The sequence below is a fragment of the Theropithecus gelada genome, chromosome 17 (genome assembly GCF_003255815.1).
Source record: "Theropithecus gelada isolate Dixy chromosome 17, Tgel_1.0, whole genome shotgun sequence".
Taxonomy (NCBI): domain Eukaryota; kingdom Metazoa; phylum Chordata; class Mammalia; order Primates; family Cercopithecidae; genus Theropithecus; species Theropithecus gelada.
In genome coordinates, this window is record NC_037685.1 from 51174913 (window position 1) to 51422882 (window position 247970).

Consider the following 247970-nt stretch of genomic DNA (forward strand, 5'->3'; position numbering starts at 1 on the left):
CGCGCCTGGCGGGCTGTGACACATTCTAATGGTTTCTACTATTATTGTTCCTAAGATTCCTTTTCACTCTGGTTGGCACCTGGGGACTCGGCCGCTTTGAGCAGAATGCTGGGTTCGTCCTGCTGTGCACGCTTCTACCACCAGCCCCTGTTTTTCCTAAACCATAAACATTTGGGGTTTAGGAAATGGAATAAATTAAAATTCATGTAACATTCTGTTGTCTATATTTTTATGAGATACATTGTAAGGGACACATTTGCATTAATGACTCTGTATTCTTTATGGCTGAAAGGTAAAGAATAAAGGTTCTCTTCTATTTTAGAATGCACAGGTAGTCATAATAACTAGGCATGTCTTGTGTACCAAACGTAAGTATATTACATATGCCAACCTACTTGATTGCCGATCTCCTAACAATCCGGTGAGGTAGGGACTATTATTATCCCCACTTTAAAGAAGAGGAAAAGAGGCCCATGTGAGGCAGGAGAATAGGGAATGAGGGTAAGCAAGGGATAAGGCAGAAGTAAAAGAACAGCAGGTGCAGCCAGTTCTGGGCAGGATCAGGCAGCACTCAGGCCACAGCCTCCCTCCTGAAATAACAAGACTGTCTCCACTTCAGCCTCTGATTGGTCGTGGGCCAATAGGATGTAGCCATTGGAGGCCTCTGTAGGGCAGCTGGGGGTGTTACCAAATTCTTTTAGGTAGCGATTTAATAAAATCCCTAACGGGGGACACTGGAGCCGCTGGCGCAAGTTCCCTCCCACTCTGTGGATGTACTTTTGCTTCAGTAAATCTGAGCTTTTGTTGCTTCTTTCTTCTTTCATTGCTTCATTCTTTTGTTGCTTTGTTTCTGCGTTTTGTTCAATTCTTTGTTCACCGTGCCAAGAACCTGGACAGCTCGCTGTCGAGACCCTCCATCTGGTGACGAATGGACATTCAGTGAGTGCTCAAGCTCAGACAGATGCCTAACAAGGTTCTCGAAGTCCCCACCACCCCACCATTTTTTTTTTTTTTTTTTGCCTGTGTAGATAAATAAATGAGAGACAGATAAATAAATGTTCAACCAACTGCTCACAGAGATGTCCAGGCAGGGACCCCATGGGATGGCAGAACCATGGCTCTGTCAGAAGTGGGCCAGACCATTCTGAGGACAGTCTTGCCAGGAGTTCATGTGGGTACCAGGCACCCCCTGGAAGGATGTGACCGGAAGGGCACTTCTTTCGGGTGACTTGTGTAATGGTGAACATACAATCAATACACGTCTCTGGCTAGCTGGACTTGTAGTTCAAGGAATCGGGAAGACAGTCAACAAGTAAACAACATTGTAGCTACAAATTATGGGGAACAAAAACATGAGGGAAGTAATCCCAAGAAGAATAATGGGGCCTCCCTGCGGCACTGGGCCGTTGGCCGTCTGAGAGCTGAAGGGGGAACAGAAACCAGCCAAGTGGAGCTGGTAGAAGGTCACTGCAGGTGCGCTGGCCTCTTCTGTGGCCCTGCCCCAACCCCCAAGTCCCACCTTGTGTTCTCATCCTTGCCCTGGTGGCCAGTGTCACACAGCTGCTCTCTGCGGCCCTTGCTTTTCTCTGGGGCATTCCTGATGCAGGATCCCCGGGCTGGACGCATGAGGGCATCAACACTCCCTGTGGCAATGCTTGGACACCAGGGAATAGGGGCCCAGGAGTAACAGGACTCCTCCCACCCCACTGCAGAGTGGACAGGGCTCCCCTGAGGCCTGTCACCAACAGTGGTAGCCAGCCTGACAGCACACGCCTAATTTCTCCTTCCTCCGTGCCGGTTCCACGCTTCCCAGCCTCCCTCTCCTGCCCCAGGCCTCGCTTCCCAAATCAACCACCTTCACACAGGCCCTTGTCTCCAGCTCTGCTGTCTGGGGCAACCCAGGCAAAAGAGTCCATGGCAGCGGTGGTCTGAAAAGTGTGTCCTCAGGATGGGTTTGAGAGCTCACTGCTGATGGTACGGGAAGTGGCGTTTTAATCAGCCCAGGTTAGTATAACACAAACACGACCATAACAAAACAACAGCAATAACAAAAGGATATTTTGAACTGTTTTATGCAAGTATTTCGACATCTTAGATGAAATGGACAAATTCCTTGAAAAACACAATTTACCCCAACAGAGACAAGAAGATATAGAAAATCTGAATAGTCTTTTTTTATTAAGGAAATTGGCATCCATAACTTTAGAACTTTTCACAAAACAAAATCCAAACCTATATGCCTCTCCAGTGAATTCTTCCAAAACTTTAAGGAAACATAGCGGTCTCACATGTGCTGATGGAGACAGAAGAAAGACGAGAAGAGTGCACCAACTCGTTTTTGGAACCAGGATAGCCTTCATACCGAACTTCTAAAAACATTGCCAGAAGTAAAACTTACAGGCCAACATACCTTATAAACATAGATGCAAAAATCATATTAAGAATAGCAAACAGGCCAGGCGTGGTGGCTCACACCTGTAATCCCAGCACTTTGGGAGGCCAAGGTGAGTGGATCACAAGGTCAGGAGTTCGAGACCAGCCTGACCAATATGGTGAAACCCCATCTCTACTAAAAATGCAAAAAGGAGCTGGGCATGGTGGCGTACGCCTATAATCCCAGCTACTCAGGAGGCTGAGACAGGAGAATCACTTGAATCTGGGAGGCGGAAGTTGCAGTGAGCCGAGATCGTGCCACTGCATTCCAGCCTGAGTGACGGAGACTCTGTCTCAAAAAAAAAAAAAAAAAGCAAACTATGTGTAGTAATTCTAATTAAAATGCTGATACATTGTGACCAAATAGAATTAATCCCAGGAATGCAAAATTAGTCAACTTTAGAAAATCCATCAATATAACTCACGGCAGTAGTAGAACACAGGAGTGAAATGTGTGACAATCTCCAAAGATGCACAAAACATAAAATTCAATATTCATTCATGATCAAAGTTCCCAGCAATTAATATGGCAATACTTTAAATCTGAAAAATATAATTTACAGAGCAAGTATAACAAGCTTTCTACTTAATCACACAACAGTAAACAGTGTTACCCTGAGATCAGGAGCAGAAAGCAGGTTTACTGTTACCACTTACGCTCTCGCCTTTTAACTGGAGTTCTAGACAGAGAACAAAAGCAAATAATAATAATAATAATAATACATTAAGGATTGGAAATGAAGATATAAAACTGTGTTTACTCACGGAAAAAAATATTTTATATGTAAAAAAATTAAATACAGATGAAGGTGACTACAGGTCAATATTCAAAAATAAACTGTGGGCTGAGTGCAGTGGCTCATGCCTGTAATCCCAGCACCTTGGGAGGCCGACACAGGTGGACCACTTGAGGTCAGGAGTTCAAGACCAGCCTGGCCAATGTGGTAAAACCCTGTCTTTAATAAAAGTTCAACAATTAGCCAGGCGTGTTGGTGCATGCCTGTAATTCCAGCTACTCGGGAGGCTGAGGCATGAGAATTGCTTGAACCTGGGAGGCAGAGGTTGCAGTGAGCTGTTATCATCCCACTGCACTCCAGCCTGGGTGACAGAGTGAAAAAAATAATAACAATAAATAAATAAACAAACAAACAATGAAGATCTGTCTCAAGTGATGACCAAGTAAGCTCCTGTCAAACCAATCCTCTTACAGAAAGTACTATAAACTCAAGACGAAGTTTTTTTTCAAAAAGAAATAAACTAACTGGCCAGGCGCAGTGGCTCACACCTACAATCCCAGCACTTTGGGAGGTTGAGATTGGGGGATTGTTTGAGCTCAGGAGTTCAAGACCAGCCTGGGCAACATGACAAGACCCCTGTCTCCACCAAAAATTAAAAATTAGCCAGGCGTGGTGGCACGAGCCTGTGGTTCCAGCTACTTAGGAGGCTGAGGTGGGAGGATCGCTTGAGCCTGGGAAACGGAAGTTGCAGTGAGCCGAGACTATACCAGTACACTCCAACTTGGGTGGTCGAGCAAGACCCTGTCTCAAGAAAAAAGAAATAAAGATTCAACTACCTGAAGAATGACTCAAAAGAAGACAAATTCTAGAGGGAAATTGACACTTAGAAAAAGGAAACAGCTTCCCAGTATGTTAGTTTGCTAGGGCTTCCATAACAAAGCACCACGGGCTGTGTGGCTTAAACAATAGATATTTACTTTCTCACGGTTCTAGAGCCTGGAAGTCCAAGGTGCCAGCAGGACTGGTTCCTTCTGAGGCCTCTCCCCTTGGTTTGTAGACAGCTGTCTTCTCCCTGCGTCCTCACCCTGTCTTCCCTCTGTACATGATATAGTGAGGAACCATTACTCAAAGAACAGCTAACTGCTCATGAGAAACAAGGCCAGAGGAGAGTGGAATAATATCTTTTTTTTCTTTTTTTTTTTGAGACAGAATTTCGCTTTGTTGCCCAGGCTGGAGTGCATTGGCGCCATCTCAGGTCTCTGTCTCCCGGGTTCAAGTGATTCTCCTGCCTCAGCCTCCCGAGTAGCTGGGACTACAGGTGCCCACCACCACGTCTGGCTAATTTTTGTACTTTCAGTAGAGATGGAATTTGCACCATGTTGGCCAGGCTGGTCTTGAACTCCTAACCTCAGGTAATCTGCCGGCCTTGGCCTCCCAAAGTGCAGGGATTACAAGCGTGAGCCACCGTGCCCGGCCTTAAGTATTAATTAACAGTTTAATTAAAAGGCAAACATTATCAGTGTGGATTTCAGAACGCAAATCCCACTGTATGCTGTCCTCAGGAGTTCCCCTTCAGATGTAAAGACTTCAGCGGTGATGAAGGACACGAGTGGGCTAAGGACCAGTGATGAGGAAGGATACACCATACAAATAATTAGCTTGAGACCGCTGGACTATCAGCTGTCCTAATCTCAGTAGACTTCAAGGCAGAGAATTAAGAGAAACAAAGACACATTTCATAATGTCTGAGGAAAAAAAAGTCTGTTTTTCTCTACTCTTACAGAATGCTATGGAAACCAAAAGGGGAGATTTCCCCCCACACTAACCAACCTCCAATGCTCCAGGCACCAATGCAATGTCCTAAAACTCAGTCATGGCATTACTTGGAGCTAGTGGGACCCCATAGGTTGAGGGCTCAGTCCTGCACGACTGCCTCCACTTCAGACACCAGTTTCAAGCAGTGGGTCCCCAAAGGAATCCCACTTCTGTCCACTGTAGCTACATATCAGGGATTCCCACGGACTCCTCTCCAGGTTTCATAGTTGGCCGACAGCTCACAGCACTCAGGGAAACACTTATGTTCACTGATTGATTATAAAGACTATGGATGAACTCTCAGAAGAAGAAAGTCGCCAGTGCAGGAGCTGGGGTGCACCCCCACCAGCCCCACCCCCAGCATGTCAGGGTGCTCACCAGACCAGAAGCTCTCCAAACCTCTTAGTTGAGGATTTCATGGAGGTCTCGTCACGTGGGCGTCATCCGTGATGAGCTCCATCTCCAGCTCCCCCGGGGGGTTGAAGCTGAGGGTTCCAGACTTCTCATGGTGGCTCCGTCTTTCCGGTGACCAGCCCCCCTCCCAGGGGCCACCAAGAGTCACCTCATTAGAACAAAAGGTGCTCTTATCACCTCAGAAATTCCAAGGAATTAGGGGTTCTGTGCCAGGAACTGGGGACAAAGACCAAATATATATTTCTTGTTATTTCACAATATTACATCTCAAATTAACTTGGCAAATGAGGCAGCACCGTGAAAACCCATGCCTTGGTCACTAGAAATGGAACCTGAAGGAAACCATGAGAGAGAAAGTGCAACTGTGTGTCTCCTAGACAGAGGTTGCTCCTTGATACAGCACAATTCAGCCCAGAGCCTTGAAACTTCTTGCTGGGAAACTTGCAAACTTATAGAAGATTTGCAAGAAAAGTACTAAGAATATCCAATCCTTTCCCAGATTCATCTAGTGCTAACATTTTGCCCTATTTGCTTCAGCATTTATTTTGCTCTCCCATCTGATATATATGTGTATAAAATGTGTAAATATCACATACATACAAAAGAATAAAATATCTTATATAAATATATATTTTCCCCGAAATTATATGATATTTGAGCATAAATTGCATACATTGTGGACTCTAAATACTTTCTTTAGCCTCTAAACATTTATCTTCTAAATATTTCAGTGTCTTTCCTAAAACCAAAGATATTCTCTAACATAACCACAGCACAGCTATCAATTTCAGTAAATTTAACATTGATAAAATATTTGTATCTAATCTGCAGCCTGTGTTCCAGGTTCACCACAGACCTACAATGTCCTTCAGTGTCCTCTTTCCCCAGCACAGGATCTATTCTAGGATCATAGATGGCTTTTAATTTTCTTGTTTTTTAATCTTCAGCCTTTCCGCCTTTGATGGCATCAATGCGGTGTTTGCTTTAATGATAATACAGGATGCGTTTATGGCACTGGAGTTATTCCTCTGGTGAGAAGACAGCCAGAGTCAGGGGCTTCTAAAGGGTGCGGCGGGCACCCCTCCCACCAACTCTCTCCAACCCAGCAGAACACCAAGCATCAACAGCCCCCACCTGTTATCCCTCCCCTAACTCTTTCTTGAATCCATTACAGGACCCGCAGGGCATACGGCCTGCAGTCACAAGGCGTGTATCTCGTCTCATGTGGGGCAGCCTGTCCCTTGCTCCCACTTTCTGCCCACAGGTGTCAGAGGAAGGGAGAAAAAGAAAGAGGACTTTTGGGACCTCAAGACCTCCACCCCAGGCTTAGAGGAGGCAGGACTCAGCAATGCCATTCTCAATAGCCAAGGTATCCTGGATGTCAAAGCAAACAGAAAAACGAGCTCTGAGAACAGGAGACTCCTTCATGTTCTACCGTCCTACAGCCACGTGTGCTCCCACCCTGACAAAGATTCGAGGAGTTCAGACTCCAATCCTCGGCGTATCTGAAACAGGCAGAGAGAACTGTGGGCGATCTGCCCGAGGAAAACATTCAAAACCAGTTTTTAGGTGGTATTTAAGTTATTTCAGGCTATCTGAACTCTGGGCTAAACCCAGTTATTTCAGAATTTGAAAATCTTGAAAGGAACAATAGAAAGCCCTAGAGGCATTATAGATAATGATGATAAAACATGAGTGACATTTTTAATTGCAAAATTGCACAAGATATAGCATCTTCAAAATGGGAATTGATCTAGCTGATACTATTTGCTTATGGTTAGTTCCAAATTGTATTCTGCCCCTGACGTTTTTACATCTCTTTCAAAGATCGAATCTGTGTTTTCCTTAATTCAGCATCTAAATGATTTGCCCCTTCCAGTGGGTGCTCTTCCTGTCTTCGTTCTCCAGCAGGCTTCCCTTTCTCTTCTGCAGCGCTGCTCGCGAGCAGTTTCTGTCAAGCCAGTGTTCAACGTTTGTCAATTACTCATGCAAATGAGCTCGGTTGCCAATCCAGAATTAGAAGAACTGGGTTTCCCTTTTTATTTTAAGATTGTGCTAGAATGCAGGGAAAACCAGCCGTGTCCGTCAGAATGCTTTCAGCTGCAAGGGACAGAGAACCTCATGAGGGGAGCTGGGCCAGTCGGGAGAACAGGTCACCTCGAGTCACAAGTCTGGGGGGAGTGCAGGTGTGGGGACCCCGAGGAATTCAGGGGCCAGAGACACCACAATTCTTCCCTGTCTCTGCTGTAGAATCCAGGCTCCCCCTCCGAAGGGGTGCGGCTGAGGAACTCAGACAGCAGATCAGCCCCGCCACTCCCAGCTGCAGGACAAGCAAGGGCTTCATCTGCAGGTCCTGTCCCCTCCAGGGAGGATGGGGGATGACAGCCAGTGCCCTCAGGTGTGCACCATGGCCCAGACACTGTCCCAATGCAGGCCGTTCTTTTGACCACCCTGCGAGTGTGCCCGATGACTGACTCCCGAGTTACAGAGGAAGAGCCAGGAGCACGGAGACGTCAGGAGCCGCCCAAGACCACGCAGCCCAGCAGCCAGGATCTGCTCTCCCTGGGCTTTGCACTGACAGCGTTCACTGTGCCCCACCTGGGCTTTGCACCGACACCAACAGCCTTCACTGTGGGCCTCACGGGGTTGTCTGGGTCCCGGGGTTTGTATGAGTAACACGCAGGGCAGGCCCATGGCTATGCTATCCACTGCCAGCTACCAGTTTTCTGAGCACTATCCCACTTCTCTCCCGGTTCCCAGCTTGCCCCCATGTGGCACCTGGAGGCCAAAGGCAAATCTGGGGCTGTGCATGACAAGGGCTCGAGTGGGACCTCCGCCCGCAGACACCCCCACCCTCCTGAGGCCCACGTCTGCTCTAGGGCAAGGCCCTGGCTTCCATCGGGTCCACAACAGGCAGGGCTCGCTGGGTCATTATTTCACCCCACAGCCCAGCATGCTTCTGTCAGTGGACGGTATTTACTGCAGCGAGCAGCATCACCCTTACAAAGGTGGCAGAAACATGGGAGACGGGTGGGAGGAGGGCAACGGAGCCACCGTCTGCTGCCATCGCCCGTGCGCAGTGGCTCTGCCACCTGGCAGCCAAGGCCATGCAAGATTCTGCAGGAAGAGCCCCTGGCCACGGGGAGGAGTGGGCGCAGGAGCCCACAGAAGAGGCCGGGCAGGAGGGAAGGAGGAGGGCGAGGCCCGGGCCGTTCTCCTTCCCACTTTGGCGTTGGCAGACAGATCCGAGGAGCTGCCGCCGGAGCAGCCTCCAGACTCCCGAGAAGAATTCCTCGGAGATTTTGTAAAGCCAGAGTTTCCTTCATGCAGTGCCACTGTCAGAGGCGTTGGAACCAGGGCAACTCCATCTTGAGTGAGGGCTGGAAAATGAGGCTGGGCCTTGCTGGGCTGCATTCTTAGAAAGTCAGGCATTCTGAGCCTCTAGACGTTTACAGTTCAGGGAACAAATTAACAATGTTTACTAAACAGCCCCAGACGGGAGTGTCCAGATATCCCCAGATCTGGAGAACAAAGGTATAACTAATTTTGCTTTAAAGTGAATAATATCGGCCGAGCGCGGTGGCTCAAGCCTGTAATCCCAGCACTTTGGGAGGCCGAGACGGGCGGATCACGAGGTCAGGAGATAGAGACCATCCTGGCTAACACGGTGAAACCCCATCTCTACTAAAAAAATACAAAAAAACTAGCCGGATGAGGTGGCGGGCGCCTGTAGTCCCAGCTACTCGGGAGGCTGAGGCAGGAGAATGGCGTGAACCCGGGAGGCGGAGCTTGCAGTGAGCTGAGATTTGGCCACTGCACTCCAGCCTGGGTGACAGAGTGAGACTCCGTCTCAAAAAAAAAAAAAAAAAGTGAATAATATCTATTCTTGTAATTAAGAAAGTTAATCCTTTATCACAAACCCTTGTGGCACAGCACATCTCCCCATATACACAAGCATTTTCCCAGAGTAGACGCATTTCTCCTCTTACTTTCTGGAACATCCTTCTCTGTCTATGGAGCAGCTGCACTTTCACCACTTTACTTTCTTAATAAACTTACTTTTACTTTGCCCTGTGGACTCGCCCTGAATTCTTTCTCGTGCAAGGTCCGAGAACCCTCTCTTGGGGTCTGGATCAGGACCCCTGTCCTGTAACATATTTCTGGCAACCACAGAAGGAACGATAGTGCAGAATCGCTGACCTGACGGCCACCTTCGGGTAGGTGGTGGGTCCTGTAACCACCTGCCTGGCCCACTGGCCACCTGTACTGCAGGAGGCTTCAGCTGCCACCTCACAGCAGAAAACGTCTCGCTGTGAAATGAGGCGGGTTCTGCAGGAACCAGGAAGATTTAATTTGATTGCAGGGGTGAAGAGAGAAAAGGCCAAAGCTGACTCTCTGGCACAGGACAGGCTTGGAGGGTGCCGAGGATGAGGTCAAACAGACGATCGCGTGTGCGCCTTGACCTTCCCTGTGCCCTTGCCCCTGCCCTGCCCAGCATGATCTAGCTGACATTCTGCGCAGACAGCAAATGAGGGTCTGAGTCTTCATGTCTTTCCCCTGGAGCTATGCATCGCACCTGGGAAGCTTTCAAAGCAAACTGGCCGGGACCCCACCCCCAGGTTTCCGATTCCATCACCTGGGGTGTGGCCCTGCCATGGTGTTTCCAACAAGTTCCCAGGTGACGCCACGAAGCTGGCCGCAAAGCTCTGCTCTCGGCCTTTGTTTCACAGTTTGGAGTAGAAGCATCTCTGCGACTCAGTTAAGCACCGATTCAATGACCCCCTATTTAGTACCTGGCATATTTTGTACCAGGCACGGGACTTGGTTATGCGCCCCGGGTGATTACAGGGTACAGTCCGGGCTAAGAGCCACTGTCCCAGGGGATACACACATCCAGCCCCTGCCAAGCAGGTGTTCCTGGTCGATCTACCTCTTCCATTAAGTGTACTGTTAAGGGGAGGGATGATTTTTATAGAGAAAGGAGAATTTTGGAAATGCCAAGTCTCTTAGCTCAGTGTCCGTGCCAGACCCTGCCCTGCTCTGACAGCCCTAGAGGGCCCCTCTTTCCTGCTCCCTTCGGCCTCTGTCCTTGTTTTGTTGCTGATTCAGCACAGCATGAAAGTGCTGTCAGATCAACTAGCATCTCCTCAATGCCATGGCCGTGTAGGTAGGCAGTGCTTCTGTCCCTCCAGCCGCACGGCCACAGTAATCCAGTCGCCCAGGATGGGAAGGGTGAGCGTAGCGTTGCTGCTGCCACCCTCAGCGGCCTCTCACGCCACATCCTGTGACTCGGCCCCCATAGTCCTCCCCTCCCAGTGCCCCATCTCGAAACGTAACTCATCTGCCTCTCAAAGGGCTAAAAATCTGATAAATTAATTTCCTTTAAGACATAATTGGTTTGATAAAGCTCAATACAGTTACCATCTTAGAGATACCTCTATTCTGCTGGCCGTAGTACCTCCACGTTGAAAGCGTGAAGATTCTGTAGTGTACATTGGGAGAGAATTCCCCACTGGTCTCTCATGTCGCTGCGTGTCTGGCAGGCAAGGCACTAACTGCCTTTGTCCAAGGCTGTCTTTTCCAGAATGACTATATAGCAAACAACCTTGAAAGATACAGATAGTTTCTCTCTGGAGCAAAAGGGTGAGCATGTTTCCTGCCTATGATAAAAGATTTGTATCCTCTGAGCTCGCGGTTTCTCTCTGTAATGCACCTGCTCTATGTGGGGGCACCCACCTGTGCCCATCCACTCACCCCATGGCACTGGAAGACAAGAGGAACTGCCATAAAGATGCGGATGCCCATGCTGCCTGTGCCAGGAGTGACAGGCTTTTGTCTCTGACCTCGGAATCTCATGCCTCCTACAGCATCCGTGAAACTGGCAGGCTGATGTGTTAGCTCACAAGTGGTGAAATCTCAGTCTTTCACAGTTTCTGGCACTATGTTCATATGGTGGATGATTACACAGCTGTCAAAATGAATGCACTGCAGTGAGACACAACATGGTAAAACTTAGCAATGTAATAATAAGGCAAAAAGTAAGTCTAAAACCACTACAGAAAGCACAATACCACGTCGGTAAAGTTAAGCACGTCTATACTCACACACATTTTCTAGGAATACATACGAGTGCAGAACTATTTTTTAAAAAGTGAAAGCGGGGGAGCAGGGACATGGGATTTAGGATGATGGTCACCTGGGGGTGAAGAGCCAGGGGACGGTGCGGGAGCATGGGATGAGGTGGAGTCGTGCGGTTTGAGGTAGGTTACGGCCAAAATCCTGGCTTTTGTTTGGGGTGGTAGGTTATAGAGGCTCCGTCTACATTATCAAAATAAAACTAACAGCTCACTGTATTGACCAATGATGAAACTGTGCTATGTGAAGCAAGGATTATTATTAATTTAGTTTGTTTACCTGAAAATAGTTAGATAGGGATGGACAGATAAATAGATTAACTAAATAAATGCATGGATGAATAGACAGATGGATGGATACATAAACAACAGACAAAAAGCTTGGCCAAAAACCTCCTTCTTGAGGAGGTTTCTTACTCAGAAACTCTTATCCCTTCTTACCCTTCCTTAATCTAAAGATGAAATGAGACATCTTATCGGGAATATTGGTTTAGAGGACTGAGTACCAATGCCATGTGGCAGCACTTTTATTTTTTGCATAAACACCTGTGATAGCAATTTCTTACATTGCAGAGCCCAGAGACATCCTTCAAGTCACCAGTCCGGGCGTGGTGAACTTTGCTACATGTTCAGGGAGACCCAGCCCAGCATTGATGGAATTTCTAGAAAAACTCATCAGCTGACCTCTTTGCCTGGCTCCCTGAAGTCCCAAAGAGGCTGAGGGACCCTGGGAACAACCGGAATTGTAGGTTTCTCCCTTTGGGTTCTCATGGGCCTGGCACAGCACAATGGGGAATGCAGGTGCCCGCCCACCCAGGCAGCAGTTCCAGGCCTGCACAGCCATGCGCTCTGCACCAGGTGACGCTCTGGGGATCTGGCCCGCTTGGCAGGGTCCTCCAGTTCAGCTTGTTCCAGGGTCCTCTGGCTCAGCTTGTTCCATGCCCCCAGAGCATGCGCTGCCTGTGCCAATGTCCCCTTAAAAGGGGTGCCAGTTTATACTGCCTGTGCTATTGTCCCCCTAAAAGGGGTGCCAGTTTACAGACTTTTCTAGGCCTCTAGTCTTGAGGTAAATCTTACAAGTCGATTTCCTTGAAAGACAGAATTGCTGTGGGTGAAGAAAGGCTTGTATGGCCTGAGCAAGGAATGAGGTGTGTAATTTAAAATTACTTCATGGCTGGCCATGATGGCTCACGCCTGTAATCCCAACACTTTGGGAGCCTGAGGCAGGCTCCTGAGGTCAGGAATTCAAGACCAGCCTGGGCAACATGGTGAATGAAGCCCCATCTGTACTAAAAATACAAAAATTAGCCAGGCAGGGTGGCCCATGCCTGTAATCCCAGCTACTCAGGAGGCTGAGGCAGAAGAATTGCTTAAACCCGGAATATGGAGGTTGCAGTGAGCCAACATTGCACAACTGCACTCCAGCCTGGGCGACAGAGGAAGACTCTGTTAAAAAATAAAATAAAATAGAACAAAATAAAATCAGTTCCTAGAAAATGAAATATCAACCATTGAAATGTGGAGTCTGTGAGGCTACGCAGCCCAGTCCCTGGCTGGAGATTTGTGCTAATAAACCTTGTGACCCCGGGCACAGGCCAGCTTTATCCCCTTCCCTGTCAGCCAGATGCAGAGGCGGCAGCCAGTCTCCCAGGCTGCTTCCAGTGCTGAGATGTCGTCATTCCTGCTTCCACACCACACCCTGGTCCTCACTGCAGGTGTCCATTTCCCGGCCCCCTGAAAGAGGAATCGGAAGATAAAGATTCTATTTCAGGTGTGATGACTGCTCTCTGATCCCTTCTCCTACACAGCAATTGCACGCAGCTCCTTTGAGGTTGTCGTTTTTCATCCGTGGCCTTCGGTTCACGATGCCCATCACGCCCCCAGTCCAGGAGGATTCATTAGAGGCTGTCTGTGAAGGGCTGACCTCATCAAAGGAAAGTGCTATACGAACCCGAGGCATTAAAAATAGAAGTGGAGCCAGAAGATGTTTAATCTCAAGGGTAAACGTTTCCTGTGCTGCTCAATAAACCGCATGTGTTCCAAGAGAGGCAGGCAACATAATGCAAGGAGGAGGACGGCGTCTACACGGGAATGAAAGCAGGCCAGCCCACCGGGTACCAGAAGAAAAGGCATCCCTGTGCTTAGAGGCCCACTGTTGACGAGAGGGCCTGTCCCGGGGCCCACATATGCAGGAGGTCAGCAGCATCCCAGCACATTGCTCGGCGTTTCCACGAGGTGTCAAGGCAACCCTCAGCGGTGGGCGCGCCCCGCAATGGGAAGGCGGGGATGGGGCCCGAACCTTTCCCTGGACCTTGGGCCAGCACTTCCTGCCTCCGAGTCCTGTCCTGGAGAGGAGGGCTGGCCGTGCACCTTTCAGTTCGCACGAAGGCCTGTGATGCCTTTGCCGTGTGAATTCCATCGAACCCCTCCCTGCCTGAGAGGCGGCGGAGCACCGTGGCCGAGAACCCAGATCCTGGAGCCTTGGTTCAAATCTCAGTTCTGTCACTTAATATTTCCCCCAATAGTTTGTTACGAAAAAATTTAAACACAGAAAAGCTTCCAGAATGGCTCAGTGAGCACCTCCGTGCCCGCCGCCTGCCTACCACCCACTCCTACATGCTAGCAATGGACATTTTATCACATCTGCCCCATGTCCAAGGCTCTGTCCACCAATCCATCTTGCTTTCATGTATTTCAAATAAACTTTAGGCCAGGCAACCTTCCTATCAGGAAGGCCGAGGTGTCGGCCTCCTATGGCTCCTCCAGCAACGTCTCCAAACCAACTCTGCCCAAGAGCAACCAGAGTCGTGTGGATTCACTTTACAAGTAAGATGCCAGATTAAGGAGAAGGATTACAAATGGGGAGGAAAGTCAGGGATGGTCCCCGTGTGCCCGAGTGCTGTCACTGAACAGCAGCTGGCATCCGTCATTCCGACGGCCACATCAGGGCCCTTCTGAGCACCAGGCAGGCGGTGTGTCCAGCACTCCCACACCCACCAACAGACGACTTGGAAAGCCTGAGCTTTTACTGAAACATCTGTACCAAGAAGCCATCCGCTAATAGTTTTCTTTGTCAGACTCTGTTTTCAATGTTTCATCATGAGCAACCTCAGCTTTAGAGGAAGTGTGGAGAAAAATAACCCACTGCCCACACTTAACTATTTATTTATTTTTTATTTTATTTTACTTTTGCTGGGCCACTTCATGAGACCTCATGTGGTTCACCCTCAGCAACCTCAACATGTTTCTGAAAAACAAGGATGTTCTCCTGCACAAAGTACCATTCTCACACCTAAGAAATTAGTAACGATGCCTTAATACCATCTCCTACCGTGTCCAAATTCAGAATGTCCCCATTGTCCCCACATGCCTTGTATCATAGAACCAGTCAAAGTTCATGCATTATATTTTGTTTTTCTGTCTCTCTTGCCTCTTTTTATTTTATTTTTTGAGACGTAGTCACACTCTGTTGCCCAGGCTGGAGTGCAGTGGTGTGATCTCGGCTCACTGCAACCTCCGCCTCCTGGGTTCAAGCGATTCTCCTGCCTCAGCCTCCTGAGTAGCTGGGACTACAGGTGCCTGCCACCATGCTCAGCTAATTTTTTGTATTTTTAGTAGAGACGAAGTTTCACCATGTTGGCTGGGATGGTCTCGAACTCCTGACCTCAAGTGATCCGCCCACCTCAGCCTCCCAAAGTGCTGGGATTACAGGCATGAGCCACTGAGCCTGGCCTCTGTTGCCTCTTTTAGTCTAGAATATCCTCCCAAATCCTTCTCTGCCTTTCTTTTCACAGTGCTGGCTTTCTGCAGAGGCCAAGCCAGTTTTCTTGTAGAAGGTCCAGTGTTCCAGGTTTATCTGATTTCTTCCTTGTTAGCCTTCATCTCATACCCTGTATTTCCTAGATACTGAAAATCATCTGCTGGTTTTAATTCCTAGGGTTGGATACAAAAGCATGTTTTTCTTTTTATTTTTTAATATTTGAAGGTTTTTCTCTTTCCCGTTCAGGAGGAAATTCAGGTAAGGTTAGACAAGGAAAAAGAGCAGATAAATGGAAACATGGTTTATGAGGTAATTTGTCTGTTTTCAGAAGCTGAGACTTATCCCTCTAGTTTTCTTTAGGGTGTATTTTCCCCTTATTGAAACAAGTGTGATCTCAGTTATCCCACCAAACTGCGCGTTTCCCTCTGTGGCTGTACATCAGCTGCTGGTTCTGGAGGAACAACGAGAAGAGTGATAAGCTCAACGCTGATTCCTGTAACTTTTCTACCTCATACAGGAGAGATTCATTGTTGTTCTTTTTTTTGAGATGGAGTCTCACTCTATCACCCAGGCTGGAGTGCAGTGGCATGATCTCGGCTCACTGCGACCTCCGCCTCCCGGGTTCAAGCAATTCTTCTGCCTCAACCTCCGGAGTAGCTGGGATTATGGCACCCACCACCACACCTGGCTAATTTTTGTATTTTTAGTAGAGACAGGGTTTCACCATGTTGACCAGGCTGGTCTCGAACTCCCGACCTTGTGATCTGCCTGCCTCGGCCTTCAAAGTGCTGGGACTACAGGTGTGAGCCACCGCACCTGGCCTGTTGTTCTTCTAGAATGATTCTGGTTCCTCGCTATTTTTTGACTTCTGGACCCTTAACACAACTGGAAAAGAACACGATCGGTAGGAGCTGAACATCTCCAGGGCTGAGAGGGGAGAGTGCAGTCATTTCCCAGGACAGAGGTTTTCCCCCACTGGGTTCCCATCAATGAGAAAAATCGTTTTTTATTTTATTTTATTTTATTTTATTTTATTTTATTTTATTTTATTTTATTTATTTATTTGAGATGGAGTCTCGCTCTGTCGCCCAGGCTGGAGTGCAGTGGTGCGATCTTGGCTCACTTTGACCTCCACCTCCCGGGTTCAAGCGATTCTCCTGCCTCAGCCTCTGGAGTAGCTGGGATTACAGACGCCCGCCACCACACTCGGCTAATTTTTGTATTTTTAGTAGAGATAGGGTTTCACCATGTTGGCCAGGCTGGTCTCGAACTCCTGACCTCAGGTGATCCACCCACCTCAGGTGATCCTCCCAAACTGTTGGTGGCGTGAGCCACCATACCTGGCCTAGAAAAATAATTTACTCTTTAAATTTGATTGGATTTTAACAAAAGTATGTTCGTGCCTCCTGAATACATCTTCTATGAGAGCTGCATACAGACGTTTACCCGTTCACGAGAAACTTTAGTAAATTATTTAAATGTTGCTGTGCCCTCCCTGGATTGGACTCTGGAATTTGCCTTTCATTAACACACTACAGTCTGACATGGGGCTAAAATGTAAACACTGTCTCTGTTTTAAAATAAGTGATCCTGCTTAAAATTAGCAAAATGGAACCCTGTTAGGCTGTGAAATTGAAGTGCCCAGCTGGACGTCAGGCAAGTACGGTCTCCCCGTTGCCTGACCGTCCACCAGTCTTCCTGGAGTGGTGGCCACTGCGTCTGACCCTGACTCGGATGTTAGTTGACTCTGGAGCGTCCCGAGTTTGCCGGCTTCCTGTGCAGCGCTAGCGTGAGACGGGCAGGCAGCCAGGAACGCGCCGGCAACAGATGCCCATTGGATGGAGTTTGTCTCCCGGCTTCCCTGCCCTGCTCCCGGAGTCTCCCGGACCCTAGGCCCTCACTGCCTGTGGCCACAGCCCTGAGCATGCATCAGCTTTTCCTCCCTGAGCTGTGCCAGGGCCCTGAGCCCACCTCGTACCCCTAGGATCCCATCCCTGTCCTCTGCCTTCAGGCTGGACAGATGGCAGTGTCAGTGGCCCCCAAAAAGGCCATGTCCACTAGAAGCTGTGAATGTGACTTTATTTGGAAATAGGATCTTTGTGGGCTGGGCCCGGTGGCTCACGCCTGTAATCCCAGCACTTTGGGAGGCCAAGGCAGGTGGATCACAAGGTCAAGGGATCGAGACCATCCTGGCCAACATGGTGAAACCCCATCTCTACTAAAAATACAAAAATTAGCCAGGCGTGGTGGCAGGTGCCTGTAATCCCAGCTACTTGGGAGGCTGAGGCAGGAGAATCACTTAAACCCGGGAGGCAGAGGTTGCAGTGAGCCGAGATCGCGCCATTGCTCTCTAGCCTGGTGACAGAGCAAGATTCTGTCTCAAAAAAAAAAAAAAAAAGAAAGAAAAAAAAGGAAATAGAGTCTTTGTGGATGGAACCAAGCTAAGGCCACACTGTAGTACAGTGAACTCAGATACAACCACTAGGGTCCTTAAAAGAAGGAAACTGGGCCAGGTGCAGCGCCTGTCATCCCAGCACTTTGGGAGGCCGATGCAGGTGGATCACCTGAGGTCAGGAGTTCAAGACCAGCCTGGCCAACATGGTGAAACCCCGTCTCTACTAAAAATACAAAAATTAGCCTGGTGTGGTGGCAGGCACCTGTGATCCCAGCTACTGAGGAGGCTGAGGCACGAGAATGGCTCAAACCCAGGAAGCGGAGGTTGCAGTGAGCAGAGATGGAGCCACTGTACTCCAGCCTGGGCGACAGAGCAAGACTCCATATCAAAAAAGAAGAAGGAATTCTGAACACAGACACACACACACAGGGGAGACCAGCAAGTGATGATCAAGGCAGAGGCTGGAGCGATGTGTCCACCGGCCAGAGGACACCGAGGATGTCGAGGATGGCTGGCAGTCAGCAGGGGCTGGGAGGGGGGTGAAGGCTCTTCCCCAGAGCCTGCCAAGGGGGCATGGTTCTGCCTACACCTTGACCTTGGGCTTTCAGGACCCAGAACGGTGAGAGAACGCACTTCTGTTGTGTACACTATGCAGTGTGTGACACTTTGTTGCAGCAGTCCTAGGACACGAACACAGGAGGCGTCAGTGACTGGCCAGGGTGTCCTTTCGAAGAAGGTTTCAAAGCAGGACAGTGTCTCAGCTCAGGAGGACACATCTAAAATAGTGAAGGCGTCGGACCAGCTACTCAGCAGGAAGAAATCGTATCTCAGAATGGAAGAGGAGAATTTGAGAAAACTGCTTTGATCTGCAGGTTTTGAAGGAACCTTGGGCATTTTGATGTCACTTTTCTGGGCAAGTGTGCTCAAGGCGGCCATGTAGACATGGGAAAGCATAACTCTCTGTTTCTAAGCACTGCTCGTAACAGACACCCCTGATCAGACAACCTGATCGTTCCTCATCTCAGGCCTTGCCCTTTTCCCTGCTGAGGAGATGCTGGCCAGGGAAGAGGCGAATTCACTCAATAATTCAGCGAAATAACTCGATGACTTTTTTTCTTTTTCTTTTTTTTTTTTTTTTTTTGAGATGGAGTCTCACTCTGTCACCCAGGCTGGAGTGCAATGGTGCCATCTCCACTCAATGCAACCTCCGCCACCTCCCAGGTTCAAGCGATTCTCCTGCCTCAGCCTCCTGAGTAGCTGGGACTACAGGAGCCCATCACCACACCTGGCTAATTTTTGTATTTTTAGTAGACACAGGGTTTCACCATGTTGGTCGGGCTAGTCTCAAAGCCCTGACCTCAGGTGATCTGCCTACCTCGGCCTTCCAAAGTGCTTTAAAAAGGAAACATTCCCCTCTCCCCACTTTCATCTGGTTGTTCACATACTAATTCTGAGAAACACAGCCATTGCACTTTGATACTAGTTATTCCATTTCTTACAATCTTTAACCAATACTCTGACAAATTGTTAATTTAAGAAGAATTTGCAAAGGAAGTAACCCTACTATGGTTTTTAAAAGGCAAACAAGAAAAGAGTGTGTGAAAGTGCCTCTTACTGTAACCTTCCCTGTAAGGGTAAGCCTTTTAAAATCACAGCCTAACAAACCTGAATTCTGCATCTGGAACTTCAGCTTTCTGTGGTGTGTGACCGTATAATACAAGCTGCATATTGTGGCGACCTACCAGTTTGAGTTGAATTAAATATTGAAAGCAAACTCCAGAAATATCTAAAAGGAAACGCACCAGCAATATTGTATTGATTGTGCTAGGCTGCTTAATAATTAATTCCCTCACCTCGGTTTTTGAATGTCGTTCTGTTTATGCCTCAGTACCAAAAACAACTGAGAAAGGGGCCGCAGCTCTGGCCTTCATCGGCTACTGCAAAATCGGAGCAGGGTTCTGGTGGGTGATGGGGGAGTAAAGAGAACGGGCCCTTTTTCGTGTCTCCACTTCGTAGGGACCCAGGCAAGAGCACCCAAGCAGACCTCTGCTTAAAGCAAAAACGGACCGAAGTTGTTTTCCCTTCAATAAACCTGCTAAATGGTCTAAATGGGTTTGTAAAGCAAGGGTGATGGTGAGGCAAGGTGACCACCTGGAGCCTGGGGCCGGGCCAGGCAGGAGAAAGGGCCTCCTTCTGTTTTTCTAACCTTTGTTAGTTTCAGGTTTTAAGTACTGTAAGTATTCAAATTTGGGCTCCTGGCATGACCTGGTTTATGCAAGTAGAATGCAGACCATCCCCAGGTTTAGCAGAGAGAGAATCTAAACAATGACCCTTGCAAACACAGCAAGGATACCGACAAACGCCAGAAAGTTCAGCTGTGGAGTTTTAGTCGTGGCTGAGTTTCGGTGGCCTTGCTTCCACCCGATCAGGGTTTTGAATGCCGTTGAGGGGAAGACGCGAGTCTGCTCACGTGCTGCCCAAACCAGAAATGCCCGCGTCATGTCCATGTTTCCGCTTCCTTGACGAAGAGACCTGTCTCACACTCCAGCCAGAGCTTCGGAGCTGGAGGTGAAACTCTGCGAAGGAGAAGCCCTGGTTTGTAATCACACCGAGCTTGGGCAAGGAGGCCGGAGGAGGGGAGGAGGTAGGTTCTATGTCTTGGGTGGGACCTTGCTTAATTTTTTTTTTTTTTTTTTTTTTTGAGATGGCATCCTGGTCTTTGGCCCAGGCTGGAGTGCAATGGCGCGATCTCGGCTCCCGGCAACCTCCACCTCCCGAATTCCAGCGATTCTCCTGCCTCAGCCTCCCAAGTAGCTGGGATTACAGGCATGGGCCACCACGCCCGGCTAATTTTTGTATTTTTTAGTAGAGACGGGGTTTCACCATGTTGGCCAGGCTGGTCTCGAACTCATGACCTCATGATCCACTTGCCTCAGCCTCCCAAAGTGCTGGGATTACAGGCGTGAGCCACCGAGCCAGGCCTCCTTGCTTAATTCTTAAAAGGCCTGATCAGGTTATGAATTTAACAACTGGATCAGTGAAAATAATCTTTACTGGCAGGATTTTGCCAACAGGAAGCGTCTGGGATTGTTCATGGGCATTTTTGTGTTGTTTTGTTTTCCTTATCACGTACAAAACCTTCCTCGTTCCACCCACGGGTGGGAGAGGGATGGGTCTTTCCTGCCGGGTCGTCAGGGCTCACGGGGAGCACACAGACCCTTTGGTCAGCTCCTACCTGCAGCCAGGAGCGGTACTGAGCACCCAGCTTCAGGCTCCATGGATCTCGTGACGATCCTGACAGGTGCAGCATCAGGGGCCCAAGCCAGGTGGTGACTGCCCTGAGAGGCTTGGATAAAGCCAGCAGCACAGGAAAGCGTAGCAGAAGCGGGTTTGTAAAGCAAGGGTGATGGTGAGGAGAGGTGACCACGTGGAGCCTGGGGCCGGGCCAGGCAGGAGAAAGAGGGCCTTGTTCTGTTTTTCTAATCTTTGTTCGTTTCAGGTTTTAAGTACTGTGAGTATTCAAATTTCGGCTCCTTGCATTACCTGGTTTATGCAAGTAGAATGTAGAATACTATATATCAGGCCAAAAGACCAATGAAAGCAACATTTCCTACATTCATTCTTGTTTGTTTTTTTTTTTTTTTTTTTTTGAAACAGAATCTTGCTCTGTCTCTCAGGTTGGAGTGCAGTGGCATAATCTCAGCTCACTGCAACCTCTGTCTCCCGGGTTCAAGCAATTCTCCCCTCTCAGCCTCCTGAGTAGCTGGGATTACAGGCATGCGCCACCATGCCTGGCTAATTTTTGTATTTTTAGTAGAGATGGGGTTTCACCATGTTAGACAGGCTGGTCTTGAACTCCTGACCTCACGTGATCCACCCGCCTTGGCCTCACAAAGTGCTGGGATTACAGGCGTGAGCCACCACGCCTGGCCCCGTCCATTCATTCCTTCGTCCATTCAATCCGTATTTCTCCAGCACCATCTCAGAGCCGAGCCCTGCACTGGGCCCTGGTGTGTGGGAACTTCCCCCACAGGGTTGCGCTGAGTCCGGTCCCTCTGGGGCCGCCTCTGGGACTGGTCAGCGCGGCCACCCAGGCGATGCTGTCTCATCGGCGCACCTCGGAGGACACACTGGGTTCTCTTGGCTTCGTGCTGGGAGCCCCGTGATCTGATAACGGACATTGATAACCGGCGTAGGCACCCGAGACCCTACTTCACTGGCTGACATCGCTGGTCTAAAATTGGGCGCGCGCCCACTCACCCCGAGACCGCCCAGTTCCTGCATCTTGCTGCCGTTCCGCGAGAGGCCATTTGGCCTGGGGCAAGGCGGCCTCTGGGTAGCCGCCTCCCCTTCAGCACAGCGTCCGCGAGCTGCAGAGATGCTCACTTCTCTCCCAAGGCAGGGTGGGGTCCTTGCCACGGTGGGACCCCTCCCATCTGACACTAAGAACTGCAGCGCTGGCTTCTTTCTCCTCTTGGCCCTTACGTGCCGCGTCCCCAGGGGCCTTCGGTTTGCCACCCAGGCACTAGACAGAGCCTGCCTTCGTTCTCCTTCCTCCACACCTGGAGGCCACACCCAGCCCTGGCCCCGGCCCGGCCCCCAGAAGCAGATTCAGTATCACACTTAGGACTGAGAAATTTTTACGGAGGAGTTAAGGGGCGGGGAACTCACTCGCTCTTCACGCAGCAGAAGGTCACCTGATTTCTCCTGGGCAGTTGTGTTCTCTGCTTTTGCTCGTCCCCACAGTCTCTATGTAAAGCACTGACCTCTCTCTCCCCCTCCTTGTGAACCATTCACCTCTGAGCTCAGCTCCTGGGCTCCATTCAGCCAAACAAAAGTCACGCTGATACTCGGGCCATCTGTGGTACTTCAAGGGTGCCCCTCGGTGGTCTCAGCCTCCGCACGCCTTCCCAGCATAAGATGGTGGAAATATTTTTTCAACTAACAAAATATAAGCAAAAAGCCCAGGCGTGGTGGCTCTCGCCTGTAATCCCAGCACTTTGGGAGGCCAAGGCAGGCAGATCACATGAGGTGAGGAGTTCGAGACCAGCCTGGCCAACATGGTGAAACCTTGTCTCTATTAAAAATACAAAAATTAGCCAGGCATGGTGGCAGGCGCCTGTAATCCTAACTACCCTGGAGGCTGAGGCAGGAGAATTGCTTGAACCCGGGAGGTGGAGGTTGTAGTGAGCCAAGATTGGGCCATTCCACTCCAGCCTGGGCAACAGAGAGAGGCTCCATCTCACTAATAATAATAATAATAATAATAATAAACAAACAAAAATGTCCTGGCTGGAATGCTATTGCGAAGGAAACATGTTCTCCTTGACATGGCCAGGTGAGGCCTGTCCTGTGATCTAGCCTTATGACCTCGGGTCACTCAGTTTCCCCATCTATAAAAGGAAGGGGTTGGGCTCATAGTCTCGAGTTCTAACTGGATCTGGAGCAACCGGCGACCACCGTGGGGGAAGCGTCACTTACACAGAGAGATACAATGGTTACCTCTTCCCAAACAGAGTCATGGAACCATCTTCGGACCTGTTAGCCGAATAGTCCTCATTCTCTGCATCATCTGGTTGAAGATGTCTAGAAAGAGACTGAATTCCAGTTGTGTGCAGGTGCCATAAAGGGACTCCTGAGCAGGTGGCTGAGGGGTCGCCATTCAGTCTCCATGCAGAGCACTGACTTTCACACTAACGATGTCAACTCACCGACAACCCCAGGTGATTCTCCAGAAGTTCACAGCCAGCTCTCTGTTCTCACCTCATGGAACCAACGCCCGTTCCCTTTTCCCTAGCTCTGCCATTGTTCCTACCTAAGTGACCTGCTGGTCCATCGAGCTCCCTGCATTTTAATGGTTGTTTTTCTGTTTGCTTGAGAGTGGAGGTTGCAAGAGAAGGCTGGTGTGTAGCTTAGCGGGAGACAAGACCAAGCCCGAATGCCACTGCTGTGCTAAAGCTTCCACACAGATCTTCTCTGGGCAAAGCTAAAACCTCATGCCTATCAAATAAGTCAAAAGAGGGTTCTCTAAAAGCTTTGAAATGCAAGACTGATTCAAGGTAGAACTCAAAATTAACAATGACGACAGCTCCCCAAAGGACCCACAGTCTCTATCTAAAGCCCTGGCGAGCTTGTCCAGCGCTCCAGAGCGTGCAAGCATGCAAAACACTGCAGCGTGATCCCAGGCCCTATAAGCAAGAAAGGCGCTACCCTTGAGGGAGGAGCCATGTGTTAACGCCCATTTTAAAGCAAGTAGAAGCCCAGGAAGGTAGAGTGATGTGCAGAAGAGAATCCTGTAGGTCAGAGACTGGAGGTGCTGGGTCAAACGACAAACCCAGGCTTTACCCTGTGCTCTGCCCAGTCCAAGGCCCTGGGACTCAAACGTCGTAAAACACTCATGCACTTCCCGGGGACTCAGGGTAAACTGCGCACTCTTAGCAAACCTGATTTTAACACTTGTCAAGCAAATAAGGCCTTGAGAAAATTCAGAAGAGCAATGATTGGCATTTTGCCACTTAAAACCTTAAATGAACTCCCACTTTAAGATGTCAGCCTTTGGGGTTTATTATCATGCCGCCTCTTCCACGGGAAAGCTTCCCTGTTGCACTGAGGTCTCGGGCTTCACGTGCTGTACAAGAAAAGCACAGCTATCGTGCAAGGAGAATGAGAGGAGCAAAAACGAATATGAATCTGCTGCAAAATGCCCTCCTGATACTCATGTCTTATTCATGAATGTGCCTCATCAACATTGAGACCACAAGGAAATTTGTACTATAAGTAGAAATTCTAGAGAAAGTGGCTAACTTAAATTTCCTTACTTTAACCAGCTCTTGATGAATAATGCATAATATACTATACAAGATGCGTATCAAGTTTGACTTAGAAAATGAGAAAGTAAATTTACTGAAATAAAAAAGAGAGAAAAAAACTCCAAATTATTCAAGGACTTGAGATCTACAATAACAACAAAATATTACAAGTACAAAAAAAAAAAAAAAAACTGACCAAGAGAAATTCCTCTCCTTAGTCATTTAGTCAAAAATCATCGTCATTTATGGAGAACTTTATTTAATAAAATAGGCTTGCTGGGTGTAAAACACCCTCTTGTCCTTGGTTCCTGTCAACAAAACAAAAATCTAACTTCTGCCTGACACCAGATGCCTGGGTCGCCTGCAGTTTCCCTTCCAGCTGTCTGATAACATTGAACAGATAAAATCCTCCTTTAAGAAACAGAGAACTTTTAAGAGTCTGGCAGGCCAAAGAAGTTCTGGTTCAAAAATTAAAGATCTGCAATTCTATTAGGACAAAAGGGAGCTTGGGAGCTCCCATGGGAAAGATTCCATGTCTAGTCTGCAGAGTATCAGGCCTTTGATGGGAAACTGGAACACTCAGCTCCATCTCCCCCGCCAGGAGACAGCCACGGACGGAGGTCACCTGCTTCTGCCACTGTCATGGCCCCTCCATCCTGGGGTACCTGGGCATGAGAGGACAGGGACTCAGACTGGAAGAGAGAGATGCCAATAGAAAGGAGAGTGTCAGATCCGAGTGACAGAGAGACAGAGAGAAAAGAGCGTGACTCGCCAACACCAGCATACTGTGGGCCCTTTGTTGAACCCCAGATATCTGAGACAGACAGCTCTCAGTTAATTTAGAAAGTTTATTTTGCCAAAGTTAAGGATGAGTGCCCGTGACTCAGTCTCAGGAGGTCCTGACATGTTCCCAAGGTGGTTGGGGGCACAGCCTGGTTTTATACATTTTAGGGAGACATAAGACATGAATCAACATGTGTGAGATGTACGTTGGTTTTGTCCAGAAAGGCGATACAACTCGAAGCAGGCAGGGTCTTCCAGGTCATAGGCAGGTAAGAGACAAAAGGTTGCATTCTTTTGAGTCACTGATTAGCCTTTCCAAAGGAGGCGATCAGATATGCATCTATCTCAGTGAGCGGAGGGCGGCTTTGAGTTCTGTCTGTCCTTTGTCCACAGGGAAACTCCTTATGACGGAGGTATGTCACTTTTTTTTTTTTTTAATCTGAGTAGCTTCCTTTTTAAGGAATAGATTGGGATGCAGCTTTGCCCTAAGCAGTTCCCAGCTTGACTCTTCCCTTTGGCTTTTGGGATGCCAAGATTTATTTTCTTTTTACACCTTTCAAGGCAATCCTGCTCTGTCTGCAGAGATGATAGAAAACTGCACTCAAGCAGGACCCAGCCCCTTTCCATTACGGATGCAGAGAACTGAGGCCCAACACAGTCCCAGGACCCAGCCCCCTTACATTACAAATTCAGAGAACTGAGGCCCAAGACAGTCCGTTGGCTGCAGAAGAGAAAGAAAACAAGAAAACCAGGAAGAGCAAGAAAAGGAGGAACAGGAAAGGGAGTTTATCAGTTTCAAATAACACTGTTTAATAAGCAATTTTTAACTCATTTTTATTTTATTAAGTTGAACCTAATTCAATGTTTTATGTTGAACCATATGAAATAGCCATTTTTGCTGGTAAAACTGGAGAATTTCAGTAGTTCCACTTGATATATCGTTGGTGGAAGTCAGTTCTGACTTGATATATCGTTGGTGGGGGCAGTTCCGACTTGGACCCACATATTTAGACCTTCTGAGTCAGGAATTCACAGACTTTTTCAAATTACCAAATTCAGGAATGAAAGAGTGGATGGGCCGGGTGTGGTGGCTCACGCCTGTAATCCCAGCACTTTGGGAGGCTGAGGCGGGCGAATCATGAGGTTAGGAGATCAAGACCATCCTGAGGTCAGGAGATCGAGACCATCCTGGCTAACATGGTGAAACCCTGCCTCTACTAAACAAACACACACACACACACACACACACACACACACACACACACACACACAAATTAGCCATNACACACACACACACACACACACACACACACACACACACACACACACACACAAATTAGCCATGTGTGGTGGCGGGTGCCTGTAGTCCCAGCTACTAGAGAGGCTGAGGCAGGAGAATTACTTGAACCCGGGAGGCAGAGTTTCCCTCTGGGAACCGAGTGCAGGGAGCTGAGATTGTGCCACTGCACTCCAGCCAGGGCGACAGAGTGAGACTCCGTCTCAAAAAAGAAAAGAAAGAGTGGATGACACCATTGACCGACCAATAGAAACAGAAACAGAAAGGGATGATGGGGATTGTGAGGAGAACTGTGTGCCAGTAAAGTAGGTAACTAAGAGGAAATGGAAATTTTTATAATAATGAAAGCTACTGAAACTAAGTCAAGAGAAATAGAAAATCTGAATACACCTATAACAAGTAAAGAGACGTAATTAGTAATTTTAAATTTTCCTACAAAGAAAAGCCCAGGTCCAGATAGAAGTGATACCAAAACTTCACAAACTCTTCCAAAAAATAGAAGAACACTTCTAAGGAACACCTCCTAATTCATTGCATGAGGTCAGTATTACCCCGATACCAAAAGCAGGCTAAGACAGTGATCACAGGAAAACTACCTCAATGAATATAAATGCAGCTGGGCGTGGTGGCTCACGCCTGTAATCCCAGTACTTTGAGAGGCCGAGGTGAGTGGATTTTCTAAGGTCAGGAGTTCAAGACCAGCTTGGTCAACATGGTGAAACCCTGTCTCTACAAAAAATTGCACCACCTTATGAGATAAGGATCATACCACTCAAAAGGGAGGACATAAGTGCCACAATACAATTCTTTATCTTTGACTCTACGTTGCTTTAGTTCCCCTTCATTATAACTTAAAACATATGTTAAGGGTTGGAGTTGATGGTATCTTTTTAGTTGTGTGTACTATTTATTGACCAGAGGTCTTCAGACATGGCTGAATCAAGATGTCCCCCTTGGGCTCTCTACTTGGGGATACAGAGCAAGAATAATTTGGATTTTGGGAAAGGTAGGACTCAATCACAGACCCAGGATTCCTTTGTCCAAGATGTTTAGGTTATTAAAAAAGTGATTTGCAGGCCAAGTGTGGTGGCTAACACCTGTAATCCCAGCACTTTGGGAGGCCGAGGTGAGCAGATTGCCTCAGGTCAGGAGTTTGAGACCAGCCTGGCCAACATGACAAAACCCCATCTGTACTAAAAATACAAAAATTAGCCAGGCATTGTGGCAACACCTGTAATCCTAGCTACTGGGGAGGCTGAGGCAGAATAATCGCTTGAACCCAGGAGGCAGAAGTTGCAACGAGCCAAGATGGCACCATTGCACTCTAGCCTGGGCGACAGAGTGAGACTCCATCTCAAAATAATAATAATAATAATAGTAATAATGATAATGCGATTTGCTTTGCTTTTTCTTTTACACCGGCTAATTACAAGACACATTAAGAAGGCACTTGAGCACAATTTACTGGGGAATGAAGGAGAGGGAAGGCTGGAGGCAGACAGAGCTCTAGTGATGATCCTGTGGGTTGAGCCGTGCAGTCTAGAGTGGCACAAGGGCGTGCACACGGGTCTCCTCTCCTGGCTTGCAATCCCACCAGCCTCTCACCCCTGCAAGGTGCTGTCCTCAAGATTATTAAAAATAGCAGTGCTGGGGGGCTGCAGGACCAAGGACCTGGATGTACTAATCATTCTGAATGGATTCTATATCCACTCTCCTCTCTGATTCATCCCCTTAGGAATGCCCTCAGCAAGTCAGGTGACTGAACTAGCTACCAAAGCACCTGTTAGTATAATTCTGACAGGAAATCTCTACAAAGATACAAACCCCTTTATAGCAATACAGGAGTCAGTGACAGCTACCACCTAGTAGTCTGTTAAGAAGACAGGGCTCTGCAAACTCAAGTTATTAAAACATAGACTAAAATCACAGTAATCAAAACAGTCTGGTGTGGGTGTAGGACGAGGCAGACAGTCACTGGAATGGAATACAGTTTTAAAGTAAACCCAAAATACACATGTTCATTTAGTGTATGGCAGAAACATAATTTCAAATGAATGAAAATGATTTGGGTTGTTCAACAAATGACCTTGGGACAATCAGATCATCCCATATATCCAAATGAATACAAGGTGAAGCAGAATGTTGACATGAAACCATAAAAATGTTAGAAGAAAAGAGTACATCATTTTGAACTGGGGAAGACAAGGATGACTGAAAATCCGAAAATCAAAAAGAAAAAGATTGGTAAATGTGATTACAAAAACTTAATGTTTCAGCTGGGCGTGGTGGCTCACACCTGTAATCCCAGCACTTTGGGAGGCAAAGGCAGGTGAATCACCTGAGGTCAGGAGTTTGAGACCAGCCTGACCAACATGGTGAAACCCCATCTCTACTAATAATAAAAAATTAACCGGGCATGGGGGCACGTGCCTGTAATCCCAGCTACTTGGGAGGCTGAGGCAGGAGAATCACTGGAACCTGGGAGGCGGAGGTTGCAGTGAGTCAAGACTGTGCTACTGCATTCCAGCCTGGGCAACAGAGTGAGACTCTGTCTCAAAAAAAAAAAAAAAACTTCTCATCAATTTCCTTGAACATTTCTCACAGTAACCCTATGAATTATTTCCACATTTGCATATTGATATGGGAAAACTCAAGATTTTAAATGGTTTTACCGAGGTCTATTTATAATTGTAAGCTGGGAGAGGACAGGAAACACTGAGCTTCTGCCCTGGGCCTTAAGTGACTTCGGCCTCAGACCCGCCCATCGGAGACTGGAGCCACAACAGAGACCAAGGGGAAGGGAGAGAAAAACCGGACCCGGGACATCCACTGCTGGTTGTGCAGCTCTTGTCACATGAACTGCCTTCTCTGAGCCTCACTTCTATCAAATAAAAATGGGACAGACACTATCAGTCCTGTCTGGTAGGGCTCTTTTGAAATGATGTGGATGAGAGAACTTAATAATGAAAAAGTAAACATGAAGTACTTAAGCATTGTGCAAATATAAGTTGTGATTCTAACCTTCCAGGTTTGACCTTGAATGTATGTTGTGGTATTCAAGGTCACAATGATGTGGCTCCATCGTCTGGGGTCAATACCTGGGGCTTTTATTTAGGACGTGGGACACACGTGTGGAGTTTAGGAGTGGAGGTTTAATAGGCAAAAGAAAAAGAAAGGAAAACAGTTCTCTCTCTACAGAGAGAGGGGACCACCGAGAGGAAGAGACCTGCGGAGACCCCAGATTTTATAGTCAGGCTTGAGGAGGTGGTGTCTGATTTACATAGAGCTCACAGATTGGTGCAATCAGGTGTGACCTATACATAACCCTAACCCTAACCCGCCCCGATCTTATCATGCAAATGAACTTTCCCCTTGGCCGGGGCCATCTTGTCTGCTCCTGACTGTATGCGTGGCTGGCGGAGAAGGGAAGAGGGGGCCACCATCCTGAACATGATTGGCACAACTGCCCTCATCTATCTGCAGCTGGATATCACAGGCTGCTCTTTGTTAGAAAGGAAAATTATTTGGGGCTGATTTTCATTAAAAGGAAAACAGTACCGAGGACTTCCACACCCTCACTATCTGCCTAATTTCTTCTTAACTCCTGTGTCAACAGTAGACTGTGAAAAAATTAGTTTGTTTGAAACATTTTTCTAAAATCAAACAAAGGTTTTCTATACTAATTATAGTACATTATTCTCAAAAAGACCCGAAAGCATCAATGTCAGTGGAAATCACTTGCTTGTTTTCCTACGGCCTGCTGTCTTTGGGGCTGCAGTGTGGGCTGCTTGATCCATTCAGCCAACAGCGGTTCTCCTTTATCCATCGGCAGTGGAATTACGCAGTTGTACTTTCTGCTTCTACCCACCCTAGCTTTATCTCAGATCGTGAGGTCAGATCAGCCACTGGGCTGGGGGTGTTTAGCAGTGATAAATAAATGCTTAGTAAACAAGGCACCCACACCAGGCCCCCTGGCAGCAGGCATCTGTCTCCTAGGGTCTTTGCCTTATTCCACTGCTGTGGGATTCCCCCAAGGAGAAACATTCTCTCAGACGATTCTGACCTTTTCTTGTGGTGGTTCTTCTCCTCTCATCTCCTGTCCACCTAGAGCTAGGAGGGGTTTCAGCTGCAGGGATGTATCAGGTCCTCCTATGCTACTTAAAACAAAATAAAACAAAAAAAGCAGACTTTGGGAGGCCGAGGTGGGTGGATCACCTGAGGTCCGGAGTTTGAGACCAGCCAGGCCAACATGGTGAAACCCTGTCTGTACTAAAAGTACAAAGAATTAGATTAGTTGGGTGTGGTGGCGGGCACCTGTAATCCCAGCCACTCGGGAGGCTGAGGCAGGAAAATCACTTGAACCGGGAGGTGGAAGTTGCAGTGAGCCAAGATCGTGCCACCGCACTCCAGCCTGGGCAACAGAGCGAGACTCCGTCTCAAAAAAATAAGTAAATAAAGCAGGACTCAGTTACAAATCCGAAAAGTGCTGGTGCTCTCAGACAACAGGAGGGAATTATCTCTCAATTCTCCTTTAAGGCAAAACATGTCGTGTCAAGGTGAGGAAGAGCAAATGTGTCTCCACTCAAAGGTGAACTTCAGAGCTGTCGGTGGCTGGGGCCCGGGCTGCTGCCTTCTCTGGGCTCCCCTGTGAATGCTGTGAGGATTGTTCAGACAGAGATCACTGAACACCTACTAAGCGCCAGGCATCTTGAGGAGCACTTTCCACACCCGATTTCATCCCTGATGGCAGAGCCGCTGTGGGACTCAAGGTCATCGAATTCTCTTCATCACACAGACAAAGACATGGAGGGTGGAGATGGCCGAGGGTGGCTGTGGGCGTCTTATCAGGAAGGAGTCTGCCTGGGACCCCAAGCGGGGCTCACACCCACACACACTCTCCATGCCTGGGACCCACACAGGGCACACACACACACACGCGCGCGCACACACACACACACACACACCCTCCACCCCATTCTTCTGCCTCCAGGATTCTGTCTGGGGCTGAGACCCAGGTCGTGGCCAGCACCAGGCATCCTCCTGAAGCAGCCAGTACAGAGGCCCAAGACAAGGCCCTGGGGCCTCCTTCCCAGTGGGGCCTTCTTCCTGATGGAGCCCGTGGGGAGGAGGCCAGGATGGGACTCCCCCTCCTAAGGAGTCTGTCTGCCATGTGCATAGAGACACCTGACACCAGAGTCACAAAGGACCCATCTTCCCCTTAACCCCAAACTGAGGGGTTCCCAGAAGGATGGGGCTTGTGGTGTTAAAACCAGGAATGTCCCGGGGAGGTGGGAGTGAGCCCAGAGCTCAGGCTTTTGCCGGAGCCCCCGAGTCACAGGGCAGTGGCCTGGACTGTCTCACCAGCTGGAGGGACACTGCCACCTGCCAATGGCGGCACTGCCAATTTCCAGTCACCACAGTCAGCTAGGATTCATCCCACCCGCCTAGGGGCTAGGCCTCAAACCCACGTCATCTGGGGTGTCTGCAGCTGTCAGCGTCTTGGAATGTGCACCCGCAGGGCTCACATGCTGAGCAAACTTGGCTGTGTGATTACAGCCCCGGGCTTCTCTGTGAAGATTTAATTTCACTTGTTAAATAATTTACAGCTCTGGCAGGCAGAAGAAACTCTGAAGAAGTTTCGTTTGCAAATGCCAGTGTTTTCATTTCAGCTTTTTTCCTCAAAACTCTGAGTTTGAAAGAATAAACTTAAAAAGGATACGTTTCCAGGCTTTCTTCTCCCTTCATTGAATGGTGTTTCTTCAGGTAGCTTGAGGAAATGGCTTGGAGTCAGCTGCCATTCACAATAAAGTGAAAATTAGACACAGCCATATTGGCAAGAATGAGAGAGAGACAGACAGAGAGGAAGGTAGGAAGAAAGGAAGGCACATAGAGACCCAGGTTGATATTATATGTGTGCATACACATGTGTAACCCTCTATCTAGTACATAACAGGAATATGGAGGGGATATTGGGAACCCCTGTGAGACAGTGCACCAGTTCGAGACGATACACTGTGTACTTGGAAATAAGACAGAACATGCCATGAGTTGTATTTATGTGCCATTTTGTTTATTTGTTGTTGCTTTTCCCTGTCAGCAGCAGAATATGTGGTATCTTGTCTAAATGTGACTACGTCCACATGTGACAGGCCTGGGGGGAAACATGGTGTTTCTAACCTGTCTCTCCCTCTTCGCTCCCCGCCCCACCTCCTGCTCCTCCCTGTCTCCCAGACCCTTCCCAGGCCTCTTAGGCAGAACGTGGTGGCCAGCAGAGGAAAATGGGAAAACAGGATTCCAGAACAGTCACTGCCAACTCTTTCAGACAAACGCATGTTTTCAATACCAGCTTCCCTATCTTGAAATAAATTCATACATATTATTTACTCTCACAGACAGTTTTTGAAAATCTCTGTAGTGCCCAGACTGAAAGAGAAAAGAGAAATCAAGATAAACCAAAGAAGATCAGAGGAATCCCCGAAGCTCTCTGGGGGCAGGGATGATCCTCCCTGGGGTTGGAAATTCCCAGGTAACTTTTGACTCTCCAAAAACTTAACTACTGGTAGCCTCCTGCTGACGGAAAGTCAATTAACACGTACTTTATATGTTAGATGTGCTATATACTGTATCGTTATGATAAAGTAAGCTAGAGAAAAGAAAATGTTATTAAGAAACTCAGAAGAAACAGAAAATACACTTACAGGACTGTGCTGCACTTATGGATGCCGTAAGTTTACTTTCTTTATAAGATGAATCATTCATCTAAAATAGCGGCAACCACCACTGCAGACCTCAATCTATGGTACATACCAAGCATTTCCACTTTTTCCTGTTATGTCGTGACCTTTTTCTGCTTCTTGGGGGCACTTCCAGCATCACTAGTGGCACTTCGTGTGCGTCCTCCTCTCCCATGACTGCTGGCTGTAGGGACCACTGAGACGCTGATGGTTTTATAAAGACCACTGAATGAGATGAAGGACCGGGCAGGGCTTTGGGCACCGGATCCACCTCCACACATCCTCACCGTTATTTAGAGGCCTCATGGAAGTATATTTCCCCAAGTAGCCTTGATTGCCATCTGCATTCAACTGTAAAATCAAGAATATCAAGGGAGGAAGGAGCCATAAACATCCTGTTACCTGACTCTCCTAGGTTAAGACGCCTTCTGAGACATTCCCGCACAGCCGTCTGCCTGATACTGAATGTCTCTGCGGAAAAGAACCCAAGACCTGCCAGGCAGCCCATTCCATTTAAGCTGCTTTGCCTAGTAGAAAGTCCCTCCCTCCCTCCCTCCCTCCCTGTCTTTCTTTCTTTCTTTGTAGTGAGAATGGGAAAGAGTAGAACAAGGAGCTGGATCTGTACCTGACTGTGAACAATCGAGATAACTCACCACCTTCAGACCAGCCTGAAAGTTCTTCCTACAATGAGTCAAAACGTGCTCCAGAGTTCTGCCAATGACCCTCAAGCAAAACTTTCTTTCTTTTTTTTTTTTTTGGACCAGTGGGATGGCAACAGTGAGTTGAACTAATATTAACATGTCAGTTGGTTTCCTTAAAATTGGTTCAGTGTGTTCTCAACTTGGACGTGACAAAATTCCAGCGATGAGGCTCATCAGTGTCTCCAAGCCCTGGCGACGCTACCTAGGACACCCCGAGCCTGATTCTGATTGAGGCTGTGATTTGGCCTCTGCAGTGGGTGCGCCATGGGAGAGGAAACCATCCCAACATCTGACTCAGGTCCACGAGCCCATTCATACCTAGGAGATCACTGAAAGACAAAGTTTCCCAACCTCAACACTACCCACATTCCAGACCAGATGGTCTCTGTTGCGGGGAACAGTCCGGTGTGTCACGAGACATTCGGCAGCATCCCTGGCCCCTGCCCGCTGGCTTCCAGAGCACACACTCTCTCCTCCCAGGTCACAAAGATCAAAAGTGTCCCAGATATTGCCAACGTCCCCTGGGGGATGAAGTCAGCCCCAGGTGAGAGCCACTGGTGTGGGCTGTGTACACGACCTCCTTTGGTCTCCGTTTAGTGCCTTTAGTGATCCTTCTTAAAGAGAATATGCTACCTAGGATCTTAGCTGAACTTCTTAGGGGAGAGCCAGATACTGTTACACGGAGACCATGACATTTTTTTCATTACATAAACAAAACTGACCAAGAAAAGATGCGTATTCTTCTTCCTCTATTTCAATTAAGATTGCCCGTTGTGTTGTACATGGGCTTAGCTCCTATTTGTTTGGCTATCAGTATAGTAGTTCTACTATTTTTTTATGATTTTTCTCAACCAACACAAGGACACCTTTGAAGCAGTAATAACGTCACAGTTTCCATTTGAAGCTTGAGGTTAGAGGACACTCAAAATCAGGTTTGATCAATAGCATAATAATGAAGATTAAAAAGTGATTTTTGGTTTCTTAGGAAGCTATTGGAACAATTTATCATAGCCAGTCAGGTAGTCAATACAAACAAGACTTACTGGAGAAAAATAATCACTAGCGTAGGTAATAAAAATTTAATTGATTTACATTTATTATTAAAAAATGAATGTATAATTTGTCAGAGTTAAATATTTATAGCTTCAGTTTTAAAAAATTGATCTCTATGCTGTGTACTTGTAAGCTAAACAGACAGGTATACTCAATGTTGTTTCAAATGATGCCAGAAAAACAGCTGCATGTGAGCTACTCTAATAGGTGATGGTGAAAGTTTTCTATTTTCCTAATTTTATTGTTGTTTTTAAATTTTAAACTTAAGTTGTACCTATATATATTTTCTTTTCATTTTATTTAAAAATAGCTTACTGTAAATTTAATGTCTGAGTGTTAAGTAGAGAGTTTAATTGTGTAGCCTTGGAATTGTGGCATTTCCACATGGAGGGAGAAGTTGGAGAATAACATTCGTAATTAAAGTGTATTCTGGCCGGGCGCGGTGGCTCAAGCCTGTAATCCCAGCACTTTGGGAGGCCGAGACGGGCGGATCACGAGGTCAGGAGATCGAGACCATCCTGGCTAACACGGTGAAACCCCGTCTCTACTAAAAAAAAATACAAAAAACTAGCTGGGCGAGGTGGTGGGCGCCTGTAGTCCCAGCTACTCGGGAGGCTGAGGCAGGAGAATGGCGTAAACCCGGGAGGCGGAGCTTGCAGTGAGCTGAGATCTGGCCACTATGCTCCAGCCTGGGGGACAGAGCGAGACTCCGTCTCAAAAAAAAAAAAAAAAAAAGTGTATTCCACATGCCAGGGAATTTCCTACAGTCACCTCACTTTCTGTACTATCCCATTTTACCAGAAGGAAGCAAATATTCAAAAAAGTTAAGTAATTTGCCTTCAAAACCCATAGAGAACATCTACAACAAAACCAAGTGACAAACTATTTCCACAGGCCCCAAAATGGGAGCAGGTGGGGACAGTCACCAACTAAAAAGTCCTCCTAGTATCAGCATCTGTGTCCAAAACCAGGGGGCACCTTGCAGCCTCGAGAGTGGAAGAGGCCTCAGCAGCCAGCGTACGGCCTGAAAGGCAGCGCAGCACATGGAACAAAAGCACAAACCATCATGGGGGCTGCAGATTCTGATTTTACTAAGAGACTGCAGTTGGCCCTCGGTAAACTCTGGAGGGGCAAGGTGCCTGGACCCCATAAACAGTTGAAAGGTTCCTTCCCGAGAGGAGCTCTATTCTGGGGAAAAGTGCTGAGATTGGAAGCAAATCAAGCAGGATAGAGACACCAAGAGCAAAGGAAAAGAAAGCCCAGACCACAGTGATGGAAACAGAGGAGGCTCATCTCAGAAAGTACAAGGTCGTCTTTTCACTCACTTTGTGGACAACAGAAGTAACAGAAGATGGACCTCTCTGACAGCAAGTTAGATTACTTAGGTAAAATGAGCCAGTTCCTAGAAAAACAGAAACTGCTAAAAGAGACTCAAAAATAAATGGAAAATCAAGTAGACTTACAACAAATAGAGGTTTAATTGGTAATTAAAACTTTTCGGCAAAGAAAAGCCCAGGCCCACATGGCTTAACTTGTAAATTCTACCAAACATTTGAAGAAGAATACCAAACCTTCACAAATTCTTTCAGAAAGAAAGAGAGAGAGAGAGAGAGAAGGAAAGAAAGAAAGAAAGAAAGAAAGAAAGAAAGAAAGAAAGAAAGAAAGAAAGAAAGAAAGAAAGAGGAAGGAAGGAAGGAAAAAAAAAAAAAGAAGAGGAAGAAACACAATCTAACTCATCCCATGAGGTCAGTATCATCCTGACACCAAAACCAGACTGACTTGTAATCAAGGGAAGAGAAAACTACAGGCCAATATCCTCAATGAATATCAATGCAAAATCATCAAAAAAAATACTAGCAAACCAAATCCAGCAACATCGAAAAAAGATTATACGACACAGCCGACTGGGATTTATCTCAAGAATGCAAGGGCGGTTCAATACACAAAAATCAATGTAACACAACACTTCCAAAGAGTGCAGGACAAAAACCACGTGGTCATCTCAACAGGCACAGAAAAAGCATTTGAGAAAATCCAACACCTTCAGAATAAAGCACCTAAAAAGCTGGGAATAGAAGAGAACTTCCTCAGCCTGGCAAGGGGCATCTACAGAAAAGTCACAGTTACAGAGAAGATTCTGAGTGCTTTCCCTGTAGCTCAGGAGCAGAAGGAGGAGGTCTGCTCTCCTGTTTCTATTTAATGTTGTAATGGAGGCTCTAGATAAAAGTTAGTACAGAATAAGAAGAGAATGAAAGACAGAGAGAAAGAAAGGCAAGGTCTCCATGCTGGAAATAAAGAAGTGAAATTATTTCTGTCTGAAATTTCATAAGAACAGTGCAGACCGAGGCAGGGTGGGCACAGTGCAAGTGGAGCAGGGTTGGCCAGGAGCTGGTAATGATGGATGCACTTTTCCTCTGATTTTTTATATGCTTAAAATTTTGTGCAACCTTTGGCCAGGTTCAGTGGCTCAGACCTGTAATCCCAGCACTTTGGAAGGCCAAGGCAGATCACCTGAGGTCAGGAGTTCAGGATCAGCCTGGTCAACATGGCAAAACCCTGTCTCTACTAAAAACACAAAAATTAGCCCAGCATGGTGGTGCATAACACCTGTAATCCCTGCTACTTGGGAGACTGAGGCAGGAGAATCACTTGAACCTGGGAGGCAGATATTGCAGTGAGCTGAGATCACGCCATTGCACTCCAGTCTGGGTGACAGAGACTCTGTCTCAAAAAACAAAAACAAAATTTTATGTAACTTTTAAATAAGAGTTAATATTGGAAGATGTTTTTAAAGGAATAATACACATTCTCAGAAAACTCAGAGATTTCTAAATCAAAAGAGAAACCATGCCACCTTTTCCTTGTTTTTTTTTTTTTTTTTTTGAGGCAGGTTAGCCCCAGTTCATGACTGCGGTCTAAAACTATTGGTTAATTTTACACAAATCAGAACCCATTAACTTTTCGTTTAATCCAAGTCTATCACAGAATATCTAGTCAAATATTTACTGGTTTTATTTTATTAATAGGGAAAAACCCAACAGTCCGTGCTCATAACCAACAGGTACGTAGAGATGTTTCAACTGTTTTCCCCGTCATTCTTCCTTACGGAACATAAATAATTCACAAATCCCGTCCCTCTCCTCTTCCCCTAATTAACCTGTAATTAACCCAATGAATTCTTTAAGAACTCGGTTTGATGTCACTCTCCTGGGGGTTGGCTTCCCAGCGCTTCCTGGCTGGGTCTCAAGCCTCTGCCACACGGAGGAGGTATAGGAAGTTCCGTCACTTTTCCCCAGTGTCTAACTCAGGGGGTTGCCGCATGCTCCTTTGTAAGATCAGGTGGCCACGGTGGGGCTCCCTCACTGGCCTGTGTCTGTCCTTATTCAGCCAAGGGCTGTTCCTGGCACACACAGGACAGGGGATGAGCCTGACAGGGCTGAGTGAGAAGATGTGAGAAGGGACAGATAAAGAGACAAACCAATTCACATTGTTACTCGCCAATGCCTTGCCTGTCGTTATTGTACACCACACATATACAAAAAGGAAGTTTCCATGTTTTTCAGTATCTTCTTTTTTTTTTTTTTGAGACGGAGTCTTGCTCTGTCACCCAAGCTGGAGTGCAGTGGCCAGATCTCGGCTCACTGCAAGCTCCTCCCGGGTTCAGGCCATTCTCCTGCCTCAGCCTCCCGAGTAGCTGGGACTACAGGCACCCTCCACCTCGCCCAGCTAGTTTTTTGTATTTTTTAGTAGAGACGGGGTTTCACTGTGTTAGCCAGGATGGTCTCGATCCCCTGACCTCGTGATCCACCCGTCTCGGCCTCCCAAAGTGCTGGGATTACAGGCTTGAGCCACCGCGCCCGGCCCAGTATCTTCTTAATACTTTTATAAAGTGCATCAAACTTAGCCATTTAAACTTATTTATTTGGTTTATGATCCCTGTGTTTTTAATCTTTTAATATTTCTGTATACTCGATAGGATACTTCCCTTCGATCATTTTATACTTTTATCAAAGTAAAATTCTAGGCCAGGCACGATGACTCACACTTGTAATCCCAGCACTTTGGAAGGCTGACACAGGCAGATCACCTGAGGTCAGGAGTTTGAGACCAGCCTGACCAACATGGTGAAACCCCGTCTCTATTAAAAAATACAAAAATTAGCCCGGCATGGTGGTGGGCACCTGTAATCCCAGCTCCTCAGGAGGCTGAGGCAGAAGAATCTCTTGAACCCAGGAGGCAGAGGTTGAGGTGAGCCGAGATCGTGCCGTTGCACGGCAGCCTGGGTGACAGAGTGAGACTCTGTGTCAAAAAAAAGAAAAAAAAAAAAAAAGTAAAATTCTACTTGGCCAGAACCATTATTAGGTTGTTTTTCTTTTTTTAATGTCATGGTTTAATTAATTAATTTAATTGGCCCCTTCCAAAAGGAAGCTTATTAAAACATTTAATAGAACCTTAAAGAAAATCCTCACTTGTATTTATTTTGATAAATTGGTTCGAATTTAAGAAAGCCTCACTGAAGGTTGACTTTACTTACAGAATGTCAGTAGATTTACCAGGAAAACACTTGTACTGTCATGATGTGAGTGAACCCCAGAAGATAAGGATGCTTCATAATTAATGCCTCCAGCTCTTAACATATGCAGCCATCTGCGCTCTCCCCTGCGCAGTCTGCCGGTTTGTTAATAATGCATTCACGTTTGTCTGTAGCCCATACGAGTTGTATGACAGGAGGGATCAGAAAACACAATCCATTTCACCCAGTCTAAGTTGCCAGTCGGGTGTGGATAACAGGTCAGTTTATTATTAGCTGTAGTTTCAAGGGAGAGTGACATGACTCAAAATAATGTGACCAAACTAAGAGAAGAACATGTAATCATGTTGGCCGTCATACCGACAGTGCAGAGGCCAGCAGCCCAGTCCTGAGGATCCCAGCCTCCATCCAGCCCACCTTGCTTTGAAGACAATGCCACCACTTCCCGGCCCCCAGTGACCGGAGAGTGGATGGGGTCACCCTGGCTCCTGCCTGGGCACCCTCGTTCTACCCCAGCCTCTGCTGCAATTCCTGGGTAATTCACTCTCCATCCAGGCTGCTGTCAGAGAAGGCCCTGGTGCTGTCATTGCCAAGTTTTTTCTTCTTTTCTTTCTTTCTTTTTTTTGAGGCGGAGTCTCGCTCTGTCACCCAGGCTGGAGTATAGCGGCACGATCTCGGCTCACTGCAACCTCCGCCTCATGGGTTCAAGCGATTCTCCTGCTTCAGCCTCCCAAGTAGCTGAGATTACAGGCATGCACCACCATGCTCAGCTAATTTTGTATTTTCAGTAGAGACGTGGTTCACCATGTTGGCCAGGCTGGTCTCGAACTCCTGACCTTAGGTGATCTGCCTGTCTTGGCCTCCCAAAGTGCTGGGATTACAGGTGTGAGCCACCGCGCCCAGCCCCCTCAATGTAGTCTTAGTAGATGAGCAGTCCTAGTTCCCAGATCAGATGGGAGAGCCGTAAGACCAGGTCCAAGTTGCCCTGTGCTGTGAGGAAGAGCCGTGATTGTTCCACTGAGGCTTGAGAGACGACCTTGGAGGGGAGAGGGTTAGAGGGCAGGCCAAGGGTTGTCGGATCACAGTAGAAAGTGAAGTTGGCACGATTCCAGTTGCCATCAACTCCCTGCTGGCATGTAATCTGCATGCAGGTTGGAGTCATCAGAAACCAGAACCTTCTCTGATAGAAAATAGGGAAAGCACCGAGCACCTGTCTTGTTGACAGTGCTGTCCGGGGCTCGCTCCTGAAGAGGCTGTGAGATCCAGGGGTACGTGTGATCTTCTGGCTGGGGAGGTACCAAGGCCACAGACCCCGACCCCTGTGCAGAACCATGTACTCCCCGCCCAGGCTTGGTGCGCTGGAGGGAATGAAAATAAAGAACCTCTTAAAATTTAGTTGGAGAAATAATAAAATATCATTTTCCATAGTCAAACAGAATAGGATGAAATAACAGCAAACACTTCTCTGACACAGTTCCGAGAGCCTTGTGTATATGAATTCGTGCAATCCCATAGTCATCCAATGAGGCGAGGACTGTCATTGTCCCTGTTTCACAGACAACGGGCCGAGGGCTCCTCTAGCTTTCCCACGCCTCACAGCTGGTACGTGCAAACCCAGGGCTTGAGCCCCAGCAGTGTGGCTCGGGTCTGCTGCACTGACCCATGTCCAAGTTGTTACGTGCACAAGGGATGCTACAGACGTTTATGAGACACACACGGCGGTGGCTGTTATACATTATCACCGGGGAGCTAAATCCATCGGGGTCCCAGTTACAAGCAACTGAAACGAATCATGCTATTGCTTTTTTTTTTTTTTTTTTTTTTTTTTTGGAGACAAGTCTCACTCTGTCTGTCGCACAGGCTGGAGTACAATGGTGCAATCTCGGCTCACTGCAACCTCCACCTCCTGGGTTAAAGCGATTCTCCTGCCTCAGCCTCCCGAGTAGCTGGGATTACAGGCACCTGCCACCATGCCAGTCGATTTTTGTATTTTTAGTAGAGATGGGGTTTCATCATGCTGGCCAGGCTGGTCTCAAACTTCTGACCTCAGGTGATCTGCCCATCTTGGCCTCCCAAAGTGCTGGGATTACAGGTGTGAGCTACTGCACCTGGCTGAATCATGCTATCTTAGGAGTCAGAGGTAATTAACTGAAAGGATACAGGGGCTCACAGAATTGAAGGAGACCAGAAAGCCAGGATTAGAAACGGCTCAGAAAATTACCAAGAGAGGTTGCGGGGCGGGAGCTGCAGCCAAGTCTGGCTGGGTCTGAGCTGCAAACGTTCCTTTGGGTCCCTGGTCCAAGAATAACTAATATCCGTGTGCTTTGGTCCAACACCACACACTGGCTGTCCCAGGGAACAGAAAGAGGAGCCTCTCTCCTCACATTCCTTGTAGTTAAAGACCATACCTTGCCCGTTCTGCACCAAATGGTCCCCTCCCATATCAGGTGCCAAAGAGGGGGTGCATAAGGAATAGCTGCTCACCTGAAGCAGTAAGGAGCGAGTGGCTGTTGGAACGATCCTCTGTCCGAGGCCATGCACAGTAGCACCTCCAGGAGGGAGAGCAAGGCTGTAGAGGCAGGCATGGGTGCCTGCTGAGAAAGCTAGGAAAGCTGGAGGCCCAGAAACCATCCCGACATCCTCCAGCAGGCCCCACCAAGAGGAGGAACCTGAGGCCAGCCTCCACAGGTGGAGGGAACGTGATACACAGTTGATGTGTTGGGGAAGCAGCTGGGGTGAACAGGGAGGGCATGGAAGACACCAAGAGATGTGTCCCAATGCCCCACAGCCTGGAGGCTCACATCTGCAACAGGGATGACTGTCAGGGTCTGTAATCCCAGCACTTTGAGAGGCCAAGTGCTCACGGAACAGAAGTACAAACCAGCATAGGGGCTGCAAAAAATGGTGCTTTGCAAACAACGGTGGCGACGTGAACGTCCCTCCACTGAAGGAATTCACAAAAGCAGTGCAAGAGGCCATCATAGCATCAAAAAATTACAGTTCTAGCACTCTCTGTAGCAGAGAAAGTGCTGGAACACCACACCATGTGCCACAGGATACCTGTCTTTGTTTCTCTCTCTCTTTTTTTTTTAGATGGAGTCTTTCTTTCTCTTTTTTTTTTTTTGAGATGGAGTCTTTTTTCTTTCTCTTTCTCTTTCTTTCTTTCTTTCCTTTCTCTCTTTTTTTTTGAGATGGAGTCTTTCTTCTTTCTTTCTTTTTCTCTATTTCCTTTCTCTCTTTCTCTGTCTCCTTTTTGAAATGAAGTTTCTTTCCCTTCTTTCCTTCCTGCCTTCCTTTCTTTCTTTTTTGAGACAGAGTCTTGCTCTGTTGCTCAGGCTGGAGTTCAGTGGCGCGATCTTGGCTCACTGCAACCTCTGCCTCCCAGGTTCAAGAGATTGTCCTGTCTCAGCCTCAGTAGCTGGGATTACAGGCACCCACCACCACACCCAGCTAATTTTTGTATTTTTAGTAGAGATGAGGTTTCCCCACGTTGCCCAGGCTAGTCTCAAACTCCAGAGCTCCGGTGATCTGCCCACCTTAGCCTCCCAAAGTGCTGGAATTACAGGCATGAGCCACCACGCCCAGCCCCTGTATTAGTTTCTTTTTGCTGTACAGCAAATGATCCCAGGCTTAGGTGCTTAAAACCATACACATTTCTCACTCTTTGTTTCCATGGGTCAAAAGTCTGCATGTGACCAGCTAGGTCCTCTGACTGGGGCCTCACGAGGCTGAAGTCAAGGTGCTGCTGGGCCAGGTGCTCATCTGAAGGTCAAGGTCACCTTCCAAGCTTACTGGCTGTTGGCAGCATTCAGTTCCTCGTGCTTGTGGGACTGAGGCCCCCGTTTCCTGCTGCTGCCCGCTGGGACCTGCTCTCAGTTACTGGAGGCCCCTCTGCTCCCTCTCATGTGGCTCCCTACAAAGCACGGCGGTTTGCTCCCTCAAGGCCAACAGGAGCACATCTCTGCAGCCTCGACTCTCTCTGACTTTCCCTATCTTGTATCCAGTTTCACCCAAGATAACCTTCCCTTTGACTAGCTCAAAGTTGACTGATTAGGGATCTTAATTCCACTGAAGAATTCCTTCATCTTTACAAGAGAATGTAACCTGATCAAGGGAGGGACATCAGGTTCTGTTCCCATCGAGGACAGGGGATTGCAAAGGAGCCCCCCAGTATGGGGTAGGAATGTTGTGAGCCCTATCAGAACTGTGTCTCCTGAAGTCCTGGAGACAGAAGCGGCTCAGGAACGAGCGGAGCACCATAGCGCTCAGTCTGGTGGATGAGGTGGAAGATGTTCCAGGGGGATGAGACAGCAATGCTGAGAAAGGAAGGAAATCTGGATGAACACGTAGAGGTCGGCCAGATTATGAGAGACTGTGAAGACCAGTTGGAGAAGTTTGTATTTCATGCTATAAAAAGCAACCAAATCTAGTTAATATACCCTAAGTTGGGTAATAGGATCAGATTCTTTACAGTAAAGCTTACAAAAGTAAAATTATTTTATAATTGTATTATAGCAAACAACAGGGTTTAAAAATGGTCCCTTAAAAATGAGCCTTAAAAATAAGCAGCCACTTAATACTCATTTGGGTCCAAAAGCCACAAAGCTATTGACATTTTCTTTATGCTGAGGAAGTCTGGTGGTATCGATTCTCATACAGCAGAGATCAAGACGAACATCTTGTACCTCCTCTTCCCCACCTGCCTCTGAAGCAAACCCTGATCTGATGACATTGTCATGAGGCCTGCTCGCCCTCAGCAGCTTCCTAGTGTGCCCTGGGTGTGGGCATCCAGTGCCAATAAATGGAGGAAAACGGGCAGACTGGGAGGGGTGGGAGCAGGCGGGAGGAAAGGAAGTGGGGAGGGAGGGAGGGAGGCGGAGAAAGTCAGCTTAAGGGAAAAGTGGGACATCCGGTCACACCAGGGTTCAGGGAGTGGCAAGAGGTTCCGAGCCCTGCCCGCTACTGACCCGAGGCTCACACGGCCTCACCAGCCTCACATCAGTCACGGTTCCGAGTCCTCAGGAATAACAACAACTAAAAGAGTTAATTTTTTAAATTTTTTCCATTGTAATATATATGGAATTCTGAACAATGGAAAATCAGAGCCCAAACAGGTGATAAAGAGGTTCATTAAGAGCCTTGCGAACCTGAGAGCACATTCAGAATCACCCTCGCACTTACATCTGTGAAAGACACAAGCTCCGGCCAGTGTCCTGCAGACACTCCCACATCCCCCATCACACAATGAGCAGGCCTGCTCCTCTGCTTCCCATCACTTCACCCATCCCGTTCAGCAGATGCTCCCCTTGAAGAGCTGGAAAATATGGGTGTTCAGGAAAGGCCTTGAAGATAGAAATGAATGCAAATGCTGTTGTTATTAATAATATTTCAAAGTGGGCACAGGGAACTTGATGACATTTTAATTTAATTTGATTTGATTAGTCGGGGGCAAAAGACTTTTTATTTTTATCTTCAAAGGCTGGAGGCACGTCAGGTACACAGACTGCAGCACGGTTTGCTCAGCGTGTTGGGTTCTGGCTGACAACGTGTGCCCAAAACCTTTCTCACGGCTTCTGAAAGTAGATTGAAGGGAGTGGAGCACCGTAGCCTCTCTGTTTGCAGAGACTCTCCAGGCATTTTCTTTTCATGTGAGATGTCACACTAACCCAAGCACGATAATTTTACTACTTCCTGCTAAGCTAGTCCAGAGACTGATCGTTTCTATCCAAAATTGGCAAGCCTCCCTTCCTTTATATTTCAGATTGAAGAACAGGAGAAAATTTTCAGAAAATGGTTTATAGTGGAAAGGTACTGGTTTAAACTTAACCTACTTGCTATTTGAAACAAGTTATTTTAGTTAAAGTGAAATTCTCTATGTAAAATATCATTTTAAGAAATCTTCATAATGCATTTTGCTGTTTTAAAGTTTTGTATTTAGTAAAATGCAGAAAGTCTAATCCTTCTGAAGACTCCCTTATGACATCTCCTCACACACCCACTTGTACTCACACCCCCAATCCAAAGGTTCGTGGGGATACTTTGTTATGTAATTTTGTTGTCAATGTGATTCATAGGTTTTTGGTTTTGCTGTCTAGTTGCTCTGTTTTAATTTTGGGATTTAGAAAGATTAAACGCTATGCCGCCACCACCTTTCACTTTGAACATTTTGAAGACAAATATTTCCTACTTGTGACTAACATACCCAGCCAAATTATCCATCACTATAAGATCAGAAAAATATTTTAACTGTTGATGTTTCATGCACCCTTTCCCAGGAAGCTACTACAGAATACATTCCTCTAAATTAAACAGATAAATCAAGGAGGAAGGCATCATGGAATGCAGAAAATAAGGGCTTATGAGAGAGGTAGAGGGAATTCCTGGCACCTGTGAAGTGCAGCCTGAGTATAGAAGTATGCAGCAAGTTTAGAAAGTCACCATCAGATTGGGGCAGGATGCCAAAGGGTGACAGGCGGGATGTCTCCAGAAAAAAAAAATATATATAGAATGGCGCTGACAAATATGAGTGTATGGCTGTGAACTAGTAGAAAGTATACAGAAAGCTAAGGAAATGAGGCTGGGCACAGTGGCTCATGCCTGTAATCCCAGCACTTTGGGAGGCTGAGGCAGGAGGATCACTTGAGGTCAGGAGTTCGAGACCAACCTGGCCAACATGGTGAAACCCCATCTCTACAAAAAATACAAAAATTAGCTGGGCATGGTGGTGGGCCCCTGTAATCCCAGCTACTCAGGAGGCTGAGGCAGGAGAATCACTTGAACCAGGGAGGCAGAGGTTGCAGTGAGCTGAGATGGCGCCACTGCACTCCAGTCTGGGCAACAAAGCGAGACTCTGCCTCAAAAAAGAAAGCTAAGAAAATGAAAGAGGGAGGCGATGATTATCTTCAAGGAAAAAAGGTCGTACAAGAAAGAAGATGCAGTGAAAATGCATGAACACAGGGGCGGCATGTAGCATGTAGCACATGCACTGACATGCAGTCATGTAATCTTGTTACCATCACAGGCAGGGATTGAATGGAGACCCGTGTAGCCTCTGCGGGGACACACGCAGTAGAGAGAGTTAGAGGTAGGAGCACGAATGAGCTAAATATTTATCTTCCCATGTAACTGGTGCTGTTGACATTTTCGAAATTATGCTATAAGCATATGATTTGGAAATATGGACACAATAAAGGTAGAGGAACAAAGAGCTATGAGTGATTCTCTGCAGGGGATTCCGGAGTGGGCGATGGCAAGGACATCAGGTTATTCTTATGGCTGGGTAGCGCTATTTTCTTTTAAAACTATGCAAATGTGGCCGGCCACGTGGCTCATGCCTGTAATCCCAGCACTTTGAGAGGCCAAGGCGTGTGGATCACCTGAGGTCAGGAGTTCGAGACCAGCCTGACAACATGGTGAAGCCCTGTCTCTACTGAAAACACATTACCGGGTATGGTGGTGCATGCCTGTAATCCCAGCTATTCGGGAGGCTGAAGCAGGAGAATCACTTAAACCCAGGAAGTGGAGATTGCAGTGAGCTGAGATCATGCCACTGCATTCTAGCCTGAGTGACACAGTGAGACTCCAATTAAAAAAAAAAAAAAAAAAAGGCAAATGCATTTCTTTGGCTAACATTAAAGTTTTTACAAAGTTTCATTGTAATACAGAAAATAAACTCTTGGTGTACCCCTGTAGGATCACACAGAAGAAAACCAACCATTCGATGCCTTTCTTCTTCCATTCCCAATCAGAAGGTTATTTCTGACCCATTGAAATATTATCTACAAAGAAGATGAGAGCCTCCTGCAGTAGTCTCGAGTGGTCTGAGAGCTGAACCCAGGTTTGAGGCCTATCTCCAGGTGGTCCTGAATACCCGTGCATCCCGGGACCTTGTTAGGATGAACTCACCAGAGGCGTCCTGGGTTGCTCAACGCAGAGACTCTTACCCAGGGTGTCAGCCTCTGAAAGATACACGTGCCTGGGCCTCTTTCCTGAAGATGGACCCAGCAGGTCTGGAGGGAGGGCCCTGTGATGCACCCTGTGATGAGCTGCTGATCCGAGCTGCGTGGAACCTCAGCGGGGGTGTGAGCTATCAGGAACCTGCCACTGGACTGCAGCGACCAGGAGAATACGGGTTCTGTGCGTCCGACGGCGGGGACCAAGCAGAAAGGAAAAACCCTTGCTGAGCAGACTGTGCACTGGGCAGCCTGCCGGCCACTTTATACAGATTCTGTCATTCAGCTGGGGTCTCTCTGCTCCCTGATACTAACCACGCCCACCAGACCATCTTCTCTCCAGCTGGAGGAAGAGGTGGACCTGGACCCTGGACGAGGCGGGGAAAGTCAGGGAGACCCAGCAGGATGGGTGAGAGGAGTGTGCTTGGGGAAGGTGGCCCCTAGTGCCTGGCCTCAGGCAAAGTCGTTTTCTGTGGATCCAAAAAGGAGGTGGCGTGATTGTGCCCAGTTGACAGACAGGCAAGGAGGGGCCTCGGCAGGCTAAGGCATCGCTGCAGGATGCACCGTGCCCGCCCCTGCCTGCAGAGCCGGTGTTTTCAATTCCTTCGTTCCACCTTAGCAAGATGGGCCTTGGGGGGGAAGTGGGGGAGTGAGGGAGAAGCAGGTGTGTGCCAGAGACCAACGACACCCACTGTGGGTTCCAGCTGTCCTGCGGTGGGTCAGGCCAGCAGACTGCAGGGACGGGGCTGGGAATGGCCGTGATTAGGAGACAGGTGATCCAGCCACAAGCCTGTGGTGGCCTTGGGATCTAGCTGGCCTGGGGATGATTCCTGCCTTCACTGTCTTCAAGTAGTGGGATTTTGGACTTAGGTTTCCTCATCAGAAAAACCGGAGCAGTGGAGCCCCGCACTTGTGCTGCCATCTGTTTACAGAAGTACACAGGGGTGGGTGTGAGATTCCTGCACATGGCCAGGTCTCCAGCCTCAGCTTCCATCTCCTCCTTAAAGTGATCCAAGCTGAAGCATGCACTGGTGCAGCCTGTATGACGACATTCAACGTGGTGAGGTTGTGAGCTGCCAACACAACCACGGCGGCATCAGAGTTTTTCTTCACGTGTGTCACTAAGGCAGAAACTGGTCTCATCGATGTTGTTTTGTTTTTGTTGTTGAGACAGGGTCTTGCTCTGTAGCCCAGGCTGGAGTGCAGTGGCACGATCACAACTCACTGCAGCCTCAACCTTCTGGGCTCAGGTGATCCTCCCACCTCAGCCTGCTGCGTAGCAGGCACCACAGGTGTGAGCCAACATGTCCAGCTAATTTTTTATTTTTTGTAGAGACCAGGGTCTTCCTATGCTGCCGAGGCTGGTTTCAAATTCCTGGGCTCAAGTGATCTGCCTGCCTCGGCCTTGCAAAGCGCTGGGATTTCAGATGTGAGCTACCACGCCTGGCTGTGTTTTTTTTTTTTTTTTTTTGAGACAGAGTCTCGCTCTGTCACCCAGGCCGGAGTGCAGTGGGGTGATCTTGGCTCACTGAAACCTCTGCCTCTCAGGTTCAAGACATTCTCATGCCTCAGCCTCCTGAGTAACTGGGATTACAGGTACACGCTACCACACCCGGCTAAAAAAAAAAATATATATATATATATATATATATATATATGTACTTTTAGTAGAGACATGGTTTCACTATGTTGATCAGGCTGGTCTTGAACTCCTGACTGGTTTTCTTTTTTAAGCGCTTTCTTCTTCATGAGCTCTGTCTTCTGAAATGGAACTCAGAATAATTGAATATTAACATAAAAAGTTATCTCTGGTTCTGGAAACACTATTTTTTTCTTTTTTCTTTTTTAAATTTTTAACCATTTTAAGTGCACGGTTCAGTGGCATGAAGTATCAGACATTCACACTGTGGTACAAGCACTGCCATCCATTCCAGGACTTTATATCATTCCAAACTGAAACTCTGTCCCCATTAAATACTTACTGTCCAATCCTCCCTTACCCCAGCCCCTGTCAAGGGGCTTCTAGCCCCATTCTATCATACTTTCTGTCTCTATGAATTTTACCTTTCTGGGGACCTCATATCAGTGGAATCTTACAGTATTTGCCCCTTTAGGCTGGCTTCACTTAGTAGCATACAAAACCATTACATTTTTTACACACTTTTTTGGCTTTTTGAGCAGACTGAGCTAATTTCCAGTTGTCTAAGAATATTTAAGTATTCTTATAAGTTACAATAGCTGAAAAATATTTTAAGAGAAACCATTTTATCTTTCTGTTTGAAAAAGTGAAGGGGTGGCCGGGTGCGGTGTCTCACGCCTGTAATCCCAGCACTTTGGGAGGCTGAGGTGGGCGGATCATGAGGTCAGGAATTCGAGATCAGCCTGGCCAACATGGTGAAACCCTGTCTCTACTAAAAATACAAAAATTAGCCAGGCGTGGAGGCGGGCGCCTATAATCCCAGCTACTCAGGAGGCTGAGGCAGGAGAACTGCTTGAACCTGGGAGGCAGAGGTTGCAATGAGCCGAGACCGCATCATTGCCCTCCAGCCTGGGGACACAGCAAGACTAAAGGGGTGAGTTTTCAGTTTTCTAGAAAGCAAACAGTTTAGTTTTACCTTTAAAAGTAAAAAGTTTGGTTTTCATAAGTTGAACATTCATTAAAGTGATGTTATGTAATATTCAAGCAACTTGCTTGAGCAAAGGTGCAAATTACTTTGATTAATGCTAAATTTCTAATTATCATCCACCTCTTATTTCAGATACCCTATCATCTTTACTTTGTTGGAGAGGAGTTGTAATAGTCTATGTTAAAGTTACTGTTCAGACAAAGGATTCCAACAAATTGCTTTCACTACTTTATTGGTAATTTTAAGAACTACAAGGAACTTAGTTGTTTTTTTCTGGAAGAAAACAGGAATTAAAATCATTGATCCTTTAGAGAAATAGAACAAAGGAGAAGGGAGTGTACAAAATAAATAAGAAAAGAATTCTTAGCATACTTTCCTTTCCTGTATTCTCACTGAGAAATAAAAAGTAAATGGGATATTGAGAAGCAAAATTAATCCTGATTAGGCTCGCTTTGGGACAAGCAACCACTTTGCACGATTACCCATTGTTAAGCGTGAAACTGAGCCGATGATCGCTCATTGTTGAGGAGAAAAGACCTGGAGACCACGCTCATCCAGTCTCGCTCCTGACCTGCATCTGAACACCTGAAGGAAGAAACTTTAAGAAGAAAAAGACTTCAAGTGACAGAGGAGACAAAAGTCTCAAAGGTGCAGAATTCAAGAAGCATAGCGTCTCAGGATGGGTGTGAAAGTGACAAATAGGAGATCCCCTGACAGCTAAACCCAGGCACGTCCTGGAATCTCGGGATGCGGTGCAAGTTTTCATGGCAGAGCTCACACCAGCATTGTGTGGAAGATTAAATGTTGTTATGCTTTGAGATTGGCACTCATGCTATTCATTTTTTATTAAGAAGTACAATGAAATTTAATGTACTCCATTTTTGACACCAATGTAATGACCAAATTAAACTAGATTTTCAAAAATAATCAGAGGCCCTGCCCCACAAACTCCTCCTGGGCCCGGGGAGATGTGGGTCCAGTCAGTGGCAACTCCATCTTGGGTGCTGATCCACCATGCTGACTTCAGACCAGCGCCAGTCTCCTGAGCGCCTCCCAATTCCTATGTGATTTCCTGTCCCTAGTGTGTGAACATGTCAGCCTTGATGTGATTACACCGATTATGGGCCATGACACACCTACCACTCTGCCTGTTCTGAAGGGCTGCCTTTAATTGTCTTGCAAAGAGCACCTACACCTCTTCCCTAGGGCACAGAAGCCCTGGGTCTGGGGTGACAGGTACAGAGACCTACCTATCCTCCAGCCACCCAAGACCATGCTTCTGTCTATAAATTCCCCCAATAAAACACCCTTTACTAACAAATGTGATTGATCTGGCTTATTCCTTGGTTTCTCGGCTCCTTTGGCATTTGGGGGCCGTGTTGCATACGTGGCCCTTTCCTGGAACAGGAGACAATGTTCTACGTCACGTTCCAGGACAAATGACCTGGCAGAGCACAGCAGATGATATCAGGGGGCTTCTGAGCAGGACCTCATTCTCCACAGCTCTCCTTCACAGTGACAGGAGTCATGCGGGATGGATGGCCTTGCCCGGGGCACTTTTCACTCTGCGAGTGCTCACGCCTTCCGCTCTCCTTTATTCCGTTAACGCTCATCGGCTAAAATAGCAGTTTATGTATAACTAATTCTTTTAGCATCTGTTGAGCACCACGCTATGCCTAAGGAGAGAAAGACCGATAACTGATGGTAACTGATCATCCAACCGGTTCACATTCAGGTGGGAGACAGACATTTAGATGAATGAGTCTGAAACCTGCTACGCTGGGAGCTTTTTACAAAAGCTTGGATCCCACTCCAAACCAACTGAGTCAAAGTGTCTGGGAGAAACACTGCCTGGGGAAGTACTATTTTATTAGTAGTATTATTTGAGACAGTCTCACTCTGTCACCCAGGCTGCAGTGCAGTGGCATGATCAGAACTCATTGCAGCCTCAGCCTCTTGGGCTCAAGCAATCCTCCTACCTCAGCTTCCTGAGTAGCTGGGACTACAGGTGTGGGCCACCATACCCAGCTAATTTTATTTTTTGTGTTTTTTTGTAGAGATGGGGTCTTGCTAGGTTGCCTAATCGTCTCACCTTGGCCTCTCAAAGTGCTGGAAGTACAGTTGTGAGCCACCATGCCCAGCCTGGGGAAGTGCTATTGGTTAAAAAAAATTCCCTAAGTGAGTTTAATCTATAACCAGGGTTTAGAAATACTGCTGTGGAAAAATAACTAAGCTGTACTAAGTGGTGCCATTAGGAATGCTAAGGGGGGAGTGATTAATGATAACCAAGCCGGAACCCAGGCAGGTGTAGGGAGAGATGGCATCTGAGAGTGACTAAGAGGGGGCCAAACACTCTTAGTGGGGCAGAAGATTCCAGAACAAGGGACCAGGGAGGTTAGAGAACAGCCTGTGGAGGGGCAGAAAGTGAAGTTTCTGCCATTGAAGAACTCTAGGGGCTGGGCGTGGTGGCTCACGCCTGTAATCCCAGCACTTTGGGAGGCCGAGGCAGGTGGATCACCTGAGGTCAGAAGTTCAAGATCAGCCTGGGCAACATGGCAAAACCCCATCTCTATCAAAAATACAAAAATTAGCCAGGTGTGGTGGCGGGTGCCTGTAATCCCAGCTACTGGGGAGGCTGAGGCAGTAGAATCGCCTGAACCTGGGGAGCGGAGGTTGCATTGAGCTGAGATTGCTCCATTGCTCTCCAGCCTGGGAGACAGAGCGAGACTCTGTCTCAAAAAAAAAAAAGAACTTTAGGACCAATCCCTGCGGAGATGGTCACCTACGTAATTCTGGACCTGTGGGGATAGCAACTCAAGAGACGCGTGGACAGCATGGGCCAATAACTTGGAGGAGCAAGGCTGTTTGCCCTCGGAGGCCCAGCTTGAGTCACTACCTTCAGGTAACAGCTCTTTCTAGCACCAAAATGACACCCATTAAAAATTCACACTTCCTGGTTCTGTGTCTACAGCAATCAGCTCTGGCTTTAGGTTTGTCGTTTCGGGTCTCCGTGCAATAATTCTTTTGAACTGTCTTTACAGGAAGACCTCATTTTTTTGCCCCCATGCCCTTATTTCCCTCCAGTTTTTTTCACTTAAGGGCCAATGAATCCAAGATTTCTTTGGAAAGAAAGGCGGAGGGAGGGACGGAGGATGGGTGTTTATGAGTCTGTGTGTAGGTGAGGGTGTGGCCAGGGTGTCGCCTGAAGCACCCATTTGCAAACCCACAATTTCAAGTCTTGGGGTTGGCCTCCTAACTGTTACCTCCTCCTCATTCATTCCATCCCTCCAGCACTGTGAAGCAGCTGTGCTGGTAGTGGGGTCAGAGGTAGGTCCTGGTTACCTGAGGCTAAGATAATTTCATTCACCTTGGACGCTTACTAGTTTGGTGATGTGCACTGACCTCGGGCCTAAGCCGATCATCTCAGGGACTCTGCTACCCACACGATGGACTGGCCAGGAGTGGGCACATGACTTAACTGGTCCATCACTGTGAAGTCTCTCTTGCTTGGATGTGAAGGAAGAAACTTGGAGGCCGTGGAGTTTTTGGCAGTCATTTCACTTTCGAAGTCACTGTGATGGGCACCAACACATTACATTATCGTTTAGTCAGTCTATGGTAGATTATTTCCAAAGACAATCCCCCATAAATTCCCTGTATGATAATCCCTCATAAGGATTAGGAGGAGTTCTCATAATCCCTCATAAGGATCCCTGTTGTACATGGGATCCTCCCATTAAGAAGTGAAATCTATGTCCTTATCTCTTGAATCTAGCGGACTTGGAATTTATATTCACCAACAGAACAAGGTAGAAGTCATATTCTCGAACTTCCAAAGCCAGGCCTTACAGGCTGTATAGTGTCCACACTGACCCTCCTGGGCTGCCATGTAAACACTCAGGCTAGACCACTGAATGATGAGAAGCCAGAGAGACAGACAGCAAGGCCGGCCTGTCCCCAGTGTTTTATCACCCCAGCTAAGATCCCAGCTATGTGATTAGAGCCACAGGAACCTTCCAGCCCCAGCTGAGCCCCCAGAAGAATGCAGCTGCAGGAGAATCCCAGCCAACACCAGGTGGAGCAGAAGCACCATCTCGCCAATTCCACAGGGTCCCGAGAGATGGTAACACACTCACTGTTGTTTCAGCTCCTGCACTCGCGGTCACTCGTGACACAGCCAAAAATAACTGACTCACAGGGTGTCTTAGTCTGCTCAGGCTGCTGTAACAAAATCCTTTAGATGGCTATTCATACACACAGAAGTTTGCCTCCCACAGTTCTGAAGGCTGAGAAATCCAAGATCAAGGTCCCAGCAGATCTGGCATCTGAGAAAAGTTCTCTCCCTCAAAGAAGGCCTCTTCTAAGCGTCTTCATATGGCAGAAAGGGCAAGCAGGCTCCCAAAAACCTGTTTTAAAGGGCACTAATCCCATTCCTAATCACCTCCCAAGGCCCCCACCTCTTAATATTTGGGATTAGTGATTAGGTATTTGGGATTAGATTTCCACATGTGAATTTGGGAGGACACTTTCAAACCATAGCACGGGGTGAGTTGGACTTTGTTTTTTAATAGTTCTGATTTTTTTTTTCCTTAGATTTACCACGAAGATGCTGACATGTGTTAGAAAATCCAGCTCATGTGGTTTAAATGAAGACATCTCTCATAGCAGGAAATTCCAGGTGAGGGCAGCAGGATTTTGGTGAATTGTCTGATTGTGCTGAGGACTCCTGCTCTTCTCATCTTCCCAGGCGGCCAGAGTGAAGATGCTCTTCCGGCCACCTTCTCTCGTGGGTGCAAAGGGCTGTGGCGCACCAGGCATTGCATCCAGACAGGGAACGCAACATCCGCCAGGGAAAAAGGAGCATTTCCTGTTTATGTTCCTGCAGGAGTGAGAAAACTTTGGCCAGACAACCCCCAGCAGGCTTCCCGTTGGGACTCATTGACTTGAGCTTGTTTGAAGCCAATCGTTGGAAAGAGAAATGGAGCTACCAAGATTTTCTCAAAAGAGACAGAGTTTACCCTTAGCCACACAGAGGGTGGATACCTGAGCCAGCAAGGATAGAGAGGGCATGGCTGCTGCCCTGTAGTATTCGCTACAGAATGAAAAATAATTCGCATTTACCACTGAATAAAGCAGACACTCCTGACAGGCAGGCAGCCTTGATACAGTGCCTTATACAACCTCTGTTTGCGCCTCCACCCCAATCCCACAGTCACAGTTTACAAGGTAGAAGCTTAGTCAAAATCCGGCTCCAGCAGTCAGAGTTCTTGCAGGAAAATGAAGGTGTTCTTGGGAGGGGATTTGGAAGGGAGTTTGATGAAGGGACTGTTTGTTGCGGTGAGGTCATGGTTCAAGGATCCTTCAAAAGGGTGCTGCTATTTAGGGACCAGAAACAATGGCAGACCGACAACATGTTTCACCCTAAGAGGCTCGGGGGAGGCGACAAGTTCTGTTCGTAGAGCCTGGAGGAGTTATGCAATGGAACGGGCACCCGGGAAGAATCTTGGCCGCAGAGGTAAACCAACACTGGCGGATATAGGGGCAGGGGGGAAGGGGAGGGGAGGAGGCCCCTGCCTCTCTCCTACCTGGTCTGCAGCAGGTGCTCCTGTGGATGAAGATCCACTGAGGGGGACCACCAGCTTCCGGAGCTCAGGGCAGGCTGCAGCAGGACAGGCTGGGATGGAAAATGGAGAATCGGTGATTTGGACAAGAAATGGGAGCCGTTTACTGTTCAGTCACTACGATTACTGTTCACTAGTACTCATTTCTATTCGTCTAAAAGGTGGCTAACACCATTTCTTTTCCGCAAGCACTCGGGAGAACATTCATATTCAATTGCGTTCCTAAGACCCAGACGGGGCAGCGTTCTCCACAGGCCACCAAAAGGTGGTGTCTGTTTGGTTTCATCAGTGATTATCTATGGCAGTAAGACAGGAAGTTGGAAACCAAGTGTCTCAATTAAGTCAAGGCTGGGTGGATTTAGAGAACAAAGTGCTCGTTACCCGGGCCAGGTCACCCTAGGGAAAACAGAGGCATTCTCTGGGATGGAAATGGTAGTGTTTGCGTGGTAAATACTCCTCAGCCCAGTTCAAAGCCAGCAGCATGAAGGACACGCCACGGGGGCTGGAGACCAGGCGAAGCTGAACTCCTCTGTGGTTCACCAACCCCTCAGGCCACCTAAGTGTCTTCCGCTGTCGCAGCTTTGGGGCCAGAGGCCAGGCCCTGGGAGCCACCGGGTTTCGGAACCGGGGCAGCCACCTGCAGAGCAGGAAAAGCCGGCGGGTCGGCGGCGCCACGTTCCGGGGCGAAACCCAGCCTCGGCTCAGATCTCCCACCCGGCCGGACTCCCGCTCTCTCCCCGCGGCCCCCTCCCACACTTCCACCTCGCCCCGCGATCTCACTGCCCCATCGAGGCTTCCGGGAGGAGGAGAAAAGTTTTCCGGCAGGAACCCGGGAAGGAAGCCCTGGGACCCTGACCGAGACTCCGGGTTCCCCCAGTGTCGAGCCCCTTTGCCGCCGCGCCCCGCGCCTGCGCCCCGGGAGGCGGAAGCAACAGGGGTTCCTCCCCGCGGCCTCTGACCTCTGCCCTCTGCCCCCAGGGTCTGAGGGGCCCGGGCCGAGGCGTGAGGGGGCAGGGCTGGCGCGCGGGTGCGAGCGCGGGTGTGGGCGCGGGGCGGGCGGGGGCTGCGGCCGCGGGGCGCATGCTCACTCGCGCCGGTGACGTGCGCGCCGGGAGCAGGGGTAGGAGCCAGCGGGGCCCGGAGGCTCCAGAGGGCGGCGGGCCGGGGAGGAGGAGACTCGGGAGGAGGAGAGCGCAGGCTCCGCCGCGGCCGGAGTGCCTCAGTCGAGCCCAACCCAGCGGGCGGACCGACGGGGAGAGAGAAGGCGCCAGAGCTCGCGCGCGGCCCCGAGCAGCAGCCTCGCCGCCCGCGGAGCAGCCGCCGACGCGCGGGGCCGCGGACCCAGCATTCGCCGGCCGGGCCGGGCATGAGCGCGGAGGGGCCGCGGCCGCCCCCTGCACCGCCCGGCGCGCCCAGGCCGTGACCGGAGCAGGGGGCGCGGCCGCACTCGGACCCCGGAGCCCATGGGCGCGCCGAGCCGGGCGCGGGGGCGCTGAGCGGCGGAGCGGGAGCGGCCGGAGGAGCCATGGACTGCAGCCTCGTGCGGACGCTCGTGCACAGATACGTGAGTGCTCCCGGCGCGGGCTGGGGGACCCGGGTACCAGACAGACGCGGGGCGGCCCCGCAGCCCCGACCCTGTGGCCGGTCCAGCCCCGGGGTCCTGGGAGGGCTTCCAGGTCTGGGACGCTGACCGCCCCAGGGGCCAGGCGGGATGCTGGGGAGGGGCCTCGGAGTTGAGACCCTGGGGCTTCCGACGGGGTCTAGGTGGGCACAGCGCACGGCCCCCGCCTGAGGCCGCCACCTGCGCTCCTGCCGCGGCCGCCTCGCGCCCCCTTCCCGCCCCCTTCCCGCCCGCAGCACCCTGGGGGTTCCTCGGAGAGACTGGCTGGGGTTCGAGCCGTCCCGGCGGACCGGGCGCCCAGAGAGAGCCAACTTCGACCCCGCCGGGGCCCGGGTCCGGGGAGGAACCTTCAGATGCAGCTTCCGCGCAGCCGTGTCTGCGGGAAGACTAAGAGATTGGTAGGAAGCCTTACACTTCTGCAGAAAAAGCTAGCAATTGTGTTTGTTTTAACACCCCGGGGGATTCAGAAGCAGAGTTGGAATCTTTTTATTTTTTACCTTAAAGTAACCGATTAGATCAGAAGTCCGGATCTTCTTGGGTTCCTCTGGAATCTGCCCCTTCAGTGATAAGCCAGTGAAGAGCTCAGGAGGGAGGACTCGGAAGGAGAAAAGTTGATTTTGTTTTACACCAGAGGAGGGGAAACCGGAATCCCTGGCGTTAGGTGTAAAAAGGGGTGTGTGGCCGGGCGCCGTGGCTCACTCCTGTAATCCCAGCACTTTGGGAGGCCGAGGCGGGCGGATCACGAGGTTAGGAGTTTGAGACCAGCCTGACCAACATGGTGAAACTCCGTCTCTACTAAAAAATACAAAAATTAGCCTGGCGTGGTGGTGGACGCCTGTGATCCCAGCTACTCAGGAGGCTGAGGCAGGAGAATCGCTTGAACCCGGGAGTCGGAGGTTGCAGCAGTGAGCCGAGATGGAGCCACTGCACTCCAACCTGGGTGACAGAGTGAGACTCCGTCTAAAAAAAAAAAAAGTGTATGTGTGTGTGTAGAAGAGGAAGAAAACTGTCCCAAGCACAGCGTTTCCTGCCACTGTCTTGCACAAGAGGCTTCATTGTTCCATAGAGGCTGACGGTCAGTGGTCAGTCACAGGTTCGAGAAGTCGCATGCACCGGGTTTGGTACTAGAGAGGGCAGTATTATGGGAACTTTGTTCTTTCCCGGCATAGGAATTACCTCAGGCAGCCTTTCATATTTATGAGCTTTCTTTAAATAGGAGACCTTGGCCAAAGATAGGTTTCTTTTCAGCGGAGGATGCCAGATCAATGCTTTCCCCCGGATTTATATACTAACCAAAAACCTCGGAGAGTCAAGGGGGACTTGAGTGCACCTTACATTGTTTCCTGATGTCGGGGAAGCCTTAGAAAGGTCAGCCTGCTTTACTTAAGTGGAGAGAACTCACCCCTGGTGATTCTGATGATTCCGATGCTAGATCTGGAAAGGCTTAGCTGCAGGAACCTTGTGTTACCCCTTCACTGGTGCTCGAGCCCCCAATTCAAATCCTAATGTGAGTGGTAAACCTGTGTTTCACTGTGGTAACGTTATAGGAGACCCAATCACAGTGACTGTAGGTAACCTGCTGTGTGAGAGACGTGCTCTATTGGGCGGAAGCTTCTGTTCTCAGTTGTGTCGCTTAGAAATGTGGGTCCCTAGATAACTTATTTTCCTGCCTTGTTTCCTCCGAGGGAAATGGAAGAGGGAAGGGACTAACATTCACTTTACCTGTGCCCGCGGTGTTCCCAGTTCATTCCATTCCCTTCTAACACTCAGTGTTAAAAAGGAGGGTCACGTTGTGGTGCTAATGTGCAGCCTCTTTCCATAGAAATGAGAGATGGATGGGCCAGCTCGGCCCACCCTGTGGAGAATCTCACCTTCCCAGCCAGTTCCTGACCCCTTCATCCTGGGAGGGGGACAGAGAGACGTCCAATTTTGATGCTTTGACGCCCTTCCTTTCTCCAGGCCTTCAGCTGTTTTCTGTTATATAGATTTATATAAGTGCGTAGCTTACATTTTTAATTCCCTTTTGTTGGATTATTACGCCAGTGGCATCACATTTTCTCTTAATCTAAGGGGTCAATATTCTTTAGTGAACTTTTCCAGCATGTACGTTATTTGATAACATCTTGGGAATACAAGTTATGGGATAGTATTATTTCTGTTTTTCTCATTCCGCATGTGTTTTTTGCAGTGTATTCGTCTGGCTACCTCACCCATATTTACACACAAAACCATTCATCTGTATAATTTTAAGTTCATGTCTATGGTATTAAACTAATTCGACTTTTTCCAGAAACAGTCATGATCTGTTTTCTTGTTATTTCGTTATCGTCCACTATGTGGGACTAAATTATATTTCCTTTTGCTACAGAAAAAGGAGTCTGGGATTGAATACTCATATTTCCTCATGGTTTCCTTACGTGACTTACTTTATAAAAAAGGATAGATAAACAGACCCTGCTCCCTCTTGGTGTTCACATAGTCAATTCCTGGGACTAAGAAAGCTTTCCAGCTCCTTCTGATGTGTGAGGGTGGCTAAAAGATAAAGAAGTCCTTGGAAAACATTGCTGTAGGCATTTTATTGTGGGTTAACTCCAGAGAGGTAGCACAGGCAAATGAGTGAGAGAACAGATGAACGATTAGGCCAGAGTACTCCACCCTGTGGGTTACTAGTTGTTTGGGTGTTTGGATGGACAGGAGCCATGCAGAGATATTTTGTATTTGTAAATGGGGCCATGTTTGTATACTATAAGGAGGTGCTTGTGTGTATGGGGTGCTGTATGCTCCATGGGGTGATGTACGTGCGTGGGGGGCGCAGGGGAGAGCGTGTGGTGCCGTGAGGTGGTGTATGTGCCGTGGGGTGGTGTATGCACTATGGGGTGGTGTAGGTGCTGTGGGGGGCGTGGGGGTGGGGAGAGAGCCTGTGTGCCGGGAGTGGTGTATGTGCCATGTGTGCCATGGAGTAGCGTACATATTGTGGGGTAGTGTTTGTGCCGTGGGGTGGTGTATATTCCATGGGGTGGTGTGTGTGCTGCGGGAGCCGCGGGGTAATGTGTGTGCCGTGGAGTGGCGTATGTGCTGTGGAGTAGTGTATGTGCTGTGGGGTAGCATGTGAGTCATGGGGCAGTGCCTGTGCCGTGAGGTAGTTTGACCTCCATGATGTAACACTTTATTTTTTATTTATTTATTTATTTATTTATTTTGAGACGGAGTCTCGCTCTGTCTCCCAGGCTGGAGTGCAGTGGCCCGATCTCGGCTCACTACAACCTCCGCCTTCCAGGTTCAAGCGATTCTCCTGCCTCAGCCTCCCGAGTAGCTGGGACTACAGGCGTCCGCCATCACTCCTGGTTAATTTTTGTATTTTTAGTAGAGAAGGGGTTTCACCATATTGGCCAGGCTGGTCTCGACCTCCTGACCTTGTGATCTGCCCGCCTCAGCCTCCCAAAGTGCTGGGATTACAGGCGTGAGCCACTGCGCCCGGCCGATGTAACACTTTAAAAGCACTTTTAGGCTGGGCACGGTGGCTCACACCTGTAATCCTAGCACTTTGGGAGGCCGAGGCGGGTGGATCACCTGATGTCAGGAGTTCAAGACCAACCTGGCCAACATGGTGAAGCCCCGTCTCTACTAAAAATACAGAAAATTAGCCAGGCGTGGTAGTGGGTGCCTGTAATCCCAGCTACTCAGAAGGCTGAGGCAGGAGAATTGCTTCAGCCCAGAAGGCGGAGGTTGCAGTGAGCTGAGATCGCACCATTACACTCCAGCCTGGCTAACAAGAGCAAATCTCATCTCAAATAAGAGTATTTTTTAACAGCATGGATGGAGAGCTAGTTCCATTTCCTCTTCAGAGTTGTAAGGTGGGCAACACCAATTCAGGTAGTTTAAGTTCCGAGAGAAACCAGGGCAGCCTCAGCGGGAAGCTTACTTTCCTTAGATACTCTCTGGGCAGTGGCCTGAATGCTGAGTGGGAGCCTCCCTGCCCTTCTTAGCCATGTGGCCTTGGGCAAGTGGCTTAATTTCTTCTGCCTCTTCCTCCTCTGAGGGTAAGAGCAGTACTCATTGCATAGCTATTGTGAGGGCTGAGTGGGGTAATCTGGGTGGAGAGCCAAGAATGGGGAAGCGCTCAGTCCATTTGTCATGCCTGGCTGTTAACATAGCTGAGTCCCTGGGTAGGGGTGGCTGGGGAGAGAGCAAACCTATGGCCTGCCAGTTCTGTTGCTCAGCTACCCGTGGGTCCCAGCCTGCTGGCATCGTGGGTCCCAGGAGAGGTAAACCGGCACCCTGACACTGAGCATGGTGTGGAGCTCAGGTAGAATTCAGAAAGCTTTACAACGCTGTTGTAAAACGGCCCTGGATCTCTGTGAGACTGAGCATCCCGGCCCGGGCAGAACGCTTCACTCCCATTTCTCTTCCATGCCTCCGTGTAGGTAGAGCATTTGATTTTTCTTCAGAGTTCTGTGGGTCAAGAACTCAGTCTTGTTACGGTCTTATAATCTTTTTTCAATGATTCAGCCCAGATATTCCTTGTTAGTTTTGTTCCTTTGCCTGTCAAAGCTTCTGCGTTTTTCTACCTTACCGTTCTTGCTTCTTAACATGTTTCTAACTTTCCAAGATAGAAAACATTGAAAGATCTGAAGGCTTTCCTTGCTGACAGTAGATAATCACTTTCAACACAAACAGTTATAAGTTTTTTCTAAGAGAAAAATAAATATTTTTGCTTCCCGAGAACTTCAAGCAGTGCTATATTAGAGTATGTTAAACCTTCTAGAAAGTCCAGCTGTTTATATGCATGCATACATGTCTGCTTCTTTATTTATTACCGAATGGTGTGTAATGTGAACATCAGTGTTCAACTGTGAGGTTGCCCCTTCTGAAAGACGGACTTATTTATTTAATTCAGTTATGCCAGCCCCTGTTTTAAAACTTAAGAAATGCCACGTAATTTTGGAGTTTCTTTCCCTAATCCAGGATTAGACGATCCAGTGGGGCCTTGCTGTTGTTAGCTGCTGGAGTCTACACCACAGGAGCACTGAGTTAAGCTGCTTTAGCTGCCAAGGTCTTCAGGTATTTGAAATAAGTGAATCCTGAGGCATAGCATCCAAGACTACTAATCTGTCTCCAGCCGTGTGGTGGCAAAGCCTGTAGCACAGACTCGTAAAGTGTTCATAATTAACAAATGTTGAACCAGGCAGCTCATCCCACGAGTTCACCAAGCACCCTTCTTGTCTTCAGGGCCTCGTGTCTTCCACCTACCTGGACGTTCTAAAGCCGTCTGCCTAGGTGCATAACTTCACTTTTGTGTCTACACAAAGGTTGAATCATTTCTATCGCTTTTTGGAGCTATTGAATATCTGCTTATTAGGAACAAGCATCTTGAGCTGCTTTTATTTCTTGCCAGGGAGTGTATTTAATAACCTAGGGGAAAAATTATTAGGCTTGGCTATAGTCAGTTAAATTTCTAGGGATGAGAACACTGTCCTCAGTTTACAATTAGTTAAAATTGCGTTGAATTCATGAACAAAAATACATAATTGCTTAACTACACATGAAATCCTCTATTTACAGATGTATTAAACCTTGAAACCCAAAATACAAATTGTTCTTTGGTGCTTGGAGCATAGGTTCAACAGAAAGAGGGCTAATAAAAGATTCTTAAGTCCCAGACTTATAAATGTTTTTTAACCAAGTTAAATGCCAGTAAAAATGCTATTTATTTGCAATGAAAATCAATAGCAAGCAAGTTTTACAGCAATAGAAATTCAAGAAGATCAGATAAGGGATGATTTTCTCTTTCACTTGGATATTATTATCTGAGAAGAACAAAATAGTACATCCCAGAGGCAACGGGGTTAGGCGTCGGAGTCTCACAGACCCACATTCAAGTTCCGTCTCAGCTGCTGGCTGTGTGGCCTTGGCAAGTTGGTTGCCCGCTGTACGCTTGATGCCCCATCTGCAAGGTGGGGACTATGATGGTGCCCATGTGGTGGGTCTGTGCAGTAAGGGACAAGTCACGGCGCTCGTGGCTGCTGGGTACTCAGTGCACCGGGCGTCTTTGTTGCGTGCACGGATCTGTGGCTGCCTCGCCGTCCATGCTTCTGGGCTTCCTGAGGAGACTGCGTCTCACCTTGGGCTTTCCGGAACCCTCTCCCCACCCTCCTCTGCACGTGGAGAGTTGGTGACCTTGCCCTTTCTCCCAGAGAGAGCGGTGGTCACTGGCGGGAACGCCCGCTGCCACGCCCAGGAGCCTTTCTGCCTCTGCCGTCGCCTCCTCCGCTGGGGTGAGTGACCCGTTCTGCCGAAGTCCAGTCCCGTGTGTGCTCAGGCCCCATCTCTCTCCCTCTCTTAGTGACACCATCTGCCCTGCTGCTCGCCGTCCTGCTGTTGGCACCATTTTAGACCCCACATTTCCCACCTGTCACCCTGCTCATTTTTTGACTTCCAGCTACCATTTTTTTTTTTTTTTTTTGAGATGGAGTCTCGCTCTGTCTCCCAGGTTGGAGTGCAGTGGTGTGATCTCGGCTCACTGCATGCTCCGCTTCCCGGGTTCCCGCCATTCTCCTGCCTCAGCCTCCCGAGTAGCTGGGACTACAGGCGCCGCCACCAGGGCCAGCTAATTTTTTGGTATTTTTAGTAGAGACGGGGTTTCACTGTGTTAGCTAGGATGGTCTCGATCTCCTGACCTCATGATCCGCCCATCGCCCACCTCAGTCTCCCAAAGTGCTGGGATTACAGGCGTGAGCCACCGCACCCGGCCCCAGCTACCCTTTTTTTTAGCAGGTTGCCCCGTGTAGCTGATCAGTCCTTCCTTCTCCTGTCTCTTCTGTCTACTGCTGGGGGTTCCCTTACCAAGGTCTCCATCATCCCCAGGCCCACCTCCCTCGGGCCCCTCTCTGCCCTTGCCCTCATCCTCAGCGACTCCGTGGGGCTTATGTGATCCCAGCTGCAGTTAGTGAGTGCCCCTGTGTGCTCAGAGAAATGCCAGTGAGCCAAGCAGGACAGAGACCCAAGTCCCATCCCTCTGGGGCTCCCTTGGAATCAGGGGAGGCGAACAGGAAACCACCACAGTGAGTGTTGGGGTGCACCACAGGCAAGGGTGCTGAGAAAAAGAGAGTGGGGTTGGGGGCAGTGCATGCGCAGCGTGGCGGGTGGATGAGGCGTGGGGGGCAGTGTGTGTGCAGGGGGTGGCGGGATGGACGAGGTGAGGGCCTGGCCAGGTGGGTGCTTGCGTGTCCAGCCTGAGGGGCGGCCCGTTCAGCAGCCTCTGGGAGCCCTGGGGCCTCCCGTGGGCTGCTTCCTGGGGCCTCCTGTGGGCTGGCTGCCCCTCGGGCTCCCGTGCTGGCCTCTGCCTTCCCCGGGGCCACACTGGGCTCCTAGTGGCCTTTCTTCCCTCTCCATCAACACCCTCATCCCAGAAAGAGGCGTCCACTGCCTGCTACATGCCGTGCAGCCATGTTCATGTCCATGTTCCAGCGTCTCCCACGTGCCTGGAACATTCCTGGCATGGAAAAGCCACGCAGAAAACAGCTGCTGGGCCAACACGGAGGCCCCAGGTCATTAGTGTTAATCACAATGGTGAAGAGGTTGCCCTTGGCGATTCGGAAGGGAATTCAGGGAGAGCAGCCGCAGTGCCCTGTCCCCGGAGCCTGGTGTCCAGAGCCAGAGTTCTGAGGGCCTCCTCATAGTTTTAAAACTATTTATATTTTGTTTTTTATTTTTGAGACAGAGTCTCACTCCATTGCTCAGGCTGGAGTGCAGTGGCGTGATCTCGCCTCACTGCAACCTCTGCTTCCCAGGTGCAACCAATTCTCCTGCCTCAGACTCCTGAGTAGCTGGGATTTGTGCCACCATGCCCAGCTAATTTGTGTGTGTGTGTGTGTGTGTGTGTGTATATATATATATATGTTTTTTTTTTTGGTAGAGATGGAGTTTCACCATGTTGGCCAGGCTGGTCTCGAACTCCTGACCTCAGATGATCCACCCACCTCCGCCCCCCAAAGTGATTGCAGGCATGAGTCACTGGACCCGGCCCTAAAACTACTTTCATTTTAAAACTATGAGTTCTTAAGAACTACACTCTGATCCCTGGAAACAATATACCAATCTCTGGTGTGCATGACGTTTGCTTTCCAGGCAGGTGTTTCCCAATTTTGTTAGATTCTCAAGGAAGCCCCTGCCCCTGCTAAAGTTAAGACTTCTGTCGGCCGGGCGCGGTGGCTCAAGCCTGTAATCCCAGCACTTTGGGAGGCCGAGACGGGCGGATCACGAGGTCAGGAGATCAAGACCATCCTGGCTAACACGGTGAAACCCCGTCTCTACTAAAAAAATACAAAAAACTAGCCGGGCGAAGTGGCGGGCGCCTGTGGTCCCAGCTACTCGGGAGGCTGAGGCAGGAGAATGGCGTAAACCCGGGAGGTGGAGCTTGCAGTGAGCTGAGATCCGGCCACTGCACTCCAGCCCGGGCGACAGAGCCAGACTCCCTCTCAAAAAAAAAAAAAAAAAAAAAAAAAAAGAGGTTTGACTGACTCACAGTTGTGCATAACTGGGAAGGCTACAGGAAGCTTACAATCATGGCAGAAGGAGAAGCAAACACGTCCTTCTTCACAAGNGGTGAGCCTGGGGGGGGGCGTCACCCCGCCCCCCGCCCCCCCCCCGGGGCCAAAAGACCAGACCCCCAAAAAAAAAAAAAAAAAAAAAAAAAAAGACTTCTGTCGTGGGACAGGCAGGTGACTGCTCCTCTGATGTGGCTGCATGGGCGCACTCAGCGGCCTCAACACAATTTGAGCTTCTTGCTAACATTTGAACACAGAGGACCACACATACATCCCCACATTTCCCCACTTTTTTGGAAGTCTCATGACTCCTGGCCTGCTGGTTCCCTGAGGACCACTTCTGCTGGAGCGACAGCCACTTGGGAAGGGTCGGTGCTCTCCACTGGCCTGAGTTGCTGGGCCCATCACCGCTGCGTTGAAGCCTGAGACCACCCCACCCCGTCCCAAGGAGGACACAGACTTTTCTGGTTTGGTTGAGACTTGCACAGCCTAAAGAAAACTGCTGGGTTGTTTTTGCAAGTTACCTAATGGTGCCTTACCTGCCGCGTGCTTTTGTCCCGTGGCACATTTGTTTGTAATTCACCATGGCTGTAATAGCAGCAGAGCCACAGAACTTTCTCCTTATTACATATCCTGAGAAGGAAGCCCTGGCAGCCGGACCTACGAGAGGGTTCTGTGGCTCACTCATGCAGGGATGCTGGGATGTTAGGCTGGGAGTCCGGAGATGGAATTTTAGACTTTCTCTGCCACCTTTTACCTTGGTAACCAGGGCTGAGGTGTGAACCCTTTGGGCAGATAAATCATTAGTTGCCTCTTTAAAACCAATTTTTTTTTTTTTTTTGAGACGGAGTCTCACTCTGTCGCCCAGGCTGGAGTGCAGTGGCCGGATCTCAGCTCACTGCAAGCTCTGCCTCCCAGGTTTACACCATTCTCCTGCCTCAGCCTCCCAAGTAGCTGGGACTACAGGCGCCCGCCACCTCGCCCAGCTAGTTTTTTGTATTTTTTAGTAGAGACGGGGTTTCACCGTGTTAGCCAGGATAGTCTCGAGCTTCTGACCTTGTGATCCGCCCGCCTCGGCCTCCCAAAGTGCTGGGATTATAGGCTTGAGCCACCGCGTCCGGCTAAACCTATCTTTTATTATATTTATTTATTTGTTTTTGAGACAAGGTCTCACTCTGTCACCCAGGCGGGAGTACAGTGGCGCTATCTTGGCTCAGTGCAACCTCCACCTCTTGGGTTCAAATAATTCTCGTGCCTTAGCCTCCCAAGTAGCTTGGATTACAGGCGCCTGCCACCACTCCTGGCTCATTTTCTTAATTTGTATTTTTAGTAGAGACAGGGTTTTGCCATGTTGGCCAGGCTGGTCTCAAACTCCTGACCTCAAATGATCCACCCGCCTTGACCTTCCAAAGTGCTGGGATTACAGGTGTGAGCCACCACACCTGATCTTTAAAGCAGTCCTTTAAATATTGTTCTCCATTTTCAAACCAGAGTGGGAAGAAACTGATTTTTCTATGAATAAAGATTGTGTAAGTCTTTCTTTCAAATGTGATTTGTGTTCCCATTCAGAAATTTGTTAGTGACATATTTTCACTTATTTTCAAGTGCCTTTCCTTATAGTTTTTCTGTCACTCAACTCAGATTAGTTAGTCATTCTCAAGGACAAAGACCACTTAGATGAATATACTTTCAAATTCTTACTCTGAATGTGTTTAAGTAACCACCCTCTACTCCTGTTTGGCAAAATGTTTCCCATTTTTCTGTGGTTTTTATTTTCTATTTTGTGGGTTTCAGAACCAGATGACTTCTTGGAAGGCATATTAAAAGTTTACAACTGAGACAATAAAATAAGTCACTTTTTCCTGGGAGACAGTATTATGCCACACGTCATTTGGTATCAAAATTTCCCACGGCTGTGGCTGCAGAGTTGAAGGACATCGCTGGCTGCCCTTGGGGTTGGTGGTCCGTTGTGAACTCTGCACGTTATGGTGTGTGTGCCTTAAGTGCAAACATTTTAACAAAGACAGGTTGCCGCAGGCAAGAAGGGTTTTAACTTCATGTTACTTCTGCTGAGTTGAAAGCAGCACGTTTCACAGATGGTGTTATTGGTGGAGGCCGAGCCTGCCAGCACCTGATCCGCGTGTGCTTTGGCCGGACGATGGTCTACACCGGGCCCCTGTGCAGCCTCCTGCCGGGGAGCCTGTGTCCCACCTGGCTCTGCTCTGAGCCATTCGTGTCGCCTCTAGAGGCAGCTGTGAAGTGGAACTCACGGCCTTTGCTGTCTGTCCTGTCCTGGGTGGTGAGGATCAAATGAACCTTTATTAATGGACGTGAAAATAACCTTGTCATTTCATACAGTGAAATTATACTTTGCATGTGCTTTTCAATGGGATACATCGTGAAGTGCTGTAAAAATAGCTCAGGAAAGGGCTGCCAATTTTTGTCACATCTCATGTGACAAAGGTAATTTTTTTTTTTTGGACTTGGAAAGGGAACAAAAATAAGATCATTTTTCCTGGTTGGAAGATAAAAGATTTTAAAGAGAAGATTTGTTACATGTGAAAAAAACGATTTGATCAAAGGCATAATTTGTTGAATTATGCCTTCGACAAGTTTGGAAATTACACGTTCAATAAAGATGTGAAGAGTGTGCAGCCTGGCAAGGCGTCTCTGTCTTTAGTGTGCCCACCTCCAGTACAGGAAGGGCAGGAGAGGCTGGCATGAGAGGCACCCATGGTCCGTGCTGCGGGCACCTTCGGGAGGCAGCCTGGGACAGGCGGGGCCTGCTCCAGAGAAAGAAGGGGCTGCCGTCCAGCTTGTCTAGGGGGCCAGGTCCTTCCTTCCCCAAGGGTTGTATCCACAGCCCCTCTCCAACTTCACGGCAGCCCTGTGAAGGAGAACCGTGCCGTCCCGTGACAGGGCAGCCGGGTCTCGTTGGCACTGGGTACTGAGGGTGGCGGGTGGGCACAGGCCTTTCTGCCTGACTTGTTCTCCCTGGCATGGTCTGCACCCTGCACAGGGTGAGCGAACACCCTCCTGGCCCAGTTCAGCCCCAGGGTGTGCCTGTTGTCCTCACATTGTTAATTATCCATAGTGTCCCAGCTTAGACAGCAAGTTCCACGGCCACTCCACCCTGGGGTCGCGAACCCTGGGGTGGACTCTCGCCATGTGCCTCGTTCTGCTTGTCACCCGCCTTGCCCTGAGGAGCCTCCGGCTGCTTCAGGACTTGTCCCCATGCCACATGTCCAGGGCAGTTCTTCACTAGCATCCCCACTACCCCTGAATCTATCCCCACATGTGTGGGCTTGGACCTGCTTCTCCCACCCACGTATCTCTCTGAGTAGTGAGGCTTCGACGTTAGTGCTGTGGGGAGGAGGCTGGGCTTGGCTCAGCTGCTGAGGGATCAGCCGACCCACAAGTCGCTGTGGCCCTTTCAGGAGAATGCTGGGGGGCAGGAGTGGCCGGTGGCCACCTGAGAATGGGAGTGGCATCCGAATACGTGGAATACACAGAAATTTGAGTCTACCTGTGGCCATCTCCTTGGTCCTTTCTACCATGATTTCTCCGTGTCCCCTGCAACAGCGACCCATCCCAGCCAGGAGAGGAGAACTCTGGGAGGTTGTCTGGAAGTTACAGGTGCATTAAGTATTGTTGCTGCGTGCTCATCGGTTAGACTCAGGCACGGCTAGTGACTTCCAGGCATCTCGGCAGTGTCTGGCGTTTGGCAGTCAAGCTGTGTTTAGTTTTGACTTAAAGAATAAAGGTTACAGAATACAGGAACAATCTTCTACCCTTTGAGGGAAAACTTCCCTAGTTCGCCTGACCTTTGAAATGCCAAGAGTCCCAGAGATGTTGAAGGAAGTGCCCAGAGGAAGATCTGGTCCACAGTGGATATTCAGCACAGTGATTTTTTTCCTATTAAAAAGTATCTGTCAGGGCCAGGCACGGTGGCCCATGCCTGTAATCGCAGCACTTTGGGAGGCTGAGGTGGGCAGATCACGAGGTCAGGAGATAGAGACCATCCTGGCTAACATGGTGAAACCCCGTCTCTACTAAAAATACAATAAATTAGCTGGGTGTGGTGGCGGGCGCCTGTAGTCCCAGCTACTCAGGAGACTGAGGCAGGAGAATGGCATGAACTGGGGAGGTGGAGCTTGCAGTGAGTGGAATCACACCATTGCACTCCAGGCTGGGCGACAGAGCCGGACTCCGTCTCAAAAAAAGAAAAAAAAAAAAATTATCTGTCAACACATTTATAACCCCAGCAGTGGACCCAGGTGTGAGTAGGCTCTGCATCACCCTTCTCCTCCGAGTGTTACCCCTGGCATTGTGCTTGTGTCTTGGCGTCCTGTGGACGGGGCTCATCCAGCTGGTGGTTCATGAGTGCACACGTTCCTGAGGAGATGGATGGAGACAGGTGTTGCTAGTAGCAGTTCCTCCTCTTGTCACAGAGTGTGCAAAAACTCTACAGCCTGGCGCAGTGGCTCACACCTGTAATCCCAGCACTTTGGGAGGCTGAGGTGGGTGGATCACCTGAGGACAGGAGTTCAAGACCAGCCAACGTGGAGAAACCCTGTCTCTACTACAAATACAAAAATTAGCTGGGCGTCATGGGCGGCACCTGTAATCCCAGCTACTCGGGAGGCTGAGGCAGGAGAATCGTTTGAACCCGGGAGGCAGAGGTTGCAGTGAGCCGAGATCACGTCTTTGCATTCCAGCCTGGGCAACAGAGCGAGACTACATCTCAAAAAAAAAAAAAAAAAAAGAAACCACTGTATGTACAGACACCGTAGCAACCACATGGAGGCCCCCCGCCCCGTCCCCGGCGTGTTCCAGTGGGAAGCAGAGCCTCGGAAGGCGTTGTCTCCCTCTGCCCTCAGGCGGCCGGGCCTCGGCCCGATGTGCCAAGGAGGTTCTTGTGTTCTGCAGGATCCTCGTCCCTTCTCTCTGCTGCGCTGTGTGTGCGTCTCTCTGGGTGGTCTTGGCTGGGCCTTCTCTCTCTGTGAGGTGGGCTCATCTCTCAGGGCTTTCTTTGTCCTGCTGATATCTGTCCCCTCTCAGGTCCACTCAGGTTCAAAAGCGACAACTAACCTCGTCCAACACGTGTGCATGAGAGCGAGGCGGCCAGAGGCATGGGTCTGAGGGCTTTGCCTGAAGAACAGGCAGTGTGTGTGTGTCTTGCAGCGTCCCTGCCTCGGCGGCTCAGGGCCTTGCCATCTTCCAGCTTTTTCCCAGCGTCTCACCAGCAAAGTGAGTTTATGAAGTGAGAATCATGTTAGCATATAGGCTTGATGATTGAAAAAGTAGATGCTAAGAATATGACTACAGAATGAATAATTTTCATCATGAAAAACTGATACATTATTTACGACATGATTCTCTGAGATGCTTGTTGCTGAGGTTACAAACTTAAATGGTTTTATTGTTATTTAAGCACCTAGCAACTTAGCGTGGAGCTGAACAGGTACTGCGTGTGTCTCAGAGAGCTCAGCCACTGTAACAGAATACCACAGGCTGCGTGGTTTACGCAACAGAAATTTATTTCTTGTAGCTCTTGAGGCTGGAAATCAGATCAGATGTCCGTATGGTGAGGTCTGGTGAGGGGCCCTCCCTGGGAGGCAGGTGGCTGTGTCCTCCCAGAGAGGGAGAGAGAGCTCTCCCTCTTCCTCCTTTTAACCACACACCAATCCTGTCTGGTTAGGACACAGACCTCATGACCTCATCTAATCTTGAGTACCTCCTAAAGGCCCAGTCTTCAGGTCCAATCACATTAGGGGTTAGGGCTTCAACAGATTTTCGAGGGGATCACAGTTCAGCCCACAGCAGTGTGCTGGTGACCGAGGCACTACTTAGGTGGCAAATATTCATACAGATGGGAAATGGCAAAGAGGACAGTCAGAAAAACACATTACACCTTGTCTGTTGCTTTATGAAATAGATGACAGAAGCATGTTCCACGAAGTCTGGAAAGACACAACATAATTACTTAGTGAGAATGGGTTATTTTTTAAGTTGTGGGACAAACTTAGGTAATTTGACCCTTCTTAGATGCAACAGACCGCAGTTCCCATGGTTGGATCGGATCTAAGGTTCTGTGTATTTGTATCTTCTTGTTGCTTTTTTTTTTTTTTTTTTTTTTTTGCCCCTGGAGAAGGCTGGTGGTTGGTATTAAAACAATGCTATAACGTATTGTTTTGGTTTTTGCATTGCAATCCAAACACGCAGCATCTGGCTTATTGCAAGACAGATGTTAGGGTTTACGTCCCAATACGGGATTGGGCCTGTCTGCTCAGTAGACTCCGAGGCTGCTGGATCATGATCTAGTTCTTCCAGTAAATGGAATTGCTTTTTGGAGCCCATACTCTGTTCACCTGCATGTGTGGAGGATGACGTCTTACCTTTGGCAAAATTGGACCTTGCTAGTTGGAAGTTGCACTTGAAATGCAAGTTAGAACAGCAGGACACGTTGGTCCCTGCTCTGCAAGGCAGGGGAATTGCGGGACGGCTCCAGTGCCATGCCACCCACACATCAGCCACCATGCGGGTTCCCAAGGCAAGCAGTGAGCTCCCAAGCCAGCTTTCGTTCAGCTTTCTGGGTTAGTGTCTTTTTGAGTAATCAAAGGTCTTTACCCTCCATTAAGTACCTGCTCAGTTGTCATATGCACAACTCAGAGATGATCATAGATCGTGACTCCTCTCAGTCGGTAGTTAGGGTGGCCTCTGGTGATTGTTGGAAAAATTCTGGGTACTTTGCGCTCTCTTTGACAGAAAATGCAAGGCCAAGTGGCTCCAGCACTCAGCGGAAACCATAAATGGTTTCTATGCTCTTGGGAGCCCAAGGCCGCAGTGGCTGCTCTGCCCCCGCATTGTCTTATCTAGAAATGTCTGTGGGAGGTGAGACTCTGACTGCGGAGCGCGTCTCAGGTTTGTATCTGGGGCACGTGAGAGTCTGAGGTGGGCTGGGGGCGCCCCCTACTCTGTGCCTCAGTACAGGAGCAGCTCGCCTGAGTCTGAGGTGGGCTGGGGGCGTCCCCCACTCTGTGCCTCTCAGTACAGGAGCAGCTCGGCTGAGTCTGAGGTGGGCTGGGGGCGTCCCCCACTCTGTGCCTCTCAGTGCAGGAACAGCTCGCCCATTTCCTTCATTCTTTCTGGCTTTGTTGCTCCCGGTTGCCTGGGAAGGAAGCGGCTGCCTAAATAATTAAATAATCTCCTGCTTCAGAGAAAAGAGGATTTCCTCCAACCTATTTTCAGCAAAGGATTAGGGACAGTGAAGTCCTGCCACTAGAATGCCATCTAGATTTTGGTGTGGTTTTCCAAGGCCTCAGACTGCCACGAAGACGTGGAAATGGCTTTCAGACCTCAGCGGGACCTTTGGTGTGGGGGATGGGAGGTTTGCAGGCGAACGGGACCACAGGTTCTCCTTCACTTTCCTACGAAATGCCTCATACACATGTGGAATAACTGGCACCTCCACTTCTCTTTAGAAAGTGCAGTGAGGTGGCGTGATTTCACTCAGACAAATGGAGACAAGCCGTTAAAATATTAGGTAACCATCAAGTACACACGTGCTTTTTTTTTTTTCAGTAATAAACGACTTTGGTATAAATCTGAAAGCAACACACGTAAAAAGAAAGCTGGAGTGACTGTCATGGTGGCTGGAGTTTCCTTTTGTCCTCATTTCTGGTGTTATTTAACTCCTTTCACCATTTCTGTGATATAACGTGGAAATAAAATGTGCAAGCCCTCGGCAGTGAGTGACACATAGAGAGGGAATCCCTGGGATTCTCATGGGGAAGGGCGTGTGATGTCCTCAGCACACGTTGGTGCTCAGCAGTTGATGTTCATCCTGCACGCATTGAGCGCCTGCTGTATGCGCTGAAGATTCTGTGGGGAGCAAGAGGCACAGGTGCCCCGGCTCTCCTGGAGACTGGGCAAGGATGGAAGGCACATGGCATGTAGCACGCCGGCTGTGGGGAGGCGCCAGGGAGAAAATGAGAAGGGAAGGGTGTCGGGGAGCGGTCACGGAGGACGGGAAGCTGGCAGGGGCCATCAGAGGACAGTTCTAGGCAGAGGAAGCCCTGGGGCCTACTGACAAGGAGGCCGCCCCCAAAGAGGGATGAGCAGAGGCCTAGTCTGAGACCTAAGCAGGTGTCGACTGCCCCTTTAGTTTTCCTGCTCAAAATACACAATATATGTGTTGTTTTGCAATAGTGTTTTAAGCTTGTTTAATATTATAGGTCCAAAGGAGGAAAATGTTACATAGTAGGTAAATTTTGATGATTTTTAGCATTATAAAGATGTATTGCTTTATTGAATGAATGTACAATAAATTGATTTATAGGTAATTTTTTTATTGTGGCAAAACACATAAACGTTACCATCTTATCCATTATGAAGCGTACAGTTCCGTGGCGTTAAATGCACTCAGTGCTGTGCAGGCACCACCACCATGTACTTCCGGATCTTTTTCATCATCCCAAATTGAAACTGATTGGGGCAATTTTAAGTAGTTTCTGCATCTGCTATTGTGTAGCTTGCTTTTTGGGCAACACTTTTTTTTTTTCCATCAGTGAAAAACATCTTAATGGGTGAAGAGAAGACATTGAAACAAAAGTGCCAGTTACATTTAAATGCAGAATGGACTGAGATAGGAGGAGGATTTTTTTCTTTTAAATAATTAGCCATAGTAGGTTTCTTAGAAAGGTAAAAACTTGAATGTGAGGACTCATTTGCACTTGATGTTTTGCTCAATATGCTGAGAGCGGCAAGAGAGGAGGATCTGGTGTTTCATCTTAGAGCAAATAATACTTGATAGTAAGAGACAGAAAGTCATAAGCGTGATGTTCGGCAGGCAGGACATTTAAATCTTACAGCTCATAATGGTGTTAGTTGAACGGTGTTATACAGTTCCATGACTTTTTCCTATGTGTGTTTATAAGAAATTGGAATGAGGATATTTTCTGCGGCATTTTCTTCTAGGCGCTCAGTTCTGCTAATTGCTTGGTTTGCATAAGTGCTCTTTCCAGTTGGTCTGTAACATTTCTTTTACTATCTAAGAAATTATGAAGAAATAGATTAATTTGAAAATTACATTTGAGAGTATTTTCCTGTAAAATTGTTGGTTCTGTGAGAAACAATTCCTGTTATTTCTTCTCTAAATATGATATGAGATTTTTGTTCTTACATTTAAATAATTCTTTGATTTCCTGAATTGCTGTGTTGCTTTCTAACGGACGGCATGGTTTCAAAAGCTGTTAGGTTGGTGCACATGTATCTGCAGTTTTTGCATTGTTGAAATTTGCCGTTTGATGTTGGAATATGTTCTTAAACCAATGTGGTTATGCCACACATCATTTTAATGTGCATTTCTCACTTCGTTTTTTTGTGACTGACTTATTACTTGCCGTTTATTTTATATTTATTTTAGACTGTGGAAAAGATGTTGGACAAAAAGCAAAATCGAGCGATTTTCTTATTCGAGTTCAGAATGGGTCGTAAAGCGGTGGAGACAACTTGCAACATCAACACCGAATTGGGCCCAGGAGCCACCAGGAACCGCTAAACGAGCACACAGGGCAGTGGTAGGTCAAGAAGTTTTACAGGCCGGGCACGGTAGCTCATGCCTGTAATCCCAGCACTTTGGGAGCCTGAGGCGGGAGGATCACCTGAGATCAGGAGTTTGAGACCAGCCAGGCCAACATGGTGAAACCTCATCTCTACCAAAAATATATAATTAGCCCGCTGTGGTGACGCACACCTGTGATCCCAGCTACTCAGGAGGCTGAGACAGGAGACTCGCTTGAACCTGGGAGGCAGAGGTTGCAGTGAGCTGAGATTGCACCATTGCACTCCAGCCTGGGCAATAAGAGTGAAACTCTGTCTCAAAAAAAAAAAAAAAAAGAAGTTTTACCGAGGAGACTAGAGCCTTGAAGATGAGCAGCGTGGTGGCCGCCTTCGGAAGTTGACAGCGACCAACTGAGGGCACTCATTGAAGCTGATCCCTTTCAACTACACGAGAGGCTGCTGAAGAACTCAACGTCAACCATTCCACAGTGGATCGGTATTTGACGCAAATTGAAAAGGTGGAAAAGCTCGGTAAGTGGGTGCCTCATGAGCTAAGTGAGAATCAAAAAAATTGTGATTTTGAAGTGTCGTCATCTCTTACTCTACACAAGAAAAACAAACCATTTCTCGATCAGATTGTGACGTGTGCCAAAAAGTGGATCTTTTACAACAACTGGTGATAACCAGCTCGGTGGTTGGGCCGAGAAGAAGCTCCAAAGCACTTCCCAAAGCCAAACTTGCCCAAAAAAAAGTCATGTCACTGTCTGGTGGTCTGCTGCCAGTCTGATCCACTACAGCTTTCTGAACCCCCAGGAAACCATTCCATCTGAGAAGTACGCTCAGCAAATTGATGAGATGCTTTGAAAACTGCAACGCCTGCAGCCAGCATTGGTCAGCAGGAAGGGCCCAATTCTTCTCCACCACAGCACCCGACCGCACGTCACACAACCAACGCTTCAAAAGTGGAAACTGGGCTGCGAAGTTTGGCCTTATCTGCCATGTTCACCTGACCTCTCACCAACCGACCACCACTTCTTCAAGCATCTCAACAACTTTTGGCAGGGAAAACGCTTCCACAACCAGCAGGTTGCAGAAAATGCTTTCCAAGAGTTTGTCGAATCCTAAAGCATGAATTTTTATGCTACGGGAATAAACAAACTTATTTCTCATTGGCAAAAAAAAAAAAAAAAAAGTTGATTGTAACAGTTCCTATTTTGGTTAATAAAGACGTGTTTGAGCCTAGTTATAATGATTTAAAATTCACGGTCCGAAACCGCAATTACCTTTGCACCCTAAGTCCCCTTATTATTAGTAAGAAACTTAATTGTAAAATGGAGTAATTATATATTTTAGATCGTTAGACTCATTTAAAAACCACAAGTATAGCATGAAACTTACTAGAAACCCTTTTTGGCAGGCAATCTTTGCAGTTGACAGAAGAGTAAAACTTAAAAGGAGTATTAATGGCTTTTCCTTAGCACCCCCACTCATGATTTTAGTTCATTAAAAAATGGGTTGACACTGATTTCTGTCAACATGTCACCCTTGCAAACCTCAGAGTGACTGAGTCTGATGGACAGTCTCTCTCACTGTATCTTCCCTGGCAGTCACTCAGATGTGGCCCCTCCCTGTGGGCCGCACGTGGGCTGCGTGTGGCCCTGTGAGTCTGTCCCGCCCCTGCCCGACAAGCCTGTAGCTTTGGTCGTCTTCCAGCGAGTGGCTCTCCCGCCTGTGTTTTGAACTCATGGAGGGGAGAGAGGGGGTTTGTGCAGAGAATCTAGGATGGTGTACATCTGATTTTATTTTTTTAATGGGCCTGGCCAAGGAGGATAGAGTGATTTGGTTCCTGTCTTGACTCAAAGACCGTCTGGGCCAGGCAAGCCCTCCAGAGTAGACTCCAGGAGGGATGGGTGTGATGTGTCCATAGGGATCCAGGTGGGAAGAGGAGTGCCGGGAAGCAGGTCTGGGAGGGGGAATTGGGTGTCCCCAGCCAGCGCATCTCAGGGATCCATGTGGGACTCTTGGCCAGGCCTCTGTGCCCCTCCTGGCTGCATCTTCAGGACTAAGCTCTGATTTTTTTTTAACTTACCCAAATTCCTTGGAGTCATGCCCTACAAATCATAAATTCCCATCAGATGGGTTTTATTGAATCCTGTATATCATGACTTACTTTCCAGTCTGACTCTGGCAGAACAAGGAAGAAAATCAAAATGTTTTACCCCAAAATATATTTCCTTGTCATACCTTGAAATTGCCCTGCAAGGCCTCTTGTGGGAAAAATCCACATTCTATAGAGAATCCTTTTCCTGCTTTGTTTTCCTTCTTTCTTCTCCAGGTCCAGGAAATCATCAACTAAGAGCCAGCACCCTTTTAAGTCCGATAAAAAACAATTTACAACCTGCCCTCTCTGAAGTCTGCTGAGAGCTTCCTCTGCACAATAAAACTTGGTCTCCACAATCCTTTATCTTAACCTGAACATTTCCTTTCTATCATCCCAGGTCTTCAGATAAACTCAACCAGAAGATGTTTAAATTTACCCATAGCCTGGAAGCCCCTCGCTTTGAGTTGTCCTGCCTTTCTGAACCAAACCAATGTATTTCTTAAGTGTATTTGATTGAAGTTTCAGGCCTCCCTAAACTGTGTAAAACCAAGCTACACCCCAACCACGTTGGGCACATGTTCTCAGGACCTCGTGAGGGTTGTGTCACTCATATTTGGCTCAGAATAAATCTCTTCAGATATTTTACAGTTTGACTCTTGTCGTCAACAGTCTGCAAACAGGAGCTGCCCCCATGAGGGCACAGCCCGGGTGGGCCGTACCGCTCTCTGCTGCTGACCAGCCCCTGTCGGAGCTGATGCCGCCCACGTCCCGCAGCTGAGAGCAGGTGTCTCAACAGCACAGGTCCTCTCCCTGCAGTGTGCCCTGGAGCTGGGAATCAGCCATGGTGAGGGCCTGGAAGTGCGTGACACCTGGGTGTCAGGCAGCCACTCTCAGCATCCACACTCCCTGAGGGTCCCGGGAGGCCGGCTGTGGTCGGGAATCACGAGTGTCATCATGTCATCCTCTCTTTGCAGACGTGTGTGTGACCCTAGTGTTTAAGTTGTGTCTGCAGCCTCGGGTCGTTTGGAAAGGCTCCTTCTCACAAAGAGTGCGGTGTGTTCGCAAAGCCAGCTCATGCCTCCAAATGTCAACTCAAAACCCAGTCAGCCCCTAAGCAAGTGGCCCACACTGTGTGTGACTCGCAGAATCAGCTTTTCCTGACAGGATGTGATAAAGCTCACATAACTAAAGTGGCAGGGCCGAGCCACTCCCCAGGAAACAAGCGCCCCAGGTTGTCGCTTCTCTACCACTGCCCTGGAAGAGTTCTACCCGCGAGGGCCCTCGGAGCCATCTCCATTAGAATTTTAACAGTAAGGAAGGAGCCCGCGGGAGAAGGCAGGGCTCCAGGAGGCGGTTGAGGCCTCTGTGGTGGTCGGGCAGGCCCCGCGGGGCTGAGCTGCTGGGTTTTCCTGGGCCTGGGCTGCCCTTTGGTTCCAGGGAATGGTTGTAATACTCCAGGCAGAGCTGCTGTTTCATGGGGAGGGCGTTCATAGGTGGTGCGCGTGGACGGTGAGGGGAAGGCCAGTTCCAGTCTTTGGCAAACGCTGATGATAATGAAAATCATTTAAAAAATCATAGCAGCACAGACAAGCCACAGCTCTGGTTGGTCCTCACCTCCTGTCACTGTCTCATCCCTGCAGGGAGAGAAGGTTCTGCTCCCTGGGGCTCTCCCAGCCCCATGTCATGTGATGGGGCACTAGTCACGGCGCGGGAGGCTTCGGACCAGAGGGCAGGGCCCCTGCCAGCCACCCGGAGCGACCCAACCACCGCTGTTTAAAGGAGGGCCTCGGGTCTCAAATCGCTGGGATCAGAGGTCACCAGAGGCTGCTGAAATCAGATGGGGTTGGAGGGCTGGCGTGTTTGCATTTGGGGGAAGGAGGCAGGAGCCCCAGGGGACTCGTCCTGCGTGCTGACACTTCACCACGAGGCAGCCGGGCTGTGTGCGGCTCTTCCGACTTTTCATCATGCTTCCTGAGCCAGAGCCATTTAAAAAACGTGCTGAAATTTAAAAGGTAGTATTCACTCTAAAATTTTGTTGCTTAAAAAAGTGACTTGAAGTATTCAGCAGGAAAATTGTCCCAAATTACTTGTCAAAAATAAAAGCTCAGCCAGGTGTGGTGATGCACACCTGTGATCCCAGCTACTTGAGAGGCCGAGGTGGGAGGATCAGATTGCTTGAGCCCAGGAGTTCGAAGCCAGCTTGGGCAACATAGCAAGACCCTGTCTCTAATACATACGTAAATAAAATAACACTTAAAAACTCAAAGGGGAAGAACCTGAGATCCAATTTTAAATCCACTTGATGAGAAAAAAAAAAGGAAGCAGCTCAGGAACGTCACCATAAATAGGCACCGCATCCACCAGGGGTCAGGGGTCAGGGCTCTGGACCGGGAGGGGCTCTGCAGGGATGTCGCCGTCAACGGGCACCGCGCGCTGAGCCAGGGGTCAGGGCTTTGGACCGGGCGGGACTCTGTTTTGCTTCCATTTTTGAAGCCGCTGGAAGTCTTGGCTGTTCAGAATTCCAGGCTTGAATTTCTAGAGAGTGTTCCCGGGACTGGGAAACAGCCCGGATGTGTGGAGTAAAAGGCAGTTCTTGGATTGCTGTGAACGAAGGGAAGCGAGGCTCCGCGTCCTCTCCCAGCCTCTCTGCCTTCTGAATACAGCCCAGGAGCCTGGATGACTCATTTTCTGGAGCACATAGATACGGAGGGGGCGGAGGGGAGAGGCCTTAGTTAATTAACATTCCTGGGAATCTGGGGCTCCCTCTCCCAGCCCTGTTGTCTGGGGAGCAACGTACTGAACCCAGAGTGAGGACAGCTGGCTGCAGTGTCAGGGGCAGGACCTTTTATTGATGAGTTTAAAAAACAAAACAAAAGCTGCCAGGTGCCTCCTTCGCATGTTGGCTCCCACATGTTTTTCCTGTTCTCCCTCCCCACCCTGAGTGGCACACTCTGCTTGAAAATAGTGCAGATGCAGTTTGCTTCCCGTGAAATGTGGCCAGTAGTTCCCCAGGAGTAAACAGTGTGGTCGTGCCACACGGGGAGGGGAAGAGCAGCTTAGTTGGGCACCCACCCCCACATACAAAGTGCTCCCTCCGTGGTTAGAATTTGCTGGGGCTAAGGGAGTCAGGGCTGGTTTTCTGCAGCCACCTTGGAGCCAGATGGTGTCATTTAAATGGCTCTCAAAGCTCTACCTGGATCCACACCGACCTTTATCCGAGCTCACGTGGGCCCCACAGTTTGGCCGATAGTGAGGGGCTGGGGGTGGGGGATCGTGAGATGAGGGACAGCAACCCCTTCCTGTCCTTGTCTAGGCCTCTGAGCCAGGCCGGAAGGACAGGCTCCTCTCTCTACTGTGGGTGATGGTCCTGGCTGGTCAGCCAGCGTCCACAGCCCCTCGACTCCCTGTGCAGAGCGCCTCTCACTGGACCAGCATCAGTGCGCCACGGAGACTGGAAACCTGTTTCCAAGGTGTGGCTCTATGGCTGGACCAAAATCAGTTAGGTGAGGGCTGGTTCTGGTCAGGGTGCCACCTCTGCCTTACGTCCACTGGAAAAAATAAAGAGGGGTCTGTCATGCCCTGTGGTTTGGGACTTGGGGCTCAGCGCAGGCCCGGGGAGGTTGCGTCTCTAGTGTTTGCTGAGCACAAAGGGTGTGAAAGTGGGTAACGCCTCAGAGGTGTGGGCTTTCTTTTTATAGCAGCCACGCTGGAGCTCAGTGTTTGAGGAGACCTAGAGTGTGTGTTTGAATGTTTGAAAGAGACGTATCTTGTTAATGTGAGCAGAGGCTTGGAAATTTAGAGCACACTCAACTGTATTTCAGCAGACTATGACGGTAGTTACACATCCATCCGTTTTAGCATTCTCAGAGCGTTCTAAAACTTGGAGGCCCGGGCGCGGTGGCCCACACCTGGAATCCCAGCACTTTGGGAGGCCGAGGCAGGCGGATCACAAGGTCAGGAGTTCGAGACCAGCCTGGCCAACATGGTGAAACCCCGTCTCTACTAAAAATACAAAAATTTGCTGGGCATGGTGGTGGGCGCCTGTAATCCCAGCTACTCGGGAGGCCAAGGCAGGAGAATTGCTTGAACCTGGGAGGCAGAGGTTGCAGTGAGCCGAGATTGCATCATTGCACTTCAGCCTGGGCGACATAGCAAGACTCTGTCTCTAAATAAATAAATAAATAAATAAAAACATGGAATTCACAAAGTGGCATGAATAATTATGAAACAGAGTGACTTTTCAAAGTCTAATGGTTCTCATACATATAAGAATTCATGTTATTAAACAAGTCTAAATTAAAAAATTGTGCACTGCATAAGTGACAGATAGTTTTGTAGTATTTGTTAAAGTGCCATCATAGCCGCCTGTGAAACAGGTCTCGGTGGGTGTCTGGTTCTCGTTTAATGCCACAGCTTCTGAGACTCCATTTGTTTCAGGCAGAGTGGACATTTCACTCGCGGTTTAATTTGCAGGAAGATCACATTCTGGCCATTTAATCTTCTGATGACAGATAGCTAACTATTGATAAGGATAAAATGAAACCAGACATCGGTTTGCATGTGTCCAGTTGAGGGGAAAAAGGCCGAGGATGCTGTCAGGACACAGGCAGGCAACCTATGTAGGACAGGGAGGAGAGGTTTAGAGGGTGTAGCTTCCATTCCTGGCCCCAGCCTCCCTTCCACTCCTCCCACCCCAGATCCCACACCTCCCTTCCAACCCAGCTTCCTTTCCTGGCCCCAACCTCCCTTCCACTCCTCCCACCCCTGATCCCAGCCTCCCTTCCACTCCTCCCACCCCTGATCCCAGCCTCCCTTCCACTCCCCTCACCCTGATTCCATGCCTCCCTTCCACTCCTCCCACCCCAGATCCCAGCCTCCCTTCCACTCCCCTCACCCTGATTCCACGCCTCCCTTCCACTCCTCCCACCCCAGATCCCAGCCTCCCTTCCATTCCCCTCGCCCTGATCCCAGCCTCCCTTCCACTCCCCTCACCCTGATTCCATGCCTCCCTTCCACTCCTCCCACCCCAGATCCCATGCCCCACTTCCACTCCCCTCACCCCTGATCCCACACCTCCCTTCCACTCCCCTCACCCCTGGTCCCAGCCTCCCTTCTACTCCTCCCACCTGGCTTCCATTCCTAGCCCCACATTTCCCTTCCACTCTTCCTGGCTATCTTGCACCCCCACACCTGGCCCATCCCCCAACACCTGGCCCATCCCTTCACACCTGGCTGATCCACCCCTTCACCTGGCCCATCCCCCCTTCACCTGGCTGATCCCCCCCCCCACCTGGCCGATCCTCCCTGCCTGGCTGATCCCCCCGCCTGGCTGATCCCCCCCCACCTGGCTGACCCCCCCGCCTGGCCACACTGCCCCTCCTCCCCAGAGAGTTGCCCTTCTGTATTTATAGTTGATTAAAATCTTCCTTTCTCTGGGAATTCTTTACAGATTAATCTTCCAGAGACAACCCTAACCTGTGCCTTTTCAGCAGTTGTGCTGTTTTGCAGGACGAATTCGCACCTGTTTCTGTGTTGCTCTGTGAACATTCCCAAGTGGCTTTGGCTTGGAGCCCTGTTGCTTACACCTCTGGGGGCCGGGGAAGGTGTTTGCCGGAGAGAGACAGAGTGTGTGGCCTTGAGGGCACCTTCTCCTTAGAAATCCCCTTCCTTTCCCCTTCTGCCACTAAGGGCTCTCAGTGGGACGGCAGTGGCTGGGTGTGGAATTGGGTTTTGCTTTGCTTTATCTCCCCAGCAGCTCTGGGCAGGCTGGCTGTGTGGGGGCCTGGGAGCGGCTCTCGCCTGGACTTTTGAGTATTGGAGAGGCTCGGAGCTCATTCTCAGCGGAGTTCCCAGTGGCCGCTCGTCTTCTGAGCGTGGTCCTCTGGCCTCCTACAGATGCTGGGAGCCACAGCACCCTGCAACAGACCTTTTGCCAGAGCTCCCATGAGAAGCCTCCACTGTGGCGGGGCCTGAGCACGTCCCTCGGCCCCAGGCATTCCCTGTCTGGTGGGAAGTGGGGCCTTTAGCAAGTCGCATCTCGTCTCTGCCCCTTCTGGTGAGCTCTGCTCTGACGGCTGTGGGAACGCCTGGGAATGCCCGTCTAGGTGCGTGTGGCCTGGCGTCTCCCCAGATTCACTTCCCAGATTTTCACCTCAAGTGGCCCTGATGCTCAGAAGGAACCACCAACCCAGTGGTCTCTGGTGGCTCTGGGGACCTGTGGGGGCCACTACCTCTAGTCTCCTGGCAGGCCCCCCCTCTGGGTGTACCTCTGGCATACAGGAGCCAGGGTGGAGGGGGCAAGGAGGCCTCTTTGGACTGGGGCGCTCACCACCTTCCACCGTGCCAGTCTTCACGCAGGGCCAGAGCCTGGCTCGGGGCTGGGTTTGCACTGAGCCAGGTCCTGAATGCCACCCACGTCTTGGGCATGTATGTCCATGGGGCCGGGCTGCTGGGGAGAGTGTGAGAGCAGGTTCCTTCTGAGGTCTCAGCCAGTGACAGGGCCCATCCTGGACTTGGGGGATCTGCGTGAGTGGGGCAGCAGCAGCTCCTGCAGGGCCCAGGTGGGGTGTGGGTAGGTCGGGGAGTCTGCTGGCCTCCCAGCCTCCCTCAATTTCTGCATTTCAAAGATGGCTATGTGCAAAATAAAGGTGAAATGATGGGGCAATACTGGATCAGGTGGACACCCGGGAGCTGGAGGCCCGTGCACCTGCACTTTCCCTGGGATGGGCAGAGGCTTATGGTGTCCACCCACAGACGCAGACCCACCGGCCTGCAGAGCTCATAGAGGCTGTTGTTGGCCCTGGTGACAAGTGGGGGACACGAGCATGTTCTGAAAGTGGGGGGAGGCTTCTGTTGTGACCTTGACCGGGAAGAGAAAGGGAAACCAGGAGGAGAGCAGACACGCTTCCGCCTCGAGGATGGCATTTGTTCAAGTGTAAAGAACCCAACGATGGGGAGAAAATTTAAAATGCAAATACGTTCTCATTTATTTGTAATAAAAGGCCGCTGGAAAGTAGGTGCAGGAGTGGCCCAAGTTAGCATAATACTTTTTCTCCTAATCACATCCAACTTGTTTTTCTACTTTTATTTCAGAACGTGCCCCCACCCCGCACCCCCCGCCAGCCCGGGAGATGCAGCAGCTCTCTGCCTCCTTGACTGAGCTCCATTACCTCCAAGCTGAGAGGGTTAGTCAAGAGGGCGTGTGGGATTCCTTTGAAAACACATTTTTAGAAAGCACCCTTTTAACAACTGAACATGGTTTGGTTGAAAATAAACATCCCCAGGTACTCTTGTGGTACATGTTTATGATTTTGATGCTTCTGGTCTGAATGTACAATCTTCACATTGTACATTACAAACACTACTGTCAAGTTTACAGCTTTTCGTCTTATTTGCTAATTCGTTGTCCACTTCTCTGCACTGCTTGTTAATCAGGTAAACCTGATAAACTGTCTAAACAGATGATGATATGGAATTGATTAAGTTATGGTGGTAGGTGACAAAACAGTACATGTTGTGTGATGCCATTCTGAAAACATTTCAAACACATACCTGTGCATTAGAAATGATTGCCACGTGGCTGGGTGCGGTGGCTCACGCCTGTAACACCAGCACTTTGGGAGAGTGAGGCGGGTGGATCACGTGAGGTCAGGAGTTTGAGACCAGCCTGAACAACGTGGTGAAACCCCATCTCTACTAAAAATACAAAAATTAGCTGGGCGTGGTGGTGGCGGGCGCCTGTAATCCCAGCTACTCAGGAGGCCAAGGCAGGAAAATCACTTGAACCCGGGAGGCAGAGGTTGCAGTGAGCCAAGATTGCACCACTGCACTCCAGCCTGAGTGACAAGAGGGAGGCTGTATCTCAGTAAATGAATAAATGATAGCCACTGCCCCCCGCCCCCACCCTGCCAAGGTGTGAGCAGAGTTGTCTCTCCCCCGTCGCTAATTCATCTTGCTTTTCCATAAAGAACACTCATTGCTCTTTACCGTTGGATAAAAAGCATAAAAACTATAAATATTAAAAGCACCTGGATTTTTTTGAAGCTTTAACAATTTTAAATTTCTTTTCGGGTAACAGTGTCCAACACTGCTTTTTGTTTGTGTTCATGAAATTTTATTTGTTAGCCAGCCAAAACCGAGTGTTTCCAGTTAACAAACTTACAACTCTTCTGCCTGTTCCAAACACAGCCTAAGCAAGGAGACAACTGTGCTGCCTGCCGTGAGTTTCATGTGAGACCCCCCAGAGGGCAGCTGCCTCCGCTGGGGGTCCTCCCTCCGAGGGGTGTGCGGTGGGGATGGGAACCCGCAGAGGCGGCACCCAGCTACTTGCCACTTAGGTTCTTATAACTGTCCTCGAGAGATTATCACTGGGTCCTGGATCCCTGGGTTTGGAGTAAACACTTAGCAGTCGGACCAGGGTGGGCTTGCAGGCTGCATTTTTGTGTTTTTTTGTTTTTTTTTTGAGACTGAGTTTCATTCTTGTCCCCCAGGCTGGAGTGCAATAGTGCGATCATGGCTCACTGCAACTTCCACCTCCCGGGTTCAAGCGATTCTCTTGCCTCAACTTCCTGAGTAGCTGGGATTACAGTTGCACACCACCACTGCCAGCTAATTTTTTTTTTTTCTTTTGTATTTTTAGTAGAGATGAAGTTTTACCATGTTGGCCAGGCTGGTCTCGAATGTCTGACCTCAGGCTGTCCACCTGCCTTGGCCTCCCAAAGTGCTGGGATTATAGGCATGAGCCACTGCACCCAGCCTGCTTTTAAAATAGGACGTAGGGATTGAGGGGAGGGTTAGGATTTCGACATTGGCTTTAACAGGAGAAGAGAAGATGCTGAAAGTCCGGCTTATTTGAACTGTGTGTGTGTGACTTTGAATTGCGTCAAATGCCGTCTCGGTGAACAGTCGGAGGGGCTCTCAGGATGCCCTGTGACACACAGGTGTGACTTTGAATTGCATCAAATGCTGTCTCAGTGAACAGTTTTGGGGGGCTTTCAGGACGCCCTGTGACGCGCATGCGGGAAGTTATAATGGTGTGTCTCAGGTATGCAGACTGCACCAGAGAGGCAACACAAAAGCAAGTCAATATACAAAGACTCATGCCTTGCATGCCTTTTGTTATATTCTTATGTAATCTTCTGGTCATGACTTTGTTTTGAAACACTTTTAAAATGTAAGATTAACTGGTAGGCTGTGGGAATAATCCCATTTGCCAGCCAAATCAAAATAATGTATCCTTGATTTCAACTGTCAGAAGACAAAATTACAAAACATTTAGTTATAGATGTGATTGGATTTTATTTACAGTTTCTTAACGGGGCAGCCTCCATTCTACATAATGAGCGTTCCCACTGGACAGTAACAGAACAGTAGGTTTTGTAAGGCGGAAGCAAGGAAACAGAATAAGAAAAAAGCTGATGGTGAACTTCAGGTTACTTCGGTTTACTTCTTTGTAGAGGGTAAAGCAGAGGGAACTTTGTTACTTGCTGACTCAGGCCAGCGGCATCTCCTGTTTTCGAGAAGAACTGGTCTGTTACTTCTTTAAAGTTCCATTTTGGTGACATGGCATTGAGCAGGGGCAACTCCATTCCTCTTTGGTCTGGTCTGTTGGGGCCTGTTGCTGGAGCTCAGTCCAAAACAGCCCCCCATAATTTAAAAAAAGTATTTCCATTTCATTTCTGGAAGTAAGCCTAAGAAAGTCACAGCCCAAGTGCCCACAATCATTTCAGAATGTTCCTTGCAGCAGTATTTGTTGTATCAATGAAAACATCTCAAGTCTGTTGATAAGGGATTGATTAAATACATTATTGACCATTCTGTTAATGGAAAGACCAAAGTCTGTAAAATATTTTAAAGAGGTTTATTCTGAGCCTGTCTGAGTGACCGTGGGCTGGGGAAACAGAGTCTGAGAAGGTGTGCCTGAGGCTGTCAGGTCACAGTTGGGGTTTATATGTTTTAGGGAGACAGGACTTACAGGCAAAGGCATGAATCGGTACATGGAAGGTATACATTGGTTTAGCCCAGAAAGGTGGGATTTCTTGAAACAGGTGTCACAGGCCATAGGTGGGGTTGGAGATTCTTCAGTGTACGATTGGTTAAAGCAGTAAAGCTTTGTTTAAAGCCTGGAGCCAGTGGAAGGGAATGTTTCGATGAGGCAGCCCACACCCCACGCACAGGGTCAGGGTTACCTGTGGGGTGCCTTCACCTTCGTCTGCCGTGGCCCTGGCTCCTGTGAGCCTGGGTTGAGTTAAAGAGGTTGTGGAGACCAGGGCTTTATCACTCAGATGAAGCCTCTGGGTAGAGTCTGTTTTATTTTTTTGAGACGGAGTCTCGCTCTGTCGCCAGGCTGGAGTGCAGTGGCACGATCTCAGCTCACTGCAACCTCTGGCGCGATCTCAGCTCACTGCAGCCTCTGCCTCCCAGGTTCAAGCGTTTCTCCTGCCTCAGCCTCATGAGTAGCTGGGACTGCAGGCGTGCACCACTACGTCCAGCTAATTTTTGTATTTTTAGTAGAGATGGGGTTTCACCATGTTGACCAGGCTGGTCTTGATCTCTTAACCTTGTGATCCACCCGCCTTGGCCTCCCAAAGTGCTGGGATTAGTCTTTTGTGATCCCTATTTTGACATCAGTACCTAAACTCTAAATCAGCCTCCCTTGTGTCATGGCCGAGAATTCAGTTTTGAAGGTGCCTCTGGGGTTCCTTTGGCCAAGAGGGGTCCGTTCTGTTAGTGGGGGCCGAGCTGGAATTTGGCTCTTGGCGTCAGAAGGGAAACCACAGGCCACAGTCCGCAGCCTCTGGGAGCTGCTGCCGCCAGCTGAGGGCGGCAGTTGCTGATCGGGAAAGGGTGTGTGTAAGGCCAGTCCTGTCGGGTCAGAAGTGGAAGGGTCTGGGTTGTAAATTAGAGTTAGGACAGGTCCGATTGCGCCTCTCATTAGGGAGTTTAGCAAGAGTGTTTTTTTCTTGTAGCCTTAGGAATTTAGGAAGTTGCCAGAACCCTCTGCCCTGTAGGCAACTTTTGTTTCCTTAGCGTTAGGGTCCATCTTAGTGAAGAAACGGTTTGTTTTGATCTCGTAGATCACAGATGTTACGGAAAGAAGCAGGAAGGAAGGTTGGAAAGAGAAAATGGACCTTTGCTCACTAAGCATGCAAGAGGCTTTGTTCTCTTGCCTGTGCATTTGGATGTGTTGAGGGAAGCCAGGTGCCCCAGGCGGGGCCCAGAGGTGGTGTCACCCTGGCAGCACACCGCAGTGGCCACTGCTGAAGACCCGTGTTCTTGGACTTGACATCAAAGACGGAACGGGGATGTGGCCTGGGAACGAGGAATGTGGAAGCCAGCAGTGGGGAAGTGGGAGGGTCCCACAAGACAGCAGAAGGGCCTGGGTGAGTCCCGGGGTCAGTCTTGGGACGCTGGTGCTCCGTCTGCTCCACTGCTGGGCTTTCCGGGGTCATGAACCTCTCTCCTGCCCACGTCTTCTCCTGGCCCCCAGCGAATGACGTTGCATATAATTGCTTTTTTAGAGTGTTAAGAAAAAGGCTGTTTCCCAAATTCAGATTAGTATGAGCAAAAAGAAGGAGACCACATAGGAGCCAGGATGTGAGGGTGACTAGGAGGTGCACCAGTCCGTCAGCACCACAGCTGCTAGAGGTGCAAAGCCTGGGCCATGGCAGGCGAGGGGAGGCCGTGGCAGGCGAGGGGAGGCCGTGGCAGGCGAGGGGAGGCTGGCACACTGCCCACCATGGGAGCTGTTTGGGTTATTTTAACGTGGCAGGCGAGGGGAGGCCGGCACACTGCCCACCATGGGAGCTGTTTGGGTTATTTTAACTTAAATATCCTGGGGCCATGTCACCTTGCCATCTGGAGGACCCTACAGTTTACAAAAGCCAAACTCTGCATCAATGAAGAGTCAAACTCAGCATATTTGAAGAGATTTATTCTGAGCCAAATATGAGTGACCATGGCCTGTGACACAGCCCTCAGGAGGTCCAGAGAACATGTGCCAAGGTGGTCGGGGCGCAGCTTGGTTTTATACATTTTAGGGAGACACGAGACATCAATCAGTGTACATTGGTTTTGCCCAGAAAGGCAGGACAACTCGAAGTGGGCTGGGGGGTGGGGGAGGGAGGAGGGGGAGAGGGGAGGAGGGTTGGGGGAGAGGGGAGGAGGGTTGGGGGAGAGGGGAGGGGGAGGGGAGGAGGGCTGGGGGAGAGGGTTTCCAGGTTATAGGTAGATTTAAATTTTTTCTAATGGGCAGTTGGTTGAAAGACTTATCAGTAGAAAGAAATGCCTGGGTTGAAGTAAAGAGGTTGTGGAGACCAGGGCTTTATCACACAGATGAAGCCTTCGGGTAGCAGGTTTCAGAGAGAATGAATAGATTGTAAATGTTTCTGGTCAGACTTAAGGTCTGTGCTGACGTTCGTGCTGGTCGGCCTTTCCTGAATTCCAGAAAGGAGGAGGGGAAGACGAGGCATCTGAGTCCCATCAGGGCCGGAAGCTGGTTTTCAGGATAACTTTGGAGTGCCCTTGGCGGAGAGGAGGGGTCCATTCAGATGGGTGGGGGCCCTTAGAATTTTATTTTTGGTATACATGTGTAAAATACTTTAGAAAGATTTATTCTGAGACAATATGAGTGACTGTGGCTTGGGAAAACACAAACCTGAGAAGCCTTGAGGAACTGGTCCAAGGTGGTCGGGCTAGTTGGATTTTATACATTTCAGGGAGGCAGGAGTTATAGAAAGGATGTAAATCAATGTGTGGGTGGTCGACCTGGCTCAGCCGGAAAGGGCGGGATGTCTTGAACTAAAGTAGGCGGATTCAGAAATTCTTTACTTTTTTCTTTTTAAGTATTTTTTTCAGAGATTCTTTAATTTGCATTTGATTAAAGGAGCAAGGTTCTATCTAAAACTTGGAGTCAGCAGAAAGGAATGTTTAAGATAAGGAGGCCCTGTCGGAGTCAGCCACAGGGTCAAAGAGCCCTGTTGAGCAGGACTGACGGCCTGCAGGTGGGACTTAACCCTCATCTGGAATGGCCCTGGGCCCTGTTTATCATTTGGCATCTTAGTGCCGCAGAGTCTGTTTTTCTTCCTTCGGTCCTGTGAGCCTGGGTTGAGGTAAAGAGGTTGTGGAGACCCGGGCTTTATCACGCAGATGAAGCCTCTGGTAGCAGGTTTCTTTGGTGTCTTATTGCCACAGAGGTTCCCACCCCCACCACTCTCGTCATTCAGGCTGGAGTGTGGTGGCGTGATCTCTGCTCACTGCAACCTCCGCCTTCCGGATTCAAGCTATTCTCCTGCTTCAGCCTCTTGAGTAGCTGGAATTACAGGCACACACCACCACACCTGACTAATTTTTGTATTTTTAGTAGAGACGGGGTTTCACAGTGTCGGCCAGGTTGGTCTCAAACTCCTGACCTCAGGTGATCGGCCTGTCTTGTCCTCCCTAAGTGCTGGGATTACAGGCGTGAGCCACCGCGCCTGGCCAGAGTGTATTTTGTTCGTTTTATGATCTCTGTTTTGATGTTAATGCTGGTCAGTTGTGTCTAAACTCCAAAAGGGAGGGGGTAGGAGGTGCCCCCCTCACCCCCTTCGCCCCCTTTGTCCCCGTCGCCGCCATCGCCCCATTCCGACTCTGCATGCCCTGAGTTCATGTGGACCCCACAGGTTACAGGCTCTGTCTCCCAAGACGGCCTGCTTCAGACGCAGCCACAAGTCTCAGGGGCCACCCACACTTCTGAGCGCCTGCCATAAACGTCAGGGAGGGCCCTGTGAGTCAGGGTTGACGATTTATTGGAAGGACTCGCGGAACTCAGGAGGTCACTGTGCTGAGGACGAGGGGCTTCTGATGCGTGGGAGCAATGCGAGGGGTCCCCTGGTAGCCCCCTATCCCCATGGAGCTGTCATGTGGCCCTCCTCCCTCTTCCCTACTTCGGAACCGTGTGTGCACGGCAGCCAGGAATCTGGTACACCAGCGTTTCATCAGAGTCTCATCACTGCGCCGGGGTCTCACCACTGCACCGGGGTCTCACCACTGCTCGGGGTCTCACCACTGCTCGGGGTCTCACTGTTTTAATTTAATTTAATTTGGCACTAACTGTTTTGATTTAATTTAATGTAACTTAATTTAGGAGAGCTAAGTAATTAAACATGAGGCCAAAGTACATAAGAAAGTGGCAGTCTTTTATTGCAAATATGCATACACTCTCGGACGAGGTTCTCTGGTCCTCAGGTGTGGGGGGCCAGGGAAGTCGCGCCGGCGCTCTCAGGTGATGTTCTCCGGTCCACAAATGCGGGGGCCGAAGAAGTCACGCTGGCTCCTGCCAGTGGCAGACTTTTATGCATTGGTACTGGAAGGGGGAGGGCAGTGGGCAGGATAAGGGCGTGATAGGGGCGTCTCCATAGGCGTGGCCGGGTAAGTTTTGATCTCTTCGGATTGACATCACCTGGAGCATGCTCGGTTGATCTGCATCTTCCCGCGCACGGGAAAGTTGGTGAGGAAGAACCCGGAAGCAACATGGATTATGCCTTCTTGTTCACATTCCTCCATCTTGTCCTTTCTCCTTCACCCAAACACTCACCACTCCACCGGGGTCTCACCACTGCTCGGGGTCTCACCACTGCACCGGGGTCACACCACTGCTCGGGGTCTCACCACTGCTCGGGGTCTCACCACTGCACCGGGGTCTCATCACACTATTGACCAAGAAATTGAGCTCAGTCTCCAGTGCCTCCCTTCTCCCCACAGGTCAGAGGTCAGGCTGGGGGTGGAAGCTGCAGCCCTGTCCTGGGGTGAGGCCGGCCCCCCCAGGAAGCTGTTTGGGGCCCACCTTGAGGCTCCTCATTAGCATAAACTCAGGTGTGGTTGGCATGGACTCTTGGTGAGCAACAGAAACACTCCTGTCATGTGGGAAGTTCCCAGGGTGCTGAAGCACGCCGGGCACCGGAACAGAGGCCAGGTGTGTTTCTCACTCCACCGCGGAGCCAGGGTCTGACCCGAGCGCTTCTGTTTCCAGAGGTGATCTGCCTTCCTCTGCCCCAGCCACCCCTGCGGCCATGCCTGTGATCCCATGTGGGCTGGGCTGTAGCCTTGGGCCTGGTTCCCCCGTCATTTTCTTCCTCCCTCAGGGTGGATTGTCTGTGGGCCCAGTGTGGGACCAACAGCTGATGGCCGACGCCTCTTTCCATAGGTTGCCGGCCATGCGTACCTGGGGGAAGACTTGAACTCCAGCCTCCCCTCAACCCTGTTCTGAGTCACAAGAGACACTGCACACCCCTCTTGTGGGAGCTGACTGAGGCTCGGGCTGGGCGCGAGGCAGTGGCAGGGGGGACAGACAGGTAAACCTGTGATCATGATATGATGTGGACCTCCCATGGCCAAGGTGAATCCCAAATGCTTTGGGAACAGAGTGACCAAAAGAAGACCCCTGGGGATCGGATGAGGTGCGGGCAGAGGCATCACTCCCTCCACTCTCTCTGCTCTCAGCCCTCACCAGCCCACTGCCTGGGCATGCACCAGCCTCCTTCGCCCCTATCACCTAGCCCCTGCCACCTGGGTTTCTCACCCACTGCCTTCACTCATCCCTCCCCGCACCAGCCTGGAGTGACAGGCTGAATCTGCACGTGGCTGGCTCTACCTAGGTGCCCAAGAGTGACTGGCACAAATGTGTGCTCAGTGTGCTCAGTGCTTCTAATGACCAAGTGTGGGAAGCTGTTTTCGTGTGTAATAATGAAATAGCTCAGAAGTAAGCAGAACAAGTGCACCAGCCCTCCCATGCCCCAGCCAGTGAGTGTGTGGCTACAGCTGTGGCTGCGAAGTTGCCATCCCTGGAGCTCCTTGGACAGGAGAAGCTTCTATTTGTGGAGGATGATTGGGGACAACGTCCCTGAGGGTGGCCTATTGGTTACAGGAGGCTGAGGTTTGGAACGGATCCTTGCATGCAGGTGAGGACGATAGAAATGGATGAAGGAGGCCGAGAGAGACTCAGGAACTCCTCCCTGGCAGCTGAGGTGATGAGGGTGCCCCTGAAGGATGCCCTCAGAGCAAGGTGCTGGGGAGGGGGCGGGAAGCCATGGTCCTGGGGCCTGCTCACTGCACCTCTGTGCCAAGCAAGCTTTGTGCTTTTAGTTTTCACTGACTCTGCTTCTGTAAACGCAGTTGGTGTCTAGGGAGTCACAATCGGTCCTTGAAAAGAGGAGAAGGCTTCTCTGAAGGGAACAGTGTGTCCCAGGAGGTGAATGCTGGGGATGGGGCACGGCGTGCAGGGAGAGGGGCCGAGGGGCGTAGCACGTGCAGGGAGAGGGGCCGGGGGCACAGTGTGCATGCAAAGAGAAGGCCTGGGGGGCACTGCTTGCATGCAGGGAGAGGAGCCAGGGGGAACCATGTGCGCTCAGGGAGAGGGGCCAGGGGGCACAGTCCGCGTGCAGGGAGAGGGGCCAGTGGGCACAGTCTGTGTGCAGGGAGAGGGGCCGGGGGACACAGTGTGCATGTGGGGAGAGGGGCTGGGGGGCACAGTCCACGTGCAGGGAGAGGGACCAGTGGGCACAGTCTGTGTGCAGGGAGAGGGGCCGGAGGGTATAGTGTACATGTGGGGAGAGGGGCTGGGGGCACAGTCTGCGTGCAGGGAGAGGGGCCGGGGGGGGCACAGCATGCATGCAAAGAGAAGGCCCGGGGGGGCACTGCCTGCAGGGAGAGGGGCTGTGGGGAAACACAGTCTGCATGCAGGGAGAGGGGCCATGGGGCACCATCTGTGTGCAGGGAGAAGGGCCAGGGGCAGATGATAGGTGCTGGGGGACAGGCCTAAAGGCAGTTGTACTTCTGAGAGCTTTTCCTGGTGGATTCCCAGATCTGTAGGTGAATGAGGTAAAGGAGCCCAAGGGGGCCATCGGGATGGCAGCTCCTGACCGTCTCCATCTGTGCTGCTGCCATGTCCTTTCTAATGCTGCAGCCAGGGGGTACTGCAGATGCTGGGGGACAGAAAACAGAGCCAATCAAATGCCTGGCTTTGCAAACTGGAAAAAAAACGTCCATTACTTTTGCAATTTGAAGGGCTCACAGGAGCAGAAAATTAGTGAAGAGTCTTATAAAATTATTGGATATAGTGCCTTAACCTGTAAACTTGAAGCTGAAGGTGTTTCTGCCATGAGAAAGGTACAAGCAGAATAAAAAATGCACGACTTAATGCTACTGTAGGTCCTCGGAATAAATAATTGTAAAGACATCTTCCTTGGGACATGGCTAAGAGGGAAAAATCTCATAGAAAACTTTGAGGACATTGCAAATTTTTTGTTTAATATGCAACTTTACAATTCTTGCTTAGCTTACGTGAATTTCTTACCATAACTTGGGGTTGTAGGTAATGGTAAATCTGAATGCTGCCTCTTCTTTTTTTTTTTTTTTTTAATTTTTTTTGAGACAGAGTTTCGCTCTGTCGCCCAGGCTGGAGTGCAGCAGCACAATCTTGGCTCACTGCAGCCTCTACCTCCCAGGGTCAAGCGATTCTTCTGCCTCAGTCTCCCGAGTAGCTGGGATTACAGGCATGTGCCACCATGCCTGGCTAATTTTGTATTTTTAGTAGAGATGGGGTTTCACCATGTTGGCCAGGCTGGTCTCAAACTCCTGACCTCAGGTGATCTGCCTGCCTTGGCCTCCCAAAGTGCTGGAATTACAGGCGTGAGCCACCATGCCCTACTGAGCGCTGTTTCTAGTGATAACTTGCTGCTCTATTTTTAGCAAGTTTACTATATTTATTTACTTTATTCAACCAATAATTACTGAGCATCCGCTATAGGTAGGTTCTGGGAACACAGGAAACAAAGCAAACGACAGAAGTAAGAATTGGTCTTTCCCTGGCAGGAATTTTAAATCTAGTGGAAACAGCAGTCTCGTTCCAAAAAAAAAAAAAAAAAAAAAGTTGATAAGTGCCACAGGTGACCCTAGAAAACACTGCTTTTGTTCTTTGCACATGAAGGAACCAGGCTGCCCAAGGTGGAGGGGCTCCACACACCGTGCAGGGTCCGCACAGGCCCCTTTTGGCAGGCAGAGGTAGTCCCTGCCCATTTTCTTGAGGGCTGGTGGCTGCCTGAGAAATTCACCTGACACCAGATTGAAATGCAAATCGGCTTTCATCTGTTTCTGGAGCTAAACTCTGGCTGCATGCAGCCTGTCACGCCGCTCGGGGACTCTGGTGCTGGGCGAGAAACTCGGCTCCAGGTGCATCTTGTCAAAGGCTGACACACCCCCCGCCCATTTCTCACATGCGTTGCGGAAGTGAATTCTCTGTGTAACTCAGAACTCAGAGTGAATGAGAGATCGATACATGTAGGGTTCCAGCAAGGGCCATGTCTGGTGAGCAGGGGAAAAACACCCCTTCTTCCTAGACCAGGGCTGGCAACCTTTCTGCGAAAAGGGCAGATAGTGAATGTTGTAGGCTTATGGGTCCTTGAGGTCTGCGCACCTGCCCACACCTGCCCACACCTGCCATCGTAGCAGGAAAATGGCCACAGAGAAAGTGGACTGAGTGAGTGTGGCTGGTGCCAGTTAACTTTATTTACAAAGCCAGTCACTGACCCTTACCCAGATAACTGGACTGCTGGACCCAACAGGGAGGGGCCGTGAGACTGTGCAGCCCGCCTCCCTGGGTTACTGTATGTACCGCGTTGTCAGTGTCCATGCGTGGAGGGGCCGTGAGACTGTGCGGCCCACCTCCCTGGGTTGCTGTATGTACCGTGTTGTCAGTGTCCATGCGTGGAGGCAGCGGCCCACCTTCCTGGGTTACTGTATGTACCGCGTTGTCAGTGTCAATGTGTGGAGGGACCGTGAGACTGCGGCCCACCTCCCTGGGTTACTGTATGTACCGCGTTGTCAGTGTCAACGTGTGGAGGGGCCGTGAGACTGCGGCCCACCCTCCCTATGTTACCTGTATGTACCACGTTGTCAGTGTCCATGCGTGGAGGGGCTGTGAGACTCTGTGGCCAGCCTCCCTGTGTCACCTGTATGTACCACGTTGTCAATGTCCACATGTGGAGGGGCCGTGAGACTGTGCAGCCCGCCTCCCTGTGTTACCTGTATGTACCGCGTTGTCAATGTCCACATGTGGAGGGACTGTGAGACTCTGTGGCCCGCCTCCCTGTGTTACCTGTATGTACCACCTTATTAGTATCCACGGAGCTTTAACTACAAATATTTCATGATCGCTTACGTCTGCTGCTCCTCTTCTCCTTGTCTACCTTGATATAGTTGTGGACTGATTGGATTTATTGAATGGATATACAAACAGTTCAAAATTCAAAGCTAAGAGAAGAATACACAGTGGCCGCTGCCCTCTGCTAGCAGCTCCCCTCCTGGGGGTGGGAACACTGCAAACTCCACCACGGCCCGTGGGCATGTGACAAGCAAATGCAGTGACCGGTGGCTTGACTAAAGCAGGTTTTCACATTGGCGACATTTAGGATGCTTGGTTTTTTAATACAGTTAAAGAAAAGGCTTTGTTCTCTGTTCAGAGTCCAGGATAGGATCCCGACATCTTAAGAATCTGAGTGACAAAATCAGTGAACCTGAGTGAAAATTTAGAATTGGTAGACACCTCTGTTAGCGTATCATCCCGGATGCTCCTGGACGCAGGACTCTCCACACGTCTGGTTGGTGGTCCGCTCATCTCTGATTGAACCTGACCTTATGACAGCCCACCCTGTTAACGACTGGATGCCGTTTTAATCACTGTACTATGTTTGCTTTCCTACCCCTGCGGTTTCTGTGGATTTATCCGACTCTGCCCATGGAGGCAGCACAGTCCCCCGGCATTGTGGCCCGGAATATCTAACGCGTCCGAGTGTGAACGATGTCAGAAGGCACTGAGGCAGCACAGTCCCCACCTCAGCATTGTGGGCCCAGAGTACCTAACTCATTCGAGTGTGAACAGTGTCAGAAGGCACTGAGGCAGCACAGTCCCCACCTCAGCATTGTGGGCCCAGAGTACCTAACTCATCCGAGTGTGAACAGTGTCAGAAGGCACTGAGCAGCACAGTTCCCCCACCTCGGCATTGCGGACCTGGAGTATCTAACGCGTCTGAGTGTGAACAGTGTCAGAAGGCACTGCCGCAGCGCTCCTGCTATTTTTAGTGTCCTGCTATCTTTAGCTGATGGAGTCAGGCCACGGTGAGGCCAGCAGGCCGCTGAATCTCACGGAGGCTTCAGGAAGTTGTGACGCTGGCCCCTCAGCTTGCGGGAAACCTGCGAGGAAAAAACACGCAAACTGTTGTTGTTGTCAGTGATGAATCTGGAAGCAAATGGGGAATGGTTGTTACTTTTAAATGGCTCCTGACAATGGTTTGGCCAAGGCTTAGACGTAACAGTAATACTTTTCCAATATCCAAAGCTTGAACTTCGGAAAATGGACAGCATAATTTTTAGTTATAGATTTGGGAGCTGGGAGGGTGCAGAGTCTCATTCTGTGTCCACGCTAAGTGCAGCTTCTGAAGGTGGTGGAGGGCGAGTTTCTTCATGGGAAATAAAACAGCCCATGGGAACCCTTCGCAGTGACCCACATAGACCATGGATAGCGTGGGAGCCGTGGGGCCGGTGGCCTGGAAGGGGGCACCCCGCAGTCACATGGTAAGTGCAACCTCGGAGGAGTCCAGTCCTCCAGGACACGGGCGGCCACAGAGTTTCTGTACTGGAGGTGATGCTCATGCTGTTATCTTTATTTGCGTGGATCTGTGATTCACGTGGATCTGAAGCCTCGTGGAGGCCGGAGGACAGGGATTGATGAGGGAAGGTGAAGATGGCAAATTCCTGGCATGGAACAGTTTGTTCTCAAAGAGCCAGCTGAGCCCACAGCAGTTTTGTAATCTGGAAGCTCGTTGCTGGCGTGTAATGTGATGATCTCCCCTGCTGATGTGTGAATAATTCCTGACACGTCCCTGTTCTCTAGTAACACGGTGCTAGGCATGGGACACACAGCCGCTTCCCAGGAAACCTCACGGCGTGAGCACCGGGTGCCTGCGCAGGTGCGGGAGGACGGGGCTCGCAGTGCGGGGTCTGTGCAGGGCCTCCTGGTGAAATTGCGCTCTCTGGACACACTGCTGGGTCCATCACGTGAGCCCAGCATGGCAGATCATATGTTTGTAAATGAACCTTAAAAGGTGAGGTTTTTAGGCTTTCAAATATTTGGGGGGAAAGGGTAGAAAACTGCCCCCAGGGGGCTTGAATGAATCAAGTCGCACTGCAGAGCAGGAAGGATTTTCAGAAGTAGATGCCGCTGTGACAGCAGCAGATCGGGGGGGGGGGGGGGGGGGGGGAAGTGGGTCTTCGGGCAGCACTTTCTCTTGGGACAGGTGTTCTTTCCGTAGACAGTCTCTTTATCTATTTTTTGAGACAGACTCTGGCTCAGTTGCCCAGGGTGGAGTGCAGTGGCGCGATCCCCGCTCACTTGAACCTCCGCCTCCTGGGCTCACGCAATCCTCCTGCCTCAGCCTCCCGAGTAGCTGGGATTAAGGTGCCTGCCACCACGCCCGGATAATTTTTGTATTTGGAGCAGACACGGGGTTTCACCATGTTGGCCAGGCTGGTCTCGAACTCCTGATCTCCAGTGATCCACCCCCTTCAGCCACCAAAGTGCTCCAGTGATGCGCCTGCCTTGGCCTCCCAAGGTGCTGGGATTACAGGCATGAGCTACTGCACCCGGCCTCGTATACAGTCTTAGATAAAACTTGAAGGGTTAGCTTTATTACTAAACAGTTTAGCTTTATTACTGAAGAGAACAGAAATGCCATCTAAGCAGAAATAGAAACTGTCAGAACTCCTGCGATGACTACGTCACACGCTTCATTCCCACTCCATTCCCAGCCAGGAGTCCACATTCCAGCCAGCTGAGGTTCTGTAGTTGATAATCAATTGCACGGCACTCACCAGTTTTCTGTTTTATTTATGAGTAAAGTTTTAAGTGTGACGATGTAAGTGAAAATTCGAGAGTGGGAATTGGATGTGCATGAACTCATTGCCTATCGATGGCCCAGCAGGTACTGCTGTCCCCAAGGAAGGTGTGGGAGGAGACAGTAGGTGTCACTCATGTTCATGGCTGTCCCATGAGGCCTATCACGTCCTACCCTATGAGATCTATCACATCCTATCCTGTGAGACTTACAACGTCCTATGCTACAAACATATCACATCCTGTCCTTCAAAAAATGTCCCATCTTGCCCTCCAAGACTCTAGGAGCAGGTGCATAAGTGCAGGTAAGGGCAAAGGCAGGTGAGGAAGGAAGCAGTGGCCCGAGGGGTGTGTGGGACAGTGTGAGTCCCAGCAGTGTGTGGGGGAAACCTACTAGATGGTGGAGAAATGGGGGCGGGTGGGGGCAGGTGGCCCAGGTTCCAGCATGGGAAGGTATGGTGTGCGGACACTGGCCTCCCCAGGTGAGACGGTGGCCTGCGGCGGCGTCCTGCGCACACCTGTACCTACAGTGTTGTGCAGTGAATAAAAGGCTCCGGCAGTGAGTTCGGTCCCGTTGGGAAGTTGGTCGGGGGTTTTAGGGACGTACGTGGCAATAATTGCATCCCAAGCAGCTCCTCCATTCAGGGCCCCTGACAGTCTGGAGTCTGAGGAGCCACAGACGACCTTCTGGTTCATCCATTGTGCTCAGAGGTGGGAAACTTTAAACGTTTCTAAATTAAAACAAAGTCTGACTTACTGTAGAATAGAATGAAAACTTTGCACAGAAATGTAAGAATATATACAAAAACAAAAAGAAATAATGTGTTGTAGTGGGTGATTAGAGGTCCTGGGCCAGTGAGTCTCTCTCTCCCCATCCTCTTCTTTCTCACTCCCTGCTTCCCTCTCTCTCCAGCTGCATCTCTCTCTCTCTGTCTCTCTCCAGCTCTCTCTCTCTCTCCATCTGTCTCTCTCCATCTGTCTCTCTCCAGCCCCGTCTCTCTCCAGCTCCACCTCTCTCCAGCTCCACCTCTCTCCAGCCCTGTCTCTCTCCAGCTCCACCTCTCTCCAGCTCTGTCTCTCTCCAGCTCCGTCTCTCTCCTGCTCCATCTCTCTCCAGCCCTGTCTCTCTCCAGCTCCACCTCTCTCCAGCTCTGTCTCTCTCCAGCTCCGTCTCTCTCCAGCTCCACCTCTCTCCAGCTCTGTCTCTCTCCAGCTCCGTCTCTCTCCTGCTCCATCTCTCTCCTGCTCCATCTCTCTCCAGCTCCGTCTCTCTCCTGCTCCATCTCTCTCCTGCTCCATCTCTCTCCAGCTGCATCTCTCCCTATTTTCTCTTCTGGCCTTTGTGATTAAACTTGAGAATAAAAAGCACTTACAAATTTATTTTATGACAATATCTGCCTCTAGTTTGTTCATTTGTTTATTTTGAGACAGAGTCTCGCTCTGTTGCCCAGGCTGGAGTGGAGTGGCGCAATCTCGCCTCACTGCAACCTCTGCCTCCCAGGTTCAAGTGATTCTCATGCCTCAGCCTCCCGAGTATCTGGGACTGCAGATGCACACCACCATGCCTGGCTAGTTTTTGTACTTTTAGTCGAGATGGGGTTTCGCCATGTTGGCCAGGCTGGTCTTGAACTCCTGACCTCAGGTGATCCACTGCCTCAGCCTGCCAAGGTGCTGTGATTACAGGTGTGAGTCACTGCGCCCAGCCTCTGCCTGTAGTTTAATTAGTGCCTATGTTTTATTAGGTGGCAAGTGTTGAATTACAGTTTTGATTAAAACCCTTCTATTTTAGAGTTGGAGCAATAGACACAGGTTTACATGTTATTTATCTAAAAATTTCTGTACATGCTTTTCTTCTAAACATACATTTCATTGTTAAATTGGGCATTAGAAGCATGATACATTTCTTAAAGAGTTAACTATACAGGCAAACACTATTAATGTTTAACAAGGCATCTGTTTTTCTTCTTGTCCGTGCTCTTCCCCACAAAAGCAGAGAGGGGAAGCTGAGTATGGCTTGAGGGCACAGGGCGCGGGGTACAGCATCTCCGCTTTACTTAAAAATGAGCGGTGGGTGGAGGATTCAGGCGCAGAGAGCGTGCAGGGCACATACAGGATCCTACTGTGCAGATGCAGGATCCACAGTGGGGACAGGATGAATCGAACTGTAGAGCTTGTTTGATGCAGAGATTCTTCTAGGCAGGAATGCGAAAGCTTCAGGTGTTAAGTTTCACTGCTGTTACTAACACTGGATATTAACAATTTAAAACACCTTTGACATATTTTCACTTGTATTTCATGTCTTTTGGTTAAGAGTTGAGCTGTTGAGCCTAGTTTTATTGTTGACTGGCTTTTTGCTGAAAAGCTAATAGGTTGAATGGTTTGTTAAATCTAGAATCTTCGAGGTAGGCCCACATTATCACATTAAACTCACAAGTGTGGATCACAAGTGAAGGAGTATTGCACAGAATTTTTTTCCTTTCCTTATAAAATGCATTAGTCTACGCAAAGAGAGACTACTTTAGGGGGGGAAAATCATATATTTAAAATATATTAACTCTACCCTATATTTATATATTTTGGTTTCTGTTTTGTCTAAGAGTTCATTGTCCAAGTCGGTGGACAGCTGAATCTCATTTTTCTGACTCACTTCTGTGATTCTTACCTTCAGAGCTGCTTGGATTATTTAGCAGTGGTTCTCTCCTTTTCTTTCCAGTTTTAAATTAGCAGTTCTGTTTCACTGATCGGTCATTTGTCAAGCAAATACTCATTGAGTTTCTATTAATACCATTAAACCAGGCCTTTGTGTTACTTAGTTATTGAGAAAATGATTTCATCTGGGTTAATGAGCTAAAAGGGCATGGGAGACAGTGAGCCACCAGGAGACGGGACACGGTGAGCCACCAGGAGACGGGACACGGTGAGCCACCAGGAGACGGGACACGGTGAGCCACCAGGAGACGGGACACGGTGAGCCACCAGGAGACGGGAGACGGTGAGCCACCAGGAGACGGGACACGGTGAGCCACCAGGAGACGGGACACGGTGAGCCACCAGGAGATGGGACATGGTGAGCCACCAGGAGAGTGGGTGCTCCTGAGCTTCACTAGCTGTGCTGCTTCCAGCTGATAATGAGTTTTTGTTTGAGAAACTAAGCCCTCTGGACGGGGCCTCACAGCAGAATGGACATGCAAGCTCAGCTGTTCCCCCCTGCTTGGCTTTTAATTGGTGCTGGGATGAGGCATGTGCAGGGGGCGGGTGAGGGGCAGGGAAAGATCCTTAAAATACTTGAGAAAAGGGCCTTTCCTGCAACTTGGTTAAGAAACCGTTGCAATCACAATAATATTGGACTGAAAGAGGTTGGTCTTCATGGAATTTTAGTAACCCAGAGTTTAAGGCAGGAGTGAAATTTCTTGTCTTTATTTCTAATTTGCAAACTGGAAAAGTGAGTCTGGGCAGAAATTGGGTTTCCAGTGCCTGTCGGTGACCTCAGCCATCAACCGCCGTGGAACCACAGGCTGCCCGGAGAGTCAAACCCTGACCGTATTGGACTCAAAAAATAAATATCAGTAACAAATGCAGACTTAGAAAGTGTGACCCAATGCTTTCACACTCCTCTGTACTTTTCTTTTCATCAATTAGTGGTTTTCAAAGTGGATAGCAATATGAATATTTCTCTTTTTCAGTGATACAGTTTTTCTCGTCACCAGAAAGCTATCCTATACCTTGTACTTGGCTCACGTGCCCTCGTGGCCGCACGTGGGGGGCATCATTGTGGCACCTGGTGGGGTGGCAGGTGCCTCCTCCTGAGGCAGCAACCCCAAAAGGTAAGCATGGTTCTGCCCATGCCCCCATTTCCAGCAGGCCGTGTCAGCGGTAGGACCATGGATACCGACTGGCGAGGGGGAGCGCCAGGAGACAGAGAAGACGGCTGCCCGCTGAGGCTTCTAGTCTCCCTTCCAGGAAGGATTTGAAGTAGCTGACACAATTAAACACGACAGAAAAGAGGACTTAAAAAAAAAAAAAAAGCCGAGAAAAATTTTAGCAGACGTCTGGGATGGATTTAGCTGTGCATTTTCTGGCAGTGAAGGTAAAAAAGGAAATCTCCATCTGGGTCTAATAAAAGGCACTCCATAGATACACTGGGGAAAAGAAACTTTTTCATTCAAGGGAGAATTAATTATAGAAGGACACTGGGAAATCTAAATACCATAAACGGGTTTTGCTGACATTTCAAGAATGTTCAGATTGAGTTTTTTTTTTCCGTTAAATAAAAAATTGATTTCTTTGAGTGCCCCGAAAGCCTGGCATTGCATGGCAGCCCAGCAAGGCAGCCTTCGGCGCGACTGACGGAGGCTGTTTCCGATTGCCTGAGCTCACACAAGCACAGGAATTACAGAACCCACAACAGTGATTTCTGTGGGTTTGTCAACAGAACTTCTTCTCAAAGCATTTTATTGTATAAATTTGTAAATTCCAAGACTTTAGTATGAATTCAGTGAAAAAGTAAGACTTTAGTGAACACAAAATCTGAAGCGAGAGGTTATGATGCTTGCTGGAGTCGATCTGTTCATTTCCAGGCTCCGTTTTGGTTGCATTGTGTAGAAGAAACCTTCACTCACGCAGATAAAAAGTCCTAAGTGGTCACAGGGCTTAGAACCCTGCACCGTGCAACCTCAAATAGCTCCAGAACCTTGACAGAGTCGTTACGGAGTTGAACTCACCAGCCATTGCGTGATTCATCTAACATCGCTTACATTTCCAACGTAAAGTTAAGCAGCGCACCAAACCTTTCGGCAGTCGCAAAGTGAGACTCAGCACTAAGGAGCCCCTGAGTTTTCCGAGGTGCAGCCGTGAGCCCAACGGTCCGCGTGCTCCTCCATGCCTCTGTGTGTGCATGCTGTGGTGCCAGGCCACCTCCCGCACCTCCATCAGCGCATGCCCAGAGCCTGTGCAGGGCCTCCATGTGCGCGTGGGCATGCCCAGAGCAGGTGCAGGGCCTCCTCCCGCGCCTTTGTGTGCGCGTGCCCAGAGCAGGTGCAGAGCCCCTTTGACCTTGCTTAAGGGGCGCACTGGTGTGGACCATGGTGCCAGGATGCGGGTTGTGAGGGGCAGCATGGACAGAGGGTGAGAACTCGAGCTCTAATCCAACCACAGTGTTTGAACTTGACCGTATCACTTAGCACGTGTTTTATCTTTGGTACGTTATCTGTGTTTTCTTAGCTTCAGTTTGCTTGTCTCTAAAACGGGGATTATATGGCACCTTCATGGGAGTTGCATGATAATCAATAAGAAACCCCTGTAGAGCTGCTAAATAGTGCCTGACACATAGGAACACACACACACACACACACACACACACACACACAGACACACACACAACTCAGCTAACTTTATAGGAAAAGGTGTTATCACTGTGTTTTCTGGGGTGGCCTGGAGCTTTCCTTCTGCGGTAGCATCTCAGCAACAAAGCGTTATCTTACATGTGCTTCACGTTCTAGAATATGAGGGGTCTGAGCCACTGATGCTGTTCAGCCAGGAGCACCGCGCAGGTGAAAGAGAAGAGAGCTGCTGATGCAGGTGAAAGAGAAGAGAGCTGCCGATGAGAAGTCCTGATCTTTCTTCTCCCAGTTAAATTAAAATGTGTGTTGTTTCCAGCGTGCCAGAAGTATATTTACAATATAATTGTGCAGGTTTTCTATATTGAGTATGTTTTGGAAATCTGTCCCCTAGTGGCATGCATCTAAGGCACTGTCCATTTTAGGCAGAGATGACAGTAAACAAATATATTACTAAACTTACATTAAGACTAAAAATTAAACTAGATTAAAATTAAAAACTTTTGTGCTTCAAAGGACACCGTTATGAAATTGAAAAGGAAATCCACAGGACGGGAGAGAGGATTGGCAGAGCACAGGTCTGGTCAGGTATTTGTATCCAGGGCAGCGTTGGAAGGCTGTGGAGCTGTTGGAACCCATATGTGCCTCTGGTGGGAGCGTTCAAAACCATTTCAGAAAACTGTTTGGCAGTTTGCAGTAAATATATGCTCCCGGAAACAACCCAAATGTCTGTCAACAGTAGAAAAAGCAAAAATAAATCGTGAAATGTTCACATTAAATAAAATGAACAAACAACATGGGTGACTTTTGACAGCCTAAACAAGGAAAAGAAGCCAGACAGAAAGAGTGTATTATAAGATTCATTGATGCGAGGTTCAAAGCTGGGCACGCCTGGGGGATGGAGGCAGAGGTCAAAGTGAATGAGACCTTGGCAGGTGGGAGGGCCTGCAGTCACAGAAGGGGCTTCTCAGATGCTGACGATGTTGTATTTCTTGGTCCTGATGACACTGGTTACCCAGGTGAAGGCTGAGCCACACACCCAGGGCAGGTTAGGCACTTTGTGAGCAAGTTATCCTTTGGTGAAATGTTCATTAAAACAGATCATGAGTCATGTAGCGTTAAATATTACAGATAAATATTTGTAATATATTTATTACAGGAGGGATGGGCTTCCGGAGGGGGTTGGCAAAGGCCAGCCATGCTGAGCTGTCGTGGGCATAAAGACCTGAAGGAGAGGAGGAAAGGGGCTGGGCTGAGGAACGGCACAGGCAGAGGCCTCAAAACAGGACTCAGCTTGGCTGTGTCTGAGGAGCCGTGAGACAGGGAGGTCACCGAGGGCCTCATCTAATTTCTCCTTTCATCTTGAGTGGATGGAAACCTTGGAGGGTTTTGGGAAGAGCACAAAATGAGCGGGCTGTAAGGTTACATGGTCACTCTGGTTTGTATTGAGAATAACTGCAGCAGGCTCAGCAGGGGGCTCGGGTGGAAGCCGCTCTGTGTCTTGGATTAACAAACACAGGTTTGCTGCCCATGCTACAGCGGTCAGCCTGGTTGTGTGCCTCCATAACTGGCCTCGCTGCTTTTTCATGGTGCAGGGAAATGCTGCTTCCGGAAGCCCATTCATAGTCTCCTTTGTAGCCTGGAATTGACCCTGGAACAGTTCACAGGTCCTCTCCCTCAGCCCTTTTACTTTTTTTCTGAACCCAAGCTGTGGTCTGAAACCCTCAATCCTCCCATATCTTTTCAGCGCCAGCTTCCCAAAGCTCTGTGCCTTGGGATAAAGTAACTCCAACTTGTGCCGGGCGCGGTGGCTCACACCTGTGATCCCAGCGCTTTGGGAGGCTGAGGCAGGTGGATCATTTGAGGTCAGAAGTTTGAGACCATCCTGGCCAACACGGTGAAACCCTGTCTCTACTAAAAATACAAAAATTAGCTGGGTGTGTTGGCAGGTGCCTGTAATCCCAGCTACTTGGGAGGCTGAGGCAGGAGAATCACTTGCACCCAGGAAGCGGAGGTTGCAGTGAGTTGAAATCGTGCCACGGCACTCCAGGATGGATGACAAGAGTGAAATACCATCTCAAACAAAAAAAAAAAAAAAAAAAAGAAAGAAAAGAAATAGCTTCAACTTAAAGCGTTAGCAACTCAGAAAAGTATGTGGCCCTCTGCTCGTGGAGCATTGAACGAACCTTAGATTATTGCCATAATTTGCTGCAGATAGGAAAAGAAATATGAGCTGGGGCCATTTTGCTTGTTTCTTCTCACCAAGGCAGTGTTTGCAGTTAAGCCGACTGGCTTCATGCAGTGCAGAGCTCCTTTAAACATCGTGGGACAGGTGGGTCTGCCAAGCGGGAGCTTTCTGTGCTGGCCCAAGGCCATGTGGCCCAATTCTAGCCTCTCTGACCCTGTTCTGCTGCCGGCATGCCCCCCACCCACCCGCCTCCCCCTCCCCCTACCCCCCTCCCCCTCCCCCTCCCCAGGTCCCAGCCATCAGCTGCGTTGTTTCGATGACTCCTCCCATCGAGGGAGGCCGTTGGCTCACCGTGGGATGACGGCTCCCATCGAGGCCGTTTCTCCTGCCCCGCCCCTACAGAGCCTCCCTTCTTGTGTTCCAATGTGAGTCTAGGGGACCCATGCAGTTTTGGGGCCTGCCTGTATGTCTTCTTCCCCTAGTGAAACAGCAGATTCCTTCGGGTGGGAAGTGGCATCTCACCTGTCTCCCTGACTCCATGGAGCCTAGCAGAGGACTAAGTATACTGCAGATACTTAGGAGATACTTTATTGAGTTGACTGCAGAAAACACAGGGGTGAATCATGGTAACCTTGGATTAGGTGATCTTTTCTTAGATATGGTATAAAAAGCATAAGCAACCAAAGGAAAAGATAGATAAATTGGACTAGATTAAAATTAAAAACTTTTGTTCCTCAAAGGACACCATTACGAAAATGAAAATTCACAGGATGGGAGAGATGATTGGCAGAGCGTAGCTCTGGTCAAGCATTTGCATCCAGAAGGCACAAAGAGCTCTGTCAACTCATAACAAAATGATGCTCTAATCTAACCATGGGCAAAGGATTTTAATTGGTATTTTACCAAGGAAGAATACAAAGGGCCAGCCAATGAATGAAAAGATGGTCAACATTGCCAGGCGCGGTGGCTCAAGCCTGTAATCCCAGCACTTTGGGAGGCCGAGGCAGGTGGATCACGAGGTCAGGAGATTGAGACCATCCTGGCTAACATGGTGAAAATCCGTCTCTACTAAAAAATACAAAAAACGGCCGGGCGCGGTGGTTCACGCCTGTAATCCCAGCACTTTGGGAGGCCGAGGCAGGCAGATCACGAGGTCAGGAGATCGAGACCATCTGGCTAACACGGTGAAACCCCGTCTCTACTAAAAATACAAAAAATTAGCCAGGCGTGGTGGTGGGCGCCTGTAGTCCCAGCTACTCAGGAGGCTGAGGCAGGAGAATGGTGTAAACCCGGGAGGCGGAGCTTGCAGTGAGCTGAGATCCAGCCACTGCACTCCAGCCTGGGTGACAGAGCAGGACTCGTCTTAAAAAAAAAAAAAAAAAAAAAAAAAAGATGGTCAACATTATTTGCATTTATTTGCATTAGAGAAATGCTCATAAAAACTTTGTACTTCTTACCCACTAAGAGGGATGTAATAAAAAAGACAGACAATGAAGAAGTGTTGAGGAGGATGTGGAGGAGTTGGAAGTCTTGTGCGTTGCTGGTGGGAATGTAAAATGGTGAAGAGACAGACAATGAAGAGGTGTTGAGGAGGATGTGGAGGAGTTGGAAGTCTCGTGCATTGCTGGTGAAATGTAAAATGGTGAAGAGACAGACACTGAAGAGGTGTTGAGGAGGACGTGGAGGAGTTGGAAGTCTCGTGCATTGCTGGTGAAATGTAAAATGGTGAAGAGACAGACACTGAAGAGGTGTTGAGGAGGACGTGGAGAAGTTGGAAGTCTCGTGCATTGCTGGTGGGAATGTAAAATGGTGAAGAGACAGACAATGAAGAGGTGTTGAGGAGGACGTGGAGGAGTTGGAAGTCTTGTGCGTTGCTGGTGGAATGTAAAATGATGAAGCTGCTCCGGAAACACCTTGGCAATTCCTTGATGTACAGGAATATGAAGAGTTACCGACACGCCCTGCAATTCCACGCCTAAGTATATCCTCAAAAGCTGTGAAGACATGCGTCCACACAGAAACTTTCACACAAATGTTCTTGTGTTCTTGGCAGCATTATTCATCGTAGCCAAAGAGTGGAAGCCTCTCATGCCCATCAGTAGATGAATGGATAAACGAAATGTGATTTATCCTTACCATGGAGTATTTATTATCCAGCCACAAAAAGGAACAAACTACTGATTTATGTACACCATGAATGAACTTTGAAAGCATGATGCTAAGTGAAGGAAGCTAGAAATAAAAGACCACACATTGTATGATTCTATTTATGTGACATGTCCAGAACTGGCAAATTTGTAGGACAGAAAGTAGATTAATGGTTGGCAGGGACTGGGGGAGGGGGTGTGGGAGCGACTGTGTGTGGGTCTTGTGCCTTCTTGGGGTGATGAAAATGCTCTAGAATTAGATGGTGGTGACGATTGTGCAACTCTGTAAATGAACTAAAAAAACACTGAATTGTACATTGTAAAGGGTGAATTTCATAGCATGTGAATTCTCTCTCTCTCTCTCTGTGTGTGTGTGGGTGTGTATGTGTGTATTATTATTATTATTTTTTGAGACAGAGTCTTGCTCTGTTGCCCAGGCTGGGGTGGAATGGTGCCATCTCGGCTCATTGCAACCTCCACCTGCCAGGTTCAAGTGATTCTCCTGCCTCAGCCTCCTGAGTAGCTGGGATTACAGGCATGTGCCACCACAGCTGGCTAATTTTGTATTTTTAGTAGAGATGGGGTTTCACCATGTTAGCCAGGCTGGTCTTGAACTCCTGACCTCAGGTGACCCACCCACTTCAGCCTCCCAAAGTGCTGGGATTCCAGGCATGAGCCACTGTCCCAGCCTGAATCTTTCTTAAGTTATGTCTGGCCTTCGGCAGAAATAGCCACAAAGCCAAGGTAGGAACATTTTACTCTTCAAGTGATGATGGCATCCGATAACCTTTTAGAAGTAGCTTTTAAAATGCAACATAGCCCAGGGCTCCAGAAAAAGACTTGCACAGAGAAGAGAGGGCTTTGTAGATCTCAGCAGACAAGGCGTGCTGCCCAGGGAGCTCGGTTTTCACTGTAACTGGGTTGCACTGTCGCCACTGGTCTCCTTCTCCCCACAGATCCCAAGGGAGGACTTCCTGTTGTATAACATCCAGAGAAGCTTCTGGAAGCCTGGGGAGCTCTGACTGTGCAGGAAAGATCCAGCCATTTTGTTGCGGAAGGTGCTCGCCATCACGCTCCCGTGTCGTTGACCCACCCACTTCCGCTGCTCACGTCATGCTGTGCTCAGCGTTATTCAGGGCAGAATTTCACTCATCAAAAATGGATTTGGGAGCATTTTAAAATAGTGCGTTTTCAGAATTTTTGTGGTTGAGAACCAAAGAAGGAAGGCATGGCACGGGTTTGAATCACTTACATGGGCTTTGTTTGCTTGTTTAGGTCAGTGTTTCTAGTACTTCATATTTCTAATATAAAGCCAAAGAAAGCCACAAAGAGATTTAAGGTGTGGGTGGAAGTGCTCCGTTTGCTGTGTCTGTGTTCCTACAGAGCTTTATGTTTTTTTGGGAGGGTGGGGACTGGGGAGGTGAGGGACAGGGAGCTCTAGTCAGGAGGGTTGGGCAGCCACACTGGGGGTGGAGAAGGTGGCCCGGTCCCTGTGGGGCTGTGAGGCAGGTGAACTCTCTGGGGGCCCCTGTCATGGTGGAGGGCAGAGAACACTGGTCCAGCACCATTTCCCTGGCCTGGTCTGCTCCAGGCTGCCTATCACACCAGTGGTGGAAGGTGGAGGCACCAGCCAACTGCGGCAGGCTGTAGCCTCACTGTGGGCTAGAGACTCCGTCCCTGTGCTGATCTGGGACAGGTGGGCTGCAGGGAGACCTGGGGCCCCATGCCCCTTAGTCCTTTGTTCCAGCCAAGCCGCCTCTCTCTCTGCCCATGTTCAGTGGATGCTGGCTGTTTTTGTTTGTGGCTCTCTCTGGACTGTTTTCCATCTGCCTCTGTGCATCAGGGACTTTAATGTTTTACCAGGTATTTTGAGCCTCACAGTGACTATTCTGGGCCCAGGGGAGAAAAGGTGAAGTCCTGTTCCCCATAGAGTGTTCCCCTCCCTGTGGAAGTGTACTTCCCTTCCCCCAAAGATTGCTTCCCTCCCCTAGAGTGCTCCCCTTCCCCCATAGACTGCTTCCCTTCCCCACAGAAGAGTGCTCCCCCCACAGAAGTGCTCCCCCTCCCCACAGAAGAGTGCTCCCCCACAGAGGCATACTCCCCTTCCCCCACAGGGAAGTGCTCCCCCTCCCCACAGTGTGCTTTTCTCATGTGTCCTGAGTGTGGGTGGCGTGGGGTGGTGAACGCATTGTATGCAGGGAGCAGCCACCCCGAAGGCAAACGGGAGCACTAATTCCTGATCTAGATGGTGTCAGGTTGAAAAGAAGTTTTTAAAATAAGTGCAGGCTCATTTAGAGATGGCTGCTGCCTGGCCTGATGTTGCATGGGAAACAGCGTCCGAACCCTCGGGGGTCGGGGGGGACGCCTCCTGTGGAAGAGGGTGCTGTGCTGTCGCCTCCCATGTCAAGTTGCACCTGAGACACTAGCATCTGTGCTGCTCAGCACGTGGGCCCCACGGAGGAGCCCCCGCAGGCGCAGGTCTCTGCGGGAGACTGGGGTGTGAGCACGCGGTATCACATCGTGTGTGGGGGGACTTAGGATAGGTGCTGTCTGATTTCGTAGTCTGGATATTCGAGTAAACTTGACATTAGCATTAATTGCAGGCACTGGACGACCAAAAGTGAGAAAAGGAAAAACCTGAGAATTTGCTCAACTGTGTAAAAATGATGCCACTTAGGATAATTCTGTGAAGCTACCACCTATGCCAGCTACCCGTGGAGTGTAACATCGGCTTCCTGAGGCGCTCTCAGCCTGCTCCATTTTATTTCACTTAGATGGTATCCCCTGCATGTGATGGCCAGCCTTCGCCCCATGCGTCTCTCCAGTGCGGCTGAATCTCAGGGGACTCAGACACATGTGCTCAAACTGAAGGTCCGAAAGAACGTTTTCCATTCTGACCCCTGACGATGGCGAGACTTTCTGCAGATAGACACCTGTTTTTCCGGTCCTTACTGTGTAGCGAGACTTTCTGCAGATAGACATCTGTTTTTACTTACTGTGTACACGGGCAGGGGAGAGGAGGTCACTCAAGAATTTCCTAGAGGTCTGATAAACAGAACTCACCCCGTGAATCCAGTTAGGTTTTTAGCGTCAGTAGCACAGGGTAGGACAGCACATGTGCCGGCAGACCTCACCTGTGCGGAGGGTTCTATGGAGACGGCAGACCTCACCTGTGCGGAGGGTTCTGTGGAGAGGCGAAGTCAGTAGCCTGCTGTGGCTTCTCTGGGGAAGATTCAGACTGGCAGACAGTTGTTCCAGTGCTCTCCTCCTTGGTCTGCTTACTCCCTGTGATGAGAGCATGTGTTTTGTGAGATGTCTGCCACATGGGTGGGAACTGTGTATTTTCACCGTCGTGAAAAAATGTGGCTCTATTCAGTAGCATTGCTGGAAAATAGAATGGGCTGAGGGAGGTTTTTAAGGGTGTGGTTATTAGGCAGATGTTGCAGGTTCCTGCTACAGCGTGATGACCCGTGCAAATGTTGTAGGTTCCTGCTAGCATTGACGGCATAGGCAGGTGTTGTAGGTTCTTTCTAGAGTTGATGGCTGAGGCAGATGTAGGTTCCTTTGAGCTTAGGACTGTAACACAGTGGGCCTAAGTTCACCTATACAGCTTCAGGAAAAGAGGATTGGTTGTTTATTTCCTGTGGTCTCAGCGTGCCCCTGCCTGGAATGGAGTATAGACCCATCCACCATCCAGAGCTTCATTTTGAATTTGGGGAGTTTGCCAAGAACTCTAACCAGGTCTGAAGGAAAAAGGGGAGTCGTGCATTTGTAAAGTATTTGGTTTTGATTGAACCAACAGTGCAAGTTACAGGTTAAGCCAGTTTTCAGGTGAGAATATTTCCTGCTGGTGTGGACGTGGTCATTTTAGTCATAATACTGTGCCGGCAGAGCTGGGTCTCCGGCTGCGGTGGTGGCCACTTGCCTCTTTCAAGTAAGGAAGGCTTCCTCTTCGCGCGTTTGTCCGTGGTCAAGAAAGTTAAAACAAGAAGGCAGGAGAGTGTCGCTGTCCTCCCAGCACCCGGCTTGGGACGGTCTGGGAGGGTGTGATTGAGTGCAGTGTTCTGTGTGTTGATGGATTTCTCTGGGTGGAGATTTCAGGGATGCTTATTTCTGTCCAGTCCATCTCAGACATGGAGAGCCTCCTAATCTCCACATTTGATGACTCTCCCCGGCAGCTTCTCCTGTGAAAGCTGATAGCTGCTGGTGCCTCCCTCCCCAGCCCTCTGCTCACCACCTGCCCTCGCAGGTGAGCCGCTGCTCCTCCCAGGCTCCTTGGCCTGCAGTCAGCTCTCGGTGCTGTGGAGGTGTTTTACTTTTGCCAGGAAAGTGCACCCTCCACACCTTCCCTCCTGGTCAACTCTTAGTCACCCTGCTGGTGTGTAAAGCGCAGAGTGCTCTGAACAGCGTTCCAAGTGTGTCCCAAGTGAAACCACTGGTTAGCCAACTCCAGTTCAAATCCCTTCCCTACTTCACGTAAGATACGTGAGCTATCCAGCCTCAATTTCTTCAACCGGCAAATGAAAATAACAGGAATATCCATTTCAAACGATGGTGAGTTTTAAATGTGATCATACATCTGGGAGTCTTAAAATAGTACGTGGCACATAGTAATTGATCAGTAAATGTGAGGATTTTACTGATGGGGTAATTGGGCACTGGATAGCTAAGACTTACTAGTTCTGAGATAAGTTAGTAGCATAGTAATAATAACTATTACTATTATTTGAGACGGAGTCTTACTCTGTTGCCGAGGCTGGAGTGCAGTCGTGCCATCTCGGCTTACTGCAACCTCCACCTCCCGGGTTCAAGCAATTCTCCTGCCACAGCCTCTCAAGTAGCTGGGATTACAGGCACCTGCTACCACGCCTGGCTAATTTTTGTATTTTTGGTAGAGACGGGGTTTCACCGTGTTGGCTAGGTTGATCTTGAACTCTTGACCTCTGATGATCCTCCCACCTTGGTCTCCCAAAGTGCTGGGATTACAGGGGTGAGTCACCATGCCCAGCCCATAATTAGAATTAGAATGTAGCTATTTAAAATTTTATCCCAGTGTTTTAAAGTACATTTAGAGTATTATTACCACCCAAATAATCATTCATTCTTTTATTCAATTGATAATAATGTGAATGTTTAATGAGTGCTAAGCACTTCCTGTGTACCCTAGTATGAAGAGAATAAAAGGATGCACAATAAATGTACATCCCCTAATCAGAGACAGTTTTAAATTTTAGTTTATAATTTGTAGATGTTCCTACTCACACCTTAATATTAGAATCATATGAGAATGAGTGAGGAAGGCCAAAAAAGCAACAGGATCATCGAGAAGCATAAAACAAAAAGGTTAGGAGCTCTGAGAGGCAGGACCCAGGCTTGGTATTGTTCTGTTTTAAGTAATTTTCTAAAGTTTTGAACTGTAAAAAAAAGCATGGCATGGACCTGACCATCGCAGCCGTGTTAAGTGTAGAGTTCAGCAGCATTGAGCACTTCCACATTGTCAGGCAGCAGAACTCTAGAAATTCTTCGTCTTGCAACGCTCAGCCTCTGTGCCGTTAAACTGGGCATCCCCACCTCCCCGTCCCAAGGCCCTGGTGACCACCGTTCTGCTTTCTCTGTGATTTTGACCACTTTAGATATGTCATTTCAGTGGACTCATCCGTGTCTTGTCTTTTTGTGGTGGAATCACATTCTGTTGTGTGTATACACGTTTTTTTTGTCCGTTCACCTGCAGATGGACTCTTGGGCGTCCCCCATAGGCTGTTGTGAATGCTGCAGCAGTGATCGTGTGCTGACGTCTCTTCCACATACTGAGTTCTTTTCTTCTGGATGCGCACCCAGAGGCGGGACTGCAGGATCCCGTGCTGGGTCGTACCTGTGTTTAATTCTCTGAGGAACCTCTCTGCTGTCTCCATAGCAGCCACGTCATTTCACACTCGCACCAGCAGTGCACAGGGTTCCAGTTCCCCACGTCCTCACCGGATAGCTGGGGTTCCAGTTCTCCATGTCCTCACCGGCACTTGGCACTGTCTAGTTTTTTGGTAGCAGCCATCCTGCTCTGTGTAAGTGGTATCTCATTGTGGGGTTTTGTTGTTGTTGTCTTTTAGAGACTGCGTCTCGCTCTGTTACCCAGGCTGGAGTGCAGTGGCACGATCACAGCTCACTGCAGCTTCGACCTCCTGGGCTCAAGCGATCCTCCCACCTCAGTCGCTGGGATCACAGGTATGCACCACCATGCCTGGCTAATTTAAAAAAAAGACAACTTTTTTTGGAGAGGCAGGGTCTCATTAGGTTGCTCAGGCTGGTCTTGAACTCAAGTGATCCTCCTACGTTGGCCTCCCAGAGTGCTGGGATTACAGCTGTGAGCTACTGCGCTGGCCTCATTGTGGTTTTAATCTGCATTTCTAATGACTAGTGATATGGAGCAGTTTTCATCTCCTTATTAGACATTTGTACACCTTCTCGCTACAAATGTCTATTCAGGTTCTTTGCCTATTTTAAAATCGGGTAATTAATGTTTTTTCTGTCATTGGCTTGCACTGGTATATATTTTTTTCCAACTTCCTAAGTGGTACTGATGTGTGGCCGGGGTGAAAACCTGTGGTCTAGGTGTGGAACAGGTAGAGCGACCCCAGGTCTGACCCCAGGTCTGACCGAGATGCTGAGTAGGAGCCGTAACATGCAGAGTGTTCAGAAGGTGGTGGGGATCGCCCGTCTGCTCTGAGGGATCGACTGTGTGAGGAGATGAGATGAGCGCTGCACTTGTGAACGTGCAGATATCTCGCAATCAAATGGGGTCAGGATGTGGTGCTCAGGCGCAGCCTCAGGCCAGGGTGGATTCGAGAGCATAAGGGAAGGGACTCTTGCTGGGAAGAAAAGTAGGTTTTGAAGGAGGTGGAGGCAAAACAGTCCCTGCTCCTCTCCACCTGCAGACTCAGCTGCCGCCACCGCAGCCTCCCGGAGCTTGGTGTCCATGGTAAGGACCTCCCTCAGTGTGTGGGCAACACGTCTTCAGCCAGTGTGCCAAGAAACTGCAAAGGCAAAATAGTGTTTTTGGCAGTGTTTCAAAGACACAGAGAGTGCATTGTGTGCACATTCAATAGTCCTACTGTAGCTCTTTAGCAAATTACAAAAAGTAACACAGGGCCTGGTGCGGTGGCTCATGCCTATAATCCCTGCACTTTGGGAGGCTGAGGCAGGCAGATCACTTGAGGTAAGGAGTTCAAGACCAGCTTGGCCAACATGAGGAAACCCCATCTCTACTAAAAATACAAAAATTAGCCAGGCATTGTGGTGCACACCTGTAATCCCAGCTACTCAGGAGGCTGAGGCAGGAGAATTGCTCGCACCTGGGAGGCGGAGGTTGCAGTGTTCCAAGATCACGCCGTTGTACTCAAGCCTGAGGGACAGAGTAAGACTCCGTCTCAACAAACAAAATAAAACAAAGGAACACAGGATTGTATGCAGAAAGGGTAAGGCAAAATTGAAGGGATGGGATGAATTTGAGCATCCCTCATCCCAAAATCCCAAATCCAAAATGCTGCAAAATCTGAAACTTTTCAAGCACCAGGATGATGCCACAAGTGGAAAATTCCATTCATAAGCTGTTGACACGAACTTTCATGCCTAAAATTATTTAAAATATTGTATAAAATTACCATCAGGCTATGTGTGTGAGATGTGTGTGAAACACAAATGAATTTTGTGTTTAGATTTGGGTCTCATCCCAAGGTGTCTCATTATGCATATGCAAATATTCCAAAATCCAAAGCACATCTGTCCCAAGCATTTTGGATAAGGGCTACTCAACCTGTATTTATAGATAGAAGCTAAAAGGCATTTATGGGACTCTCAAATCAAGATGGGTCTTTATTACCTTCTAACTTTGATGACCATGTAGTAGACATATTTATTCTGAGAAATGATCAGAAATATGAATGCATTTCTTTCATTTCTTTTTATTGAGATGGGGTCTTGCTCTGTTGTGCAGGCTGGAGAGCAATAGCACGATCTCAGCTTACTGCAGCCTCTGCCTCCTGGGCTCAAGCAATCCTCCTATCTCAGCCTCCAGAGTAGCTGAGACTGAAGGTATGCGCCACCACGCCCAGCCAATTTTTGTATTTTTTGTAGAGACAGGGTTCTGCTCTGTCACCCAGGCTGGTCTCAAACTGTTGGACTCATGTGATCGATTTGCCTCAGCCTCCAAAAGCGCTGGGATGACAGGGGTGAGCCACCACGCCCGGCCTGAATGCAATTTTTACGTTATAGTCATTTGTGCTTCTTCCTGGTAATCCGAAATAAGCAATTGTATTTTTTGCTAGCCAGCTACAGAGATAATGTAAAAAATGTTTTAAAACCATATTATCAAGCAGAAAATGGTGCTTGTAGGTCAATATCTTCAATAGTTGTCCATTAAAATTTCAGTATGTGGTCGACTCTAACTACTGGAGGAGCTTCGAGGTCATGCCGGTGTCCTTAACACTCGCATTTGTAAAAGACAGTCACTGCTGCCCTTTGTGGCCGTGTGCCTCACCTCTTCCACATCACGGAGCACACATGCACTGGGTCACAAGCGGGCCGGGCATCAGGGTGCCCACAGCTGGAGTGACCTACAGAGTCTGGCCCTGCTGGGGCCCCAGGGCCGGTGGCCGCAACGTCCCCAGCAGCCTCCCTGGCATGCCACGGCGTGAGGCCCTCTGCTCTGGTGGATGCCGTGGGCCACGGGTGCGCCTCCACCTCTGCCCAGTGCAGCCGGTCCAGCTCCCTAAGCCACCAGGCTCTGTGCCAAACTCAAGCAGCAGCCAAGTGGAGAGAGCCGAAATTTGTCATCCCTGGCCCCAGCCTTCTATTTCTTATGCCACACTTAAAAGAATAAGGCAAACTTATTTTGTAGCATTCTAACTTTTATTTTAAAGGTCTTTCACTATCAAATGACTTTCCTGAATTAACTACATTCTCAAACATATTCCCAGCGTTGGTCAAAGGCTGAAGGAATTTTTTACAAAAAGTTGTATCTTGTTGAGTATTAAAAGTCCTACAGATAAAAATAACCAAAGGAGATTTACAGAAGTCGAAAAAGAAGAAAAGACATTGGGGAAAGTACTGAACCTAGATATTAATCAGAGAAAGCTGGGAACATTGATTCCTAGGAAGGTGGATACTGTGTTAGGGAGAGAAAGGGAAGGAGAGTCTCCGTCCTCCCACGTGGGGACACGCGTGCTGAAGGATGTGGGCTTGAATCCCTCTTCAGCCTCGTGAATTTCTCAGTCTTCCAGTCCACTTTGTTCACTGGTGTTTTGTGCACTCGGTTTTCTTCTGGGAGCATGACAAGGCCTCCTTTAAGTTCGGGCAAGGGTGGAAGTGGAAGCTGCCTGTTTGGGAGAGATGACTTCCAACCTCTTGTGGGTTCCGTTACTTCCCCCGGCCTTTTTGTAACAAATAGAATTGTTATTGTAACCGCCGCCATCATGGTATTTTTATTTATCATTATCCTCTCCTTCATCGAACATTTATAGAGCAATTAATTCTGGGCCATTCTAACTTCATCGTGTAATGTCATGCGGTACGATGGCATTACTATTATTCCCACTTTACAGATGGGAATCGAGGCATAACACGTAGACAGTTGCCCATTGTGGAGGAGTTGAACCTTGGCGTGGGGCCGCAGGGTCTCTCCGCTGCCTGTGGGACGGCCCTTTTCTCACTGTTGTGAGCAGGGCTGTTCCTTTCCCAGCAAAATGAACACCAGTATGAGTGCGCCTTTGCGTCCTTCTGTGGACGTTTGTAGAGGTGGAGCTGCTGTGTTGAAAGGCACGTGTCTTGGGATTGTTCGTTTACTGCTAAATTGCCACAGTATGTTTTTCTTCCGTGAGCAGCCTGCGAATATACCCTGCCATTTGTTTATTGGACTGTTCATTTTTTTCTCTTCATTTGTGAGAGCTCTTCTTATATTAAAGAAATTAGCCCTCGCTGGGTACAGTGTGGCTCATACCGGTATTCCCAGCATTTTGGGAGGCTGAGTCGGGTGGATTATTTCAGGCCAGGAATTTGAGACCAGCCTGGCCAACATGGTGAAACCCCATCTCTACTAAAAATACAAAAATTAGCTGGATGTGGCGACGTGCACCTGTAATCCCAGCTACTAGGGAGGCTGAGGCGTGAGAATCACTTGAACCCGGAAGGTGTAGGTTGCAGTGAGCCGAGATCGCACCACTGTACTCCAGCCTGGGTGACAGTGAGGCTCCATCTCAAAAAAAAAAATAAAACAAAACCCAGACATTGGCCCTTTGACTAATATGTATACTGCAGATAATCCCCCCACCTTTTTTGGAGACAGGGTCTTACTCTGTCACCCAGGCTGGAGTGCAGTGCTGTGATCTCACCTCACTGCAGCCTGGTTCCAGTGATTCTCCCGCCTCAGAGTGCTGGGACTACAAGCGTCAGCCACTATGCCTGGCCTCCCAAATTTTCATTTGTCTTTTGGCATTATGGTATACACATATACACATGTGTGTTTGTGTGCGTGCATGTGTGTGTCAATACACAAATATATATGTCATTGCATCTTTGTAAATAATGATGTGGCCAAATCGTTCATCTCTTCCTGACCCCTGGAGTGCCACATGCTTTTAAGGGACCACTTCCCTTTCCACAGGTAGAAGCCTTTCAGGAATTGGTCTAGTATTGGTCATTCATTTGTTAGGAAATTTAGGATGTTTCCTTTCTTAGGGCCTCTTACTGTAAACCCTGTGTCTGATTATGTCAGAAACGGTCTGCCTCATTCCAAGGTGGGGGGAAGTCTGGCAGCAGAGAAGCCACAGTAGTAATGGCGGCCATGTCGGGTGGGGATGTGCATGGAGAAGAAAATGAGGCGGGATAGGGGGGCTCAGGGGGCCAGGAGGAGCGCAGCTGTTTTCTGTGCTGCAGTCAGGGAGGCCTCCTGCGAGGACGTGTTTGAGCACAGGAGTGACACGCCACGACCTTACCGAAGCCTCCTGGGTTCCCGGGGGTGGGGAGTACAGCTCAGGAGAATCCTCCCAGCGGGCACCCTGTGCCTGGCAGGTGCCCTGTGTGGAGCGGGCACCCCTGTGCAGAGTGGGCTGTGAGTGATGGGGGCTCCTCTCTGTGTCGCCACCCCCAGCCTCCCGCGATCGTCTTCAGCACTGAATACGCCTCCATCTGACGGGTTGTATTTCTATGTGAGAAAATTAATGAGGGATTTTACTCAGAGATGTTCTGACCATACAAACTTAATTGCCCTCTCAGTGGAATGAACCACACATTTCAACAACAACAACAACAACAACAACAAAAAAAAACCGTAATGTAGTTTAATAGCCTGGAGTAGCAGAAGAATGCCAAGGATTTACTTTGCATCACCGATAACCACGATGTCCTTGCTTGCCATCCTAAAATTGCTAAAGAGAATGTAGTTGTTGTCAGTGTAGCATCGGGAATTTCCAGGAATGTCAGCCAGGATGCACCCACCTAGGAGTGGCTTCCGCCAAAGGAGCCGTGTCCTTCGGAGTTTGTGGAAGGACTGGCTGTGTATTTCATCACATGTGCTACATGGTCTTCACATCCTGCCCACAGGTGAGTTAACAGGCCGTGTTTTCATCTTTCACTCTACATCTTGGGGCAGGAGGTAGAAGTCAGTGACATCAGGCCCAGGGTAAATAAGCCAGTGTTCTCAATGACATATACGGTGGCTTACGGTTACCCCAGCACGTACTTTTTTCTCTTACTCTGCCTCACAATCCCTTCGTACCTGCGTGTTATGTGGACGGCGTGCGCGTGTCTGCACAGCTGCGTGATGTTCTCCTGTGGACCCCCTGCCCCACCCACCCCCCGCCGCCCCCCATTATGGACAGCTGGTCTCCAGTCTTCTGCTTTTATAAATAGTGCTGCAGACGCCTTGTGAGTACATCAGTTATATTTCTGCGAGGACGGCTTTGGGATCGCTTTGGAGAAGGGAGATTTCTGAGAGGAGGGGTGCGTTTGCAGTTTGCTGGTCAGTGCTGTAGGAGGGTGTCTGTTCTCTACTTACCTGGGCCTGCGCTGCCCAGCTTCTGGGCCTTCCTCCCGCTGCTGGACGAGACGCCGCGTCCTATTGTGGTTTATCTTGTGTTTGTCCTGCTAACAGGCAGGTTGAGAATCTTTTTATGTGTTTAAGTCCATTTGCCGTTCTTTTCTCTTTTTTAAAAAAGAACAGCTTGTTTATATCTTTTGCCCGTCTTTCATTTGGGTTATATCTTTTTTTTGTCAGTATGAGGAGCTCTTTATATATTTCTTTATTCTTGATATTTTTGTGTGCCTGATGCTTGATATATTTATTATTAATAATAATGGAGCAATGATGTGAGTCACATAAAAAAAGGTAATGGAGACAATGATTCACAAGCCAAGAGACCTATAAATTATTTAACTGCAGTCAAACAGGCTTACGTTAGAAGCGCTTTTTCCAAAATCCAATGTAGTTACTTAAATTTAAAAACATGCTGAGGAATTAGAGAAAGAAGCCGTCTGTGTTCTTCCCGGGGCATCGTTAGAGCTCATGATGTGGGCACAGCTCTCTCTGAAGCCGGTTCTGCCACGCGCCTGGCAGGGGCCGATCAAAGCCTTTGGCCAGGCAGCATCCCAGGCGTGGCACTTTCACTGTGGTCCCCGGTGTTTCGGGATGGAGGCGGGGTCTGGCTTCACCCTCTTCAGCGCCTGGGGCCTTCATCCTGCGCTGTGGTTGGAGCCGTGGTCCCTGCTGTTGAGATGTGAGAAAGGCCTGCGCTGGGGTCTGGGAAAGTCGTTTTCTCACAGAAGGCAGAGAAGGCCCTGGAATAACAGGGCCGGGTTCTCACTGGCGGGACCGTTCACCTCTGTCATCTGCCCTTCAGTGCCTCGGCCGATTCTTGGTCTTTGGAAACTCGGTCTCCAGTCCCACCTCTGCATGCCCCTGGGATAACGCTCGCCATGTGTGGGGTGTATGAGCCTGCTCTTCGTGTTCACTGTAACCCGGGCATCCCTCCCAGCGGCCCTGTGAGGCAGGTGCCACCCCACAGCCGTGCTCTCCCACCGTGGAAACTGAGAGCTGGGCTAATGCACCTGCCAAAGCTGCATGTGTGGGAAGTGGTGCTTAGAGCCAGGCGGGGCTCACTGCAGCCACTGTGCTCCACGCTGCCCCCCGAGAGGCAGAACTTCCAGAGCGGGGCTCTCAGGCCACCTTCAGGGCCTCTTGGAGAGGTCGAGCCCCAGACTCCTGGGAAGCTGTTCCCCCACGCTCTGTACTCCACTCACAGGTGGGCCCATTGCCTCCAAAGCCCGTGGGTCTCATTGGCGGGAATGTCTCACACTGCAGGGCACCTGGCCGCCAAGGGGCGTGTCACAAATGCGGGGGTGGGAGGGCTCCACCCTGCAAGCCTGCTCAGGAGTCCTGTCCGTGATCCACAATCCACCACCTGTCCATGGAGCTCCAGGAAGGCTGGCCCGGCCCCGCCGAAGGGCTTCCTGCACTTGCCCTCCCCAGCGTGTGTGCCTGACCTGCTCCGAGGTGGGTACAGAGCTCCTGCCGAGGGCTGGATGGCGAGGACCCGGGCTTTTTGGCCTCTGCAGTGCCAGCTGTGCCCTGGTAGCCAGGGCAGCCGTTGTCAGTCCATGGCTCGGAGGGCCACTGTGGGCCCATGAAAGGCGACTGAGGACGAGGAAATTGTACTTTCCGATCATTTTCACGTATCCCCAAACAGTTACTTTTCTTTTGATTTTTTTCAACCATTTAAGGATGTAAAAGCATTCTCAATTGATGGACTGCACAGACAGGCTGCAGGCTGCACGCGGACTGGGGGCTGGTCTGTGGGCCCCCACTTCACAGGTAGAGGTCACTAGTTTTTGCTTCTTCTGCTGTCCATTGCACAGCCCTACCCTCTCTTCAGATCCTGGAACTCTGCCCAGCTTGGACAGTCTTTCTACACCAAGAGACCGGTTTTCCGCTTCTCATCGGCGTCCCTTGTAGCAGTCATCCACGTGGCGCTTGCCAGAGGATGGCCCTGAACTGCTTATGGGATCCCTCCAGGTCCTCTCAGAGCCTCCGTTTCTTGCCTGTAAAACGGACACAAGAAGCACCTTCCCTGCAGAACTGTGGCCAAGGTTAGCATTTGCCACTTCTGGCCGCCTCCCAGGCATTCAGAAATGGCAGCCAGGCTGTTACCGTTTTGGATTTTGTTGTTGATTTTTAAAGCTGGGCTAGAAACGGATGGACTGTGCGTGTGTGCGGCTGCCGTGGGTTCTACGTCAGACACCCCCATGTGAGTGTCTGGAGGTGACCAGAACCATCCCTCATGTGTAAGGCTGCAGACGTTATATAGTTAGTTTATGATAATAAAGGTCGTTGACTTGTCTCCATGGACTCTTTTCTCAACTTCCTTGTCAGCAAAACAGGTGAATACCTGCAGGGTTCACGTGAGGCTCACATGTGACTGTCGACCTGAACCCGCTGCCCAGGGACACACGTTGCCTGGCTGTGGTGTGATGTTGACGTCACTTATGAACACCCCTCATGTAAACCTAGAGTTGATGCCTGCCTTGAAACCCCAAAGCTTGCAAATATTCCACTTCCATCCTGGGAAAATTGTCCAGTATAGCTAAAGTGTTAATTTGCCTCCACCAAGGCGGCAGGCATGTATGTGTTCATTCAGAAAACAGCAACTGAGCATCTATGTGTGTCAAGCTTTGTGCCAGAGACCTCACTCACTGAACTCCACCGGGGCAAGGGATTTAAAAATGGACAAGCTATGGATCCTGCCTTCAAGGCCATTGGTCATGTGCATTGTCCAGAGCCTGGTAATTGTCAGTAACAGCTCCTAGAACCATTTCCTATTACAGAAACACCAATCAGAGCGGCTCCCAGAACCATTTCCAATCACGGATCATCACTCACAGCAGCTCCTAGAACCATCTCCAATCACGGAAGCATCACTCAAAGCGGTTCCCAGAACCATTTCCAGTCACGGATCATCACTCGCAGCAGCTCCCAGAACCATTTCGAATCACAGAAACACCAATCAGAGCAGCTCCCAGAACCATTCCCAGTCATGGAAACATCACTCAGAGCGGCTCCCAGAACCATTTCCTGTCATGGAAGCATTACTTTTAGAGCAGCATAAATTTCTTAGAAACCTTGGTGTTGACATATGTTGATTATAATGATATCCTTACACCATTAAACTACAAAGCCAAAACCAAAATACAAATTAAATAAAATTTAGCCTATGAAACAGAGTGCAGGCAGGGCCTATGATTCTGGCTGGCTGTGCAAATTGACCTCTGACCCCAAATAACTAAGGGTCATGTCCATCGTTGCGGTGCCTTCAGGAAAGGGGCAAGTGTTTTTCCTGGCAGTTCCTTCTCTCTAGACCCCGCAGGCCACCTCTCTCACCTGCGTGTTGGGCTTCAGGATCAGGGTCCCCGCCCAGTCCTGGAGAGGCCCCTGCATCTGCCTTCTGCCCAGAGCGTGTGTGCCTGTTGAGTCTGACCACTCACCGGGGCACTCTCTTGGCAACAGGGTCCCTGTCACCAGACCTTACCTCCCAGAGTCTAGCGGATGGCAGGGCGGGTAGGGGATGGCATGAAAAACAGCAGACACAATTTCAGACCGGCTGGCGGCGGTTGAGCTCAGGTGGGCCTCACCTGGAGAGGCTGGACGGTGTCAGAGGTGCTTCTCGGCTGGTGACCAAGCTTCCCAGACGCCTCTTTGCCTTTCTTCTGGGGCGCGGCCCTCTGCACCCCAGGGCAGCCTGTGTGGTGTCTGATGATTTCCACGGCAGCCAGAGCAGCTTGTGGCAGTTGATGGGGGGGCCTGCTCCCAACACATCAACTACATCTAGTAATTTGCTAGTTGAAATTGTTACATACCAGTTACATCGTTTACAAAATGATCATCTTTTAAGAATTAGGTTTATGTGGATTTATTCCACATCGATGTGAGCACCTACTGTGCATGAGATAGCATACTAAGTGCTTTTTATTTAGGCAAAAGATAGAAAGTTGCTGCTGCCACGATCTGAAGTGGAGCTATCCAAGCTCATGGATTTAGGGAGTCCACCCTACAAGAATGGCCGCCTGTGACAGAAAGCAGGGGCGAGGGTCCGGGAACAGAGCTGTGCTCATGGCAAAACAAAGACGTGCTGTTTTTCTGGCTCTTGTGTTCTCTCCAGTGGTGAACAAACATAGGAAGCTTTCATCTTTAGAGTAAACAGAAATTCCAAACCCATTTCACGCAGCTTTTTCTAGAAGGCAATGTGTTTAATCCACTTGTTTTCCGAGTCTCTTACTGTCATCATGACTTCCTCTTATGTCTGTGTTAATTACTGTCACAGGTATTTGCGAAAACTGCAAGGTCTATTCAGGTCAAGACTAGCTTCTCTATTTTTTCACATTTTACTTGGTGTTTCCACAACGGGGCTGTTATTTTTAGAGCCTTGCAGAGGAGAACTGATTTGAATCAGGAAAAGCGGGAGGTCCCCTCACGGAGGTGGACAGGACGCCCATTCCCTTCCCAGGCTGGCCTCCTCGTCTCACCCCACGAGGGAAGGGCAAGGGGCACGGACCAGCAGGCCAGTTGTTCAGTGTTCAGGAATCTCAGGAGACACTGTCAAACATTAAATTATATAAACAATTAAGTTGTATTAAAAACAAAAGTCTTTAAAAACACCTACTCGAAACGTCTTTCTTCCCGATTGCCTTGCTGTGTGTTTCGCCGCAGTTTGTCTTCCGAGGATCGTGTGTGTGCGGCAGGAAGGCAAGGTTCTGGCGAGGGTGAGTGGCTGCACATCTGCACACCATGTCAGGGGAGCCAGGGGCCAGCGTGGTGGGGTTCCCAGAGAGCTGTTTCTGAACTTCCAGAAGCTTCCAGGGAGTCCATGCCACATGCGTGAGTGCAGGACACATGCTACTCAGGTTCCATCCAAGTCTCAGCCTTTGTTTTTACACTAAAGACATTTTTGTTGTTGTTTTTGAGACGGAGTCTTTCTCTGTCGCCCGGCTGGAGTGCCGTGGCACGATCTCGGCTCATTGCAAGCTCCACTTCCCAGGTTCAAGCAATTCTCCTGCCTCAGCCTCCCAGCTAGCTGGGATTACAGGTGCCTGCCACCATGTCTGACTAATTTTTGTATTTTTAGTAGATACAGGGTTTCACCATGTTGGCCAGGCTGGTCTTGAACTTCTGACCTCAGGTGATCCACCCACCCCTGCCTCCCAAAATGCTGGGATTATAGGCGTGAGCCACCGTGCCCGGCCGCTAAAGACATTTGAAATAAGAAGAACAGGTCAGTAAACACCTCACATTTCTTTTTTTTTTTTTTTTTTTTGAGACGGAGTCTTGCTCTGTCCCTAGGCTGGAGTGCAGTGGTGCGATCTCGGCTCACTGCAAGCTCCACCTCCCAGGTTCACGCCATTCTCCTGGCTCAGCCTCCCAAGTAGCTGGGACTACAGGCGCCTGCCACCACCCCTGGCTAATTTTTTTTGTATTTTTAGTAGAGACGGGGGTTCATCGTTTTAGCCAGGATGGTCTTGATCTCCTGACCTCGTGATCTGCCTGTCTTGGCCTCCCAAAGTGCTGGGATTAGAGGCGTGAGCCACTGCGCCCGGCCCACATTTCTTAAATCCATCTTGCGAGCTCCTCTCGCACTTAAACACTCCAGCAACTAACACTTGTAAAGCATTTTTCAATTTTCATACACAGTTATATTATCTCAGAACGGTTCATTACCATGGGGTGTGTGCTCTTCATAAATGCAAACTGACTCAGAAACAGCCGTCATCCAAAAAATTGGCTTTGGAATGTACAGTTTTGTAGTCTTCATTTTGTACGTTACATTTTCAGTTAAGATTGAAAATCATTGAACCAATTCATTTAATAAAAAGTTGAGTGACATTTATGTTTTGTCACTTCCGTGGGTAAACACAACACCAAATGCTTCTCTTGTAAAAACAGCAGCGTGTGCAGGATATAGAAATTCATCCGTTCCCCACGTGGTGTTCCCCTCTTATCCTGGACGAGGGCTCAGACAGAGCTGAGGATTTGCTGCAGAAACACTGGTGCCTGCAGCAAAGGATGGGCTTAGAGCAGGAGGAGGCTGTGGGAGCTGGGGGCAACTCTAGGTGGATGCGGCCACATCCTGCAGCCCTCTGGAGAGGTTTTCCCTGTTGCGTGCTGGGGTTTAAACCTGGATCTGTCTCACTCTGAAGCAGAGGCCCTCACCTGGGAGCAGTCTTGTTCCAGCCACCCAGAACACGCTTGGCAGGGTCCGGAGACTTTTGACTGTCCTGACGGTGGGGGTTGCTCCCAAGACCCCGCTCTGAAGACTTCCTAACCTGCGTGCTCTTTCAACAACAATGCGTGGACACATTTTTAACCTGAGTGATGTAACAAAGAAATTCAGTCAGCTGTGACGATGACTTTTCAGTTTTACGTTAACAGTTCATTGAACTTATACACCAATAAAACTTCTCTATCACCGTGAAGGGCTTGGCAAATGTACTTTCATTTATTGATGCAGAAATTGGAAGTTGGTACTCTTTATCTTCTGCTCACTGTGTAAAGGATGTTTCTAGGATGATCTGGAAGGTTTTCAGTGCCTGTTTTGTAAACTTAATTTTTTTAATAGAAAAATTTTATTGTTTCCTATTTTGCCAAGGAGACAGAATGAAGTCAGTTCTGAAATGGCAAATTCTTCTGTTTACAAAATGTTATAAACATTTTATAACCAGATAATCACGTGAAGTTTTGTAAATGCTCCTGGGTAGGTTATTTGCTTGGAGAACTATTGTGCCCTTCTTGATAACAAGTTATGCATTTTTCATGTGAGTTGCTTTTCACTTAAAAAAAAAAAAGTGCCTACAACGGAAAACACAACCTTGTCCAGTCGATATGCTGAGCTAATTCCTGTCATCATTAACTGGATAGGAACCACAGGAAGCCGTCTGTCAATATGCCTTAGGGTGGCAGATGCAGCTTGAGGCTTAAAGGAGGATAAATAGAAAGACTTGACTGTGTTGAAGAGTCGTGTGTCATCCCCGAGCCGGATTCCTTTTAACATTTTAAAAACAAAATATGAGTCTTTTCATTTCTCAGTCTTCATGTAAGCAGTCCAGAAAGTGGGAATAAAAGTGACTTTTCTTGTTTTTCTCTAATTATTCAAAATTCATAGAAGTACAGTTGAGGAGGGGGCACCTCGCTGTGAGTTTCATGCTTCGCTTCATCCCGTAGATCCTAACCAGAGGCTGCTGCGTCCTGGATGCTGTGTGTATAGAGCCCCCGCCGAGTCCAGGGTGGGTGGCAGAGACGCATCCAGAGGCTCCCAGTAAGTTTAGCATCGCCCGCTCGGCTGAGGACTCTGGAGGAAGAGTTTCTGGTGATTTCAGTAAAAAAGATGTTTTACATACCAGATAGAAACGTGCTCAAATGATATCCACATGATTTGGGTTGGTTTATTAAGTTGTTCTTTTAATGTTCTTTTTTAAAAAGATTTGATCTCAGTATAAACAAACTTGCCTAATTTTTCAGCTAGTTCACACGGACATTCAGTGTGCGTTCATAAGCTGGTCCTGTTCCCCTCTTCTTGCTCGAGGCTGGAAGGACTTCCCACGCACCAGGTCATGTTGGCGTAAATATATTTACACTGTATTATGTAAATATAGTTACCAGCGCAGTTGTTAACAGTTCTGCCAATAAATATTTATTGCTTTGATCTGCGTTTGATAATCAAACTGAGATTTAAAACACAGTGGCCCGGAAGGATCAAAGGTAATTGTAATGATGCTTTCCTTATTCCTTCAGCCCACAGGTCTTTTTCGACGTTGTTGGGAGGTGGAGTGGGGATGACGGTCCCTTCGCCACAGTTTCCCTTTCTGTGATTTCAGTTACTCGAGGTAACTGAGGTATGAAAATGTTAACAGGAAAATTCCAGAAATAAACAATTCCCAAGTTTTAACTTGTGCACCCTTCTGTGGAGCGTGGTGAAATCTGGCGCTGCCCGCTCGGTCCCACCTGGACTGAACCCTCCCTTGGTCCAGCGTCTCCAGGCTGCGGACGCTCCCCGCCCCCTTATGGCCTCTCGGTTGTCAGATCCACGGTCCAGGGGTCACGGTGCTTGTGTTCAAGGAACCCTCATTTGACTTCATCATGGCCCCAAAGCACAAGAGCAGTGAGCCTGGCGAGGCGGGTACTCATAAAGGTGGATCACGAGGTCAGGAGATCGAGACCATCCTGGCTAACATGGTGAAACCCCGTCTCTACTAAAAATACAAAAAACTAGCCGGGCGTGGTGGCGGGCGCCTGTAGTCCCAGCTACTCGGAGGCTGAGGCGGGAGAATGGCGTGAACCCGGGAGGTGGAGCTTGCAGTGAGCCGAGATCGCGCCACTGCACTCCAGCCTGGGCGACAGAGCGAGACTCCGTCTCAAAAAAAAAAAAAAAAAAAAGAGAGAAGCGGGAAGGTGCTCCTTTAAGTTAAAAGTGAAAGTTCTCGACTTAATAAGGAAAAAGAAAACGGTACGCTCAGGTTGCCAAGATCTCCAGTCGGATGGAATGTTCTGTCTGTGAAACTGGGGACAGCATATTATTATAATTGTTCTATTTTATTATTAGTTATTGCTAATCTCTTACTGTGCCTAAATTATAAATTAAACTTTATCAGGGGTGTGTGTTCATAGGGAAAACATCGTGTACATAGGGTTCGGTACTCTCTTGGTTTCAGGAATCCCCTGGGGTCTTGGAGGTACCCCTGAGGATAAGGGGGACATCGTGAACATGGGGTTAGGTACTATCTGTGTCAGGAATCCCTGCAGGTCTTGGAGGTACCCCTGAGGATAAGGGGGGTGCTGCACCCTCACCATTGCACACCTTAGTCGGCCACTTGTCAGCAGGTGTGGCCCCGGCTGGAACGTTGTGGCTCATTCTAGCTGTGCTTTTAGAAAAGCCTTGAGATGCACCTGCTTGGCCAGGTTGCACGGTGAACCTGCCGCAGGGGTGGGACCTCCCCAGGGACATTTTGGCCAAGCTGGCAGCAGCTGTTTGAGTTCGTGACCGTGATAGAAGATAGAAAGCAACAGGAAACACAGTCCCTGTTATCGAGGCATTTTCACTACGATTATGGAGACTCGTGCTTATGAAGTGTATGTGTGTTTTGTTTTTTTTTTTTTTTTTGAGAGGGAGTCTCGCACTGTCGCCCAGGCTGGAGTGCAGTGGCCGGATCTCAGCTCACTGCAAGCTCCGCCTCCCGGGTTTGCGGCATTCTCCTGCCTCAGCCTCCCTATAGCTGGGACTACAGGCGCCCGCCACCTCGCCCGGCTATTTTTCTGTATTTTTTAGTAGAGACGGGGTTTCACTGTGTTAGCCAGGATGGTCTCGATCTCCTGACCTCGTGATCCGCCCGTCTCGGCCTCCCAAAGTGCTGGGATTACAGGCTTGAGCCACCGCGCCCGGCCGTGTATGTGTGTTTTAAGTGTGTGGGAAACCTTCACAGGGCAGCTAACTGCAGACCTCCCAACGCCCTTCTCCTCCTCTGCCCCAGCTCGGGGTGGGCTTCTGGGCCGGGTCCTGCTGGCCTCCTATCGCAGAGAGGTTGGGATCTGTACTGCGGGACTGGCGTTTCTGCATCATTCCTGATGCCTGACGCTGAGATTAGGAAATGGGTCTCTGAAGCTGAGAAGCGGTTTCTGAGAGTATGAGCTGTGACCTGACAGGCCGCTGTTGGAAAGACAGCTGACGGCCAGGCCTTTGTGAGAACTGTCTCTGTGGGCCTCTGAGACTGCCGTGCGCCTGATGGAACAAACGCTAGTTGACAGGAGGTGTCTTCAGTCCCAGCCATGGTTCAGAGGAGACCACGATAAACTCCTTCAGGATACTGCTCCATCATTTTCCTCACCTGAAGATAAAAGTTAGCTACGGACGGGGTGTGTTGGGTGTGACACAGGCCGGAAATGTGCGGGAGTGGTTCGTTGTTCTTCCCCTTAACTCGGTTGTCCTTGCGGTACAATTCCATTGCTGTAAAGTCGTGACCTCCAAACCCAGTTATGCTCAGCTAAGTTCCATGGAATAAAGATCATAAAACGTAAAACATCACAAGCAAAAAGTGTCTCTTTACAAATGCCCACAGTATGACGGGCAGCCCTCCAGGAGTGGCGTGGAGGCCGGGGCACGTGTGTGCCAGGCGCGCAGGCCTTCCTCGCCGTGTGCGGCTCCTGGGCTCTGAATGAGGCAGGCGGTGGCAGTGACCCATCCTTTTCTGGTAACTTCTTGGGGCAAAGAATAAAACCATTCTTCAGTTCGCTCCATTTTATGCCTATAATTTCAAAAAGCATTTGACACACGCAGAAAAGTGCATCCTGGAGCAGCCCTGCGTGGTGGCTGAGTGCCGGTGTCTGGGGAGTTGAGTATAAACATCTATCTTCGTGAGGATTTCTATGCCTGCATGTCTTACCACGCCTGATTATAGCAAATCCCAGGCACACGTTATAACAACAGCTATTACGTTGTAAACTGAAAACAAAATTCTAAGCCCCCAACCAACGGAATGGATCTGCCTCTTGGCCACGGGGACCCCAAGGAAACGGGAAAGGCGAGTTCAGGCTCTGATGGGAAGAGGGACTCGGACAGGCCTCATCCCACTCTCCTTCCTTTGGACCAGCAGTGACATTAAACAGAGACCTGAGACGGGCAAAACAGACTCTTTGTACCAATAAGAGACCAGTTTTCCACCTGAATCTAGTGTACGCTCGCGTGACAGATAGCAGACCCTGAGAGACATTATCTTACCTCCAAATACGTTTCATTGACATCTTTTGAAATGGCCCCTCACACTGCCTCTTGCGGGGGAAATCTGCATTCTACAGAGAATCACCTTCCCTTTCCAGCTCTTTTCTGGAGAGTCTGGACCCTTTTAAGCTCTGGTAAGAGGCACCGTCTCTTCTTTCCGAAGCCTGCTACCTGGAGGGGCCTTCTGCGTGGGGGAAGCTTGGCTTCCACGAGCTCCTTAGCTTAACTTCGCGCTGACTTCAACTCTTCGTGCCGAGTTTCACCTTTTCAACCAGTGCCAGTCAGGAAATCTTTGTGTCCACGTGTGGCCTGGAGGCCCCACCAGCCCCTGCTTGGAGATGCTGCACCTTCCCGGGCCAGACCAACGCCACCTTCCAGGTGTTGGTTTAGGTCTTTGCCTGTCGCTTCTGTCTTCCTAAAACGTGTCAAATCAAGCTGTGCCCCAGCCACCTTGGCAACATGTTCTCAGGACCTCCTGGAGCCACGTCACAGGCCACAGTTTTAACTTTGGCAAAATAAACCCCTAAATTGATTGAGACCTGTTTCAGATACTTTTTGGTGTAAGCGTAAGTTGCGGAAAGAGATGACGTCTTTAGTTCGAAGTGTTATCAGGAATTGTTATGGTCTTGGAAGTCACAGCTTACAGTAGCCCTCTTGCGCTGTCGCCCCCCGTAAAAGCAGGTGTATCTGTGTGGGGTAATGGAACCCCAACCCCAGGCATCCTGGCACAGTGGTGCCTCTGTGTTCACGGCGACATCGCTCCTGGACGCTTCACCTCTGATGTCTTCACCCTCAGTCCTGCCTGAATAATGCCTTCGTGGTCTCGCTGGCACAGCCTCCTCTGGGCAGGCCCCACCTCTGTTCCCTTCCCTTCACTCCATCCGATTCGGCCCCGTTTCTTTGTCCACTCCACGTTCTTCTGAGCGTGTCTCTGGGACACAGTTAAGATGAAGGAGCGGCCTCTGAGTGAGGGAGAACGTACTGAAATCGCCGAAGTGAACTTCAGACACAGGAAGAAGCATTCAGTCCATGTTCATGGTGAGAACGAGGATTGATCTTTTGAATGAGTCACGGGTTTGCGAAAGACGTAAGAACCATTCAATCTGAAAACTAGATTCACTTTCAACAAAGCATCTTGGGTGCTAAATACTCCAGTTAGGTGTCGGGAAACGTCTCTGCGAGTGAAAGCGCCTGACTGACCGGAGCCTGCTCTAGTGGATCTGAAGGATGTTCATGAACAATTCTCGGCGCGGAGCTTAGCAAACCAACAACACAGACAGTTTTATGTAATGAACTCCTGTAAAGCAGCTGCTTCCCTCACGGCACAGAGCAGGCGTGACCGCCAGGGTCCTCCCCGTTCTGAAGCCGCGGCTTCCTTGCAGGCCGGTGTCCAGCATTGATCCTTGAGCTAACCACGGGCAGTTTTAGTTCATAAGTGTGGATTCTTCGGATATGGTCGGGGTTGGATCCCCCGTCACAGGTTGTAGAAATTGATGCAGCATTTTCCGACATGCCCGCCTGCTTGAGGAAGGAATAGTGGTGGAGACGGGCTTCTTATTCTTCAGACGAGGCGATCTCTGCCTCTCCGTGCAAGGTCATCCAACCTGCCCTATTTTGTTGTTGTCTTTCTGTTTCGTCTTGTTTTAGGCTTTTAGCAGCTTGAAGCCATGGTTTTTCGTTTCTGTCTCTAGTAATAAGAGGAAGAGGGATGAGGAAGGGGCTTTACTGGCTCAACCAGAAACAGAAAGTAAGAACCCATAAATGCATTCTCTCCCTTGGACACCCCTGCTGGAGGGAGAAGCTCCTCACCCAGAGGCTGTCACGGGGCATTCCTGGGACCCTCTTTTTACCAGACTCTCCTCCCTGCAGAGCTGCATCCAGAAGGGGCATCCTGGCTGAATCTCTATTGCAGCCTCAGCTCAGCGACTGCCCCGGCAGTGTCTTCTGGGGTTAGGGTCCTTGCAGGGCCGCTGTCACATGCTTGCATCCGTCTCCCTGGGGAGACTGGAAGGGGAAGGGGGAGGGTTTCCCTCACCAGCTTCCACCCACCCCCCCAGGATGGGGCAGAGCACCTGAGGGAGCCCGCCTCTTCCCTCCACGTTCACTGTGCTGAAAGCTGAAGCAGGTGCCCAGTTCTGCAGGAAACAGGCTTTGAACACGGATTCCTGTGAGGAGGATGTGGGGGTGCCTGGGGCCCTTGTGGGAAGGTGAGGAGGGATGTGGGGGTATTAGGGGCCCCTGTGGGAAGGTGAGGAGGACGTGGGGGTGTTGGGGGCCCCTGTGGGAAGGTGAGGAGGATGTGGGGGTGTTGGGGGCCCCTGTGGGAAGGTGGGGAGGATGTGGGGGTGTTGGGAGCCCCTGTGGGAAGGTGGGGAGGATGTGGGGGTGTTGGGAGCCCCTGTGGGAAGGTGGGGAGATGTGGGGGTGCTGTTGGGAGCCCCTGTGGGAAGGTGGGGAGGACGTGGGGGTGTTGGGAGCCCTGTGGGAAGGTGGGGAGGATGTGGGGGTGCTGTTGGGAGCCCCTGTGGGAAGGTGGGGAGATGTGGGGGTGCTGTTGGGAGCCTGGCTTTTTGCCTAACCACAGAGTATCTGTGACTGTCTGATCATCTGCACATAACCGGCTTTTGAAACGTGTGTGACTCTTTTCTCTTACTGTGAAGAGAGGGCGTTTTTCCGATATCCAGTCTCAGAATAAAAAGTTGCCACCTTTACTTTCCCCACTTGGCCAATGATATCAGTATCCACACTGCAAACTCTGAAATCTCTCAGAGCTCGGGTCTAGGACTCCAGAGTGAGTGCACCTGTGGCAGTGGGCTTGACTTGAGGCTCATCCTTGTCACCTGCTCGGTGGCAGTGCCTGTGTGTGGACCCCCCGCAGCACTTAGGTGTGGCTCGCGGACTTGTGGTTTTGCTGCTGGGTGGGGAACCCCGTCTGGCTCCTCACTTCCCCACCAAGCACTGGTCACAGAAATGCCCTTCTCTAGTCACTGCTCTCTGGCCTGGCTTGGTGGTGGCTTTGGTGGCAGCCCCGTCACCCCTGGGATCCACGTCCTCCTGTTTCTTTCCTTTCTCCTGAAGGTTTTCCAAGTGCCTGTTTGCTTCTGGGAATTCCCTCTATGCCTCCTCCTCCTTCCTCATAGCCGTCCTTCCTTTTATTCTGGCCTCCCAAGATGGCATGGAGCCTGGCCACTGTGATGAGTTACGCGGGACACAGAGGCAGCCCCAGGCGCCCGCCTCTACCTCCACCAGCAGCGTCTTCACTTCCACTTCTGCCCTCTGCGGCCTCTTCCTCTGTAGAGTTGGCGTCGGCCACTGGCTGTGGGGCAACCTCAGCCTCTCCAGTGGACGCTGCGCTGTCCCTTCGGTGGAGTCTCAGCTTCGGGGATCCAGGGTGCCCGCGGGATTGCAGGCAGCGCATTCGCAGACTGTCGCCAGCTGAACCGCCGCGGTGTCTGGAGTTGTTCTGTGTATGCTGTTATCCAATTTGCCTGTATTTTCACCAAACAGCAGGCTGTAATTACTGACTCGCAGTCCTGCAGTTGTCTTCATTAGATATATACTCAATATTTTGGAAATATGCCTACAATGCGTTTGGAAGGTATATAATTTCTGCTTCTTAAAAGGCGACACGTATACTAACATGTTTGTTTGAATTGGAATTGGGATATGCCTGCTTAGTTTTCTGGCTAATTTATCTTTAGAAGGAGGGACTGAGTCGTGGGAAATAAACGCAGTGACCCCTCAGTGTTCCCACTGGGCTCGCGGGGGATGCAGTGTTTTCCGGTGGCTTGGGAAGAGTCTGGAGGTCGGGTGCTGAGGCTCGAGCGTTTCTCCTGCCGGTTGGTTTCACCTAGTCCTCAGGGCGGAGTTGCTGCTCATCCTCATGCTGGGCCTGTTTTCCGATTCCTGGCGCTCTCTTGTCTTCACCTGCGGTTCACTTGCGAGGGGCAGTGGAGGCTGCACTGTGACCTTAGTAACGGGATGAGCCAGAGTGTATTGATAGGGAGGTGTTTGTGGTCGGGGGTGGAACTGCTTTGGGGGCAGGTTTGCAAGTCAGGAGACAGGAGCAATGATGGGGCCCCAAGGGCCGCCCCCCAGCTCCTCCCAGGCTCCTACCCTTCCCCATGCCCCGGCTTCCCCCACTTGCTTTTCTCTTCTTGACTCAGCACCACTCACACCCCCAAGCGTGTGCCAGGACTGAGCTCCACACCCGGCACAGGACCTCCCTGCCCTCCTCTCTGAGGTGCAAAGGCACAGCAGGTGCAGCATGGCCTCAGCCCCGGGGCTCCCGGGATGGTTGTCCTGGCCAGTGGCTTGCGACCCTCTGCCTGCTGCGTTTGGAGGTGAACTGAAGGAGCCCGTGACCCGGGTCCCTGGCAGCCGTGGCCTCTTTGCTGCGCTTCCTCTGGCCAAAGCCAAAACCAGGTTCTCTTCTGCACACTGGAGCAGGGACCTTGGCCTCAGGCTCTAATGCCGGAGTTTATAGTTCTCCCAGCTTCCCCAGAGCTGGCCCTTAGCTCAGTCATGTGAACCTCGTCACCACCCTGGTTTTCCAGGTGAGATGAGCCTCAGTTACAGGCAGAAACACGTGGCCGTGAGGAACGCACCAGCCTGAGTCTAAGAGGAAGCTGCCGATTTCTAGCACTGATTTGCAGAGGGATGGGTGAGCCTGCCTGGTGCCCTGTGATGAAGAGGCGTCTCTGTCCCAACGGAGGCACCGTGCAGGCACCGTGCCGAGGCCGGCTTCAGAGCCGCGGGGAAGCCAGGTCTGTCTGATTGCTTCCTTGCACGTTCCGTGCCATCCCACGCGGCTGTAAACGGAAGCCACTAACCACGGCTGCTGCTTCACAAGCTGCCTGGTCAGAAATGTATTCCTGTCAAAAATGGAGGGTGAATCGCATGAAATCAGCGTTATTTTTGCTCTTGCTGCATTTCATGAGTCCTGCGGAGTCTGTTCTAACTGCGCCCTCCTGATCCTTGGACGTGCCGTGGGCTCCGAGCGATGCTTTGGTCGCCGGCTCTTTTCCTCTGTGTCTCCTGTGTCTGGACTCTTAGGAAGCTGTGTTTCTTCCCACTGCTGCGGACTATCAGAATTAGGCAATCCAGAGTAGGACAAGAATGATTTGGGGTGAGAATTTATATCATTATTTCAGTTCTGGACCCAGTAAACTATGGTCTAGGTTTGCTGGCATCCAGCATTTCCCAGATTGACTGTGTTTCCAGATCAAAAGGATGTCCCTGTGCTTTTGTGGATCATTGTGACCCAAGTGATTTTGTGTGAAAAATATTTTCATGGCAGGAAAGTGCCACCGAGAGCCTTGAAAATACCTGAGATTTGTTTGGGGGAAAAATAAGAAAAAAGGAAGGAGAGAAATCCAGTCATCATTACCATGAGTGTGATGAGAGTGGGGAGAACCAGTGGCGCTTCTGATCCTGCCCCAGCAGATGCCAGTGGCTCTGACCAAGGAGGACAGAGGGATGGGCGCACCCACATGAAGCCTCACCCCAGACCCCAGGCCCTGCTTGCATGCTGGGACAAAGGTGGGAGAGAGCCGTGTGTCTCAGCACAGCGGTGGAAACGCGGTCCATCTGCAGAGGGCTTGTTTGCATTTTTTACACCCAAGCAAGCCCCACACGTCCACTGGGGTCCAGGGTGCTCCCGGGAGCCGCTGAGAGTCGGGCAGGCACAGGCACCACGCGCCGCTTCCCTGGACTGTGAGGCGGCAGAGACAGCGAGTCAGGAGGAAGCCTATTTTTAGAAACGCCTAAGTGCCCACGATCTTCTGACCATCAAACAAGGAGCGCTGCTGTTTGAAGCTATAAACAGACAGCAGAACAAGAAGTTGCTGTGTCACTGGATACCTGTACGTTTGAAAACCGGCCATTAGGGGGAATGGCTGCTGTAAACATTGATCCAGTGACTGAGGCTGGCTGGTTTGCTTCTGCTCTGCCCCCGGTGTCGTTCGGCTAATAGGTTTTGTTTGTCTCAGCTAAAATGTGAAACTTCCATTAGGGACTAACCCTGGCTAAAAGTGGTTTTCAGCCTGTTTTTTAAAAATCTCCTTTGTCCTTGCATGCGTTCTAACCCCATTCTAACCTGACTGGCAGCCACAACGCAGACCCTAGCAGAGTTGATGGTGAGGTTGGGGAAGGCGTGACCCACAGTGGAAGGTTGGTTATTTCGGGTGATCCGGCGATTTTCTGATTGAACGTTGAATGCGGAAACATCTTGCCCTTACTGGGGCAACAAGGGGAGGAAAGGCGTGCGCCAGACAGAGACACCTTGGAATCCCACCCAGCCTGGACGTATCTGCTGGGTTCTGGGACGGGCGCAGGCAACTGTATCTGCCCTGGTGGGAGGAGTTGCCCCCTTGGTTAAACCCGGAGGACGCGGCTGCATGGTGCTTGCCCTCAGCTGTTTCTCTCTTCTTACTTTGGGAATAATCTCTTTTATTCTAGTTTCTCTGCTCTTAGGCATACTCCTTTGGAAACTTACTGGGCTCACTTTTACCCCCTATGAGATGCTGTTTGTCATGAGCGGTGCAAGGTTAGAGATAACCGGGTCCACGTGCACTTGTGTCTTTCCATAGTGTGAGGCTTTTGTTGACGTTATTTCAATCACAAAAGCCAGGAACTGCTGGTGCTTCCTGTCACTGGGTAGTCCCAGCAGCGGGCACCCAGGCTCAAGCCACTCCTCACATCGGTCAATATTGTAAACCATAGTTATAGTATACCTAATCAATACATAAATGTTTTAAATACTCCGCAACAAACAAAGTAACATTTAACATCAAGAGAAAAAGGGAGATAGGAGGAAGGGTTAATGAACCAGTCGGGGGGAGTGAAGCAGACACCACCCCTGGGCTGGGCGGGGTGGTCCGTGGTCTTGTGAGGAGGACTCAGATGGCAGAGCCTGCTGGGCAGATGCCAAGTTCTTATCACAAGTGACTGCGAGGCTGAGTCCTCCCGTGAGAACTGAGTGCAACGGTGTGCTTTCTGTGTCCTTACCTGGTTGGATACTGTCTTTATTTTTTTTTGTTTGTTTATTAAGCAAATCACCTTATCTTTGTTGGCAAAGTGCGCTGTGAAATGTAGAACAAAGTCTTTTTCTAAGATGGAGTTTGTTATGTCAACAGTGATCTATATACTATATAAAAACTAAACTTTAAAAATGTTGCTTACACGAAAATTGAGAGAAGCCTGTTTGTGCAGAAGATGAGCAGGTAGAAGGTTCCAGTGGTGAGGGGTGCTGACCTGGAGCGGCCGTGGTGGGGCCGTGTGGCTGGGAGCAGGGCCGTGAGCAGTGCTCAGCCTGTCGCGAGTGTGTAGGAAGAGAGCTTTGTTGAAATATCACTTACATATCATAAAGTGACCCACTTAAACAATTTGATGATTTTTATTGTGTTTACCAAGCTACACAACATCACCACAATCTAATTTTAGACATTTTCATCACCCTCCAGTGAAACCCCGTCCCCAGTACCAGGCGCTCCCAAGCTGTGTCCCCAGCTCCCCTCCCCTCCCGCCCCAGCCCAGCCCTGGGCAGTTGCTAATCCACATTCTGTCGCTGCAGATTTGCCCGTGTGGACACTTCTTGTGGGTGGAGTCAAGCAGCCTGGGGCTTTACGACTGGCTCTGCCCTTGGCGGGGCTGCCCCGCATCTCCCTGGTGACTGAGGATGCTCTGCGTCCTCTCCTGGGCTTGCTGGTCATTTGCAGGTCCCTAGAGGAGCTCCGCCTTGTCTTTCTGTTTTTGAGTTTGAATCGTTCTGTATATATTCCAGGTACAATCCCTAATCATATACGATTGGCATCCGATCACAGTGCTCCACGTAGGGAACGGCTCTGCCGTGAAAGCCCAGGAACCCTGTGTGTGTGCACGTGGGCCGCACGGGGAAGGCCTGGCCCACGGTGGTCTGTGTCTGGGCGGAACTCTGGACCCTCCCAGAACCCCGAAGGCTGTGGCCTGTGAGGTGCTGCCCCAGGCCACGGCCTGTCCATCTCCCTCCCCAGAGGGTGCCATCTGGGTTCTGATGAGCTGTGGCACCTCCTGCCCTGCCCCACCATCGCCACCCCCAGAACAGAGTGCAGGCTGTAAACTGCTTAGTGGTGGCCTGGATTGGCCTGCAACAGTTTGCGTGGTGTCACCCAGCCCTTCTGTTTTCATGTATTTTAATTTATTTGCTGCTTAATCTAAGCAAAGGAAATGCCGCCCTCTCTCTGTGTTGACCAAACCCACCATGCCTTTCTCTTCCCACGGGAGAATCTTGCTTCCCCGGGCTGTACGGGTCCCGAGCCAATGCCAGGCACTCCGCTGGTGACCAGGAGTCCTTGCCCACTCTCCCTGCCCCCTGAAAGAGCAAACGAAGGGAATCCTTGAACCTCTGGGAAGCTGTAGCCCTTTTGTAAACGTGCTGCCCTGCGGCGGATGGGGGTCCCAGGAAAGGCCCAGGGCTTTGTCTGCAGAAACAGCTTTTTTCCTGTGCTTTTTTGGGTAACTGGTCCTTCCTCAACACTGTCGATAGCAGCTGTGGCACTGGGCTCCATGCAGCCTGCAGCGGAACACGGTGTTTTTAGTTGCGGTGCCCTCTGTGTGGCAGCCACCAACGCTCCGCGTGCGTGAGTGGCGATCTGCGTCTGTGGGTGACGTGCATCATGGGGTGTGGAGAGACGCACCTGTGAAGGATTTCCACACCACCTCCACCCTCCACCCCACCTTGTGCCTTCCAGGGAAGTCCTGCCTGTGCCTCTGCTGCCTTGGGAAGAGAAGGGGTCCCAGGGGAGCTCACAGGGTGGTGGAAGGCTGGAAGGCATCAAAGCTGGAGACTGCCTTCGTGTGGGGACTAGGGGGTGGGGGCGTGCTTGAGCCCTGACTGCGTGATTTGGAAGGCCTCCCCCATTCAGCTCGTCTTCCTCATTCTGTGCTAGACCAGCCCAGCGCCTCCAGGTCAGCCCATTTCAGTCCACCTCGCTGTCCCTGAAAAGAGGGAAAGGGACAAGCTGCCCTTTTTCTGCCGCAGGCTCTCGATTAAAGTATTTCCCGAATTGCAGGGATCCTTTCCTCCCTCTACTCCCAAGGGGAGGGAGGGCTGGCTCTGCACTTCCAGTACCCCGGCCCATGCAACCTCCACACACCTGGGTGTGTGTTGGAGCAACAGGATGGGAAGGATCTGTTAAGTTTCTGCCTGGGTTAGGACACTGCCGTGGTTTCTGGTAGTGGATTTGAAATTAGAGGAAGGGCTCTGCTTTTGCATTTCAGGACCCGCAGTGCCCAGGTTCACAGCGTTCATGGCAGCCTTTGGGAAGACCTGACGGGTTTTCTTCATTGCAAGTTAGAAAACAGGTGCACCAGGAACCTCAGCTCCTCAAACGCAGTGCCTGCTGCCTCACTGCTTCCTGTCCATCTCTCAAGGAGAACTAGAAATCCCCTCCTGTGTCTGGAGGAGAGAGAACCTGGCTAAGCATTGGGGCCGAAGGAATTCCCTCCTGTGTCTGGAGGAGAGGGAACCTGGCTAAGCACTGCGGCTGAAGGTTGCAGCCTTCTAGGAAATGTCCAATATAAAGGATAGACTGCAGGCTATTTTGATTTTACTCGTTTTTTAACAGAACTTTTATGAAAGAAAATTACTTGGGTCTAGTCTGGTGCTAGGATTTTTCTTTACTTGTAAAGTCAGCTGACACCTCCCAGGTTTCGTAAGTCATCTGGTCTAAACTGGAAGCCAGGTGTCTTACATCAAAGCTTCCGGTATCTCCAGTTGCAGAAATTAGAAGAGGGTGGTTGAGGACCATGTCTTCCTGGGTGACGCCCTTGAGAAGATGTCAAGCCTGGGCCCTGTTTATTGTATTTGGAGAAATGGGAGACGATGGTACTTTAGAGGAGCATAGATCCCATTCCAGCAACTATTTTAATCGGTACTCTCAGGGGAGGCTGAGATTCCAACTTACAAATTGCAAATGTGTGATGTGCTGCACCCACTCACAGAAGACGCGTACCAGATCACAGTTGCAGCTCATTTCGAGGTAAAGCAGCACTGAAAGACCGCAGAACCAGAGCAGGGGACCAGACAGAGCAGACGAGGAGGCTTCGCCTTCCTATGTTTGCACGCACAGCCTGGACTGCATGGTGACTTACAACGTATTTCTCATCCCAGGTCACAGTCTCAGAGTGTGAGAGCCCTGGGTCTCTGGGTCAGGTCTGAATGAACGCTCTTTCCTTTGGGCCTCTTCCTGTCACTGCCCTGTGTGTGTCAGACTGACGAAGCAACACATGTCTGCTGGCATTGGTGAAAAGCGTCATTGGCGAGCAAGGCTGTGTGTGTGAGCAGCTCCTTCCACCTTCGTCCCCTGTCACGGGAGCTGCAGTTACAAGACCCTAGGGAATGGGGGCGTCATTGTTTCATGGTCCCACCCTTCCTCAGGGTCGGTGGCAAGGCCAGCAGGCTGCGGTGTGTGCCTCGGATGTGATGTCTGTGGGACTGCAAGTGGGTTGCCCGCAGGGGTCTTGCACTGGCTTAGAGAGCTAGCAGCATTTGGTGTGACTCAGTTTATCGGTCTTTCCCTGCTTTGAGACAGGCCCTTGATGTGCAGGTGAAGTACCCGTGGCTGGCTGCGTAGCTTCTAGGTGTTTCTTCTTCCAGTGGGGTTAGCAGAGCACGGTGTGAAGCCCTGCTGTGAAGATGCTGCCAACAGCGCCCCCTGTCTGCTGAAGGGCTCATCATCTGACTCCGCCTTAGTCCCATCCTCTTCCTTCCTACCACACAGCCGGAGGCACGGGATGCACACAGGCGGGCTTCCATCGGTCGGGGGACGCTGACAGGAGGAGCCCCTCCCAGCAGCTTCAGGGTGCTTTTGGCTGAGCAGGTTGGGGCCTCGAGGACATCGCTCCTCTAAAGGGGTGTTAGGTAACTGCAGTTTTCTCCTCTCTTACTCACCCATTGCCAGATTTTTTAAAAAGAATACTTTCAAATGACTTATATAAAACTCTATGTTTTAAGTTTATTTCTGTAAGAAAAAAATTGGTTGGTACAAATATAGCAAAAATGTTAACATTTGTGAAATCTGGGTGATTTATTTAATTACTCCAGTTTTCTGCATGTTTGAATTATTTCATAATGCCCCCCTCCACCTGTGAGTGGGCGTATCTGGAGAGGCGTCATCCTTCCTGAAGAGGGACAGTGGCTGAGCCATTTGTGGCCAGGGAACCCCAGCCCACACCTCCATAGCCCTGGCACAGGGCGGGCACAGCTTAGTTCACAACGACCTAGTTTCTGCCCCCAGTTCCAACTTAGGGCCAGCCAGAGAACAGCAAATACCCCCCACCCCCCGCCAGCCCCACAGGATGCCGCGCCTCCCAGGCGTGAGCCCATGCACCCCCCACCCCACCAGGCCCATGGCTGCCCTCCGAGGCCTCTTCCCTGGACTCCTTCCTGCCTTCCTGGCCTGGCTGGAGTCCCTGGGAGCCTGTGGAGGCGCCGACCTGCAGCTCGGAGTCCGTGGCCACTGCTGCTTGTTCCGGTGGCCGCCGTTTGTTTCCATGGGGATTCATGTTGACATCTGTTACTCATCCTAAAGTGAGCCCGTCTGCATGAAGGCACGCCTCGGGGCTGCTGAGTCGGCCACATCCTTGGCAGTTCCCCACACACCCTCTCGTGTGTCCTGTGTGTGAGTAAAAGTGCAGGGCAGATGCCAGACCCTCCTTCCATCCCCAGACTGGGCACGTTGGAGCCAATTCCTCCATGCTGCCTGCTCCATCCTCTCCCTTGCCCTGTTCACTTCCACACTTCATTAACAGAGAACTGCGGGGAGGGTCACAGGGCCAGCGAGGCCAGTGCCACTCCTGTGCTGTGTGACACTGAACGCTGCCTAAACCATCTGGATAACTGATCGGGGGTGAGTTTGCACGCGGCGCTCCAGCCTGTGTGGCGATGGTTCTGGGTTTGTCGTCACGCTCTGTCAAATGGGAAGCAATAGTAAATTCTATTTTATTTATTTATTTTTTTGAGACAGAGTCGCACTCTGTCGTCCAGGCAGAAATGCAGTGGCACGATCCTGGCTCACTGCAACCTCCACCTCCCAGGTTCAAGCCATTCTCCCTGCCTCAGCCTCCCAAGTAGCTGGGACTACAGGCATGTGCCACCACTCCTGCCTAATTTTTGTTATTTTTAGTAGAGACGAGGTTTTGCCGTATTGGCCAGGCTGGTCTTAAACCCCTGACCTCAGGTGATCCACCCACCTGGGCCTCCCAAAGTGCTGGGATTACAGGCGTGAGCCCCTGCGCCCGGCTGAGATGACCTGTCAGGTGACAGGCTCCAGCTCCTGGCCTGGGATTAATATCTGACCACGTGCTGTGGTGCACACTGAGAGTGTCGCATCGTAGATCTTCTGAAACGCAGCGTCTCGCCCCTGGAGCCTCTCTGCACTGTGGGTTTAGAGTTCATGCTCCCGTGGCAGTGGCCTCAGGGGTGTTTGCTCCTTGGGGAAATTTTCCTCAGTCACTGAACACAGGTGCTGGGCACCAGTCAGAAAGCCACACTGCCAGGCACTACCAAGCTTGGGCGCTGGCACCTGTCAGAAAGCAACACTGCCAGGCACGTGCACAAAGACTGTGTGTTTTCAGGCAGCAGTGGATCAATCCCAAATGTCAAAACTATCTTTAAAAATATAATTAAGATGGCACGGTGGCTCACACCTGTAATCCCAGCACTTTGGGAGGCCAAGGCGAGTGAATCACCTGAGGCCGGGAGTTCAAGACCAGCCTGGCCAACATGGTGAAACCCCGTCTCTACTAAAAATACAGAAATTAGCCAGGCGTGGTGTCTCATGCCTGTCATCCCAGCTACTTGGGAGGCTGAGGCAGAAGAATTGCTTGAACCTGGGAGGCGGAGGTTGCAGTGAGCCGAGATCACGCCATTGCACTCCAGCCTGCGGGACAAGAGCGAGACTTTGTCTCAGAAGAAGAAAATAATAATAATAATAATTAAGGGAAGGAGCCCCGGAGGCTGCCCAGGTAGCTGCACTGTTGCGATTTGTGGTGACATTTTCTCTGACACTCCTGTGCTACGCAGTTACAGCTGCCCCTCTGCGAAGCCCCCTCCCGCTGGTGGGAAGGCGGCCAGGACGCTGCACAGTGCTGTGTCCTGAGCACACATATTAGGAGAAGGGACGTGAGACTTCCTCCACCGTGGGCTCCATGCAGCCGGGAGGCCCTGCCGCCCCCTCCCCACGCGCTGCCCACACGCCGCTCACTGTTTCTTTCTCCCGCAACTCCAGATGCGGAATTCCTCTCAGAGGTCCTCTCATGGCATCCTGCATGGAGAGGCCTGGGCCTGGCCTGGAAGGAAGGCACAGCCCATGTGCGGGCGCCTCTGTCCGGAAGGCACGCTGGGGTCCATTTTCCTGTTTTCCCAACCCTGTGGCACTCCTTCCTGTTCCTCCTTCTACAGTCTTCTGTGTGAGTCGTGGAAATGAGGCAGATGGTCATGTTTAGCATCATACCACACATACCTTTTGCAAAAATGTATTTTTTAGCAGCCAGGTGAGCAGCTGATGTGGTGGACAGAAAGCACACCGGAGGCCCTGAGGCCTTGAAGCCTCCACGTGCCTCTCATCAGTGTGTGAGGTGCAGTTGGCGGAGGTTTGCTGAGCTGAGCGGCTCTGTGAGGGGAGGTGGTCGGTGTTAGCAGCTTTGAAAGCCCCCGCACACTCCAGCTCCCATGCAGTTATGCTGTGTAAGAAATGGCAGCCGGGCCAAAACCTTGTAACTCTTTTCAGGGTTGTTAAAACACTGAGGTAGCTGGAAATACATTCTCATTTTAAGTTGAAGTAATTTGGGGGGCGTGGTGGCATGCCTGCAATCTCAGTGTTTTGGGAAGCTGCACAGGGAGCACTGCCTGAGCCCAGGAGTTCAAGGCTACGGTGCACTCTAATTGTCCCTGTGAATGGTCACTGCAGTGAATAGCCACTGTGCTCCAGCCAGGACAGCACAGCAATACGCCATCTCTAAAAAAAGTAATTATGTTTTAAAAGTAAATCGTTTTCACTTCCTCGGAGATTTTCAGGAAGAGCTTTATATCTAAGTTTCTAGAATTTACACGGAAGACTGAAACAGAGAAGCAATTCTGACATCTAGGAATGACTTTTCCTGCTGGATGCGGTGGCTTACGCCTGTCATCCCAGCACTTTGGGAGGCTGAGGCGGGCGGATCACCTGAGGTCGGGAGTTTGAGGCCAACCTGGCCAACATGGTGAAACACCATTTCTACTAAAAATACAAAATTAGCTGGACGTGGTGGTGCTTGCCTGTAATCCCAGCTACTAGGGAGGCTGAGGCAGGAGTATTGCTTAAACCTGGAAGTGCAGTTTGCAGTGAGCCGAGGTTTTGCCACTGCACTCCAGCCTGGGTGATGAGAGCAAAACTCTGTCTCGTTAAAAAGAAAATATAACATTTTTACTGAGGTATAATTCACATACCTTAAAATCCTCCCTTTTAAAGCATGCAATCCATTGGTTCCAACTGGAAAATATTCAGTCATGCGCCCACCACCTCCCTCTAACCCAGAAGGTTTTCACCTGCCGGTCAGGGACCATCAGCAACTACCACCACCCTCCAACCCAGAAGGTTTTCATCCCCTGGGCAGCCATTTGCCCAGCCCCCGGCAGCCCCCGCACCCCCTGTCAGCCCCCATCAGCCCCCATCAGTCCCCATCCCTGCATTCACCTTTTCTGGGCATTTCATCAGAATGGACTTACAACACGGTGTTGCTTCACACGCGGGATGCTTTCTGGCCCCACGTGTGTTGGTGTGGGTGTCAGCACTTCCTTCCCTTCTGTGTATCCCTTCGTCAGTGGACGCGCGTTTGGAGGCTGCCACCTGTGTCTTCCTTGAAGAGTGCAGCTGTGAACCTTCTCGCCGAATTTTTTGTGCCCCTCCTGGAGTTGCTCGAGATGTTTCCCTTGGTCAGTTTGTGTCCTCTGGTCAGTCCCATCAGCACAGGGTGGATTTTTACTTCAGCTGGAACTTGATGCCAGCCCTCCAGGGGACATGCCACGTGGCTTTCTGATGCCGTTTGGACAGTGGGTTGTTAATGAGTGGTTAGGAAACCTGCTACTTGACACAGACAGTTTGGTGCCTGCTTTCAGCTTTGCTTTGCTGATGGGAGCCTCTGGCTGTGGGGCTGGCTGAGCTGTGTCGCTGATCCTGTCTGGGAACACAGAGAGGCTGGGGTCTCCATCCTCTTGCCCTGGAGAGCTTCCTGACTACCTGTGTCTTTACTCTGAATCCTGAAAAAAACCCTGTGTGGTGTGACCCCGTTTTTTGTTGCTTGTTTGTTTGAGACGGAGCCTCGCTGTGTCATCCAAGCTGGAGAGCAGTGGAGCCATCTTGTCACTGCAGCCTCCACCTTGGGGTTCGAGCGATTCTCCTGCCTCAGCCTCCCGAGTAGCTAGGACTACAGGCGCCCCCATGCCCAGCTATTTTTTTTTTTTAGTAGAGATGGAGTTTCACCATGTTAGCCAGGCTGGTCTTGAACTCCTGGCCTCAAGCGATCTGCCTGCCTCAGCTTCCCAAAGTGCTGGAATTACAGACATGAACCACTGTGCCTGGTGGGGACCCTGTTTTGTCTGTGCCACCATTTATGCACAGCATGTCTGGCCCTGAGTTCAAGACTGGTGAGGTTCAAAAGTTACATGATTGGGGCTCCTGAGTTTGTTTTTGTTGCTAACTGTACAGAGAACCAGAATCTTCGGGCTGGGAGGACCACGAAGGTTGGCCCTTCTAATCCCTTCATGTCGCTGCTGACGACATTTGACAGAGACACGTGGTGTGATGCAGCCACAGCCACAGAGCCAGTGAGCAGCAGGGACCGGGCGCCCCGTCCCCAGGCCACCGTTTGGGATCATGTCTACATCCTCTGGGGGTTCAGCGTATTTTCAGCTCTGTTCCTTTTGGTCAGTTTAGTCTTCCTAGAATTTGAACATTTGTGGCTGCTCTGTCTATGGAGTAGCCATTCTTTTATTTGTTTAGTTTTGTAATGAACTTGCTTTCACTTTGAAAAAAAAAAAAGTGAACATTTGTGGAGAATGCAACACAAAGAGCTCCCTTTGGTTCGAAGCGTGAACCCGAAGAGACACTTAGGTTTCTGTCCTTCCTGATGCCCTGGGTGAGGCCGTCTAAGTGACCTCATGGCCTCAGGTCCTTTCCTGATCCAGTCTGGTATCTGTTACGCTGACAAGGCTGCCAGGCAAGCAACCCACTTGCCAGGCAAGGCCCACTGCATGTTGGCAGCTGATTTTGTGATGTCATGGCACAGACAAAAATAGTCATTCCTACTTGTGTCGGTTTAAACGCCACTACACTGCTGGGCTGTATTTGAGTTGTTTTTGATGTAATTATTTAACGATAAACGTCTGCTCAGCACTGTTCAGAATATGGAGTGGACTTCATCCATTCATCCTGATCGTGCCTCCAGGAGACAGGGTCCCTTTGTTGCTGGCTGGAAGCGTCCGGGCAGCGTGAGCTCGCCGTGGCGTGGGCGATGCCACACGGCTCCAGGAAAGCGTTCAGCTTTCAGAGCCAGTGTCTGGGCTCGTGGCCACTCCTGAAATTCAGTTGCTGTCTTTGAAGCTTAGAAGAAAGTTTCTACGATTTTCACTTTTGTATTAAAAGATACCTGTATGCTTTTCTCTCTTTTTCTGGTTCACTTATGTTCTTATTCAGTGCGATTTCCTGATTCCACGAGAATGAGAAGCATCTGTTTGGCTGTGCTCTGAGAAAACAAAGGAGCCAGGGACTTTTCTTAGCCTTTATAGGCAGCAGTTTATTTATGAAGCTCCTAAGATGCTTTTAAAGTCCACATCCCTGCATCTCTTAGGTTTGTTGACTTCACCACCAAATAGAGGCAGCTGGGAAGGCCCCCGTCAGGCGGGGAGACCCAGTCTCAAGGAGGAGGGCCTGTCCTTGTGGGGAGGGGCAGCCAGACTGTGGCATGGTCAGGGCAGTGGGGCTGCGCTGCCCACCTGGCTTTGAGTCTAGGATGACAGTTACTGCATGGCCAGCAGGCTCGCGGGGAGGCCACAACCCAAGGTCGCGCCAAGGAAAACTGCGTCTGGCTCATTTGAGGGTGGAGTGCTCCTCACTGGCCTCGTGGCTGCCTTGTGTACATCTGTCCCCAGGAGCGTGGAAGCCTCGGCTCCCCGTGGAAACGCTGGTTCATAGTCTCAGCTGAACATCTCTGAAAACACAGTTGGGGCACGCGGGGACTGCTGTGATCTCTTTCCTTTATTTTACTTTACACTGTTCTGCAAAGCTGAGTCCTAATAAAAGAAATTGGAAGTGAATTACCTGCCAATGGACTTTATTACAGCAAATGTGCGGACATTCACACAGCTCCTGTCCGGGACGTCTGGGTGGGACAGTGTGGAAGGGCTTCCTCTGAAAGGACGTTAGAGGAGCAGAGGAGCTGATGACATAAACAAGACCAAAAACAGCCAGCGTGAGGTTATAAACAAGAGCACCACGCAGACAGGGACTCCAGACTGTTCAGGCCTTGCCTGCCTTTTTTGGCTTTAAAAAACAAGAGTTCCCTGAAGCACCAAGGGGCAGCCCACACAGAGAGGAGTCGCCCCGAGCGTTCACAGGCATCTGTGCTGGGCCGGGCCCCTGGCCGTCTTCTGTTCCTGTTGCCTCATTTCATGCTCCAGGACCCTGAGAAAGTGCTGGCATCTCCCTCATGGGTGAGAAGCCCAGTGGGAAACTGTCCCCGTGCCTGCGGCGAGGAGTGGCCCAGCAGCCAACGAGTGCCCACTCGTCCTTCCTGTCCCATCGCACCAGTGTTCCCTTCGCGGAGGAGGCTTCCGTCTCCTCTTCAGCTGTGTTTCTCATGCCCCAGAAAGGCTAGTGTTGTGCAGTTCCTTCAGAGAAGTGGGTCATGGGACGAGAGCCACATGCTAAGGCCACGTATTCTGAGGCGGGCCCGGGGCGGTGTACCAGGACCATGTGTTCCGAGGTGAGCCCGGGGCCATGTGCTGGGGCCGTGCATTCTGAGGTGGGCTGGGGCCATGGCCAGGGCTGCGTATTCAGATGTGGCATTTGGATTTCTCATTACGAGCTAAGGTATTTTTGTGGTTTTCGTGCTGACATCAAATGGCCCGCCTGAGTGTTGTTGAAATATTTCTTGTCAGAGCTGTTTTCTTGACTCCTCCAAATACAGTGTTCTGAGTAATACAGATGGTCAGGCCCAAGTCATCTTTGCAGGAGAGCCTTCCTGTTCCTGAGCAGACACCCGGAAGGGTTGAGTGACTCTTCTACATGTGCAGATGCGGGTATACATGTGCAGATGCAGGGCCAGTGACCCCACAGTGGGGCAAGAACCTGGAGGGTTCTTAGCTTTGCCCAGGAAAGAATTCAGGGGCAAGCAGGAGCAGGAGGGGGAAGAAAACAGCTTTATTGAAGAGGCAGGGCTATAGCTCCCTGACTGCCCTTGCAGAGTGGCATTGCCCCATAGGCAGAGAGGAGTAGCTCAGGGCAGGTTTAATTGCATGCAGATTAAGGGGTGGTTTATGGAGACATTTCTAGAAGGATGTGACTTCTGGGCAATCAGGTCATTGCCATGGAACAGGGCGGCGGCTCCTGGCTGTTGCCATGGCAATGCTAAACCGACAGGCACACCGCGGGCATGTCTGATGGAAAGCTGCCTCTGCCCCAGCCCTGTTTTTGCTAGTCCTCAATCTGGTCTGGTGTCCAAGCCCCACCCCTGGAGTCAAGTCCTGCCTTCTACCCCAATATCATAGTTTTTCTTTCTTCTGCCATTAAAGACCTTTCGCAGCATCACTGTCTCTTTTGTTTTGGAAGCCATGCATTCTGTTCTTATGTGCACACCCTGAGCTGTTGCCACTAGCAGTCAGCTTTGGAGTTCACTATGTGGCCCTCACAGGAGCGCAGAGCCTCCTGGTGCTCACCAGAAGACCTTGGCCCAGGAGGGCTGCGTAAGACAGGGTGGCTCCGTCCCGGGTGCTGGGGCCCAGGTCTCCAGGTCTCCCCGCAGCCCTGAACAATGCTGTCAGCAGCAGGTACAAGTCTCCGTTCCGACGAACATGCCTCAAGGCAACATTCTGGGCAAGAGCCTCTGATGCGGGTTCTGAGGCAGCTGCCTAACACTGCTCTCCTTTCCGCAGTGTGCAGGAGAAGAGAATTGGGTGGACAGCAGGACCATCTACGTGGGACACAGGGAGCCACCTCCGGGCGCAGAGGCCTACATCCCACAGAGATACCCAGACAACAGGATCGTCTCGTCCAAGGTAACTCGGGTCTGAGTGTCCACGATGTGTCTAAAAAGCAGTTGCCGGGGGGTGTTAGTGCTTCTCGGTTTCAAAGACCAGCTCTGCTCCTGGCCCTGCTGTCATGGCCACCAGTCACCCCTAGCAAAGGCTTCGGATCAGGACCTCACCAAGGGTGCTGCACTCTCCCTCCCAGTGACCACCCACAGAAGGCTTTCCACCTGGCCAGGGCTCACAGCGCAGTGTCTCCACTCTCGGGCGACCGTGTCACAGAGGCAGCGTAGTTCTGAAGTCCAGGATCCAAACCCCACCCAGCTCCCACTTCTGAGGCGTCTGGCCATGTGCTTCTCGTGGGCCACCCTGGCCAGAGTCTCAGCACTGGTAAGGTAGAAACGCTACCAGCCACCCTGGAGAAGGAGCCAACAAACGCAGGCCAGGCGCAGACCCGGGGAGGTCTTTGAGCTTGTTCAGGAGGTGCAGCCCAGGCACAGCGTAGGAAGCGTGAGCAGAGTGCCGCGGTCTAAACAGAGCATATTTCTCTCCATGGACGGGAGCGTGGAAGTGCACACACATTTCCCACGTTCCGAGAGTGACCTGGAAACGGGTCTTAAGAATAGGGTGGAAATTTAGCTGCTGCCGTTAAACACGGGGTAAACTGTGCTTTCCAGATAATGTGGAACGCGTGTGCCTGTGTTCAGACTCCGTTTATCTTCATTGTCCTTCAAAATGGATGAGCCAAACACAAGCACACACATGACCGAGCTGCACATGGGGACGCGTGTGGCGGCCCACAATTCACACGTGTGTCCTTACATGCAAACGCACTTAATTCACCCTGGGCGTCCTGACGTGTAGACCCCTGTGTAGACCTACTTAATTCACACTAGGCATCTTGACGTGTAGACCGCTGTGTAGACCTACTTAATTCACACCAGGTGTCCTGACGTGTAGACCGCTGTGTAGACTTACTTAATTCACACCAGGCATCCTGACGTGTAGACCGCTGTGTAGACCTACTTAATTCACACCAGGTGTCATGACGTGTAGACTTCTGTGTAGACCTACTTAATCCACACCGGGTGTTCTGATGTACAGACCCCTGTGGAGACCTACTTAATTCACACCCAGCATCCTGACGTGTAGACCCCTATGTAGACCTACTTAATCCACACCGGTGTCCTGATGTATAGACCCCTGTGGTAGACCTACTTTATTCACACCTGACGTCCTGACGTGTAGACCCCTGTGGTAGACCTGCTTAATTCACACCGGGCATCCTGACGTGTAGACCCCTATGTAGACCTACTTAATTCACACCAGGTGTCCTGATGTGTAGACCCCTGTGTAGACCTACTTAATCTACAGCGGGTGTCCTGATGTGTAGACCCCTGTGTAGACCTACTTAATTCACACCAGGTGTCCTGATGTGTAGACCCCTGTGGAGATCTGCTTAATTCACACCGGGTGTCCTGATGTGTAGACCCCTGTGTAGACCTACTTAATTCACACCGGGTGTCCTGATGTGTAGACCCCTGTGGAGATCTGCTTAATCCACACCAGGTGTCCTGGCATGTAGACCCCTGTGGTTCTTAATTATTTATGTGCTGTTGAAGAGTTGCACATTTTTGAAGAATATTTGACAACAGAAAAGGTCACCTTTTTAAAGCATTTTTATGGGATTATTTAATTTGTAACTGTAGGATTACAAAAAAATTTTAATAGCTTTAACCTCTAGAAACAGGACACATAAATGCTGAAAAACAAAGTCCCAACCAGATAAGTGCTGTGGGTGGTTTCCCAGGCATGATTCGTGGAAGGAGAAATGTACTGATGAGAAATCACATCCAAAATGTTGTCTCTGAGTGGTGATGTTTATAAAGTTTTAAAGTCGGCGCAGTCTCAGGCGGAGCTCACTGAAGGTAGTTTCCAAGCTAGTATGTACTTCACCCACCCTCCAGCCCAAAACGAATCCCAGACGTACTTCTTAGAACTCAGCCTGCGCGGCCCAGAGGTACAGAGAGGCAGGGAGCACCCAGCTGTCCACATGTGGTGCCACTGTGGACTTGTAGGGCGGGATTCCAGGATCTGGGTGATGGGTGTGTGGAACCGTGGCCCCCCCGCACAGCGCGGCTCATCTCAGCCGGATGGGGGCCGTGAAGGCATCACCCAGCCCACCTCCTGGGAGCTGGCTTCTCCGTTCCTGGGGCAGAGCTCGCCCGACCGCCCCGCGTGCCTGGTTCTCCCTGCAGATGAGGTGCCGTGTGGGGCCGCAGGGAAGAAACCTGCAGATGAGGTGCCGTGTGGGGCTGCAGGGAGGAAACCAGCAGATGAGGTGCCGTGTGGGGCCGCAGGGAAGAAACCTGCAGATGAGGTGCCGTGTGGGGCCGCAGGGAGGAAGTCAGCAGCAGCAGCAGAGCTTGATCCAGGCATTGGAGGAGGGTCTTGGTCCCCCTGGCAGGGGCTGGTGGGAAACTGCTTCCTGTGATTGCCCATGGCGGTTTTAAAGGAGATAACAGAGCACGACGATTCCTGACCCCTTTGCTATATCATTCAAGTTTTGTCATTTCCCTACTGTCTGTTTCGAACATCCCTGCAGGCAGTGGCCTCGGTGGCTTCACGCCTCCCGGCCCTGCTCCCAGGCTCTGCGCTACCCTCTCTCCCCCTCGGCTGGGCCTTCCCCCCGCTCCGCTGCTCCCTGTGGAACGGGAGCCCCTTGAGGCCTCTGCGGTTTCTGATCCGGGAAGCCCTGCGGTGGCTGGGTTGTCAGGATGGGTTTTGTGGGCTTATTGCCGGTTTTCAGGGCCTTTTAGAAGCCGTAAGTCTCCTTCCTACGAGGAAGCCCTCATGCAGGAACACACAGACCCGGGTCAACAGGCTCTCAGCAGCGCCATCTGAGCGCAGGTGGAGGGCGCCGCGGGGCCAGGAGAGCACTTGGGCGCCTTTCATCTCAGCCTCCGAGGACAGAAGGGGGCTGTGCTCTCAAATCCACCCATGCATTGAGATCTTCGCTCTTCACAGAGGTGGGATTAGCGGCTTAGTCTCAGTTTCAAGTGGATGAGGTTGTGTAATTTCGGGGGAAAATTACGTCTGGCATAACCCCTTTTGCTAATAGAACTCAGGAAGGAAAGGCCCTCAGAAAGGCTGGAGTCTGGAATCTAGGCAGGTAGCTGGCCTGAGTAACCTTGATCCAGATAAACCAAAGTGGAATTCTGGAACCTGGACTTGAGGACTCATAATTATTTTAATTTAACAGCTCAAGATGTGTGAAAAAATGCTGTCTAATTTGTAAAATGTAAGTTTATGGCTGATTTTGGAGAATACCGTTGTGACAGTGTATCTCTGTTTTCCTGGGCTCGGGGAGGAAATGATTTCTACCTAAAAGAAAGAAATGCTAGTAGTTAAGACTTTTTAAGTACCACAGAAGCTTGTGCTCAGCAAGTTTGCTTTTATGAAATCAAAGGATGAAAGCCTTTGTCATGGAAGAAGTCGTAACGGGATGAAAATGCTGTCGGATTATTTTTAACTTCTCATCTGTTTGACGGAACTGCAGTTACTGGTGATCGGTGATTGATAGAATTCCGTTTCCTTCTTGGGGAGAGACTTTAGGCAATGTCAAAAACCCGAAATGACAGCCCAGCATGCCCCGTTCCCTGCTGCCTGTGCTGTGCAGAGCTCCCCCAGGCCTGCTTGCACTCCCCACGTGGGGAATGCTGAACTCCAGAAAGTGATGGATCACTGCATGCCTCCCTTTCCAGGTTTGTACTTCAGGGCACAGAATTCACGTGGTTCCCTGCTTTGCCCACAGGAGGCTACAGAATTAAATCTTGGCTTAGCCTATGCTGTCCCTCCATGCTTTCAAGAAAGCTGAATCCCCTTCTGGTAACTGGGGAGGAAAAATTCCCTCTGCAATTCGTAGGTATAGCCAATGTTTTCATGACTTATATTTGTATAAATGATTTCCGTGTTTTATTATATCGTGTAACTTCTAAACAACCCTGTGAACCCCCAATACTGATTATTCCTGACATATTCATGAAGAAGCTGAGGCTTAGAGCTCAGTCGTGTGTCTGAGGCCACCGAAGAGGATAGACTAGTCCGTAACCCCTGTAGTCTGGCACTGGGCTTGGACTTCCCTCCGTAACCCCTGCAGTCTGGCACTGGGCTTGGACTTCCCTCCGTAACCCCTGCAGTCTGGCACTGGGCTTGGACTTCTTTCTGCAGAGCCTGGGACCCTTTTCTTGTTTTGTTTTGTTTTGTTTTGTTTTGTTTTTGTTTTGAGACAGAGTCTCTCTCTGCGCCCAGGGTGGAGTACAGTGCCATGATCCTGGCTCACTGCAACCTCCACCTCCCGGTTCAAGTGATTCTCCTGCCTCAGCCTCCCGAGTAGCTGGAACTACAGGCGCCGCCACCACACCCAGCTGATTTTTATATTTTTAGCAGAGATGGGGTTTTGCCGTTGTTGGCCAGGCTGGTCTTGAACTCCTGACCTCAGGTGATTTGCCCGCCTTGGCCTCCCGAAGTGCTGGGTTTACAGGCGTGAGCCGCCGTGTCTGTCCAGGGGCACTTTTCTTAACAGCCCCTCTGGGTGCTCATGAATTTCCAGCATCAGTAATCCACCGTCCTGGCATGATTTTCTCTGTTTTGCATCCCTGCCTCCCAAACGAAAGAGTGACCTCATTTCCATGCGAGTGGCTTGTTGTCCCAAGCAGATGGGTGTTCGGTGTCCCCGTCGTTTTCAGGACTGTCAGGTGGGCCCTGCGGTGCTGGGGCCGTGTTCAGGTAAACACTGGCTGAGGCTTCAGACAGCTTTCAGGGGCTCCTGCGGGCGCCCGGGCTGCTGTCAGAGGACAGTGCCCGGGTTTGTCTCGTGGCCAGAGGCCAGAGGCAGGCTAGGTGAGGCCATGCTCTTCCCTGTCTGCACACAACACTGCTGGTGAGTAACACAAAACCAGAGACTGACTTCCCAAGGGACAGGAGACAGGCAGAAGCGTGAGGCTCAGACACAAGTGAGACGTTCCAGCTCAGGGCCAGAATCAGAGCCAGGGCAGCTGTGGACTCTGGCTGTGGTGTCTGTCGTACAAGTGAGAAATGAAAAGAATGACTGTCCCGTGTCATTCAGCAAAATGCATGGTGTCTTTGGAGGTGAAGAGAGGTGCCGAGGGCCACTCAGTTTTCCCAGATTTCCTGTAGGAGGAAAACCACTTGGTTCTATGCTGTGGCTTTTTCATGCCAGGAGTTCCCAGGATTGAGGACATCCACTGATTGTATCACAGTTGAAGGGCCCAGCATTACATTACATTGTGTTCCCAGGCAAATATTTATATTTTTACAATTCAACAACGATGAGCAAAGGATAACTGACCACCCTTGTCAGCTTTCTCGCTCCAATGTGTGGAATAAAATGCTCATTTTAGTTTATTTTATCCAGATGGTACTGCTATATCAGTGTAGTTATGACCATTTAAATGAGTTCATTGGGATTTCACTTTTCTTGTTAAACGTCACCAGGAATTAATAACCCTCCTTTTGACAATAGTAATGGTCAGCAGTAATAACTTACTCTGTGAAACGCAGAGATTACACAGCATCATGGGGCTCGGCTGCAGCCCTCAGTGCCAGATAAGAATAAAGCAATTGAGGCCAGGCGCAGTGGCTCACACCTGTAATCCCAGGACTTTGGGAGGCCGAGGCGGGTTGATCACAAGGTCAGGAGTTCTAGATCAGCCTGGCCAACATGGTGAAACCCTGTCTCTAAAAAATACAAAAATTAGCTGGGCGTGGTGGCGGGCACCTGTAGTCCTAGCTACTCGGGAGGTTGAGGCAGGAGAATCACTTGAACCTGGGAGGCAGAGGTTGCAGTGAGCTGAGATTGTGCCAGCACACTCCAGCCTGGGTGACAGTCAGAGTAAGACCCTGTCTCAAGAAAAGAAAAGAATAAAGCAATCGTGCAGGTGGTTTCAAATTCCAAAGCTGTACAGTAACATTCAAATATGGCAAGTCCAGGCCAGGCACGGTGGCTCACGCCTGTAATTCCAGCACTTTGGGAGGTTGCGGCAGGTGGATCACCTGAAGTCAGGAGTTCGAGATCAGCCTGGGCAACATGGTGAAATCCTGTCTCTACTAAAAATACAAAAATTAGCTGGGCATCATGGGGGACACCTGTAATGCCAGCTACTCGGGAGGCTGAGGCACAGGAATCCCTTGAACCTGGGAGGTGGAGGTTACAGTGAGCCGAGATGGCGCCACTGCACTCCAGCCTGGGTGACAGAGTGAGACTTCATCTCAAAAACAAAAAATAATTATGGCAAGACCATGAGTTTGCACAGCCTTCCAGGCCTGATGGAAGTTGATCTGCATGTTTGGAAGGATTACAGATCATATTTTATCTCATAAAGATGACCAAAGCTTCCTCGTATAACACGGGAACTTTTAAAACCGTAGAGAGGAGCATTGTGAATCTCTGTGGCTCATCTCCACTGCCACAGTTCCTGGCCTGTGGCCAGCTTGTTGCACCTGCACCGTCACTTGAGTTCCAAGGGTCCTTTGGAAGGGATCCTGGACAGCGTGAACTTTTCACCTGAAAGTACTTCAGTAAATGAAAGGTGGAATTTTAAGTAGACTCTTTTTTCATTAATGTGACTTTGTTACTGAGTGATATATTATAGAAATTTGTGGAAATGTTTAATTATAATAAGTTTGTTGACTTGGGTGCTGGAAAGTAAGACTGGCCTCACATGGGTGGGCTAAGCTATTTCCTTAATGTGTCCCTTTAAAAGTTAATGGACAGTAACTGACTTTTTCATTATGGCCCATTTGAGAGAAAATACATCTTTCTCAAATATTTAAAAAGACCGATCACATGTATAATGTTTGCCAAGTTGTATAGACAAGAAAACTAGAGCTCAGAATCATTAAATAATTTGCTGAAGTTTACATGGTTTTTAAATGGCAGGGCCAGGATCGAAGGTGGGGACTGACACTGACTCTGAAGTCTGTGTGTTTACTCTGTATGCTAACGAGTAAATATTTCCAGAATTTCATAGAGTACCTAAATTATCCTGAGGTGGGGTTAGCAAATTCTCAATTTGTAAAGGAAGAAAGTCCCTATATTTTGTTGGCAATCTGGAGTTTTTGTTTACTTTTTTCTGAATGAGAAGCAGAAGGAATGAAGAGCCAGCCGTGTGTTCTCTACTCCGTCTCAGTTTGTGTGGCTACTTTTCCGTCCAAAGCTCTTGCCTCTTGGTTCTCGATTTGTTGCATCACATGAAGAAAACTGAGTGTGGCAGCAGAAGGATGGCCTCCCACAGAGGTCCACATCCTGATCCCCAGAACCTCTGCCTGTGTCAGTGTCTGTGGCCAGGGAACCCCGATGGCCAAACAGCTGACACTAAAATAGGGAAGTGATTATAGAACTACTCATGCGGGCCAAAAGTAACCACAGAGGTGCTCGTCAGTGGAAGAGGGAGGCAGAACAGAGAGTGTCCGAGCCACAGCTGGCTTCAGAGGTTGAAGGGGACCAAGGGACTCAGGCAGCCTCTGCAGGAACCGGGAAAAGGCAAGAAAGGTTTCTCCCTGGAGCCTCCAGGAAGGAACCAGCCCTGCTGATACTTCAGTTTTAACCCAGTGAAACCCATTGCAAACCTCTGACCTCCAGAACAGTACGATGATACATTTGCATTGTTTTAAGTCACAAAGTGGAGTTTGTTATAGTAGCATAAGAAACTCATACACTTGGCCTACTTCGGGAGTTTATAATACACACTGTACGGAGATTGACGTGGTGTCAAAGGACTCGTGACCTTGAGACATGTCCATAGAATCATACACCTGCCCTAGCCACATCGGGGATTCATACAGACTGTACAGAGATTGACGTGGTGTCAAAGCACCTGTGAGCTTGAGACACGCCCACAGAATTATCCCCCTGGGTTAGCCACATCGGAGATTTATAATACAGGTTGCACAGAGACTGACGTGTTGTGCAAAGGACCCGTGACCTTGAGACATGGCCGCAGAAACTTTCCAAACTGAAGAGCAAAGAGGAAAAAAGAATGAAGAAACAGAACAGAACTGTGGACAATTACAAAAGGTGAAGCAGGCCAGGCACGGTGGCTCACGCCTGTAATCCCAGCACTTTGGGAGGCTAAGGTGGGCAGATCACCTGAGGTCAGGAGTTTGAGACAAGCCTGGCCAACATGGTGAAAGACATTTTCATGTCTTTACTGAAAATACAAAAAATAAAAAAAAAATTTTAAAAATTAGCCAGGTGTGGTGGCAGGTGCCTGTAATCCCAGCTACTTGGGAGACTGAGGCACAAGTATCCCTTGAACCCAGGAGGCAGAGGTTGCAGTGAGCCAAGATTGCACCACTGCACTCCACCCTGGGCAGCAAGAGTGAAAACTCCATCTCAAAAAAAAAGGTAAAACATATGTGCGTAATGAAAAAAACAAGAGAGAAGTATCTTCAGTAAAAGTGGCCGAGACGTTTCCAAAATTACAGATGCCAAACTACAGATAAAGGAAGCTCAGAGATAAATACAAAAGCAGAATAAATTTTTAAAAAAGGGTACACCTAGACATATCCCATTTAAATTACAGAAAATTAGACTCAGAAAAAATCTTCGAAGGAGCCAGAGGAAAAGAACATTTTACCTGCTGAGAAACAAGGGTAAGAATTACATCAAACTTTCTTCTAGAACCCATCTAAGGAAGAAAAGAATAATGTAAAATATTTAAAGTGTTGAAAGAAAAAGCCACCAACCCAGAATTCTGTATCTCATAAAATTATCCTTCATACATGAAGGAGAAATAAAGACTTTTTCAGACAAACAAAAATTGAGGAAATTCATTGCCAGTAGACCTCCCTTGCAAGAAATGTTAAAAGAAGTTCTTCAGAAAGAAGGAAAATTATATAGGTCAGAAATTCAGGTCTACTTAGGAAAAGAACAGAGCATTAAAGTGTGAGTTTTTTGTGCTGTTACAACAGAATACCACAAACTAGATAATTTATACAGAAGAGACATTGATTTCCCCACAGTTCTAGAGTCTGGGAAGTCCAAGATCAAGACACTGGCAGACCACAGTAGAATTCAACTAGAAATAAATAAATCACAAAGTTAACTGGAAAATCCCAAAGTATTTGGAGATTAAACAAAACACTACTAAATAACACATGAATCAAAGAAGTCTCAAGAGGCATAAAAATATTTTAAGCTAAACAAAAATTAAAATATAACTTACCAAATCTTGTGGGATGCAGGAAAAGCAGTGCTTAGAGGGAAATTTATAGTATTGACTACACAGATTAGAAAAGAAGAAAGATCCAAAATCAACAAGCTTCAACATTAGGAAACTTAAACTGATAAACTTTAGAACAGAAATTAAATTGAAAACAGGAAATCAGAAAAAAACATCAAAAGCTGGTTCTTTGAAAAAAAATCAGTAAAATTTTACCTTTAGCCAGGCTAAACAAGTGAAAAAGAAGAGAGACACAAATTCCAAACATCAGAAATAAAAAAGGGGCATCACTACGGGTGACATAGCTAATAAAAAGATTAAAAGGAATATTATGAACAGCTCTACACCCATAAACTTGATAACTTAGGTAAAATTGACCAGTTTCTTGAAAAACATTGTCTACTGAAACTCAAACAAGGAGAAAGATAATCTGGGTGGGCCTACATCAATTAAAGAAATGGAATCAATAATTAATAATCTTCCAAAACGGAAAGCACAAGGCTCAGATGTTTTCACTGGTGAATTCTAGCAAACATTTCAGGAAAAAAAAAAATCTATTTTCTGCAGTCTCTTCCAGGTAATAGAAGCAGAAGGAACACTTTCTAATTCATTCCATGAGGCCAGCATTACCCTAAAACCAAAACCAGAAAAAGATATTACCAGAAAGACGATATCACAGACCAATATTTCTCATGAACATAGAAGCAACGATTCTCAATAAAATATTAGCAAATCGAATTCAACAATGTATAAAAAGAACTATACACCCTTGTAGCAGGACGAGCCACAGACACAACCTCTCAGACACTGAGTTGTAGAAGGAAGGGCTTTATTCAGCTGGGAGCATCGGCGATCTACTGCCTTAAAATTCGAGCTCCCTGAGTGCACAATTTCTGTCCCTTTTTTGGGGGAGACAGAGTCTTGCTCTGTCGCCCAGGCTGGAGTGCAGTGGCTGGATCTCAGCTCACTGCAAGCTCCACTTCCCGGGTTTACCTCATTCTCCTGCCTCAGCCTCCGGAGTAGCTGGGACTACAGGCGCCCGCCACCTCGCCCGGCTAGTTTTTTATATTTTTTAGTAGAGACGGGGTTTCACCATGTTAGCCAGGATGGTCTCGATCTCCTGACCTCGTGATCCGCCCATCTCGGCCTCCCAAAGTGCTGGAATTACAGGCTTGAGCCACCGCGTGCAGCTTCTGTCCCTTTGAAGGGCTCACAACACTAAAGATTTCACAGGAAAGCGTCATGATTGATTTGAGCGAGCAGTGGGTACATGACAGGGGCTGCATGCACCCGTGGTCGGAGTGAAACAGAACAGGGCAGGGACTTTCACAGTGTTCTTCTATACAATGTCTGGAATCTATGAATAACATCAGTTTCTAAGTTATGAGTTGATTCTTAACTACTGGGTTTAGGCCAGGCAGGCCCAGGCCTGGTTTCAGGCCTGGCACCGGGCTGCCTGTCTTTGGTTTTCCTTCCTTGTTTTTTTCTTAAAACAGGTACTGAGTATAAAACAATATGAAACAATATGAGAGGGTCACTCTTTCCTCACCATGACCAAGTGGGTTTATCCTAGGTATGCAAGGCTAATCCAACATTTGAAAATCGACTAATATAACCCATAATATTTACAGGCTAAAAAAGAAAACTTACATGATTTTTTCAATAGGTGCAGTGAAAGAATTTGACAAAGTTCAGTACCCACTCACGTATTGCAGCAAACTAAGAACAGAGGGGAATTTCCTCAGCTTCGTAAAGAGCATCTACTAAAAGCCCTATAGCTAACATCATACTTAATGGTGAAAAACTACGTGATTTCACCCTAAGATTGGAAAAAAGGCAAGAATCCCTCATCACTGTTCCTATTCAGCATTGTGCTGGAAATCCTAGCTAATACAGTAAGAGTAGAAATGGGAATAAAAGGCATACAGATTGGGAAGGAAGGAATAAGACTATCTTTGTTCACAAGTGATATGATTGCCCATGCAGAAAATCCCAGAGAACCAACAGTAACAAGAAAACTTCTGGATGTTAGAGGCGATTATAGCATGGTTGCAGGATTCAAAAATTAATCACTTTCCTATACACCAGCAATGAACAGTTGGAATTTGAAATTGAAAACTCAACACTATTTACATTTATCCCCCCACCCGCCAAATTACATAGGTGTAAATCTAACAGGATACGTACAAGGTCTAGGTAAGGAAAACGACAAAACTGTAGTGAAGTCAAAGAAGATTTAAGCCAATGGAGAGATGTTCCGTCTTCGTGGATGGGAAAACTCCATGTTTTTTAGATGTCAGTTCTTCCCACTTTGACCTGTAGATTCAATACAATCCTAATCAAATTCCCAGCAAGTTACTTTGTAGCTACCAACAAACTGATTCTACATTTATGTGGAAAGGCAAAAGACCCAGCATAGCCTCGCAGTATTGAAGAACCAAGTTGGAGAACTGACACTAGCCAACTTTAGGACTTACTGTAAAACTGTAGTAATCCAGACAGTGTGGTGTTGCTGTAAGAATAGACAAAGAGATCAATGAAACGTCATAGAGAGCCTGGGAGTTGACCTACTTAGTAAATCCACCCAGATAGTCAACCCGTCCACCCAGATAGTCAACCCATCCACCTAGAGAGTCAACCCGTCCACCCAGAGAGTCAACCCGTCCACCCAGATAGTCAACCCATCCACCCAGAGAGTCAACCCATCCACCCAGAGAGTCAACCCATCCACCTAGAGAGTCAACCCATCCACCCAGATAGTCAGCCCATCCACCCAGATAGTCAACCCGTCCACCCAGATAGTCAACCCATCCACCTAGAGAGTCAACCCATCCACCCAGAGAGTCAACCCGTCCACCCAGATAGTCAGCCCATCCACCCAGATAGTCAACCCGTCCACCCAGATAGTCAACCCGTCCACCTAGAGAGTCAACCCATCCACCCAGATAGTCAGCCCGTCCACCCAGAGAGTCAACCCATCCACCCAGAGAGTCAACCCATCCACCCGGAGAGTCAGCCTGTCCACCCGGAGAGTCAGCCCGTCCACCCGGAGAGTCAGCCCGTCCACCCAGATAGTCAACCCATCTTTGACAGAGGAGCAAAGGCAATTCAGGGCAGACAGAAAAGCACTATTTCTTTTCAACAGATAGTTCTAGAAAAACGACATGCAAAAAAAAAAAAAAAAAAAACCAGCAACTGTGACTATAGACAGTGATCATACACAGTTCAAGAAAATTAACTCAAAATGAGTCATAGACCTAAATGTAAAATGTATAACAATGAAACTCATAGAAATGTAGGAGAAAGTCTAGGTGACCTTGGGTTTGGCAACAAATTTTTGAATATAACACCAGAAACACTCTTCATGAAAGGAAAATTGGTAAGTTGGACTTCATGAAGATTAAAAACTTATGCTTTGCAAAATACAGTTAAGAGAATTAAAATACGAGCCACTGGCTGGGAGAACAGATTTGCAAAACACATATCTGATAAAAACCTGGTATCAAACAACACATGGAAAATAAGGGTGTTTGGATGGGTAGGGCGGGATGAGCTAGGGAGGACCTGGAAAGTTAGTTTCTTTTTTAAAACTCTAGAGACTCTCCTGGAGCACCCCTTGCCCTTTTCATTACAGTCAACCTGAGAAGGGAACTGAAAATACGGCCATAGTTGTCATGAACTTGGGGGAACCACTACTTGGTTTTTACCCTCATTAAGGAACTTTGTTATGAAAGATAAAATTACTTTGTGAATGTGAATTAGAGTAGAAAATGGAAATTCCTTATATACTCTCTAAGCCACTGGAAACTTGAGGCAGAGAAGTTTTAAAAGACACACGTGGATTTCCTCTGAAATATTTGTAAACAGCAAATTCAGAATATGTTGGTTAGTTTAGTACCATACCAGGCTTTAGTTGTTACATTGAATTGCAAATAACTTATGTTCATGAGCCTGGAATTCAAGAAGTTCTTGGTGTGAGAATTTGACAACTACTTCTGGTTTCCCAGAGCCAGAACCCACCTGGGAATGGGGTTTTGAAGTAAGCACCGTTGAAGAGACACAGACGGCAGAGGCCGCAGCACAGGCTGGGAGACTTCCCTCAGGTTTCGGTAGACTGTCTTCATTATGGCGTAAAAACATGTCAGATGAAATTTTAGAAACTATTTCCAAACTCAGTGAAGGTTTGTGACATCTGGGACATTGTTTTCAACACAGAAGTTGAATGAAACTGCTACAGAGGCAAAATGAGAAGTGTGGAGAGGAGAGGCTGTGGTGACTGGGCATTCGCCCTCTTTCCTCTCCTTCCCCTCCTTTTCCTCCTTCCTTCCCCTCCTTTTCCTCCTTCCTTTTCCTCCTTCCTCTCCTTCCCTCCTTCCCCTCCCTTTCCTCCTTTCTTCCCCTCCTTCCCCTCCCTACCTTCCTTCCTTCATTCCCCTCCTTTCCTCCTTCCCCTCACTGCCCTTCTTCCCCTCCTTCCCCTCCGTACCTTCCTTCCTTCATTCCCCCCTTTCCTCCTTCCCCTCACTGCCCTTCTTCCTCTCCTTCCCTCCTTCCCCTCCCTCCCCTCCCTGCCCTCCTTCCCCTCCTTCCCCTCCCTCCCCTCCCTGCCCTCCCCACCCTCCCTGCCCTCTTTCCCCTCCTTCCCCTCCCTCCCCTCCCTGCCCTCCTTCCCTTCCTTTTCCTTCTTCCTTCCCCTCCTTGCTCTCCTTCCCCTCCTTTTCCTTCTTTCTTCCCCTCCTTTTCCTCCTTCCTTTTCCTCCTTCCTTCTCCTCTTTCCACTCCTTCCCCTCCCTTCCCTCCCTGCCCTCCTTACCCTCCCTGCCCTCCTTACCCTCCTTACCCTCCTTTTCCTCCTTTCTTCCCCTCCTTCCCTCGTTCCCCTCCTTCCCTCCTTCACTTCACTCCCCCGCTCCTTCACTTCACTCCCCCGACATCCCCTCCCTGCCCTCCTTCGCTTCCTTTTCCTCTCCTTCCCCCTGAGGCCTCAAAGCCCTTGTGCCTGGGCTGTGGACAAGAAACACCTCTGCCTCAGAAGCCGCCTGGAACTGGGTGAAGGCTTCCATTCAGCTCGCTGTCATCACCTGTCATGCTGTCACTCAGAGGAGAGATCATGCAGAAATTACTGAAGTAAAATGCTAATGTGTTGAGTTAATGATCACAGGTTTACATTTTATAAAAGACATCTCAATAATCAAACTCTTGTTGAGCTACCTTGCGTTTTATCTTGAATTCTCTGGAGTTCGGTAATTTACATACATGTTTCAGAGTACACACTTTGTTTCAGCCGTCTTAGCTGTCAACAAACACTCTAAATTATGAATTATGAGTTTTATATCTAACGCTAAACATTTTGTACTGTAAAATCCAGTGCTACTTACTATGCCTAGAGTAGCACTATGAGAGTAAAATCTGATCTAAATGATGGATGTTTGTTTTTCTTTTATGCAGTACACATTTTGGAACTTTATACCCAAGAATTTATTTGAACAATTCAGAAGAGTAGCCAACTTTTATTTCCTTATCATATTTCTGGTGCAGGTAAGGCCGGTCATTGTTTTCCATCTCATCAAATATAAATCTAAATAAGTGACATTTTATTCTCAGGTAACTGCCACACGACTAATGAAAGCGCAAGGGCGTGGTGCCCTTCACCTACGATTCATTTATTTATTTTCTTAAGGAAGGACAAAACGTGTTGGTTCTGTGAGATCCACACGAGCTAAATTAGTTCACACAACGCCACTTTGGGTTTAAGCTGGTGACTGCCTTTCCTGCCCCTTTCCTTCTAGACCAGAGGGGAAGTCAGAGCTTTGTTATCTTTTGGACAAGTTCACAGCTAAGCTATGCATTGTTCCACTTACTTTACTCTTCATAAATGTGTGTGGATGTTCTAAAGAAAATCCAGGCCAGGCGCAGTGGCTCACGCCTGTAATCCCAGCACTCAGGGAGGATCACGAGGTCAAGAGATAGGGACCATCCTGACCAACATGGCGAAACCCCATCTCTACTAAAAATACAAAAATTAGCTGGGCGTGGTGGCGTGCGCCTGTAGTCCCAGCTCTTCGGGAGACTGAGGCAGGAGAATCGCTTGGACCTAGGAGTGGGAGGTTGCAGTGAGCTGAGATCGTACCTCTACATTCCAGCCTGGAGACGGAGTGAGACTCTGTCTCAAAAAAAAAAAAAAAAAAAAAAAAAAGAAAAGAAAAAGAAAATCCAAAGACAGTACACATGAAAAGAGAGTTTAAAGAAAAAAAGAAGGAAAAAATGTCTTAGGGTATGTTAGGGAGCAGTGTGCCAGGTGTGTTTTAAGAACAGCCCTCTAATTTTTCTAAATCATACAAAATACAATTGAAGGACTTTTAAAATTTTTCCAACATTATTCAAATCATGTAATTAAAATGTGACACTGAAGCCGAGGGATGAATTAACACAAGGCGTGCCCCGACTTCAGACTGTGTCGGCCACTCCCCGTGGTTTCCTTGAGCATGTTCCTTAATTTAAAAAAGGTGCCCTCATTTTAACAGTCAGTGAAATAGGATGATTGAGTTGCTATCTCCCGTGGTGGGCAGAGTCAGGTGCCAGCAAAGGGTTTAAATAAGTCAAAGCAAATGGGAAGTGCTGGCTCAGGGCAAACTAATCTGCCTAAAGTCAGTCATTTGCATTTTTGAAGATGATTTTACAATTCTGTCTTTCTGCAGTTGATTATTGATACACCCACAAGTCCAGTGACAAGTGGACTTCCACTCTTCTTCGTCATTACTGTCACGGCTATCAAACAGGTAAGCATTTCACAGACGAAACGCAAGCAAGTCGCCATCTTTGCCATGTGAATTGCCTTTCATTCGAAGCGAGGTAATTGGTTCGTTTCAGCTAGTTCATGGAAAATTCAACCAAGTTGTAGAAATTCATTTTTATAACTGTGTTGATACTTGTAGCACAGTAAGAGATGTTAGGTCATTTCGTTGCTATTCTGTCGCCATGTGAATTTGAGAAGAAATCTATGGTTTTCACATCCCAGATCACCCAGGGGTGATCTGATTCAGATGAGTCACTTAACCTTTCCGCATCCTTGACTGTCTTGACCACCTGAGAACATGCTGTTTATGGACTCCGGCAAATGGGGTGGTGCTTCTTGTTGGTTGGTTTGTTTGTCCTTCATAGCCCTGGTAAATAAAGCCAGTGACGAACATGCAGAAGAATACATCTCAGTTTTACTCTCCGTGTATCCATTTTATCACCCCCAGATTCCCCGTACACATGTTCAGTCACTCCCCATTTTCTCCTCCCCGTCCCTGGCAGAGACTCACATTTCTGTCACCGTAGAGTTGCCCATTCTAAACATTTCATGCTCACGGCTCATGTGCGGTGTTTTGTGACTCGCTCTTTCACTTAGCACGATGTTTTCAAGGTTTCTCCGCGTCTGAGCAGGCGTCAGCGCTTCGTTCCATCTGATGAATGAGTCACGGTCCGCCGCGCACACCCCGCAGTGTGTGTATGGCTTCCTCTGTGGATGGACATTTGGGGTGTTTCTGCGTTTTAGCTGCTCTGAATCATGCTGCTGAGCACATTTGTGTTTCACACCCACCAGATCGGCTTTCAGATGTGCAAGTCTGGAGAGGGCGTGGCGAGGCAGGCACCACGGGCACCCGGCAGGAGCGTGGCGGAGCCACCGAGCACAACAGGTGGCAACATCTGACACAGGCAGAGATGTGGACACACAGGGGCCGGTGCAGATGATAAACATGCAGCTGTGTAGTCAGTACATGGGGCCTGTGTGTCTTCACTAGGCCAGAGCCGGCCGTGCCTACCAGGGTACGTGGACTGGGATGTTCATGGTGGCCGTCACTGGTTAGCAAAGGACTCGGGCAGCCCAGGGTCTCCCGTAAGGAAATAGGCAGCTCCTCTGCGAGGTGGGGCAGGACACAGCACAGTAGCCAAGACGAACTGCGCTGCCTGGAAAACAACGTGAGGGAAACTCACGTTTCCCAAGGACTCACTGCCCGTGACTCAGGCAGTTTAGCCCCTACCTGGGGTAAGGCCTCACTCCGTGTCGGTGGCTCTTGCAAACTTCGACTTTAAGCGAGAGGACAGGTTTTCTCATCAACTTCACAAGGAAATGGTGCTGAAGGAAACGATGTTACTCGGGGACCTGCTGTGTGTCCTCGGGCCGAAAGTCGCAGTTTCCAGGAACCCATCTTGGAGATTAGGTGAGGGCGTCCCATGCTGTCTGTGACACATCTGTGTGGTAGGAGCAGAGGCTGCAGACGGGAAGGAGACCGCTGAGGCTCTGGGGCTATGTCCTTTCCAGCCCGGCCCCGGGAGGCAGGCACAGCACTGTTCTTTCAGCATCCTCTGCTCTGCATTTGTTAAAGATTCCATCCCTCCTGGGACCCCACTGAGCAGGAAACTCCTGAGGACTCCAGGAGCGTCCTGGAGGAGAGGAGAGGAGAGCGCGGAGTAGGGAGGGTGGCTCTGAAGACGCATCTGGGCCAGAGAGGCAGCAGCCGGGGAGCCTGAGCCCCCATGGATGCAGAGGCCGCTTGTCTACACTGTGCAGACCATGGCCCCAGACAACATGCGGTGTCCTTGGCCCGGCTGCGTCCCCTCCCTGGCTGTGTCCCCTCCCTGGCTGTGTCCCCTCCCTGGCTGTGTCCCCTCTCATCAGCCTGGCTGTGTCCCTTCCCTGGCTGTGTCCCCTCCCATCCCAGGGCAGTGGGCGGGTGTTGTTGGGGGTGTTAAGAGGGGTCAGGGCAAGGTGGTGAATGAACAGAGCTGCAGGTCTGGGCCCCATCACCAGCACCCCTGCCCCTGGCCGGAGGGGTCTCTTCCTCTCCCGCACATCTTGCTACCCAGCCTTCACTCTGGGGACGGCCTCGCTTCCCCCACTGCTGGTCTGGACCTGTGTGCGCCAGAGTGTCCCCGCCCCCTCGGCCTTCCCCCACTACTGACCTCCTTGTCCCTCTTCCTCGGGAACGGCAGCTCTGTCCGCAGCCGCGACTTTCGCAAATGGCCTCCCCACACGCTGGCTCCAGCAGGGACGTTTGTGCTGGGGTCCCCATGCTCCTGGCCCCTCCTCGCTTGCCTTGGAAAGCCCCCTGCACTCACAGAGGCCTCCCTGATTTTCTCTTAGGTTCCCACCTCTCTTTTCACACCATCTCCCCGGTGTCTCACCTGGGCACTGACGGGCATCTCACTGCACCTGGCTCTGCCACTGCCATCGCCCAGGTCCTGCTAGAGCAGCCTTTCCCTGTGGCACCCAGCCACCCCTGCTGTGTGCAGGGCCCCTCCAATCAGCCGGTCACATGCTTGGGCCTTCACGTGTCCCTCCGGTTCCAGCCAGGCTGGCCAGTGGGCAGTGCCAGCCCCTGGGGACTCCCTCACTGCTGGGCATTCCTGGGCAACCTCCTCTTTGGCGTCTTTCCGCAGCCTGGGCACTGGGCTTCTCGGGGGTGCTGGGTGTCTCTCACCTGCACTGAACTTGCAGTTACTTCTGTTTCTTCCCCACCGATCCTGAGAGCAGCAGCGCTGGGGACAGGGTCTTTTGTCTGTGGAACCCTGGTGCTTGGCACTTACTGAGCATGCAGTTGGTGCTAAATAAGTGTGTTTAATGAACCCAGGAATCATCTACCCACTGCCACCTTCCAGGAAGACTGTTCTTCAATTTCCCCCGAAAGAGCATTTCAGCGATTTGGGAGGAATCTCTGAAAAGCAATCAGATGCCACAGTGTCGCAGTAGTGGTCACGGCTGGAGAAAGCTCCGCATGTTTGGATATCCATGCATCCCAGGCTTCTTAATTCTCCAGAAGCTGGAGGTTTTGGGTTCCTTGTTAATGTTCCCTTTGGAAAAGACTCCAGTCACAGGGCCACTGACGCTGCCACGTGGCCCATAGGGAGGAGGCCCCCAGTGAGCCTCCTGCCCTACAGGCTCTCTCAACATACGTGCAGCGGGCCCATGGCGTAGGCTTCCTGCTGCCATCCTGCATGGTTGTGTGTTGTGTGTGGCAGAGCTGTGTTCCCAGTCTTGACGCTCATTAGATGCAGTGGACGCCTGTAGGCCCCTGGTGTGCAGTCTCTCACATGCTGGGGGTTGTTACTGAGGACAGCATTCCCCATCCTTATCTAAGGCACGTGCATCCGGCAATGCCAGACACAAAGGCATGTTCGTCATCCCAGGAATTGTCTGCGTGCTGCATCTCCTATTGTTGCTGCTTTCAAGATACCACCTGACTGTCCAAGCAGAGGGTGTGCCTTGGTGGTTGGAATTGGAGTGCGGGTGTCTGTGCCTGTCAAAGGCATGCAGGTCTGGGGTCGACCCCAGCGCGGCTGGGGTCGGGGTTAGCTCGGGCTGCTTTTCCAGCAGGATGCTTGCGCGTGCACAGGAGTCACGATGCGATGTTTCCCACGTGGGTTACCCAGACGCAGAAACGCATGGAGAACCCTAAGGCTGCTGCAGGTGTCGCAGAGTGAGCCGGTGGTTCACTGAGAGTCTGGGCTGCCAGATCTCATAACAGCCAGTTTTTAATGAAAGAGAAGAATGGCCATTGGGGGCTTTTCCAAGCAGAAGATTGACACTCAGCGGGTGGAAATGTGCCTGGCCCCACTGGAGTCTTGAGGGCTTTTCGGTGTGGATGTGAAGAAACTGGAAGGCTTGCTCTTCATTTCATTCAGACACTTCTTTTTTAGGAATTTATCCTAAGGCCATGTCATGAATAGGCACAAAAAGTACAGTTATATAGTACTTATACAGACTTCGATGAGCGTCTTTATCCAACGTCTTTGCAGTTCTACAACTGCAGACATTTAAAGCAGCTCACATTGCCATGGGAATATGCCAATGCTCTGTTGAGGATACAAAGAATAATGTGTGTAATGCATCCTGATTTTGAAAAAATACACCCCCACAGGCTTGGATTATGCTTAGACATAATTAAACACAAGCCTTCTGTCTCTCCCTCCCTTTCTCCTCCTTCCCTCTGTCTCCACTTCCTCTCTCCCTTCTTTGCTTCCTTTTTTTAGGGTTATGAAGACTGGCTTCGACATAAAGCAGACAATGCCATGAACCAGTGTCCTGTTCATTTCATTCAGCACGGCAAGCTCGTTCGGAAACAAAGTCGAAAGCTGCGAGTAAGTGACACCCGACATATTTACCCTGGTGAAGTCCACTAACAGTTTAAAAATAAGTTTTACCCAGGTGTGGTGGCTCGCGCCTCCAGTCCCAGCCACTCAGGAGGCTGAGGAGGGAGGATCGCTGAGCCTGGGAGTCGGAGGCCACTCAGCAGGCTTCACCGTACCTGTGAATAGCCACTGCTCTCCAGCCTGGGCGACCAAGAAAGACCCTGTCTCTCAAAACATTTTTAAAATACAAATAATTTTTTTTTAAGTTTTTATTTTCTTTGGCAAAACGGACAAAAAAATGGCAAAAAAAAAAAGTGTTTTATTGGGTATAGGCCCAAGCTCCCTACTACATTTTTTTTTTTTTTACCTTTAATTTTTGTTTGTTTATGTCTTTTTAGAGCAGTTTTAGGTTCACAGCAGAATTGAGTGGGTGTACCCACTGCCCCTCCGCCCAACACACACACACACACACACACACACACATGCACACCACAGCCTCCCCTCCGTCAGCATCCCACACCAGAACTGGTGGAATTTAAAACCATTATGGGAACACACGAACCAATCAAGGCAGGAAAAGGTCAGAAACACCGTTTCTAAAATTTGTGTTAGAATAAAGTATAATAAAATCATATCAGTATAAACTCGACTAGGTAGAAATTTATGAAAATTGGAGGAGAATACCTCATTGAAGATTGCATTTTTAAACAATGTGTTTATTTAATTTTTTAGAGACAGAGTTTTGCTCTGTCACCCAGGCTGGAGTGCAGTGGCACAACCTCAGCTCACTGCAACCTCCGCCCCCGGGTTCAAGCGATTCTTCTGTCTCAGCCTCCCCAGTAGCTGGGATTACAGGCGCCTGCCACCACGCCCGGCTAATTTTTGCATTTTTAGTAGAGACGGGGTCTTAACAAAATGTTGGCCAGGCTGGTCTTGATCTCCTGACCTCGTGATCCTTCCGCCTTGGCCTCCCAAAGTGCTGGGACTACAGGCATGAGCCACCGCACCCGGCCAAAAAATTTATTTTTTGTTGATATATAATAGTTGTACATAGTTGGGGGTCCATGTGATATTATGATGCCTGCACACCAATGTTTAATGATGAAGTTGGGGTAACTGGGATGTCCATCACCTCAAACATTGATTGTTTCTTTGTGTTGGGAATATTACAGTTCTTCTCAAAGGGTGCATTTTAAATCTGTTTCAAATGAATTATTCATGTAACTAATATCTCAATATATTTTAAAATATGTGTTTAAATTATTTAAATGAGATATTTTCAAAGTTGTACTAGTCATTTGGAAGCACCCATATAGGTAGAAACCATGAGTGTGGTTTTTCACGTTTGTGTCGAGGTAGTGGTCAGCAGCCTGCTCCAGTCCCCCATCTGAGGTGGATCTAGGTGCCAGGCCCACGCCGGCCCCTTCTTGCCCCCGCTGGTCCTCGTGCACCCTGCCTGGCTCTTGCAAACTCCCACGCCTCCCTCCCTCCTGCAACTCCACTGCTTCCTCTGGCTGTTTTCCCTGCCGAGCCTTAGGAGGTTTGGTGAGGGAGACAGGGAGCACCCCACTGGGTCCCGTGCATGTGGAGAGCCAGGTGCGTTCCAGAAGCCTGGAGGAAGGAGGACCTCCAAGCAGCCCGGCCAGCCTGGGCTCAGTGAGCCTCTCCGGACAAGGCTGCAGCCCCTCCCTGTCCAGGGGGATGGGACCCCGGAGGCGTTCAGAGGCCCTTCAGAGGAGCTGGCATCCACCACTAGCCCCCCTGCCTCACCTTGCTCTCACTGTTCTGTGTATCACACACATCACCAAATGTACTTGTAAGCGTTTAAACATTTTCACTTATAAATGTGCTATCCCGGTGTTTAAATGCGTCTGAGACAGCTTTTTCCATCAGTGAGTTCAGGTGAGTGAGGTTTCCCTAGGGGTCAGGGGTTCAGAGAGCAGATGGCCCCGGCCTGGGGAACAGCCACGAACTCCATGCCTGTGTCAGCAGGCATCCGGTTCCAGGCCTTCAACGCCATTTCCTTTCACGATTATATTTCCTTTGCAAAGCCTTTCATACTTGTAGCCAAACATCTTTCTTAAAAAATAGACCTAAACTGTGTCTGCCCGCAGAAAATTGAATTTTTAATGTATCAGTCTCCTGTGGGAAATGCCTTTTCTGTATCCTGTGTGTTGTAACTGAGAGGATGCGAAACAGGCTACTCAGGACAAGAAAGAAAAGATCAGGCTTTTCCTGCAACGGCAGACATCTGGCTTCCGTCGGTCGTAATGGCTCAGGCCTTTGAGGGTACTAGAGTGTCCTAGAAAAGCATTCCTTTAATTAGTTTTTCTTTTTTAATTAAACTTTTTATTTCAAGGTAATTACAGAGTCACATGTGGTTGTAATAAAACAGAGGCATCCTGTGTTCCCTTTGCCCTGATGTGTTGCCCAGCTCGAAGATTTTGTCATTTCAAGGATGTGGTATAAAGAGAATCCTGCAGCCTGTGACCTTCTGGGGTTGTCTGTTTTCAGGCAGTCTAATTCCCTCGGGATTCACGAAGTCTGAGCACCAGCTGTTCCTTCCCTTGTGTTGCTAAGGAGCGTTCCATGTGGGCATACCGCAGTTTCACCATTCACAAGCTGAAGGGCTTTTTGACCTTTCTAGTTTAGGGCTGTTATCAAGAAAGCTGCTATGAGTATTTGTGTGCAGGTTTTCTTGTGAATTTAGTTTTCATTTCTTTGGCATAAAAGCTCAAGAGTTCAGTTGCTGAGTCATCTAGCATATCTACGTTTGGTTTTGAAAGGAACTGCCAAACCGTTTTCCAGCACGGCTATCCCATTTCATTCCCACCCACAACATTGCCAGCGTCTTCCCCAGCCCTGGGTGTTACTGCTGTTCCTGATGTCTCGGTGCAGCTTAAACGTGTCCCCGATGGCTCTGTGGGACATCTTTTCGCCCTTGTTTGACATCTGTGTATCCTCGTCAGTAAAAACAACTCTTCACGTCCTGGCCGGGCGCGGTGGCTCACGCCTGTAATCCCAGCGCTTTGGGAGGCCGAGGCGGGCAGGTGATGAGGTCAGGAGAGCGAGACCATCCTGGCTAACACGGTGAAACCCCGTCTCTACTAAAAATACAAAAAATTAGCCGGGTGTGGTGGCAGGCACCTGTAGTCCCAGCTACTCGGGAGGCTGAGGCAGGAGAATGGCGTGAACCTGGGAGGCGGAGCTTGCAGTGAGCCGAGATCAAGCCACTGCACTCCAGCCTGGGCCACAGAGCGAGACTCCGTCTCAAAAAAATAAAATAAAATAAAATAAAACAAAAATAAGTAACTCTTCATGTCTTTTACCCATTTTTCTAGCTGGATTCTTTGAGCATTTTACTGTTACATGTTGAGAGGTCATATAGTCTAGATAGTAGTACTTTGTCAGGTATATGATTTTGGACACTCAGCAGGATATTTCACAAAGCCAACGTTTCTAATTTTGTTCAAGTCCAATTTCTTGATTTTTTTTTTTAATTATTATTTCTTTTGAGACAGAGTCTTGCTCTTGTTGCCCAGGCTGGAATGCAATGACGTAATCTCGGCCCGCTGCCACCTCCACCTCCCAGGTTCAAGCTATTCTCCTGCCTCAGCCTCCCAAGTAACTGGGATTACAGGTGTATACCACCATGCTTGTCTAATTTTTCAGTGTTAGTAGAGATGGCGTTTCATCATTTTGCCCAGGCTGGTCTCAAACTCCTGGTCTCAAGTGATCTGCCTGCCTTGGCCTCCCAAAGTGCTGGGATTACAGGAGTGAGCCACTGCGCCCAGCCGAGTTGTTTTTTTTTTTTTTTCTTTTGCAGACTTTACATTCAGTGTCCTGAATGAAGCATTCTTTGCCTGGTCCTGAGACCCAAAGACTTTCTCCCATGTTTCTTTCTAAGTGTTATAGTTTCATGTTTTACGTTTTAGTTCATGATCCATTTTGAGATGATTTTTGTATAAGGTGTGAGGTTTCAGTCAGGTTTGTTTCTGTCCTTATTTAGCCTGTGGCTGTCCGATCGCCCCTGCACCAGGGGTTGGCCGGTTGTCCCTCCTCCACGGAGTGGCCCTTGCCTTCTGTCATGATCAGTTAAACACATTTGCGTGGGTCTGTTTCTGGTTCCCTGGTCTGTCCCGTTGGTCTCCGTCACCATGCCCCACCAATCCCACACCGTGGGTCACTGTAGCTATCTCAGAAGCCCTGTATCAGGGATACAGATTCATTCCTCTTCAGTCTTCTTTTTCAAGGTTGTTTTAGCTAATCTAGAGCCTGTGCCTTCCCATGTAAATTTTACAATTAGTTCATTTATGTCTATAAACATCCTTACTGGGATTTCCATAGGGATTTTACTAAACCCATAGATCCATTTGGGAAGAGTAACCTCTGCTTTTAAAGTCTCACAAATTTGCAGTGTGCTGTGACCATCATGTAGTGGTACAGAGAACTCTGTTTGCAGTGTAGACAGAAGCATGGTGATGCCTCGATCCTGGCATGCCTCCCGAGTGGCAGCGAGACTGGCTGGAGCCCTGCAGCCACTCACTCGAGGGTTCTGATGATCGTTCACCCTCCAGACACACAGCCCAGGCCACTGCGATGCCTTCCTCACCCTCCAGACACACAGCCGAGATCTAGGATGCCTTCCTCACCCTCCAGACACACAGCCCAGGCCACTGGGATGCCTTCCAGACCCTCCAGACACACAGCCCAAACCACTGAGATGCCTTCCTCCCTGATGAAGTAAAATGGATACAGATACAAACTAGACCATAACCTTTCATTAAAAACCCACATGATGAACTTTCTGTGATTGATTTTTACATTAGTTTTTGAAACGTTGTTGCTACTTTTGCTTTATTTGTCCTCATGCTTTGATGATCTGGGCAGCGCCTTGGTTCTGTTGATGGAGAAACTCAAAGAACTCGAGTACCTGGTTCATAAAACGCCTAGATTTAGATCAGAGCTTCTCCCAGGAGTACTTCCCACTTGGCCGCGCTCATGGAACACTCCAACTCGTCTTCGTTGGTCTGAATCAAAGATAACCTTGTTACAGGCGTTTGTCTGTGTTTTTGCTGCGGAATATTCGATCGTGCTGTACTTTGCCACTTCTTGGATCTGCAGTTAGAACATTGAAACCTGACCTGGTCTTTCCTTGGTCCCAGCAGAATGTCTGGCAAGAGTCTTTTCCTGGAACCACGTCCACATCCCCGTATCTACCTGTGACTAGATGAGCAGCTTGAGGGAAGCCGTCCCACACGATGGGCCGGCTTTCACGGAGGCACTTTCCATTGACCGTCCTTTCTGCTTTGTCCTGTAGGTTGGGGACATTGTCATGGTCAAGGAGGATGAGACCTTTCCCTGTGACTTGATCTTCCTTTCCAGCAACCGGGGAGACGGGACGTGCCACGTCACCACCGCCAGCTTGGACGGAGAATCCAGCCATAAAGTAAGGGGCCTTTCCATTAGACTCCAGGGTAGGGTCTTCCTGTCGTGCTTCAGACTATGCCTGTGTGGCCACAGAAACTAACATCCTGTTTGAAAAGTCAGCGTTTTCAGTGGGTGCAATGAAAACCTAGGGAGTTATGCCAGCCAAGTTTTTCCTCACTTTTCCTTCCTCCTATTTTCCACTTTCTTCTTTTTCCTTTTTCAAAATAAATTGTATTGTGTATATTTGAGGCATATATTATGATGTTATAAGATACATATTTTTATAGAGAAATTGTTATTCGAGTTCAACAAATTAACACATCCACGTCTCACATGGTTTCCCATTCTGTTCCCTGGCACCCATGCAGGAGCAGCCATAACCTACTCGATGCGGCAAAACTCTGAGCCCAACATGCTCGTGTCCACTCAGTGCAGCAGAAACCCAGAGCCCAACACAGTCTTGTCAGCTCTAGTCCTCATGTTGTACGTTGGGTCTTTAGATGGTTCATCCTAAATATTGCTACCTTGTGTTCTTTGACTTACACCTCCCCATTTCTTTCCCAGTTTTTCTTTCCACTCTCAATGTCTGTAACAACCAGTCACCTCAGGTTAACAGAAATAACTTCAGTGTTAGCCTATGTCAGTTAGCTAATGTGTCAAATTCAGGATTTAATGAATAGATTGTTGGAATTTTAAGAATTTTCTTTCTACTAGTTAAAATTAATGTGAAAACTGGCCTAGAATTATGTGAAAAGTCACACACAATTCTAGATTTTGCCTGTTACTTCACTGAGTGTCATTTTTGTGAATGTAATCAGGATTTTAATCAGGATTTTCTGAAGTTACTACATAAGTAATTTCCTGCACTCAGTATAAAATTCTGTACAGGCAGTTGATGCTGCAAGAATTTTAATTGACAATCATAAAAGAAAAGATACAGCACCATTAATTTTAAGATTCTTATTATTTAAAAAATCTGGAAGTTTCTAAGGAGTTTATGAAAGTGAGCATAGCTCAGTGGATTCAGCTAAGTCATGAACTCACAAAAGTGCAACTCTAAAATGTTATTTAGGTAATACCTGTGGGTATAAGCCGTTTCTACTATGAGATAGAGACATTTTGTTTACAAAATCACTGAAGGATATGCTAGTCTTTCATAGATAATTCATGATATGTATCAAGAATTGAAAAACCTGTGGATTTTTTTCAGTTAAATTTGCTTGCACATTTTCTGTGTAGCGTATCCCAGAGAATGAACACACTAACATAATAGATTGTCAGCAGCTTCTGGGGGGCTGAAATCCCTGGATGATTCAGGAATTCATTGTAAGCGGCTGCTGGTCCCTCTGGAACCTGGGAGGAGGTTAAGGTTCTGTCCATCCAGAGACCATGTGAGCCCTTCACACTCTGCAGCCAGTGGCTGTCTTTGCACCCCTTCCCTACAGACTGTGGCTGGTCAGGCTCAGACGAGTCCCAGCCATGCTAGGGAACAAATGCTGTGGGCCTCCAGATGTACCGTGTTTGTCCAGATGAAATGTTGTAGCAGTTGTGGAAGATGTTAAAATGGCTAGTGCACTTTGACCTTTTGTGGCTTTGCAGTTTGCATTATAGTTTTGTGTTCTCTAATGTCATTTTTGTGCATTTTGTTTAGCTTGAGGGACTGGAATTATTTGAACCCTTTCCTTAAAAGCAGAGTAGGGGCGTGGGAAGGGTACAGCCGACTTCTACTGGGATCCCATGGGGCTCACATGACTGCACAGGCTTGTTCACTTATCTGGATTCTTCGCATCTGTGAAATGGGGACAACCGTATCTCTCAGGGGCTCTTGTGAGGATATAGTTAGAGAATTCCCACTGAATTTAGAAAGTAAGCGCCCCCTGATTTGTGCCCTTGGTGATGGAGCGGCGATCATTTACCCCCGACCCCCATTTGTGCGCTTGGTGACGCAGTGGTGACCGTTTGTGTGCTTGGTGATGCAGCGGTGACCGTGTCCCCCTGATTTGTGCATTTGGTGATGGTGCAGTGATGTTTCTCTCGTTTGTTCTGACTCCTTCTGTGTTTTATTTGTCCAATACTCTTCCACTAGAAAGAAACACAGGAAGGGATTCAGAGATGCTGTTGCCTCTTCCCAGATCCCTGGGCACAAGTTTCTCCTCTCTCCTCCCAGGGCAGGGCCAGTGCAGCCCTCATGCCCACCTCAGGTCCGCCCTCAGTCCCCTGCTCGTGCTCACAGATGCTACTGAGGTCACCAGGCCTCAAAATGTGCTCTGAGAGCAGCAGCATCAGCATCACTGGGCACATCTTAGAAGTGCAGTTCTCAGGCCCTCCCTGGCCCCGCTGCATCAGAAACTCTGGGGCTGAACCCAGGAATCAGGGGCTTCAGAAGCTCTGGGTAAAACTGACGCACACGCAGGCTTGAGGCGTCTCCTGGCCCAGGCCACGCGAACAGTTAAGTAGAAGGCGTTTGCCACCCAACAGCGACGGGCACAGGCCGGTTGTTGCCGGGTAGTGAAAATGAAGTGAAGTGAAGTGATCCCGTGACCACTCCCCATAAACAACAGGGCATTCTGTAAAAGCAAAGGGATGTTTCAGGTCCTGGGTTTGTTTCCTAATTAATAGCTACTGGCTGCTGCTTTGACAGATAAATCAGTGTCCACACTTGAGGAATTTGAGCATTGCTCCTGTCCTGTTAGTTTTAAGTTGAGGACACTGGGTAAGAATGGAAGGATTAGAATTTTCTGGCACCTAATAGATGCAGGAATAACAGTAGTACCTTATCTTCCTGTAACTATTGAACGTGTACAAACTCCTAGGGTCAGCCAGGCTTTGTAATCACTTGGTTGGAGGCACCAGTGTCTGGGTTTGTGTTGACCATTTTGGTGGTGAGCTCACACGTCTTGTGCATTTGTAGACGCATTACGCAGTCCAGGACACCAAGGGCTTCCATACGGAGGAGGATATCGGCGGACTTCACGCCACCATCGAGTGTGAGCAGCCCCAGCCCGACCTCTACAAGTAAGCAGGGGCTTCGGGTTCTTTAGAAACGGATTTTATGCCCTCAGCGTTGCTCTTGCTTTTCACCCCAGGTAGTCCAGCCATCTGGTGGTTTGGAGAGAATGTAAATCACTGCTTAAAGATTAAGGCTGAGTCCAAAATACATCGCTTATTTATTCTCATAGACTTGTACCACTCAGATTTGTAGCTTTTTATACAAATATTTGAAGTGACTTAATGGAACTATATTTGTGGGGAAGAAAAAGAATAAGTTTTCTTTATTTTGTGAAAGACGTTTGTCAACTGTGGGTTAAGGAAAATCACTGAAGCCATGGGCTGATCCAAACAGAAAGGACGACAAGGAAAGGGGCAGGCCGGGTGAAGACGCGCCGCTCACAGCGGCCTCTGGAGACAGGAAGGCGGGCAGGCCAGGCGCACACTTCCGGGGGGCTGCTGGACGCATCCAGTCAGTAACAAGGCTTTTCTGTCACCAGGTTTGTGGGCCGCATCAACGTTTACAGTGACCTGAACGACCCCGTGGTGAGGTGGGTGCCTCTGCAGACGCCTTGGCCATGGTCATCGCCCTTGGTGCATTAGAAATGCATTCTTTGACAGACGAGGGTTTCTACGGCAGCTGCTCTAGTGGATTTGGAAGGTGGAGCTCCACTTTCCCATGGGGCCAGGCTCCACTCTTGTCTGTGGTTTGTCTCAGGCACACATCTGTGAATGTTGACACGTTAGTGATGCTCATGAAAAAAGTGTTCACCCAAGACTCTGCCCAGAGGGTCGTCTCACAGGCCGGGAGGCGTCAGGGTCCCATGGAACAGTTTCATAGTGAAGGGCAGAGTACAGCTTCCCTGTGAGAAATGCCCTCTCATGATTCGGGTACTGATTTGTCTTCAGATGTGAAGTTGAAAGACTTCTAATTTTGAGGCCATTTTTGGGAGTCTGTTCATCCACTTGCCATCATTACTGGGGTGCATTACTGGCTCAAGGCCTACGTGAGGCTCACACCTACCTGAGAAGGTGGAATTGGTAACCGGGACAAGGCAGGGGGCAGCTCACAGTCGGCGGCTCTGCCTTCCCGTTCACCAGCGTGGACTCAGGGGCAGTCACACCGCATACCCACGAGGAAACAGCGACCCTCAGACACCTCATCTATGGCCCCGAGGCAGCCTCAGCTGAGAGCCAGCCTGTGCTGAGCCCAGCTCCGGGCAGCGCCCAGCTCCCAGGCCTAGGGATATTTTCTCTGACATTATTTCAAGATCTAGCATCTGTTGCTGATGAAATATTTGAATGTCATAGTTGAGGGAATTGGCTTTCACTAGGTTTTAAAGTCGCGTCTTCTTCATAAACTGCACTTGTTAGGGAAATGATTTTTCTTCCATTGTAAGCACTCTCCGAGTTGTCGATGTCTCCGTAGGTACAGCATTGAGTGTTAAACAACACGTCTCCCAAACACAGAAACACACTCACTGGGAAACTATTGCAAAGTGAATAGTTCCTGAAATGCACGTCCCTGGGGCTTAGCTCCTTGTAAGTCTCCTGGAGTTACTGTTTTAAGAGAACCATGTGTGCACTTCTTATTCTTAGCATGTATTTGTCATCATTACCCATCAGCAGGCTCGGAGGTGCTTTTGAGAATTGATAGTGGCCTTGCCTTGGTTTGCCTAAATATATACTGTTCTAAAGGTGAATTCCTTCTTACTTTGGAGAAATAACTTGTATTTCTGTGTGCCATGAGAATTAATTTGTGTTTGAATGAGTAAACAGACTTGGGTTTATTCATATTCCCTATGAGATGAATCTAAAATAGTAAACATTGCAGGTTTTTTATCTTTATAGTTAGACCAAGTTTATTGCTGAGCAACTTGGGATGATAATTGCTAATGTATTTTGCATTTTGATACTAACTCTAGTTTCACTTTTATTTTATTTTATTTATTTTATTAGAGAGAGAGTCTCGCTCTACTTCAGTCTGTCACCAGTCTGGAGTACGGTGGCACTATCTCAGCTCACTGCAGCCTCCGCCTCCCAGGTTCAAGCAATTCTCCTGCCTCAGCTTCCCGAGTAGCTGGGATTACAGCCGTGTGCCACCACGCCCAACTAATTTTTGTAATTTTTAGTAGAGACGGGGTTTTGCCATGTTGCCCAAGCTAGTCTCAAAACTCCTGGCCTCAGGTGATCCACCCACCTTGGCCTCCCAGAGTACTGGGATTACGGCGTGAGCCACCCACCGTACCTGGCCTAGTTTCACTTTTAAATATTTATGCTATTCAGTGGACTTTTAATATTTAGATTATTGAAGATGTTTGTAAATTTGTGATGTGGAGAGTTAAGAATTGCACACCCAAATTCTCAGTCCATCCAGAGTGACGTTTCTTCTTCCTTCTGTCCTAACTAGAAGCAAAGTACTTTTCCAAGTAAATTATTTTTAGACTTCCCTGAGTCAGCTTTTTTAAAAAGCTGTTTGTTTTCATAAACACTTGACAGGAATTATTATAAGTGTGTTGCAAACAGAAGCTGACAATCCTTATAACACAACCAGACAACCCATACGCAGCCTGGAAGCTCCATCTTTAGTGACTGCCAGGCGAGGAGGTGCGTGGAGCCCTCAGCCACAGCCTGGGGCAGACACCTCTCCCTCTGGGCAGCTCCACTCTGCCTGTCTTCAGCCGGATGCAGTTCTGAGGTCTGTCGACCAAATATGCTCCATGCATTTTACGTTCATAATATTCAGTAGGTTCTTAACTTTCCGTGATAGAAGGACAGTAAATACAATGACAAATGGAAAGCAAACTTCAGCAAACACTTTTGACCCTTTACCCTCCAAAGCAATCCTTTGGATGTTGCCAATAGCAAAATTTATAAATTTGAATCTTGCTGCTTATTTCTCCTTTACTACTTAGGAAATGAGAAGAGATTATTTTTCCATCAGCAGGGAACTCTGTTATATCAAGATATAAGGCCCTGGTGACAGAGACCCCGCTGCTGCTCACCGTGGCTTCAGTGCGCAGAGTGGGGCTTGTTCCTCCATGTGTGAGATTTTTACGTTCTTTGGCTGTTGCTTGTTTTCCCCCAAAGTAGCCATGCATGGACTGTCCCTGATTTATAGGTCCTCCCATTCAGAGGAGCTTTGCAGCGTGACTACCAGTGTTTCTAACGGCCAGATAGAGTGTCAGCCTTTGTCTCCAGGAGTAAGACTATGCCACATGGGACTCCCCGAATCTCACTGAGGATGTAATAGAAACGATTGAGGCTAGGCATGGGGATGGCCAACTGTAATCTCAGCACTTTGGGAGGCCAAAGCACGCGGATCACCTGAGCCCAGGAGGTCAAGGCTGCAATGAGCTGTGATCGTGCCCCCAGCCTGGGTGACAGAGTGAGACCCTGTCTCAAAAAAAAAAAAAAAAAAGAAAAAGGGAACAGTTGAAGGTTGAGTGACTTTTATTTTATTTCACATCCACCCCTCTTTAGCCTTTCCAGAATTTTCTGGGACCTTCCAGTGCAACTATTCTCAACCTGAGGCTTGTTAGGAGAGGGCTACTGGGCCCCACCCCAGGGTTTCAGGTTCTGACAGCTTCGGACGATCTTCCTGACTAGTATGATGTTCCTGACTGGCTCCAGGTGCTGCTGACGGCACTGGTGGGGCCACCGCAGGGACCCCTGCTCTAGAGGTCTCTGGGGAGTGTTGCTGAGGCTGTCAGGCGCAGCTCAGTGGGTCTGGGCGGGGCCTGAGGTCCCATGTTCCACAAGCACTGCCAGGAGGCCCTTGCCGCTACTCCTGGAGCCATGTGTTCGTCCCCCGCAAGGATAAGACCGCATGTGTTCACATGCACCTGGATTGACTTAATCATCTGGATATAAGCAAACCGCCGTGTACGCCATCTCCTCGGAAAATGAGATCTGCTGAGCAAACTAGCAGGTTTCGCGTCTGCATCTTGCCCCCATCCTGCCCGCTTGCCTTCATGTCCGTGTCATTTCTGATCATCGTGTCTTTACAGGCCCTTAGGATCGGAAAACCTGCTACTGAGAGGAGCTACACTGAAGAACACCGAGAAAATCTTTGGTAAATATTTAATTAATTATTCACCATTGCCTGTAACATTAACGATGCATGAAGCAAAGTTAAAACCCGCCGCGGAACCCTGAGAGCGTTTCTTGGCGCCTTGAGGTGCTGGAGGCTTTCTGGCCGTGCAAGTTCTGTCCCACTGAGATTCGGATCAGTGAATAAGTGCGGTCCTGAAGCTGCAGCATCAGAGATTACGGCTTACGGATTAAGGCCTCTAGTTTTGCATTCAGAAACAGAAAGTTGCATCCCTGAAGGAATTTATGAAATCTAGTTGTGCAGGAGATTTCTTTCATGTCTGCATTTCTTGGCTAGGATATCCCATTTCTTGTGGATTATCATCTGTTTTAGTCGAGGTAACTTTTGTGTGCCCCACTGTCAGAAAATGCTGTGCAGCTGTCCCTCAGTGTCCTTGGGGGACTGGTTCCAGGACGCCTGCAGATGTCAAAATCCATGAATGCCCAAGGCCCCTATTTGCATGTAGCGTACGCATGTCCACCCCTGTAGTTCACATCATCTTAGATTACTTCTAATACCTGGCACGATGTAAATGCTAGATACGTAGTTACACTCTACTATTTTTATCATCTGTATTTTGTATCATTGTATTGTTATTTTTATTGGGGATTTTTTTCACATCTTTTCCATCCCCAGTTGGTAGAACCTGCAGATTTAGAACTCGTGGATATGGTGGGCCCGGTGTATATTAAGACGGGAACTCTTGAAAAATGAAGCATAGATTGCTTCCTACGCATGAAGAAAGGTCTTTATCCTAAGGAATGAAGTGCTAGTGTTATGTGACTATGGACACTAGTTTGTGAAATTAAAAATAGGATTCACTTTACCCAAGAATTGGTTTTCCCCGCAGCTGTGTGTAACTCACCGTAAGGCAAGACACACTTGTGCCCTGGTCATCACGCTTGCTTTTCCTCCCTGTAGGTGTGGCTATTTACACGGGCATGGAAACCAAGATGGCATTAAATTACCAATCGAAATCCCAGAAGCGGTCTGCCGTGGAAAAGTAAGGCTCCCCGCCCTGTCGCTGGACGCGCGTGATGGAAGCAGCTTCCTCTTGGCCTTATTGGAGGTTCCTTTACCAATATACCGCATCTTAGTAACTGCAGAGCTGACCCTTCAGAGGGACTTTCTTATTTTGCAGTGAGGTGGACGGCCACACCCCTCCTTCCTGCGCTTTCTAACGCCTGGTACCAGGTTCATGGCAGGTCCAGTGTCCAACAGCTCCTCCCACCATTTCATGAAAAACTCCAAATGGGCTTAGTTTTAACTCGCAGATTTGGTCGAAACCATGCATTCTCTGCTATGGTTTTACGAAGAGCGAACAGAGTCATCTTTTCATTAAAGTCCTGATGATAAATATTTCAGGATGGTAGCTGAATTTGTACTGGAAAAGAAAGGCTTCTTCCTGAGATCTGCTAAAACCTTAGTTAAGGATCTGTGCTTTTCCTGTACTGAGGACACTTCCTTTCAGAGTTATTTACTTTTCCTTCCCCTCCTTTCCTCCCTCCCTCTCTTCCTTCCTCTTTCCTTTCCCTTTCCTTTCCTTCCTTCCTTTACAGTGGTGGTTAGTCACTAAGTTTTGAACTAATTTGTTGATGCTTAATGGTAGAAATTGATTTCTGGATGTTCTTTTCAACGACGCAAGTCCAGGCAGTGCAGAAGCATTGTCCACAGTGTGCAGTGTGGCTGTGAGAAGCCCTCTCTCTCCTGCTTGTGGCACTTTTCCCCCTCTTGGCTCTTACCTTTGGCCTCTAGGAGTATGGGCCAGGGACCATGGCATGGGCGCAGGTACAGAGGACCCACCGTGATGCGTTGAGGGCGAACGCATCACCGTGCCATTCCTGTTCTGTTTCTTCAAAGTGCAGAGCTCATTTCCTCGGGGACCAGTGATCACCTCTGTCCTTTTGTTTTAGATCGATGAATGCGTTCCTTATCGTGTACCTCTGCATTCTGATCAGCAAAGCCCTGATAAACACTGTGCTGAAATACGTGTGGCAGAGCGAGCCCTTTCGGGATGAGCCGTGGTATAATCAGAAAACGGAGTCAGAAAGACAGAGGAATCTGGTATGGACAGTCACTGCCCTTGTATGATCCAAGGTGACCTATGGGCCATTATTACGAAAATGTGGTGCAAGAAAAAAGATGAGAGTGAATTTACTGTAGGCAAAAAGCAGCCTTGATTGATTCAATCTCTGTGATAGATGCATTCAGTGAAATTTAAAGTCTCAGTGGACACCAACTGCTCCTGCCATCTTTGGATCTGGAAAGGTAGAGGTTCCCACAGTGAAATCGTCAGGACAGTGCCTTAAATACTTGCACTGTGTCCTTTGTTTAGAGGGTGCTGAGTAAATGCTTGTTAATGATTACGAGATAAATGGCACATATTTGTGGTAAATACTTGGAAAAAAGGTCTACTCCCAGTCCAGAGCAGGGCTGTGTGCAAACCCAGACCCTGTCCACTGAGCCTAGAGTGGGGCCGTGTGCAAACCCAGACTTGTGTTGACTGAGCCTAGAGCAGAGCCGTATGCAAACCCAGATCCTGTCCACTGAGCCTAGAGCAGGGCCGTATGCAAACCCAGACTTGTGTTGACTGAGCCTAGAGCAGAGCCGTATGCAAACCCAGATCCTGTCCACTGAGCCTAGAGCAGGGCCGTGTGCAAACCCAGACCCGTGTCCCCTCCATCCAGAGTGGGGCTGTCTCTGCATCATCTGTCCCTCCCACAAAACTAACATGGCCCCACAGATCAGGATAAAAGTATACTGAAAAGTCATTTCACCAGGCTTAGTTTTTACATCTGTAGGTTATTACCAAGTAAGTTTGGTTGTAAGAGACTCAAAGAGATCCTGTGAATATGTGGAAGTAAAATTGCCGCAGGTGTCTGGTGGGCATATCTCCTGTCACTGGCGCGTGTTTGTCTTAACTCATGATTTAATCTCCACTTGCTGGCAGGGCAGCCCTGCAGCTCAGCCCCTGGACCCGGCGGGTCCTGGTGCAGAGACCAGGTGACCCAGTGGCTGCCCCCCACCCATCGTCCTTGTCTTTGGACTCTGAAATCTTGTATTTAGTAGTAGCACTCGTATAACTTATGTCTAAGCCTGAGGTGTTAGAGCAGCGTGCTGGAGCCCTGCTGTCCCTCCTGGCGGAGGCGCTGACCCGCACCTTCTGCTCTCGCAGTTCCTCAGGGCGTTCACGGACTTCCTGGCCTTCATGGTCCTCTTTAACTACATCATCCCCGTGTCCATGTACGTCACGGTCGAGATGCAGAAGTTCCTTGGCTCTTACTTCATCACCTGGGACGAGGACATGTTTGACGAGGAGACTGGCGAGGGGCCTCTGGTGAACACGTCGGACCTCAACGAAGAGCTGGGACAGGTTGGTGTCTCCTGAGTCCTCTGCTGTGATTTATTAGCTTCTGGGTGAGTCTGCTTCACGTGCCTCAGGTCCTGTTACTGTCGTCCGAGCGTGGCTGTCCCTGGAGCTGGGGTAAGATGGCAGCAGGGTTGTTTTGAACCCTATGTATGAAACAGTCAGCAGTGCTATTATATTTACAACGGATGCAGAATTACCTGCACTCGCCAACTCCTGGAAACTCATCTGGAGCTTCCTGGGCAGAACCGCAGAACCCTTTCTGGGTGCAGATGTGAATCAGGACTGGTGGGTAAAAGTGGCTTTGCCAGCCTTGCACTCGCTTCTGCACCTGATATTCAAGTCTCATAGCAAGCTGGGTGTTTTCACTTTAAAGATGAGTAAGCCAGACTTTCAGTGAGTTGGTTGATTGCAGAGAGTTCAGATGCCTCCGTTCAGATCCTGCTGCTGCGTGATGGCTGCGGGAGCTCAGGCTTCACTGCCACGCTTCGAGTCTTAGTCTGTGAAATGGGGATGATAACAGATGCTGGTCTTGCAGGATTGGGGTGTGGATGAAATGAGATCATGGACACAAGGTGCACAGTGCAGAGTCTGGTGCGACCGCCACCCTGCCGCCGCACCACCGGGAGGCACACACCAGACCTGCTGGCTTGGGAAGGGAGCTAGGGAAAGACCCATTCCCTGGGTGTCCCCAGCCTAGAGCGGTGACCTTCCCTACCTTCCCAGCCTTAACGTTGCAGAGTGCAGGGTTGCCAGAGCAGGTACCGGGAAAGGGTAATTGGTCTTTTCGGAAGAAATAGAAAGCAATTTTGAGGGGTATTTTAGCAAACAAGGCCACTTTATAGACCGGTAGCTGAAATCTCCATCTCCCTCCCAGATGACAGCCTGTAAATAGACTTAGACTCCGGCAGATACAGAGGCCTCTGTCTGCCTCCTGTGAGGAAGGTGGACAAACGGAAGGATCATGTTTGACGTTTGATGAGTTTGACTTTTCAGTGTGTTCGTCCAGCGTGTCCCATACTCCTCACAGTGGTGTGTTGTCTCAGTCAGCAATGCGCAGACGCTGATTTAGTTGCTCAGTAGTCAGGTGCTTTTACCTAGGAATATTCTATCTCCTTTTCAACAATAGATGGTACATTTTGTGAGCTTCTGATAAGTTCATTGGGAAATAACTTTTTTCTGTGGCAAGGAAAGTGCCCAGCAGTGTTGAGTACAGCAGATTTCTTCTCTGCCCTCCTCCATCCGTCTGTCTGGAGTCCAGCAAAACAGAATATGATTTCTGTCATTCTTTCCTGACCAAAACCAGGCTCCAGCCTGGAGGCTGACCTCCCCGCACACAGAGAAGTGTGTACTGTTGCTCACGGGGGGACACACTGAGGTCAAGACAGGTGGACAAGCCCAAAAGGCAGGTTCATCTGACCGCAGCTCCGTGGGTAAACGCCCGTGCCCACCGTCGATGTGCAGTATGATAACATGACTTCTTTTGTATGTGTAGTAGAGATTCATCCACCACTCAAGTGTCTGTGTCTACGACGAAAACAACCATCTCCCATGGAGATCCTGTGCCAGAAGTGCTTTGTGCACCTTCTCTGTATCCTGTGTGTATTTTGTGCACCTTCTCTGTATCCTGTGTGTACTTTGTGCACCTTCTCTGTGTCCTGTGTGTACTTTGTGTACCTTCTCTGTGTCCTGTGTGCTCAGTGCCATTGCCTCTGTCCCGTGGAGATCCTGTGCCCAGCACTTTGTGCACCTTCTCTGTGTCCTGTGTGCTCAGTGCCATTGCCTCTGTCCCGTGGAGATCCTGTGCACAGCACTTTGTGCACCTTCTCTGTGTCCTGTGTGCTCAGTGCCATTGCCCTGTTTCTCAGATGAGAAACCGAGTCAGGAGCAGGCAGTGCCCTGTTCTACCAGGTAGTGTTGCCTCCTGAGCACGAGTGCCTTGGAACACAAATCCTGCTTCAGGCCGAGTTCAGCAGGCAGGCGTGCATTGTCTTTTGTTGTGAGAGCTGAGGGTGATGGCAGCATTGACCGTCTCTGGGCTTAGGGTTGACTGTCCCACCACCAGAAAAGAAAATTGCAGTCCAGGACCCCTGATGAACAAAGTGTAAAAATCCTCAGCAAAACACTAGCAAACCAATTCAGCACCACACAAAAGGATCATGCACCACCTGTGGGTTGCAAGGGTGGCTCGATGTGTGTGTAAATCAGTAAGTGTGGTGCATTACGTCAGCAAAATGAAGGACAAAACCGTATGATTATCTGTGATGCAGAAAAGGCATTTGACAAAATTCAGCATCCTTTCCTGATAACATCTCTCAACAAATTAGGTGTAGAGGAATGTACCTCAATACAATAAAGGCCATAGATGAGAAACCCACAGCTGGCATTGGAGAAAAGCTGAAAGCTTGTCTTCACACACAATGGAGAAAAGGTGAAAGCTTTTCCTCTAAGATCAGAAAGAAGACAAGGCTGCCCACATTCACCGCTTCTGTTCGGCATAGCGCTGGAAGCTCTAGCCAGAGTAATGAGGCAAGAAAAAGAAATAAAAGGCATTCGTATAGGAAAGGAAGAAGTGAAATTGTTTGCTGATGACACAATCTTATATATAGAAAAGCCTAAAGATGCCACCAAAAAGCTTTTAGAACTAATCAACAAATTTGCTAAATTTGCAGGATACAAAATCACCCAAAAGTCAGTAGTGATTCTATATACCAAACAACAAACTATTTGAAAAAGAAATCAAAGACTTTCACAAACTTGTTTAATATTAACAAAGCAAACAATCTTATCTCCGTGTCCTGAGCTAACAGAACTGACTGGATTTGTGTCCAGAGATTTCAAGCTTTTGTTTCCACGTTCTTGAAACTGGGATAATAACACGGTTGATGCATTCATCACAGTTGAAGATTAAATGAGGCGCTGCCCAGTGGCTGGACACTCTTGAGTGGATAAGAACAACAAATGTTAAGCTCAACAGGAGGATAAACCAAAACCTCTTAACATTTGTTGTTTCGTTCTTACCCATTTTACCTTTTTAAAAATGTTTTTAGGGCCTGGCGTGGTGGCTCACGCCTGTAATCCCAGCACTTTGGGAGGCCGGGGTGGGTGGATCGCCTGAGGTCAGGAGTTCAAGACCAGCCTGGCCAACATGGAGAAACCCCATCTCTACTAAAATTACAGAAATTAGCCAGGCATGGCACGTGCCTGTAATCCCAGCTACTTGGGAGGCTGAGGCAGGAGAATTGCTTGAACTTGGGAAGCGGAGGTTGCAGTGAGCCGAGATCACACCACTGCACTCCAGCCTGGGCGACAGGGTGAGACTCCATCTCAAAAAAATAAATAAAAATAAAATTACTTTTGAGATTGAATAAGAGTTTATTCTAAGTTACTTCAAAATCCTGTGTAAGAAGGGTACACAGGTTGAATATCCATTGTCCAAAGTGCTTGGGAAAAAGGCGTCCCCATGGGCACATCCGAACTCAGTCTCGAGATACTGCCGCTGTTCCAGAATTCCCACCTTCAGTTATTCACGATAAACATGTGACCCGTGAGCTTATCTAAAACCAGAGGTTAAGACGGGTTGTATCTTTAACACATATCACAATTTTCTCCGAGGTTTGTTTTGTCCTCATTCGCTTGAATTTTACCTTCTCAACCTTACATGGCATTGTGGGTTTTGACCTCCAAGACTTTAGATAGAGTAAGTTCGTCCTCTCCGTAGCCTTGGTTTTTATTGTTGTTAAGTAAGGTTCGGGACGACCCACTCACACTCTGTCTTCCCAAACAAATGGAGCCCTGGCCCCACCCGTGTCTCCTTCCGGGGAATGTGACTGTGAGACCACACTCTGTTTTGTCTGTTTTGCTCCCAACCCAGAGAAGGTGCCCCGAGGCCTCCCCACCCGTCCAGAATCGCACCTGCCAGGACTGCTGGGTCCTGCTGGACACTGGGAAGAAGGATGGGGCGGGAGTGTGGCTCGGCCCGGTGAGGAGTCTGTCGGGGGGAAAACCTTTAGAAATCCACTGCCTATTCAAGTCGCAGTGGGAGCTGGGGAGGAAACAGCCGCTGTGTGTCTGGCTCGGAGACGCGCGGGCCTCCCTCAGAGCGTCCTGACTTGCTGTGCCCTGCCCGCAGGTGGAGTACATCTTCACGGACAAGACTGGCACCCTCACGGAGAACAACATGGAGTTCAAGGAGTGCTGCATTGAAGGCCACGTCTACGTGCCCCACGTCATCTGCAACGGGCAGGTCCTCCCAGAGTCCTCAGGAATCGACATGATTGACTCGTCCCCCAGCGTCAACGGGAGGGTAGGTGGCAGCCTCCACGCTGTCCAAGTGTGTGAGTGAGTAGGCGGCTGTGCGTGCATGTTGAGTCCACCCCTTTTCACTCGAGTGTCCAGGAAAATCCACCTCCTCTCTGTGGACTTCAGTGGGAGGGATGGTCAGAAAGTGCGATGTGTGCGGTGTCCCATTAGGACACATCTGCTCGGTGATACCCATGTTAGAATTGGTTCTGAAAACCGTAGAAGCAGGGCAAACACACATGCATGCACCCAGACACCGTGTGCACAGACACGCACACACACTCACACGCAGACACTCGCACACACTCTCCCTGAGCCCCGTGTGCACACGCTTACACACACACGTACTCATGCCCAGACACCGTGTGCACACACAGACACAAACGCACACACTCCCTGACACCATGTGCACACATGCTTACACATAGACACACACAACCAGACACTATGTGCACACACAGACACATGCACACACGCTCACACGCGGACACACACACATACACATGCCCAGAAACCGTATGCACACACAGACACACACATGCACTCTCACATACACCCCGAGTGCAGTGGCTCCAGATCTCAGCATCTCTGGGCAGGACTGGGGTCCCAGGCTGACGCCATTCCTGAATTTTCCCACACACAGGGCAGCCTTGGGGATCAGGTCCCAGCTGGCTGTGGCCCTGAGCACATCTCTTCACCTTCCTGAATGCTGATTCTGCAGCTGCAGGTGCAGGATAATAGCTCCTGCTTCTTAAGGGGTTTCAGGGTGAACGTTACGATGTGAGTCAACAGCAGGAGTGCCACGGTCATGTCTAGTCTAACACACGCTTCGGTTAGGAGCATGTCCCCATCGCGCAGGCACCGGGGCGGAGGCACAGCCAGGGTCCAGCATGTTTGTGGATGTCTGTGTTCGTGGCACCGTGTGACTCAGTCTCCCTGGACGCTCGTGGTTGTTCGCCATTTCCGAGTGCACGTGAAGCCTCTGTGTTTTCTAAATGTGCTGGTGCTGAAGAACACACGCCTGTTTCAGTCTTCATCACCCGTCAATTTCAGTTACCACAGAGCGCTTGAGAATGATGGAAAGCCGTAATTCCATCCCACCGTATAACCCCTCACCGCCCGCAAGCTGCCTTCGCGGCTGCAGGGACCAAACCCCCCTTCGTGTTTTCCGTCTGTGCCTATTTCCCTCTATCTTCAGTGGATGCATAGTGATTTGTGGGTTCTGGGAACTGCTTTTTTATAGGAGCGCGAGGAGCTGTTTTTCCGGGCCCTCTGTCTCTGCCACACTGTCCAGGTGAAAGATGATGACAGCGTGGATGGCCCCAGGAAGTCTCCAGACGGGGGGAAATCCTGTGTGTACATCTCATCCTCACCCGACGAGGTGGCGCTGGTCGAAGGTGTCCAGAGGTACGTCTCGGGCCAAGGGTCTGCCTGGGTTTCCTGATGTGACTCAGCCCCACCCTGGCCCCAGTCAGGGACTTGCATCTGGAGGCGTCCTCAGCCCCACCCCGTGCCCTGCACACTGAGCTCTGCTGCCTTTGCGCCCAGGTTCTGGGGACCCCCGTCCCTGTATGAGCCCCTCCCACCGTGATAAGCAGTGTCTGGTCCCCAGCGCATGAGTCTTCAGCTCTGACTTTTTGTGGCTGGCTTTTCTTCCTGAGGTCTGCAGTAAGTTAGAGGTCATTCCAAATAACCACAGGCTTTGAAATATGGAAACAATCCTTCCTTTAACACAAATATCCCTCCTGCATCTCAGAAAACTGAAGCCCAGAGGCCCAGCAGCCTTCCCAGAGCCACAGCCTGGGTGGGGCAGAGCAGAGCTAGTGCACGACCTCCCACCGCCCACCTTTTAAGCAAACGCTTGGAAAAATGCTTGAGGCATCCCAGATACGTGGATAATTTCAACTCAGGGAAGCCGTTTTCAAATCCACGCAGCTCATGACTTCTGTAATACCGAATCTCCCCTCTCCAAAAGTAATAAACGGACACTGCCTTCAGGGACTGAGTGTGGTGAGAATCATGTTAGCGCTTCTCCCCTCATTACAGCCATGTTTTTGTTGCTGCTAAACTGATGTGTTTTCTCTGTGCAATTTGAGCAGCACAGATACGTCAGCAGTATCACTGGGGCCCTTCGTTCATGCGTAAACGCACACATGCGTAGGTGAGGCTTCCTGGAGCTGGGTTTCTCTCTTCTTGGAACACAAGTGCCCAGGAATGCCACTGCCTTCATCACAGGTGTTAGAAGTGAGGGCAGGCTGCTCTGCCCCCCTTTGAGACTTCTCCCCGCCCTGAAGCTTTTCCTCCAGCTGCTGCTCCCACCTGGGCTGGCCAGAGGCCTCCACTCCCATCCCCCTGGTGCCGCGATGATGGCCGCAGCTGTGCTGGGAAGCACGTCTGTCTCCCGGGTCCTCTGCTGGCCTCTCGCATCCCGAAGCCATGCTCTGTCTCTGCCATCCCAGCGGCTCCCACAAGGCCTTGAAGGTCGCTGACCCTCAGGCATGCAGGAGGAGGCATCGCACAGATGGGTGCACCCACGTGCTGGCTGAAGGCCTGCGCTGGGCCTTGGTTCCCCGTCGTGACTCAAGGGGCTTGGTCTGGGGGTCACAGCCTCTCAGAGACCCTCTCCCTCTGGCATCGTGTTCTCTGCTCACCAGCAACAACAGAGCCCACGAACCAGTGAGTGAAGGTGTCATCGAAGCAAGGATTGCAGGCCATGTGCCCGCCACTCTCTGCTGGAGAACAATTAATACTGACAAGAAAGTGCCTCACTGCTGCGTACCAGGGAGGGCTGGGTTGGGCAGAAATTCTGTTGCTCTTGGAAGATTTTTTGAGATGGTAAATAAGTTCATAATGATAATTTCGTAACTTTATAATGCAGTTTATAATCTCTGTTTAACTGAAAGTATTTCTTTTTTGAAAAGAATGCTTTACCAAAATACAAAGCAAATAGTGCAAGAGGAACATCAGTATCTCAGATTCACCCTGAGGTTTCCCTTCGCATTGCAGACTTGGCTTTACCTACCTGAGGCTGAAGGACAATTACATGGAGGTATTAAACAGGGAGAACCACGTCGAAAGGTATGTGCAACTCGCCCTCAGATGTGAAGGGACTAAAGAATAAAGAATGGTCTTTATAAGATTCTGTATTTGAGGGAAAACACAAGTTCTCTATGTTCTCCCGCAATTCGCTTCCTCTCCTTCCCAGTGACACCCCGGGAATGTTACAAGATGTTCTGGAGAAGTGCTGGACCATTAGAGAAGGGCTTGGGTTCAGCCACAGGGCTGCTTCCCCTGGATGGTTTTTCTGAGATCTGACTCAATAAGCATGAATGTGCGGTCACCGTTCCAGCAAAGACACAAGATCTGGTGGTGACGACCTCAAAACACCTGGATTTTAAAATTTCATTCTTAGGGAAAATAAACTCCCCAGTGGAAGGGAAAGGACAAACCCCTTGATCCAGCAGGGGTTCCCGGGCCCTCCACTGGCACCAGCTGTGCCCTCCCCACAGCTCCCTGGGCTTCCCGGGGTCCAGGGTGACCCGGGCCCTCTGCTGGCACTGGCTGTGCCCTCCTTACAGCGCCCTGGGCTTCCCGGGCTCCAGGGTGACCCGGGCCCTCCACTGGCACCAGCTGTGCCCTCCCCACAGCGCCCTGGGCTTCCTGGGGGCCGCAAGTCACTGCTGTTGAGGCTCCGGGTTTGCAGCTGTGGAGGCGGTGAGATCGTGGACTAGATGAGAGCCCCCGTCAGGGCTCTGCCGAGGAACCCCTGGCTCCGAACTGGGCTGGCACTGTGGCCAGAGCCCCTCCTCAGCGTCCCACTGAGTCCAAGGCCCTGAGGAGACTGAGGGGCGGCAGCAGGGGCTCCCAAACACTTCCAATGCTCCAGACGCCACACAGGTTTTCTGAGTCTTCCGGTAACAGGACGGCACCAGGCAAAACGCCAGTGTCCTTTGCTTTTTCCGTGGTTTTGATCTCTTAGGGTGATGCCGGTTCATTGGCAAGGATCCAAGCTCTGACACAACTTTGAGTCTGTTCAGCAACGTTTAGGGAGGGAGTCGGTGCATAGGGAGCGTAGCCTGCTTGACAGAATGTGAGCCCATGCCCTGGGTCGGGTGGGGACGTGGTGAGGAGCTGGTGCCACAGGTGCCACGGGGCCCAGACTCTGCCTCACTGGTACACCTACCGCGTCCTTCAAATCCAGGCCTCTCAGGGCGTTCGTGTGAGGACAGCCCTCACCCAGCGGCCCCCGTGTGTCCCCTGACGAGGGGCCAGGGTTGCCCCAGCCATTCTGCTGCGGAGAGCTTCGCAGCTACCAGATGGAATCGCGTGAGGACCCACGTGGACAGTGTAACCCTCTGCGTTTCTCTTTCAGGTTTGAATTGCTGGAAATTTTAAGTTTTGACTCAGTTAGAAGGAGAATGAGTGTAATTGTAAAATCCGCTACAGGTAAAATTTCTTTTTCTTTTATTAAGTTATACATGGTGGTTGTGTTTTATTCTGATAACTAAATTCTACAGGACCTTTAAGGATTTAGCGTTTAAGAATGATTTGTTCTTTTTTAAAAAGAGTATAGACAGATCCTCTCAAAATGCTATTTTTTTATTTTTAAAAAATAAAACATTTCTGAAATGCTGAGGAGGGAGTCCTGGGCTAAACACCCGGCACCCTTGCTCTGTCCATCTTTTAGTGTCGAGCTGGGGCCACTTTACTGTTGAAAATTGCTTAACTGCATTTGTGAGTGTTTCTCTGCCCATCCCTACCCCCACCCGCTTTTCTCCATGCAGAGCTAAATGACATAAAATGTTTTTAAATAACCACTTTCAAGGAAAAGGTAGTGTGGGTTTGCAAATGTATCTGTAATAATGTTCAAAATTGCAAAGTGAGCTTTGTTGATTGGCGGTTGCCGTAACAGTGTGTCTGTGAGAACAGCACACTCGGTTCGTGCTCCGGAAAGCTGGGGTGAGCAGTGGCGGGGCGCAGTCAGGGCCCTGTGGCCGCCGTGATGTTTTGGTGACCCACACGGGTGGGCACTCTTCTGGTCCCCCTACTCTGACCTGTGGCTGCCCCTGTCCTGGACAATTCCCTCTCCAGTCCACGTGGACACGTCTGTGGTCCCCTGACCTCCCTGTAAGGGACCCTCCCCGGCACTTTGCATCCCCCATGCACAGGTGGACGACCTCGTCTCCCCCCCCTCTCACCAGGTCACGTGGGATATGACATGTGCCACAGGTCACTCAACAGCGCAGCCCCTCAGGCTCCCGCCCACAGTGCTGAGGCTCGAAGGCGTGGGCGCCCCTGGCTGTTTGCCCCGGACAGGCAGGGCCCATGGGCTCCATCTGCAGGGGCCACCCCTTTGCGTGGCCATCGCTTCCTAAGAGCTCCCACCCGCCGGTGCTGAGCTTCTCCCAGCGTCCCCTCTGAGGCTCTCACCCACCTTCATCGCCAGACTGTTCCTAAGTGTCCCCAGAGGGCACTGCCCGCACCCCCCACAGTGGCCTCATTCCCTGCTGCCTGCAGTGCTTTCCCATAGCAAGGGCCTTTCACCCATCTGTCCTTTCCACGGACGGCTCAGGAAGCCTCTCCCGGCCCTCAGCCCCACAGCCGTGTGCAGGACGTTGCCCTGTGGTGGGGCTGTCCGTCCGTCTGTCTGCGGCCGCCGGCAGCCCGCACGCATCCCGAACGCAGAACCGATGCTCTTCTCAGCAACACGCTCACGTCACGCCACCCTCCACCGAGTGCTCCCAAATCCTGTGCCCTTGAGAGCCCAGCATCGGAGCGGGGCTTTGTCGAGAGCTGTGGGGTCTCACTCTTCATTGTTTCCTAAAACCGGACAATCCCAGGCTGCATTTAGCTCTTTGGGAAGATGCCTGGCAAACAACCAAACAGCCGCTCCCAGGCACCAGACAGACTCCGTGCGGAGAGCTCCGTGCAGCATCTTCCTAAGACGGCCGAGTCTCACTTTAGCACAGAGTAGATGGAGCAGGGCCTTCATCAGAGCCGTCGGGCTCGCTTCTGATCAGGACCCTGGTGCCTCACTTTCTAAGCCCCGGAAGGAGCTGTGGGGGGGCGGTGTGGCTCTCAGTGACGCCCTGTGAGTCATAGCGGCTCCAGGGTGGGCAGTAGCCTCAGGAGGGTGCCGTTGCTGCTCTGGGGGCTGCCAGCTGCCTCCGCTGGTTCCTTAGACACAGTCCCGCTGCATCACCTCTGAGACACGCCGTCGAATGTGGGACGAATCCGGGCTCCACAGTGAGACGTCCACTGATGGTCACAGGACGAGGAACCGTCTGTGTGTGAATGTTGCCAGGACTCCCGTGAAGACCTTCTGCCAGCTGGACCATGGGATCAGCAGGACGGGGTCTGAGAACAGGTTCGGATGCGTGAGACCTCTGTGTGTCGGAGCCCTTCCCCCCGGCTCGGATGAGGCGCGGTCCTGAGAGTCTCAGCCACTTGGAGTTATCTGCAATAAACGCATCCTGGGTAGGAAGTTCCTGGTCCATCCCATCACGCGGTTTTCCCTGTAGAAGTCGAATCTAGCTGTTGAGCCGTGACTGGAACATGCTGCCCATGACTTGCGGGGCTGACCACAGTGCCCAAGAAGGCAAGCATCAGCCACCCTGGAGCTGCCCCTGCCATGCACTCACCCCAGAGCCGCCCCTGCCATGCGCTCGGCCGCCCCTGCCATGCGCTCGGCCGCCCCTGCCACGCGCTCGGCCGCCCCTGCCTCACACTCACAAAGGGTATTTGCTGCATCCTGAATGCCCAAGACCTCAGGGCTCAGGTTGTGGGCTACGCCGCAGAATCTTTGTAAATAACTTCTGTTACCATCAAAAGGCTGAAGAGCTACTGGATCACTTGAAGAATCCAGGTTGGAGGCATTTGTGCCATGAGAATATTCCCATCCGCACGGGGACGCTTGTGGGCCTCCTAGGGCCTCTCTGAGGAACTGAGAACTTGCAGGAGAGACTGCCCTGCTGTCTGAAGCCAGCCACTCGTCAGTTACTTTGAAGAGAAGCTTGAATATGTAATTAAGCAAGGTGTTCTGTAAGTGGTAATCCTCCCTGGAGAGGCACACTAATTGCACTGGAGTTCTGCCTACTGGGCGGGGAGACCCGGCAGCCAGCTCACAGCCCGTGTTTCCCCCTGGGCTCAGCCCTGCGTGGGGGTGCGGCTGTCGGAGCCGGATCTCAGTGTTGGGGGGCCGGGCAGCCCCAACAGGGGCCTCCCATTTTCGGATGTCTGTACCTCAGTCATGTGCTTTCCTGGGATTCTCCGCAGTGGAATTTTGAGGGAGGACTTGGAAGTCACAGGCTACTCGGCTGCATCAGGCATTCCCTTTCAAAGGGAGATGTGAAGTCTTTCTCTTTGGGGGGATCCTGCGGATGCTCACTGCACCCCAGGTAAGATGCACGCAGTCCATGGAACACCGACTTGAAAGAAGAAAGGGAGAGTACGTAAGCATATTCATCTATGAAAAAGAAAAGCAGAAAAGACGAAAGAGAAGAAGGAAAGTCCTAACCGTGCACCCTCCTAGAGCTCCTCTGGGAGCAGCTTCCTTGGTGCCCTGTTTTCCAGCCATTTCGAGGACATTTGCTGTCATGCCTGGCTTTCCATGTCCTTGAGCTCGTCTGTGAGACCCAGTGAGAGACCCCCCACCATGGGCTCAAACTGAGGTTCTGTAGCCCTTTCTCTTCTCCAAATGGCACTAAGCCCTTCTTGGTCCTGGAGGGGACAGCCACCAACCATGGCTGCACCTGCGACACAGCCCGGCTGTCTTGGGGACAGGATCCTGTGTGTTCGGTCGCGTCACCTGCGTGTGCATGGCTCTGCAAAGCAGCTGCAAAACACGGTCTTCTGTTGCTCGTTGTAGATTAACTTTTGGTCTGTCCTCTGGGTTTTTTTATTCCAAGGCTGTTCCTGACCAACTCTTCAGGCTGAAGGTGTCCTGTGTCTTACAGCAGAATTCACAAGCTGAAACAGTGGGAAAGTTAAGCCATTCACATGCTCTTGGCATGAGTTGTGAGCCATGAAACATGAAATTTCTAGTAAAAAATGTGCTGCTGTTCAAGAATGCATCATGATGTCATCTGGACCATCGTTATTCTAAACCGCATCTGATGACACCACAGCATTGGCTGGAAACTCTGGGAGTCGGGAAATGGCTCCGACATCGGCTGGGTGGTTTAACCCCCGGGCCCTGCTTTTCTGTGCTAAGCAACTGAGACTCCGTGGTCACACCTGTGCAGTTCTGCAGGGGCCCTCCGGGTTCCAGCTCTCAGCCTCAGCCTGCTCACTCCTCTGTCCCCACCATCCCCCACCTGCTCACTCTCCCATCCCCTCTAGCCTCAGCCTCCCATCCCCTCCAGCCTCAGACTCCCCACTCTCCCGTCCCCTCCATCCCCTACCTGCTCATTCTTCCGTCCCCTCCATCCCCCACCTGCTCACTCTCCCGTGCCCTCCAGCCTCAGCCTCCCCACTCTCCTGTGCCCTCCGTCCCCCACCTGCTCACTGTCCTGCACCCTCCAGCCTCAGCCTCCATCCTCTCCCATGCCCTCCAGCCTTTGCTCGGCACCGGTTTGCTCCATGTATTGGCAACACCCGCATCACCAGGTGCCATCCTCTCTGGCTGCAGGTTGGCAGTCACCTCAGCCACGTGAGCGTCAGGTGTAGCCGTGTTCCACGGCTTCCCTGTCGGTGTCTCAGGAGTTAGCGCTTCCCGGGATCCGAGAAGGAAGGCAACGTGGACCTGTTCCTACTCCTGAGTCCTTGTCCAAGCTCCAGGCCTTGGATCCGGGTCGTCAGCCTAGGAGCGTCCCCTCCCCACGTCCCTCCCACCACCCCCCTGGGGACCACTGCCTGCCCACCCTGGGGCCCTCTGGATTTGGTCCCCGATAGACTTCCCGAGGGACCTCAGTGTCTAGGGGTCTCAGGGCTCTCTCTGCGCTGCCAGGAGCTGGGCATGGAGCTTCCGAAGCGTGCCGCTCAGGCTGCTGTGGTGCTTCTCCCACCCTGCCGTCGCCGAGATGGAGTACCGTGGCGTTTTCCTGCGCCCAGGCACAAACCAGCCACCTGGCAGAGTGCCACGTGGCTTCGCAGACCAGGGGATGCTTCAGGAGCAAAGGGGGCTCTGTGTGTCGGGAGCAGGTCGCATCACGGCAGAGCTGTCATGGCCTTTGCTGCGTGCTGCAGTGCCTGAAAGAGAAACTCGCTTTATCCGAGGCCTGAGAAGCCCGCGTTCACGGCACAAGTATGTCCACAGCAGTCGCAGTGTTACGGGAGGCGTGGGAAAAAATGACGCAACATTTCCTGTGACTCTTCCAAGTTCGGGGGTGGCCCGGCGGCCTCGCTCTGCGTGAGGACACATGGCTCTCCGAAGGGGATTTGTGTTCACCTTCCAGCATTTCAGAAACCATGACCCGCTTTGGGTCACCCCAGCCCCCATCCCGAGGGCGTTTTATCCCCTTTTGTGTCTTTCCTAGAGAAAACAGAGGCCCGGAGCCAAGTTCTTTTCCTGGTTCCCGCCTTTCCTGTGAGATGTCTAGGGTTGTAGGAATAAAATGAGGCTTTGGAGGTAATCTGTAGGTTTTATTTTTTTCCTGACTGTAACATGTTAACTGATCCATTAAAATCTTCTTTAAAAAGGTTTCCACACCGCTATCCCGGTTGTTGGTTTTTTAATAATGGCATAATTTTAAAAATAATTTAGTCTTCCCCATATTGTGATTAAACTCCTCGTTTTTCTCATTTTGTAGGAGAAATTTATCTGTTTTGCAAAGGAGCAGATTCTTCGATATTCCCCCGAGTGATAGAAGGCAAAGTTGACCAGATCCGAGCCAGAGTGGAGCGGAACGCAGTGGTGAGAGCCGGGCTGGGGAGGGCCTCGTGGCAGTCAGCACCCCTGTTGTCAGGAAGGAATTCCATGTGCCACAGGTTCCTGGCTGGGAATGGTGTATTGTATCCCCTGGGGAATGTTCAGAAATAAGGGGGGCCAGATGCAGACAGACGGGCAACTTCAGCCGACATCTACCCCAAGGGGCCTCCAATGCCCAGCGAGGCGCAGGCCGTCTCCTCCCCAGCCTTGCGCAGGGTTTTATTTCGGGGTGGGTGCGAGGTTGGTTGATTGATGTTTTGGGGAGTCAGAATCAGCATGTTTGTGGTCCTTGTATTGGAGCAAAAAGGTCTTTGTCTTGACGTTTCTAGTGATTTGCTTCAAAACAAGTCAGTGCTTTCGTTTTCTGTTGTGACATCACCTGTTCGGGTTTCTTTCCCCATCTGGGTCTTAAGCCTGTATGATAAGGTTTCTTTCCACCACTTGTGTAGCATTGCCCAGCGGCCCGCACACCTGAGCTTGCCAGTCTGCGGGTCTGGCTTTCTCTCTTTGGGGCTGCTGCAGTAGGGGGATGGCCTGAGTGTCTCTCACAGCAGGGCCTCCCCTCCCCGTCAGACATGTGGCTGGGGTGGATGCGCTCCCTCCCATCAGACGCCCTAACACTGGGCGACGCGTGGCTGGGTGGACGCGCTCCCTCCCGTCAGATGCCCTAACACTGGGTGATGCGTGGCTGGGTGGACGCGCTCCCTCCCGTCAGACGCCCTAACACTGGGCAACGCGTGGCTAGGTGACGTGTGGCTGGGTGGATGCGCTCCCTCTGCTCTCCTTGTGGCTGCTTTGTCCCACGGCGTCTGCCCCCTTCTCCCGATGCCACCCTGGGGTCTTCTCCCTCACTCCAGCCCAGGGCAGCCCCTCGTCTCACACCGTCTTCATCTTTTCATGAGAAGGAAACAGTGACTGACAGGCTCTCCTCCCAGAGGTCCAAAATGACGCTGGCCGGAATGGCTACGCACTGGGAACAAGACTTCCAAGGCTGGCTCAGCACCAAGGAAGGCTGAGCCAAGAGAACCTCGGACTAGAGGCCATAGTGCTCAGCGCTGCCTTCACTTACCATTTATGAATAAAGCAGCCTTTGTCCTCACTGTCAGTCTCAACACTTGATTACTGTAGATGTCAGAGCGTTAAGAATTCCTGCTGATGGACAGGAGCCCTTTCACGTGTGAGCCTGTGCTTGCAGCAGCCAGAGCGGCTCTGAACTTTGTGGAATGCTGTCAATGTGCAGATCATTCACCTTTAAGTTGCTGTTAAAACAACAGCTAGCACTACAAAGTAGCTGCCTTGGAACCAACAGGAATCCATAAATCAGCAGCAGGTTTAGGATTGTTGAACTTCTCCGAGCGGGATCTGCAAAATAATAGCACTGACTTCCTCCAGCCACAGAGTTGCGGCATGAAAGCCAGGCAGGTTCCTCTGAGTAGCACAAGCATCCTTCACATGGATTACGTGAATTGTGACGATTTTAAAGTCCATTTGCTGCTTGTTTCAAAAAGCCTTCTTGAGATGTAATTGCCATACATTCATCTATACGCATTTAAAATGCGACAGCAGCAAGGGCGTTGACACACGAATGCACACGTGGAAGCGTTGCCTGTTGGGACGGGGACGCTTCCCTCACCCCAGAGACTGTCTCGCGCCCTCATATTCCCATCCCTGCCAACTCCCACTCACTGCAGACCACCGCTCCACTCGCCATCACTACAGACTCGTGCCCACCTTCTGGAGCTTCCTATCGGCAGAATCACAAAAGGTGGCTGTTTCATCCAGCGTCTTTCACTCCCATAACTGCTGAGACTCGGCCATGTGGGCCTGTTCATTTCTGTTGTGATGAACAGCAGCACTCATTTGGTTGCCAAGTGCTAGCAGTACTAGTCCAAGTGCTGGGCACTAGCGGTACTAACCAGTCCAGTTGCTGGGCGCTAGTGATACTAACCAGTCCAGTTGCCAGGCACTAGCAGTACTAATCAGTCCAGTTGCCAGCCGCTAGCAGTACTAGTCCAGTTACCGGGCACAAGCCATAGTAACCAGTCCAGTTGCCGGGCACTAGCAGTACTAGTCCAAGTGCCAGGCACCAGTGGTACTAACCAGTCCAGTTGCCAGTGCTAGCGGTCCTGACCAGTCCAGTTACTGGGCACTAGCGGTACTGACCTGTCCAGTGGCCGGTGCTAGTAGTACTAGTCCAAGTGCCAGGCACCAGCGGTACTAACCATTCCAGTTTCCAGGCACTAGTGGTACTAGTCCAGTTGCTGGGCACTAGCGGTACTAACCAGTCCAGTTGCCGGGCACTAGTGATACCAGTCCAGTTGCTGGGCACTGGCACTACTACTCCAGTTACTGGGCACTAGCAGTACTAACCAGTCCAGTTGCTGGGCACTAGCAGTACTAACCAGTTTAGTTACAAGGTGCTAGCAGTACTAACCAGTCCTGTTACCAGGCACTAGCGGTACTAACCAGTCCAGTTGCTGGCACTAGTGGTACTAACCAGTCCAGTTGCCGGCACTAGCAGTACTAACCAGTCCAGTTACCAGGCACTAGTGGTACTATTCAGTCCAGTTGCCAGGACTAGTGGCACTAAGCAGTTGCCGGCACTAGCGGTACTAACCAGTCCAGTTGCCGGCACTAGCGGTACTAACCAGTCCAGTTGCCGGCACTAGCGGTACTAGTTCATTTGCCGAGCACTTGCAGTACTGGTTTTTTCTACGGATGGGCCAGTTTCTTGGTTCTTCCGCCTCTTGGCGGACATGGATTGTTTCCAGTTGGGGCTGTTGCGGGAGCAGCTGCTGGAGGTCGCCTGCTCTGCGTGTCTGGGGCTGGGCCGATGTGACCTTTTCTCCTGCTGTCACAGCATCTGCATTTCTCTGTCCACAGCTTCCCTTTTATGGCTGCTTTTGAGGTGTTTCGTGATGGGATGCCTTTGTGGAATAATGTGTTTCTTTGCTCAGCAGCCTTGAGCATCTTGAATCTGTGGAGTTTCATCAAGTTTAAAATTTTTCAGCAATTATTCTACAGATATTTTTCTTCCCCACTCCGTTTCAGCAGTTCCAGTGACCCATGTACTCGACTCCCGAACGTTGTCTCATTGCTTACGAAGGCTTTTCCCTTTAAGTTTTTCCACGTGTCGTTAGAGACAGTTTCTGCTGCCACGTCACGAATCTTTTCCATGCAGCGTCTAACCTGTCAGCGCCCCACGCAGGACACCCCTCCCCTCAGACGTCAGAGTTTTCATGTCTAGAAATTCCGCCAGCATGTTTTGTATCCTCATTCCCCTGCTTAACATGGGGCGTGTGTGATCCAGTGGCGGTGACTGTTTAAATCCTCCTCGCTAACGGCACCCCTGCTGCCAGCTCTGGGCCAGCCACAGCGGTTGCACAGTCCCCTTGTTTGGGGCAGGGACAGTGCCCCTGCATGCTAGTGGCCTGTGAGCTTTGTTGGATTCTGGGTATCATGGTCCTCCTGGAGATCTTAAATCTTGTTCTGGGGTGCAGCTGAGTTCCTGGGAAGCCCTTTCTGTTCCTTTCAGGCCACGCCTTCATGATGTTCAGCAGACCCACAGCAGTGCCTGCCCCGGGTGGTGCTCCCCAGCCTGCCAGGCCCCGAGTGCTGTGCCTGGCGAGTGGCCGTGCCTCTTGGCAGCAGGCTGTCCCACCCTCCTCCTAATGGCTTGTTCCTGGCTTCCAGGAGCTTCCTCACAACTACAGGTGCCAGAGGGGGCCATCCACAGCCTCTGGCATCCACTCATCCTGGGAATTCTGATGTTTGTTCCCTTGACGCCCAGGTCTGCCCCGTAACTCAGAGAATTCACCGGCTCCGGCTTCGTTCCCCTGCCCAAGCCTTGGCCTGGAAGCTCTCCGGGTAGTGAGCTGGGTCTGGGTAGTGAGCTGGGCACTTGTAGGGCCCCCTCGGTTGGCAGCATTTTATTTTGAAATAATTACAGATTTAGGAGAAGTGACAATAAGTAAAGAGACAGTCCAGAGGGGCCTGTGTGTCCTTCGAGTCCAGTTGATTTCTCCTTTCGGTGGTTGTGCTTGCTGTCAGTGCACGTCGAGGAAACCGCTGTGAAATCCAGGATGATGAAGATTAGCCACTGCTGTGTGTTTTTCTATAAGTTTTCTAGTTTTAGCTCTTAAATTTAGGAGTGTAGTCCTTGTTTGGCTAATTTTTGCATCTTTCGTAAAGGGAGGGTCCTACTTGATGCCCCTGTGTATGGTTATCCAGTTTTCCTGGCACCGTTTGGTGAAGACTCTCCTCTCCCACTGAGTGATCCTGACACCCTTGCTGAAAAGCATTTGACTACTTACCTGGAGGTTTATTTCTGGGCTCTCTGTTCCATCCCATTCTCTCTACGTCTGTCTTTATCCCAGTTCCCGCTGTTTTGATTACTGTCAGTTTCTAGCAGGCTTTGAAACCAGGATGTGTGAGTCTTTCAAATTTGTTCTTCTTTTGTAAAATGGTTTGGCTATTCTGAGATTTAATAGGAATTTTAGGATGGGCTTTTTCATTTGTGCAGAAAATGCCACTGGGGGCCAGGTACGGCGGCTCATACTTGTAATTCCAGCATTTTGGGAGGCTGAGGCAGAAGGATCACTTGAGGCCAGAAGTTTGAGACCAGCCTGGGAAACATAGCAAGACCCTGTCTCTACAAAACATACACAAGGAAAATCAGCCGGGGTGGTGGCACACACCTGTGGTCCTAGCCACCAGGCAGGATGAGGTAGAAGGATTGCTTGAGCACAGAAGTTTAAAGCAGCGGTGAGCCACGATGGCACCACTGCATGTTACCATGGGTAACTGAGTAAGACCCTGTCTCAAAAAAAAGAAACGGAGGGAGGGCGGGAGGGAGGAGCCATTGGGATGTTGATAGGGATTTCGTTTAATCAGTAGATCACTTTGGGTAGCGTTGTCATCTTAACAATGTTAAGTCTTCCAATCCATGAACATGGGATATCTTTCCATTTATTTAGGTATTATATAATTTATTTCAGCAAACTTTGGTATTTTTCAGCCTCGAGTCTTTCACCTCTTTGGTTAAATTTATTCCTAAGTATTTTACTCTTGTTGATGTGATTATAAGTGAATTTTTTTTTAATTTCCTTTTCAGATTTTTCATTGGTAGTGTATAGAAATGCCACTAGTTTTCATGTGTTGACTTTGTACCATGTGTCTTTGCTGAATTCAGTTAGTAGGGGGGGCACATTCTTCATGGTCTTCTAGATATAGGATCGTGTCGTCTGCAAATAGGCCTTAGAAAGACATTCTTTCTAATGTGGAAACTTCCTTTTTCTCTTCATAGCCTGATTCTCTCACTAGTGCGTCTAATACTCTGTTGAATAGAAGTGGCAAAAGCGGGCATCCCTGTCTTGTTCCTGATCCTGGAAAAGCTTTCAGTCCTTCACCGTGGAGGGTGATGTGAGCTGTAGGTTTTTCTTTCTTCTTCTTTTTTTTTTTTTTTTTTTTTTTTTGAGACAGAGTTTTGCTCTTGTTGCCCAGGCTGGAGTGCAATGGCGCGATCTCGGCTCACTGCAACCTCTGCCTCCTGGGTTTGAGCCATTCTTTTGCCTCAGCCTCCTGAGTAGCTGGGATTACAGGCGTGCACCACCACACCTGGCTAATTTTTGTATTTTTAGTAGACACGGGGTTTCACCACACTGGCCGAGCTGGTCTTGAATTCCTGACCTCAGGTGATCCGCCCACCTCGGCCTCCCAAAGTGCTGGGATTACAGGCGTGAGTCACTGCCCTCAGCTGGGTTTTTCACTTAAGTGGTTTTTACCACGATGAGGAGGCTTCTTCTCTACCCAGTTTATTAAATGATTTTATCACCAAAAGGGGCTGGATTTTTTTCAAATGCCTTTTCTGCATCAGTTGAGATGATCATGTGGGATTTTCCCTTTCATTCTATTAATGTCATATATTGCGTTGACTTTCATATGCTGACTCACTTTTGCATTCCTGGAATAAACCCCACTTGGTTGTGGTGTAGGATCCTTTCAATGTGCCATTGGATTCAGTTTGCTAGTGTTTTGTTGAGGATATTTGCATCTATATTTCTAAGGGATATTGTTCTGCAGTTTTCTTGTAGTGTATTTATCTGGCTTTGTTTTATGTGCTGTGTCCAGGGTTTTTGTAGCACTTAGCAGGAGAAATAGAGAAAAGTATTTATGTTCTGTGTTACCACAAGAGAAAGTCCCTGATTGACTTTTAAAAGCAGAAACATTTATTTCCAAAAGCTTCTGCTTACCACTCACAGCAACCTAAGTTCTGGGGCCACTCTGGGTTATTATCCTATAAAACCATTTTCTTGTTATGCAGTTTTTCCGGTTTCAGACTGAAGCTGTATATCTTGTATGTTTTATTGCCTTTTAGGAAAAGTCAGAGAATTCGTTCTGCAATTCGCATTTATGACTCCAATCTGTAACTTGGTGACCAGGTGCACAAAAGGTCTAATTTCAACCACTTACTTATTCAGCAAAAGTTGTTGGGTTTGGGCTGTGTGCTGTGTGCTAGGGATTCAGTGATGAAGTCAGACACAGCGCCCACAGCCAGAGAACCCAGCGCCTAACAATAGAGGCAAACCCATGAGCAGAAAGCTGCAAGGTCGTGTGCTCAGCGGGAGGTGAGGCTGGGGCGGCTGAGCAGTGTTTATTCAGTGCTGCTTTCCTCTGAGACAGGTCCACTGGCTTCTCACTTATTCTCGACCAGGAGACAATATCTGGAGGATGGGAAGGAAGGAGTTCAAGAGTGTTCCTAGTGAACAGGACTCAGGCACACATAGACCCTGTCTTGTGTTCTCACTTCTTCAACTCCCCCTTTCCCCTTCTGGCTTTTGAGAGCTCAAGGCCCATGAGAGCCATTGACCCAGTGGCAATTCTGTCCTTCACACGAATTAAGAGGTCTGAAACTGGTGATAAATACGAGCCTTCCCTGAGAGTTAGGGGACGCTTCATCTCATATAATGGAAAACATTGATTAAACTCTTAAAAACCAGCATTCTCCCAGATTTTAAAATGGTTATTTGGGAGGATTATGGTTCTTTTACTGTCATCAGGGGCTGAAGGAGCAGGGAAAAGGGAAGGGAAACACCCTAGATCATCGGTAAACCTCTGTGACGGTCGCCCTCAGCAGCCTTGACTGACGGAATGAAGAGGTTCATCTGTGAACCGCCCCCTTGTGGCCGCTTCAGCCTCTGCCCCCCTTCCTTGTGTCTTGCTGGTGGCGGCTGCATCCTCTCTGTGTGGTGACATCCAGAATCGTGATCACAGTAAAGAATTTGTGATTCTTAATTTCTTATGTTCCCGTGCAACCAATGATTTTAATAAATAACCTGGCAGGTTTCCTTCATTGTGAAAGAACAACCACCTTACAAACTTCCTGCATAAAACATGGTTACTTTAGAAATATCACTTGATATTGCCCGTAAAATTACAAATGATTATCCTTAAAAAAAGGTTCAGTTTAACTCTGCATTTGTCAAAGTAAAGGAATGAACTTTATCTTTTGGTAGATGACCCTGATTTCTGTTACTGATTTCCAAGCTTTCTAGTCTGTGATCCATATGCTTGATCCATAATGATTCTTTATCTTTAATGTGGACTTAAATAATTCACTTGTTGATGACTTACTCCTTTCGAGAGTTGGTTGAGTTGTAATCTTTCTTTGTTTACTTAGTACTGTAAGTTTTGAAAGGGTTACAATTCCTGGGTTAGTTATTCTAATGAGAGAAGGGATACTGGGAAGGCCAAGGAGCGTAATATTTCAGCAAGTGACACCTTGAATTTATGCTAAACACTGCGTTGTATTCTGCAGGAGGGGCTCCGAACTTTGTGTGTTGCTTACAAGAGGCTGATCCAAGAAGAATATGAAGGCATTTGTAAACTGCTGCAGGCTGCCAAAGTGGCCCTTCAAGATCGAGAGAAAAAGTTAGCAGAAGCCTATGAGCAAATAGAGAAAGATCTGATTCTGCTTGGTGCCACGGCTGTTGAGGACCGGTAAAGTAAACACAAACTAGGATGCAGGCCAACGGCCCAGGGTGTGTGAGGGCGAGTGGAGGGGAGGGAGGCCGGCCGCACAGCCAGTGGTGTGTGTGAGGGCGAGTGGAGGGGAGGGAGGCCGGCCGCACAGCCAGTGGGCGTGTTTGCTGCCCAGGGAGAGGCGAGGTGTCCTGCTACACGCTAGAGTCATGTCGGGAAGGTCATGCCTGTGGGATATTTTGTTATCCATGAATAAGACGCCTGAAAGCACACTTTCCCAGGAAGTAGTGAAAATAGCTTTTTCATATCATGAACAGGCAAGACAGAAGGACTCTTACAAATTCTTTTTTTTTTTTAAGGGATGGCATCTTGCCATGTTGCCCAGGCTGGAGTGCAGTGGCACCATCACAGCTCACTGCAGCCTCAAACTCCCAGGTTGAAGCTGTCCTCCCTTCTCAGCCTCCTGAGTAGCTAGAACTTCAAGCACATACCACCATGCCTGGCTAATTTTTCATATTTTTTGTAGAGATAGGATTTCACTGTGTTGCCCAGGCTAGTCTCAAGCTCCTGGCCTCAAGCAGTCCTCCCACCTCAGCCTCTGAAAGTGCTGGAATTGCAGGCATGAGCAGTCATGACTGGCTGTAATTACTCTTTACAATGGAATCAACAACTAACTCTGTTCCTAAACTTGTTGCTAGTTCTTTCCAAATACTGTTATTACTTCTTAGATCATTACATACTCAATGTGTTTATCATTATTTGAAAAAACTTAATGAAGTAGAAAATTAAACTAATCATCATCATAATCAGCAAAATTACCAATTACAGATTTTCAGGTGCCTCTAAGGCGAGAGTTGCCAGTGTGCCCCAGCTCCACAATGGGGACTGAAAGTTGTGTGAGGCCGAGGCCACTAAGAAACAGTCGTCAGGTCCACATGGCACCTTCAGAGCTGAGTGAAAGGCGTGGATTTCAGTGGTTTGTAGGAATGGAGGAGAGAAAATAAATGCTCCAATTGATGAGAATGAAGCAGAAACTTCAGGAAGTTTACTAGGAGTTTATCTCCTGGAAGTTAAAAGCATCAAGTTTGAAAATCTTTAAGATCCATTTCGGTCCAAAACTGAAATCCTCATCACTAACCCTGCATTTTCTGAGTGTGTTGAACAAATATTCCCCGAGTTCTCGATCTGAATGGAGTATTAGGTGAAGTGGGAAGTTTTGTTTGGTGGTTTTGTGTTTTGTTTTGAAGTCACGCTCCCCCGTTCAGTCCGGAGTAAGCGCACGGAGCACCGTGTAGAGAACGAGCCTTGCACACCGGAAGGCTTCAGAGCGCAGGGCCACGACCGCCGAAAGGCTTTGTTGCTGGTGCTGCTGGGAGGTGGGGCCTTGCTGTCATGGCCAGCCACTCACCTGCTGTCTGTCCAGGAGAAGAGGGGTGTCCATAGAATGGTCTTTGCCTGGGGAGCAGCTGGGTCGATCTTTAGAGGCCGTGGTGGAGGAGCGTGGGGATGCCTCCCGCAGAGCAGATGGGACGGAGCCTCTGGAGCAGGGGGCAGGTTGACTTGACTGGATTGGGAATGTAGAAAAGTGGAGACTTAACGCCTGGCGGCGGAGCAGGGTCTCAGTGGCTTCGAAGTGATGATGCTTGCTTATAAATTATTTCCTTAAAATCTCCGGTCAGCAAGTGCAAAACATCTCTGAGCTTCGGCTTCCTTTTGAATCAAGTTATAGGGCCAGGCCCAGTGCAGCACGCTTGTAAACAGGGCCAGGCCCAGTGCAGCACACTTGTAAACAGGGCCAGGCCCGGAGCAGCACGCTTGTAAACAGGGCCAGGCCCGGTGCAGCACGCTTGTAAACAGGGCCAGGCCCGGAGCAGCACGCTTGTAAACATGGCCAGGCCCGGTGCAGCATGCTTGTAAACAGGGCCAGGCCTGGAGCAGCACGCTTGTAAACAGGGCCAGGCCCAGTGGAGCACGCTTGTAAACAGGGCCAGGCCCGGTGCAGCACGCTTGTAATCCCTGCACTTTGGGAGGCTGATGCTGGAGGATTGATTGAGGCCAGGAGTTTGAGCCCAGCCTGGGCAACATAGTGAGATCCCATCTCTTGAATTTTTTTTTTTTTTAATTAATCAGGTCGTGGTAGCAGTCACCTGTTGTCCTAGCTACTTGGGAGGCTGAGGAGGGAGGATCGCTTGAGCCCAGGAGTTGGAGGCTGCAGTGAGCTGAGATCATACCACTGTACCCTAGCCTGGGCAACATAACAAGGCGTTCTCTTGCTCTCGTGCTCACTCTTTCTCTCTCTCTCTCTCTCTCTATATATATGCACACACACATATAGATACACACACATATATATACACATACATACACACACACATAAAATTAGAGGTGTTTTTTCCATCTATAGAGTACTATGATTGTCTGATCTTGAGACTTCTAGCTAGGAAGTTCTTCCCAGAAAACCGGATCATTCCAGTTAGAATTTAAATCCTTCCTTTCATGCTTTCCGGAAGCATTACATGTTCCTTCACACGAAAGTAAAGTCTAAAACCTAGAAAAAATGCAGGCCCCGAAATGAGGCAAACGTGGTTTTGACCCCAGATCTTCCAAGGAGAGGGAAGTGACCTGACCAGTGTCAGAAGAGCCGCTTATCCCCAGATACCTTCTGTAGCATCTGCAGGCTTTGGCTTTTCCGTATGTAAAACGGGTGTGATGCTAACGTCCTTACTCATGACATCGTGGTGAGCATGAGAGATGGCACACAGGAAGTGTCACATGGGCCTGGCACGTGGCAAGCCCATGATACCTGTTGGCCATAGAATCACTAGTAGTATTCTCAGTATTTTAATTTTATTTAGTGGTACCTGGACCCCAAGTGGGTTCTAAGTGACAAACTTAGAACAGTTTATACAAAACAAAAGATAATTAATATTCCTGACCACCTTGAGTCCAGATCCCATCTTTCCATGGTTGAGACATTTTTGGTGGTGGTTATAATTTCCTGAAACCCTCCCCAGGTAGTGAGTCCCAGCTCCACAGAAAACTGCCAGGCTTGTCAGATGTCAGTGACACCAGACAGCGCTTTCCATCTCAAATGTTTGATCCATGTTTATCTCTCTGCTGTTACAAAGTGTTTCGCTGTGAAACACTAATTCAGACCTTCAGAAGCCGCTTCAGGTGCTTTGTGGTAAGACCATGAACCACAGCACGGCACGTTTTGATTTTGAGGGGCAACAATATTTTGTCAGCTTTGCAAGTTTCTGCAGTTCCTTATTTGGATTTCTTGGGTCAGCACTGACTTTTCTCTGTGTTGTGTTTGGTTTTGCCTCCCTCAGGCTGCAGGAGAAAGCTGCAGACACCATCGAGGCCCTGCAAAAGGCCGGGATCAAGGTTTGGGTTCTCACGGGAGACAAGATGGAGACGGCCGCAGCCACGTGCTATGCCTGCAAGCTCTTCCGCAGGAACACACAGCTGCTGGAGCTGACCACCAAGAGGATCGAGGAGCAGAGCCTGCACGACGTCCTGTTCGAGCTGAGCAAGACGGTCCTGCGCCACAGCGGGAGCCTGACCAGAGACAACCTCTCAGGGTAGGCAGCGCGTCCCCACCCCCACCCCCACCCCCACTCCCTCAGAAGGAGCTTCAGACCCAATGGCCTTCACCGGCAAGTAGGGGAACCGCATTGTCCTTACTGGGAATTCGGTTCTCCCCTGGGACATTAATGCCAGCTTCTTACGGGTCAGGTGAACACTGATAACAAGACGGGCTGTTTTTTCCAGCAGTTGTGACGTGTCTTTTTCACATACATGTGTGTATGTTCATCTTCAGACTGCCGGGTAACAGATGCAAAATGACATAATTGATAAAATGTTTTGAGTGGGATAATTCTCATCTGCTTCTGAGACTTAGGGGCTCTGCTGCAGGCACCTTCAAACATCTGCTGGCGGAAGTGGAGATATTAATAATGCATGGTTGTTCGTCTAAGACAAAGCAGTACATGCCCAAGAGTTGTTTTTTTCCCAAGAGTATTCAGTAGTTTATTCAGATACATTTTATCGATGCTGTCCTTACTGGTGTTAGATGCATTATCTGAGATTAGATTTTATTTGAATCATTTCAGTTTCATTCATGTACATAAAGCAAAAGCAGCTCTCTAATTTACACAAATGTTAAGTTATTCATAAATAGCACAGATAATTCCCTCTACCTGATCTGTAATCTGCATAACTCCTTTTAGGGATTAGAGGTGTTCCTTGTTTGTTTTCTTTGTTTGTTTTTTGTGTTTTGTTTTTGAGATGGAGCCTCACTCTGTCGCCCAGGCTGGAGTGCAGTGGCGTGATCTTGGCTCACTGCAACCTCTACCTGCCAGGTCCAAACAATTCTCCTGCCTCAGCCTCCCAAGTAGCTGGGATTAAAAACGCTTACCACCACACCCGGCTAATTTTTGTATTTTTAATAGAGATGGGGTTTCACCATGTTGGCCAGGCTGGTCTTGAACTCCTGACCTCAGGTGATCCGCCCGCCTCGGCCTCCCGAAGTGCTGGGATTACAGGCGTGAGCCATAGCATCCAGCCTCCTTGTCATTTTGAAACCCAGCAAAGAGGAGATTATGACCACGTTCTTTCCAATTTAGGTCATCCAGGCAGAAACCCAAAGACTTAGCTATACAGATAAAGACTGTGACCAAGCAGGTTGAGAATAAAGACTGACCAAGATCTTAGACTGCAAGATGAACGCCTTCCTGTTGTTTCAAAAGTACAGGGACTTAACAAGTCCACAAAGAGAGTGTGCACTTGCTTTACCTAAAATAGGAATGTTTCACTAAAATACACTCTTAAATGTCGACAAAGGTGTTACATTCAATACTATAAAGATTGTATTGATAAGAAACACTAGTTTCTTAATCCCATGGATTTGTAGCATCTGTCAACATCCAAAGAAATACGGAGTCTTCTAAAATCTCTAGATCTAGTGATTGAGCGTCTTTCTGACTCACATCCTTTAACAGACTCTCAGCAGATATGCAGGACTACGGCTTGATTATCGACGGAGCTGCGCTGTCTCTCATAATGAAGCCTCGAGAAGATGGGAGTTCCAGCAACTACAGGGAGCTCTTCCTGGAAATCTGCCGGAGCTGCAGCGCGGTGCTCTGCTGCCGCATGGCACCCTTGCAGAAGGCCCAGGTGCTGCCCGCCCGTCCTCGATAGCTGGTGATCAGGGTATCCGAAACACTGGAAACCTTCCGTTAGGTCTCACCACCGCGGATTGTTAAAAAGCCTAGCAGGGTACCGCCTGTTAAAAAGAGAAGTAACCATGGTAGAGATTTAAAACACAGATCTCGTTTTGCTTGTTGGGCCAGGCTCAGTGATTAGTGGGTGTTGACCAGTCTGACGTGTGACCCTTCCAGATGTAGTGGCCAGGACAGCTGCCCTGGCTGACTTCTGTTAAAAAAAAAAAAAAGCTGCCTCAGTCACTCCTAAGAATCTATACTAAAGGTTTAGGGGAAGGGAGCTGACATTACTGAGCACCTAGTGTGTGCCTCCTACAGAAACAAATGCTTTTAGCCTCAAACTAACCCTTTTGGGCGAATGAGGGCACCAGCTTTACAAATTGGAATAATTTGCCCAAAAGGCTGCAGTTGGGAAATGCCACGAGGATTCAGCTTGTCCATCAAACTCCAAACGTCTCACGCGCCCATGTTCTTGTGGGAAACATACACCGAAGTTTTTTCTTTAAACACTTTTAAAAGCACTATGGAATGTACGTGTAAACATGGATGTCTTTCTGATATCAGGAAGCCTAGAAAAGTCCCAGCTTCGTTATACCACATTTTAGACACGATACGTCAATTTCTCTTGAACTGTTCATGAGTAAATCCATAACTGGTCAGAGCAACCCAGTGTTTAAGGTAAAAAATGTCTCACACAAACTCTGGAAACCAAGGAGGTGAAGAGTTGAGAGTTTGTGCCCGTGGGTGCATTAATCTGTCAATTTTGCCAAAAACACGGAGCCGGGGTCCTCAGGACGACAGCTGAGCCTTGAGCATTCACAGACCTTCCATGTGGGGAAGACAGTGCGATGTTCTCCTCTCCCTCACATGTGTAACTGCACATGAACCTTACAGGATTACTTCCTGAATGGAACAGCAACTCAGGGTTTGCCATTTGTTCTTCATGTATTCCATAGTACTTTTTTAAGTTCTCAACTGGCTTTTGAAATGTTTCATACAAATTAACTTGTGTTTCAGTTTCCTACCTTGAAACAAGAAGGCACCCACACGTTTCCCCCATCTCTTCAGTCTTATATCTTGAACTGTTACATTTAGGCACATATATGGGGGGAGAAAAGAAATTGACTAAAAACTTGGAAATTATTTTTACATAAAATTGTCATATTTGATTTTGCACTTTACAAATTTGAAAATTAAAATAGCATTAGGAATAGTTTAGTTTTAGAAATAGATGCTTTATACCAAATAGCTTGAAATACCTTGGAATAGTGATGCCTTCTAACAGAATCCAGGGTTCACATTTGCCCTGTATATTTAAATGTATTTTCCCAGTGTTTACACATTTTTCCATATATTTAAATAGATGAATATAACAGTAACCACAAACTACTTCATATATCTCACGTCTGTACCGCCAAAGTTTGTCTACCAGCCTTTTCCAGCCCACGTCATTTTAATCATACTTCATTTCTTTTACTTTATTTTGTTTTGTTTTCAGTATGAAAAAAAGTTTTATCCTATATGGAGAAAACAGAATGTCGTAAATTAGCTCAAGTAGATAATTTTTTTATTTGCCTAGGCTAACTTTACATCTTCATTATTTCTGCCTAGTGAATGAATAACCTGTTCAGAAGTGGAACAGTGAAGATAAATGCTGCCTTTCTTTCTTTTGCAGATTGTTAAATTAATCAAATTTTCAAAAGAGCACCCAATCACGTTAGCAGTTGGCGACGGCGCAAACGATGTCAGCATGATTCTGGAAGCGCACGTGGGCATAGGTGAGCTTTGTCCTTGCTGCCGGCACGTCCTGGTGGCCAGGTCACCCCTCCGCTAGACAGAGGCCCATGGCAGCATGCAGGTGCATTCAGGACACCCCCGTCATCACCCTCGTGTGTGACCAGGAAGGCTCGTGGTGATGGTTTCATCCATTCTTCTCCCCGTCCCTGCCCTGTGCGTGGTGTGCAGAAAGCATTTCCTCAGCTCCTTCACCTCCGTCTTCTAGGTGTCATCGGCAAGGAAGGCCGCCAGGCTGCCAGGAACAGCGACTATGCAATCCCAAAGTTTAAGCATTTGAAGAAGATGCTGCTTGTTCACGGGCATTTTTATTACATTAGGATATCTGAGCTCGTGCAGTACTTCTTTTATAAGGTAGGCGGATCGCCGCTCCCCCTCACATTTTCAGCAGCAGATCACGCACAGGCTGGCACGACCCTTGTCTGAACCACTTGATGGCACAAGAGGTCATTGATCTCTAGGTAGCAGCAACTGTCAGAAAGGAAGGAGTGAATCTGATAGCAGTCATCTCCCACTTAGCCGTGGCTTTGCTTTTTACAGTTTCCATTACCTACAGTCAACCCAGGCCCAAAAATATCAAATGGAAAATTGCAGAAATAAACGGTTTCTAAGTTTTAAATTGCATGCCATTCGGAGCAGCGTGATGAAGCCTCGTGCCGTCCTGCTCCGTCCTTCCTGGGATGTGGCTTGTCCCTTCGTCTGGTGTGCCAATGCTGTGTGTGCACTACCTGCCCCTCAGTCACTCTGTAGCTGTCTTGGTGATCAGGTTGACAGATCACAAGAAGAAGAATGGTGAATACGACCCGATAATATATTTTAAGAGGAGGAGGGAGAGACCAAATTCATGTACCTTTGATTATGGTATATTATTATAGTTATTCTATGTTTTGTTGTTACTCTCTTACTGCGCCTACTTTATAAATAAAACTTTGTCATAGGTGTGTATGTGTAGGAACACACATACCCGTCTACGGTGTAGACAGGGTTCAGGACCTTCCGCAGATTCTTCATCCTCCCTGGGTCTGGGAATGTACCCCTGAGGATGAGGAGGCCCTGCCGTGCCACGGGAGACCCCCAGTCCTTTTCTCCCCTCCACAGAATTGAGTGTAGTACCAGTGAGAACCTTTCAGGTGGAAATGTTTGAGGAACGGTATTTTAGAATTCCTTATTCACTGTGCAGTTCGATTCTTTCCTGTTTATACTGATACCTGCATTGCCTTCTTGTTTCTCTTGGAGCTGACAAATTTCCCCAATACGTTGTCTGTCCTCAGAGTGGCCAGAACGTGGTCACATGTGCATTTCAGTTGCCCCTGAAATAAGAGAAGACTTTCTAGAACCCATTAGTGCTATTCTCCCGCACTCTGGGCACACGTGGATCCCTCCGCCCACGTGGGACAGGCCACGTTGGAAGTGGCGGCTGCTTCCCTCTGCCCCATCACTGAACTAACAGCTCTGCCTTGCCTTTCAGAATGTCTGCTTCATCTTCCCTCAGTTTTTATACCAGTTCTTCTGTGGGTTTTCACAACAGGTCAGTCCTAGGGTCTTCGGGGACAGGCCATCTGAGCCTTCTTTTCCTTCCCCCAGTGGGTGGCTGCCATGGGGAGAGGAGACTTGGGAATGAGCAACACTCCCCAGCATTGCGAGGAAGCCAGGGTGCCCAGCAGCAGACGAGGGTGAAAGGTCAGGTCAGGTGTGGGGTGGGGGCCACGATGCTGAGGAGTTGCCGTCCTGGAGGCCGCTTATTCCGTGTCTTCTGAAACTGCTATGGCCCTGAGATGAGGGCTAATGATGATGTGGTCTCCCCAGGGCCCAGAAGTGCCGAGCTGGGTATCCTGACACCACTGCAAGAATTAACTCCAACTCGAGGTCCTTGTGGACATGGGCCACCCCAGTGCCTGGCACGTTAACATGTGCAGTGTGCCCATAGGGGAAGAGGACAGTTCCCATCCAGGAGGGGTGAAGGACTCCCCGGGCACCTGCCCTAGATGGACGCCTCCTTCTGTCACTCGTGTGCTCAGTGGTTGGTGGGCCAACTGCCTTCATGGGAAGTGACTGGGACCAGAGTCTCTGAAGCTTGAAGATAGCAGTCAGAATTGCAAATGTTTTCTATGACTTTTTTCCTTTTTTTTTTTTTTTTCTTGAAGTTTGTGCTGATAGAATGGGATGAGTCAGTGTTAGGCTTTTTGCCAGCTGTGACTTTCATCCTGAAATCACAGTTGATCTCACAGACCCTAGTTTATATCATTAAGCTTTGAAAAGTGCTCTAATCTTTCTAGGCATTTCAGAAAGAAAATATATTTAATCAAAAGATCCAGAAAGTTTGTAACAATGCACTGAGGCGCCACTTCCTTGTGACTTTCCTCTTACAGACTTTGTACGACACCGCGTATCTGACCCTCTACAACATCAGCTTCACCTCCCTCCCCATCCTTCTGTACAGCCTCATGGAGCAGCATATTGGCATCGACGTGCTTAAGAGAGACCCGACCCTGTACAGGTACCATCCTCCACACAGCCTCTCCTGAGAGCACAGAGAATAACCAGGCAGTACTTTGGCAGTTCTTCCAGTAGCCACCTGGCAGACCCCAGTTAAGGGCCAGAAACATTCAGCATCTACTGATACTCTTGCTTGGTCAGGAGCTTCTTTCTTTAAACTGGAAACCACATAGTTCAAAGGGAGACTCTTTAAGCCTTGCTGGATGGTTTACGCTGCATTTGGAACATCTGTGTGGAGCCAGTTTGCACTTTCCTGTGCTTTCTAACAGTCCTAAGGGAGCCGGGGTACCAGCGTCTTCCTCGTTGTGACTCCGGGGAGTCTGTGGCCTAAGTTATCCTTTAAAACCATGTGTGTCGGCCGGGCGCGGTGGCTCACGCCTGTAATCCCAGCACTTTGGGAGGCCGAGGCGGGCGGATCACGAGGTCAGGAGATCAAGACCATCCTGGCTAACACAGTGAAACCCCGTCTCTACTAAAAATGCAAAAAATTAGCCGGGCGAGGCGGCGGGCGCCTGTAGTCCCAGCTACTCGGGAGGCTGAGGCAGGAGAATGGCGTGAACCTGGGAGGCGGATCTTGCAGTGAGCCGAGATCGTGCCATTGCATTCCAGCCTGGGCGACTAAGTGAGACTCTGTCTCAAAAAAAAAAACCATGTGTGTTCCATTCAGTGAGAAAAAAGAAAAATTAACAGCTCTGCTTTCAGGGTGTCTTTTCTCCCAAAAAGTTATTTTTTTTTAATAATATGGAAGAGATATTTTTCTGCTACTTCAGAAATGCCCCCCAAGGTCTCTGGAAGATTCAGTATGTTACTGTTTTCCATGGTCTTTTAAATTGTATGAGTCCGTTTTCATCCTGCTGTGAAGACATGCCTGAGACTGGGTAATTTATGGAGGAAGGAGGTTGAGTGGACTCACAGTTCCACATGGCTGGGGAGAGGCCTCACAGTCATGGCGGAAGGTGAATGAGGAGCAGAGTCACATCTTACATGGTGGCGGACAAGAGGGCGTGTGCAGGGGAACTTTCCTTTATAAAACCATCAGATCTCGTGAGACTTAGACACTATCACGAGAGCAACATGGGGAAAATACTGCGCCCGTCACTCAACCACCTCCCACCAGGTCCCTCCCACAACAGGTGGGGGTCATGGGAGCTACAATTCAAGATGAGATTTGGGTGGGGACACAGCCAAACCCTATCATAAATTAAAATTTTATTTTTCAGATAATTTTACATCCATATGCAGTTGTAAGAAATAATAGATTCCGGCCGGGCACGGTGGCTCACGCCTGTAATCCCAGCACTTTGGGAGGCCGAGACGGGCGGATCACGAGGTCAGGAGATCAAGACCATCCTGGCTAACACGGTGAAACCCCGTCTCTACTAAAAATACAAAAAATTACCCGGGCGTGGTGACGGGCGCCTGTAGTCCCAGCTACTTGGGAGGCTGAGGCAGGAGAATGCCGTGAACCCGGGAAGCGGAGCTTGCAGTGAGCTGAGATCCGGCCACTTGCACTCTAGCCTGGGCGGCAGAGCGAGACTCCGTCTCAAAAAAAAAAAAAAAAAAAAAGAAATAATAGATTCCGTGGACCCTGATCCCATGTCTCTCAGTGGTGACATGCAAGAAACTGCAGGCCAGCATCACATCCAGTGTGTTGATGTTGATGCCATTCTCCCGTTCCCTTATTCAGATCACGCAGCTTTCCCTGTGCTCATGTACGTGTGTGTACATGACACCTGTCTGTGTGTGTTCAGTTCTGTGCAATCTTCTCACGTGCGTGGTTCCTGCATCTACCACCACAGCCAAGACCACGCGCTTCCCTGCCCAGGATGCTGCAGGAATCCGTGCATCAGCCTCGCTGCCCTCATCAGAATATTTAGCCATTCTATGGGGTCTTGATGGCTTGGACCCAAAAATAATCACCGTGGGTGATTAAGGACGACGATAAAAAATTTGTTGTACGTCTTTAATAATTGGGAATAAATCTGAGAAAACGGGAGAGGATATACTGTTCTAGACATGTATCCAGAAGGAATCCTGCAAATTCTATCTTATTGAACAGGCGTAAGGTGTCACGTCAGGCGTAAGGTGTCACGTCAACTGTGAAGTGTCACATCAGGTGTAAGGTGTCACATTAGGCGTAAGGTGTCACGTCAACTGTAAGGTGTCACATCAGGCGTAAGGTGTCACGTCAGGCGTAAGGTGTCACATCAACTGTGAAGTGTCACATCAGGCGTAAGGTGTCACGTCAGGCGTAAGGTGTCACATCAGCTGAAGTGTCACATCAGGTGTAAGGTGTCACATCAGGCGTAAGGTGTCACGTCAACTGTAAGGTGTCACATCAGGTGTAAGGTGTCACGTCAACTGTAAGGTGTCACATCAGGCGTAAGGTGTCACATCAACTGAAGTGTCACATCAGGTGTAAGGTGTCACATCAGGCGTAAGGTGTCACGTCAACTGTAAGGTGTCACATCAGGCGTAAGGTGTCACGTCAGGCATAAGGTGTCACAAACTCGGTGAATGTCAGGTGTGTGCCTTGTGTTCCGTGTTCGTTACTTTCAGAAGCAGCAGCGCATGGCTTGCATCTCTCTGCCTATGACGATATTGCAGTGAATATGAGAGAGAAAGAATCTAAGCAAAAGTTAGCCAAGGACATGAATGGGTAGTAAAATGCTGGTTGTGACGGACATGCCGCATTTGTGGCCAGAGCACAAACCTAGTGTTTACTGGCCACACACATCTTATCCCATGAAGACAACATCCAGGGACGGCCACCCCGGAGCCCGGGGGCGGCGCCAAGCCCCAATTCTTGAGGACACACGCTGTGCACTTTTCTTCTCTCACAGGGACGTCGCCAAGAACGCGCTGCTGCGCTGGCGTGTGTTCATCTACTGGACGCTCCTGGGACTGTTTGACGCGCTGGTGTTCTTCTTTGGTGCTTATTTCATGTTTGAAAATACAACTGTGACGAGCAACGGGCAGGTCAGTATGGAGCTCAAGCGCGCCGACTCAGCTGCTCGGGAATAAACCTTCCCAAACCCATGTGATGATTTTGTCAAAGCAGTAATTCAGTGCAGCCTGTGCAGCTTCCCAACGGGGTCAATCACCACATGCGCGTCGCTCCGGGTCGCATTACCTGAGTGCTCAGTGTCACTGGAAGGAAATGTCCTACTGAGGTTTTTTGTTTTTTGTTTTGTTGTTGTTGTTGAGATAGAGTCTCGCTCTGTCACCCAGGCTGGAGTGCAGTGGCCGGATCTCAGCTCACTGCAAGCTCCGCGTCCTGGGTTCACGGCATTCTCCTGCCTCAGCCTCCCGAGTAGCTGGGACTACAGGCGCCCACCGCCTCGCCCAGCTAATTCTTTTGTATTTTTAGTAGAGACGGAGTTTCACCGTTTTAGCCAGGATGGTCTCGATCTCCTGACCTCGTGATCCACCCGCCTCGGCCTCCCAAAGTGCTGGGATTACAGGCGTGAGCCACCCTGCCCGGCTGGCCTGCTGAGGTTTTCAGACTTTATCTCTGTAGCTTACAGTTCACCATCAGCTCATTACTTAGTGGTAAAATTACACAATTTAGACATTGCGTTGTTTTTGGTTTTTTTTTTTTTGAAACAGAGTCTCTCTCTGTTGCCCAGGCTGGAGTGCAGTGGCGCAGTCTTGGCTCACTGCAAGCTCTGCCTCCCAGGTTCATGCCATTCTCCTGCCTCAGCCTCCCAAGTAGCTGGGACTACAGGCACCCGCCACCACACCTGGCTAATTTTTTTGTATTTTTAGTAGAGACGGGGTTTCACCGTGTTAGCCAGGATGGTCTCGATCTCCTGACCTCGTGATCCACACATCTTGGCCTCTCAAAGTGCTGGGATTACAGGCATGAGCCACCGCGCCCGGCCTAGACATTGCATTTTTAATATGAGAATGAATTCCACGTCGAGCCCGTGTTAGATTTCCCCGAGCACCGTACTTAAGTCTGCTTCTTTTGCAATGAACAGATCTGTAGTTTTCTAGTGAACATTCACTCTCTGGTTGGTTGCCTAATCCCTGGGGGTTTGTTTTATTTGTATCTTGCTTTTTTCTTTTTGCCACTGGCTTCCCTTCCCACCCTCAGATAATGACTACCAACACACACGTGGTAAGGCAATCGTGGGTTTGTCGTTTCTCTGTGTTTTTGGAGTGCATTACAAATGAAATATTTCTCGAAAATATTTTCAAACGTGACTTCCTGTGTGCTTTGTCGGTGGAAACGCTGTTAGCCGCTGCTGCCCCACGCACCCCGGAGCTAGCTCTGTGTTAGAAGGGGGCATGTGCCCCATGCACCCCGGAGCTAGCTCTGTGTTAGAAGGGGGCGTGTGCCCCACGCACCCCGGAGCTAGCTCTGTGTTAGAAGGGGGCATGTGCCCCACGCACCCTGGAGATAGCTCTGTGTTAGAAGGGGGCGTGTGCCCCACGCACCCCGGAGCTAGCTCTGTGTTAGAAGGGGGCATGTGCCCCACGCACCCTGGAGCTAGCTCTGTGTTAGAAGGGGGCGTGTGCCCCACGCACCCCGGAGCTAGCTCTGTGTTAGAAGGGGGCATGTGCCCCACGCACCCTGGAGATAGCTCTGTGTTAGAAGGGGGCGTGTGCCCCACGCACCCCGGAGCTAGCTCTGTGTTAGAAGGGGCGTGTGCCTCCTGACGCTGCCCCACACACCCTGGAGATAGCTCTGTGTTAGAAGGGGGGTGTGCCTCCTGACGCTGCCCCACGCACCCTGGAGATAGCTCTGTGTTAGAAGGGGGCGTGTGCCCCACGCACCCCGGAGCTAGCTCTGTGTTAGAAGGGGGGTGTGCCTCCTGACACACATCCTTGCTGTGTTGCCTCGGTTTCCATGTCAGGGTGGCCAATTGAGTCAGGGATGTTTTCTGAATTGACTGGATTGATGGGAGCTTCCCTCGACTTTAAATTAAAGGCAGCACAGGCGTGTGTGGGAGGCCTGGTGGGGCCCTGTGCTATCTGAGAGAGCCACGCCAGCCGCTGAGTAGATGTCAGAGACCATCCCTGCTTAAAGGTCGCAGGTATTTAGCCGCACAAGCAAACACCAGCGCTGACCTCAGAGAAAGTCTCTCTTCAGCAGCCCCTTCTGGGTGACTTCTAAACAGAAATCGGCTTTGTTCCCGGTTTAGCCTGACCTCTCTCTCCTTGTGTGTTTGTCCCTCAGACTGCTGGGTTCAAACACAAACGTCCCGCAGCGTGTCCTGTGCACTGTCTACCTGCTTTAGTCGTTTTCACTTCTCATTACTAAACTCTGCTGTTACCCTTCGTCATCACTTAAATCCGTTTCTACCAGGTCGATCTTAAGAATCCATTCAAATGTTATTTCACTGTTTTAAAAGCTTTAGGTTTTTTAGAATTTATTCTTTGTCTTAGTTTATTTTAATTGAATAATTCCCGAATGCCACCAGGCCATGAATGTCATCATGTTGATTCTTTTGTGTCTTTTATGAGATTTTCCTCCGGGTCGGGCTTACGTAAGCATCTTGTGTAGCCCTTAAAAAGAACTAAGACGTAGTGTCCTGAGCTCTGAGACTCCAGGCTCCTGGCAGCCTGCCGTGGCGATAGCAAGTCCCCTTTTTCCCGCACTTGATTTTCCAGTTTTCTCTCACAAACATCGTCCTGGTTCACTACAACCACCCTTTTCAGCTGGATGTTCAGATCACGTGAAAGCTGAGGAAAGAGAAGTTCGGACAGATCAGACACCCTGTGCAGGGTCAGTTCCCGAGGGGCAGGGCCTGGGTCACACACAGACGTCCAGCATCAGACTTCATGGTGTTGCCTGGTGCGGCCTCTGGGTTGTTGTAATTCTGAATTTCAGCATGAATGTGAAGGTGCCTCCCAGGAGCCCCCGGAGATGGACTTCAGGGGCGAGGATACAGGTCCCACTGTCCTAGGAGGGCTGCTGGCTGTGCTCCTAAATGAGGTGCTGGCAGTGCAATGCCAGGGGCTTCCTGGCAGGGACTCTGCAGCGTCTCCACCTTGTTGGACCCCTGGAACCCTGACGTGTCCCTGGTCAGCTGTACCTGGTGGTCAGTGGGCACTGTGGCTCTGCTGCCTTTCCTGGAATCTGAGGGTTTCCACTAGCTCCTGTTTCCTGTCTCTTCTGGCTGTGCCCTCCAGCCCCCGGCTACATCCTGGAAGGTACCCTGAGCCCCCACAGAACCCGCACTTACCCCCAGCGTGATGCCAGCACTCAGGGAACTTGGGGGCAGTCCTAGCGGCTGACAGCCCTCTTGGTCTTTGCATAGCAATTTGGGGTTGGGGTGCTCACCCCTGAGAATTTTCCCTTCCAACCAGGATACTCCCAACAGGGTTACAGTCCAGAGGCCCTCTGGGATTGATGGTTCACGGGTGAGAGCTACTTTGTTTTAAAGACCTAAATTCTTCTAAAGGAATGTCTATAGAGCCTTTAGTGTGGCATGGGAGGAGCAATAGAATTGCAGACGTCTTTTTCAAGAGTTCACCAGTGGAGCATTTTCTGCACTGACATCGTAAGCCATAGTAACTTCTCATTTTGATGCCACAAATGAGATGCGAAGACAACAGTTACTTGTTGAACAGCAGGATGTTCCTAGGTGAACAGTTAAAAGCTTGGAATATGCTTTGATAGACTTTGATACATAAAACACTGAACAGAAAAAGGAGGTTCGCGTGTACCTGAGTTTGCATCATGGATTTTTAAATGCCAGCTGTGCGGGAATTTCTGTGCTCAGTTTGAGACATTGGGACCGACGTTCGTTGTGACCGAGAGCGTTGAGCAGGGCCAGTGTCAAGAGCGGGCAGAAAGTTGCAGGCAGACAGGCTCGGAGCCCATCACCGCGCCAGGGAACTGGTGGTGGGAGAGGCAGCCGGGAAACGGGACGTCCTGCCGTGCTCTGGGGGGCTGCTGCATCTTCTGTTATGTGATAATAAGAAAATTCAGTGCTTATATCTTTGGGGTTTGAAGTGTTGGCACGCAAGAAAAATGAGGTGTATTTTCTAAAGCTCTTGATTTGAAAGAGAAAAAAAGTACATAAAAATGAGATGACTTGGACTGTTTTCCCCAAACAGATATTTGGAAACTGGACATTTGGGACACTGGTATTCACTGTGATGGTGTTCACAGTCACACTAAAGGTAAGTGGTCTCACGCTCACGTTCCTCCCCCAGCCACAGTGAACCCCTGCAGGGTAGGCCTCACCCGCTCTGAGCTCTCTGAATTGTAACTCCGTACCCAGGCTGGAAGCCACTCTGCACCCAGCCCAGGCCGGCTCCTGGGGTACCCTGGGCATCCTCGTCTTGCTGTTTAGACAAGTAATGCACAGACTCAGTACACCCCGCCACCCCGCGTGCAGACCCCAGAGCGACAAAGGTAACCTCGGGAGCGAGCTGCTTCTTCGTGAAAGAATTCAGAAAGAATTCAGGCTAGAATTCTTTTCAGCGGCAGGTAGCCCTCCCTGGCAGCGCCATCAAAATACATTTGAATTGAAACAAATTAATGTATTTTGGAAAATTTGGCCGGGCGCGGTGGCTCAAGCCTGTAATCCCAGCACTTTGGGAGGCCGAGACGGGCGGATCACGAGGTCAGGAGATCGAGACCATCCTGGCTAACACAGTGAAACCCCGTCTCTACTAAAAAACACAAAAATCTAGCCGGGCGAGGTGGCGGGCGCCTGTAGTCCCAGCTACTCGGGAGGCTGAGGCAGGAGAATGGCGTGAACCCGGGAGGCGGAGCTTGCAGTGAGCTGAGATCCGGCCACTGCATTCCAGCCTGGGCCACAGAGCGAGACTCCGCCTCAAAAAAAAAAAAAAAAAAGAAAATTTTACTCTTTTTAAAGTCCAGTAAAGTTCTGTACAGACTATTATCATTATGAAATCTCAAAACCTATCAGACTGAGTCTTAAAAAGTGATACCGAAACATTCCTAAGGTGATTTTCTTAGATAGTGATATAAACAACACCTGACTCTAAAGTAACTTTCTGGCCAGGCACAGTGGCTCACGCCCGTAATCCCAGCACGTGGGAGGCCAAGGCGGTGGATCACCTGAGGTCAGCAGTTCAAGACCAGCCTGGCCAACATGCCAAAACCCCGTCTGTACTAAAAACACAAGAAGTAGCTGGGCGTGGTGGCGGGCGCCTGTAATCCCAGCTACTTGGGAGGCTGAGGCAGGAGAATCACTTGAACCTGGGAGGTGGAGGTTGCAGTGAGCAGAGATCACACCACTGCACTCCAGCCTGAGCAACAGAGGGAGACTCTGTCTCAAAAAAAAAAAAGAAAAAAGTAACTTTCTTAGGTAGTGACATAAAGAACACCTTAATCTGAATGACTTTCTTCGGTGGTGATATAAACAACACCTTGGTCTGTGGCCCTCATGCCGCCATCTGGGAAATGCATCCATGGCTCCCTTCCCCGGGGACCCGGGGCTCTGGCGTCCCCATGTTCTTCTTCTCCACGGGCAGTGTGAGGTGTGCCTTTGTGTTCCTGAGCGTTTTTGTGTGGGCATTGGGTCGTCACTGCTGGGTCTGTGTTTGGTTTAGTCTTTCATCAGCCCCTGGCTCTCTGTCCTGCCCGTCACGATCATTCTGACTGCTCGGGTGACACCGTTAACTGCCCTTTTTTCCTTTTAGCTTGCGTTAGACACACACTACTGGACTTGGATCAACCATTTTGTCATCTGGGGGTCGCTGCTGTTCTACGTCGTCTTTTCGCTCCTCTGGGGAGGAGTGATCTGGTAAATATAAGTAGCTGATAATCTGATAAATATCACGTGATTGTTATTACCTTAATAGTCCTGCACTATTTTTTTATCAAGGATTGAAGACACATTTTCCGTGCAGCCTCGCTGGTTGTGGCCAGTGTTGGTTGAACACCTGCTGTGTGCTGGGCGTCATGTGGGGTCCTGGGATACAGTCGGGGCCAGACACGGGGGAGTCCCTGCTCCTGTGACTTGCACCCTCAGGGGAGAGAGACACTAACTGATAACAGCTTGTGACGAGTTATACGGAGGAACAGACCAGGATTCTCTACCAGGGGACCTATGTCAGATTAAAAGGCCAGAGATGACTTCTCAGAAAGTCATCTGAAACCTAAAGAACACCATCATCACCGCAAGTCCCAGCTGGTAACTGCCTCCCACAACGAAGCACCCGCCAAGCATTGGACAGGTCCTGTCTCACTCTATCCTCACGCCCCACAGCAAGATGGGGCCCAGGCATTGTGGGGCTGGACCTTGCCCGCAGCAGCCTGACTCCTGGGGGAGCCTCTGGTTCCGGGGAGCAGCAGCAGGCACGCAGTCCCGGGTGGGAGGAGGTCCTCGGTGAGTGGGAGCCGTGGCCAGCGGACAGGGCCCGGACCAGGCTGCAGAGCAGGCAGGGTGGCCTCCTGGACCGCCGGCCGTGAGGATCCTGGCTTGAGGCTGTCATGGTCAGTCAAGCCATTGGAGGGCTGTGGGCAGAGCACAGCAGAGTTGGGTGACTCTTAAAAACCCCACGGTGGCTGCATGTTGAGCTGGTGAGAGCGATATAGGCAGGGTGGTCAGAGACTGTTGCCATAAGCCAGGAAAGTACGCAGGGTGGTGGGCCCAGGACCAGGTCCCAATCTCAGCCCCAGCGCAGCAGCCTCTGCCACAGCCCTCTGCAGACCTGGGGTCAGTCGCCGGCCTAGGGAAAGCCAGCGACCTTCTCGGGATCCCTCAGGGCCCCTGACCTGGGCGGGATTCTCAGCTCAGGAAGTGTCCCTCCGAATTACCTCGTTCAGCCAGCGGCCCCTGGTGGCCCCAGGTTGCATTACACAGTCCCAGAGATGAGCGCCGAGCTTCGAGGATTTCAGTCACCCTGCCAGCCCCAGAGAACCCTGCTTGGTTCTAGAGAGCCCAGCCCAGCTCCCGAGAGCCCGGCCATTCTAGCAGCCCTGAAGGCCGTGGCTCTGTAAGAGGAAGATTCCGTCCCAAAACCTCTCTGACCAGCTCCTGGGCTTTGGAACCGAGGAGCACAGCCCATCAGCCTTGGTAGAACCATGGCCTCCACATTGTTTCCTAAAACATTGACCCCATGCCTCTGATGTGCTGGGAGCCCACCGTGTCACCACCACTTGGTGATGAGACCCCATCCTCCTGCCCACCACCAGCACCTCGGGGGTGCCTCCAGCCCCGTCACAGGCCTGCCAGCAGCTCCACGTCCCTCCCGTTACCCACCACGCCCTGCTCCCGTTTCCCTCCTGTTGTCCACACGCCAGTGTCACTGTGCTTCCTGGAGGCGGGGCCCTGTCTCTGTGTCTCTACCACCGTCCATAGTGCCTGGGATGTGAAAGGCGATCAGGAAACTACCGGAAGGCACGTGTAGACGTGGACCTGTGGACTCAGGCTGGCTGCGGGTCACCAGTCCCTGCGTCCTCGCCAGCCTCCCTCATGGAGCTGACACAGACATCTTTGAGTTATCCTCTTTCTTGGGAGAGAAGTCATTGCTTGCTCCGTATTGACGACCGGTGCTCGGCACGTCCTTCCCATCCGAGACTTCAAGATAGAAAAACATCCCTATTTCAATCCCTTTTTTTTTTGCTTCTGTGAAACTGAACTTCAGAGACTTCTGTGTTCCCTTTGAGATGACGTCATAGAATTCCTTCTCCCGTCCCTGTTACCCCAGCATTACCGGGAGGTTCCGCGTTCATTTTTTATATGATAAACTCAGAGCAGGCTCCGTGGCTTGCCAAGCGACTCTCACTGACAAAAGTGTGAACTCCCAGAACAAACGCCCTCTCCAGTGCGGAGAGAGGCCGGCCCCAGGGAGCACATGCCTCACCAGCGGCTTCTCTTCCCTGCCCCTCAGGCCATTCCTTAACTACCAGAGGATGTACTACGTGTTCATCCAGATGCTGTCCAGCGGGCCCGCCTGGCTGGCCATCGTGCTGCTGGTGACCATCAGCCTCCTGCCCGACGTCCTCAAGAAAGTCCTGTGCCGGCAGCTGTGGCCAACAGCAACGGAGAGAGTCCAGGTACGGAGCGTCCCAGCCGGGGCAGGGGTGCTTCAGGGCCCTGGCCTCAGGACTAGGAAATGATCACTTTGAAAGATAGTGTGAAAGGTTTGGATTTCATAAAACGTGATCAGTTCACGTGTCAATAATGAGTTTCTTAATGATACATGATTTTAAACATCAGGTAAATTTGAGATGACTGATGTTTAATTTTATGTTTCAACCTAAACATTCAGATTAAACAATAATCTGAAATAAGACACAAATAAGAGAAAAAAGACTAATACAAAAGGCAAATTATTTCATGTAAATGCAACCCTGTTTTAAAATTAATCATTACTTTAAAAGGTTAAATTACATAATTTTTAAGGATGGTAAATTTGGCTGAAAACGGTAGCATCTGTATCAGGAAATGCTGGTATTGGTGGAGCTGCTTATTTTCCACATTCCCAAGTTTTAGCCACAAGCAGAATTCTGGGTCTGGGGAAGACATGACGATACCGAGTGCCCCCTCAGGTGCAGAGGGTTGGGTGGGTGTGAGGACTTGGCCTCCGGCCCCCCATCCTTCTCAGCAGCTGGGCTCTGACTTCAAGCTCAACCCCAAGTCAGAGGCAGTGACCACGTCCCCTACTCTGCTGCTTTACCAGGAAGCCTGCCTGTCCTCGGAGGGCCGCTGCACCTGTCACAGTCCCTCGGGACTCTGTTAACAATGCGGGTTTTCAAGTTTCATCCCTGAAATTTCTAATCACTCCGTGAGGTGGGGCCCTGGACTGGGCAGTGCTGAAGCCTGGTGGGGACATGAGGGGTGGGAGACCCCCAGCAGTGGCCACCCCTTCAGGGTGTGAGGCCGCCCAGGATGGACACAGCGGTGCAGTTGGGAGGAAGACGGGAAGCGAGGGGGCCCGGGGCCCCAGGCCTGACTCACTCACGCAGCTCAGACACTTGGGGGCTGGCTCCCAGCAGTGCTGCCGTGCTGGGAGGGAAAACAGGTCACCCTCCCTTAACCTCCCACCACCCACCTCTAACACCACCCACCTCTAACAATCAGAATGGGACCCTGGCTTGAGAGCTTTCTTGGGACGTTGGTGCCGATGTAAAATGTTGAAACCAATGCTGCCAGTTCCCGGCACTCCCTCTTTCACGCCTCCTGCCACAGTTTGTAAAAAGGAGCGAGCAAAACTCGTGGTGAAGAGACCCCCACTCAGCGTAGTGAAAATGTCCACACACAGCTCCACTGACTCGGGGACCACAGGCAGGAGAAACGCAGCAGAACCTGCATGTCAGCTGCTGTGTGCAGGGAGGGGAGCCAGTGGGAGCAGGAGCCAGGGCCCAGGTTGAGACTCCACGGCCCCCAGTGCTTCAGGGGAAACTCGTTGCCGCCAAGCAGCCACTGCCCAGCCCTGCCTGTGGCCCGAGAAGCAGCTGTCCAGTGGTACTTTTCTGTAAGCACAGTCCTTGGTTCCTGAGCCCTTTAGCCGTGCAGTTCCACAGCGGGCACACGTGTTCATGACAGGGCTCTGTGCATGGAACACGTGTTCATAACCACATCCCATACATGGGGACATGGCAGACACGCATGTCACAAGGACACAAGGCACAGAGGAGACAGCAGGGCTGTGGGTCTGACCCTGAGAGAGAACAGGTCCAGCTTGGGGGTGTTTCCTGGGCCCCCAGCTGTGGCCACAGTGGTGTGGCTTGAGATTTACGAGACTCTCGGCCCCACCTGGCCCCTGGGTGCGTGTGGCTGCAGAGGTGCCTGGTCAGAGATGCCTGAGCAGGCAGGAGTTGAACTCAGGGGGTCAGGAGGGCCTGTCCCCGCAGGAGTCTGGGCTCTTCCATGACAGTGTGCATGCAGCCTCGAGTCGGGGCTGCCGAGGGCCACGCCCCCAGACGCGTCTGACCACAGGCCCTCTGCTCTGCGGCACATCTCCAGGATGGGCGGGTCTCAGGGGGCACTTTGGGAATGCCAGTGAGGACCCTCCCCGTCCCACCCTTTGTTCAGAAGCCCCTGTTTTGCTGTGGGTCTCTGCATCCCACAAAAGCCTCGGCAACCCTTATGAACAGCCACACAGTGGGACCTGCAGAAGGCATAAAGCAGGGAGTGGGAGGGGCTGGCGGGTCATGGCGGGGGGCACCAGTGTCCACCTAGAGTGGCCAGAAGAACGTGCACATGGTGGCGAGCCTCTGACTAACTCAGCTCTGTCTGTTGTTTCTCTTTCCTTCCTGTTTCCTTCCATCTTCCGACCACTTTGCCTAAATCCCTACACCTTGTTCACACACCCCTCTGTGCGTGGCCGCTGACCTCGGAACTCAGACTAAGAGCCAGTGCCTTTCTGTCGAGCAGTCAACCATCTTTATGCTTTCTCAGACTTCCAGCAGCCTGAGTTTCTGATGGAACAAGGTGATGCTCCTCTGCCTTCCGCACGCTTGGGATGGTAGACGCGGGGCAGCAGGGCCATGCCTGTCACCAGAGCCCCGAGTCCACACGCTCCGACGCAGTGTCCGCCAGGCGCTGGGCACGGCAGCCCCAAGTCAGGAAGCCCCACCACCTACTTACACCTTCACATGCACAGACCGATCGTGAGCTGTGCTTTCCATCAGTCACAGTTAACCAGGGTTTCTCCCTCAGCGTCCAGGCAGCCTCAGAACCACCTGTGAGGGTTCAGACACAGCTGACAGCACAGAGCCGGCCACATGGTCCCTCACACAGGTGTCAGAGAGGTTCCTGTGCAGGAATCCTAAGCAGGAAGGTGTGAGAGTTTGCAATTCACAGGTCATCCAGGCCCTGAGCTCACATACCCTGCCCTCCACAGCCTGTAGAGTGTGGATCCTCCCTCACGCACCCACTTCTGTGCCCATTCTGCAGCTAGAAAGACTGACGACAGCTAGGATAACACGGTTTGCTCAGGACCCACGCACATTTCAGAAAAGGGGAGCCAGGCTGAGCCACACAACTGGAGACAAAGGGGACAGAAGTGTTTGGTGTCAGATGTTCGACCAAATTCTCTTTTTACTGTTTTTTGAATGAAGACCTCTTTGAAAGCTTTCTGTTAATAATATGCTTTAAAAATGACGGCCCTGGCCTTTCTGGGCAGCGTAGAGGCATTCACATGCCATTTTCCTGCGGTGGCATCCGTGGTCAGAGCCGAGATTGCAGGGGCCTGCGTGCCGTCCTGAAGTCACGTGCTGTCTTTCAGCCGTGTGCTCCGGCACCAAATCCCGCATTCACGCATGCCTCCAAATTAATGGTGCTCTGAAAATGCATGTTTGGTATTTTACTGTTTTACCAAATGCAGCCTAGAAAAATGCCCAGAGCAGAAAGGGCTTTTTTTCCCTTTAATAACATCATCTTCTATATATTTTAAACACCATTTTTAACTGACAAAATGGTCCTTTTTTAAGTCCAAGCAATTAATAGGAATCAAAATTTTTCTAATTTAGTGTCATCAGAATTTGTTAGATTAAATTGCAGAATTTCATCTCACCATTTCTATACTTGAAAACATTAGGGATGAAATTATTAGGAACACTTTAATAACTCATAGGAGGTCCTTAAGAAACTAATTAAATCATGCCAACTCGAGGCTAAAAATATGCATTCTAACTATTGATGTAGTTTGTTGAGAGCTGATTTGCCTCTGAACATGTGCAGAAGCTGAGCCCGGCTGCGTAGAGACGGTGGCACAGAGGTTCGTTCTCCTGCCGCCTGCGAGGCCTCGGGCCCTGGCGTGACCCCCGCAGGCAGGGCCGGTGTCCGCACCTGAACACAAAGCGCCTGCAGCCAGCACGTGCCCGGCACACACAGGAGCGCACCGTGGTGCTGAGACCACCTGCGTTCTGCAAAACTCTGGAGGAGGAAACATGTCACTAGTCCTCACGTGGGGCATATTTTACTTCCAGTGGATGGTTTTCTTTTCATCTGTTCCTATGGAAAAGAAAAGCATCACAGGCCTGACGTAGATATATGTGCGATTCGCACACATACGTCTGTGCTGGCATCTCTGCGTATCTGCATGCAGTTCGCCTCTCCATCCCTGTCCCCGGGACGGGTGGCAGCCTCATCCTTTGTTTCCTGCTGCTCCTCACCTGGGCGTTTGCCCATTCGGACCTGCAGTTCTGCAATTCCAAGCCCGCAGTTCTTCAGCTCCCACGCTTCCCTTATTCCTTGAATAAGGCTGGGCTACGAGATCTCAGTGCTCTGTGAGCACGTTGGCCTCAGGACACTCTGCAGGGCCCTGGCAGAGCAGCTCCCGAGGCTCGCTGTCTGCCATGGAAGTGGGTGTGTGGCTGAACATGTGGCTCCAGGATTCCAGAGGTGCCCGGTGGACCTTCCAGCTGAGGGACCTGGGACCCTCTGCCTCCCACAGGTGCCGTGGCCCGTCCCTGAGCCTGTCACTGTCTCTCAGTTCTGGGCTTGGGCTCCTCATGGGAGCGGCCCTGCTGGGACAGTGTTTTCCCAAGACGCCCCTGAGCCCTTGCCCTGGCCGCTCCGTGACACCCCATGCAGACTCCAACAGAGGCTTAGTGCCTCTTCCTGCTGGGGTCCCACGGATGGTGCAGGCGGAGGCCAGAGCGCTCCTGGTGCTCGTGGGCACCGGCTCAGCAGCCCCGCGTGGCCCACGTTGCTCAGTGTCTTTCCTCGCCTTGCAGAGGGGCGTGAAGCACAAGGCTCCAGTCCAGGCCGCACAGAGCAGCGACGGGCCCCTCCTGAAGGACCTCCTACGGCGGCCAAGGCGCAGTTAGCTCCACGCTAGGTAACTGCGGCTGCTGCGTGCCGCCCGTGTGCTGTGACTGTCAGACCTGTTTTTCCTCCAAAGTTTTGCTGTGCTGTGCTGTGCTGTCTTTGATAACAAAGGTTCACGGTGAAAAAGAGCAGCTCTCTTTACACACACATGCATTTGCTGTCCCAGGTAAGTAACATGCCTGAGGGCAAGCCGACCACACGTGGAACATGCTGTGCACACCCACACACGTGCACACTCCCCCCACACAGCACGCAGCCTGACCGGGCCCAGCTTCGTCAGATACAGGCTCATGGTCCTGGTCCCTGGGGGAAACGGCTTCACCTAAAAGGCCTCTCAGGAAGGAGCCTGCTTTGAAATCAAACGTGGCTATTGCGTGGTTTGTGTGGAACTGGGGCCCAGGCAAGTGTGAGTGCAAGTCTTCTGTGTGCCAGGCGGAGCACGTAGCTTGTCGCCTCTCTGACAGACGTGGAGGCCGTGAAGACACCTGCTCCTGCCAGCATTTCCGGCACTGGAAATGCTGGTCTAAAAGTGGGCCGGTCTAAAAGTGGGCTGACCTGGGGACGGCCCCCCGTCAGACAGATGCGTGCTGCCAGCCTCTTGCCGCTCCCCTCGCTGGTCAGACCTGCGGGGCCCTTGCACGTCCGGGGCCCCAGTGGGCTGTCAGAAGCCATGTAGGCCCCATCCGTGTGGTGACACCCAAGGCAACATGCCAACAGGACGCAAACTGAGCGTGTCTAGTACTCTATCAGCTCAGTCCCTGTGGGGTGGGGCCTGCCCTCTCTGGGGCAGTGAGTTCGCCTTTTGTTCGAGGGTCTCTGGGTACTGGTATAGCGTTCGAGCTCTCACTGCACAGGAAGCCAGCTATCGGGAGGAAACTCGTAGGTTTCCCGTCCATGGCCTGTATCCCTGGGGTCCCTGCGTTCTTCCCCTGGGATGGTGGGACGGGGGGACAGTCACTGTTGATACCGAAAAGGAGAGGCACTCGTTCCTAGACAGAGACCCCTTGCCTCTGTATGGCTTCTCCAGTGTCCTGAGCTGAGTCTAGCAGTTCCTGCAGGAGGCGATGGTAGTGAGTGCATCCCAGAGTGGCCCAGGTCACCCCAAGCAGCCCCGTGGGGATCCCTGAGACTGACCGTGTGTCTCGTTCTCTCAGCAGAATGGGTGCGCACAGCCTCGGGACCGCGACTCAGAATTCACCCCTCTTGCCTCTCTGCAGAGCCCAGGCTACCAGAGCACCTGTCCCTCGGCCGCCTGGTACAGCTCCTGCTCTCAGCAGGTGACGCTCGCGGCCTGGAAGGGGAAGGTGTCCGTGGAGCCTCCACCCACCCTTAGCGGTTCCCGTCACCACTGCAGTTCCAGCCCGAGTCACAGCTGCCCTGGGACCTGTGTGCAGATGCTTGTGTGATGGATGGTCCTAAGCCTGTGGAGACCGCACACACCTCTTCCTGGCCCCCAGGAGGCAAGGAGGGGGGTCACAGGCCTTGCCCTCGAGTGTGGCACGCTGGCTGCCTGGACCCAGCGCTGCAGTTGTTGAGCCACACCGGTCCCCCCGGGCATTCGGCTCGACTCAGAAGGGACATCCTGCTGGCGCACCCTGTGCGCTGTCATGCAGAGGCCATTCCCCCAGGCCCGTGTCTTCACCCACCTACCGTCATTGGCCTTTGCTGTCGCTGGGAGAGAAGAGCCCTCCAGGCCCCTGGGGCGGCCATGTGTGGACACCTGCTGCTGTTCCTGCTCGCCCGGCCGCCACTCGTGCCCTCCATAGGGTGAGGTGGAGCTGTGGCGGCATGTCCTTTCCTCAGCAACCCTCCAATCCTCATGCTGTGGGAAGGGCCGGGTCACTCAGATACCGTCATCCCTGCGGACGCACAGCCCTGCCCTGTTCATCTGGGAGCGGCTTCCCTGTGGTTAAGTCCAAGCCTGCCTGCTCTGTGTGTCAGGGCTGGCTGAGTTTCGGTCTCCCCATCATCGCCTCGTGCAGAAAGCAGTGCCATGTGGGAGGACAAGGCCACGCCAGTGGCTTCCAGCCCTGCAGCACAAGTGCCAGGATGTCCATCGGCCACTCACCAGAGCATGGAGCCGTCAGTCCACTGTTACAGGAGAATGTTGATTTCGCGGGTTCGAGGGCCAGGAGACAGATACTTGACTATGATGGGCAGACATCCTCTGTCCCCATGGAACGGTCACCACCAAGGTGGTGTTGGTGCCCCAGAACCTGTCTCGGGCTGATGGGGGCGGCCCACAGGACAGGGGTGGATCCCAGCAGGCAGCACTGCACCTCTGCCCGCCTCCCACACTGCAGCTCCGCCCGCCTCCCACACTGCAGCTCCGCCCGCCTCCCACACTGCAGCTCCGCCCGCCTCCCACACTGCACCTCCACCCACAGGGCTCTGCGTCCCCTTGTCCCCACATCCCCACGTCCCCACGTCCCCACGTCCCCACGCAGGGCTCTCCTTCGTCTTAGGATTCTGTCCAGCGCTGCTCTGGGTGGGTTAGTAACCCAAGGGCTGCTGTGATACAAAGTCCCTGTTGCTCTCTGTACTGGCGTTTCTATTTCTAGAAATAATCTTTGACGTAGCCTTAATGGTCCTTAAAGAAGACATTTCATTGTGAGATTCGGTACTGCTGCCTTTCAGGAAAGTACCAGACGCTGGAGGAGGAGCCGGCCCTCACGCCCGCCCGGAGCCACGCTGTCAGACGGGCTCCGGCAGGCGAAACCCAGAGGGTGTTTCCGAGGTGCTCGACAGTAGGTGTTTTTGGAAGCTCAAATTTCACCATTTGATTGTATAATCTTTTACCTATACAATATTTATTTGAACTAAAGGATAAATCGGCGGTAAGAACAGTGAACACAGTGGTTGAGATAAACTAAGGTGACAAATAAACACCACACCAAAGATGAGGGTAGTGAGCAACTGGCTTGAGCAGACAGAACGGGGAGGACTCCACCGTGTCCCGAGGTCCTCGTGCAGCCGCCCTGGCTTGGCAGCCCTGCCCACGCTACCCCCGCAAACAATGGTGTGTGCATTTTTACAGCCCTTTTTAAGAACCCAATATGGGCATAAATGTAATACCTGTAGGGGGGGCAGATTCTCTGTATGTTCAGTTAACAAATTATTTGTAATGTATTTTTTTAGAAATCTTAAAATTGCCTTTGCACTGAAGTATTTTCATAGCTGTTTATATATCTTTTATTCATTTATTTAACATATTGTCTAATTTTAAAAATAGGTTTATAAAGCTTTCATTTTTAAGTTTCTGTAATTTTGGCCACTTTACATTTAGATTCTGGTGAGAGTTTTGACTGAATGTTCCAATCTCTGATGAATGTGAATTTTCAGATTTGATTTTATTCTCTACACACACCTCTTCCTTTCTTGGTATTTCTGGTGGCAGTGATTACTTAAACAGCATATTTAAGGTACGATAATTTGCTATACTTTTTCTTTACAATTTGTTGCAATTTCCTCTGCTTTCTGTGTTTCATTGTTAATTTCCATCCTTCAGCCTTAAAAATAGAAGATTCTCACATGAAGGTTTAGTAAGCTGGGTCCCAGCTCTGCCTGTGTGGAGATAGTCACCATGTACCTCTGACAACAAGTCGTAGTGTGAAAGTCACTAAACTTTTACACACTCCCAAACGTCTTTTAAAAAATTGCTTGGGAAATTATTAAATGAATGTACCTGATCATTTGAAATCGACAAGGGGCACGAGATAAAAACTAAAAGGATGACGTCAGTGAATGATGTCACAGGGTCTTCACACAATTTTCCACCTCACAGTAGTTAGTATTTACTTGCCTTAAACTAACTTTGAAGCAAGTAATGTCAACTTTGAGCACTTTGTCGAGTTTTGAAAATCTTATTTGCTGCTGCACAGGTTAATAAATTATCAATTTGTAATTCAGCATGTTGGTCAGAGACACAGTCGCTGATTCACACCCAGTCCCTGCCACAGACCGTCTCAGACACACACAGTGGGCCTGCTGTGTGACTCACGCCCAGTCCCTGCCACAGACTGTCTCAGACACACACAGTGGGCCTGCTGTGTGACTCACGCCCAGTCCCTGCCACAGACCGTCTCAGACACCCACGGTGGGCCTGCTACATGTGTGTCCCGGGCTTTTGGCTCCACATTCACTCATAGCCATGTCCACTTGCAGGCTTGCACACGGGAACACACACATACATATGTACATGTACACACCACAAACATGCAAGCTCCTGCACATATGTATGCACACATGTACACAAGTGTGAGCTACACACGTGCACACACGTGTATGTACACTGAAGCATGTGTGACATACATGTACATGCACATGTGTACACATACCACAGACGTGTGCACACTCCACACAATGCATGTGCACATACCATGAATGGTGTAAGTTCCTACACACAGATGTGATACATGCATGTACATGTAAGCACACATGTACAAGCTCCTACAGGCTTGCTCTCACACGTGTGTATGCACACCAGAAAGACGTATGAGCTTCACCTGTACACATGCATATACACACACATGCACATGTACATTCACTACAAACACATGCAGGCTCCTGCACACATGAGCACACATGCACATGTACACACCCTAAGCATGCACAGGCTCCTACACACGAATATGCACACATGCACATGTACACACCCCAAACATGCACAGGCTCCTACATACATGCACATGCATGTGTACACCACAGACATGAGTTCCCAGACGTAAACACGTGTGCACACACCATACACACGTGAGCTCCCACACATGTACACACCACAAACGTGCAGGCCCCTGCACACGCGAATACATCCATGCACGTATACACACATGTGCCACAAGCAAGTGCACACTGTCCTGGTGTCCCGCACTGCATCCTGCCTCCTTCCTGAGGACCCCTGTGAGGGGCCTCTGGCTGAGCATGGGAAGATGGGGCTCGTAGCCCAGGCCTCCCTGGGACGAAGAGTCCCCCTCCTGGCAGAATGTCTAGGCTTCGCAGAGCGGGCCTGGGGTGAGGTTGCAGCTTCACTTACACCAGCTGCTCTGTGAGCAGTGCTTGGTGCCCTGGACAAGGTCCTTTCCCCTTCAGGGAGGTCCAGCCCCACAAGCTGAAACCTCCCCTTGGATCAGCCCTCTACCAGGTGGCCACAGCAGGACCGGCCACGCCCACGCCACACCTCATCCCTGCACACGTCAGGGAGCACGGCCGGTCTTCTGCCACGAGCCAGCTGGGAAGGGCCGCAGCCTCCTAAAGCCCCAGTCAACCCGGCCTGCGTCAGAGCAGACGGGGCGAACAAGCAGGCCACACCGCCTCGAGGGAGGAGGCCAGATGCGGCAGCTTCTCCAACAGGGTGACCATCCGCGCGGCTTGCTGAGCGTTTAAACAAATGTCTAGACAGGCTGTTGTGACTTCTCTGAGTTGAGCCTTGGCCAGGGGTCCGGTGCCGTAGCAGGCAACCTCCAGCCTTGTTCTTCAAACCACTCAGCTTATGTGTTTTGCACTGACTAGTATTGAATAATGCAGCCACTTTTATTTAATGTTAACATTATTTATTTGGCAGCTCAGTGTCTTAACAGCTTGATATGCAGGTCCTTGTATCCTACATTTCTTTAGGAAGTTACCCATTTGTAACTTTAGAAACAGGAAAAATGTCAGTTGGTAAATGCAATCTTTTTTTTTTTTTTAAGCTAAAGGTGGGTGAACTGGAATGAATCTTTCTGATATTGTGTCTATAAGCAGCTTTGATGGGGATGTGTTAGAAGTGTCATGAAAGTGTGATTCTACTTTTGCAGAAAAAATCTAAAGATCAATTTATATAGCTTTATTTTTTACTTTATCAAAGTATACAGAATTTTAATATGCATATATTGTGTCTGACTTAAAATTATAATGTCTGCGTTACCATTTAAAATGTCTATTCATTAGGTAATGTAATAAAAGAAGGTCTTCAAAAATGTATTTAATATGAATGGTATCCATAGCTGTCATCATCATAAATACTGGAGTTTATTTTTAAATTATTAAACATAGTAGGTGCATTTAACATAAATCAAGCCTCCACACAGTAACATTTAACTGATAATTCATTAATCTGCTTTGAAAAGTTAAAATATAAATTAAACCAAATCTAACATTTCTGTAAAGTTTATTTTGTATGCTCCTGTTTTTAACTTTTATTTCTGTAGATAAACTGACTTGATAATATTATATTGGACTTTTCTCTAGATTATCTAAGCAGGAGACCTGAATCTGCTCGCAATAAAGAATAAAAATCTGTTTCAGTTTCTTTATAAAGAAAATCACACAAGTGGTGTGTACATTTTCTGCTGTTAGAAACTGTACAGTCAGAACACTTCTGCAGTGTGCTTCTGTGTGGGATGAAGGTGACAAGCCCAGTGTGGGTGGTGTGGGCCCTCGGCCGCCACCCCCTACAGGGATGCCAGGTGTGCCAGGTGCAGGGCCCTGGTGCTGACCCTCCTGGACTCCAGAGGCTGCACAGGTTGAGAAACTCAGGACTGGGTTTCCCAACCTTCTGGTCCGTCCCCACCAGGAGCTCCTCCCTGACCTCTGCCAAGCCCCCGCCTGCCACCTCATTTTTGGGGTCTAGGTGCCCCCTTTCCATCCCAATTCTCCCTCTTGACCAAACCCCAGGCTCCTTCAGGCCCTTCAGCCTCCTGAGCTCTGTTGACTGAACCCAGCCTTTCCCACTCTGAAGTAGATGGCATTTCCCTGCCCCCTGCCACTCCCAGCCCTGGCAGAATTCTGAGTGCTGCCACGGAGCCCCCGGAATGCCCCCTGGCCCAGAGGCCGTGGCCTTGTCCCAACCCTGACCTCTCTTAAGTCCCCACCCGGCCTGGCCGTGTCATACTCTACAGTTTTGTGTCTTGTCTGGAAACACCAACTTCAAAAACAAAATGCCACCAGGGTCCAACTGCTGGGATCCCGGCTCCATTGGGGCTCCTGGAGAGGGGCCTTGGGGTGAAATCCAGAGCATCCCTGGTGGCTGGTGCCTGAGTCCCACCTGGCCACATCTCCTCTCCCTGCTCAGCCACCTGCTTCCCACGGAGTCTCAGCTCAGGGCCACCTGGGAAACACCCCGGGGGCGGACAGCGGGGTCCCCGGCTCACAGGCTGGAATTCTAAACACGGGACTTTTGCTGGCTCCTGAACGCCACAAAGTCACGGGCTACTTTTCACAGGCAGCGCACAGGCAGCGCTCCAAAGGCATCTGTGGGGTGAATGAACCTACAGCCGCCCTGGATTCTCTCCGAAATGCCTTCCTCTCGTTCCCTGGTTTCTCCGAAATGCTTTCCTCTCATTCCTTGGCTTCTCAGCATCTTCATGTGGGCTTATCTTTACCTTTCCATACTCCAGGTGTCCTTGGGGTATCCTCAGGTGTCCTCAGGTGTCTTTGGGGTATCCGCAGGGGTCCTCGGGGCATCCTCAGGTGTCCCCAGGGTGTTCTGGTATCCACCAGCCCGCCCAGGGCATCCGTTGCTCCCCTACGTCAACTGAGGGCTGTTCCATGCCAGCCTCGTTCTCTCACCTGGGACAGGATTGCTGGGAGGGCTCGGGGGGATGGGGGAAGGCCGGCGAAGCCCAGAAGGGCTGAAGGGAGAGCGAGGCCGGCATAAAATGGCCCTCAGCTCATGTGGAACCACAGATGCTGGCTTGGGGCAGCCTCCAGGCTCTGACAGGCCGGTTTGTTCGGGTGTCCTCCAGTGTCCCAGCAAAGGGGACATTCCAGCAGCACCTGGGGCCGAGAGAGATGGAGAAGGAGGATGGAGCCCGGAGAGGAAATAAAAGTTGGAATCAAAAGTTGTTTGCTAGGAGAAGAAGAGCCATGTCCCTATCTCAAACGCGTGGGTGAAATATGTGTTTCCTGTGAGCGCACTGCTGAGGCTCGTCTGTGCACTAACCCCCAGGTCTCCCTGGGTGTGGAAGCACCGCCCCGTCCTCTGCCTGCACCTCCTCTGGGCGCTCTCCACGTGGCGCTGGGGTCAGGGCCTGCCCCACTGACCTTTTAGCTTGGTCCCCTCTATAAAGACCCCGTCTCCAGCCAAGGTCACGTTCTGAGGCACTGGGAGTTAGCACTCCAACATCTGTCTTCGGAAGCCACGATTCAACCCCCAACACTCCATTCTGAGGGGCCATGGAAGTGCCTCGTCCGGCTTCGGGGCAGTCACACCTGGGAGCAGCCGCGGCAGCCTGCAGGGCAGTGGCCTGCCGGGTGGATCCGGGCCTGCACGGAGGTGGGGTGGGGTTGGAGGGGTGTTTAGGGCCATGGCTGCTCTTCGGATGACAACCTGGAACCCACCAGGGAAGCTCACTTGCCATCGGTCCGAGTGGCTCAACCTGGGTGACTGCAGTGGACTGAGAGGGTCCGGGGCGTCCCCAACCCGCAAAGGCATCCAGGAAGCCACTGGGGCCCCTGCTTAGGGCAGGGCAGAGCCAGACACACAGCAACAGGCGAGCCGCCCCACAGAGGATGAGCCGAGGCAGCACGCACAAACGTAGGGCTAAAGTCAGTGTCTCACTCATCTCACATGGCTTCCTGACTTCTTAAGACATCAGTGTTTAAGAGAAGAGCAGGCCGCGGCGGGCAGGTGACCCCTCACTGTCACCCCAGGGGGAGGGGGGGCCGTGGTGGCCGGGCGACCTCTCGCCGTCTCTGTGGCGGCATCACTGTCTTCCTGCCGGCCAAGTCGGCCAAGTCATCGGAGCAGCAGGAGAGTCTCAACAGAAACCCTCCGGGACCCTCCCAGCCCGGCTCAGCTCTTGTTTCTCACCTTGTTTGAGCAAAATTCTCCCCAAAAGGTGGCGATACTTGTTGGCTCTGTCTCCGTACACACCCACATCTGCCTCCTGCTCCTTGGACGGCTCCCGGGCCCTCGTGGGACGGCTGGGTCCTGTCTGGCTCTGCTTCCCAGCGGGCTCTGGCGCAGGCCACTGCCCCACCTACCCTCCTGGTCTGCGTTCTTCGCCTTCACGGCATGAATCTCACCCCGATTTGAGGCTGCGTCTGTGTTCATTAACCCATTTTCTGTCTATTTTTACTGAGACGTAAAGTCCAAGAAGTGAGAAACTTTGCCTTGCTCCGGGCCGAGCCCTGCATCCAGCACGGGGTGTGGGGTGCAGGAAGGACTCAGTGACCGTGGGGCTGGCTGGACACAGACGCAGGGCCCCTGCCCGGCTTAGCTTCCCAGTGAGGATTCCAGGTGCTGGGTGCCAGTTACGGGCTGTAGCCAGCCAGACCACCCTGGCCAGAGGTTTCGGGACAAGGACTGGCAGGAAGCCCTCCCTGTACAGCTGGAGCCCGTGAGGCAGAGCCGGATGGCACCTGGGCACTGAGAAGCCAAGACCTCGGTGCCTTCATTCTGGAGGAGGGGTTGAGGGAGGGACAGTACCGCTGTCTTGTCTAGGCAGGGTTTGTGCAGATTTGGGAGCTGGAAGAGGCCAGGGTAGGCCTGTCCTGCTCCCTCCAGCCGCCCCGAACTCCAGAAAGGCCAGGCCCGAGTCTGCCTGCAACGTATCCAACACAGAAGGACAGATTCCGAGACAAACCAGGGTGGCTACAGGTTTACGAGGGGGCCCTGTGGTCTTCTCTCTGTAGGTGGGAGGACGCTGTCACCGCCTTCCTCGGCTGTGTAAGGCGAGCGCAAAGGTGTCTTCCCCCCGAGATATGGTCACTCCTTTTCTTTCCCTTACGGACATCTTTGTGGGAGCTATGCTTTCACATAAAACGTTTAATCTCCAATGGTAAAGTTTCCAACACTAAGTGGAGAAATTGGAACAATTTGGAAGCAGATGAACCCTCCTAAACTGCTTATAGGACACAGTGACCACACGGAGATGCCCTGGAAGGATTCCACCCTTTGGGGTCACAGGCACAGGCGCCACGGCTTCCCAGGTGCTTGATACCTGAGCTCGCTGTGTCGCACGACTTGTGTGGAATCCACAGACGCAGGCCGTACTCCCATCCAAGTGCAGAGCCCAGACACGTGTGCGGAGTCTGTGGGTGTGCTACCGTGCGGCGTCCATCCGGCTTTCCCTGCAGCCTCAGCTCCTGCGGGATCTGCTGGCTGGTAGGCCGTGACGCCCTGATGGGAGTTGTCCCTGAGGTCTCTGCTCCTCCTGCTGCGCTCGCAGGGAAACCTGTTTGTGACGTCATCTCCTTGTGCCCCACTGGGCTTCTGAGGCTGTGAAAGCTGGTGGAGCACAAAGGCCTTGCCTGGCCCTAACAAGCTCGGCCCCAGCAGGACACCGCGGGCAGCCTGTGATGCGCTGCTCTGGGCCTTTGTCCTCCGCTGAATTAATTTCCTCTTGAATTGCCTCAACTTTAGAATGCGCCCTAGCCTTTTCTGAAGGCACACACATCTTGGGGTTTTGTCCTCTGTATTTTCGCTGCATTGGTTTACCGTGTGCCAAGGCGGAAAGCTTTCGTGGAGCAGACGTTCTGGCTTCTTGTCTGTCTGTCTGTCCCCCGAGGGCTGCGGGCCAGCTCCATGCCCATCCACGGTGTGCAGGCAGAGGCATCTTTCAGGATAGCAGGTGGAAATCCCTGCTTCCTGGCAAAGTCCGTTCCAGTGTGGTGCCCACTGTCCACGCATGTGTGGGTTTGGGCCTGCACCCTGCACAAATGTGTGGGGCGGGCTCGTGGCTGGCTGGGGTCACTGCCTGTCCCCTCCTTTTCCACAGCTGCGGTGCCATCTGCTTGCACGTTCTGCAGGAGATCCTCAGGGCGGGTTCCCACAGGCAGCCTCCCTTTGGACTTTTATTGCTCGATTAAATGATACTTAATTCAGCCTGTCTGACAGTCTGACAGAATGTGCTGTGTTACCAGAGGGTCTTTGATGCCAGCGTGAGAAAGGGGGCGTTGGTCTCCAAATAAAAAAAAACAAACAAAAAACAGGTAAGAAACACCATGTGAGCCCACTCTGACCTTTTTAACTGGAACCTGTGAGAAGGAAAGCCTGTTCCGGTCCGACTCTCAAAGCTCCTGAATGCATTGCTAGTGACAAGCCCTTCCTGTCTCCGGGCTAATTATGTGAAGAAATGTTACTGGCTTGAGGGAGTTCCCTTGGGTTTAATTTCCTGTCCCTCTCAAATCATCCCTCTCCTTCCCTGAGCCCAGCCTCCCCTTTTCCTGCCCATGCTGGCAGGTTCTGGCCTTTCCTGGACCCCTCTCCTGCCCCCTGCACAGGTCTCTGCAGGGCTTCTGCTCGCTGGGGAGGGCGGGTTGCCCAGTGGAGACACTCCCTGCGGGTCTGAGTGGAGCCCGGGGGTCCCTGCACGGTTCCCGACGCTGCTGCTGCTCTAAGGAGTGGACGTGCAAGAGCAAGGCTCCAGTACCCGAACGCACGTGTGCTCCCCCAGGAGAAATTCTGCAGCCAGGCGTGGTCCACACACCCTCCTTCCGGTGCACGCACCCTCCTCCCGGTCCACTCACCCTCCTCCCGGTCCACTCACCCTCCTCCCGGTCCACGCACCCTCCTCCCGGTCCNCACCCTCCTCCCGGTCCACTCACCCTCCTCCCGGTCCACGCACCCTCCTCCCGGTCCATGCACCTTCCTCCCCGAACTGTCTGTCTCTGTGTATCACACGCCTGTCCGCAGTGTTCTCACCTCAGGTGGGCACAGCGCGGTGGACTGCACTTCTCGCTGCCTGGTTGGTTAATGTTTATCTCCCTCTTGCCAGAGCTTTGTTTTCATTTCATTCAAACAGGTTTGCTCTTTTTACCCACTAAATGGAGACGTTTTAAAGCTCCAACTGCAAGTGCTAAAGTCTATAGCTGGGTCTGCATCTTCCATGATTTTACCTTTTTATGTCACCTCACTTTTTTTTTTTTTTTTTTTTTTTTTGAGACGGAGTCTCGCTCTGTCGCCCAGGCTGGAGTGCAATGGCGCGATCTCGGCTCACTGCAAGCTCCGCCTCCCGGGTTCACGCCATTCTCCTGCCTCAGCCTCCCGAGTAGCTGGGACCACAGGCGCCCGCCACCTCGCCTGGCTAGTTTTTTTTTTTTTTTTAATTTTTTAGTAGAGACGGGGTTTCACCGTGTTCGCCAGGATGGTCTCGATCTCCTGACCTCGTGATCCGCCCGTCTCGGCCTCCCAAAGTGCTGGGATTACAGGCTTGAGCCACCGCGCCCGGCCTTTTTTTTTTTTTTTTTTTTTTTTTAAGTTATCAGTCAGTTTCCACTGAACCTTGGAAGACGCAAGAATTAAATGGTGGGATCTTTTATAGGTTTTTTTTTTTTTTCTTTTTCCGCAAACAACTTCTGCTGCACTGTTAGGTACCACAGCAAGGCTGTGCTGGCAGAGGCCAGCGTCCTGTGCTGTGACCCACAGACCAGCGGCTCCTTACTCACTCCAATACTGAGGAGTGAGGTGGGTTCTTGTCCCTTTTTACCCTAGGACCTAAATATGGGGTCCTGACTTCTGCTGCTAACCTAGTTAACTGGTAATCTGTCTTTGGTACACTGGGAGCTCTGTGTGCACTAACCTGTGGGCCCCAGGACGCTCTGGGACGGCTGCACAGACGAGAACACAGGCCAGAAGGGTTTGTTAGTGACTTATCTGATGTCACAGGCTGGTCAGCTCAGCTGGGCCACATTCCAGTGGCCCCAGCCCTGTCCCACGTGCCCCCCGGCTTTCTCCTGGGAAGCTGCAGGGAAGGGTCCAGCTAGGGCGATGGCAGCTGGGTCCCTGTGGGGCTTCAGAGTGGACACAACTTCCCTGCCAGGGGGCTCGGATCCAGCGGGGCAGGTGGGACCCCGTTTTACAGGTGAGCCCAAGGAAGTGAGTCCTGGGCCCCAGAAGACCTCCGACCTGTCCCCTTGTCCAGCCCTCTCCCCTCTGGGCAGGGCCGAGGGTGACCCCAGGTGGCAGGAACTGCACCCCTTAGGCAAGACCCCGCCCCGCTACCCCCGCAGTCGCCCCCCCGCCCCCCATCACGTCCCCACCCCGTCGCCCCGTCCCCCGTCTCGGGCACAGCGGGGAGGGGTAGGAAGAGGGGGAAGCGTGAGGAGAGCAAAGGGTGGGGAGAGGGGGAGAGGGGGAGGGGGAGAGGGGGAGGAGG

The 247970-nt window shown here is 50.0% G+C and overlaps 2 protein-coding genes across 2 annotated transcripts; both read left to right on the forward strand.

The window, feature by feature from the left end:
* The first annotated feature begins 47491 nt into the window (after window positions 1–47491).
* Window positions 47492–50414, forward strand: ATP11AUN (ATP11A upstream neighbor). The gene is made up of 2 exons (XM_025364087.1): window positions 47492–47732; window positions 50308–50414. The coding sequence occupies exons 1-2, from the start codon at window positions 47492–47494 to the stop codon at window positions 50412–50414; spliced, it is 348 nt and encodes a 115-aa protein (XP_025219872.1).
* Window positions 50415–57223: 6809 nt separating this feature from the next.
* Window positions 57224–241188, forward strand: ATP11A (ATPase phospholipid transporting 11A). The gene is made up of 29 exons (XM_025364423.1): window positions 57224–57360; window positions 151186–151308; window positions 165972–166061; window positions 167222–167302; window positions 171540–171647; window positions 176959–177087; window positions 179980–180083; window positions 180557–180607; window positions 184067–184131; window positions 185071–185152; window positions 186063–186213; window positions 187325–187522; window positions 191649–191822; window positions 193062–193225; window positions 194825–194896; window positions 196191–196264; window positions 201568–201671; window positions 209503–209684; window positions 212999–213250; window positions 214670–214844; window positions 216567–216669; window positions 216894–217039; window positions 218154–218213; window positions 219055–219182; window positions 222025–222160; window positions 226253–226318; window positions 227810–227913; window positions 230006–230171; window positions 236052–241188. Exons 1-29 carry the CDS (start codon window positions 57322–57324, stop codon window positions 236298–236300), a joined length of 3576 nt encoding a protein of 1191 aa, XP_025220208.1. The 5' UTR covers window positions 57224–57321; the 3' UTR covers window positions 236301–241188.
* Window positions 241189–247970: the final 6782 nt, after the last annotated feature.

What these genes read in the sequence shown, in the direction of transcription:
- ATP11AUN (XM_025364087.1), top strand. Translation starts at nt 47,492, where the DNA reads ATGAACTCACCAGAGGCGTCCTGGGTTGCTCAACGCAGAGACTCTTAC. An exon ending in ACCAGGAGAATACGGGTTCT is followed by an intron (nt 47,733 to 50,307) that starts GTGCGTCCGACG and finishes CTCTTATTTCAG; the next exon opens with ATACCCTATCATCTTTACTT.
- ATP11A (XM_025364423.1), top strand. Translation starts at nt 57,322, where the DNA reads ATGGACTGCAGCCTCGTGCGGACGCTCGTGCACAGATAC. An exon ending in CTGTCACGGCTATCAAACAG is followed by an intron (nt 167,303 to 171,539) that starts GTAAGCATTTCA and finishes TCCTTTTTTTAG; the next exon opens with GGTTATGAAGACTGGCTTCG. An exon ending in GAGTGGAGCGGAACGCAGTG is followed by an intron (nt 201,672 to 209,502) that starts GTGAGAGCCGGG and finishes TGTATTCTGCAG; the next exon opens with GAGGGGCTCCGAACTTTGTG.